Source organism: Molothrus ater, chromosome 12 (assembly GCF_012460135.2).
Source record: "Molothrus ater isolate BHLD 08-10-18 breed brown headed cowbird chromosome 12, BPBGC_Mater_1.1, whole genome shotgun sequence".
NCBI lineage: Eukaryota > Metazoa > Chordata > Aves > Passeriformes > Icteridae > Molothrus > Molothrus ater.
In genome coordinates, this window is record NC_050489.2 from 1,484,164 (window position 1) to 1,727,616 (window position 243,453).

A 243,453-nucleotide genomic window follows, 5' to 3' on the forward strand; every position below is an offset into this window, starting at 1 on the left:
AAGGCTGGCTGAGGCTGCTGCCAACATTTAACAAAGGAATCCTTTACACACGTTCTTGCCTGATATGGCACCTTTTCAGCTCTGCAGAACGGGAAGGAAAAAAAAGTCGACGTTTAATATGTAAATAGAAGTAGTGATCCAGGAAAAAGGTCACTGCATTCATCCCCGCGGATCAGATCACTCTCAGATAAGTTTGGCTTCGGGAGTTTCCAGCACAGCCTGCCCTTCCATTGTGTGCCTGCTCACGGGCACCAGGAAAATGGGGAACTGGGTCACTCAGCAGCACTCAAGACTGACCACACTATCGAGCTAGTCAGATCATGGAATTAATCACTGAGTTCTTCACATCCCGCTAAAATGGGACTGAAGAGTGAAAACAAGGAAGAAGCAGCACTGAGGGAAAAACCAAGTATGCTGTTCATAGACACTGTAATTAAATGATCTGATTGTTACAGAACAGTTGGGTCAGCTTTGACAGAATTGAAAACCTCCCATCAGAAAGAATCTCCAGGACACTGGTCTTAAATTAAAACCAGCTGGTGAGTTAGGTGTAAAAAGCAGTTGAAAGAGAATCTTAAATATTCTCAGTGAACAAACTGAACAAAGAGACCTTCATCTCTCAACCTTCATCTCAGCTGTTCCTACAACCTCTCATAAACTTGTGAACCAATTTTGGGTTCTTTTCATTAAGCAAATTTAAGTGCTATTTCCAAGATTAAAACTGTGATTCTATTCCAGTAGAATTGGAATATCAATTTAAAACCAGATTTTAAAGTGCATTTATGTAGTTTAAATACACTTAAAAGTATTTTAATGCTTAAACATAAAATTTTGTGGATCTGAGTAGTGCTTATTAGGAATGGTGCTTTAATGCAGTCAAGAGTGTAAAAGGCATTAGAATCCTAACAGCAAAGTTACATCTGTGCAAGTACCTGAAAAGAGCTGAGAGGTTCTTTAAGAAAAGGCTCCGGTATTTGCACGTGACCTACCAAAGGGAAGGAGCACTGGTATGCTGCCAAATTCCAGGAGAGCTGAGCAGTGATTAGAGTTTAACTTTGGAATCAGACAGGAGGCTTTTTTCCCCTTGAAATTCTCAATGTAAAAAGTGCTGAAGCTTTTTCTCAGCTTTTCAGTTGGGGAAAAGAAAAAAGCCAAGCCCCACCCTCAAAAGCTAATAAAGAACTTGCTTTAGGAAAACATCTGGTAGCTTTGAGTGCCTCAGTGCAGGGAATTGTGCATTTTCCCAGTGTGGGAGTGTGCTGTGCACACTGGTTCTGAAGCCATGAGCTGCATGGGAGGTGGACAAATAATTTTGCTGAGTCAGAAGTAGGAATTAATAGAAGAAGAAGCTGTGAGTTCTCACAGATTTTAAGCAGAAGGAAGACTGGGATGGTGGGGAGTCATGAGGTCAGTTCTCTGTAATGCTGCTGAGCAGTGTGACAATCCCATGTCACCACAGCTGGGCACTGCAGCCTCCCAGCAGACACCACCAGGAAAGGCACCTCAGGAACGCTGAGGAGACCTGGGTTCCACAGCTGGGAGTCAAAAACCAATCCTACAGCTGAGGAAAGGGGTCAAAGCACAGCCCTGCCAGCTGAGGAAAGTTCAGAGAGAAGCAGAGAGGAGAACAGAAAGAAGCTGGGATGAAGGGCAGCCTCTAAAAGCTTCTTGCAAGTTGCACTGGCTGAAAACACCGTGCCCATTCGGCCAGGGTCTCTTGGGCGCACACCACAGCACAACGAGGGACTCCTGGGCTTTTCATCTGCTTAAAAAAGTGCAGCTTCAGTAGCCAAAATGGTGGTGAGTCCTACCCCTCTCCTCAGCTACAACATTAGTCCCTGCAGACTTTCACCACCTCCACCTGGATTCCAGCCCTGAGGCCTTGGAAAACAAACAGAGCAGCCCTGGAGCCCCCCAGGCTTCAGCCTCTGGTGACAGTCCCCAGCCCCAGGGATGGCACCAGCTCTCACAGCTGGGACCAGAGGCAGCAGCAGCTGAAGTCCCCCCAGGACCCTGCCAAAGAGCTGTACTGCATTAAGGGGACAGGTGAAAGTGTCACTGCTGAAACTTCACCATCACTATCAGGAAACAATGTTTCCCTTTCAAAAACAAACCAAAAAGAAAAAAAAAATCCTCCCCCCCCCCAGAAACAAAACCAAGAAAGGCAATGCTGCCAAACACATCAGTCAGACCCTTACCTTGCAGACAGGAACACGACTTCATGCGCTTTTAACAATGAGCCATTCACAGAACCATTTCATTATTTGTTTTTACTCCAGGATTAGGGACTGATATCTTATTCTGTATCATCTACTGGTCCAGTTTGGTAGTGAATGAGGAAGTCACTGGCTCCTTTCACCTCCAAAAACTTCTAAGGGCATCTGCAATGTGCAAGTGCCAGAGAGGGGTTACTGTGCAGCCACAGCTGGGCTAAAGGGCAGCAGACATTCTACAGAGCAGAAGGTGAAATGAATTTCTCTAAAAAAGAGAAGCAAAATGCCAGATTCTTAAGAAAGTGCCAGCAGACCTTTAATGGTGCTGGGAACCAGCCAAGACTGTGAGTTACATTTCTTTTGAAAGAATCCTGTATAATGAAGCACACTGAAAAAATATGCAGAGAGACTGACAGCAGTGTTTATTTTATTCATGGCACTACATTTATCCAGGGAACCGAGGGAAAAAAAAGCCCTGAACTGAGAAAAAGGTGGTGGTCTTCCAATAACACCATAAAACCACACAGACCTAGAGCAGAAGGCCAGAAAAGTCTTGTTCCTCTGCATGGACATGGGGATGCTTCCTCTGCAACATCAGTAGTTTTATAGCAAGTGATGGAACAGGCAGGGTACAGCACACCTTGGAGGGAAAGAGCTGGGGTTTATTTTTTGAGGAGGTGGGAAGCTGAAGGGGAGGATGAAAAAATTGTATAAACCATGTTTTATAAGAAAAGTTTTAAAGGTCCCTTAGCAGGCTTAAAAAAAAGATGAAGTACACTCACTACATTCTTTCTTTCCACGGACGGAACGGGCCAGCGAAAACAACTGACCTCAACTGTCTGAATCCTGTGTGTGTTGTTATGCAACAACCCAGCCAGCCCCTGCACTTCTCCTGGGGAACTGCACATGGTAGAGAAGTTCATTCTTTAATTACCCTCCTGAATTTGTTTTACTTACAGCTAACCTGCAGCTGACTGCTAACATCAGCAACCATAACAGCAGTTCAAAGAATATTCCCTTTTGCAACAGCACCTAATTTCTCCATACGATAGAACTCTGTATTCAGCTCATCTGGCTCATTCCCTCACAGAGTATTTCTTTGGTTACATGGGTCTTCTACATGGAAGGGAAAGTTTTGGCTTTTTGCTTTTTTTTTAACAGGAAAAATAATTTCAAGTCTTCCATCACTGGCTATAAACCCAAGGCAGGCATATGGCCCCAGCTCTCCCCAGCCATACACAGAGGAACTAATAAATCCTGATTCCTTGCAGGCTTGTCTTCTCTTCCCACCTTCCCCAGCTCTCCCCTCCCAGCGAGGCCACTGCCCCAGCCCCCTCCCCAGGGTCCCCTTGCACAGGGAGCAGCTCAGCTCCAATTTCTGTCCTCCAACCTCTGCTCAAGCAGAAGGAAGCCAGCGCTGCGCCAGGTTCTGTGTGTGCAGACCACAGATCTTTGCTTGGCTGGGCTCGCCTAGGAACCAGCCAAACTTCCTTGGCAATCCCTGCCTAAAGCAGAGGAAATCTTTGGATTTATCGTCTCCACCAAGCCCTTAATTTTCATGCAACTGGGATTAAGTCAGCTGTCTGCAAGATCTTTCTTGTCACTGAAACTGGCCAAAAGATTTAAGTTATTTTTGAGGAGGGGATAGAACAGGACAGAGCACAAAAGCAAAAGCAGTGGAAACCATGCTAAAATATTTGAAATATGACAGCATTCCCTTAATAGTTGTGTTGTACTTCTGTTCAGCTGAAAGGTGACTTGGGAGAGATTTTGACAGGATTTTGCTGATTTAAGTATTTCAGATCCTGCCAGTTTCTCAGCATTGCAAGATACTGGTCAAAACATCCTGATTCAGGCAGCTAAGCACAGCTAATTAGTCACCTACTGACAATCCACTGTTGTCCTGGGGCATGTGTGCTCTTCCCAGGAAAACAAACCTGGAAGTAATAATTCAGGTTCACAGCATAAACAAATGCCAGTATTAATTCAGTAGCCCCCATCTCTTGCACAGATCAAAGGCTGATGTTCCATTGCTTGTTTCCAAACCAGCCCATCACCACAGGAGCTCCCAACTCGTACCAAAGCTTGAGCCCAGCTGTGGAGGTCAGGCTCCATCACTGACCTCCACAACTGAGTGAGAAAGAGCCACTTGTGGGCTTGGTTGGAAGTGCCCAGAGCTCTCCCTCCAGGACTTCTGCCTTCATTTTGCATTCAAGAGATTTTCTGTGCAGTCAGTGACTGGTCTTTAATGAAATGGAATTCTCTTCTACTTCTCCCTCTCTGCCTGTAGGCACAGCAACTGAACTCCTTCACAACATCAGGAAATTTGGAACATCTTCACTTTCTAATAATCTGCAGAGTATCATCAGTGTACCAAGTCCTTTGTGGGTAATCATTTTCCTCCTCTGCAAAGGAGAGGTTTTAATTTGGTACCCTCAGGGCACAGCACTGTCCTGCAGTCTCTCTCACTGAGGCCACGGACAACACACAGAGTGGATCTGATCTCAGCAGCCCTCTCCATCCATCCATCCATCCATCCATCCATCCATCCATCCATCCATCCATCCATCCATCCATCCATCCATCCATCCATCCATCCATCCATCCATCCATCCATCCATCCATCCTCAGGGGTCTCACTCCCTCTGTTCTGTCAATGAAGTCCATTCCACTCCCTCTCTAAAAGGCAAGTCCTTGACTTTTGGAATGCTGTCAGACTGGTCAGGTGAGTGCCAGAGATCTACAATGGCATTTTCCTTTCCTCAACTTTAATATTTCACTGCACATGCTTGCAGTAGTTACAACTCCATTTCTGGCATGTTTTGAGGGATTGTTTTGGGCAAGCCTATTGTAAATCAAAGGTGACTGACAAAGGGGAGAGAGAATGATGCATCTGACTCCATCATCAGAAGGCTAAAGAATTACTTTATTATACTCTACTATGTACATTGTATCTAAACTGAATCTGCCCTGCCCTCACTCCTGCTCACAGCTGCTCACCCTGCACTCATCCCTGGTTCTCTGGTGACTGTCCCGTGCCAGTCCCACACACACACACACACACCTGGCCCTGATAGGCAAGGGAAGCAAACATCCTCACTGTGGGTACACAATCCCCATATTGCATTCTACTTCAGCACACCACAGGCACAGCAAGTGAGATAAGAATTGTGTTTTCCCTCTTCTCTGCTTGTCTCACAGCTTCCCTCTGTTCAGAGGGCATGTGAATACCACACAAGCCCAAGTTAAAGATGACATTTTTATGTCATAAAGCTACACTGCATGTTACATACAAAACATTTGTACTGAAAACTCAGACACTTTTCAAAGGCAGCTTGTGCAAGCTAATTCAGCTTTCTTGTGGACAGATAAAACTGTTGGCTTTCAGTGCAGGACTCTGCTATTTCAGCTTTTGTTCTGAAAGAAACAAACCAGTCAAACCAGTGTCAATTTAGTCAACTCGAAATTAAAAGGAGAACAGCTTAACTCATATTAAAATTCATAAAACTGAATGGAATCGCTTTTCTTGGGGGAAAAATCATCAGCTCACTCTCTGGAAGATACTTGGATATCAAAACAGAAATAATCTGCCAAACAGGAATTACTGAGGGAAGCTGACAAGCAGTGCCTTTGCCTTTTGCCAGTGCCTTTGTAGACATATCCAGCATTGTCACCTTCAGGTACCAATCCCACGCCTGCCACCTCCCGGGCTTGGAATATTTCAGCTCCAGAAACGTTCAGCAAAACATAATTAAGTGTTAGGGAAAGGGGAGTGAGGGATCTTTTCCTTCAGATAAAGTGTTACTACTCATAGTGTTGGTTCTGCTGCACAAAGTCTGCTACCAAAGGCAACAAAGAAAATTAATTGCTTCCCTTGGTTCTGCCATAATCTCACAGACCTCCTGCATGCAATTACAAAAGTGCTTCCCATAAAGCCCTCCAGGAACTCACAGCAGGGGGCTCTGACTCCTGGAACAAAGCAGGGATTGCACAGCTCTTTCAGAGAGTGACAGTGCTCCAGATCCACTCACCCTGCCAGGTCACAGCGCTGGCATCAGTCACTGCTGGCCACAGCAGCTCCTGGGGCACTGCTGCTCTCAGCCACAGCTGTGCTGCTGACACTGCAAGCCTTTTTATTCTTTTAAGACAACTGAAGCAGAATTAGGTGCCCTATCCTTCAGGATTTTGGAGACATGCCTGATTTGGAAGCATTGTAACAGTATATTTATATTACCATTTGTCAAGAAATTCATTGGAGAAAATTCCTTGAGCTTTTTTCTAAACATCTGAATTTCACTGAGGTACATGTGGAAACAGAGATCACTTTCTTTCACTCTTCCAGGGAGCAGAAATCCCTCTCAATCCCACCCTGTGCTCACCTGCAGCCTGCAGTGCCCATTCCATGGAGCTGCTGATAAACCACTTACAGGGAGTGCAGGAATCTCACAGGAGCCAGCGGTGTCCCAAAGCAGCAGCTCAGACTGTTGGCTTTTGTGATTATTTGTGCTTGTTGTCTTCTCCACACAATCTGAGTGGGTCAGTGAAGGAGAAATTCATTATTACAAAGGCATTCCAGCATGTCAGGCTGGAATTTTAATGTCAATTCCTTGAAGGGAAACTGAATTCCGTTAAAAGAGTGCCTTTGGAATTAAACTGTATCTATCCTATGAATACATTATTTATTTTTAAATGAAAAAGACCATAAAACAGACAAGTTTGGGTTTGGTACCAAACAGTCCATTCAGCTCTAAACACAGAGCCCGACAAGCAGAGTCTCCTTCAGGTCATCAGTAACAACCTCTTAACCCCCAGCTTCTCCTGTGCAGGTATTTGAACTGCAATGACTCAGAAATTCACTGTTCTGTTCAAGCAGAGACTCTTAGCCAAGCAGTTCATTCTCTAACAAAACCCTGCCACACCTGAAAAGCCAGAAAGGTTAATGCCACCATTTGGAACAGCACAGGCAGTGAATGACTCCTCTTCTAAGAGCAGCTTAGAAAGCTTAAATCAGCCTTCAGAGCAGCCTTAGGAAAGATTCTTCTGCACCAAAGCCTTATTATCTCATTTTTTTCCCCTAACTTAGGGACATTTTGCTTTGAAAAAAATTATTTATAGTTGAAGAGCGGCAAAGTAAATGTAAGAGTTATAAGTTCTTCCACTTCCATCCACTGCCACCATCTTTCCAAAGTCACTTTCAACTTTACCTCATCTGAAGATGAAGTCTTCACTTGGTTTTCTCCCAGACTAATAGAATAGAATAGAATTCTCTTCATGTACTCAAAAAATATTTTCTAAAGCCCGTCTTAAAGAGTTTAAATTGATTATTCACATTAATGAGCTAATGAAAACATTATGGCAATTCTAAAATGATAATTGTTTCATGGCCTCATAAGGATTCCCTTCTGGAGAAATTATATACCAGAAAGCCAAAGCTTAGCTGGTTTATATTTCAGAGGCAGGGTGACTCAACAAACATTCATACTTAGGGCTTCAATCTGTGCAGAGGAACAGAGGCATCCAATTGATATGAAATGAAACAAACAATGAAAACAAGCAGCAGAATCCTAATTAAATGCCCACTCCTTCTGTGCTTACTGGGAAGCTCTTCTTACACCCAGCCAAGTGAGAACACTTGACTATTGGCAGAGAAGAGGGATTTTCAACACTCCAGCAATTCACTCCTTAAACTTCCCATAGCCTGGATTTGAATCCTGCTAATTCAGGATCAGTGCTGTGCTTGGGAACAGTATTCCACAAAGTACATCTGAAGCTAGTGAAGCACACAGCTGTCTCCCCAGCCCAATGAAATACATTCTTTTGGAGCAAAGCAGTTGTGCTGTGAGCTGTCCCAAGCCCAGCTCCCAGCTCCAGAGGACTGTCACTAACCCAGGGACACAGCTCACAGCCAGCCTGCTCCTCCTGCTCCCAGAGCTTACCCACACCCTGCTCCCACACAAACAGTGCCAGGAGGGCATCTCCCAGACAAAAGCACAGCAGAAAGCAGTCTGGATTCATGTTTATTGAAGCCAGTAATTAAAGACGTCCTCATTTTGCCAGCACTAGAAAGCAAGGTTCCACATGACTGCATACTGCACCTGGTTAAAGCCATACAAGTGGACTAAGGTTTGTTTCATACATTTGCAGTCCTAATTGTAAGTTGGAAGAAAAACCAATAAACTTAGTATACAGGACAGTGAACTTTCATTTACAGCATGTATATTGTTAAGTTCACGATGTACAGAGCAGTCACTTTCAACGTAGTTAAATTAAATAAAATATGAAATTCTGTTCAGTTTAAACAGTTTTGTTTTGTTTTTTTAATGCCAATAAAAAAAAGTGCAAACTTAAAATCAAGCAGCATAACCACAGCATTTTTATGGAGGGCCAATCTTTAAAGTTTTCTATTTGCTTCAAGTTGAATGCTTTCATTTCTTGTTTTCTTAGTTTAAACATGAACAGTAGATGCAGTCACTATAATGCATATAAATATAGGCATATAATAGTTTAAACAGTCTACCATACAAGTGTATCTGCAAAGAAAATGAAGTTTCACTTGAAAATGTAAAGGCTGTTTGCATTTGGCCTTTGGTTCCAATGCTTGAAGACACCAGAATAACAAGTGTGCAGCTCACCAAAGCCAGCAGACTTTGGCACCCACAGGATGCTACATTACTTACACCTCTCTTTAGTAAACTAGGAGCATTCACTTGCAATTAGAAACTGGAAATCTGTCCCTGTTTTGTCTTTCTTCAAAGCTGGTAAGTTATGACACAGTAACAGTTTTGATCAGTTTTAGTATACTCAACATTTTTATACATATGGAAAATACTTCCATTGTAAGTTTTAGCCATATTGCTAGAAAAGTGCTTATCAGGTTAGATGACAAAAAAGGCAGTTTCAGACTGAGGTTTTCAAACTATGCCATTACAATCACACACTTTAGTTTTCTTGTCCAATTTTTGATGGTTTAGTCTCCAATCTCACTTCTCAATGTCAGAAGGACAGTGTGTAACTACTTCTGGTGTGGTAACTTGCAACTGGCACCCATTACACCAGAAAGTGCATCCACATCACCATCAGCCAGCCACAGTCTTAGTCTAACTGTTATCTAGACAACTGTATAACTTCAGGTCATACCATTTCTTAAAAAAGTAAAAAAAAAACCCAAAACAAAAACAAAAACCAAAACCAAAAATAGAGTATTTTCAACAAAAAAACTGGCACAAGTAACATACTCATGATAATGTTTGTCAAAGAGGCAAGTAAATACTCTTAGCTTTCTAGATGTCTAGACAGACTCACAGGAACAGCTTCTTGCTGTAACAGGAGTTGAGGTTAACACCCAGCACTGTGTTAGTGGTCAGTCTAATTCTTATCTTAAAGTAACAATATATATTAGGGAAGTTATATCCAGACATCAGATTTAGTACAACAAGTTCATATTAATAAAAAGTAAACTCTGTATAATTCAAATTGTGGTTTTTCCCTTCAGCATTAAGAGCACAGAATATGCTTGGTATTTTTAATTTCTGGTAGTGTGTCCATGTAAAACAAGCATACTGTGTACAAAATCAAAGTGCCATTTCAGTAACCACTGCAGCTGTGTTTGTTTGTACAGAATGAGGGTTTATGTGACCATGGACAGGGCTCCCTTAGAGCAACGGGGACAACCACAACCCATCTTTTCAAATGAAATGCTACATGAAAGAAAACACAAAACAACTTCTTCAGGATGTCCATCGTGTACACATTCATACTTTTTAGGTTACCTTCAGAATTGGAGTTGGCTGCACCTGCAGCAGATGTGGTTGGAACTAGGGCCTTGAAAGTTTTTTTTAAAAACCTCCATAGGTGTAAGGCAGGAATCCATTTTAGCTTGGTAGCTAATATTTAGTTACAAAAAAGTAAGAAAGAAAAATACTGAGAGTGGTCTGTAGCACATTTCATTATGGGAAAATGATCTGTCACCCACCATTCTTCATAGGCCAGCCTCTTGGCATAAAAAAGGCAGAAGCTATCAGAAAACAGGATTTAAAATTAAATACAAATTGCCAAACTACTGTTTTTCAAATAAAACCAAACAGTGACTGTTTGTACTACAGTGCACAATAAGTTCAAGCACCTTCTAAAGACACATCACATACTGTGCCAGGCACTTGGAGCTAAACAAGTTTAGTTTCTCCCTTTGTCAGCTACACCAGAAAGGGCATCCACACTCTTAAGACTTCTTTAAAAACTAAAACAAGATTTATAACAAGAATAAATTCCCATGGTTCTTAGTGTTTGGCCTGGAATTCTCCAATGTAAAGTAGTCTTTTAAAAACAGTGACTATTTACCCCCTGTGAAACACAGGATTTGACAACATTGCTCCTCTCCAGTCAATCCAACATTCTGGTTTCTCGCTGTCCCAAATCCGTTTCCCCTTTCAGGGCTCCATTCCCCACCTTGGCTTCTTTCCCCCAGTTAATGCTGCTCCACCACCACCACTCCAAGAATATAATGCATTGCAAACATACAAGTAGCCAATTCCAGAAACTCTGAAAGAGGGTTTCAGTTCTCTTCCTTGCCTCGTGTGCAGTCAGTAGTACTTTTAAGAGAATTCTCCATTTTGCTTCTCTGTGTTCTTCACAACAGGAAATGCAGCTGCACCTGCTTTACCTCCAAACCAAAAGAATTGCCCTATATAAACTCTAAATGGTTATCTTATACAGAGGGATTTTATATGCAAACTTCCTGAATGTGCACTTTTTACTGGGACAAGGCAATGATGTAGTAAGCTCATTTCCCCTGCCCCGAGAAAACTGATAGCATCTGCCATAGCAGAAAATTCCTGGTCTTATCAGATCACTATACATAGTTATTTGGTCATTTACATCTGCATTGTTCTGCCCATCAAGCCTCGTTCTCTGTTGGAGGAGAGTTTGTTGTTACCATGGGGTCAGGCTTGCGAGTGATCCTGTCCAGCTCCTCCTGAGCATTTGCCAAAACTGTCTTTTGTCCTGGAGAGAAAAAGAACACAAAGCAAATGAGTTTCAATGAAATGTTTTAACCAAGAAGCACAAGTGTTCAATAAATCACCTTTAGATGACAATATATTATTTATTTCTCATTATTTTGCCACTTTCCCAAGGCCACAGAGCCTGGCACAATGTAGGGTATTTTTTGTGTAAAGACTGATACTCAGGTTTGATTCACTTTAAAGAGATGAAAAGCTGAACTACACACCAGGCAAAAGCACAACACTCCCAGGGATATGTTTATAGCAACTAACATTTCAAAATAACTATATTTAGAATCTTCCATAAAAATCAACCACACACAATTCTACTATTGGCATTGATAGCAAGGACTTTATTTAAACCCAACTTTTAAGCACAAGGTATGTAGGACACTTGCTGAAAAAGAAATCCCATTTATTTGGTTGCACTTGTACCTACTGCATTTGAATATGAAATAAGTAACAGGAAGAGCTCTGATATCTGCAGACAACACTTCTCCCTTCAAAAGGGGACAGGAATTGTGTACTCATGTAATATCTCCAAGCAGGCATTTCAAAGCACTTCTTCAATTGGAACCAGACACACTGAAGTATTTCATGGGAAGGCATATCTTACATTTCTATATTAGACTCAAAACTTTTAAACAATTCCCTAATTGAACCATCAGCTTACTTCAGTGTTCCTGAAAATTATAAACCCACAGACAAATTCATCACCAAAATTGGAACAATATATCCTAATGCATGGAGCATACAACCATTTAAGATTAAAAAGCTATATTTTTAGACAAAAAGTAGATTATATAACCATGTACAGATCCCTTACATAGCCAAAGAATTTAACAAGCATCTGTTTTCCAGCTCAAATGTGTGTGAAATATTAGGTGGATTTTTTCCAGGGTACATGCTGAAAACATTAAGAAGGCAAGATTTGACTGGTAGAGATTCAAGTGTTTTTTTCCAAAGTACAAAGACATAACCAAGTTAAAAGGTTACCTTTAATCACTAGAAAGGTTTTATAAGCCACAGCACTCTACACAGTATCTACTCAAAGTAGGAGTATTTAAGCAAAATTTAGGAGTTAGTACATTAATTAATGCACTGTAACAGAACTTAAAATACAAAACACTTCATGTGTAGATTAACGGCACCTGGGAGTTTAAAAAGCCTAAACCCTAAAACAATAAAGGCCACACAAAATCCTCACTTAAACAAGAGCAGATCTAAACAAAAACCATGACTTTGTTTTTTATGCTGGATGAACTGGCTCCTTGGGGCTCCAACATAACCCCAAGCAGTGTCCTGCAAATACCTCGTGTGGGCAGGAAGAACTCTCCCAATGCAGGGGAACATACCCCCCTTTCCTACCACAGGGAGCACCTTCCAAAGGAGAAGAAATACAGGGAGCAGTTTTTAAGAAAATAAGAGTTTCCCCTCAATTATGAATGAGAGTGACACTTGCTTTCAGTTTCCCTATAAATTTCAAGGAGTGATTCAGTGAGATGTGTTCTGGACAATTCCATGCCCCCAGTTCTGTACAATTCCCCATGCTAGAACAGAGTGAGCAGGGAACCTGAGTTCTTTATCCTCTGTACAGGAATAGAGAGGGAAGGCAGCCTTAGAATTTGCAAGAATCTTCTTGTGAATATAAATGAAATAACTGTGTGGCTATAGAAGTTCATATGCAGAAAAATAATCCACCACAGAAATAACCAATTGAAGTGTTTTGAAATATCATGGTCTAGACATTAAAGAGTCCAGAAACAAAGGCAAACAAGAAGCATGGCATAGCAGGACAAATGGACATGACACTGCCCAGAAGAGAGATTTTTCTCAGGTAAGAGCTGCCACAGTAGAAACCAATCCATCAATGAGGCTGACCAGTATTGTGAGACCCACATTGTCACTCATGCTGGGACAGAATCTCAACATTTCAACCTCAGGCTGTTCCTAGCTATGAGAGAAACAGATGGTCTCTTTAAAGCTAAATATTTTTGTCATCAACCTTCTGAAAACATCAGGCTCTTTAAACAGTTGAGACATTTGAAATGCTTACAAAGATAATTTTAGCACAGAGATCATTTACAGATTGCACAGAGGATGCTGCTGGAAATAATGCTTTCTCCAGGATGTTCTGATGTTCTGCTCTACTCTTCCACCAAGGAACAGGAGGAAGAGTAGAGTCTTCTGCTCTCACCAGCACCAGGTACCTCACAAACCCAACAAGAGGGAGCAGCATGAGGAGCCCTTACCTGCTCAGCACAGTTGAATCTTACACTGGTTCACACAAGGTGTGAGCACAGCAGGTGCCAAGGACAGGCACCTTCTCCTGTGAGTGAAAGCCAGCTGTTCTGTTCCCAAAGCCAGGAAAGGAATAGGAGCTGCCAGCTCAATGTAGCCAAGAAAAGCCAAGCTTGAGATCATTCAGGAGAAGCACTTCCACCCAAGCAAGAGAACTGCTGCAGCAGGCACTACAGCAAGGGAGACCTGCAGAGCTCAGTACAATATTCTGATCATTGTGTTCAGGACAAGAATAAGCCAATGATGGGAACTAATGAAGAAACTAGTGGGGAAAACAGAGCTCAGCCTCTAGCAGGAGACCAGAACTTTCTAATTTAGCCTATCAAAATCAAAGTTAAGGAAGGATGTATGATTGCTGTCTCTACATGTTTCAGGACAGAAATTATCTATTCCAATTAGAAGTTAATGCTGACACAAGAAAAAAAAATAACAAAAAAGCTTGTTATCTTTGAAAGTCCTGGAAGGAATAGTGTTCTAGAAGACTTCTAGAGTACAGCCCATTATAGACAAGTTTAGCAGTTCTCCCAGAAAATGCAGTTATGTTTTAGGTGCTTAGAACAGCCTACAAGCCCAACAAGCAACAGGGTCTGTCCTGACAGGTTCTGCCAAGCCACCCACATTTCTATGACAGGATAACAGGTCCTGTGCAGAAGGGAGAAGTGGTTGATATCACATCTCACATCATCCTCACAGAAATAAACTTTAAAAGAAAAGCCTTGATATTTCAGAGAAAATGAATGGATTTTAATTAATAAAATTACTCATTAATTATCCATAGCACTGGTCAGTACTTTTATTCAGCAATCTACCATGGCCTGCTGTTGAAGAGAGCAGATATGTAGGAAAGTGTGCCTGAAGAGACAACAATTGATTTGGAAAGATAGGATTGGGGGAAAAGTCATTTACATAAATTACCAAAGGAATGCATGATGATAGAATGGAAAACAATGATTAAGCAAACACACAAGCTTTTGAGACACTGAATCTGATACAGACTAGAAACCCAACTTCCAGGAGACATAAATGTATTAAACTGGCTGAATTGTTATAGAAGATCCTGCTCAGTGCCACAGAGCTGAACTCAAAGCTGTGTCCCCCTGAGAGATGTGAACAGAACACATCTCTAGCACAGATCAGCTCACCCCTTCTCAGGGCAGGCAGGGCCTTGTCTGCCAGCCCCAGCTGTTTCTGAGCACAAAGCAAACAGGGTGAGCAGAGAGCCAGGGGGACAGAACTGTCACAGCCAGACAACATGGCCTGCACACACATCTGTTCTTGCAGCCCACACACAAGTCACAGGCCAAGGGGGACAGCTTCCAAACCCAAACACTGCTGCAAACACAAAGAGGCTACTCTGAACTCCACTGCCACCCAAACAAGACCAAGAGTACTGGGGTTCAGAAAGACTGGGCAAAGGAAAAAATAACTGAGAAATTAGTACTGGAATAGGCTTCCTGGAGAGGTGGCATTACAGCTTTTATTTCTGGGTTTGATTTTTAATCACTAGCCAGGTACTCCCCAACTGACTTTGCTTCAGGTAGAAAGCATGGGTGAAATAACACCTAAAAATAATTCCAGTTCTATCTCTACAAAATTTATTTTGACTTTGTGAGTAAAACATGAGGCTGCATTTGATGAAGCAGGGGACATCTTTCAGTGTTTAACTGAAGAGGGGATTCTGCATTATGAAAGAATTAGTTCAGTGTTTTATAACCTGGAAACAATATTATTATGGAAATAATATAATACAAATCCCTTTTGTTATCTTCATCATAATTAAATTTAATAAAGACAAAATTACAGGATTCATCATGCTGAAACAAAACCCCCAAAAATCACACCTGACTTGCTGTAAGTCCAATCCTAGGCATTTCTGAACTTTTAGAAGATGAAATGTCATATATAAATCTTCCCAGTTAAAAAGAAATTTTAAAATACCCAGACTCCAACTGCCTTGGCTCTCTGACTGACAGAACCATCAGTGTGGCTGGGAGCAGATATTTCTCATTTCCAGTTCAGAAAGCCTTACTTTGCCCTCTCAGCTGTGGGTTTGAGGAACTGTGGGTTTGGCATCACCATTAACACCCACAAGATTGCACAAGCTTGGGATCAGAAGGAGTGCATCTATCAATAATTTAATAGGAAAAGAATTCTGGAAGGAAAGCTCCTGAACATTCAGTGTGATGGGATGCCAGTATTGAACAGAAACAGAATCAAAGCAGTAAATTCCATCTGTCAGGTGGACAATGTATTTTGCACCACCAAGGTCTGGGTAGGTACCAACCACTCTGCCAGGTTTCTTTCATTTTCACTGAACTGCTGCATTATTTATCAGCAAGGATCTCCCACAGTGCAGTCACAGCACACACACAGAAGGCACCCATTTGTCAGTGTTACCAGCTGTGCTGGATTGCAATAAAATTCTAAATAATTAATGAGTGAACAACTTCAAGCTGTCACAAGCAGTGATTCATTTCAGCTTGAACTCTGGGGAGATTTCAATAGTTTCACTGCTAACTCCAGCCCAAACCCAAAGAACTGCATCTCCTTTGCAAAAGTGAAGCATCAAGAAAAGAAAGGAAGGAATTCTGAAGTTGAAAAATAAATCAGCACTTCCAGCATAGGATCAAGACTCAAATGTCACTGAAATCCCAGCGGTGCAACTTCACTAAAGAATAAGAGAATTTAACAGAAGCCCTGGAGTTGTGATGTAGCAGCAGTTTAGTTCTTCTTTTAAAGACATTTTGTACTGTCATCTGTCAAGGTCCATCACTTTCCTGACCAGTGTAAGAGACACACCCAGGGACCAAGGAGCCAAATAAACAATTAAAAACAATTACCTGATTTCTTGGCTGTGCTTTGCACTCCTCCAGCACCAGGACTTCCAGGAGAGCCAGTCTTTTTGCTCAAGAGACTGTTAAAGAAACTAGCCAAGACTCCTTCACTTGCAGCATTATCTAAAGAAAAAAGCAAATATCCATTACACAGAACAGTGGGAGCTGGTAAATTATAACCTATTTTCACACAGATACAAATCTCTTGCCAATCAAGGAAATAAACCTCAGCTCTGAGAAAATCTGTCCTTTGTTCAGTTTGAATACCCCAGTCCTTTGCATACCTTGGCATAGGCAGAGATGGCTGAATGCACATTCCTGCTTTTCTGGAATGATGGGGGGTGTAATGAAATTTTAATCTAAATATTTGTACATTTTAAAGCTTTTAATAAATGTAAAAGCCAAGAGCAAGATTATTAAGTACAGACATAAAATTCAAAGACTAATAAGCCCATTAACAACTTGCACAGATGTTCTAGTACAGCCTTTCATGCCACACTGCTTTTAACAAATCCAAACTTGGCAATTCAGCAATGAGACAGGATGCAGAAGGGCATTTTAGCCCCTGGAAGCGAGGCATGGCCCTACAGTGCACAACAAAAAACATCACTGGCCCTGCAGACTTTCTTAATGCCCAGAGGGTAAAGAAGCCCCTCCATACCATGGAGCTGCATGTCAGGGAAAGATCTCATTTCCAAGTGCCTCCATCTGCCACAGCAAATGTCATTCCAGAGAGGGCTTAGCAGAACAGAGCTTGCTGTGGATTCCAGAATAAGTGATAGGAAGTATAAAACTATTCATAGTTTAGAGCAGTCTCCACCCTAATAATCCACCTGATTCATAATAAATGTATTGAGGCAATTTAAGGAAATTAGGATGCATTTGACCTCTGTCTGACTGCTTGGCAGTAACAGAACTCTATTCCAAGTCACACAAATGACCAGAAAAGAAAAACAATCCAAACTTATGTCATAAATGCATTTCTGTTATTAAACTACCTATATAATTAGTGAGTAAGTACCCAAATCTTTCTACAGAAGAGGATTCATGTTAAGGGAAATAACACATGATAGAACAGTAAAATGCTCATTCATACTTTTAATATTTGGATCTGGTTTCTTAACTGATGTGATTGGTGAGGCACTGGGTACATTGGTGGGACCAGCTCTGCCTTGAGTCCTTGGGGATCCTGCAGGGCCTCTTGCAGGAGATTCCTTAAAAAGTCCAAATCACACACATCAGAAAAGAATTTCAAAGGATTAGTTATGTTAAGCAAGTTTAACATCACATACATTTTCAGCCTTTCTACTGCCACTGTAGTGATGCACACTGGAGAAAGAAAACAAACAAGCACCCCAAATATCAGTTATTTTGGGAATGTGCCACTACTACAGGAAAGGCTGAATCACAGCAGGAAATTTTCAGTTCAATAATCCAATGTTTCCACAGTGAATTCATAAGCAACATTTTAAAATATTGCCTCATTATTTATTTCCTTTCTGCAGTTTGCAGAGATTATGTAGGTTACATTTAAATATAAAAAATGGATCTCTGCAGGTTAGACTCATTCCCTTTTTCCCTTCAAGGAAACAAAACACCTCCTACTCTTTTCCTTGGATCTACTTACTGATGCTCTTGTAGGCGTTGCTGGCTGTTTGGCAAGGAATGACTGCAAAAACAACATATTAGCATATTAAATAGATTTGAAAGAATACAGAGGAATAAAATACAGTGAAGCTGAGTAACCATAAATTTACTTGATCTTTTTCCTGATATTTACAGGATTCCTCTTTGATATTTCCATACTTCCTCACTCTGCCTCTAGAGGACTGACTGCAAGGAGTAAATAAGCTTTGGGCCTTTGTTTCACACAGCCAGCCCAGAACTCAAAGCCAAAATCACAGACACCCCAGTCTGTAACCTCCAGGACATTTATAATCCTGGATAGGGACGTATTGCTATATTTTTAAAACTACAGAGTAATAAAGAAAATAACAAATTACAGCATAGCCAAATTTGACACAATAAAGTCTTTCAAACCTCTGGCTGTAAGGAAACTGCAATGCTCAGATGTTAGGTTTTAAAAGTATTTCTATTTCACAGATCAATACAACTGTGTGGTGAAATACAAAGCCTCTTCTTCCTCTTCTCCTTTGACACGTACATTCTGTTTTCAGCATATCTTCCCTTCAACTTGCCAAGTTAAGTGACCACATTTCCTACTTGCATTTGTTAGAATAAAGTCTTACTTCACAATTACATCTGAATTTGCAAAGCTGAGAAACACCAGCCTACCTGGTGATTTAAATGAGGAATGAAAAACTAAAGGCAATATCAAGGGAGAAATTAAAGTGAAATCTTACATACTAAGGACTTATATTCATTCTTCCATTCTTACCTGCTGCTTCATAAGAAATACTTGCTCATCTTCTGCTGCCAGCTCTTTATCATGGACTAACTGTTGAACAAAACATTTTGTTGTTATAAGTAAAAACTGAAATTATTGTAACTAGTTTTTATGCTTTGGTGATCAAAAGGGAAGAGAGAGAGGCAAATCTTTAAGACTACTGTTCCCTTTTTTTTTAAACTGTTCTTTCCCATTTAAAATAATAGTACCATTAAAGAAGTTGCCATTAAAAAATAGTGTAAAATAAAAAATATTGGAGTAGATGAACAGTGATGCCAGAACTGTCCTACAGAGATGAGCACTTGGTAAGTAGCCACAGTCTTCTTTTTAAGTTTGGAGATTGATCTCATCAGCATCTCTTTAATGAGCTGAGATGATCTTGCTTTGCCTTTGCATGGCAACCTCAAAGCCATGAGTACAAGTGGAAATGTCCTACAAGAGAATTCTCCATTTTCTGGGTGTGTTTCCACCCCATGCATGGAAAAATGGTAAATGTAAAAATAGCTATTCCTGGACTGCCTTTCATTCAATAAGGTGAATGGCTTCTGGGTTTGCTTGCAGTATTTTAAATAACTAATAAATGAAAGCCTGACATTTCACATATTTAGATTAAAAAAAAAGAGTTACATTTATATTTGGAGTTCCTCAATATTAACAGTCCTTAGCAGTCATTCGAGCAAACTCTACTTATTTGTTGGGGTACAGAAAGAAATAACCCCTTTTTACCTTTCTTACAGGAGGTTTTACAATGAAGTCCTCATATGCATCTTCTGGTTTTACTGTTGTGAAGTTTTCATGTAAAATGGCAATTTTCTTCTCATTGTCCCAACCAGCAGGTCTGTAAAGAAAATAAAGCTTTACTTTTTCTGCAGCTTCTACAGAGAACATTTATTTACTGCCCTCTACTTAAACAAGGCAATTTTCTTACAGATCAGCCCTATTACTCAGCTAAATTCCAAGGATACAAAACCAGGAGTGATATAGTCTGAGTCAAGTAATATGCACTAAGTTGCTGTTTAAATTTGGGATTCCACAAGACTTGCATACTAAGTTTTTGAACAACATACCATTTAATTTACTTTTATATCCAGGTTACATGCAGTGCAGTGCTAAATAAACCCCCCCTGGCACCATGCTGCTTGTCCCAGTGACTCACATAAAAACTGCATCCTTCTCTACCACTAAGGCAGGCGTGGTAAACTGGAAACCGTAGGTTTTATGTACAATGTACTTATACAACAGGTCAAGGTTCTTCTCCTCCTTAACTGATGTATAAATCAAGGCAGCCCCATCTGGGCTTCTGGCTAAGGAAAATTAGGTAATATACAGTTTCTAAATTACAACGAGAATTTCAAAACAGGAATTAATAGATTTATAGCTACTAACTAGGCAAAACTAGAGACATTAAGTATACAGGAGTGAAGGGGACATAACAGGGCAAGGCTCATGGCACTTTTCAGTGACATACACAGAAATTATCCATCCTCCCAGGTTTACATGGAAACTGAGTCCTACTTCACTTGGAAAAAGTCAAAAGCTTAATGCACACATGACATCTCAGGCTTACATGGAAATTGCAATTTCTGAGGGGAAAACCAAGAAAGAACATTTCACAAAATGTAAGGCAAACCCTTTGTAAAAGAACAAAAGGTCTAAGTCCCATGCACAACTTAAAAACTATAAATATTTTATACATCTGTCAACGTTTTCAAAAAACCAAACTATATACATACTTATCTAAGGTTAGGTATGTGTAGCATATACCCTAACCAATAACTAAATACCAAGCAACCTTGCAGAGCAATTTCTTGGACAAATGTAATGTGCAATTCAACAGGAAAACATCTCTTCTTGCCTGCAGATTAGAGGCAATGTCCTCAGCACAGAAAAGGATACACTGTAAGCAGAACCTGCGGATGTGTGACTGAATGAAGTCAAAGTGTTCTTCCCTGTAGTCGTGCTCCTTCTCCAGGACGCTCACTGCATCACACTGGGAGAGGCAGGTAAACAAACCAGAAATTCAGGCATTTCACCCCAGCACGTCTTAAAACACCTCCCTTAATCTTACACACTCCCATCACATTTACTTTGAGCCTCTGGTTCTAAAATAGCGCTGATAAATCAAACCCTAAAGTAATTAAATATAATTGATAAAGTTATTACTATTCCATCAAAGCAAAAATTGATGTCGATGGCAGAAGCTCACTTGTAGAACAAACCCCTCCACTGTTAATCCAGAATTCATCCTGCATGTCTGCAGAAAGCCTGTCTTTACCAGAGCAGCAATGAAAGGCAGCAGAGCAGCAAAGAGAAGCAGAGCCTCACTTTAGTGCACACCACGAGCACGGGAACGCCCAGGTTGTGAGTCAGCACGTTGTCTCCGAGGGGAAGGGACACGTGTTCGTCCTCCTGGCCAGACGAGGGGCCTCTCCTCTGTGGTGATCCTTGGTAACCTTCTTCAGGTTCTACATACTCCTGAAACTCCTTCATGACTATTAAAAGAGAGAGATTCTTAGGCTGCAACAAAGGAACTAGCTCTTTTTAAACCATAATTAATCTACAACTAACTAGAAATCTCAAGGTTTTTTTCTTTTACATTTTTGTACTACATGAGAACTGAATGCAAGTTAAGCCTCGTTGCCCTTTCCAACAGCACAATACTCCTCCACCAAAACTTACTGGAAGCTAAATCAAGTGGGATCTGGAGTCATTATAAATAATTACAATTATTTGCAAAAATGTGTATTCCCAAACGTTTCATTATAGGGCAGTTGACAACAGAAAACATAAATGTGGTCTAGCAACAGAGCCTATATCCTGTAATTTGTACCTACTGTGGAAGAAAGCATGGTGAAAATATAAATGTACACAGAAAACACCAACCTGAAACAGCCACTTTTCCTTATGAACAATTACTTTAGTTCCTATTACTCTGCATTTCTGTTGCAGGCATCCAGTGCTAGAAATATAAAACCTATCTGCATAAACACAGACTACTCAAGAGCATCTGCAGGCTACCTGAAGAGACTCAGCTGCATTCTGGAAAACTACAGTGGGGTCCAGAGGAAACTCGATGCTTTTTATGGATTAGTATTTTAATTTTATTGCAACAGTATTTATGGCAATAGTATTAAGGCCATTTTGGAAATGCTCTGTGAACCCACACATGCTTTATCAAATGTGGGCTGCAATCTACACTTTAATGTCTTTTATTCAAGATCAAAGCCACAGACCAGCTAAATCTGTGTCCTGGGTGTGGCTGCTCCAGGCACTCACTGCCCCGAGGCCCTGGGCTCTCCTCCTCCTCACTCAGCCATAAGGAACCCTCAGGAAAGAGCCAAGCAAACTCCATGATCTGCTCCCACAAGGCTTCCTTCATTTTAGAAACAGTGGGAGCAGAGTGACTCTAGGGGACAGTCTTAGAAAAGCCACCAGTGTCCAGCCCAGCCACACAGAGAGGCTGCTCAGAACACCCTCTGGACCAGGGAAGGAACTGCAATGAGCCTCTTGAGCTTTAGGAAGTGGCAAAACCTCAGGGAAGCTTCTTATACAAGCCTTGCAAAAAGAAGTCATGGTACCTCTTCAAAACAGGAACCATTCCTGCAATGGCATGGTTGCGTGGAAGGAAGAACAAATCAGAAAACTCTTCTGTTTAAAGCTGCACAATCTACAATGTTTAGCTGAAATATAAAATTGTGTGATTCTTGTGGAAGAGAACTCCATTCCAGAGAAAAGCCTAGAAACCCCAAACTAAATACAGACCATAAGACTTCCAATCACAAATTCAATATATGCCAGGGTGCAAGGAAATACAAACAAATGAAAATGTTCGGTTCCCTTTAACATGGGGAGACAGTGCCTTCTTGTGGAGAAGAAACAGCAGTGCTCCAAAGGATGCTGTCTCCAGGACTGTTTCTTAGTCAGCTACAGTAAATCAAGATTCCATCATACATTCTGCACATTCCACGTGTTTATTATCTCACCAAAAGCATTTAACTAGAAAAGGAGTTTTTTGAAGTGCCACTTTCCTTTATTAGCTTTCCCATCACTATTTACTTTTGAGGCCAAGTGTATTAGAGCAGTTCAGATGAGTCTCTCTGACTTAATCACACAGAAAAGACTATTTGACAATACAGCTCTCAATTTACCATAGCATTATAATCAGACAGGATTCCTTTCCTGGGTTTTGTTCATATCAAAGCAAAATAATCTTTTCTTTACTGAGCATAAACCCCTTCATATTTGGGGAAAAAGGCCTCTCCTGAAAAGAATAACAGTCAACAACATGAGAAAACACAAGATGCTCTAAGAATTTTAGAAATGTAAGTAAGAGCAAATGCAACATGGAAATTTCAGAAGTCTGATGGTTTCAACCTCATGAATTTCTGCTGAATGGGAATGAAGGGCATAATCCCAAGAGCCACAGCTCCCAGCCCCACCTCTGCCCAGGAGCCAGCAGGACCCAGCAGCAGCACCAAGGCCACACCTCAGACACAGAGGGAGAAGCCCCCTCCAAGCCCTGCCCGTGGAGCTGAGCTCTGTGTGCATTCCCAGGGATGCACCTGGCCTGGCATTAACCCTGCCAGCCATGGAGCAATGGGACACAACACTGGGGCCAACAGGGGCAGCTCTGAGCAAACAGCTGCTGAGTGAACAGAAGGCACCAGCCAGAGCAGGAACCCTGAGCACACAGACAGCACCTCAAGTCAGGCACAAGTGGGAGTTCCTGACAGCAACAGGCTCTTCAACACTGCTCCAGGCTTCCACTCAACCCCCATTCCCTTCTGAACTTAGTCCTAAGAAATCCAAGTGAACCTGAACCCCAGGCACTGTTGGATGCTCCAATGAACAAACTGCACTCTCACAAAGTAATAAAGCAGCTCACTGCAGTTCAAATTTTCTTTGACACACAGCAATTTCATACTTTTTCTTACCTCCCACGGCTATGTCTCATTTGAGCTCTATTCTCAGGCTTTTGATGGACATAAAGTTGTGCATCCAAACAGCTCATAAAATCTTTTATTTTTCCATTTTTTCTAATGAGCCATGAATATTAGCTCCTCCCCATAGTTCTAATTGAGGAATCATCCTCTATATCGTATGGAAAACAACCATTTTCTTTATTAAGAAATAGTGAAAATTACTTTAGTTTAAGGTTTTTCAACAGGAAATACCCCTAAGATGATGCACATAAAATAGGAAGCCAGAAAAACAACAGTTCCTCTGGAAATCTGTAAAATTCTGCCACCCCTCACTAAGGTTGAGTACTCAGAATGGCCTATTATGTTAATAAAATTCTCACCAGGTGATGATGTGCCATTGAAATCCCACCTCCACTACAGAGTGCTCATTTATTTACCAAACTTGTGGCTCTTTATAGAGTTTTGCATTGAACACAGCAAATGAAAGCGAGCTTCCAGCAAAATGTTTTGTTGCTGTTGTTCACACAAGGCACTGCAAGGTAACTCCACCAAAAACTGCTGCATCACTCAGGACATGCATTCACTAGAAGCATCACTGAGACAGCAATCCACAATTATTAGCTTTGGTTGTTCCAGTAACAGTAATCTGCTCAGGCTTGGAGTGCTCTTCAACTGCAATGTGGAAATGCAGGCAAATACTGCAACTTAATGGATAAAGCCCAAAGGCCCTGAAGAGCAAAATGAGAAAAATGAAGAATGTTTTTCTGAGACAATCATTCCATATTTACATTCTTCAAAGTTTCACAATCACTTTTAGCTTTTTTTGTGCCCTATCTTTACTGATCATTAAAAATTTTAGTCTTGTGAAAAGAATTCCTAGACAAAAGATACCTGGATAAACTATTTTTAAAAAATCTTTTAGCTTAAGAAATCTTTCAGCTCTATGTCAAATCAGAAAAGCAAAAAGGTAGACAATCTAAAACTAATTCAGCTTGAATAGGACAAAACATGTTATTTTGTTTCTATTCTTTAGCTTCAAACAGCCCAGAGGTCATTGGTGTAATTGCCACTTTACCAGTACACCTCCTTTCTGCAGGTCTTGATTGCTGACAGCCACCTTATCTGCTCTGCTGTCTTAAAAAGGGAGGCAATATCCTTGAAATAATTATTCAAATATGTGTTATTCAAATAATGAATTACCACAACTGAGCCTGAATTAAATGGGCATAGTTGACACTATGTACCTGACTCCACATCAGCCAAGCTATTAGCAAGGAATAGGAGGAGCTCAGGGATGGAGTGAGTGCAGCAGGCACTGCTCTGGGCACATTCCAAGAAGGCAGCCTTGGCCTCCACGTGTGTCCTGCTGCCCACTCTGGAAGCTCTTTAACTCCAGAGGGAAGCTTCTCACCCAGCCAGGCAAGCCAAGAGTCAGAATCTCAAGCAGCAAACACAGGAGCAAGGGCTGGGTGCAGAAAGGCCTCCCCAACCCTGCCAGCAGAGACAAGCAGTCCAAAGTCCAACTGCACTGACAAGGGTGAGCTAACAAAGCATCTCTGGAAACTCTGAGGACCTTAGCAAGGGAGAAGGAACAACCTTGCAGCACTTCCAGTGGATGCCATGGGGCAGGACTGGGCAGTGTTCCCCAGGGCTCCTGGTGCTGAGTGTGACAGCCAGGAAAGCACTGGGGACATTCAGCTGGGGATGGAGGAGCAGGATAAGGGAATACTCTGCTGGAGAAGTCAGGTGGTCTTATGCTGCAGGGGGCTTAAATTTAGCACATCCCATCACTCTGCACTCCATTTCTGTGTTTCAACTGCCCTCATGTGAACTTTATTATCCAGTTTTTACATATTTGGGCTGTTGCAAGCCAGTGACTTCATTTTCTAAGTTGCAGCCTACCCCAGGAGGCGCAGGCAGCGGGATTTCAGTGAGGAGAGCTTTGCTGTGCAGCTTCAGGATGGGCAGCAGTCCCAAGGCAGTCACCAGGCACGTGGGCAGTACCCTGGCCAGTGCATTACCCTGACACAGTTACCATGGGCCCTTCCTCAGGAGGGGCTGCCAAGAGAATTACAGGACATGGTGGCCAAAGTTGTGAGCACAGAGCTGGCCCTAGGGACAGTCTGCAAGAAGCCAGAGATGTGTCCAGGTGACACAAGGGTCCAGCACAAGGCCTGAGAACAGGAGATGGAAAACTGAAGACATCAAGGCCCTGTGTGCCACAGCTGAGCCAGGGGATGGCACTGGAGCCAGGCACGGGGAACTCAGGCCCTCCCCCATCTCCTCTCCCCTGACTCCAGGAGAGCTCAGAACAAACCAGGAGTTTCTATCACACTCTAGAATTCCCTGTCTAAGATACCACTATTGGAAAGCCTTCTAAGTTCCTCAGACAGGGCACCCAAGCTTTGCCATAGCTCCTTCACACACAGAGTGCACTCTGAAGCCAAGGCTGAAAAGCTTCTCCTTCCAAAAGGAAAATTCAAGTGCATAAACTCACCCTTTATTTGGATAGCCATAACGTTTGCAGTGTCCCACAAATGTGCAAATTGTGTTAAGTGGTGGATTTTGAAACTAGAATTGCCTTTCCATTTCCCATTCCAAAAAATCTCTGACACACTTTTTTTCCTCCTAAAAACTCTCATATTTTGCTTTTTGTTTAAATGTAACCTAATGATCAAACCCGGGTGGTTTCAATCATTAAGTATAAACTGCAGCTGGTATGCTGTAGGTACAAGGCTTCTGGGAACATAATATTTAACATTCAGAAAGGATTATCAGCTATACAAATACACCTGAGTGGCCACAGGTCAAACAGATCACACTGCTCCCTGTGGTAGCTCAGGAACCTACCAGACCATATTTGCAAGGGTTCCACACTCCAGCAGAGAGAGCCACCAGGAGCAAAAGCAGCAAGCACAAAGGATCAGTCTGAATCTACTTCATCTGAAAGGACTGGAAGTTGCTAAGGTCTTTTCCACTAAAGAAATTTCTTTTGGAGTAATTCAATATGAAAACAGAAAAAAAAAAATCTCAAGAAACATTCAATGCTACTTTAGGAAAGCGCTGCAGGATCCAATACTGCAACAATGACTGCGTGCCAGGGCTAGATTCCATCCTGCCATGGATATGCCAGGAAAGAAGGTTAATTTATACAACATTCCTAAAGTCACAGGGTAGGAATGGTGTAGTGAGACACAATTAGCTGCACCAGGTTCACAGAAACCAGAACCAGTTCTGAGCCACCAGAAAAAACAAGGGCAGAGAGACTTTCTGTAAGACAAGCACAGTATGGGAATGGGACCTGGCTGAGATATCACAGCAAGCAGACAGCTCACTTCATCACTGAATTTTGTCACCATCTTTTAAAAACTGAATCTGTCATTTTATTATTTTTTTTAATTGCCCTTTTTAAAAATCATATTATCAAAATCTCATTATTGCCCAGGATCTAGACCAATATTTCACCTGATGTTTTGTCAGCACAGCAAAACTAAGAAGAGTTGTTTTAAAGCCTAACACAGTATATTTGAATTAGTGTTGCAATCACAACTTAAGAGTAATTTTTATCCAACCCATTCTCAAAACACTGACCCAAAGAAATCCATCAAATGTTGTGAGAGCTAATTAAAAAACCAACAGCAATGTATGGATGCACAAAGACTTACACTTCTGCTCCATGTGCCTCATCTCTTCTGGAGGAATTTTCATCTTATCAATGTGTTCTTGCAAGACACTGGCCCATTTCTGTAAAGACTCCATAACAGTCCAAGGTCTAGACATATCTGCAACAAAGACCACGATGGTGTCCTGCAGGGATTCAGCAGAAACGGCGAACTTCAGCAGCCCTTTGTGGTACAGGTCTCCATCCAGGATCCAGACGTTGCAGCGAGTGTGATCTGAAAGGAAAAGGCACAGTTGGAAGCCAGCAGATGCCAGGGCTTGCTTTGCCAGGCTGGGAATGACCAGGTGAGAGCATCAGTGCTCAGCAGAAGGAGCAGAGCCAGCTACCAGCACACTGTGCCTGCTTATTTATAAGACAGTTCCTGTGTAAATGCCTATATTAGTCAGAAATGCTTTCATTTCTGGGTTCAGAACATTTTCCTTAAAAAAATAATTTCTCTTCTTGAGCTTTTAGTCAGGACAGTTTTTAATCGCTGCACAACATTCCTGCATTAGAAACAAGCCCAGGGAACCCAGAACACAGGGGATGTGTAAGTAAGGCCCAAAGGGGTGGCCCTGGCCCAGCCCAGCAGGGGATGAACGCTGCCCTCGGTGTCTCCCAGACACATAAGCTGGTTTCACACACTCAAGAAACTGCCCAGCAGAAATAAGCTGCAAACAAGATAGCAGCAATAAGCAGCTTAAGTTTCTAGCACAGGAGTGGGAGGAGCAAATACAGGATGAACTCCCCACCTTCCCAACAAGGTTGTGCCACCTGCTCTTAACTCACACTGACTTAACACCAGCTCCTTCTGCAGGCTCCTGACCAAATGAGCACTGGGGAAATGACCTGGTATTGCAGCTTTTGTGGTTCTTCCACAAGTGTTTTTGATAGTGGCAGGATGCTTCTTTGGAATGCAAGGCAGAGTAGAGGGGGATCAGCTGGGTCAGACAGCTGGCATTTTACCCCAAAACTGAACTCTTGGCAGGAGTATAAGAACTGAAAAAGAAGTTTCCTCCAGAAATGATGTATCAGCATGAACAACCAATTCTTCCAAATTAAAAAAAAAATAGGAAAAAAAAAAAAGAGAAGGAGAGAGGGAACATTATCCTCAGAACTTCCTCCTGAAGAGGAACAACTTCATTGTTTCTATCTTCTAGATTCTTCTTAGTACCCCTCCCTAAGTATTCCCCATTTTACTACAGTTATCCAGAGGGATCAGTGAGTCTCTCTTGCACTACATACACAATATGTCACTTCTGAAACACAGAGATCTGCAAACCAGCCACTGCAGCACCCAGATTTTCAAAGCAGCTCCTGAGCTTCATAATTACCCTGTCTCACTGTACTTCTGTGTCCTGAATCTTTCAGCTTCACAAAATAAATCCAGTTACTATGGCTATCATAACTTTATTCTGGGCAGGAATCCACCCCTCTTGACTGCAGAAAAAGGCAAAAGCTTGGCTAAGAAACCTGGAGGAAAAAAAGATGACAGATATATACATCCTACCTGTTTAATCAGGCCTTGGACAAAATGACTGAGCAGCCCAGTTTCAGACATCTCATCCAGGTGCTGTATGTGGCAGTCTACATTTCGCACTTGTTGTAAGTTCTGTTGGGCTGTCCTAAGACATTCCAACATCAGCCATCACACAAACAGGCCAACAGCCACGCTGTGAACTTACAGCTCCTCTCACTGCCAGCTGCACCCCTCAATTCACTCTACAGTGATCAGTGAGGGTAAGCCCTGTGGAGCTCAGAAATGCACAAATGAAATATCTGTGCAGGACTCTCTGCATCCTAGAACCATCCTGTGTACATGCCCTAAAGCAGCAGCTTCCCAGGAAATAAAACCCCGTGAGCTTTCTATGAGCTAACAGTTATTAATAGACAGGGACTGTGTGTATGTACAACTGTCTCCTTGGAGCATGAATGGAAGTTTTGAAAACCCAATGCAAATCTATCCACACTTCATGCAAGTTTACGGCTTTAAGCAGCACTGATGGATTCTCCTGTGGGGAATATGCTGCAGAAAAGACTCTCACACCTTGGCAAGTTAGAAAAATTAATAATATCCAAATTCACTGCTTCTAAGTCTTCTTTTAAAGCCAATATCTAAGGTTAAAATTGTTTTGTTTGCTATGCACCTTTGTTCCCCTTATGGATTTAGTTTTTGCTTAACATGTGGAATGCAGACTGGAACTAGAATACAGGAGGAACTACCACTCACAGTCAATCTGCTAGGAAGCCTTGCACTCACATTAAAATGTACTCTGTATGTAAAGGAAAGGTTTTGCTCCTTTCCAACAGGACAGAGGAATGTCTTGTGATTCACATTTGCTAAAACATAAAACATAAAAATACACCACTGGGTGCTCATAATGTGGCAAGGACTTGGTGGTAAATTCAGCTTTGTCAGCACCACATCAAGCTCATACTTAGTCATGAATGTTAACTGGGCCTTTCTTACTGGCCATGCCAATATACAAAAACAGAGCAAACAATTACCAGGTCCTGTTGGAAAAGCAGAAGCAACTTATCACAGGCTATTACAAAAGCTGCTAAAATCACATCTCTAAATCCTGTCAATATTCCATTGTCCCTTTAGTCTTGAAAAAGATTTTCCAGCTTTGATGAATTTTATTGCACATGGTTGATTCTGTGAACTGCAACTACATCTGTATCTACTCAAAAGATATCAGTGGCAATTACATATCCCTTGCTCAAGCTGTGAAGAGAAACAAAAAAGGAGAAAACTTTCAAGAAAACCATTTTAAAGATGTTGACCAAAAAAAAAAAAAAGACCATTTTCTCATTAGAAACTATTAGAAACTAGTGCAGCAGCAAGACTTGGCTCAATCTGGAACAACCAGTTCAGCTGGAATATGCATATGATATGGCTGAAGCCAGTCCAAACCTGAGGCAAAACCCAAGACTGCTTTGTTTTGTTACAGGCAAGAATGCAACCCCAGAATGGCTCCTCTTCCCTGCACACTGGGCACAGGAGAGGTGCATCTGTAGCCTGGCAGGTGAGAAATGTCCCTGTGGTGCTTGTGGCTCCAGCTGACACACACAGAGCACAGAGCAGGCCATGCAGTCCTGGCTCCCTGCTCTGCTCTACATCCCCACTGTAACTCTGCCCTGCAAGGGCCTCTGAAAGCTACTCTGGAAACACAGATCCTTTAGGAAAATTGTGCACAGCTTCTCTTCTATGTCCTATGAATTCAGATTCTCAGTCCTCAAAAGCAGACTAACCAGTAGAGACAAAAACCAGCTGTTCATCAGCAAGACAGGCAAAAAACTGAAATTTGCCACACTCCCTGAGAAATTCCACTAATGGAGGACTCTGGGGCCTGAGCTCCAGGATCAGTTACTGCTCAAAGCTAAGTTTGCAGGCAGTGCTATAAATGCTTTCATCCAGATGAACTACAGTGTCATGAATGCAGGAGCAGCCATATGCTCTAAGGATAATGTAGCTGGGGATTTAGGAGAATCCTCTCTCTCCCAGGATTGCTTCTCAGGTCTCTCCAAACCTCTTCTTGAGCAAATGCCTTGGTCTAGGCAGCATTTGGGATAGTGATAAAATATAACTTTAAAACAAAAAGGTATCTTTTTAGATACCTTTTTATTTTAAAGGAAAGAGACTTTTCAGACAGAGATTCAGTAGCAGACTTGGACTCTAAGTATCCTGAGCCCTGGGAACCGAAGCCCACAAGTCACACTGAGCAGTGACACCTGGCAGAGCTGGAGCAGCTGGGCAGAGCACAGTGCCCATGTGCCTCCACTGCCAGGAAACCAGCAGGGGACATGGAAAGAACACAGTCTGTGGGTACCTCTGTGAGCCACGGGGGCCTGCAGGCAGAGATACTCCCTGGACTTTCCTACAAACCAACAAGAACAATTTAATTGCGGAGCTGATCTTAAGGAGGAAAGTAACAGTAAACTAAGATTGCATCCAGCAATCCAGAAATATTCTACTTTAGATGTAGGAGCAGCCAGGTTCACACATCCCTTGAAGAGGAATGGGGAGGGGAGACCATGGCATAGGGAACAACAGAGATTTTCCCTAAGCTTTCCAAGGGGAAGTGGGAAGTAGATAATGAATGACTCAGCATTATGAGGAAAATATTTCTCCTGGACAGAGTAAACTTATCTGAAGTGAAGAAGAATAAGACTAAGAGGGCAAATAAATCTTCTATCACCTGGGAAGGAAGCTGAGATCATCTCACTCCACTGCAGAGTTTCAGTTACCAGTGTTGACCTGGAACCCCTGGAAATCTTTGTGATCTGGTCTTGGTTAGGTTGGAGTCTAATAAAAAGCAGAGACCCTCAGAACCACTCATCTGCTCCTGAATGTGTACTCTGATGTTCTTTATGGCTCCCAGAATTGTGGGTCAATTATAAAGCCTTTGTTCCCCAATCTGGATCTGAGCATACATTCATCTGAAGCACACAGAGAGTTTAAAAACCAAATCCAAACCTGTCCTAGAGAAGAAAGAGTGTTATCTCTGCCTGCTGGGAGGTCCTGACCCACTTTGCTATTTATTTTGCTTGTGGATGACACTAATGAGACAGAAAGGAAAAAGGCACGTATTATTAGCTCCTAACACACCCATTAGAGGATGCATGAAGACCTGAATTGGCCAGCTGAGCCTGTAGTCAGTCAAAAAGATCTCTTTTTCCTGCTAGTGAGTTCTTATGACAGGCCTCTCCTAATCACTTCAAATACTTATCACTTTCAGCCACTCAGGAATAGCCCCAAAATATTTCCAGTGTAGGAATACACTTGAGGTTTGATAGATAACACCAGGAAAAATAGCACAGCAAACATTTTTCTGCTTATAATAGCATCTCCTTTGAAGCTGCAATAGGCCTGGTGACACAGGCTGTCTCAGCCCTCCTAATCATAGGGGCTTTTTCCACCCTGAAGTGTTTATGCAGAACTAAAGCAGATTTTGCATGGTGGAAAAGCCCTTACAGCCAGAACCTGAAGAAGCACCTAAAATTACAACCCAAAAGATTTTTAGGAACTGCAAGGAGGCCCCTGGAAGATTTGGCAATGTACTCATCCTTTCATTGTGCCTAACAGTATCCAAAGGGAGCTTCCTGCCACGTGAGTGCAGGCCCAATCTCCATAACAACCACTCACATATGGCACTTAATCACTCCTGCAAGCCTCAGTGCATCTCCAGTTTCAAAATACCATTATAGGATCTTCCTACTTGCTCCCAGGAACAGGGCATGAACCACCACCACTGCTTCCCTCTTCTGAGCTCTGAAGGAGGTCATGAATAGGAAGACTTGCATTCCCCATTTTTACAGACAATCACCCCAAGGAGGCCAAGCAGCTTGCCCAAAATGAGATCAGCAGAAGCACATTTAGGAGCAAAGGTAACGAACTCACTCCCCATCTCCTCCTGTCCCCAACCTTCTCAAAAATATGAGTAATCTCATCATGAGGCCTGTTTTTAAATGGTCCCTTGGTATAATCTCCCTCCATACAGTAGAGAGACCAGAGATCAGCAGCAGCAACAAAAAGACAAGGGGCAAAAAGCAAAGAGATCAGCTCCAGCTTGAGAAAAGTAAACACTAATTCTGACTTTAAGTTCTGTTCTTCACTCAGTCAACTAAAGCAAAACATCTGTTAGCGAACCAAAATTCCACACACAGCCCCTATGAGAAACACCCTGTGCCCAGAAATCCATGCTGAGCATGAAATTCTCAGGGATGTATCTCTCCCTTTCTCTGGTCACACAGTAGCCACAGCAATGCCACTGCAGCTGCTACAAAGACACCATCAGCAAAGGGACCTCCCCTAGCCCAGAAGAGATCCCCAGAGCTGCCCTGCCCCAGGCACAGGGTCAGGCTCTCAGAGGGGCAGGAGGGAGAACAGACATGGACTGTAAAAAATGGACACAGCTCCAAAACTCCCAGCGCCACCAGCTGAACCAGCTAGTGGGGCGTAGCCCAGAACACACTCATCAAACCACAATTATTAAAACAGCATGGCAGCTACTTAATTAAAGAGATTGCATTTGAAACAAACTTACCATCTCTGTCTTCATCATGAATATTCAGATACAAGTATTCCAGTCCTCTTCCTTTCTTGCCGTGCTCTGCTCCCTGTATTTTAGCCATGAGTGTGGTTTTGCCTGAACCATCATCACCTGCCAGTAAGTTTGTAGAGGAAAAAAGACACCTTCAGAATTACATCTGACTTCACAGAAAAGATTTTTTCACAACTTGCTTAATTAATGAGAAACATCCTTGTACACTTCTGAATCACAGTTATTTGCTGTTCTCTTTCAAGTATTTCAGCTAAATCCAGTGGCTTATACCAGAACAATAAGAATGAAGAACTATCTTATTCTCTATTATTACTTAAAATAGGCTATAAATCTAACAGTGGAAATGAAAGAGAAAGCAGATCTATAAGCACAAGACAAGACCATAAATCAAATTACATAACCCAACTGTAACGAACCCATGTGTCAGTTTGCACTAATCGGTGTTTGAAATACACTTTGTTTCTATAAATAAAAAAGCAACAAACCAACACCCAACTGGTCACGCGTGTTACTTACCGAAAACAAGAATATTCTTGCCCGATGGCAATTTAGATCTGGACCGTGTGGAGACTTCGCTGAGGATGGAGGACCTGGGGAAGCAGCAGAGCGGCCGCGTTACCGGCTGTGACAGCACCATGAGCTCAGCACATCCGCACCCACAGCCGGCACATGCGGGCTGTGGACGAGCAGGGCTGTCACAGCCACAGGCCAACTGCACTCTGAAGCACACAAGTGTGCCACCTTCTACACAAGAGCTTTTATGATTTCTAAACCACGGGCAGGGACATTTAAAGTTCTCCTCCCTTGCAAGAGGCCGCAATACTGCAGAACATTACTTTTCAACTAACTCTCATCACAATCGATTGATGTATTCGACATACGTCCTTCTGCCACGATAGGTATTTTTTAAAGCGTTCTTTAGAAATAAAAGCCGAAAACACACGAGATCGCCTTTGCCGGAGGCGGCCCCGCGGACGTCCCGCAGAGCCGCGGTCCCGGGCCCCGCTCCCCCGCTCTGCGTCACCCCCGTACTCCCGTCCCTGGGCCCGCGGGGTTCCCGTCACGCACGCCCGGGCCCCCCGGCGCTGTCCCCGGGCCCCGCCGCCGCCGCCGCCCGCGAGACCCAAGCGCGGCCCCGGCCGGCCGAGAGCCCGCGCTCCGCTTCAGCCCAGCGGAGCCCGGGCTCACCCGGCCGTGCAGGCCCCGGGCGGCCGCGGGCGCTCACCAGAGGTTCTGCCCCTCGTCCTCCTCGCCGGGCAGCTCGGCCCCGCCGGGCCCGTCCGGCCCCAGCAGCTTCTTCTCCGCCAGCACCGGCGCCATCTTGGAGCCGCCACAAAGAGTGACTTCACCGGGCCGCGAGGACCCCGCCCCGCCCCGCCCGCCCGCGCGCGCCGCCGGCCCCGCCGGCCCCCGCGCCCCGCGGCCGCCCCGCCGGCCCCGCGCGCGCCGCGCCCGCCCCGCGATCAGGCGGTGCCCGGGCAGCCCCGGCCGCGGCCCGCCCTGCGCGCGCCGGCCTGGGGCCGCCAGCGCCCCCTGCTGCCCGCGGGAGCGGCACCGCTCGGGAACCTCCGCCCGCACCCCGGCACCGCTCGGGAAATTCCTACTGCACCCCGGCACCGCTCGGGAACCTCCGCCCGCACCCCGGCACCGCTCGGGAAACTCCGCCCAACACCCCGGCACCGCTCCGGAAACTCCTACTGCACCCCGGCACCGCTCGGGAACCTCCGCCCGCACCCCGGCACCGCTCGGGAACCTCCTCCCGCACTCCGGCACCGCTCCGGAAACTCCTACTGCACCCCGGCACCGCTCGGGAACCTCCACCCGCACCCCGGCATCGCTCGGGAACATCCTCCCGCACCCCAGGCACCTGCTTAGGTACCTCCTCCTATATCCCGAGTACCTTCCCTGGGACTTGCTCAGATACCTTCTCCTGATCTTCGGTTCCTGTCCTGACACTTCTGCCCCGGCTCCTCCCTGTCCCCCTGGCACCTGCCCTGGTACCTCTCCACAGCCGCGGTCCCCACCCTGCCGCGCCCCCGCCAGTGCAGCGCGGTGCCGGCAGTGCCGGGGCAGATCTGGGTGAGCGCACCGTGTAAATTGCTGCTGACTGATCAAGCTGTCATTACCACTCCATCCTCACACCCCTAACACGCTCTGTTTGACCAACGGAACCAAGAGAGCACGTCAGGGTTTTTACAAACGGACTTCCCTCGATGGTTTGTCAGTCATTCCAGCTTTTCAAAGTGCTGAAATACTGCCCTGGGTGGCCCAACCAGCCTAAAAGCGACTATTCTCTATATCAACTATTCTCACGCAATTTTGTAGTGCCCGTTACATGTGGATTTCAAAGTGCTTGTGCAGGAAAATTAAACTGATCAATGCATCAAAATCAAGTGATCATGCAGTCAGTCCAAAGGAGAGCAAAAGACTGACTTGCACAAATTCACACCTCGGGTTTCTGCCTGTTCCTGGTCCATGACTTCCCTTTCAGATCCCACCAGAATGTTCCAGCAATGTGGTTCCAGCCCCTGCCTGCCGAGAGGAGGTGAAGCATGAGCAGAGGCTGCCCAAAAAGGCAGCAGGAATTCCTTCCTTGAAAACCCTCAGAAGTTCACAAGGCACTGAACAACTGGAATAACTTTCACCTCAGTCCTGCTCCAAAGAGGAGAGGAGACCAAAGGCCCCACAGGGCCTTTCTAACCTGAACTATACCTAAGGTGAGGTAAATTGTCAGTATTGCAACATTCTCACCTTGTGGCAAGTAAAGATTTACACCTCACATATTTTAGCCACTCGAGACATATTTCAGATCTTGACAATGTGGATACTAACACACATTCAGCCAAAGGATGCAGTAACAGATGGTCTGGACTAGGCTGGTGTCCTGGGGACAACCTGGAGCGTGTGAGGGACCCCAGTGTCCTCCTTGGGGACACCCCACCTCAGGAGCCCTTCTGGCTCCCACTCTGCCAATAGTTCCACTGATACTCAACCCTGCTACTGGCAACAGCTCCACTCACAGACATCTTTTATAGATGTTTCAGTATTTTAATAATAAAACCCTCAAATTACAACAGCTGAAAATATTGGAAGGCATATTTATTGCATCATTGGCATCATCTTTATTGCAAGTCTCTCAGGTTTTGGTTACCTTGCCTGTTTTTCAGCATTTAAGCCACATCATAGTGAAAACCTAGTGCTAATACAACAACTAAACCCTTTCCATAATAAAATAACTATTGATTCATCCTTCCTTTATCAGAACAAGTAAAAAGTACAACTGAAATACTAAGGCTATCACTGAAACAGCGAGTTACCAAGGCTTTCAGTAAAGCTTCCTATAAAAAATGTGTAATTAGCAGAAATTCTGGTACTGCTCACTTATTTGAAAAATACACCAGAAAACTGTCCAATTATAAACAGAAGCCAAATTCTACCAGTACCTGCTCAGTTCAACAGTGAGTACAGAATTTCTGTAGTAGTCAAAGATTTGCCTCCTCTGTGCAGCAGTGTTTAACCACAAATTCAGTGTTTTCTGTCACAGAGACATTTTTCTGCACATGCAGCATATTCAACATGTGACAAAATATTCCACCTGCTTTAAACATTTCACTAATTAAGAGGAAACAGATTCAGACACAACAACATTAACAGCACTTCCAGACATAAAGTATTCATTTTAGCAATATATCCTTTTCTTACAAATAGTATAGAGCAAGCGACAAAAAATTAACTCAAAAATTGCACAGATCAAATGCTCAAGAAGGTTAAATTATGTTCCAAATTAATGTAATTTTTACCAATAAAGATTTTGTTGCCTATGATAGCATTACTTAAATAAACTGTCAAGTTATGGTAAAGTAAAATTACAATGCATAACAATTCTGTCAGTTGTCACTGAAAAACAGGAGTCCAAGCCAACCTAAATTCTCCAAGGGCTTGAGTTGTTCTGGTAATACCTCACTGTTACAAAGGCTGTTCTTGAACATTCTGCAACAAAGCACTCACTGATGATGTTACTGATGTCCTTTGTGGGCTTTTTTCATCTATAAAATGGAGATAAAAGAGAAAATATCAAGAGAAATGTTGCCCCAAACCACTGCACAATTACAGACCAGCTTTCCATAGACAAAGACTTGTCACTTAATTGCTGCCATGGTCTCCAAAGCACAGGAGCAGTGCTCCCTGTGTGAGGGATGCATGGATTTATCACTGGGAAACTGCTGCAGAAGCTCTCCCAGACCAGCATCACCACAGAGCTGAGCAGAGAGGAGACCAATTTCCTGATAAACACAGGGATTAATTTAGAGTCCTTAATGACACTCTCACTCTCTTTGTACCCTGCCAGGTGGCAGTGGTGGGTTCCAAGGCTCTCTGCTCTTTTCCCTACTTGAGTTCTCTCTCTCCAAGCACCAGCCCTGATGGAATTACACCAGAGGCCATTCTCGTGGGCACTGCACTGACACAAGGCACAATCCCACGGCTGCACACTCTCAAAACCTGTCTTTATTTCTGGAAGTCAGCTCAGGGGCTAACGATGAGAACCGGGCTCCCAGCATTTACCATAAGTAGAAACTTCAGTGATGAGTACCTGCACCTGTAACCTGTAGTACTTCTTGGAAAGGTCAACACTTGTCCGTCCCTTCTGGAAAGGGTAAGACCACAAAATCAAATTCCAGTGGTTGCCCATTTTTTGGACGCCCTTCAAAAGGCAGTTGATTTCTTCAGTTGTGAAATCTTTTCGGACTCTTCTCTTGTTCAGAGGTCTCATGCTCATGGCCAGGGAACACATTTCATTGCCCTGCAAATGATTATTTTGGTGTCATGAAGAATTATGTAAATGTACATACTATTTTGCACGTGGAAGTAACATATTACAGTTCAACATTTAATAGTTGTAAAGAAATGGTCCCACTGGCAAGGGAAAAATGCTTCTCCAAGGTTTCTTCACTGTCACTACTTACTAAAATACAGTATTTTTCTGTGATCTTCATTTCTGTTGTGCCTACATAGTTTATTCTTTTAGCAGGTTTATTCCTTTAGGTTTCTGTTACTTCCATACTGTGCAAATCTTCATCAATACAGGAAAAATCAGACCTTCAGATCCACCATTCTGAAAATGTGTCAGCTGAAAAATGCTGAACTCAATTCAGGGCTAAATCAGTGTGACTGGAGTAGAATCAACACAGGAATATTTTTTTAATAAGGTTCATTTTGCTACTAGGCTCCTGTGAAAGGTAACTAAAAAGAAATTACACAATTCCTACTGCTTTTATTTGGCCATTTATAAACATGATTAGGCTTTGCATAACTAACCTCATCTTTGTCAAGTGAATGTATGCAATTTTCTTTTAAATGCTGACATTTCTGGCTGCACATCTCTTTGACTCTCTGTCTCTTCTGGTTAGCATCTTGGGATTTTTGTAAAGCTACAAAATTGTGAACAAGGACCATTTAGTCACTTAAAGCTAACTAAAATCTACTGAAAAACTGGATATAAAACCGTAAAGGAGCATTTATTCTAATTAATCTGAATATGTAAATGTTGCTTTGTTAGTAATATCTCATTCTCCTTAGATCTTTTTCTCATAATCCACATTAAGACATAGGGACTATTGATGAACCAGAAGCAAATAATAAGAGTATTGATGTTCAAGTTGATTTCTGTGAGAGAAAGTGTAACAGTTTATTTAAATGCACAGCCATTTATCTCCAATGGCAAGAGCAGGTGCTTCTCTCAATCCCCTGACCTGAACTCAAATACTGATCTTTCAGTTGTGCATATCAGAGAATTCATTTTCTGATAATACTCACAGTTTTCATAAGCAGGTGTCAAGTTATAGTTGCTAGTCCACCTAGTATTTCTACTATATTCATCTCTTTTTGAAGTATTAGATTTGTCTTTTCTATTTGGAGTCAAAAGAATGCCTTAAAAAATAAACAATAAAACATTACACACCTTTATTAGAAAAAAAGCCCAAATCATAAAACATAGGTTATGTTTTAGCAATAAAAATTTAAGCAAGAGCTATTTTTTGAGCCATACCACTAATCTGGTCTTGGAAGAAAGACTGGAAAATTCAGTTTACTTCAGCTTACAGGAAATGTGTACTTGCTAAAGATAATATATTGTTCTAATGGGCTTTCAAGATGAAATCAGTTGCTTTGGTTGGATTTTTTATGTTTTAAAATACCTTTGTGGCTTTCATAAGACAAATTACTCAATTACTGAATCTGATGGGGAAAAATATAAACAAATTTCAAAATCAACCTACTAGCTTTAATGCTCTACTGAGCATTAATTAATAAATAACCATGTGAACAAGGGTTTTGAAAATAAGAGTACTAAAAATAAATTTTTGGTGGGAATTTCAAAATTCAAATTTCAATTCTCATTTCAAAGAATTCATTCTTAAGGATTCCCCTTGTAGCTGTGTATCACAAGCCCCAAGTCTTTAGCAGAGCTCCCAGCAGGAACAGGAATTAATCTAATGGAATAACATGTTTGGAACTGCATAAGGAGTGGTGCTGAATCCAGGTTCAGGCAGCTAAACTCTGCTCTGAGCCTGACTAAACCTCTCCATTTTAGAAAACAACGCCACAAAAAACTGAGGAATAGCAAATGCCATGGAAGTAACCATGACAGGATTCAAAACAGGATCAATACAGCAAGTGCCAGATAACTTTGCTGGGAAATAATGTGCATTACACAATTTCATGATTACAGAGTATGCATTTTCTGGCCTAATAATATACAGATTGTTCTCAGAATCTAGAGGAAAAAAAGAAAATAATTTTCTATTCACAGTCACCCATGATAAAGTTCTGCAAAAGAATTAATAGACAGCAAGGGCTTTTCACACTATTTCCAAACCAAGCCCTTACTTTGGAAACTGTCCTTCTTGCTCCTAAAAGTTGGTATTTCTTTATGCAGCCTGTCTTTCTTCACTGAGGCCAGCGGCATTTCTGGAAAATATAAGAGGAACACCAGTACAAATGCCAATAAGTAATAACTGTTTAATTTTCAGAATTCATTCTTTAAACCAGAAAAAATAGAGGATGTGCTTCTATTTAATTCATTAAGACCTCTAAGTATCCTAGACCCATAAGTGTATCAGGAATGGTGTGGCCAGCAGGAGCAGGGAGATCATCCTTCCCCTGTACTCAGCACTGGGGAGGCCACACCTCGAGTGCTGTGTCCAGTCTGGCCCCTCAGTTTGGGAAGGACCTTGAGACACTCGAGCGTGTCCAGAGGAGCCAATGAGGCTGGACAGGGGCTGGGAACATAAATCCTGTCAGGAACACCTGAGGGAGCTGGGGGTGTTCAGCCTGGAGAAAAGGAGACTCAGGGGTGCCCCTATCACTCTGCACAGCTCCTGAAAGGATGGCTCTAGTCAGGTGGGGTTGGTCTCTGCTCCCAGGCAACAACTGACAGAACCAGAGGACACGGTCTCAAGCTGCACCAAGGCAAATTTAGGTTGGACATTAAGGAAAGTTTTTCACAGAATGAATGATAAAGTTCTGGAATGGTCTACCTGGAGAGGTGGTGAGTCACCATCCCTGGATGCATTTAAGACAAGACTGGATGTGGCACTCAGTGCCAAGGTTTAGTTGAGGTGTTGGGGCATGGGTTGGACTCGATGACCTTAAAGGTCTCTTCCAACCCAGTCATTCTCTGATTCTGTGAATATTGAATGAATTTACTTTGGTGTGATGTCATACATTTACTCACACATATTTCAACTTAATACATTCCTTTCTCTTAGGACTTGACTATTTCTGGCAAATGTGAGAGTCTTATGAAAGCCTATAATGAGCATCTGTCACCATGGCAAGAAACACACAAAATCCTTCAAAACAGGAGTGGCCAGTTCTGATCTCACTTAGTACAAATCACTGTAAACCAAATTCAAGTGAGTTTAAAACAGCAAGACAATCAGAAGTAAATGAACAAAAGTTCAGAATTTTAAATGCCACTCTAAAGCAATGGTTCCAAGTACTGAACATAAACTCCATACTCTGGTGAGCTGCAGATCTGTTGTTGTTACCAGCAGCCACCCTGCGGAGCTCCCCTCGGTATCTTTCTTCAGCCTCCAGGATAACTCTGTGGTGCTCACACCTGTGCAGGCATCTCTGCAACATCTTGGTGAAGGTTTTGCTGTTCAAGGACAGTCCCCCTGCTGTACAACCTGGGAAAAACAGGATCGTGCAGAAATAGCAATCACGGCTTCTAAAGGAGCCACCACAAAGTTCAGGGTTTTATTTTGCTCACTAGGATCAATTTGACTTCAGGTTTTCCATACTCATGGCACTTTTATGTGCTTTCTTGAAATACTTTGTATTTGTTCTCTTAAAAAAAAATTGTTTTCAACATTTTATGAGACTAAGTTATACTGCACTTCCACTCCAGAAGTACTGAGTGAGGCACGGATCCTCTACAGAACTACAAATATTGGTGGGATGGGAAGACATAGGCCTCAGTTCCATTTGCACATTTATCCAGGAGCCAAAATATATATATATATATATATATATATATATATATATATATATATAATGTGCTATATTTTTTTTTAAACTTTGTGTTGTAACAGTTACCTGTATTAATCTGAATCAATGGTAAATCTAGTTTAGGCATGAATGGTCTCACAGGAAGCCTTGCTGTTCATTTTGAGGACATTCCCTAGGGTAATTTATGGTTTAAGATATCCTTGGATGCTCTCATGGATGCTCTCATACACCAGCTGAAGGAGAACTTGTGTGAGGAATCACAGGGAGGGCACAAATCCATATCTGTAACATTCTACCTTAAGATAAAGCAGTGCTAAAGCTCAGCTTGAATTTAGTTTGACAACTCTGATAAAAACAATGTTCAAACGTGGGTTATGGGCTGCTTTAGGGGTTCTTTTGTTTTCTGTGGGTTTTTGTTCTGTTGGGGGTTTTTAAATAAAGAAACATTGGCTTGATTACAAAATCCACTCACAAATCCAGAGTACCACCAGCATTCTCATGACCTACTGATGAGCAGGCTGAGGAATTAGAGCCTGGGGTAACAGAGGGCTGTAGTCATGGATTACCATGAAACTGCCTGCCTGTACTTCACAGCAGTGAGGGAGAGAGGGGCTGCAGAACACTGAGGAGGTTTAGCAGGCAAAGAAATGAGGGAAATGAGCAGGGCTACGTGTTCTTCCTCCCTCTGAAGGCAGAGAAAGGAGGAAAACACCTGCTCAAGTATTCTTCTAATTATTCTTCTAAATAATTCAAGTTACTATATGTTCTGTTTGTCAGCAAACCCACATTATTTCATGGACCAAAACTGCAATTTCTCAGTTTTATTTCAATATTTATCTTTTATATTGGAGGTAAAAAAAAGGAAGGAAAGGGAAAGGGAAAGGGAAAGGGAAAGGGAAGGAAGGGAAAGGGAAAGGGAAAGGGAAGAAGGCTCAGGTTTTGTTATTACTGTAAGAGGTAACAAGAGATGTGTTACAATTTCTGTCAAGTCAATCCACTTACTGCACTGCTGACTCTTTAAGGCTTCTTTAGGTACACTGGAAAGAAAGATCTAAGATAATACTCACCTAAACACCTTAAATCTGCCATTTTATGGGATGAAGATATAGCTGAAGTACTTTTGATTCTCTCAGTTTTCTCTGAGCAGAATGAATGTTGACCTAAATGAGGGAGGAAAAAAGTCACTAAGAAATATAACCCATCTTTTGCCATGGCAATCATGCATCAGCATAACTACATCCAACTGCATTTTCTATTTGTAGATTATTAAAGTATAATTAATAGAACAGCAGAATCCAAATGAAATTTCTCAAGTTCAATGCCTCACATTCACATTTCTGTAATTCCAGAATAACCGTGTTCAATTACATGTTTATCATCACTCTCCCAAAGGATATTATTTCAACTTGTACATAGCAAATGAGCCCAGTAAACCCATATTGCTTAACAAAGTGCTATAAACTTTATTTTTGTTTGGAATCAAGTGCTGAAAAATGCAATGTATTGGAATAATACATATTCTCAGTTTAAACAGGTGTAACCTGGAGATCAGCTGGACACCTGTAAAGCTCCCATTCTGGCAAATTCTAATCTAATGAACAATTTTATAAATTAACAGGAAAGTAAACAGTGAATAAAGATTTGATTGAACTGATCCCAGTTCTGAAATAAATGTATCAGACCAGGATTCATGCAAATCTGGAAAACTTTTCTCTTAAACACATGTTCATCATGTAGGAACAGCATCAGGCAAAAGTCACTCTCACAGGCAGGTTCTATCCCAGCCTCACAGGCACAGGACCAAACCTCCATGTTCTATTAGTGCCTTTCACTGGTCAGTACAGATTAAACACTAAACTTAATCTCTGATACATTCATTTGTACAATTAGAGTCAGTTAAAAAAAACAAAGCTAAAATATGTATTAGAAGAAAAGTAGGATAAATGTTCTCCTGGTAAAACTGTGTACAATATAAAATACCAACACTGTGCAAACCTGTTGAAGGATATTACACATAAGGCACCTCTGTCATCTAATGATACATAATAAGTGATAAAAAGTAGTGATAAATGTACACAAAACTAATTAAAATCTCGTTAAGAACAAAATCAGCTCAGAAAGGAATATGTGTAGCTATTTGTACCTGATGTACATGTCTGTTTCATATTTCTAACAGTCTCTGCTGGTTGTTTAAATAACTGTTCACTGGGAAGATCAAAATGTAAACAAATTAAAACCAATAAACCAATAAAAACAATGTACATTTACCTGCAAATGAATACACACATTCCAAGGGCACAACAAAAACCCATATTAAATATATAAAGAGAAAACTCTAAAAAAATTATTCTAATTATCCCAAGCTACTGGACTTATGGCCCCCAGCATGTAATCAGTGCATGTTAAAACCTGTTTCCCAGAGATCTGTGATTGGCATTCTGTGCAGTCTGTTCAGCAGGGAGTGCAGAGCTGCCGCTGGTTTCCAGAGTAATTTGCAATTCAGATTCACATAAAGATTACCAAGTGTACATAAAGCTCTCACAAAGTCTTCAGAATACTGTACCCTTCACCATTTGCAGCAAATACTCTAAAAGGCAACTGGTTTTCTTCTTTTCTTAGATTAATTAACTTCTGTGCAACCAACACACTGCTATGATACCCTGAAGGAGCATTTTTGTGTCCCTGACTCCCTCTGAAAGCCACAGGAGCAAGAAGCCTGATCCATGGTTACCTTCCAGTAACTCCTGTGCTCACACAAACACGTATTTCAAAACCAGATTTTTTTAAAATTCATATTTTAAGAATTTTGTGCATCAGAGCCCAGAACAACAACTAAAGAAGCTGTGAAATTATGCTAACCAGTAGCAAAGCAAAATTTACCTGAATGTACCATGGAAAATATCCAGGCTCTTGGTGATTTCTGTGGTAGTTGCAAAGTAACAATATAATATCAGGAAACTGCACAGAGCAAGGTGCAGTTAAAAAACACAAGAAAAATGTGGAACCCAAAAAGTCCAAAACAAAACATAACCCTCCCCACCCCAAAAAATGTAGTTGTGCTTATACTTTTCCATTGACTGTCTTGAGGGATATTCCAGATATAAACTCAAGAGAATGGAATCTGTATTTATCATTGCAAGTTAGCTATAAATAATTTTGGGTTTATCAATAGGAAAGATAAACACAAGCAGCAAAAGAGAAAGAAAATTAGATCTGCGTGAGAGCAATGAGGAAGAGAATGGTTCCAAATAGGGCTGTTCCTTCCCCTTCCCATGCAGGGCAGCACTGGAACATGAGGGGAGAACAGCAGAGGTGCAGAAACTTTTCCCCCTGCTTTGCAGACACTCCAGTTTAGTATTTTTCCAAGCAGTTCTCTACCTGTTGTTTCCCTAGTAAGTGCACATTACAGAAACCATTGTAGTTTTGTCCAAACCAACAGCTTAAATCTTGATCTGTTACACCAGTGAGAACTTTAGGGCAAAAGCCATGGGTGATTTTCAGCACTATGCTGAAGGCATTCAAATGTGCCCTAGAAGAGGCACTCTGTACACCACCAGCACTCAGAGAGCAGCAGCTTTGCAATGACAGTAATCTTTGATCTGTGACCTCAAAAACTCTCTGATGAAAAACACCCATGGTTAGTTACAGATAATTTAAAAGCCTGTCAATCTGCAATGACTAAAGAAAAGCAACTTAGTATTTCTGCTTAGGTGTAAAATTCTCACCCTGCCTGAAGACCAGAGCGACTTTTTCCACAAGCAGTTTTCCCATTTACATTGTGAGTTTGAGGTACACTGTCTGTTTGCAGCTCAGTGACTGAACATGGAATGCTCCTCTGTTCAGTTTGTCTGGTAGAAGCTGCATCCATAGCGTTCACTGTTTCATTTTTTTGTGGAGCAGAAGTTACAGATGGAGCAAGAACCTGATTATTCAACTTTGAGGTCAACTGTGGACAAAAGACGACTTTCTGTGTTCCTTCTGTGTATTTCTTTGGATCAACAGGTTTCACTTCATGAGATTTTAGTGCTTCAGAATTGGCTACTGAAGATTCATCTACAAATATTTCTCCTTGCACTCTTTCCTGTATTGAAAAGTACTGGTTAGTGACTATGTGAGCTCTATAAAAATGTTAAATAAATCCAGTGCCAGGATTAACTAGATAGTCTAACTCTGACAGTTAAGCAAATTCCAGAGAAGCTTCAGAAAACCCCCTGACCAAGCTGAGGGCCAGCAAGACAGCAATGCCACTGAATGTGTTGAGGGGATACTTCCTAAATGCTAATTTCAGGCTGAAGTAAGGAATTTGCTACTAAGGCACTGCTAGAAAGTAAGAGCCATCTAAATAACTCATAAACTTGCTGTTCCAAAGCCACAGATACACAGCAGCTTTAAAGCACAAGGAGAAAATGAAAATATCTCAGCCTATGTTTGCATTCTCCTTTATCATCTATCCCACCACAGCCATACAACCCTGGGCATTTCATGCATGCAAATATTAAAATTATAGATTTGAATGCCCAGCAATTTAATTAAATTAACTGAATTAATTAAAAATTAATTCAACTTCTTTTTCTATCTCATAGAAAACCTGGGGTTACAATCAACAAGAATACTTCATACAATACAGATGCCTCCATTCTCTGCACACCTGTAACTCAGTCTGATCTACAATACTGATCAAAGCTGCAGGTTGTACTTTCACACAAATCCAACGTTTGTTCCTGGGTTTTTTGCTCACATGGAAATTATCTTAAGGATTTACTTTCTCTTTCTCCTTAAACTCTGGAAAGATGTGATTAGTTTTATACTATTTTGGTAAGTAGGCCAACCTCATCGTGCTGTTTTTCAATTGAGTTGATTCTGTGTAAAATTTCTTTCGCTTTCTTCCAGTAGTCTTGCAGACATCTTTTTCTGACTTGCACATCCAAATCTTCTGCATTGTTCACATTTAATGACTTATCACATAATTTCAGAGACAACTGTTCAGCTTTATAAAATATAAAAAAAGATTAATATTTAAAATTTTATCAGTACATTAAAGTATTTATTATATGTTAGTATGCTGAGGGACAGCCCCAATAATTTAATGCAAAATAACAATTTTTATAAACCTTAAATTTATACATAGATGTTAACACACTTGAAATATATGCTGCAGTAACAAGAGGTGAACTTGCAATTTTAGTTCCTATAAACTGTTTTCACAATGATGCTGTGAAAAAAAAAAGCTTTTTCATTGAATTAGCTCTGGGTTCTTCACCAGTATGAGTCTCTGCTTTTTTAAAAAACAATTCCATATTAATGGACACTACAAATCACACCTCCCCAATCTTACACAAACCTCTCAGTTGTGCTTGCAGCACAGAAATGTAGATACAGGTTTATTTTTTCCTAATTAGCAACTGCACACCCTCCACGCTCTAGAGATTAGAGGACAAGGTCTCTGTTTCATGGGAGGGACTGTACAGATAAGTAATAAAAAAACTGAGATGGGGGACCTAAAAATACATCCTATTTTAGAAAAAAAAGATCAAGATTTCTTAGTAATAGAAATTAATGTACACACAGTGATTTTGGGCTTGATTATCTCCTGGTTTATTCTCTCCCTCTAGTGGTACATCCCCAGGAAGAGAGCACCCACTGGGTGTTAAATGACAATGTTTGTATTCTCCACACAATTTATGGATGGGAAAGCTTTAAGAGCTGGCCCTCCATGGAGAGGTTTCACAAATGCATTTTTGCAACACTGTTGGAATTTTTACTTCTCTTTTTTCTGCCTAAGTCAGTTCTTGATGACAAGTAAGCAACTTTCTGTGCAGAAAACAAACATCTTTTGGAGTACACAGAATTACAAAGCTGCCACAGTTAAAATCACTTGGGGCATCAGCAGAACCCAACGATGGAAACAATCACTCTCATTTTTAAAGCAGGAACAGCAAGCTTACTCATTTGTTTGCAGTTCTGCAGCACAAAAGTAGCAGCTTTGATGAGTTCCTCGTCCTGAGATTCTGTCAATACCTGAATCATAAGTGGCAGACCATTGTTCTGAAGCAGCTCACACTGGTTCTCTTCTAGAACAGGACATGGTAAAGGACAGCTTTGCTTTCAGCCCCACACACCTTAACCTTACAGTAATTTTAGGGGCCAATACTGGCAACTCTCTGCAAGTTTCTGTAGAAAGAGAGATTTTCATTCCAGACCCGAGCCTGCTGCAGTGACAGCAGGAGAGCTTTACATCCCACAGGATGATTTGACCAGAACTCAGATTGCTGTAAGGAAACTGAAGGATCACTGAGACAAATTATACAATGGAGTTCCAAGCTCATTAATTGTGGCCTGAAACATTTGAATAATGACTCCTGTATTTCCTCTCTTCCATTACCTGCTCTTGGAGTAGATATGTGACATTTCTGTGAGGCCTGAGATGCAGAAATATCAAAATCTCAAGGTTTATAATTAGCAAAATAAAATGAGTAGTTTAATCCTGGTCTAGCCAATCTGTTCCAACTCATTTATTATGTAATTAGCTGTATTTTTATTGTGATCTCATTCACATATGTATTCATATAACTGATAACTTGCTAAACATAGTTCTTTCCTCTTTACACTTAATAAAAAAGAATAAAAAATTTTAACACTTTTATTTTGACAGTGTTGATATTTTAAGAGAAACCTTTTTCTGTTGAAACAACTGTTCAATAATTTTTTAATAATTTTTCAATTCAAAAGACATTTTCCATTAAGTCTTGTTTCACTAATTCTTCATGAGAAAATGTCTGCTAAAATAAATTTATGACTGATTGAGCTAATTCCTGAACACATCATTGGCACTCAGAGGATGAAAATCAACCGGGATTTTTGAACATAAGGCCTTTTTCTTGTTTATCTAAACATACATGAGAAAAACCAGAAGTACAAATGAATTTCCCTTTCTATTTGCTTGCACTACCACAAAACACCAACTGAAGTGCTGTATTTGTACCAGATGTGCTTGGACAAGCCCTGAGGAACATGACAAAAACATTTCAGGGCTACCAGCTGCTTCTGTGTCTTGAAACCAATGCTCTTAGATGGCTTTTACAAATAGTACTGGCCTTGTAAGCAGTGGGTAGGAGCTGTATGTGCCAAGGACCATGAAAAGGGTCTCAAGACAACCCATTTGCTATGTCTGGACTGTAGTAGCTTTCAGGTCTGGATTAATTATTCCCTGGGATACCTAAGCCCAGCTTTGAATTCTTGCATATTTAGTCTACTTTTCAAAGCTACTAAAGACACTTCCTGCTGACAAGCTTTAAAATTTAAAGATGGAACATTATAGAAAACTTTTTCTTCAAATACTGACATTGTATTATTTAATAGAACTCTCTCTCGTGTCCAGCCTTGATGAAGTGACACCACTGGAGGAGTCACTCGATGAGAATTTAGGAGAAGCTGACAGACAGGAAAAAAAAAGCAAATCTTACCACAAACTTCAGTAAGGTGTCCAATTGTTAGAATAATACTGATTTTTTCTCCTGTGCTCAGTGTCTCATTGGACAGCAGCTTCAGCAGCTCTGACACAGTGTGATACTTTGCCAAGACAACACCCATGGCAGCTGTTTGTTAAAATAATTGGAAGGAAAATAAACTAGATCATGAGTGTAGAGGAATTATCCAAGGATCAAATGCTGGTTTTGAGGGAACTGTACAGAGCCCTCAAAGCCTTGGGCCTGCTCCACCTTGAACAGTTCAGATTAGCCCACCCCTCCTGTGCTGCTCCCAAATCCAGCCCTGCCCGTCCTCCCAGCCTGTGCTCCATGGAGATGAGGCAGAAGATCTGATGAATGAGGAGGGCTTTGCACTGTGCAACTTTTGGAGATCCCTGCTGAGTTCCTCCATGTCCTTGATCAGCTCCAGCATGGAGCCAGAGAGAGTTGAATACAACAACAGAGTATCTGCCATAAAGGGAGCAGGGGGCAAACCCTTCCTGGCACTGGAACACCCCTGCTAGACCATCCACGCTGAGGCCCAGTCCTGTCACACCCAACTGATCTGAAACCACCCTCACAACCAGTGCAGGCTGATGCTTTTAAACTTTTGGGAACTTCCATTTGAAGCTCTTATGGCAGAAGTGGGAGATACACCAACCATGGCCACAGCACAGGTTCATCAGCATCACAGGTTTCTGCAAACCTTCTGTGAAAAACACAAAACCTCATCAGGAGAGCAGTACCCAGCCAGCAGACCAGAGCAGAGTGTGCTGTGCAGAAACACCACATTCCTTCAGCTCCCCCTCTGAATTACTAAAGCTTCCTTAAGCTACACAACTTATTGTTCAGGCATAGGCCTAACTCCAGGATCCAAACTGACTGGTCAAATCCAGGCCCAGAGCTCAGCTTTACTTACCCAGCACAGGCTGTAGCATCTTATTTTTAATTTTCAGTTGGGTTTAAATGTCACTGTATTTATTTTAGCAACAATGGGACATTAATCTACCTCAGATGAACTGAATCACTCCCCACTTACACCTCTGACTTTTAAAAAGCACTGCAACATCCACTGGGATGTGTATAACTTAACTGCCTTTCAGCATTCATTTCTGCAACTTTTTCACCAGCACAAGACTTTAAAAATTGCATTTTAAAATTACCATAGATCAAAAATGTCTTTTGACTCACAGTTATTAGCAATACAGGCATCCAGAGTCTTTGTTACTACCACGGCAAGTTTCATGCTGGAGTGACTCAAACAAGAATCATGCATAAGCTCAAGGAGAACTTTGGCTAATGTATCCAATCCTCCAATAGAAGCAAAATATTTCTGCACATATGCTTAGTGGAAAAAAGAAAAAAATGTGATTTAAGTGACAGAGTTTACAAATTATTTTAGCATTTCACCAAATAAGTCCATCAGAGTTTTTCTGTGCATGTGTTAGTCATTAGATTTCTTATACAACAGAAGCTGGATATACATTAATCTCAAGAAATGCAGTAACTGCATATAAAATAGCAACAGGAAAACATGACCCTAATTTGTGCACACAAATGGCAGACATCATGCCCGAGTTCAACCTAAGTCATTGTTTTCAGTCATGTCATAAGGACTTGAATTTAGACACACTTTTAATCAGAACAGCTCCCAACAGTTTTACTGACCCTATGCAATGTCACCAGACTGTGGCTGTGGACTTGAGCACAGCGCAGTGTAAGCAAAGATGGTGGAACACAGTGGTCAGAGTCAAAGTCAGAAGAACAGCAAATGACTTTGAGATAGAGAGAAATTGACAAGAAAGAAAAAACCACTTAGCTCTCTAATCAAACTTCCTTTTATCAAATGCAAAATTGCGTAAAGCTTGAGCTGCACTTACAGTTATTTGCAACTGTGAGACCAAGAAATGAACAGATGGGACGAACTATCTCAGGCTCTGTGCAACTCTCCAGCCACTCTTTGGCATAGGGAAAAACCGAACAGCAAATGTTTTGATTATCTTCTGCAAAAGCAAAAACAAATTCCCCCAAATCAAAACGCAATGAAATCAACTTCAGCTGAACAGTAAAAATGAAACCAAAGCGTTACCGATTTGGAGAATATCTCTGAAGTTCTTCCACAATTTTCAGAGCAACACATACCATTCTGGGGGTTGTTGACACAGGCACAGAGAGTGCTGCACACTGAGCACCAGAGCTGATAGCAGGGATCAGAGGTTTCATCTGACAGATTCTTCTCAGACGTGGAGAGAGTTGTTCTGTTAAAGACAATGCAAACAAGTCCCAAACAGTCAAGGAAACATGGCTGCTAATCAGTCCATTATTTGTCTGTTTGAATTGCAAGCCTGTTTACCTGAACAACTGCAGCAGCAGGCTGATGCAGCCTGTGTCTCTGACACAGGTTTGCCCATTTTCTAAAAGAGAACACACACAAGACTCCAGAGACAAATGCAAGTGCAGACAAAATCTTAACAGCAAGTTTAAGTGACATACATACATTCCCTTTCTTAAGCACATATCCTTCCCAGAAGGAAACAAAATCATATCAACATATTGGTCAATAACCTTTCTATGTCTCTCTCTTTCTAGACACTCTCAGAAACTATGTGTTTGCATTTGCAAATTATATTTTTAGAACTAAACCAAGTTCTGTTGTTTAAGGAAATCCCAGTGAACAATGACCTACTTCAACAATTCAGGTTCAGTTACATGCAAACATCCATCTTTATAAATTAACTTCACCAAAACATTGCTTATTGACTCTTCTAGATTTTGGACTGCAGACTGGCAAATAGAAAAGGAGTGTTGTAACACAGAGTAAAAAACCCAACTTACTATTATTTGACACCAGTACTAAGATGACATAAACAGACATTCTTTTCAAGTTCACACCAGAATCCTTTTTAATTAAAAATAAAATGAGGTCTTCAAACAAGGCAGAAGTACACAAAGTCTGTTGACAATACACTGAAAACAGAAAGTGAAAACCATTAAGTCCTAAAGTAAGCCACTCATCATCCTAAATGATTAAGTCTCAGTTGTGGCCAGTATGTGGGGAGCAGAGACAGGGCAGGACTATGAAGTGCCTGAGGGCTTCCCCCTGCAGTGAGTTCTACACCAAGCAGGACCCTGGCAAGCTTTGGAACAATCCAGGAGTCATTGAACACTTGCTGCTGAGGGAGAGGGGAGTGCAGGTGTCTGGAAACTCAAAGACACCCTGTGTGCACAAGTCAGCAAGGCACTGATCAAATCCAGGCATGGACAGGGCAACTGGGGCACCCTCTCTGCCCCTGCTCCACTGGCAAGCTTGTAGTCTCATTTTGTGAGACCAAAAGGAAATGGAGACAAAGCAGGAGCACAAGTAATGGCAGGGGGCCATAGTGCACTCAGCAAGACAAACAATATTATTTTGATTACCATTACTCTCTATAATAATCCCCAATGTAAATAAAGCTGCTTCCTTTACGATGCAATGAGCACTCGACTTGGCAAGGTCACTTATAAACATCAAACCTCCAATTTCTCGAAAGTACTCGCTCGCTTCACCTACAAGAGGAAAAAAGAACAGACACTTTTGCTTTTGTTTCTCTGCAAATTGAAAGGCTTCTAAGATTTTCCAGCATCTCAAGCCTTATGTCCTTTAGACATTTTTACAGTGCCCACCAGTTCTTGGCATATATGGTGAACAGAAATGACTGCATTGCTTCTAAGGAAAAGCCTTTCTTACTGTTTTGTTGGCAAATGGAATAGATAGTGATCAAAGCCTCCTTCTGAGACAGAGGGCAGTCCATCTGATATTTAAGGCATTCAAGCAGTAAGTTCAGATCTGTTTTCATATCTAGGAGCAAACACAAAAAACTTCATTAAAATTGTTATATTTTCTAGATATTAATCTAGTCAGTATTAGAATAAACCTGTCCAAAATGTAGTATGTACATGCATTTTAAAGAAGGGGGAAAAGTGACCCAAAATGGAGCCACATCACTTCTATTCAGTCACAAACAACAAACCTAGAAATATTTCTGTCCATAGTTTGTTATTTGAGCATGATTTCCTTTGCAGAGTAACAGCCTCCTTGTAATATTTCTGGCCTTTAATTACTAGTAATTCTTAGTAAGTCTGATGTAAATTACTAACTATTAAATTCACAACTGCAAGGTGCATTAAGTGTAAATAATACACAGCCATTAAAGTATTCAGAGTGCAAATAAAGTTCAGAGTGCAGTTGAAAATCTATGGAGCAGTAAGGAAGGAGTCCAAGAGCACAAGGCTGCTCCGTGTACTGAGTTACAGGAGACATAAACCATGCAGCACAGCAGCAGAGCCCTCAATCAGGTGCTTGGAGACATAACACAAAATATTCTCTGGGCTCCTACATACAACCCAAAGTGGGTAAGCAGACTTGGAAAATCTGCTTCTCAGTCTTTGGGCTATCATTAGAAGACTTACTTGATAATTATCTCTAACAGTGACAAAAGGTATTGCTTACTGTAAACCCTTACAAGGTTTGAGGGTTCTTAAACAAGTTAAAATACAATAAAAATGTGGATAAATATTAGCAAATTGAAAAAAAAAAAGAGTGACTTTGTGGTGGTGTGTTTTACTCTGTCTGTAGGTTTGGCATTGGATTTACCCTTTGCATATCCAATACAGTATCCAAAATTTGGCAACTAGGAAAAAGCACCAAGCAAGTTTTCCCAACTGCTCACCACCCCACAACAGGCCTATCAATAAAGTCTGCTAAAACTTTGTAAAATTGATGCAGATTATAATGACAAATTATATTAGATATCTTACCACACTGATTTATCTGCACCTTTTGAGAGTTCATTTTTGTTTTATCTCTGTTCTTGTTCTACAACAGCAAGGAAAAAGTGTTTTCAGTTCTGTTCAGATTAGCAGTGTTTATAAGATATGCAGTAGAAATGACATCATTTTTCTAAAATGCACTTTTCCCAGTTTTCTGCTTTTACTCTGTCATCTCTCACACACACAGCTTAATGTATTCTTGTATGGCAAAGTTTTCCTTTGGAAATACAGTATTTTATAACAGCCCTGCATTTGTAACTAGCAGGTTATCATCTTTTGAGAGTGGCCATTCTGCAGAAATCAGGTCATTCCATGTTACCACTGAGAGGCTTTACTGTCAGTAAAGAATATCTGACAGTAAAAGAATATCTGCTCTGTGTCACTGATCACAACAAAGCTGATCCAACTTTCCTTACAAGAGTGGCCAACTTTGCCATCAGCCAAGAACTGGCACTAAGACCAAGTCCTGTTTCTTAGGGGGTGAACACTATCAAACATTTGGCCTCTTGCTGCTCAAGGAGCCACTAAACCATCAGCATTGTTCTGGCAGTACTGATCAAACCAAGGGCAGCGAGCACAGAGACATATTCCTTACAGTGAGAACTCACTGAAATTCACCAAAGACATTGTCACATGAACCATTCCATGAACCATGTAACCCACAAAACCCCACAGCATTGCTTCTTCACAAACCCAACAGGGCAGCCTCTGAGAGCAGAGCAGGAGTGACATTCAGCTTTGGAGGCAGGAGGATGCTCCCTCAAACATGCCCCAAGTCCCAAACACAGAAGGTTGATGCAAGCATCAGAGTAACCTCCTACAATTTCTCAAAAAATTACTTCACTCCAGGTAGAAACTTTAAATTAGTGGCGAATGCAGCTTAAGAATGGATTCATTTTCCTTCTCAAAGTGGAGCAAAGGCTCAAAGCAGAATCATTGTCATCTTAATGAAGACAGCCAGCCCTGCTTTCTCTTGGGAGTTACCGATGGCCCCCATTCCTTTGCTGCTTCCCTTAGAGAGCCAGAATTGAGAGAGTTCATCTCCCTGCAGCCTTTCAGAAGTGAAAACAGACACGCATTTCATTTTCCTGCAAATCCAACCCTGCCACAAGGAAAAGCTTGCGAGCCTTCCTCACGTCTTTCTGTCCTACTGCCACCACCCCGAGAGCCGAAGAAAAAACCAAACCCACCCAAACAAAAGGAAGGCTGCAAAAATGAGTTCACTCTGGAGCTAATTGCTTTTCAGAAGAGTTTAATTTAATACATGTTTATACAATTATACAATATAGGAAGCACAAGGGCTTTAAAACTGTATGTATACAAGGACACATCTTGACCTTTTCCTGGATCTTTTTTACTTTTGCAATCTATAGAAGGTACACAAAATAGTATTTATAAGCCAGCCTACATTAAGTAGATGCAAACAGCTCACCTCGGTTGTTGCATCACAGAGCAAGGTGGAAAGACAAGCAACTAGATTTATTTCAACAAACAGCTGGCAAATGTTGCATATAAAACTCTTCTCCATCAGTTATGGAAAATAACCCAGTAATATTGCTTCAAACCTCAGAAACCACTCCTGGAGAAGCGCAGATCTGTCAACGTGTGTGCTCAGCAGCACTAGAGCACATGGCTGTCAGCAGACCAGCCAGCCTGGGCGGGACTTATCCTTGTAAACCCAGGGACCAAAGCCCAGAGGGGAGAAGTGCGGCTTGTTGGCGTCCTGTGGAAACCAAAGCCCACAGCAGCAGCTGAGGCCGTGAGGAGGCTGCGCTGTGGAACAGGACTTGGGGGTGTCCTGGCCTATTTCAGCTCCCTCGCACCCTCCTCCCTCAGATGAGCCGTGTGTGATTTACAGGTCATTATCAGAGCTCCACTTGGAAGTCTTAGCAAACACTCCAGATCAGCCCAAATATAAAAGGGAAAGAACATAAGAAAGGGGGAGAGGGATGAAAGGCAACAGTCTAAAAGATGAAACAGCAGCTGCATTCTTCTGTGGGAAGGCTGGGGAGTCCCGAGGGGGGAAATGGGGCACGGCTCGGGTACCTGTGATCCAGTGGCGCGGGTGGCTCCGGGCAAACCCCGATGCGAGGCAGGTGCCCGCTGCCGAGCGCTGCCCGACTGAAGATGGGATCTGCGGGCTGAGGGGTGGGATCGCCGGGCTGAGGAATGGGATGGGATCGCCGGGCTGAAGGACAGCGAGGCCCCGCCGGCCTGAGGGCTGGGATTGCCCGGCTGAAGGACAGCGAGGCCCCGCCGGCCTGAGGGCTGGGATTGCCCGGCTGAAGGACAGCGAGGCCCCGCCGGCCTGAGGGCTGGGATTGCCCGGCTGAAGGACAGGGAGGCCCCCCCCGGCCTGAGGGCTGGGATTGCCCGGCTGAAGGACAGCGGAGGCCCCGCCGGCCTGAGGGCTGGGATTGCCCGGCTGAAGGACAGCGGAGGCCCCGCCGGCCTGAGGGCTGGGATTGCCCGGCTGAAGGACAGGGAGGCCCCGCCGGCCTGAGGGCTGGGATTGCCCGGCTGAAGGACAGCGGAGGCCCCGCCGGCCTGAGGGCTGGGATTGCCCGGCTGAAGGACAGCGGAGGCCCCGCCGGCCTGAGGGCTGCGATCTCGCGGAGCTCAGGGCAGAGCCCGGCCCGGCCCCTCAGGAGACGCCGCAGCCGCAGCGCCGCCCGAGCGCCTCAGGGCGCGGCCGCCCTCGGACTCGGGACAGCCCTGAGCCTTCCCCTCAGCCAGGCGGGAAGCGCTTGGGAGTTGTAGAACCGGCAGGGGTGAACGACATCTTTAAGACCATCAGTTCAACGTCAGCCCAGCACTGACGCTGCAAACCCTAAAGCACTGAACCATTTGCCAGTGTCAGATCCAGAGGCCTCTTTAACACCTCCAGGGATGGCAACTCCACCACCTCTCTAGCCAACCTATTCCCAGGCCTGAACTCCTGAACAGTGAAATTTTTTTTTCTAAAATCTAACCTGAATTTCCTCTCAAGGTGAGGCCACTTCCTCTGGTTCTTAGTGCATAGCTAATATCTGAGTTTATTAGAAACCCATTCTGTTATACACCGTTCTGATACAGGTGTGGACCTGATTGGTCATTTAATCAACACCTTGTCACACCATCTGCTAATTAAGAAGACACCCTTTGGTAAACTTCTTATGAAAAAACAACTGTTCAAAGCACCAGCTATAATTGCCTGCAATAATTTCTGAGATGTAAGTCATTAGTTTCAGCTCTACCTTCCCAGATAAGGTAACCCAAGTAATATTTCATTGGGAGAAACTGCTATGCCCTTTCTTGGAGCACTTCTGATCGGTAATAATGCTAATCTGGTTTCAATCATTAATTTGGTAATATGGTTCTTAAGGATAGCATTCATTCTCTCCACACATCCAGAGCTTTGAGGGTGCCATGGGGTATGGAATTTCCAATTTATGTCTAATACAACACATAGAATATAAAAGTTTTGAAGTATAGTGTGTTCCCTTATCTGAGTCCATTCTTTCAGTTATTCATATCTGGGAATGATTTGTTCTAATAGCATCTTAGCTACTTTGGAGGTAGTTGCAGTTGAGGTAGCAAAGGCTACCAGTGGGTGAGGTGATCAACTGTTCCAAGAAGATATTTCCATCTCTGTATTTTGGGGAACTCCGTCTAATCTATTTGCGTATTTTGAAAGGGTCTAAGGGCTAGGGCTCTTCCCTCACTAGGCTGTTTTCTCATCACTTATTTATCTTTTAATAACTTCAACATTGTCCAGTCACTATTTGGCTACTGCAGAGACTCCCTCACAGCAATAAGTTCTTCAGAATTGATCATACAGTGCTTGAGCTCTCCAGTGTATTCCTTGGTGTAGCTTAATTAAAATTACTGTAGCAATTGCTTTATTCATTATTTGCCTCCCTGTCCTGCCCAGCTGTGACTGGAACTACACCAAAGGGAAAGTGCCTGCAGCCGAAGGAAGGCTGTGCCTGGGTATCTGGTTCTGTTTGTTGTTGCTGCCAGCATTGTTGTTTGTTTGCCTTGTTGTACATACTGGCAAAGAACTTCTCCCATATCTTTGCCTGAAAGCCCCTAATTTCAAAGTTATCATAATTTGGAAAGAAGGAGGTCACATTCTCCATTCCAGAGAGGTCCCACAGACACCTGTCTTTCAAACCAAGACAAGCTGACAATTAACAATTTATTAACAATTGTTTATTAACCATTAACAATTAGTTGTCAATCATGAATTAATTATCAATCTCATAAACAGTTAAGTAATGTAGGTAATTAAAGGATAAGTTAGAGGTGTTCACTGGAGCTCAGAAGGGTAGCTGCGGAGGTCTCTGGTGAAGGGTGGGAGACCAGCAGCAGCAGAAGGCACGATGTTACCGGCTCCTGCAGGAGGCTCCAGCTGACACAAATGCTGTCCCTCAGGTGCTGCTTTCCAGAGCACCTGCTTCTTGGCTCCCTGGCCTTTCTCTGTCTGCTCTACCAAGAATGTTCTGCTCCCGGGCTCTGCCTTTCACAGTCACCTGCCTCATCTTCTCAGCTGGATTCAGGTTAGGAATCCTAGGAAGGAAGGGACTGGGATTAGCCAGACAAACATTCCCAGCCAGTTGCTCTGCAACTCGCAGAGCAAGTTGCACAGTATTGCATCCTCTCTCTGTGCAAGCAGCAAGCAGCAAATTAAACAACTGCACTCTCTGCATGGAGGCTGCAGAGGTGCAAGGGCAGGACCATGACCAGTTAAGTGCCTGGGGACCAACTACAGCACACAGGGTTCCATGTAGAGAAGGCCCTTGCTTGTCTCAAAAGGAAGCAGAGCTAGGGACTGGCTGGTTCCTGGATCTTTTCTTCCAGATTTTGCAACCTTCCAGCAGCGTGATGTTTCATACGGTGTCTTTTCCCAGTGCCTCCCTACCAAGGCCAGATGATGATCTTTCTGTGCTCCTGTGGCTGTTTCTGCCACCTCTCTGGGGCTGCCTGTCTCCCACCTCCCCATCCCAGCCAGAGGGACTGAAGGGAGGGTGTTAGGGGATGAACCAGGCTGTGCTTGGTGGTGCCCAGCATTAGGACAAGAGGCAATGGGCAGAACCTGAAGAGGAAATTCCACCTCAACCTGAGGAAGAACTTCTTTCCTGTGCACGTGCCAGGTTGCCCAGAGAGGGTGTGGAGTGTCCCTCACTGGAATGATTCCAGAGCCCTCTGGACACAACCCTGTGCCATGTGCTCTGGGATGACCCTGCTTGAGCAGGAAAGTGGGACCAGATGACCTACTGGCGTCCTTTCCACCCTGTCCCCACCCTGTGATCACCCAGTGATACCCATCAGAAACATGAGTTGGCAAGGGCTGGATGTTCCTCACCTGCACAGCAGGGTGGTCTGAAATGTCCCCGCGCACTTTGGGGAGAACTGCACTTGAAAGGCCTGCTTCTGGCCAGGAGTGATGATGCCGTGGTAGGGCTTGATGGAGAACAGTGGAAGGCTGTAGATGGCATCTGGGAAGATTTCCAGGGCGGAACCAACACGCTTTGAGCGGCACAGCTTCTTGGAATGGTCCTGCTGCTCGAGCTGCTCCTTGGAATCCTGCTGCTGCAGCTGCTGCTTGGAATCCTGCTGGTGCAGCTGCTTAGCCAGCCTCTGCAGCAGCCGCAGCTCAAAAGGAGGAGTTTCAAAAGGATGCTCCTGCTGCCACCCAAAACGATGCAGCATCTTTCTGCAACGCCTTAAAGTTTCAGAGGAGAGGAAATGACCTGCAGAGAGGAAGAGGACACCTTTCAGAGACAAAATCCTGTGCTCCCAGCAGCTCTGCCTCCTGCTGCAGGTAGGTGGAAAAGAGCTGGGATGCACTTGGAGCATCTCTGGCCAAGTACTTTTAGCAGGAAAGAGAGCGTCTGGGAGCAGGGTCTCTGCCTGCAGCACACACTCCTGTGCCAAAGCAGGAGAGTTGGTTTTAGACGGTGACTTTGCATTTGCCCTGGAGTGGGGAACTGCACACAGACAGTGGCTACAGGTCAGCTCACTTGTTACACCATTGTTTTTCCCAGTCTCAGACTTCTCAAAGAATCTGAGATGTCCCTGATGTCCCCCTTCCCAGTCCTGACCCAGCACGTGGTTGTCCTCAGAGCCTGGCTCAGCTCCTTTGCAGAGTAGAAGTGGCAGAGCAAGAACAGAAGGGGATGAACGGCAGATAGGGGCAAAAACTCTCCAGCTGCAGCTGGGAAGATGCTGATGAAAGTGGACGTGTGGAGAAGGATGAAAAAGCAATTCATGTTTTGGAGTGAAGTGGCAGGGCCCACCCCTCCCCAGGCCCTCAGCTACCAAGTGAAACGCCCTTACGTGTCAGAGCAGGTGAGAATGGCTTCTTCACTGCTTCACTATCTGCAGCTTCCTCCCAGTAGTATTCCAGGGCTACCTTCCCTGTGTTGCATAGTCTGAAACTGAAAAGCAAGAAGGAGGAATAACAAAAAATTTCCAATAAATATAAAGCAAATAGTACGGTAACATTGTCTGATGGACTCCTGGTACCACTTTCTGCTGAAGAGCACCTTCTTCCCCAGGCAACTCTGCCATGCTCAGACTGCTGTCCTGGGTGGTCTAAAAAAGTATTTCAAATTCTGGAAGTTTAAGAGGAAAGGGCCAACATGGTGCCCAGGACATTGAAGCCAAGGGGCTTACTCTGGACTTTAGGTCTTGGTTTGACTACAAACTTATTTTTGAGCAGATGAGGACAGGTAACATGCAGTGAAAGCAAACCCATGGCTGCTCTCAGCAGAAAGGTATGGCAGCACTGAGGCTCTCCTGACCACCATCTCCTGCTTGGCCTTGTGTGCACGTAAAAGGGCCTGTGCTGGTTTGGGCTGGGGCAGAGTTCTGGGAAGCAGGCACTGGGCCAGCCCTGGGCAAAGGCAGCTCCTGCTCCCAGGAGGAGCTGGGCCTGGCCTCCAGCACTCACGTAGCTGTCCTTGTCTGGAAGGGCAAGGTATCCTTGAACTCAACCATGGTCGTGCTCAGTTTGAACTGGGTGTAGGCAATAACAGCACTGAGGTACACCTCGGCCTCCTGGCTGCTCTCCTCCAGCACAGTGTGAGCTGGTTCCAGGACTGGCTCAACCACCTGCAAACAGAGGAGGGAGGAATCACTGAGCAGAGCCCAGAAGGTCAGGCTGAGAAGGGAATCGTCTGGCCTCCAAGATCAGCCTCATAGAGGGACTGGAAAGGACCATTCACTTTTACTTCCCTGGAAGGATGACAAAATTGGGACTGCTCTGCTACAGTAGTTGTTTCTACCCACTGATCCAAGCAGTCACTACCACAGCTGTTAATATCCCCATGGAGACTACAGCTGTGTTCCAGTCCCTGTACTTCAACCTTGTAGAGGGACTGGCTTTTTTCCTGTCCCCTATAAATCCAGCAGGTCTCTAAATTAGGGTTAAGTTCTCCTGCTGGAGCTTTGTGGATGGAGAACCCAAAGACTGAAGAGTTTTAGAAAGCACCTTTTCCTTCTTGTCTTAGGAGAAAGTGCTCTCCAGATGTCATGTCTGGAGCAACAGCCACACTGCTGGGAGCTGAGCATGGGCATTTTGGGATGTGAAAGATCTCACTTGGAAAGTCTCCAACTGCAGATGTTCTGATTGAAAAGAGGATGGTTTTTAGAGGCCTTAAAATGGTCCAGAAACTCAGAAAGAACCTTCACCCAAGATGAGTGTGTTTGGCAATAATGACAAGAAAAGCAAGAGTCTCAGGAGATGATCCTTCTCTGGCCTCCTCCATAGAGTCATACAGTGCCTGGGCTACTCCATGATGAGACATCCCACACAATACAGAGACCACAACTATTCTCTGGTATCCATGCAGACAAAACTTGGAGCTCACCAGCATATGCAGGAGAAGTGTATTTCTCTCCACTTTAAAAGAAGAGACTTAACTCCTTGTTTGTGAAAAGGCACCAAATGAGATGAAGAGATTTCGAACACCATAAAATGGGATAAAATCATAAAACATTGTCTCCCATTCAACATGGGCTGCAACACTTGTGCTTGTGGCACAGACTGATGGTTTGTGTGTGGCTAAAGGTCTCTTGTCCAAAGGCTTCCCCCTCTAGTGTGAGTGTATCCAGTCACTGTGCATCCACCTCTCCCCTGGACTGCACTGCTGGTGAGCCTCATGGCTGTGCAGTGTCCAGAGGAAGCAGGAGCTGCACAGCCAGCAGGGATGGTGTTATGGTGGTTCTTTTGGTAAAAGCTGGGTTGCCTTTTTTTTTCCTTTTTGCTTCTTACCTTCTCTCTTTTAGGCCACCTGGCTGCTGGGTCTTTCCATGTGACATCCTTCCACGTGACAATGCACATTTGGTCATCCCAGTCTAGGACCTTCCTTCGTGGCAGCTCAAAGTTGATCTTGGTCACCTTACATTTCACAAGGTGCCTTCTGAAGGTGGCTGGGACATCTGCTTTCAAGATCACTGTGATGCCCTTAGCACAGCCAGGATGGAGGTGTCCCACCTAGGGAGAATCAGGGAGTCAAGACCAAACTGGAAGCACTGCCAAGGGCAGGACTGACAGCAAAAGGGACTGATGTGGTGAACAGCTGTGCCAGGAATCTGCACCTCAGAGTGGATTTATGTGAAATTTGACAGACAAAAGTATGAACAAAAGGTGCCACCTCCCAAAATATGAAGCCTTTTCTGCAAGGCTGGCAGCCTTGGCCCAGCCAAGCCAGGGACTGCATCTCCTACATGGCACTGGAATGGGCTGTCAGGGGCATGTGAGGACTCCCTGCCAGCTCCTGGGAACACCAGGGCAGGGCTTGAGCAATGGGGAGAGGCAGAGCAGTCCACGCTCACCTTGGGGGAGAACTGGAATGGGGCGTCTGCCTCCCACTCAAAGCGCATGACCTGCGTAAGGGTGTGGTTGGTGATGGTGAAGGTCCTGCGGCAGCGCTTCCCGACGGGACAGTGCCCAAACTCAATGTGATTGACTCTGACAGCTGTAAAGGAGGAGAGCAAGGGATGTCAGCATGCAGGGAGCTCCACCTGCCCCTCTCACGTGCACAGACACCTGCACGTTCAATGCTTCCTTTCTCCAAGTCTTTCTCCCTCTGCAGGGAGTTCCCCAGGCAGTTCCCCATCCCACCACTTCCAGGGAAACACCCTGACACATCCCTAAGCCAGCGACATGCAGCACAGCACACACTGCTCTGCGTGCATGGCTGCCACACCCACAGGCCACCAAGTCCCAAGGGTGACAGCCCAGGCCTGGCTAGAGGGAGGACACACGTGATCAGACATTGTCCTCTTCCTTGCTCCACCTTGGCAGCCTCTCCTCTCTTACCATCAATGATGTCTTTCCTCAGACTGCTCTTAGCATTCCTCTCCTGGGTGTCTTCCTTTAATCCATCAAGGGTGAATTCGTCCTTGTGGCCTTCACCCACCAGCTCTACTAGGGTCATGCAGACGTCCCCCACTAACAGACCAATCTTCCCTTCCAGACGTTGAGCCAGGGTGGGTTTGAAAATGACATTAAACTGTGCCGATTGCCCATGACGCAGAAGGAAGAAAGGCTGCTTTGAGGGCTTGGTCTCTGCACAGCAATGGAAATCAGAGTTAAGTGATACAGCTGTACAGAGGAAATATTTCCATAGGATAAATGAGGAATAAGAGGTTCAAACCAGCTGCCTTCTAAGCACAGCTTCTACCCGCAGTGGATCCAGACCCTCTTGCTATGTTCACAAGACTGCCACCTCCAGACACATCACCACTGAAGCAGCTTAACCTCAGGCTGATGCCCAGCCCTCATTCCACCTGCTTCCAGCCAGCTCCAGCCATATGCAAAGCTGAGCCAAAGAGTGCTTTTGGCTTCTGCTGGCTGTCTGTGTGCTCAAGGGCTGTGTCTATTCAGGCTAGTACCTTTCCACATGCAGCAAATACCTCAGAGGGTCCACTGAGGTAGTCACAGTCCCCCACAACTCAACCCACCATGTCTAGAAGAACAGAACAACTTCCTAGAAGAAGACCCCTCAAAACATCCCCAAGAAGAGCCTGGGGGACAGACAGCCCAAAGAATGAAACTAACATCTGGCTGCTGCTCAGAGAAGCCAGAGCAGGGCTCTTTTTTTGTTTTCCCTCTGTGCATGATTGCACTTTGTGGTTAATGAATTTACCGTTTCTGATGGAGTCCCCTTCCACACTTCCAGCGAGGGATGTCTTGAATGTGGAGGCCCTGCCTTTCAACAAGAACACTCCATGCTCATCCTCCAGGCGTAACATAAACTGAGAAAAGGGAAGCCAGAGCATAATGATGCTGGTGTAAGTACAGGATGGCACAGAGACTGACACAACAGTGCTGCTGGTCCCACATGGGAGCCCAGCACCTCTCCCACTACAAGCAGCACTTAGCACAAAAGTGAAGTCAAACCAGCTGAGAAAAAAGGGCGTTCAGAGGCATCTGGATAGAACTGACACAGAACCAAACAGGACAGAAAGTAAGGGGCAGAATGTAATTAAACCACAACTAAGTTTCCTTCAAATGTAGTAAACTGGGATCAAATACAATCTAATGGAACTGGGAAACCACACATGTCCATGAGAACAAAAGGTGACCTGAGAGATGGAGGAAAATACTCCACCACCTTTCTTGTGTTCAACTTAAAGAAAAAAGACTGGATGGAAAATTTTCAATAACTCTCTTTTTGGAGAACAGATGTCAGTCACTTGCTTAAAAAGAATTTCTGACACCTCTTCCCAGGTCTGCCGTGTTTTCTGGGACCCTTCCCCTGTGCCACAAGCACTTGTTCCCAAACCTTCCTGAGCAGGTCCTCCTCACCTTGACAGGTGTGGTGCCATTGTTACGGAGGACCAGGGGGAGTATCTCTGAATCCTCCAGCTGGAGCCTCTTGAAGCGCAGCACGGCCGTTCCCCTCTTGCTGCGAGCACTTGGGCGCACGACTGTCACCGGCAGCTCCTGCCCCTTCCCACTGATGATGAAGGTCAGGATTTGGGGTTTAATTTCCACAGAGCTGCAGGAGAGGCGCAGAAACAATTTCAGCTGGCACTAACCCATTTCTCACTGGGCAAGTGAAGCACCAAGGGCCACCCACAGTGTTTTCCCTGCCTGGTGCTCCTGTACCCCACAACACAGCCCCCCACCAGCCTCTTCCCAATCCACTCAGGGCCATTCGCTAGAGGAATCTGCTCCAAAGAGCCAGAGCCTTCCACAATAACAGTTAAAAACAATTTCACTTAATTGAATCATGAAGTACAGCAGGTAAATAAGGAGGCACCAGATGAGATATGGCAAATCCCCTGGCTGCAGTGAGATGAACTTATGCAACAAGCAAAAGCACAGCACAAAAGCAGTACAAAAGCAACAAGGCAAAAATAAATCATCGTCACCATCAGCAAAGATCATTTCCAAGAACAGTAAAAAAGCAATTGCTTTTTAGCAATTAGACTTGTCTTGTTCCAATTCAGCCACTAAAGGGTTGAGGAAGGGCAGGTCAAAGCCCCAGTTCACAGGTCCCAGGGCAGAGGAACTGGGTTCCTCTTTCATACCAGCTCAAATCACTCACATAAAAAAGCTCAATGAATGCCAGGGAGTCACAGAGGATCACTTAATTTTACAGAAACCAAGAGGAAAATGTGACTGCTGACTTGCTGGCACAGAAACTGCTTCATCTAAAACTTTGTCCGTGGAAACACCCAGGTCAGCTGCAGCACATCTCAGTAACTTCCAATTGGCTACCTAATATTTCCCTATCTTGATAGTTCTTCATACAGAATAAACTATCAGCCTCATTTGTTTACTCTAAGAGTTACTCCTATATCATCTCATGCCAAGTACTCTGCCTAAGGCTACTGAAAGCATTAGAGCTAACAAGAGGCCTGTGCCTTCTCAGTGGAGAGGCAGCTATCAGTGAGGCCTCCCCAGTATTTCACAGGGTCAGTTACCCTTTTGGGATGACAAGGGAAGCCTTGAAGATGCAGTCGTAGCTCTGCTTGTCTGGCGGGGTGAAGGTCACCGTAGCAACGGCACAGGATGAGCCACGAATGGACATCTTGACAGGATACAGATTGAAAACGTTGCTGACAGGGATTTGTTCCTTGGGGGAACCCAGAGAGCAGTGTTAGGAGAAAACACCTTTCAACATGACAGAGTTTTATTCATAAATGCATTACTGAGAACAGTCCCAGACATTGTGTCTTCCTTCCTGCCTCCCTGGGCAGGCTTCTGTCCTCCCATTCCTCAGGGAATGCTGGCCTTGTGCTAAAGCATTGTGTGTTTTGAGTGCTGGCAGCTGCCCCAGCCTATATGGGAGGTGGGCACTGCATGAAAGACCCTGCAAACAACCTAGAACTGGCCTTCAAAGAGAAGGAAAAGCCAGGGAGCCTGAGGAAATGCTCTGCTTTGAGCCCTGCCAGGTCAGTTCATAACAGCCCCTCTCTGTGTGTGCTTCCAGGAGAGGTTCAGAAGGATTCACTTCTCCCACTGAAGACCCAGAGGTGTGAGCCAAACCTTGCCCAAGACATGCAGAATTCCACACAACTGTTCCCTGGCTCTGCTGCTCTCCCCTGCAGTTTGACCTGCACTGATCAAGACTAGTCTGGGCCACAGGAAGCAACGCATCTGGAGAACAAAGCAGGCTCTCACCCGGCCCTTAGAGGGCAATCACCACCTTGGCTCCTGTTCTTACCTCTCCAGGCAGGATGGAGAGGACCACATCACATGGCAGACGGCCTGCATTGCAAATTCTGAAATGAGCTTCTGCCTCTTGGCCAACCAGAACCTTGTTGAAGATGAATCTGTTCTCATCTCTGATGAACAGGCCCGTGCATTCCACCAACTGCAGCTTGCGGTCGAGGTCGGTGCTGCTGCAGATCGGGTACTCCTTGAAGATTAACGCGACATCCTCAACAAGCGCTGTGGACAGACCAGAGGGATGAGCATGGAGAAGCCTCCCTGACCAGAGGGATGAGCATGGAGAAGCCTCCCTGAGGAATTTGTCTAGACCCTGCTGGCCTCTCAGAAGCCTTGATAAGCCCTTTCTGCCCGGGTGACTGCTAAACCCAGCCTTGGGTGGGGGAGTTGGCTGTGAGGAAGGAGCTCAGTCAACCTCAGTCTTAGAGAGCATTGCTTTCCTTTTATGCTTCCAAGCATCCCTCTCAGCCTGGGAGGGATGAGTCCACTGGTGGACTTGAAGAGGGCTGGAACCTCTGAGGATTTTAAGGTGGGACACCAGGGCTAGCGTGCCTCTCTATCCCAGCAGCAAGTTGAGGTGCTGATCAGCAGCAGGTGTGACCAAGGGCCCTGTGGGCAGTGTGTACCTGGGAGGCAGGACTCGGCCATCAGGGTGAAGGGAATGCCGTGGGGATTGTCCTTGGGGTCTCTGCCCATGATGTCAATGTAGAGATGCTCCTCACATGTCCCCTCCTGCCTTGCAAGGCATTCCACTGTGATCACCTGCATGCCACGTGGACGGATGGAGCCACAGCAGGGGGACACCGTGAACACGCCAAGATTGAGGTGACTCTGCAGAAAAAGTTCCAGGAGAGGCTGATGGCTAATAGCTGTGCCTTGAGCACCCCAGCAAAGAGTACGTCCTGCCCTGGCCTCCAGCTGGGCCCAAGCACCCAGTCCCAGGGCAGGGAAGGATGACTTCATGGCCCAAAGGCAGCCCCAGGCTGAGAGCAACAAACCAAGAGGAGCTGCAAGCCTGTCCCAAGTGGCAGAGAGAAAGGAGTTTGAATCTAAAGAATGAAGGTGGTAGTTCTGATCCTTCAACCTCCAGAGGTAACACCAGAGAGCAGAAATAGTTCTGAGAAATGATAGGAGAGAGGTAGGGAACTGAGAAGAAGAACAAGTAATGTTGTCTGAGCTCTGTGGACTGGGAGTTCAGTGGGGGATGGTTTTGCTTCTGAGGTGTTCACAGACCTATGCTGGCTTGCAGCTACCAAACACAGGACCTGCTCCCCTCTGTTGACCCCACAACTCCAGGTCAGAGCCAGGCTAAAGGACTGTCAGTGGGAATGAGCAGATACTGGTCTTGCAGACTACGTCCCACCCTGTGGTGATGAGCCCCAGCCTGGGCACAGCAGCATCTTCTCAATCCCCTGCAGCAGCACTGCTGGGCAGCAGGAGTCACCCACCTGTGTCAAGGAGCTTGACTCCTTTCCTGTCGAGTGCTCTGTAGCTGATGGAGCAGATTCCCCTTGCTTTGAACTGAGGGGAGAAAGCAGAGGTATCTGTCATGCTCAGCTCCCCTGCCTCAAAGGCCACAGCTGGCCTTCCTCCTCACAGAGAAAAGCCTTCCTGCTCCTGATGGCTCCCAGAGAGCAGCCAGCAGCTCCCATTGCTGGACTGAGCAGCTCTATCACCAGCTTAGTCCTACACATGGGGATACTGAGGTGTTTTTTAGCTCCCTCTCTCCAAGCCAGGGACGCAAATGGACGATAGCCCAGGTCTCCTGGCTGCCTGCCACATACCAGCTGTGTGGGGCTGCCTCCTCTGACAGGAAGGGTCCTGCAGGGCTTCTCATACCTTTTGATTTCCAATGCACATGCAAGCTTAGGTGCTTGGCGGATGCAGAATTTGAAATCGGCCATGCCTATGTTCTTCACCACAACACTCCTGGTCTTCGTGGTGCCCATGACCATGGCTCCGAAGTCGGTGGGTGAGGCAGGCACGATGCTGTACTTGCTGTACTCCGCTTCGGCCGACACCCTCACTGGGATGTTGGCGACAGCCGGGCGTCCTCGACCTGGGCTGGCATCTGCCACCTGTGTCCACAGGAAGGGGTGGTAAACAATAAAGAGGCCAGCCGGATTCTCAGCTCCCCTTAACAAGCCTCACAAATGGTGTTGAAAGACTTTGTTTGTGTACGTAGGAGAGAGGATTCTCCAGTTAAAGCCCTCCTTCCATTAGACATCTATCCTGTTTACACTCCCAAAACACCATGTGATAATGCAGCCCGGCCCAGGCAGCTCACCTGGCAGTACAGGATGGGTTTGTTCTTGAGGAAGATTTCACTCGTGGGGTGGAAGAGCATCTCAACATTCTCACCAGGCTGGGAGGCAATCAGCACGCCCGACTGAGGCTCAACAGTGAAGTGGGATGCTGGGTCTCGCATCCTGGGACCTGTACCCTTCAGTGTGAAACTGGAGAGAAAGGGAAGGAATGGAGATCTCTGCAGTTAAAAGTACAGGTGCCACCAACACAGCCAGGACTTTGCATAGGACCAGAAAAAAAAGGGAGAGTCCAGTTCTGCTCAGGGAATCCTGGATCTTGACAGAGAGTGCAGACAATCACAAGATTACTGCAAGAAACCTTGAGACTGAAATTTTTCATTCACTCATTCACAGAGTCTCAGAAAGAGAAAGGAGGTGACCACCAAAAAAAGGCAATGAATCTCAGCATTTCAGTGGCTGAAATTTCTGGGGCTCTCCTTTGGGCTCCAGCTGAGCTGTGAAGAACTGCTGGTTTGTGGCTGAATTCTCTGGTAAAATAATTGAGATCAGAGACCCCAGGTTTTGTATTTACCGTGAGGTAGCCAGCATGGAAACAGGTTCTAGCCATTGACAGAGGGAGAATGAAGGCCTGGGAAATGCTCACTACCAGGCAGCAGGACTCACCTGTACTCAATGTTGTATACCCCTTTGTTCTGTAGACTCAGGATTTTCTTCACGTTATCCAGGACATTAATGGTTCCAAATTCCAAGCTTCCATCTGGACCTGCAGAACACCCACAGAGCGAGGTCAAACACGGTATTTGTGAGCTGCTGCAGAATACACCAGCTCACAAGCTACATGGAGGTCTCGGCACAAAACCCTTTTCAGCAAGATCTCATTCTTGAAAGTGTTTTCCAGCTACTTGTCTGCCCTTTCTCTTCTTACTCAAAATATCTGCAGGCTTAGTAGCTAAAGAGCTCGCCTTCCATTTCCTCGCTCCCAAGCACAAATCCAATTACTTTATATGCTGTGCTGAGCCTGTGGGCGTTGCCAACTGCCTGTTCACGTCACTGTTGTTTCAAAGCCCCCAGATCCAATCTGCATATGAAACTGCACACTTCAAAGTTCAGGAGGGATAGACTTAAGGCTGTCAGAGCCCTGACAATGCTTTATTCCACGCAGCTTGCAGAGTATGTGCTTTACATATCCATGCCTTCCTTGCATGCTGTCCCGTCCCATCCCGTCCCATCCCGTCCCATCCCATCCCATCCCATCCCATCCCATCCCATCCCATCCCATCCCATCCCATCAAGTGCTTTGGTTGCCCACCTCCCAAGGTAATGCAGTGCACCTGGACTGCTTTGTTTGGGAGGCATCCACTGACCTTCAGGCATGTCAATGCTCAGAGAAACATCATAGACCTCTGCAGAGATTTCGATGTTTTCAGCCTGAACATTCCCCAGGATGTTTTCTGTATCTGAAACCTGAGGCAGCAAGAAACAAACACTGTTCAGATTATTCTTTTGGTAGACAGCCTGAAAGTCCTTGTCTCTTCTGGCTGCTTCCCCTATGGCCTCCCTGGCTTCACAAGCATTGGTGGACTCCCAAGCTTTGCTAACCTCTTCCTCTCATGGGCTGCCCCAGTGGGATTCTGCTGCAGTAAAAAACCCTATCAGCCCAACTCTGCACTCCTAGAGCAGGGAATGCTGCTGCTAAAGCATCCTTGAGAGGCACAGGAGTGTAAGAACAACCACAAGAAGTGTGAGGTGTCTCAGAGCAGGTGGCATTGACAACCCTCTCCGATCACCTAGCACCCTGTCTGAAATGCAGCCCCTAAACAGAGGGAAGGGGAACAAAATCCCATGGGGAGATTTTGTTGCACTATGGAAGAGCTTCAGAGAAAGTCCAGGAGGAACGTAGAGATCATGCTGCAGTCTGTACCACCAAACAACAACCTTCAACCTTCAACCATTCAAAGGACAAGGTGGTTGTGGCACAGGCTCAGGATGCAGTGTCTGCTTATCTGGGGGGATCTGGATGCACTGCATGTTCTGGCAAATGCTGTGTAGAGGCAGAAGTTGGGGTCACAGCACCCTTGTGTCTGTCAGGTGCAGCTCTTCCTGACTCTGTCCCTAGGAGCACATGGCTGCTCACTGTGCCCTGCCCTGCCAGGCAGAGCACAGTTCCTCTCACCTCTAGTCGGAGGATCTTCTCAATGTTGCCAATGTGCTCAGCCTTGAAATGCAGTGTCACTTCAAGCTCTGAGCAGGGATCAAGGATGCCATTATCTTGTGACAAGGAGAAGTTCTCAGCAAGGTCATCCAGGCCACTGAGCTGCCAGGCCATGGGCAGTAGGGTGTTGTTTTTCAGGACCAAGGCCCTGCTGTCAGTCCTGCAGAGAGAGGAAGGCACTTGGCATCAGCTGCTGGATGGTCACACCAGCCTCACCACTGAATGCAACTCGGAGCAGCTCCATCCATGCCCCAGAAACCAGAGTCAAATGTTTTCTCTTTGTCACCAGTCTTGGAGTGCTTGTGGGATGACTGACCTGTGCAGAAGCAGCTTGTCAAAAGACAGCTGCAGGGGGCTGACCTCCAGCTTCATGTCCACCCCATGGCAGCACAGGCTGAAGACCACTGGGTCCGGGTTCTTCCCAATGCTGCAGATGAGTTTGTCTTCCAGGAAGCCAGGGCGAGTGGGGAATGCCCAAATGGTCAGCTCCTGGACACGGCCCCACAGGAAGAAATCAAAGGAGCTCTGAGTGTGAGCAGGAGGAGCAGCCCCTGGGCACTTCTACAGTGCCTGCTCTACCTGCCCTTCTCCTACCCGCTTCTCCTTTGGTTTCAGGGTCATGCGGCGAGGGCTCAGAAGGAATGTCTCTTCCCCATCATTCTCAAAGGAGAACTGGACCTCTGCATCCGTGGGGGAGTTGTTGAGGATGGTCAGATTCTCCGAGTTGCTGGGACAGTTCTGCGCCTTGTACCTGTCCACAAAAGGGGAAAAGGCTGCAGAGCAGACTGTTGCCTTTGCCACACACCAAGGAGAGCACCGTGTGCACCCGAGGAAGAGGTGCTGGAAGACCCCACTCTTAACAAACAAACAAGTGAGGGAAATGGATCCCAGTCAGAGGCATGGCAAGGATCCTTGCCGTACTTTGATGCCTAACCCCTGGACTTGGTGCCTCCATCCCAGAAGCCTGATGATGCTCAGGCTACTTTGAGAGTTTTTAATACAACATAAATTCAAGGGTGCCTAGAAAAATAACAGTACACCAGGCACACTGGGTTCTTTCCCCTTCTTTCTTGGGGTGCCTTCCCTGCAGCATATAAAGAAAGGCTTTTGGAAAAAGAGTTTAGCTGATCTCTTTCATAAAAGTCATGAAACTGCTTTGGATTTCATGGATTAGCTCAAAGTCTGAGAGGAAATATAAAGCACCAATTCCCAAGAGGAATGCAAAGAGATAACAAATGATCCTTCTCTCGGGTGTGGAAATAACTTTGGAGTGAAAGGGTTAAAGAGGCAAACAGAAATCCCAAACCATCCATCAACCTGGCTAAAGATCGTCTGGTTTTTTAAACCATTTTAATGTCATTTCCTTGGGTTGTCAAAATAGACCGAACCCTCCAGAGTTCCTATGGAGACAAGAACTTTAATGCTATTAAAAAAACTAGTGACAGTAAAAGTAGAAATACACAATAGCTTCAATGACCACATGTTTAGGCAGATTTTATCCAGCAGTGAGCATGCAATGCCATTACAGGAAAATGTAATTCCTGCTGTATGTTCCCCCCAACACCCATTTGCAGGTCAATAATAAAATCTTGTTATAATTACAGATGAATGAAAGTTTTACAAAACCATCTACAGAATAATTGCTTGATCAGGCTACCTGCAGAGCTCAAAGCACTTCAAAAACCACCATAAAGTTCATTTCCTAAGGGGTGAAGCTGAGATGTGGTGGGGGGCAGGAGTTGCCATCCAACATCTTTGGACTGGCGGCAGCACGCGGCTCTGGCCACCAAGGCAGCTACCAAGGCACCCACTGGGTAGGCAGAGCAGCTCCTCCAAGGCTCATTTGCCTCTTATCTGTTCAAGTTCACATCTGTGGTCCTTCAAACCTGTGTCTCTCCCAGGACTCTGCTGGAGACTGCCCTGGATTGTGCCACCAGGACAGCATGTCTCTCCAGGCATGTCCAGAAAAGTACAAGGCCCAGCAGGGAGCACATACCACTCTCTTGATTTCCCACACACCAGTGGTCCAAAGTGGAATTGCTTTGTGCTCTCAACATATTCCTTGAAGATGATTTCATCCTCCTCCATGGTCTCCCTCCAGTGTGGAAACACCAGCCTGGGCAGAGAAAGTGGAGAAGGAGGAGCTATGAGATGCTCCAAGTAGGAAATGTCATCAGAAAGCCATAACCCTTCCTGGTGGCTGAGGTACCATCTGCCTTCCCAGCTCCCAGCCCAGGAAAAGGTGTTGGGCCACCTCAGGCAGCACAATCTGCCCAGGCCTGGCTGTGAGTCCAGGGGCAGCTGTGCTGTGGGAGGCTGCCAGGGCCCAGCCTTACCGAGGGTTCTGGCTGATGCTGGGGTACAGGCCGGTGCCACAGCAGGGCAGCTCGTACTGGCGCTTGGACAGCACGAGCTCAAACCTCAGCGTCTGCTCAAACTTCCCTGGCTTTTTGACGAAGAAGTGGACCTTCAGTTCCACCTCACCCTGGGCAGGCACTTTCCACCGGTACCGTTTCAGCCTGGCAAATAAAGAGGAGGCTTCAGACATTGCTGAGGAGCAAATGAAGCAAGGAGGGTGCCATGGTCTCGCCATCCCATGGAGGCACTGGCACGGGGTCACTGTGGAGCTGGGGACAATGGACCTTGTTTGGCAAGAAGACCAAGAAGCAGAGGCATCACCTCCTCTTTGTGGCTCACCTGAGGAATGCTGCAGGGGTTGAGGGTCTTTCCAGCACTTTCAAAGTACTTCTGGATCTTGTTGCAGAGGAATCCCGGGGACTTTCTGTTCTCTGTGTGGAGATCTTTGCAGACCTGACTCTGCTGACCACTTTACCCGTCTTTGGCCGCCTCTCAGCAGAACTGCCCTTCGCATCTGGGGCCTTGGCCTAAGGAGAGAGAGAAAAGGGAGGGAGAGGTGAGCCCTGAGACATCCCCGTCCTGGAGAGTAAAATGGGGGTTTGTTCACCAACAGAAGAGAGAATAAATACATAAGTCCACCTGCCCATGGGCTTGGTTTTCCTTATTGGTGCTTGTTTTGCCTAGGATGCCCCTTCTTATGCAAGACCCTCTCCTCAAAGGAAGTTGATGGTTTTAAGTTATTTTTTTCCTTCTTGTCTTACAGAACTGCTCTGTTTCCAGCAGAGTCCCATCCCTGACAGAAAGGAGACCTGCAGACATGGGGCCCCCCATCACATCTTCACTACCTCTCCACAATGATCGCTTTCCATCCAGCCTGTCCCCCATGCCCCCATCCAGCCTGGTCCCTGCCCTGGCACCTTCAGTGCCAGCACCACTGGAGCACCCACCAGATTGTCTCCCATGGCAGCACCTCCTGGTGCCACAATGGTGAAGGGCTCCACACGCTCTGCAGAGCCCAGCCTCTCCTCTGGGTACTCGACTATGGAGAGCGCAGCACCAGGGGGAAGGGGAGGGCTGTCAGGATGCAGTCCCAAATCTTTCAGCAGCTAAACAGAAGAGAAAATCCTGTTGATACTTCTGTCACCTTCATCCTCACAACTCCTTCTTTAAAGGCACCGAGCTTTCGGCAATGGGGTTTTTGACTTATAGGAAGTACAAGCGCTTTGCTATGCCCAGTGGGGTGAGCAGGCTCCAGAGCAGATGCAAGAGCAACAAGCGGGACCGGGAGAGAAGCCTCTCCCAAGTGACTCAGCTGAAGAAAACAATGGCCATGAGCTGCCCTGTCCTGGGACCGTTTATATTGATTTCTGGAGACTCTGAACAGATGGGATACTTGTACACAGAGCACTCCCACTTCCTGCCCATCTGAGGAATGGTGATAACCTCCCCATTCACTAGATGCTACAGAGTCATTGTGGAACATCATCAGAGGTCTGGACAAGGCTCAGTGACATTACCACCTGGGAGGGACACAATGCTCCAGGGCCCACAACCACAGCAAGCTCAGGATCTGAGCCTTGCAGGGTTTTACCTGTTCTTCCGTTGGCAGCTTCCCATCCCTCAGGATCTCCCCAATCATGGCCTTTGGATCTGTGACCTGGATGTCCAAGCACGGCACCCCGACATGCTTGTCTCTGACTGCTCCTTCTGCAACTTTGCTTTGTGTCCCCGGCTGAGATGACTGAAGACTGCTTCGGCCTTCATGTTTTGGTTTAAGCTGCTTCTTCACATTCTCCCAAGGCCTTCTGGTCCTCTGACCTTTGTTTCCAGCTGCTGGCTGGGACATGTTTCCCTTTTGGATCACAGGTAACTGCACGGTACCCTGAACCCGGTCCCAGTAGGAGAAAACCTGTGCGATGTCCTGCTGTGATGACTCATAGATCTGAAACCTTAGGATCAAGTTCTCATCTGGGCCCTCCAGGACTTTGGTTTCCCCCCTCCCAGAGGCTTTGGTTCCCCTCTTCTGTGGGGGTTTGGGTGCCCCCTTCTCTGGGGCTTTGGTGTCCTTCTCCTCTGGGGCTTTGATTTCCTTCTCTGGTTTTGCAGGCTGCCTCTCCAAGGAGACATTCTTCTTTTCCTCCTTCTGCCTCTCTTCCTCCACTAAGGCTTTTGCCTCCTCCTCAAGCTTTTGAGCCGGCTGCTTCAGCTCCCTTCAGCAAACAAAATAGAAAACATCGCTGAGAGTCACCACCAGAAACTTGGGCTCAGCTAGTCCTGGCTGGCCCTGCACTCCATTCCTTGATCCTGAGGCCATGGCAGAATTAATTTCTGTGGATTTTCCTCAACCCACAGAGGTTGGGAACATCCCAAGTGAGGGGATTGGTGGAAGGGGACCTCCAGGACCAGCCAAACCTAAGCCTTGCCATTGTAAGGCCTCAACTGTACAACCTCCCTCTTAAGGCACAGCCAGACACCTCCAGCCCACTGCCAAAGGCTGATCCACCAGCTCTTTGTGCTGATGCCTGAAAATGATCTTTGTCTCTTGACTTCCCAGTTTAAAGCAGAGCACAGATTGCTGACATCTGCTTATCTCTCCTACAATTCTCACTCAGCTCATTCAGCCCCCTTCTCTGTGGGCACAGCCTGCTCCTTAATGAGAATAATCCTATCAGTCAGAAAGCAAAGGCTGCAGGAACTCCTTTCCTGCAAGACAGGCTCCTGTCAGCCAGATTTCCTGCTGGAACCCAGCTGTGACCAAGCAAACTATCTGACCAAGTGCTATCTGCCATGGAAACAACTTGAAGCAGCCTCATCTGTCTCCTCCCCATGAAACCAACTTCAGCCTGGCCTGAAAGGAGTCCTGAGCTTGCTTCAAGCACCTCCACTCCCAGCTCCACACTTTTCCTGTGAGTCCTGAGCTGGGCTGCCTTGCTGGAGCTGAGCTTCTCCTGGGCTGGCCTACTGCTGCAGCTGCAGGGGAGCCTAAAGGACATGAGCTTTTCTGGCTGCTGTCCCAGCATAAGGAGAACCCTGGCAGATCAGCACTGCAAGGACTTCATCTGGGGCAGGAGCAGGACCCAAAGCAAGGGTTTGTCTGTGCCCCACACCTGCCCATACCACAATCTCACTGTTTTGGTGAAGAAGGGAGATGATGAAGAAGGTGCAAATCAACATTGTGGACTTGAAGAGACTTCTACAGGCAGTGCCAAGGCAAGCCCAGAGCCCAGCTCCCTGCAGGCAGCAGCTAAGCTGGGAGGGCTCAGCACTCAAAGAGAGAAGATGTTGTGTCTCAACAGAAGAAGGTCCTTCCTCTCTTGGGAGCCAGGGAGCTAAGAGAGTGGCCATCCTTGTGTTGCTTCTGGCCTTTGCTATCAAATACTTCTGAGCTCAAAGTCCTTGGAGCAGGGAAACCTTCCAGGGACAAAACTCTGAGCAGTAACCCATGGAAGGCTTACTCACCCCTCTGTCTGTGTACTCTTCCTTTCCTGTAATATTTTATCCATTTCTGCTTTCTTCTCCTCAGGGAGGGCATCATACTCATCCTCATCCATTTGCAAGATGTGTTCTGTGTTCCTCTGCAGAACTTTTTCCTGCTGCAGTTCTTTAGCACAAACCAGAGGAGAAACAATGAGTGACTGCAAGCAGAGCTGGGTGCTCTGGGTCAGCTGCAGGGATTCACAGCTTTTCCCCACCCAGCCTATCATCCCAGGAGATAGTGGGGAGCTCATATCCCTGCTCCAAAATTCAGACAATCCCCCAAACTATGGCCGAGCAGAGAGTTCCTGGGCTTTGCCTGGCTTAAGTGCACCAAGGCTGAGGACAGTCGTTTGTCACTGAGCTACAGCAGCTGGCACTTGTGCCCAAGATTTAATGGTAGAGATTAACATCTCTAACATCTGAGGTCTTTGAACCTCAGACCTCCTGCAACTCTGAGATGAGTGCTGCTTACACTGAGGCAGAAGGTAAAAAGATTAATAAAAACATTTCTTACAAGCTCTGCTGCAAACCCAGATACACAGAGATAAGGTTGAGGGCTTGAGATAAGATTGAGAGAGAAGATTTGAGAGAAGATATCTCACCTTCCTTCTCTCTTTCTGCTTCCTTCTTTCTTTTAGCTTTGTTCTTGGCTTTCCAAGAAGCATAATCCTGATGCAGGTTCACCATGTAGATATGACGCCGGTTCTTGACAGCTTTGAGTACACAGAGCAGAGAAGACTCCAGGCTGCTTGTAAAGAGGCTCTCCAAGCCATCAAAGATCACTCCCTTGGAGCAGTCTTTCTGCTGCAAATAAAGGGAAGAGTAAGTCAGCCATTGCACGCACGGGGCTCGCAGCTGGACACTAAGCCCAGATGTCCCAGGGCACCAGCTATCCTTGTTCCAAGTGCAGTAGCTAAGAGCAGCTGGGACCTGTCCCTAGGCTCTGCCAGCTAAGGGCAGCTGCAGCTTCCCCCAGGGTTCCCTGCACACAGTCCAGGATCCTCCAGCAGCATGTACAGACCTCCTCCTCCTCTCTGAGTTTGTTGTTCAGTGCCTGTCTCTGCAGAGCAGGAATGGCTCCTTTTCCCCCACCCCACACACCTTCAGCCTCTCACTGAGGATGTCCACCAGCAGCTCCTCGGGCAGCACACAGCTCAAGCAGTTCAGCTCTTCCCCATGACTGCTGATGATGTTCAGCTGCTGGGGCGCAGGAGCAGTGGAAACTGTGAACTGCAATGGGAACCATTGTAAGGAAAAGAAACCACGGTGGAAAGCCCTGAACAACTCCCACTGCTGGGCTTGGAGCTGGGGTTCCTCACTAGTGGAGACTAGAACAGACTAGCAGTGCAGGCTGGGGGCTCCAGGGGATGGTCCTGGAGGGCCCATCCCTTGGCCAGCAGAGACCGGAGCTTGCAAGCCCCAGTGCAGCCTCCCAGCACTTTGCTCCCTGCCTGCAGCCACACTAGCCAGGACTGCACTTTGCCAGCAAAGCACTGAGAACCAGAGGAGCTGTCTGCCAGAGCACATTCCCAGCCCAAGTCATGGCACGATGGACCCACAGGAGGCCCTGGCTGGCACAGAGCCTCCACTGTAAGCACTCCCTGCTCTTCTCAAAGACAATGTAAAGGTCCCAGGCATCAGCCAGGGCAGATCATGTTTACCTTGGTGTCCTTTATGTTGGGTCTGTTGTCTGGCTCCTTCTTTTGTGCTGGAGGGTTCTTGCCTTTGGCATACTTCTTGTTGAATTTTTCCCCAGAGGCTTCTTTATTCTTCCTGTGAGCAGTGAGCTGAGGCCTTTTACCTGCACAGGGGACAGACAGTTCAGGGGGGCTTTGAAAAGCAAGCAGGCACCTTTCACTGCAATGGGCACAACCTTGGGCCCTGGAAGGAACATGGCACTTGTTCCCCAGTCTGCTGGGCACTGGCAGCACTGTTTCCCAGAAGCAGCTCCTTGCCTGCTTCTCTTACCAGCAGGTAAAAGCATGCCATACTTGATTTTAAAGCCAGCACTATGTCCCTCCTAACAACTGTGCATGCAGGTGATGCTGCTCGCTCAGCAGTTCCCCTGAGGATCAAGCCAGAGATTTGTCCTCCAGGAGCATTGTTCCCATACACTGCACCTGTTGGGGTTCGTCTTTTATGTATGTTAAATTGCCCCCCTTATTGTTATGTTAGTGGTTTTGCCCAAGTTCCAGTTTCGTGTCAACCTCTGTGCCCCTCCCACGTTACTATGGTTTCCCCAATGTATCTCGTTTGTTCCCCTCTCCTGGCTGCCTGCCTGTCACTCGGCACCCCTGCCTCTTTTTCCAGAAGATTCTGGCTGGGGTGTCGGGTGATTGGTTCAGGGGCAAGGGCCCCACCCGCAACTGTATCCTATTGGCTCCCCACAAATGTCTATCTCCAATGTACCCTCCCTACCCCTCTTCTGATTTGTTGCCTCAAACCCCTCCATTTTCCTTTATAACCTGAGGTTTTGCCTGCCTCGGGGCTCCAGACTTCAACTCCCCGACCCGTCACCTTCCCTTCCAATAAACCTCCTTTCCCAAGAAGCAGTGAGTCGCCCTTTCTTCAGTGTCCTGCAGCATTGGAGTTTCCCATCTGCGGCCACTCGCCCTCAAGCACAACACTGCTTGGGCACAGGGCCTGGATTTCGCGTCTAGGCAGTGCCCGACTGGCTGGAGGCTGGCTGGACACTGTTTCTCTAGCCTGGGCGTTTTCTATCTCCCGGCCGCCGCTCCATGCACCCATCCTGCATTCTCATGTGGAGACCTGCAGCCTGCCCCACTTGCATCATTTGTCTCCACTGAAGCTAAATCCTCCTTGTGGGAAAACCCCAGACGGGACTCAGACTCTTCTTCCTTCCACCAGCTCCCAACCCAGCCAGGTTCAAAACTGAACAATGCAAAACTTTCCCCTGCACTGAACCAGGTCTGGCCTCACCCTGCAGTGCTCAGGGCACCAACTGCCCAGGAAGTTTCATAAATGTCTCTGTGTAACCTGACAGTGGCCATAGGTAACTCTCTGGAGAAAAGAGCTCATCTGGACCATGTCTCTCATTGGAAATTCCTCTGGGAGGCTGTCCTTCCCTTCCTCTTGTTTGCAAGGTTACACTCATAGTCAGCCCTCCTGTGCTTAATGAGTCACTTCAGAAGGCTTTTTCCTTGTTCAGGTGGGCAGCAGTTCTGCCTGCTGCCCATGAGGAGCAAGCTCAATTCAGCTTTGAGGAAATAGAAAATATTTGGGAGACAGGCATGCTTCAACACTCCTAGAAAAACAAACATGTTCCAAGAATAGCAGAAAAGGGGGCTATAAAAGAACCCCTGACTGAGCCCTTAAAAGTATTTTTTTTTAAACAAGCCAGAGACACACTTCAGCCATGTTCCCTGAGAGACACAAGGACTGGAAAACTGCTGCTCTGAGTAAGCAGACGTGGACAGTCGTGGTGGGTTTCTCAAGCACTGGCTCTAGCATTTCTCCTTACCAGCATCACTTTTGTGTTTACCTTTTTGCTCCATGGCAGCCTGGGTGCAGAGCTCCCGGGCACGGAGCCCCGCTGGGCTCCCGTCCTTGGCCATGGCCTCTTTCACCACGGTGTCAATGGACACGTAAGCAGCGTTGTAATACTGACACAGGCCTGCTGCTATCTCTGTCTTTCCTGAGAGAGAGAGGAGGGCTGCTTGGTGACGCTGGCACAGGAGGCATTGCAGGGACAGGCCCTGGAAAAACCTCCAACAAGATTTAAAGGTTAAAAGGACAGTGGGAAAGCAGGTGTCCCTCCAGGGGAGGCCATGAGGGAGGCAGCTGCAGCGTGGGTACGAGCTCTGAATTCCAGAGCCAAGAGGATCATCTCCACCTCCCGTTCAGCTGAGGACTTTGCCTTAAGCACCATGGCCCACCAGGATGTGCTCCTCCTGCTTGTCCCTCTCCCCACAGCCCTGGGCTGCAGCTCACGTACCTGCCTGGGGTGGCCCATGGACGATGACAACCATCCCTCGGTGACTCCCAGTCTCTTTCAGCAGGGACTCGGGATTGAACAGGACAGTCCTGTGATGTGCTGCAGTGCAAAACCAGGGGGAAAAGTCAGCCTCCTGCCTACCTTTGATCCTCATCATCCTCCCCATCTCCTCAGATCCCAGGAAAGGAGACTTGGTGAAAGCAACATGAGCTTGTTCTTTTGTTGCTAGGAAGGGTCAAATATAAAAGAGCCAGTGATATTAGACCTGGTCCTACTGGCTGAGGAACTCATCCAGCCCTAGTCTTTGTGGCTAAGGGAGACAAGGGAATATCCTGATTTTTTCCCCAGTCTGTGGCAGGAACTTGCTTTGGCTACACCCAGGTTGGAAGAGGATGCTACAGCCCTTCAGCCAAGAGTTGCTCCACCAAGCTGGGGAACAGGCAGCTGTTAAAAGCATGGGCTTTCCCTGGAGAGCAAGGTGACAGAGAGTTCAGGGTGCATGGGCTGGACTCCCTGCTCTGACCACAGTCCAAACAGGGACACTGGCAAACCCTCACTGTTTTTCTGACCTGCTGCTGCCTTGCCCATGGCCTTGGCTTCAGCCTCAGCCCTGGCCTTGAGCTCTGCCTTCAGCCTCTTCTGTGCTTCATGGTCCTCAGACCTCACTGCCATCCGCAGGATCTGTGTGTGGAGGGAAGAGAAACCATACACAAGATTCCTTTTCTTGCCTTTCCTCACACAGACTCAATAAACCTATTTTCTGGCTCCTCCCTTCCTCCCAACAACACAAACTATTTAGTTTAGGTCCTCCCACAGCATGTCAGCAGAGTTGGCTTTACCCTGGGGATTGCCTCCATCTCCCTGGCACAAGCCTGGGAATCCTGGAGTGCTGTGAAGCTTGGGCAGCGTGTCCATGGGGACCAGACCTGCCTTCTCACCTTCTCCTTCTCAAGGTACTGCTCATCAAAGTCCAGGGCGTAAAACTCAATGGGAAATTTGCACGGGTTCTTCACCACCACTGTGGCTTCCACCCCATTGCTGTCCACCAGCATCCATCCCATCTTTAGTGCTGGGGGTCTGAACTCCAACCGTGGCTCCAGACCTTGTCCTGAGAGGTGCAGCTTTAAGCGACTGCTGCTCCCACGAATTATAAACTCCAGCTCATTCTCGTAAGACCTCTGAAAAGAGGAAAGTGCAGAAAACTCATCCATGAAGTCCCAGGTGACAGGACCCCAAATACAACAATGCTTGCCCCAAGGCTGGGGTGTTATCAGTCTCTCCAAGGTAAATGGAAACCAGATATTTACTTATGCTAGGGACTAGAGCATCTGTAGTAGTCTGGGTCTGAGTAACTGGGATGAATGCTGGTGTGCACTGTAACTGGGTATTTGGGAATCAGATGGATGTATGTACAATGGACTGTCACACATTTTCACCTAGTCATGCAGGAGTGCAATGCTTCTGGGAAGGGCCCTCGAGGCTACAGTGTCCAGACACTGGCACTGCTGCATCAGGCAAATGCCAGCTCCAGGAGAGGCAAATGAGCTCTTGCTGGCCAGAAATAAGGGTTGCAGCAGTGGCTCTCAATTGTCAGCGTCCGGCTGGCTCCAGCACTGCCAGCAGCACGAGGGGGCACTTTTCCCGAGAGCTGGCTTCGGGATAGCGCCTAAGGCAGTGCCCAGCTTGCGGCTGTAGGCACACCTTGTGCAGGACGGAGTCCAGTAAAGGCTGCAACCAGCGGAAAGAAGAGGGCGGACTCCAACTGTGGCTTAATCCAGGCTCTAATGAGCCCCGGAGGGACCGACAGGAGAAGACGGGGGGGGGGGGGGGGGGGGCCTGACAACAGGCTTTAAGGGTAGGGAGGTGCCAGGCCTTGGGCCAATGGGGGTGCAGTGGGGAGTGGGGTCCAAGGGATTGACACGTGGGCAACACCAACAGGAAACATTCTGGGGAGGGGCCCCGGTTCCTCAGCCAACCATCGAACTCCCCTGCTGGAACATTCTAGCAGTAAGGGTGGGGAGTGAGAGTGATTGGCGGGGTACCGGGGAGGGATCAGAAGAAAAGATACAGGGGTTTCCAGGGAAACCAGGGCGGAGTTTAGGGGATACATTGTTGGCTGGGGTGGAGCCAGGAAGACAGACAGCTCCAAAGGCGGGAAGGGAGAACTGGGGCAGAACCATTTTCAGACAGAAGGGGATTGGAATAAACCAACCTAATAACTTAACAAAACACACTACAACAAAGGGTCATCTTCTCTGCTTAGTGTTTGGCTCTGGTCCAAGCCAGACACAGGATGGTTACATTTCTTGAGCAATTAAAAGATCCCTGGGACTGTGTGTGGGCACAGAAGCACTTGTGGCCATGCTGGTACACGCTGCCAGTTTCTGAGACCCAGCAGCCACAGGCAAACCACTTTTGGGAATGCTTTGTCCTTTAAGCTGAATCCCCAGCTGCACAGGAATGTGCAGGCAGGCCAGAGCCCCAGGGACTGCTGGCAGCACCCCACTACAGGTGACCGTCCTGCCGTGCCCAGGAAGGTGGGTGGTGGCTGTTTGGTCTGTCAGTCCTGCAGCAGGATGAGCCATTCCAGGATTATCCTCTGTGAGTGGGCAGCTGCTCTGCACTGAGTGTCACAGCTGCAAATACAGCCAGGCAAGGGGGAGGCTGAGGGGAGTTGGGCACATCCCCCCCATGTGCCAAGAGGCAGCCTCAGAGCCCTGGTGCTCTCTGTGCAAGCTCCCTGTGGGCATTTCAAAGCACATCTCACACGAGTGCTCTGTGGGGTGAACTGAGCCACGCAGAGTATGGGGCTTGCAGAAAGCTCCCTGTGAAGGCAGAGCTCCTACCACACTCTCTGCACCAGGCCCTCATTTCCAGACAGCCCTGACAGCCTCCTGGGCTGACACCCGCCAATCTCACCTCTTCCTTGGGTGTAAATTTGATTTGCAGATTCTGGCACCTTCCTGCACCAAGAGTTCCTCTGGGGGGCTTCACTTCAAAGGGACAGGGCTCATCCTCCAGCGCCTGCTGCTTCTGATGTACGGCTGGTGTCATGTATTTGCACTGATTGCTCTGGGCACAGAAACCAATTGTGTGAGGTCTCCTCGTGCTCTGAGACACTGACACGGTGCTGAGAGCACCCACAGCCAAACCAAGTGTGGGCCCCATAGCCTACAGCAGGAGGGAAGCCCTGGAGACAGGGCAGGCAGATAGGGAACTACTGTCCTCAGAGGAGGAAGAGGAATGGGTGAAGATGGCAGCAAAGCAAAGCATCAGCTAATGGAACAGGTCCAGGCAAACCAGCCTTGATCTAGACCCTCAGAAGCTTCCTCAAACACGCTGTAGACCCAAGTGCTCAGGCAGCCACAGGAACAGAAAGAGCAAGAGTCACAAAGAAAACCCAACCAAGTTCCGTGTTCAATGTTGCCTGTGCTTTACCTTCTGAACAGGCTTTACGGACCATCTGCAGGGTACTCGGAACCAGTTGTAGAGATGGATTGTCTCAACCTTGCACTGCCCAACCACGACAGCAGAGTAGTGCAGAGTGTTCTTGGAAAGTTCAATTGACAGTTCAGACACATTGGCATGAAGACGGATGTTATATGTGGGGCCTTTTGTCACCTGGAGAAGGACAGAGAATTCAGTGGAGCATGCAGGTGACATCTGCTGCTGTGCCCAGCCTGCTGCCTGCCCCAGGAGCTGTGGTACCTCTATGGGCAGCAGCACATCCACGTCACCCCGTGGCCGCCGCGCGCTTTCAAAGCGCACGTCAAATTTCTTGATGTAGCTGTGGGGCAGGCCCTCCACCTGGTCCAGGTCCACGCTGAAACCTTGAAGAGATGAACACAAAGCAGCTGAGATACACCAGAAATACAAAATGTGTCATAAGCACATTAAGGCCTTACAGGTGTCCTGGCTGAGAGGTCTGGCAAAAGCCCCACGCCGTGCTGTGACCTGGACAAAAACTTAAGAGTGCACCTGAACACCCCTCAGACACAGTGAGCCACTGTGGAATGGAAGGGGAGCCTTGCCTCAAGGCCTCTTTTGGAAACCTCTTTTGATCCACCAGAGGATCTCACAGGCTGTTTCCTCAATAAAGGCTGAATGTAAGTTCTGTGACAGTGTGAACTCCAAACAAAGCACTTCAAAAATACAGCAGATCCCACTGGTTGGCAAAGTAAGCCCACAGAGTGCCCAAAGAAACTTGATGCCCGTGGGAGCCAAGGGCAGAATATGCTGAGAGGTGACCAGGGCGATGAGCCCATCTGGCCTCTACACAGGAGCACTAGGGCAGTCACAGGCAGGCCAGGTCCCTGGGCGTGGCTGGCCAGGAGAGCTCTGCCCCTAAAGCTCCCAGCAGGGGCACTGAGAAGAAAAAGCTCAGAAACCTCCCCAAGTTCAATGGCTTAAGCTAATCTGTCTGAGACACCTCCTTCAAGGCCACAGGAAGTGTCTCCAGCACTGCTTACCTGTGTCCTCCAGGACAGATACATTGACCTGGAAAGACACTGGGATCTGCCCATGGTTGGTGATCTCCAGAGTGCTTCTCTCAGTGAAACCCTTCCGGACAGTGCCCATGTCCAGGACATACTCGGGCAGCTCAACTCTGCAAGGAAGATTAAGGACAGTCCTTAAACCACAGCCTGGCTACACATCCAGGTGGATGGAGGATACAAATACAGTGGCTATTTCTTTATTCACTGCTGTAAAAACTCAGCTCAAGCCATGAAACCCATGGCCTGACCACCTGGCAATGACTTTGGGAAGTCAGGAGGAGTGCAGGTCCTAGGTTTTTTCAGCTACTAATGGTACCTGAAAATAAGTTTAAAATGGACACTGGCCACAGCTCCTCTGCCATGAAAACCCAGTGTAAGTGAGTATACTAAGTCTCCACTGGTCTCAATGAAACTGCTTAGCCTGGTGTACAGCCTGAGCCTGAAATTGCTTTGGGTTCTAGGAACAAGATTTGCCTGCACAGGAAATCTTCATTGCTCTGCAACCAGATCACATGATCTGTTCTGCAGAGCATCTTCTTCCTGAATTGAAGCTCCCATGCTTGTGCTGCATCATGATGGTGCAAAGGGATGGAGCAAGTTACCTAGATAAGCCCTGCCACCCCACCAGGGTTCAAGCCATCTGATTTTGGGTTTTAAAGGGTTTGCTGACATGTGCAGTTCCCTTCTCCTTTTGTTCAGTGTCACAGCTGCACAGCTGTTAGTTGGAAGCAAGACTTCAGCTGGGAGCTGTCTCTTTCAGAGCTAGGCAGCAGGGACAGAGTCTATGCTGTCTGGAAGGGCTTGAAGACCTGCACTGGGTCCCCCAGCTCTAGGGACAGAACCCCACAGCTGTGGGGAGCTGAGCAGTCCAAAGCTCAGCGTGGTGCTGGGGAAGGGAGGACACTCCACTGCTCACAGGCAGTGTGTCACAGCCACCAGAGCCTTTCTGTTCCCAGCTCTGCAGACCCAAGGAGCTCTCAGGAGAAGAGGACATGGCTGGGTGTTCCCCTGGGGCACCTGGAGATGGGAGTCCCTACTCACTTGACAAGGCTCTGGCACAGCTCCCTGTCAGGGAATCTGCTCTTCGGGGGCTGGGATGTGAGCTGTTCCTGCAGCTCCAGAGCAGCCTTCTCTATCAGCTTCCTCACCATGTTTATCTGCAGCTGACTGTTTGGCTGAGGAAAGGGAAGACAGGGGCTGGTTAGCAAAGGTCCTTCCCAAGGTTTACACCTGAGAAAGGATCCCACCCCACTCTTGTTGGGAGGGGGTGTGGGGTGCTCCTGTCTGGCTGCTCAGTGCCTGTGACACCTCCTGCTCTCTTAGCCAGGACCTCATCTCCAGGGAAGTAACTCCAGCATCTTTGCCTGCCCAGACACTGTCAGCAAAGCTGATCTGGCCAGGCAGACAGACAAGCCAGGAACCTTCCAGAGCTCCAGATACTTGCCTGCCCCCAGCCAGTACCCAGGCAGCTTGGACAAAAACTGTCTTGAAAGGGGGACCAAGCTGGTGCCTCTTGGAGATGAGCACCGCCAGCACAGCCCCTGGGCACAGTCAGGCAGCTGCTGTTAAGGGCTGTAAATCTGGCAGGGCTTGGGCTGGAACCAACAAACTGCCCAGCAATGACCTGCATCTCCCTCAAAGCACCATCAACTCCATCCCTGGAGCATGGCCTTCAGGATCTCTCCCTGGGGTAGCCAGAAAGCTGCTGCAGCCCCAGAAGAGACCATGAGCAGAGGGGCAGCCCTAGGGGCAATGCTGAGGTGACACAAGGTTGTCAGTGGGCAGGGAGGTCCCAAGTGTCATCAGGGCAGTGGGGAGCTGCTGTGGGCTGCAAGGGGCTCAGGTGACATGGAGAGGGTGGCCTGTGCCAAACAGGGCTGCAGTTGTTCTTACTACAATGCCAGAGTCAAGGATGCTGGGCTGCAGGTCCTGAGTCTTCGGAATCAGACTCTTTGGAGTCTCAGTTTTTGGGGTCTGAGTCTTCTTCTGAACAGCTGATTTATTCCTCTGACTGTATTGTTGCAGGGGTTTTATGAGCTGTGTCAGAGGCTTCTCGTGTGTTTCTTTTCCTGAAGGAAGAAAACATCCACAAAGAGAAGTGTGAGCAAAGTGCCAGTCCCATTGAAGCTGGGAAGTCCCTACCTCCCAACACTGGTTTCTTCCAGAAAGAAATCCCTCAAGCCATCTATGGGAAGTGGATGCTGCTGCTCCTCTCTGAATCCTCATGTTCACTCCCACCCATCTCCCTCCCCACTGAGGAGCAGCTCATCCCCTGCAATGTCACACAAACCCAACCCTGCCAGAAGCCCTGCCAGCCTCTCTTACAGCTTTCCCAAGCCTTCCACTCAAGCCATCGTCCTTCAGGACCCTGCCAGATGAGCTGGCAGGCTCTGCAGGGTGGTTCCTGGGACAAAGTTCACATGGGATCCTCTGCTCAAGACTCATGAAGCAACCAGGGGGCTTGACTTGATCTGGGAGTCCTGCAACCCGCCAGGCTTGGTGGAGGTTGGCATGAGCTGCCCTCTGGGCCTATGGTAGGGAACAAAACCAGAGGGGCCCTTCCTGGGGGCAGACAGGCAGTGCCCACCTTTGGTGTTCCAGGGCAGGTTCAAAGTGATCATAGGAAAGGATGCCTCTCCTTTCAGGCAGATATTTTCTGGTTCCAGGTCACCCACTTTAAGCTGATAAGTCCTGCTGAAGGCTCCTGGAAATCCAGGCATGTAAGAGAATGCCAGCACTTGCTTCTCACCAGGTGCAACAGAGCCCTGCATGGAGAGGAGAAGAGAGAGAGAATGTATCAGAGTGTTTGATGGGGACGGCTCAGGGGACAGACAGGCTGAGCAGACAGGTTCTCATCTAGAAGAAACCATCAGACCACATCACCTTAGTGATAAACATATTACAGTATTGGCTTTCACAACTGTTAGAGTAAATACTATGTGGTTTATAATGTTGACTTTTGTAAAAGAAGTTTTACTAAAGTTTAGAGTTCTTTTAATGCGAATGTTGTGTTGTGATACCAATGTTGGTGAAGAGTTGTTGTAGTATTAACACTTAACCAATAAAGGAATGGAAACCTGTTGAATGTGTCAAAAAGTAAAAAATGACCAGGGCTAGAACAACTGCACACGCTCCAAAAAGGTGAGGCGGAGGAGGAACTATGTTAAAATATTTCAATATGTATAAGCATTTGTAGATATGGATTAGGCTGATGCAGTACCCAAGGTGTATCAGGGGTGTTGCTGTGTTGACTGGTCTGTGCCTCTGCCTCAGCACCCAAGCCAAGCACCCAGCGCTGTTACTTCTGCTTTGTTGACTTTGTCTCCTATTGTCTCTTATTAAATTTTCTTTAAATTTTAACTGAGGAGCGGCCTTCATTTTTCATACCTTCTACCTTCCTTGTGCCCTAAGAGTCGAGCCTCTGACCCTGGGGTGCTGTGTGTCCTCCCCAGGGCTCACAAGGCTGCAGCCCCAGCACAGCCTGATGTGAGCACAGTCCGATGGGAGCACAGCTCTGCTGCTGATGGGGTTTGCCCTCGGCCAGCAAGAGCCTGCCTCATCAACAAAAGGCGCTTCTGCTGCCGCTGTGGAAGGGAAATCCCCGCACTGAGCAGGGCCAGCAGCTCCTCTCGTCCCTTGTAGGAGACAGGCATGAAGAAATGGAAAGCCAATCGGCTTCCTCTTCCCACCGCAGGGAGGGACAAAGGCAGGAGCGCTGCTTTGGCTCAAAGACATCCAGGCAGGACTGAGAAGCTTGGACAGCGGTGGGATGCTGCTAGTTTCTCTCCAGCTCTTCCAGCCCCGCTGCTCCCTGGCCCCCTCACTGCCCCACAAAGCCGCTGCACAGCAACAAAGCTGGAGGAGGCAGGGAGCAGCAAGCCTACTAAGGGATATGTGATCACACAGCCTGGGTAAGGTGACCCTCAGAAACGCTCCAGTGCCAGCACAGCCTGAGATCTCAGCCATCGGGGTCCCCTGAGTGACTGTGAGCAACCAATGAAATTTTAAGTTATGCCACAACAAATGTTATAAATCCACTTTTTGACATGGGGTGAAAAATTACTATAGAGGCTGTAGACGTGCTGGGAGCCTTGATACATCCCACGTGTAAAGGAGATCGCTAGGAGAAAATGCAGGCAGGCTCCGTGTCTGGGGGCTGCAAGAGACCTCCCCCTTGGAGGCGGACAGACCCCGAAGCTCGGGAAAATTTTGCCCGTCTGAGCAAGAGTCTTCCTAAAAGGGCTGAGTTATGGGAGGAATCTTAGCATATACAAGCAGTTAACACTGACAGTTTTTCCCGGCCGTTTTTGGTTTTTTGTTGGGCTGGGAGCACCTGGAGGGTCCGGCTCCCTGCAGAGCCACTTCTTCCCTGTCTAATGCTGCTGTCGCCGCTTCCCCGCTCGCCACGGCAACCCAGCGCTCCGCTGTTCCGCCGAGGGAGCAGCCGCCGCGCCCCGACCGTGACAAGCGGCGGCTGCTGAGCCCGGTGGCCGCAGCCCGCGGGACAACTGGCCCGGCTGCGGGCCCACGGAGCCCGGCCCCGCTGCCGGCCGATCCAGCCAGGCCCTGCTGCGGGCCCACGGAGCCCGGCCCCGCTGCCGGCCGATCCAGCCCGGCCCCGCTGCCGGCCCATGGAGCCCGGCCCCGCTGCCGGCCGATCCAGCCCGGCCCCGCTGCCGGCCCATGGAGCCCGGCCCCGCTGCCGGCCGATCCAGCCCGGCCCCGCTGCCGGCCGATCCAGCCCCGGCCCCGCTGCCGGCCGATGGAGCCCGGCCCCGCTGCCGGCCCATGGAGCCCGGCCCCGCTGCCGGCCGATGGAGCCCCTCCCGCCGCGGCGGGCACGCACGCTGGTGCGGTTGGCAGCACTTGCTCCATCTGCCGAGCAGGAGCCGACACAGCGCCTCAGGGCTCTCGCGGTGACGCTCTGTCCCCGTCCTCTGTTGCTCTCTCCGTTTCTCATTTTCTCTCTCACTCTCTTTTCTGTCCCCTTCTGGTCGGGACCATACCCTTTCTTTACCAATAAACAGTTTTCAGATATAAGGGTGCGTTTGTGCCTTATTTTCATCTGAGAAATCTATCAAAAAGAATTCTCCTCTGCTCCCCTTACAGCAGGACAGGACAGTGACCCACGCTCCTGTGCCTCCCGCCGGTGTCTGCCTCTGACAGCAGAGCCACCCACCAGCCAAGGCCGTGGGGGAGTCTGTCAGGAGAGCACTTGTTTGACCTTCTCTGGCCCCAGCAGAAATTGCTTACAGCCCTGTCTCTCTCATGGCTGGGTTTGGGGTTTTCCTCTCCGACTTTCCCCCTCCCCACCTCCCCCCCTTTTTTTTTCCCTTTAACACTCTCCTGGGCCACCTGACACAGGGCTGGGCTCAGTCACTTGTGCTACTTACAGTGGTGGGGTTGACCAGAAACACACCAGGCAGATGCTGGTCTGCAGGGCTAGGCTTTAGCACCCAGTTGAATTCAATCTTGCCAGTGTTCTCCAGGGTGACCTTGCTGTGATGAATTGCATTAAACATCTGGAGAGAAGGCACAGGAGAGGGAAGTTACAGACCCAGGCCTGCTGCTGGGAATCTCCTTCCTCCCTCCTGGGCTTGAAAGCAGACACATCATGGGAGCAGGGACCAGGGAGGAGATAGGGGCACTTGGAAACCTGGGGAACCCCCAGGCCCAGGGCACCTGCACAGCACCAGGGAGCTCTGGCAGCACACAGAGCTGTGGTAACAACCATGTGAGGGCCAGCAATAAATGAACCAGGGCACACAGGCCCTCTGCCCTCTGAGGGGTCACCAACAGCCAGGAGAAACAGAGACAGCACTGAGGCATTCCAGGAGAAAAGGCACCTGCATGCAAGTATTGGCAAGCAACATAGATGCAACAAGGGAGTCACCCGGGGCAACACAGACAGGGCCAGCAGCTGGAAATATCTGTGGGCTTTCCACTGAAAAAGAGTGAAGTGGGGATTATTCTGGGACAGTCTCTCCAAATATAGTGACTGAAAGCCTAACTTTTTCCCTTGATTATTGTGTGGATTAAGCAAGAGTTTTAGACAAGAGCATCTCCTTGGAGGTCAGGCTTTAGGTGTGGATCAGCAGAGAGATGTCTCAGGGACACACCCCTCAGAGCACCCTCACTGGGACCCTGCCTGCCCCAGGAGGCAGTGTTAGGTACCCTGAAAAAGAGGCATTCCCAGCATTGTGGAGAGGGTTGGAGATGGCCATTTTAGAGCAGCTTGGATGCCAGATGTGTCCCTCAAAGGTTGGACTTCCAAGCCCCAGAGCCAACAAAGGGGCTGGGAAGGGAAGGGAGCCCTGGAGCGAGGTGGGCAGGAACCCACCAAGGCAAGGAGCTGTGCCAGGGATGTGTGTGGTACCTGAGAGCCACAGTTGGTCTCCCGGGGGCTCACAGAGTAGCTGATGCATGCGGTCTCCCCAGTCAGCACCACCTCGTAGGTGGGGCCTCCCTCCACGTGGCACAGCGCCGTGACATTGGAGATGGTGTTGAAATGGCTACAGAAGGTGAAGGAGACCTGCTGGCTCTCTCCTGGCTGCAGCACACCAGACAGTGGCAGGATACTGAAAACCTGGAGGACAGGAGAGATTGAGCTGTTGAGCATGGCAATGGATGCAGAAGAGCATCTTGGAGCAAAGTGCAGCTGTAGCCAGAGGGGCCTATTCCCCAAACACTGCCAAATCACCCTAATCTCATCCTGCATCTGTGCCACTGACCAGTGCAGGGACCATGGGGAAAATCATCTCCCATCCTCACGGGTCAATGCATTAATTAATACACTACATTAAAGTAAACGTCTCCTGGCAGTAGAAATGCTCTCTGATGCACAACTTGCCTTTAAAAAGCCTTTCTTACTGCTTTTAGAAAAGGTGGACACTCAGAGTGAGAGCTCTTGGAGCTCAGGGAGCTCAGAGAAGAACTCCAGCCCAGCTCATCTGACTCCTGAGGCCTTTCCCCTTTCTCTCTGATATATATGGTGTGCTCTCAAGGTGCCTCAGCAAAAGCTCCTGCAAAACTTTCCTATGAGATGAGGTCCAGGGGGAGCAGTGCCCTCCACAGGTGCTGCACTGCGTCCTTGGGCAGCCCTACAATGTGTCCTGCAAGGCCTCTCCAACAAGCAGCTGCTTCAGCAGCACTTTGTGATGGGCCTGCAGGGATGGGAGGCCCCTCTGTGGCCAATGCTGAGGGCCCCCAGTGGCACTGGCAGCTCCAGCCCTGCTGGCCACACTGACAATGTGCAAGTGAGACAGATTCCCTCTTACCTCCTCTGCTTCCAGGGGAGTGTGCAGTACATCCGTGGGGGACATGGTTCCCACCAGCCCTAGTGGGATGTAATACCGTCCACGAGTTTCTGCTGGCACCTGGAAAACAAGCCATTTTCTGTGCTGGGAGGAAGAGACAGCCACTTTGCAAAGTCTCCCTTTGTAAGACAGCTCCAGGGCCAGCAGTGCAATAGCAGCTCTGGGTGAAAGCAGAGCCCTGCAAACAGGGAGTCTGGCTGTACTGGGAAGAGGCTCCATGGAGATCAGGATCATCCCAGCTTGCTCTGGGAAGCAAGCTGGAGGTCTTATCATCATGCTGCATATAAAAGCCTCATCTTACATTGCGAAGGAAACAAGGCAAAAAATCCCACACTCAACACAGGTCTGTAGGATCTGAGTGAGCTTCTCCAAGGAAAACTCTCCTGTTTCTCCCTCCCACACACTCCATGTCCAGCCACTGGCCCTGCTGCCCAGCCCACTCTCAGGGCACAGCACAGCAGGGCAGCAAAAAGAGAGGTCAGCAGCACAAGCATGACTTGTTGGTGGCAGGCTGGGGAGGCAACACAAGCACTAGGTGTACAAGAAAATCTACCTCTGCTCCTGAAGATTGGCTAACATCCTGAGATTCTTCCAGGGCTGTGACTGGCTCCTCCACATTTCTAATCCTGAGGCGTCTCCTTAGAGATGCTGAGGAATGCAGACTGGGTCTCTTCTCCTTTGGTGGTTGGGGTTTGAATTTATTAAGTTCATATCTGGAATATAACATAACTATGAACAGGGACCTGCAGTGGGAGGGAGGGACACCTGCACCAGCAGCTCCTGGCCAGGATGCAGCCCCTGGGTGGGTGCTGGCACACTGAACTGAGAAATGGTTGGATCCAGCCCTTCCCAATCCAGGCTGGAGCAGGTCTGTTCTAAAGGCAGCCCAGGGATGACACTGAGGTGCTGCAGCAGCTGCAACTGCTTGCATTGAGCAACTACAGAGGACAGGCATGAACAACTTGTGGGGATGCAAAAAGCACAGTGGGAGTGGCAAAGACAGAGAAGGCAAGCAGAAGGTGAGATCTGAGGCACCAAGGGGTAGAGCTGGCCACTGATGAGCCAGCACAGCCCCCACCCCCAGTGCCCAACACCAGAAACTGCAGCTCTACCAGGGATTTATCAGGAATGTTTCCCTGACAGTGTTCGGGGGCTTGGTTGACATTGTCCAACACTCCCAGGTGACTCAGGTCACATCCCCCATTTTAAATTGAAGCAGGTGCTCAGGGTAACTCTGCTTGTGTTTCTAATGCCATGTGAGGGACACAGCTGAGCTGTGCCTGCCTGTCAGCCTGCTGAGCTGCAAGTGCTCTCCACAGTCAAACACCACCTGGATGCTCCATTCCCAGACAGGCCTGTAATGACCTGCTCCCCAAAGAATCACTGTCTTTAGCTTTGTAGCTTGTTATCTAAGCCTGGGTTTCATTTCTGGATGAGGTGCTCTCTCATCATAACCCCCAAGAGATCCCTAATCATCTATTCCACTGTCTTTAGTTGTAATGAATAGTTTGAGGCAACTTCCCAGGACCATGGTGCCCAGAAAATGACATTTTTCACTCTAAAGTAGAAACTCTCTGGGAGACAGGGATAGGAGATAATGTGATGAACAAGTCCTGCTGTCAAGCACTACAGAACCCATAAGGGACATGTTGCAGTGAGGGAAAGTCAAAATGAGTAACAAGTGTCACAAAAAAAGGGAGTGAAGAATCCAAGGTGTCCACTGAAAGCTGACCCCTGGGAAAGAAATTGTCCTGGCAGTAAAGGAGTTGTCTCAGAAAAGAAGGGAAGGCTGTTCAGCTGGCTATTCAGCATCAGCCCAGGCACTAAGTAGCTCTTTGTCTGGTGTTGGGACTGTCTGGGCATCCTCCAGCACAATGCAAGGGAGGAAGGTGAGGAGCAGAGAGAAGCACCTGCAGAGAGGACCCATCCCAAAGCAGAGGGGCCAGAAGGGCCTCCAGCAGCACTGTGGGAGCTGGGACTAGGAGCCCTTCATCAAGGTGGACATTGCCTCATGCCACAGAAGTCTGAGAAAGCAGCTTTCACCCTAGCTTTCCTTCCCAGGGAAACCACTGTGGGGGCAGCACCAAATTGGTAGAAAACCCATTCCCTGGGCATCCAGCCTGAGCACAGCTGGTCGGTGTTATTTGCATAAGAAAAAGCCAGAAGCAGTCTGTCAGATCCCAGGCAAATAGTACAAACAGGACACCAGCAAGAAGAGCTTCAAGGGGAGGGCAAAGGTGCACATACCTCAACCTGTAAACCTGGCTCTTGGAGTGGAATGACCAGCGGTACTGGACGGGCAGTGGGCTGCAGTTGGTCATCTCCAGGGAACGCACTTCTTCAGCACCAGCCACGATGCAGCCAAACTCCAGGGAGCTGGGCTGCATTTGGAGATTTGGGAAGTGCACTTCTCCCCAAAGGATGATACGCTCCACAAAAGGATGGCCCCTGACCAAGTTTATATTCAGAATCTTCTCTTTTTTCCAGGTCTTAAAATCCAGTTCATAAGCTGGGTCAAACGCGACATAGAGATGACAGGTCTCCCCTACATCCACTCTCACAGGCTGCAAGGAGATGAGCAGTAATTAATCACCTGTGGGATGATGTCCCAAGGTCTGACAGCATGAAACAGTAAATGCTCCAAGTGACCCCAGCACGGGCTTCTCAGTTCATGGTTCATCTCCCTACAGCAGGGGTCTGGCTGCAGGCACCACAGGCCAGTCCAGGATCCCTCAGGCTCCCGTTTCTGTGCTCAGCCCCAGTACAAGGGGGTGGCTGCTGGAGAGCTGGCATGGCTTTCCAGGAGACACCTTCCCTGCATGGCTTGCCCAGACCCAGCTGCCTGCTCCCTTCTCCCTGTGCCTTAAAGCCAGGATGGATCTTCTCAATTCAGATAAGATTTTGATTCTTTCAGCAGCTTTGCTGATGCAGCTCAGGCCAGCCCACTGCTGATGCTACAGAATAAACTTCTTGACTCAAGGAGCTCCCAACAGAAAGGCACCACCACATCCCTCCTCTTCAGACCCCACTGGAGGAGGCCAGGGCTGCTCACCTGGCCACCTGGGAGGGGCTGCTGCTCCTTATCACAGACCAGGAACGGCCGCTCCAAGTCCAGCATGAGGTCCAGTGGCAGCATGCAGGTGTTTTTTAAAGCCAAAGGCTGGTACTTCAGCCTCAGGACATCACTGGGTTTCTATGGAAACAGGAGAGAAGGAAAACCAGCCTCAACTAGCCATAGACGTCCTTCTGCTTCTGATGCATCTCACATTCTTCAGCCCCACAAGTGCATCCATCTCTATTTACCCTTTCTATTTGTTTCTACCCTTCCAGGCAGTTTTTCTTTATAGCAGATGCTTTTCATGTTTAGAAACCACAGCATCATCTGGGGGACAGGGAAACACTCCCAAGTACAGATGAGGGAATAGGCCCCTGAGAGGAGGTGGCTGCTTGAACAAGATCTAAAGCAGAAAGTGAATCCAGGCCATTTGTCTGCAGATTTGTCTTTCTGTTGGGCAAAACAGCACTAGATGGTCCTCATTCCCATACAGTCATTTCTCACAGCCTTATTGGCTCTAGCAGCCTCATAAAAGCCTGGGCTCTTCCTTCCTGTCTGTGCATTGTGCTGGGCTTCCTGCATGGTTTAGAGAAACCAGAGACTTTGGGAAGCCAGTTCAGGAGGTACTGATACCAAACAGGTGCTGTGCCATAGTATGCAATAAATCAGTTTGTGTGTGTGGCATTGAGCAAAACCCAGGCAGAATCAGGGAGAGCTGAAAAGCTCCTAAATTACATCTGAACTGCCTGTTGCAGGGGGGATTCTGTACTTCAGTGGAAGCCTGGGAAACCAGAGGAGAGGCCTGAAACTACAGAAACCAAAGGATGAAAGATCTTCTCTTTTTTAGACAACTTGCAGGAGAGGGAAAGGTGATGCTGGAGTTGGGATCCAGAGACTAAAGGGCACCTGCTCTGCCTCAGTGTTATCACTGCAGCTGCAAGATGTCTGGGGTTCTTTGAAGCAGGTGAGACTTGGGAAATGCACAGAGCTGTACCATATAACTATATCATAAAGTATTCATGCCAACAGCAGAGAAGGCAAAGAGACACAGGAGGTGATGGGTTTTTCCTTGTCAGCCTGAGGAATTCACAGGAATCTCCATTTTTCCCAGCTTCCCTACAGCATCAGTGTACAGACATCACCGTGCCATGGAGCATCCTCCAAAACCTCCCTTTACAGTGAGCACAGAAACTGGCATTTCTCTGGAAGTGGCCACAATCCCCCTTGGCAGTGCAGCTGTAACTGCAATTTTACTTTGGGGAAATTAAATACCAGTCTCATCTCTAAAAGCATCTTCACTCACTTTACAGAGTGAAGCGTAAAGAGGGGCTTTAACACAAGCACACACCCCCCTCAGCCATGCTGTTAAATGCTAGGATGCAATCCAGACTTACCTTGTTCACCCGGAAAGAGAAGTGTGTGGCTGACATTTCTATAGAGGGGTGAATAAACTTGCAGGTAAGGACTGTCTCTATTATCTTCTCTGTCCTGCTGGTTATCATACTGACAGCTTCACACATCACATAATCCTGCACCTCCTGCATGCAAGAGTCACTTGTCACCAGTGGGTGGTGGCAGAGCATCCAGCAAATGCCCTCCACTGGCTCAGCACCCACCCACCACAGGCTCTATTCTTGCCACAGAGTTATGGTCACTGGCCCCTTTTCTTCCAGTGATGCAGCCTATTTATTTTGTGCTCAATTGTCTGTAGTACTGTATCCCAATACCCACAAAAGGCACTTGTGAAATACTCCCTCTCTTCCCAAGGCTTTTGTTTTACTCTGTGCTTACCCCAGATAAATCACTTGGCACTTGTTTAATTCACTTTCTTTTTGGGCTCTTAGACTAAGTGTAACTTATTTCTATGCCCTTCTTTGCTGACTAAGCATGCAGCACTGTTTGCCCAAAAAGAGCAATATTTCCTTCCACTGCTGCTTTGGGATCAGCACTGGGTTTTGATAGCTGTGGAATCACAATGAAGTCTCAGCTGGTCTGATGGTGGCCAGCAAGGAAAGCAACTGGTGCTGCCACAGAAACGTGTGGTCTTACATCAGCTTCTTGAAGGCCTCTGCTCATTTGCCCAGGCAAATGTCAAGGGCCTGTGGAACAAGCCCAGAGGAGGGGCTGATGGTTCCCCAGGCTCAGCCATGGTGGGGACCTCACCTGTGGGATGCGGGAGAAGCCTCGCAGCACCATGTCCTCAGACTGGCCTGGCTGCAGGTCCATCAACAGTGGCTCCAGCCCAAACACGGGGCTGGCACGTTTGGGGCCCTGGGAATCATCCCTGGGGCTGCTGAGGGTTGAGACACTCTGGCCCTCCTGCTCAGATGGGCTGTGGCATTCCACACTCCAGAAGAGCCGATGGAAATGGTGGCCCCTGTTTCTTACTTTGAACTGATGAATACAGGGCATGAGGCTGGAATAGAAGGCAGGATGGAAAATAGTATGGGAGTAGCTATTTCCCTGGTCATCAGATTGCTCCCAGTGAGCAACCTGAGGTGTTAATTTCTTGGAGACTGTCTACATTTCCAGCTCCTAATGTGGACCAGAAATAGTGTCTGATAAGGTGCCCTTTTGACGTCATTATTGCAAAGGGAAATATGCTTATAATGGTAATGTAACATTTTCCAGGTGAGGCTAACAGGAGGTGGTGTTTTCCCCCAGAATGTTTGTTCTGAGTTGATTCATACTGTTGCTGTATTTTGTATTAATCTGTGCCTGAAACTGTTACTGAATCTTTGAGATCCTGCACTTGGGGACCTTGTGTGTGAGGGTATGACTGCAGACATTTCTAAAAGCCAGCTCGGAGACAGTTTCTGGATGATACCAGCAAGCTGGTAAAAACTGCCTGCTCCAGGAGAGGACACCAGGGGTGCAGAGCCTCTCTCATTCATAGTAGCTTTGGTTTTGCACTGCTAGCCATTTGTAGAAACTTCATTTTGCATTAGAAACTGTTTGGAAGTGAACTTTGCAAACTCTGCTGGCAGTGAAAAATTGAGCGAGGCCCTGGGCAGAGCAGGGCAGCAGCAGAGCCCACGAACAGCACGAGGAAGCGGCGGCAGCAGCAGTGCAGACCCCGCACAAACCAGAGAGTTTCCATCTGCCTCTGGAACTGCTCTGTGGGCTCCTGCCTTGCCGGTGGGGGTTGTCACCCTCCTGTCTCTTTGTTCCCGGGGCCCCTGCTTGCCATTTTGGAAGGGAAGGGTGTGATGCCATCTTCCCTTGGTGCCTCAGCCACATGGAGGGACCTGCCTCATCTGGGCACCATTTCGGGAACCTTTTGTTCTGGGGGAACCTGCGAGATCATTTCTTGGTCAAGTGAGGACATCAACGTCTTAGAACTAAAGACAATTCAATGGCAATTTAACAACTGGTTTCCCTGTCAGTGGCTTTTGAGGGTGTCTAACAACTCTCAACTGGCCCTCACGTGTTTCTAAAGGAATCTCTGCCTTCAGGGAAGAGTCAGGGCTTTGAACACTGAAGAAGACTTTGCTTGAAGGACGACAGCAAAACTGCTCCTTGTTGAGACAGGAGGCGAGGTGGGGGTGGAGAGATCTCCTACCTGAATTGGTATCCCAAGTTGAGCTCTGGGCTGAATGGCTTGTCTAAGACAATTGTGGTGCCAGTGCTCAAAGCCACCAGCCAGAAGGCGGTGCAACGGTTGCTCCCAAAGAACAGCCGGACAGGGACAGAAAAAAGCCCCGTGTCATCCAGCGTTGCTGTGACAGTCACAGACACCTCACCCTCAGCAGGGATCACTCCTTTGCTGGGTTCAATGGCACAGCAGTGGGGTTTGCGAGCCTGTAAGACAAGCACAACATGCATTTAGGAAACTACCCTGGTCTCTTGTGGGGTACAAGAGAAGAAAGACTAAAGAGGGGATGATAAAAATCATAAAGGCTTAAAATCCCTAAAATGCAGTATTGGGCAACAGCAGAGCTCATACAACCTGTATTTTCCCCTCCTTTAATGGACTCACCTAACTAACCTAACTATAAGGGATGCTTATCCTCAGGAGAGTGTTCCTTCCCCAGTCTTTCTCTGCACTGTGGGCCAAGGAAAGCTGCTTTCTCTCTCCTGGCCTCTCACAAAGGCTCAAGGCCAGAGGAAGCAGGACTGCTCAAATCCCACTGCAGAAACCACATGGCTGGAGGACACTGCTGAGAGCCTGAAGAATGTCTCTGCAAAACCAGTTGTGCAAAACCCCAACAGCAAACTATTTTTTCCCAAGGGGCCATCAGTGCTTCTCAACATCCCCTAAAGGACTGAAGCCCTCACTCCCCACCAATCATCAGCTGTAGAGAGATGCCCCAGTGCCCTCTGCCTAAAGAAAAGTCACCTCCAAATGCTTATAGCAGAGCAGGAAAGCAGGAAGCAGAAAGAAAACTGGATGCATGTGCTCTGTGGGCATGGCCCACTCTTCCCAAGAACTCTTGTCATCTGCTTTCTCATGGACTTCACAGATTGGCCAAGAGAGCTGGAGGCTGCCCAAAGGAGGGAGGAAAGGCCTTGCACCAGCACAGCTGTGCAGACACAGCTCTGCAGGTCTGGCCCTGGCAGGAGCACATGAAACCCAACCTTTACACACCATGAGCACCCAGCCAAGGGGCATTGCTCCCTGCAGAGGCTGAAAGCAGAACTCCATTGTGGAAATAGCTGGAAAAGCAGCAAGAGGAAAATTCACACCCCTCCTCCTTGGCCCAGGAGGCTGTGGCTGGACTCTCCCACATGACCTGATGCTTTATCCACAGACACAGACAAGTCCATGGTATCAGGTTTTAACCAGCTCCACAAGTTCAACACACCCAGCATGAAGAAGAACAAACCTCAAGCCCCTCACAGATCTCCCCCTCCAGCAGACATCCCACCCAGCCCCAGGCCCAGCCTACAAGCCCTTCCTGGCTGCACCAGCCCTGCTCCCCCTGCCAGGGGAGCAGCCCCAGCTCCTTCTGCCCTATGCAGCCCCCACATATTAAACAGCCTTTCTCTGCAGCTGCTCCCCAAAGATGCTCTTCAATAGCACAGAGATCACAGGCTGGGGGGTGCACAACCCCCACCCTTGTCCTTGTGTGGACAGCCCAGCTGGCTTGACCCCCAGGAGGTGTGAAAATTGCCTCCCCACCAGCAGTCTGAGGACACACCTCACACCCTGCTCTCTACTATTAACAGCAGTTTGGCACAAAGCAAATGTAGATGGGACAGGGAAACCACAGTGAAATCCATGCTCTGGGGAGCAAAGGACCACAGGTTTCTCTTGATCGCAGAGCTCCAAAATGTGACACACACAGCTAAAGACCTTCCATAAAATTAAGGGAGAACTTTGTCAACACAACCCAGATTAATTGCTGCTCCAACATCTCTGCACCTGATTTCACTGAGAGGTGCCCCAGCTAAAACCACTCCAGAGCCAGGTTCCTCTCGCTTCGCTCAGAGGGAATATTGGAGTATCTTGCCTCCTCTCACACAGGACAGTATGGAAATCTTGCATATAAAAACCGAGTCATGGCTGCTACTGACCAGTCCATTTCCCTGGAAAACAGCCCCACAGATACTTACAACCTCCATCCTGAAGTCTGTAGGGACGAGACTGTTGTTGAAGAGGGTGAGGCTTCGTGAAGTAGGCTGTAGAGCTGGGATCCTGCCAAACTCTATCAGCCTGGGACTTGGGTAGAGTTCTGCCAGCCGTCCAGAGCTCCGTAATTCTGGTCTCTGTTCCAGGAAGCAGGCAAGAAAGATTTCAAAAAAAAACCAAAACAAACCATAACAGGGAAACCTAAAAAAGCTTAAACAGCTCAACTCCACTCAAGTTGTTTCTTTAGGGACTACTTCCACTTTCCAGCTGAAATGCTGGGCTTTTGGGGAAAAAAAAAATACATATTCACCTCCAAATTAAAAAGGATTAAGGTATGAGAAACTTTCAAACCACAAATTATTGGCCCAAAGGTAGAAGCTTTGCAAGAAATTTCTAGTTAAGATCAGGCTGAGAGTTAAACAACTGGTTATTCTGGTGGGGAGAAACCCTCCTCTTTAAGGGAAGCAGCCTGATAGTAGAAAGCAACTGTTTGTGAGACTTCAGCTTGCACTGCCTGTCCTTCCTGTTCACTGATTTACAGGCAGTGCCACAATGGCCCAGGTTCAGATGTTTGGTGCCACCTAGGGAATTTGGCATCATCATTTCCATCTGTTTTAATATAAATTTAAATCCTTCTCCAACCACTCTTCAAATGCCAGCTTTCCTTTCTTTTACAGAAGGCTCAAGGTTCCCAGAAATCTTCTGACATCCTCTTTTGTGCTCAGAGAGATGAGAAGACATTTTAAAACAGACGTTTCCAAAATAACCAGCATTAAAGATTAATTAACTAAAATAATCCTTGATTCCAGCTTAGATGAGCTACCTTCTCTGTCAGACACTGAGATTGCCACCTCTAAGGCAGGAGCTGTTTGTGCCACCATCCCTCCTGTCCTTCTCCCCAGCAGCCTGTGCCTGTTTTCCCCGGCAGAATCCCTGTCCCTGTGCACCCTGCCAGGAGCAGTTGCACACAGGCTCACATCTCCCCTTGTCCTCACCAGGGGGTTTCTCTCATCCCCGAACACGCCGATAAGAACGTTGGTGAAATGCCTGTCCAGTGTTTGGACTTCGATTATAACTGGGATCTCTGCAAAGCTGTGAGGCTGCACAATCCCACAGGGCTTGGGGCTGGAGTAGAGTACAGGAGAGTTGTCCTTGCGTTGCTGGAAGAGACAGAATGAAATGCAAATTTAGAGGGACCTCTGAAGAAACCTTAAACTCCTGAACATCCATGCAACAGCAACTTACACACATGTTTAAAAATCCCCAGGACAAAGGTCAAAGGCACAAACAAGATGCAAGAATTGTAGGCTTAGCATTCTCAGGGGGTCCTGCAAGGAGGCTGCCAGCACAGGCATTGGTGTCTGTGGATGCAGCAGCTTTTCACAACTAAGATCTCCCACAAGAAAACACCCTGAAGACTAGACTAGAACATAAACTGTTTCCTCAGGAGGTTGAACTTCATCCTAAAGTTTACATTCAGGTAGGATCCTGTTCTCAGCAGGTCTTTAAGACTGAATAGAAACCAGCAAGGCTTTATCCAAACCCTTTTTTTCCCCTAATAATCCCCTAATAATATTTGAGAGGAGGAAGTGGATGTGATGCCAAACCTGGGGAATGAGCCCATAGCAGCCAGGAAGGTCGGTGTCATTTGCAATGAGGAACTTCCTCTCGTAGGGCACATTCGGGTGGCACTCATCGTGTAGCAGGATTTCAGGGTACACCCGCAGCGCAGGAACAAGACACCTGGGCAAAGAGATGACCCCAGGGCAATCAGAGATACTGAGAGAATGGAGAACATTTACCCCCAAAGATTGTGCAATGGAGCAGAACACATTGGTCACTGTCCAATGCACATTGAACAGCCCTACAGGGATAAATTGCCTTCTACCTCTTCCCACTCCAACATGTCTTGTCAAGGAGGGGCAAACCCTGAGAGGCAGCACCCAGAGGCTGCCAAGTGCCCCAGGCAGAGCCCTTTGCCCCACAGCTGCCTCAGCCCCTCCTTTACCCAGGAAGGCTTGACAGGACTCCTGGAACAGTCCCAGTGACCCACGAGCTCTGGGGGAGCCTTCCCAACAAGGATCAGTGCTCCCTAAGGCCCAAGGAACACACAACTCCAGTGTCTCAGTACAAATGACTCCCTTCTCTGCCATGGTGCTGTGGCCCTGCCTGAGAACTCAGCTGCTGGCCCCAGCCTTGGAGGGCACGAGACAGCAGCTGCCCCACAGAGTGGCTGATCAGCCCCTGCCAGGCCCTGCAGCTCCCTGGCTCCTTCACTGCACAGCTCCAGGCACTGACTGGCCCCAGCTCCATTTGCTTGACAAAATGGCAGCCCAGGCACTGCCTGCATGGCTCTGCCTGGGAGAGGGAACAGCACCAGGGAGCTGCATCCCTCTTGGCAACACACTGACACCCACAGCAGCACAGCAGGGTGGAATTCTGCTGCAGCAACAACGACTTTTGGTTTAAGTCTGAGAACATTAAAGCTCAAAATAGGAAGCACAGGGAAGGAGAAAAACTGGAGCTGACCTGCCACATAAAGGGCTGCTTTCCCCTCATAAGATCTTGCCCCCACCACTCTTTCTGTGAGCCACTTTCCCCTGTCACATGCTCTCATTAACATAACCAGACCCTGACTCTCAGCAGCTGCCTGGTGTGTCCCAAACCAGCGCATGGTGGTCACAACCAGCACAACTCCACCTCTTGTAGGAAGGAGAGGAGGCCCTTGGGAAATTTGTTCCACCTCAAGCACCAAAACCCAGGCCAATAAAAATATCATTCCTGATCCCTTTAGAAAAAGGCCCAGGACCGTGCTGGGCTGTGAGCAGGGGTGCTTTTCACCACAGGCTGCTGCCCAAGCACTGCTGTTCTCATGTCCAGCTGGCACAACATGAGGGCATTAACTAGCACTTCTCCTTGGCAGCTGCAGCCAGCAAAGCCTGTGCAAGGCAGTGCCTGGGGGAGGCCAGGCAAGGGTACCTGGCTGTGATGACCAGTGCTGACATTTCCTTGCCAAAACCCTCCAGGTCTACCAGCATTCTCTGGTAGAAATCCATGACGGTGTTGGAGCACAGGGTCACCTGGTGGAAGAGAAGAACAGTCAATTCTTCCTTACAAAAGCTCATTATCCACGTGTAATATCCTCCAGTTCTTGTTTCATGGTAAGGAAAGGGCAGATTTTGCCTTAATTCTTCTGCTGGTCCATGTTAGAGCACAGTCTTTGAGAGTAACAAAAGCCTTCTGGCAATACCAGATTTGTTAAACACACCTTGCTATCACAGCATAGGTCAGCTTCATTAAAACATTAGACTAAAGCTCTATGCACCACTGCATTCAAATTAAGGGGCCAATTTTTCATCTGACTAGGATGACATAAATGCAGAGGAAATCTGCTGACTTGAACACAATGAGTTCAGCTTCACAGCAGGAAGCTGAGGGCAAAGTGTGGTCTAGCAGGTGCTGGGCAGTTCATGGCTGCAGAGTGTTTTGTCTCCACTGGAGATCCTGCAGTGAACACAAATCATTCTGCTCCCCAGGAGGGGGGAAATGAGACCAAGAAGAAAAGCTAACTGCTTTATACAATGACATCTCTCTAACAGCCACCTTCTGCCCTCATCTTCGCTCTGCCCACTTGCAATCAAAGAAATCGCTCTCAAAAACACAAGAATGGCTTCAGGCCTTGACCATAAGGTATGAGACCTCAGCATGTGATTTTGGAAACCAAACAGTGCTCCCTGAGGAACATCCCGAGTAAGCCAGCTAGCAGAGGCCTCCCAGCAGTGCAGATCTCTCACTGCCAGGATGCTCAAAGCTGGCACCAGAGCTAAAGCCCTCCCACACTGCAGTGCAGCTCCAGCCCTGGTGCTGCAGCGTCTGTGGCTGGGCTCTGGCCGTACCTCGATATCCTGGTGTCCCTGGGGGAGGATGGTGCCTTGGCTGGGATTAATTGTGAACTCCTTGGGCTTCAGATAGAAATGAATTCCCTCCTTCCAGGATGGGTCACCTTCCTTGCGTATTTGATCAAAGCTGCTCACAGCCGGCTGCGTGCCATCGTCCAACATGCGGAGCTGGAACGTCAGGGGCACCGGGGAGCTGTTGGTGAGGCGGCAGCGCCGCGTGCAGGGAAAGCCTGGGGAAGGACACAAATATCCATTCAGGCACCCATTATGGCATGATCCTGGGGGAATATCCTGGCAGGATGAAAGTGGGATTGGAGTTGAGCTCTTTATGATCTGAACTACAGCTCAGCGAGAAGCTGCGTGAGGAATGAATCGTCACTGAGTTCCCTTGGACACTGATTCCAGACCGCAGCCTTGAAAATGCCCACTCCTAGCCCTGCTGAACACTGCAAGCTTCTCTCTTTGGGATGGGGAGGAGCTCCCTCACCTGCCCCAAACCAGCACCAGTTCTCTCTCAGTGATGAGTGTGCACCCAGACCCAGCATTTACTCTGAGAATTCAAGCTGTCAAATTCCCTGGTCAGCTTGCCAACACTACCACCATTTTCAAGATACATAAACAGTGAGTTGTCATTGAGAAGAAGCTACAGCAAAAGAAAGTGAGGATGGAATCAGGAACTAGAACATGATGCAAAGCACCCTAATGCACTTTCTCACTGCAGGACCCTTAAAGCATCTCTTGGTTTGGGCCAGACTGAGCACATGACAGCTCAGAGCCCACTCAACTGGGGGCACACCCCAACCTTGCTTTGAGATTAGCAATTAGGAACCAGGCCCCACCTCAGCCAACAAACAGGGACATCACAGCCATGCTGCTCACTGTGATTGCTGCCTGCAAGGGTTTCCCCCACTTTAGATCTGAGATTTGCTTTCCATCCTGCAAAGCCAGAGATACAGCCACTCATGGTGGGGATGTCCCGCAGAGCCCGCAGAGCAGCCACAGCCTGCTCTGCAGTGCACATCTGGCTGGGCTGGCAGCTCTGTGGGGAGGACACTTCTCCCCAGGCCTGCTCACCAAGAGTCACTGGAACACAGATGGGGAGAAAAAACAACTGCAGCTGCAGTCCAGAGCTTCTCTGTGCCCACCCAAGTGACCACTGCCAGCTCCAGCAGTGACTCCAGCAGGGAGGCAAGAGAGGCGCAAAAAGGACAAACCCAGATGTCAAAACCTCAAATGAGACTGAGGCCAGCACATGCAGACAACAGTCAAGAGTTGAAAAGAAGCAAAGATACAACAGCTGCCTTCAGCTGAAGAGATTTCAGGAATGAAATCGGATTAAGTAGGGTGAATCTCCTGTTTCAGAACCATATTTCTATCTGTTGCCTTTCTTCTTTCATTTATTCAAAAGGCAACTTGACAAGTCCCTCAGTGGTGATGCAGGGTGGGGAAGAAGCAGCTCAGGAAAGGCAATTAGTTTTCTTAAAGTTTATGAACTTCATTAATATGGGTTTAGGCTTCATAGTGAATATTCCCCTTGGTCTGGGAAGGGGGACAGGGGTTTTGGGGGGTTTTGGCCCTGGGGGTGGGCTTTTCTGGGATCTCCACAGCTCCTCCTGCCTTTGATCACAACTACGCCAAAGGGGATGAACACTAGTTGGTGGGTTGGAAACTTCTGTTATTGTGTTCTTGTTTGTGCTGTCCTGATATATTCTAGGAAAGAACTGTTATTCCTTTTCCCATATTTTTTTGCCTGGAAGCCCTGTAATTTCAAAAGTATAATAATTTGAAGGGAGGGGGTCCTCTTTCCATTCTAGGAAGATTCCCACCTTCCTTGGCAGACATCTGTCTTTTCAAGCAGCACAGAGACACCAGAAAATACTGACTTTCTATTCCTTGCTTCCATTGGATCTCACAATGGCAAAATGCCCCCTGAGGCACCAGCCCTGCAGCCCTGCAGTTCCCAGCCTGAAGAGGCTGCTGGGGCAGACCAGGAGTGAGGGATGCTTTTCTGTTGGAAGGCACAGATCCCTGACGCTGTGTCCCAGCCCAGGCAACACTCACCAAAGGAGATTTCACCGAAGTTGATCTCATCGACATCGAACTCTAAACTCGGTGCGGTGACGCTGCCCCTGGAGGCCGAGGACAGAGCAGGAAAGGGCTCGGTTAAAGGAATTGCAAAGGTCCGGCTGTCGTGGCTCAGGGCACAAAACCTGGGCTCAGGGCACCCTGGGTTTCCAACCAACACAGCACCGTGTGCTCAGCACAGGGCCCTGTGCACAGGGGGCAGCTCAAGCCAAGTGGCAGCAGCCAACAGCCCCTGATGGGCTCTGGGCACAGGGCAGGCAGGAGAAGCCCCCGGGTTGCTGGGGGTCCCATGAAGGACCCTGAACACACACCCAGACATGGCTCCATGCCTCAGTTTCCCCATCTGCAATGGGATGGACATCAAGGTGTCCCCACAAGCTTCTGTAAGCAGCCCTTCCAGCCACAGGTTCCCTGCTTTGCTCCTTCTTAGCTGCAACTGCTGTTCCCATGGAGGAGCTTTCTCAGGATTTTGACCCACATAATCATTACAGAGTTCTGAGACATGAATCCAGGGGAGCCCCAAACATCCTCTGGAAAGAGCAGCAACAGTTCTACCCAGGGGACAGATGAATTCTAGAGGAAAGGACCAGCTTGTCAGCAGTGCCCCAGCTGGCACAGCCAAGAGCAAGAGCTTCAACAAGCAAACAAGGCTGTCCTGAATCTAGCACAGCACCTCCCCTGGCCTTGAACTCAGCAGACACACTCCAAAAGTCACCAACATCCACTGAAATCAGCACTTGAAGCTGCACTCATAAATAAACACTCATGAGTTGATTTCATGGTTGATGCCAATCAATGCCCACTCTGCCTTTTGGTTCCAAATCAAGGAGCAGTGACCTGGGCCTTGTGTTGTATTCACAGGACTGCCCCTGGCTCTGCTCTGCACATCCCAACAAGAGACACCTGCCCTTGCTCCAGGAGAAAGCTGCTTATGCAGAAACACCCCATGAGCAGTTTGGGGGAGGGACAGAGGAGAATCAATTATTTGATGGTGAAAGGTTCCCTCTTGATTTCCAAACTAAAAAAGCAGCACTTTTCCTCCAAAAACAAAGCCAGCATACTTGTTTCTCCACTATGGGCACACCTACTCACCACTTTTCTCTTGCTAAGGAATAACTTCCTTGTTCTTTTTAATCCATTTCCCTTAACTCATTGGTATAATAGACTGCAGATTGTTTTCATTTGTTGACTGCCTTGAGCCAGTGCCTGCCAAGAGCAGCAGCCCAGCTCCAAAGCTGCAGAGCAGCCAGCATCAGCTCTCCTGCTTCTACTGCATTATCCCAGCAGCACATGGCTCAGGCTGGCAGGGACAAGGCCTCACGATGCTGTGGTGCTGAGGACTGAGCTCTGCCTCCCCTATGATCAGCCCTTCTCCCTTTGGCTGGGCCAGGATTGTCTCCTGCCATGGCACCAGCCCACGGGATGGTGCCCCAGTCCTTGGCACAGCCCCTGCTGCACAGTTCCTGACTCCCACATCAGCCCTTTGCTGGCTGTGCAAAGGAGGCACCAGAGCACTCTGTGCACAGGAGCTGGGAGCACGGTCTGTGCCCCACAGCATGGCCATGAGAGGGGAGCTGATGCTGCTGCTGCCCATCTAGCATGGATTATTAACACAAGTTTTTACAAACACTGCTGCTGGGGCAGAATCACCCAGGCTGGCCCATCTGCAAAGCCCTGGGGGCCTTGCTGGGTGTTCAGCTGGGACATCCCAGAGCAGCTGCTGCCCAAAGCTGATCCATCCCACTGCCTGCCATGGCCCAAGGCACAGGGAGATCCCTGCAGGGAGGAGTCATGCCAGCTGCCAGGCACCACAGAGGGCAGAAGGCATCCTCACACTAAGGTAATGCCAGGATCACAGCAAAGATTAGGACCTCAGGAAACACCTTTTTTCTCTGCTCAACCCCAAAAGGAGGTAGGTGGGAGATGTCCCAGAGACAGCCACAGATGTGCCCACCCAGCTGCCAGGGTCCTTACTTGATGGTCAGGACAGCAGGCGTAGGAGATCCAGCCACACTGAACTGGAACTCCTCCTCAAAGCTCCCCAGCACGGTGCTATGGAAGGAGATCTGAAGAGTCTGGCTCCCACCTGCTGCAATGATGCCCTCCTCGGGCTCAAACTTGAAGAGGGAGCCTACATCTGTGGTTGAAGTGATGTAGGTGAAGGGACCATCAAGAACTCCTTGGTTTATCAGCTTCACCTGAAGCAGCAAGAAATAAAAATGGAAATACATGTGGAACCATCTCTTCTTGTGAGTTCTTGTCTAATGATGCAATGAACACCCAGCAAAGGCAGAAGATGCTTTGTGCTGCTGAATGGCAGAAGTCAAAGAAATACAACAGGACAAGTTCTGCCTTTGGGTTTTCATGCAGAGCAGTGGCAACTCCACTGACCTGCAGTCACCCTGGGCTTATCCCATGGACACAGAGCAGTGCACCTCTGCTCAGCAGCACCCAGCTCATTGGGAGCTGGCCCTGAGAGCCCTGAGTGGGGTGATTGCAGCTGCAGAGTGAATCACCCCAGAGCTGCTGCTGCCCCAGTGAGCACAGCTCCAACAGCACCATCTACTCATTCACCTTTCCCATACCATGAAACAATACATTGAGAATGAGGCATCAGCATCAAAATGTGTAGACAGCATCATCTTTTGGTAAGAAAACTCAGTGTGTCTTTCCCTTCCACAGCCAAGCTTTTGAAAGCGTCTGGCATGATGTAGAGCCTCATTTTCTACCTCTTTCAGTTGCTCTCCCTTGATTTTTTTTTTTTCTGGAGGGAGAGGCAAATAGGTAGAAAACTCCTCTGCTTTATTCCCAGGAGCACTTTTCTCTTTCTAGGATCAGAGATGCACCGAGGCCAAAGTGTGGTGAGGGACTGCTCAGCAAAGGAGAGAACTCCCGAGCCTTTAGCAAGGGCCAGTACTGAGCCAGGAGGCTGGATGGCTTTCCTGTGACTTCCAGGAATAAGCAGGGACACTTGACTGGGAGCTGTTTGCAGAGGCTGAAGCTCAAAGGCAGCCAGTTTGTTGCAGCTGCTTCTGCAGAGCCCAGTCCAAAGGTGCCTTGTGTCTGGCACTGCCACAAACGCCTCTGAACATGCAGCTTTTGGAGCCAGTGCTGGTTTCATGGCCCAAGGGGTTGTTTTGCAGGAAGCCTCCCAGCTGATCCCTAAGGAAGGCTGCCTAAAAGCAGGGACTGGGGCTTCAGGAACAGACACACGTTTCTGACCCCCCAGGTTTGAGCAGTACATCAAATATTCCCTGCTCACAAGTGCCCAGGCTGGCAGCAATTCCACAGCTCCACCAGGCTTGCTGCCGCCTCAGGAGCCATCAGGATCCATCCCAAGCCCTGCTGCTCACCTCATAGACATGGGGGGTGTTGACAAGAACATTCTCAAGGTTCAGTGTAGGAGAGCTGAGTTCAATCAAGGGTCCTTGGCCTTCCCCTCTGAGGTGCAGGGGCAGCCTGCTCTCACGGCCTGGGGAGAGATGTCCATTGCAGTACAGTCATTGCCTCTGTCACACTGGATTTTCCAGGCTGCCTCAGTGCTAGTCCCTGACTCTGAGCTGGATGCAACCAGCTCCTGATGCTGCAGGAGAAGATATAGGCCCTTCTTTTCCCTCAGGAGATATCCCTTGGGGCTGACTTCTAATTTCTAACCCATTCCTTGGGCTGCTTTCCAATTTTAACCACCAGTCTGCTGAGTTTAAAACATCTCTGATGTCCTGTAGCAACAGGCCAAGGCATAATGGGTATAAATTGAAAGAAAGGAAATTTAGGTTAGATATTAGGAAGAAATTTTTTACTGTGGGGGTGGTGAGACACTGGGGCAGATTCCCCAGGGGTGAGGCTCCAGCCCTGAAAGTGTTCAAAGCCAGGCTGGATGGGGCTTAGAGCTACCTGATCTAGTGGGAGGGGACTGTTTGATCTTTAAGGTCCATTCCATCCTGAACATACTATAATTCTGTGGTTTCTTTTCCATGCCTTTAGAGAAGCTTTGAAATCCATTCAGTGAAGGCACAAAGCTCATAAAGAGCAAATTGCCAGGCAGCAATTGCCAAACTACCTGGCCCAGTAGCACATGACTTTGTTGCCAAAGTCCTCAACTTCTGACACTCAGCACTGTGTTCTATTTCCACAGACTGAGTTGCAAGGTGACAATTCCCACACAGGGACAGAAGCAAATGCTGGCCAAGGGTGCTCCTTCTACAACCACCCTGGGCTCAGTGGGGCTCAGCCACCTTTGGGCAGTGGGAGGTGATCCAGGCTCAGGGAGCACATTTACAATTCAGCTCCTGCTGCCTGATGATGGATCCATGTCAAATGGACCCATCCTGGAGGTGTCTAGAGGGGCTTAGTGCTTGTTCACTAAAGCTGCTCTGCTCTGGAGCTCTTTGGCCTTTGAGGAAATGCTGGCAAAGCCATGGCATGAAAACCTCTCCCTGCACTGCCTGGGCTGTTCTGGGATTGGTAACCCAGACACAGCATTCTGAGCCCTGGCCTAGCACAGGAGACTCCCTGGAAGCTGCAGGGCCAGGGGGGATGTGCCAGCACTGCCCTGCTGACCAGGGACTCTTCCCAGCAGTTACACAGGAGCCCAGGCTTGCACCATGGCCTCACTGTGGGTGAGAGAAGCAGAGGAAGGAGCTGTACCTGAGATGTTGCAGTAAGCCATACTTTGGTACCCCAGTGCCTCTAGGGGTTTGAAGATCACCTTGATTTCAGCCGAACAATTCGGCCCAATTTCTCCCTCCTACAACAGAAAGAGACAGCAAAACATTGCTCTTCAAATTCATGTTTCTTGTTTTTAACCACAGTCCTGTAAGCCTTGATTTAGAGCATCAATGATGAGTGAACAACACAAGGAGCCCAAGGAAACACTCCAAACCCAGCTCAACACAGCGCTGGAAGCTCTCAATGCTCAGCTGATCAGCTGCCTCTCTCCACAATATTCCTGCTGCTCTGACACAAGCTCTTGGGCACATCACGCTGCTGTCAGCTACATGGGATGTAACTGCCACTTTGCACTTGGCCTTAGATGGGCCACAGGAGTAACCAAGAAGAGAAGATGATCCCTTCCTTGGAAATAAAAATATTAGTTTAACCTGTTTTGAAAGAAAGCAGAGGTTGGCATTATTCTGGGCTTTACTGCAAGATGAGAAGGGATTTTTCTCCGTGCAGACACCAGGCATTCATCATCTCTCCCAATGCCAGGGCTCTGGCTGATGGGAGCACGTGGCAGTTTGCTTGCATCACCAGAAAAGGAAAAAGTTTTCTGTCCCTGTGTGCAGGAGAACTCCAAAGGCCCATTTCAACCTTGCACCCTTGTGTCCAGGCTCACACAAGGATGACACTGGAAGGGACACTCAGCAATAGTGCAAGGCGTGCTCACAGGAGGGGATTGGCATTTCTGTCATTAACCTTGGGCTGAATTTGGCCTCCTTTTGCCAGGGAACCATTGCAAGCCTCAGGTCAGTGTGTGAGCTGGCAGTGCTCCAACAGCCTCTGCTGAGCCCCACGTGTGGGGGGAGCCCCTGCCTACAGGAACTGCTCCCTGTGACACTGCAAGGACACGCACGCAGGGCCTTGAGCTCCAGCCTGGCAGCAGAGCTGGGCTGTGTCAGGCTCCCAGCCCTGCCTTGAGCCTGCAGGGCACAAATGCTTTGAGCAGGGAGCTCTGCAGCCGCTCCAGAAAGGAGGAGGAGGAGGAGGAGGAGGAAAATGAGGCTCTCAGCTATCACTTACCATTGGCTCAATGAAAAAAATGTCACTGGAGAACAGCATGGAGTCTTCTTGCACCTTTGCCATCTTCTCCTGGACCATGCTGCTCAGGAGGGCACTGCGATCTTCATAAGAGCCCTTCTCCTTCTCCATTTTTTTCTCCTTCGTGAATTTTTCCAGCCTCGCCTCACTCGGTGGGTGCAGCAAAGGACGCTGCCTGCAGCCCCAGGGAGAGACAAGGCCAGCAGATGGTTTCATGAGCCACAGATTTGCAGAGAGAAGTGGGAGTGCAGGAGAGCAAAGCACCTGGGGAGGAGCAGCAGCAGCAGCTCCCCAGCAAGGGCTGACCCCAAGCCATGGGGGTCCCAGATGGATCAGAGGATAACTTATTCACTGGCACAGCAGGGAGTTTTACTCCACACTTGCAAGCTCAGCAGAGGTTTCCAAAGCCAGCAGCCCTCAAGAGAACCTCCTGGCTCAAAGCCTCTGCCAAAACTGAGGGAGAATCCACCTGCCATTTCAAGTGGCTTTTCCTACCACTGAGTTGCTTGGGGGAAGCAGATAAAAGATGATGGAGCAGCACTTCCCTGGCAAGGGGACAGCAAGCTGGCTTGCAGCTACATGTTACCAGCATCACTCTTTGTTTCTTCCATTTTGGACCTGCCCTGTTCCCTACTCTGCCTTTCACAAGAGCATCCCAGAGCACTTCCAAAGGAAATTGATGAATTCAGGCACCGAATCCCTTCAGTGACATTCAAGGTTTTATATGCATGAAAACAGAGGCTCTGAGAGGGGAAGGGACTTTGTTGTGCAGGAGGGAGACAGCAAACTCCTGGAGTTTCATGATCCAGAGCTTTTTGGGTCCCATCCCAGTGCATGGCAGTAGAATGTCCTGAAAGGAAAAGGATCCTGCACTATCTCCTCTCATAAAAAGTCCTCTTTGCTCTGAGATCTCAAAAGCTTCTCTGACAGCAGGACAGTGGCCTTGGAGCTAAAACCATTCCAGTGACCAGAAGTAAGGAAGAACAACATGTCCTGGTGACAGTCTAGGACACAAACTGGCATAAAACCAAATATAATTGGAAGAAACCCCACAAAACCAAAACCAGGTTGAAGTTTACTTTGGGGAAATGTAGTTGCTTCTGAGGGGAAAGTGGATCACCTGGGGTCCAGGCTGAGGCAGGCAAGTGGGAAAAAATGGAAATAAACAGCCCAGGGAAGTAGCCAGAGAAGGTCATGGGATTTTCTTTTAACACACAGAGCTTGTATGGAAGTCAAACACTGTGTAAGGAGATGGAGAACAGTGGAAAACCAAGAAGCCCAGGGCACTAAAGGACCCTCTCACCAGCCATTTGAGCGGGCAAGGGTCGCTCTCCTGGTCCTTTGCAGGCAATTTCAAATGGCTCTGGAGAGTGCAAGTGACCTGGCCCACAGCAAACAGGGGCTTGCCACAGCAGTTTTGGCCCAGCAGTTTTTCAGGTTTTGCCTGGCTGAGCAGAAAGGGTGCAGTGACCCACTCTCCTTGTGTAGTGGGTTGTGTCTATTGGCTGGTTGTGAGGTGCTTGCCTTTTTTTTTCTTTCTTTCTTCTTTCTGCCTTTTTTTTTTTTCCTAGCAATGGTTTACAAATGATGAAAAGCCATTGCTGCTGCTGCTGCTGCCAGCAGGAGTGTACTAACTCAAAGAGAACCCCCCAGGAAGGATGCAGCTGTCCAGGCCCCTGGCTGCAGGGAGGGTCTGAGCCTGGTGTTAATATCAGAGGTTAGTGCAAAAGACACCTGCATGTGGTGTGAGCAGGTGAATGATCTGCTCTGTCTGGTGACAGAGCTTAAGGAAGAAGTGGAAAGGCTGAGGAGCATTAGGGAGAGTGAAAAAGAAATAAACTGGTGGAGTTACACCCATCCAACCCTGAGAGAAGCTCAGCAGGAACCAGAGGAGCCCTGCCCATCTTGTGAGCAGGCAGAAGGAGGATACCTAAGAGACAGTGGGGAATGGAAATGGGTCTCTGCTGGGGAGGTAATAAAATTCTGTCCTCACCCCCATCACCTACCCAGGTGCCTGACCCCAGGCTCCAGAGGGTCAGGCAGATGACACTAAAGAAAAAATTCTGTCTAGAGAGTGTCCCAGTTGCACTTGGTCTCTCAAACAGATCACAGCCTCAAGTATTAAGAAGAAAGGTAGTGGTAGTAGGTGACTCCCTTCTAAGGGGAACTGAGGGCCCTCTAGATTGACCAGATCCATTCCACAGGGAAGTGTGCTACCTCCCTGGAGTCCAGGTACTGGATATCACCAGGAGATTCCCTAATGATGAAGAATTAGGGAATTTAGTTCCCTAAATGAACTTGATCTGTTCACCACTGTCTGGGATACAGTGACCGTGAAATAATCAAGTTCTCAATATTTGGTGAAACAAGGAGGGGAATCAACAAAACTTCAACACTGGACTTCTGGAGGGCAGACTTTGGCCTGTTCAAGAGACTGATTTGGAGAATGCCCTTAAAAACAAAGGGGTCCAGGAAGAATGGAGATACTTCAAGAAAGAAGTCTTGAAGACACAGGAACAAACTGTCCCTGTGTGCTGAAAGACAAGCTGATGGGGAAGACAACCAGCCTGGATGGGCAAGGAGCTCTTGAAGAACTAAGGGAAAAAAAGAGGGTGTATCACCTTTGGAAAGAGGGGCTAGCAACTCAGGAATTGTTTAAGAATGTTGGTCATGTAGGAAGAAGATTAGAGAGGCAAAAGCCCAATCAGAACTTGAGGAAATCCAGTCATTGTAACCAACCTTTCCTTCCCAAAATGCCATCCTTGGTTGGAGTTTAAATGGAACTGGAATGCTGAGTGCTGAGCTCCTGAAGCCCAGGGACACACACCCCAGTGCCAGGCATGGGTTACTTGGCCTAAACCATTCCAAAGCACCAACACCCCCCTGAGGCCACACATCAGTTTTAGTCTTGGGCCATGTATCTCACTGAAATGTATCTTTCAAACCAACCTCCTCTTCTCTTCATTCTCATCTTCCTCAGTAGGAAAAGCCTTCCACTGGAAGTGGGCTGTGATGTTACTCCTGTTTTCAATGAACAGGGTTCTGTGGCTTGACATGGTGATGAAGGTCTTGCCAGCCTCCACGGAATTTGTGCTCAACCCAATGTTGACATCTACAGCTTCTCCGTAGAGCTTTGTGTGGATTCTTTCTTCACCTGGAACAAAGCAAAGGGGAGTCTTTGCTCAGCTCACTGGCTGATGGAAGCACAAGGAACAGAGCAAACCACAGGGCACAGAAGAAGGTGTCACAGCTTTTAGCTGTGTTAGCAATTCTGTGGATCAGTCCATTTGTCACATCCTGACAGCTCTGTGTGTAGAGCGTGGGGATGTCCTGGGCAGCTCCTTAAACACCTTATTTCTGAGTGTGTTTGTGGAGATTTGGCCCCAAGGTGACGGTATGGGCAGGGAGATTTGTCAGATGTGCTCTGGTGACTCACTCAGAGCAGCCCTGTTCAGCCCTGCCTTGCCCAGGGTCTCCCCAGGCATCCCAGGAGACTCCTGTCTCTTCTGATCCCTTGGATCCCTTGTTGCTGACCAGCAAATATGCCTGGGGGCAGGTGGGCAGCAAAAGGAGGCCCAGAGGAACAAGTGAAGTGACAGCCCACAGCAGGAGGGGACACAGGTGAGGAAACACAACCAGCCTGGCTCTGCAATATGACAAACCACTACAAAATGAACAACATGAAAATCATCATCATTTCCCTTTCCAAACCCACAGCCACAACAGTCTTGAAATATTTTATATTGTTCTGATCTCAAAAACCAAGCATTTCAAATTAAATAAAAAAGGGACAAAGGAAAGATTAATAAGTACAGAGCAGCTTCTTTATGAAGACTGAATGGGATTCCTCAGTCTAGAAATCAAATGGGAGATAGATGTGAGAGGTTTGCAACAGCGTGAACAGCCTGGGAAATGGGGATGACGAAAACTTTGTCTTGACTTGTCACTGACCAGGAACTCGAGGGCCTGAAACCGTTATTAGACAGAAACTACATTTATGTGTAGAGGGCAACATAGAAAAAGGGTCTGTGACAAGCCAGTGGAGAAGCAGCATATGGGACAGAGGTGTGCAAGAAATCCATTGCATTGGAGAGAGTCTGATGGAAACCTCACACCTCTCATACAGCATTGTCCAGGAATCAAATAAAACTTCACCCAGGCATAGCCACATCGTAGTGGAGAATTAGGGTTCCTCCTTCCTCCACTCAGCAACTCCCAGCAGAACAGGAGTCCAAAAATCCCCTGTTAGAGGGGGTTTTATCAACTCCCCAAACACCAAGGAGTTCTCAGTTTGCTTTGGGGTAAATCTGGAACAGAGAGGCACCTCTAGAGGGAATGCAGGGGATGGGACAGCAGGGAGCCATGTGGAGAACTGTCCTGTGCCCTGCAGGGCCCAGCACTCACCTGTGTTGCAGCTCAGGAGGCTGCAATGGTCCCCGTTGGTCAGCGGGTGAAATGTCACTGTCACCTGCATGGTGTCACCAGCACCCAGAGTTCCTGCGGTCGGCACCACGGAGAAAGGACTGCAACACAAAGAGAGGGATCAGGGCTGGGGGGACACCTGGCCAGGAGATTCCTGCTGCACTGCAGCTCCCTTGGGCAAGCAGGGAGCAAACCAAGCACAGGCAGCAGAGGACAGAACAGACAGGCTCAGAAACAGCCACTGAGCCACTGCTGAGGAGATCCAGCCCTCACAAGATCCTGGGGGATAAAATTACTTCATGTCCCCCATACTCTGCATCCAGCTCTCTGCAATGAGGCTCAAGGGTCCCACTGCCAGCAATCCCATCAGAGAATGGTTTGTGAAGAGCACAGAGAGGGTTCAGAGCTATCTGCATGCAGAACTTGACACTGACTGCCTCAGGAATTTCTCTTTTCCTGCTGCCTATAAACCTCATGAGATGCAAATGTTGAGGCACTACCTGTCCTGTGAAATTACAGCCTAGGAATCAGACAGGGAGAAGGAACTTTTCCTTGAAGACCAAGGCATAATTACTGTTGAATTTGCAGTGTAGTTCTTTGGTTTATTTTACCTTGAAAACATCCCCATTTAGCCTAAAAAGGGCACATTTTATCAGCATTTCAATGAAAGCTGCTCTAAGAAAAGGAGCAGTCAAAACTCTAAAAGAGTGCAGATTGTGGGAGGATGGATTGTAAGAGAATAGAGATAGTGCAGGAGGCAATCTCACCCCTGAGGAGTTGCAGCTGTACTAATTACCAAAGAGTAAGAACAGCCTTGCCCTTAATAGGTCACTGCTGTGTCCAGTAAGGATGGTGCAATAAGGATGGGTGTTATAAAAGAGTGGATTAGCTGGTGGAGAGGAGAGTTGGAGTTTTTCAGCTGTGCTGTGAAGAGTAAGGGTCAGGTAGTTGTGTAGGGACAGTAAGGGTTAGTATGTGCTGTGAGGGACAGGAAGGAGTCAGCTGGCCATGAGGAAGAAAGAGAAAAGGAGTCAGTGTTGTGAGGAGCTGCCCGTGAGAACTCACAGAGAGAAGGTATGAAAGTTTTACAGGGGCATGATAAACTGACAGAGTCAGTTCCCATCTGCCATCAACTGGTGCCAAGCACCAACACCAGCAGCAGATTAGAGCAATACAGTGACATGGAAACAAGACCCAAAAGGAGGATGCCATTTACAGTCTGAGGGATCCAATCCCAGCTAAATGAAGCACCATGAGCAGGAGCACATCAAGGAAGCAGAACAGAAGGTTTCTGTGTGTTTACCAGCAATGTAGTCTGGGACTCTGGGCTGTCATGCAGGCTGGTAATTGTTTGCTTGGCCCAGCAGAGAAACTCTGTGCAATGTGTTGGAAATAATTATGCAGATGTGTTGCTGCACTTTGGATTTAACAGGAGCAATGAGGATTGGCCACCAGGTAAAGAGCTCTTGCCTGACAAGCACAAGACTGTGCTTTGATGCTCAGGGGAAATGTGCTTGTGCCCAGCAGCTGCTGGGCTTTGTGCTCTTCTACAGCCCTGGCCTTGGTGCTTTGCTGCTGGTCAATCTGTCACTAAAAGTGTCTTCTGGGGAGTTTGGTGATGAATGCATCACACACAAAAACAAAGAGAGCATCTGGCAAGCTGAACTTTGTTCATGTCAGCAGTGACAGCTGATGAACTTGCTTCAGGTTCTGCTCATTCAGGACCTCTTGCTGCAGTGATGGGCTGAGCTGTTCCCATTCCCACTGGTGAGACCATCACTGGCTGATGGAGAAGCCTTGGGCCAGCAATGTTCATGTGCTGGGCGTGAGACTTTGGAGGGAGGGGAGGAAAGACAAGGCCCCAGCAGCCCCAGAGCCAGATCAGTGCACGGGCTCCTGCATCTGCCCCAGGGGCTGATGCCAGCACTGCTGCAGGTCCCTGCTGGGGCTTGGGGGGATCAGGGCCTGCTGGGGGCAAGGCACAGCATTCTTCTCTTAGTCTTCTGCCAGAAATTTCATCAGAACAGAGAAGCTGCCACTTAGGGGAATCCCTGGCCAGGCTTCAGCACTACCTTCCATTCCATTCCCTTCCCACTGCTGCTCCATGTTATATGTTCCCATGCTCCTGCCCTCAGATGGCAGGATGGGAATAACATTTCTGGGGGTGACTTCAGGGGTTGCCTGAGAAAGAAGGTATCTTCATATTTTCAAATTATCAGGAGAAGAGGATCCAGCCAAGTCCAGGACTCAGTTGTCAGGACTGAAAAACTGAATGCAAATCAGCCCCTGCATCTCCTGCATCCCTCACCAGACTCCTCTGTTCCTGCTGTAGCAGGACTTAACTGAACTTAACTCCTCTGAATTTCAGCCAACATCACTAAGCTGTTCCCTGAGCCCACAGATAGAAGAGCTGTGAAGGAGACATCCCTGACACTGTAAGAACCAAATGAAAGCGACTGCCAAGAGATGGGGCCAGCAAGCTAAATTTTGGCCTTTTATCTGATAATTGTGAGCTGTTCCTTAAGATAGTTCTCATCCTCTTAGATCCATCCTCTCAATGAATCACTACTGCACTTGACAGGCAGAAAAGATAAGGGATGGAGGGGGTTTTAATAGGCTGTTTTCTTCTGCTTTTTAACTAGGTCCATTGGTATGTTTGTTTCCTTGTGTGGCATCTAAAGACAGGTCCAGATCTCCCAATGGCACCTTGCAATCCCCAGACACTGGTCTTACTTTGAGCAGTGTGTGTGCTCAGATGATTTCCAGAGGTCCCCTCCAGCAAAAGATATACTTTTATCTTCTAAATCAGCCCAATTGCTTTTCACATAGTCACTAAATGTCTCCTATTTCCTATACACCTGTGCATGTACCTATGGGCATGTGGTACATTGAGAGGCATTAGAGGAGCTCGACCATCATCAAAGTTCCCAATGAAGAGTTCATGATCTTTTGGCAAACATTTAACACAAAACAAAAACAAAAAACAGCAGAAACACAGGAACTTCGGAGTATTTAAAAAGAAATCTCAATGAAAGGGGCACAACCTTATTCAGAGATTTAAATCATCTGTTTGAAATCTTAAACTGTCTCTCAAAGGTTCATCATGGAACAGAAGAGGTGACTGATGCCCTCAGCTGACAAGGGTAATCAGATCAGCTTTAAGTAACAGGAACTGCACTGGCTGCCTGCAGCACAGCTCATTTGGGCATCTCATGAGAGGACCACTGGAAGGCCCCATGCCTGTGGTGTCCCAGAGAATGGCTCTCTTTGGCTGACAGTGCTGAGGAAGCATTTCAGAAGCTGCTGGTGCTCAGCAGGGTGCAAGCCAGCTACCAACATGTTCCAGCAGCCTCCAGGAAATCTGGGACAGAGAAAGTTCAAAGGCCACTGAAAGCAAGAGCAGATGCCATCCATGCTGCTCACTTCCAGCCAGGCTGCAGGGCAGCAGCTGCAATGCTCTGGCTCCTTTTGCTGCTCCTTCCCAACTCTGCTATCACCCAAAGGTGTTTTGCACAAGGACAGATGAGCTGCCTCACCTCTGGGTGCTCAGCTGGTAATGAGCTTCCAGGTTACCAGTGTTGCAGATCAGCAGAGTCTTCTGGGTGCTGACCTTGACTGGACACTCTGAGAAGTCCAGCTGGGCAGGGAGGTCCAGCACAACTCGGGCACCAGTGGCCCGAACTGGCACAACTATCCTTTCCCTGGCAGTGACGCAGATGAACTCGTGGCAATAATCCTGCAGGAAAAGAGCACAGGACATGTAGTGCCATCCCCATGGCAGAAGAAAAACCATTTCCTATAACCCTTCAAGGGCATCAACTTACCTACTGCACCCTAAAATGAACACTAAGTTCTACTAATATGTCACATTTTAAAGACACCAGTGCACTTTGCAAAGCCTGTCTCTGTGGCATTAAGCTCCCGTGTCACTTGGGTCATACGGAGAACTACCCTAGGCCACCATAATTTTTACTCTAAACTTTAATGATGTTAAATAGTTCCTAAGTCCCTTCTAAGGAACATGGAGCAAGGGAACACAGGACATTGCTCTTTAGGTTTCTCTATTCTCACTGTCTGAGAATAGGACAAAGTGTTAAACTGACTCTAAGCAGCAAAAGGAAGATGAGAAAATAGCTGCACCCAAAGAGATCCTGCACCTCTGGCCTGGTGCAGAAACATCAGTTGGCTCAGAACTCCCCTCTAACTTTGCCTCTCCAACAAGTCAGGAGAAGAACAGTGCTAAGAGGCTGCAGGATGCTGTTGGAAAGGGCCTCTCTTTGTTTCCCTGCAAGGCTTCCTCCCTTCCATGCCATGTCCTAAACCCTTCCGTATGAACAAGTCTCCAGATGCCAGCAGTGAGATCAGACTTGCCAGGGCCTCAGCACTGCTGTGCAAACCTCCCCACAAAAGCACCTTTGGCACGGAATGGGTGCCAGCTGACAGAGCAAGCACAGTGACAGGCATGAAGACAGAGCCCCAGCAGTGTCACTGCCACAGGCTCTGGGCTCACAGCTCTGCCTGCAGCTTGTACCTGGCCCTGCAGCTGTGCCATGGTCACCTGTGCTCTGGGACAGCACAGCTGCAAGGCTGCAGAACAGAGGGGCTGAAAAAGCACCATCTTTGCTCCAGCCCAGGTGAGGCAGGGAAGCTGTTGGCAGTCAGGAAGGAGGAAAGCTCCCTGACCTCTTTGTTCCTCTGCTGTTTTCCATAATAATGAAACCCCTTCCACTGGACCTAGAGATGGCTGAACATCTATCAACAGCCCTCTGTCCTTTTCATCCTGTTCCCTGTGCATCTTCCCCTGGCAATGCTCAGGGATGTGCAGGGAGGGGAAGCAGAGCCTGTCACGCCTGGCTGCAGTGCCTGCCAGCAGTGCCAAGGTGTGACTGGCTGCTGCAGGCTGCCTGCCCAGGGCCTGGAGCCCAGCTCACAGCATGCAATGGGCTGGAGCAGAGTGCAGGGAGAACAATGGCTGTGGAGATCATTGTGTGTTTTGGCTCCTGCAGCCTCACCTTGCTCTCGTCGGGGGTGAAGCGGACGTGCACAGGGACGGTGGCGCCCGGCAGCACGACACGGTACGCGTCGTTGGAGCCCATGAGCTGGAAGTAAGGGGAGCTCTCCATGGAGATCTTCACCACCTGAGGAAACTGCAGCAAAGACACCAAATGATGATTTTGCCACTTGTGGAAACAGGACCAGAGGAGACCTGTCCGTGCCCTGCTGACATCCCTCCCTGGCCCCTTTCCCAAAGCACTTTCAGCTGTGCAGGCACAGGCACATCATTCACAAGGCTGAGCTTGAATCCCTCCTGTCTGGCTCCAGCATTGTGGCCAGGGCCAGTAGGGCAGTGCCTGCTGGGAAGGAAGGGCCCAGCAGCTCAGCACCAGCAGGATGGAGACAGAGCACCTGAACCAAGTCATCTGCATATTCAACAAGGCCAAAAAACCTGGGGGCTTCTGCCTGCACACAGCTATGCAGTTGTGTTCCAGAGGGGGAATGTGCTACCTGAAAGCAAACCAGCACATTATCCTGGGGGATGGAAGAAATTCCCTTCTAGCAGATCAGGTTTGGGTAGGGACCTTGTGGGGATACAGTCAGGCAGGCAGAGCAGCAAGAGAGGAGACTAAACACTGTGGCCTTACTGGGAATAAAATCAAATCTGAAAAGCAAAAGAAGGAACACAGCAAGACCATCCCTAAAACAAGGAGATGACAAAGAGAATTTAAATGGGCAGTAAAGCAGCAAGGAGGAATCATAAAACCATGAAAGCAATCAGCTTGCCAAAAGTGACAGAAACACAGATAGGCTGTGCCTATTGACTCTGGGCTTCAAAGGCATTTTCTGCCTGGAGAAACATGACCAGCACTGACTGACAGTGTGGTTCCAAGTATTAAAGCCAATCTTGGCTCTCCAGGGCTTCTTGCTGCCTGTGCAGGCAAGCTGGGCTGCTGGGCATTCCTGCCTGCAGCCAGCAGGCCAGGTGCTGCCCTCTGGGATTCACAGACACAGCACACATGCATTTTCTAGCACACAGATATCATCAACCCCTGAGCACCAAAATGCTTTCCAAAAGTCTAAACCAGATGATTTGGCCTCCCTCCTGTCCCTTCCCACCAGCCCACTCTTGGCACAAGCCTCACTTGAAAAAATGTTTCCCTGACTGAAATTCAAATGGTCTCAGTTGTCCTCTTTACAGTGGAACACAACTGCTGACCTTTTTCAACCTTTTCCCTCTCAGCTCTCTTGGGAAACTCCAAAACAATCACAATTATTTCATGTGAAGGTGGAAACCTCCAGGAGCACATGGCTTTGGATGTGCTGTGGTTCTCCAAAGGGAAAGCAGAGCACCGTGTTGCTTTTGGAAAAGCTGAGCAGAGCCGGATGAAGCTGAGCAGGAGCCTGAAGTGGCACCTAAAGGCCTCTCACTGCTTCTGCTCCATCAGTCTGATTGCAGGGCTCTTTCAGAACACGGTTCCTGCAGTGCCAATGTCATTAATGAGAAGTGATTCCAGCATAAAGTGCAGAAGGCTCAGCCCCTGAGCTGACTGTGAGCTGCACAAAGGGAGCCAAACTGGCTGAGAGAGGCAGAGATTCCTGCCAGGAGCCAAGATTAACCAAGGAGACACAGGGTGTGGTATAGACTCAAGGCAAAGCATGAGAGCAGGTAAGAACTGTACAGCCCTCAACATTCTTATCAATGCAGAGCTTTCAAGAGCAGGAAACTCCTTTGGCATAGATACCATCAATGCATGGCCAAAAGCAGGGGACAATTCCCAGCACAGGAAGATTTCCATCATCTTGCAGAACAAAGGTGCTGAGGCATTTTCTTCTGCATGTGCTGCAGCAGATAACTTGCTTTGCTGTACACTGGGGGAATGACAGCACTCTCCTCTTCCAGCACAGTGTTAAAGCTCTGGGTGCCAGCACTTACCTTATCCTTATTCATGATAGACAGCGCCATCTCATAAACCTCATAAGCGACGATGTTCTGAAATACCAGCTCTGGTGGGGAAACCTGAAACGAGCTCTGTTTCTGGGCAGCTAACGACAGCTGGAGAGGAGAGAGAGCAGGGAGAGCTTCAGCTGCTGGGAGGAAGGTTCATGAAGGATCCCTTCCACTGATCCCCAGTGAAGTACAGACTCTGGGTGAGCACGTCTGCCCAGCCCACACTGGGCAAACAGTGGCTCACCCACCTCTGCTCTGAGCTGATTCAGAGCTGCTGGGCCACACAGAGCAGGCTCAAGCCAAGCTGCTCTTTTGGCATGGATTCCTCCAGGTTTCTTTCTCCAGAATGCCAGGCAGCACTTATTTTAGGCACAGCCCTGCGCCCATGTGGTCACAGAGCTCTGGGGCACTGATTGAGCACTCCTGGAGTAAGTAAAACCCATGAATTTGCAGGAGACTCCATGGGAAACAATTTTGGTTCGTCCTTTACTCTGAGACAGGGAAACCGAGGCCCACACAACTGCAAATACCTTTTTTGCTCTAGAACTTAGACATCAGTAAGAAGAATACAGTACTAGACTAGGAGGTGTGAGAGATGAGGTGACATTTGGCTGAAGCCAAAAGGTTATGAAGCAAAAGAATGGAATTTGTTGGTTCTGTGTGTTGTTTGTGGTTTGGATTTGTTCAGGTTGGTTTGTTGAGTGTCGCAGTGAGAGGGACGGGGTTGAAGACCTGACCAAAAGGAAGGAGGACGAGAGGGGAGGGGACAGAAAAGTTGGTGGTCAGTAGAGAATGGAAGCTCCTGAGTACCCATCCAATGGCAAAGGGCACAGGGGCCGCCCCAGACGGGTACAAAGGGGATACAAAGATTGCCATTTTCTCGGAGGGTGTGTGTGTGTGCTTGGCTCTCGGGGAGGGAGACACGCCCGGCTCAGCTGAATCGTTACTAATAAACCATTTTCTTTTGCTTCGATGATTTTGTCCCCTTTCATTGTACTTAAAAATTAGTGCGTTTCAAACAGAGGGAAAGGCAAAAATAAAAAGACAAGTGAGGTGAATGCTGAATGAGGACAAGGTTCAGTTATTTTCTCAGTGACTTGGGTAAAAGTAGAGTTGCTATCTCCTTTTTCCATGTGTTTTAAATGGGTGCTTTCTAGTAATTATTGCTATCTTATTTAATGCCATTGTAGAGGCACATCTGGAATGATGAGGCAACAACAGCAAATGCTTCTGGAGCAGAGACATTGCTTGGAGAAAACTCTGCCCTGCTTTGTCTGCCTTCTCCAGCCACACTGCTGTCACTGCAGAGACGCAAGCAGGTCTCCTCTGTGACTTCCCAGCAGACACATTCTGCTGAAGGGAGTGGCTGCAGCACACTGTCCCTTAGCTGTGCCCTTCCCTGAGGTGTTCCCAAGGCCCCTCTCCAGGACAATCCTTAACCTGGATTGTGTTCTGTGTCTCTTGCTGCCAATTTCCTGCTCAACAGCCCACCTCGTTCACCTACCCCTTTGGACTGTGCTTTCTACTGAGCCAGTCCTGCCAGAAAAGCAGCTTTAAACACAACTCTAAGTAGGCACTGATCCAGATAAAGCACATCCATTCCCTTCTGCCCAGGGCCAGTCCCCTGTACATCTGGCAGCCTGCAAAATCCAATACCCCGTCCAGGTCCCAGCACATTGTTCCAACTCAAATATTAATGCAATTAATTCATTTTGTTAAATCTGAAGTAATTCCTGCAGGTCCTCGGCCTTCAAAGGCCAACGCTGGCACTCTGGAGGGAATCCCATGACCCCAAGCATTTAATGGTGACCACACCAAAGCAAGAGGTGGCTCCTTCAGCAGGAGAATGGCACATGGCAATGTTGTGCCTTTGTGTCTCCAGCCTTCCCCCTGTTAGCAATGGCAGCTACGCTCCAGCACACCCCAGCAGCTTCAGCTGAGGTTATTTGTGCTGCTTAGTGCAGATCAGGACTCCCAGTCCACCACTCCCAGCAGTTTGCAATGACAGCAGGACCTGGACACTGAGGTATTTTGCTGGAGGCAAGCCTGTCACAAGCACACACCCTCTTCAAACTTCCTGTTAAACAGAAAGGAAAAGAGCAGGAAAAGGCTACCTTTCGACGAGTCTCACTCCTGTCTAGAAACGGGCCAATTCTGGGCAGAATATTCTTCCCAGGGCTGGCCTCCGTCTTCGTGCTGAGAAACTTCTCCCTCAGGAACTTAGAGGGAAGCAGCTGAAAGGCAAAAATAAACCAGCTAGAGCCTCAGAGATGTGCTTGTTCAGAAAGACTTTTCTTGAACAAGTGGCACTGATGAATAATTTGTGATCACAGCCACTAGCACAGTTCTGGAAGCCCTGGAAGTCTCCTGCTGAAATACTTAGTATCAGTCAATTAATAAGACAGAGTGGAATACACATACTTCCAGCCACATGGCTGTGTCCCATGAGCTTCTCTGTGACTGGATGGGACATGGTTGGGGATTCTGCTCTTTGGGCATTTGTTTCCTCTTATGTTTCATTGGATTGAGGCAGTGACCTTTCCAGAGAATGGGGAGGAGCTCTCAGAGCTGCCTGAACTCCAGCCCTGCACAACACTCAGAACTCACAGCAAGGAGATATCGCTGCTGGCTGAGTCCAAGAGATGCAAGAAAACAAAGTTGTACCTAGAGTGAGGTGCACAGGAATGTGTCCAGGTTTTAGTTCTCCCTGTTAATTGTTTTCTCTGTCTGGGCTGACAGAGCCCTCGAGAGAAGAAAACAGAGGGATGTCCTTGGCAGAGCCTCAGCAGTGGGGCATCTTCAGTCAAGTGAGCTGCAGACAGCAAGGGACCTTTGTGGCCCTGGCCCCAGTGCTGCCTGCAGGGCTGCATCTGTGCCCACCCAGCAGCTGGGAGAGAACAGCTGCTTTGGAAGCTCTTCCAGCTGGGACCAGCCGTGGCTCTCAAGGCTTGGGGCAGAGTTTGAGCTTTCCCCCTCACATGCCCAGGTGCCCAAGGGCAGCTTGGTCAGAGCAGCACAGGTGAGTGCCCAGCCTGACAGAAGGAATTGCTGTGGCAAAGGGAAAGGGACAGAACACATGCTGAGGGCTTCAGCTGTACATTGGTTTCACTTGGCTCTGCTGGCACAGCCAGGCAAGGCACTGAGCTGTCCCTGACACATCCCACAGTGTTCCCTACTGCACCAGGACAGCTCCAGCAGCAGGAGCACGGCACAAAGGGCTGGGGAGGGGCTCTGCAGCTCACAGCACTGCTGGACAACAGGGGCAGGGAGAGCAGGGACACCAGCAGAGTTTCCAGTGGGTACTTACAGTAAAAGATTTCAGCATTTCCCGGGACAAAAGACGAGGTGTTGGTGTCTTTGGCAACCCAGACTCCATTTTAAAGGGATGATGTCGCAGATGAGCGACAATGCCTCAACAAAACTGTAAAGAGCAACAATGGAACTCTGAAAATCCAGAACCCAATTCATGGCAGATTCAAGGCATATACTGGTGCTAAAAATTTTATATTATTTGAAAGTAGTTGAGTGCTTGTTTGGCATAAGTAGCTAATGTTTTTAGGCCTCTAGTTGGACTTTATTTGACCTACCTGGCTACTTTGTGCAATTCAAAGATGGATCATACTGAAACCTGGAGCTAAATAGCTGAACATTAATAATAGTTTGAACAGAGAAAGCTGTAGCTTAAATATTACTTAAAAATAGCTTGAGTGGACCTCCTCTTCTTTAGGCTAAATGACCCCTGCTCTCTCAGCTGCTCCTCACAGGACTTGTGAGAGACTGGAATGTTATGGCTAATGGCTTAAATATTGTTAGGAAGGACTTTTTGCCCATTCTGACAAAACTGAATAAAGAAGTTGTGACCACTGAAGCCCACCTCTCCCTGAAAATGCCTCCTGACTGAACTTGGGACTGTGAGTTAAGCCACCTAAGGGAACTTGAGGCAAGATAAAGGTGACACTATTGTCCTGTTCTCTCAGGTCTGGGGAAAAGTAAAGAAGACTAAGGGAGAAAAATGTATCCACAACAAAGCCAAACCCAGCAGCTGTCCTGAAAATCAGCTCTGTCTGCCTTCATGCTGGGGAAGTCATAGCCACAGACTCGTCTGCTGAGGCCAGGTTTGCACTCAAACCTCCCATCAACAGAGGGGGGAGGAGGAAATTCTGGGCGTGTGGCACAACCTCTGCTAAGGGGCAGTGGACACCCATCCTCCCTGAGACAAACTGGCTCAGCTCTAAAAGCCCCCAGCCCCAGAAGGCCACATCCAGGGGACATTCCCATGAGGGGCAGCTGAGGGGGTGTCATAACCCATCAAAGACCTCCAAAGTGCCCCCACAGCCATTCCTGAGGCCTTGCACCAGACGACTGCAGGGCGTGCAAAGTAACACAACAGATCTGAAAATCCACAACCCAATTCATGGCAGACTCAAAAGGATATACTGGTGCTAAAGATTTTATATTCTTTGAAAGTAGCAAGAGATAGAGTCCAACTTGCCCTACCCCAGGGAGCTACCTGGGCAGTCCCACCTTGCCCAAATCTGCATTAATCCTTTGGAGTCTTACATTTTGCCAGACCTCACCACAGAGAGGACCAGAAGAGGATTTAATGGTATGCCAGTGAGATCCATGCAATGGTGATACTTTCTACCTAATCTGTCACTCTCTATTTCTCTCCCCCTCCCCAACCCCCTTCTCTATCTCTCTCTCTCTCTTCCTCACATTTACTGTTACATAAAATCCAGACTACTAACTTTGGCATATGGTCTTGTTTGCACCTTAATTCAGGGGCATCTCCCTAATAATTTTAGTAACTAGATCATAACAACCCACTGAAACTTGAACAGAACTCATTCACCTTTAAGTAGTTTAAGTAATCGCTATAGAAAAAAGGTATAGACTAGTATATATAGGAAATTCTGCACTTCTTCAGTGGAAAAAAAAAAGCACCATCAGTCGACCATACAGTGCATCCACTCAGCTGGACATGCCACTGAACTGCTGCGCCAGAAGACTGGCATTATCACATCCTGTACTTCCCTTTGGAATTCTCTTTCAGAGCACCGATGTGACAAAACCAAAAAGTACAACTTCAGTCAATCTTTACCTTCAAACGAAATTCAGTACATCCTGCAAAGACTAATGCTCTGCTGGTTCAGGACTCCTTAGTCGTAGAGATCAATGCTTCGCGCGTTCAGGACTCGCTCGCAGAGACAATCTCTGTGCACAAGTCCCTTGGCGAATCGCTGACTGAAGCCGCTTCACGAGCCCCAGGCTGCGAACAAGCAGCCCGGAGCGCGCTCTGTGGCAACTGAGGCGGCAGCGCCGTCACAGCCGCGGGCACCTGAGGCGGCAGCGCCGTCACAGCCGCGGGCATCTGAGGCGGCAGCGCCGTCACAGCCGCGGGCATCTGAGGCGGCAGCGCCGTCACAGCCGCGGTGGCCGCGCCCGCGGTTCCCGGGCAGCCGCGGCCCCCGATTGTCGTGGCCGGGCCGGGGCCGGGGACGCCGGGCGGGCCTCGGACCCCGCTCGTTCCAGCCCTGGAACCCGCTCCGGGGCCCGGAAGGTGACGTGCGCGGTGGCAGCGCTCGATGTCGCCAGACCCTTGCCCCCAGCTCCGGGCTGCTCCTTCACAACGGGAAAAACCCAGGGTCTCAACAGTTGGTGTTCAGCGCACAGAACAAGTGGGAATCAGCCAGCTGCAGGTGCTGGGCAGTAACGTGTAGCTTCTGGTTCTTAGGGACACACACGGAGCAGAAGTCATTTCCTGGTGTAATGGTTTATCACCTAATCAGTAGCCAGGAATTAGTGCTCCAGAAGACTGACATTATCACATCCTATATTTCTCTTTGGCATTCTCTTTCAGAACACAGATGTGCTAAAAGGAAAAAAAAACCAACCTACAATATTTATCAACCTCTACCTTCAAATGAAATGCAAGACTGATTTTCAGTTTTATTCCCAGCATTGTAATAAAAAACCACTAGAACCATAACTGTTGCAAGTTTCCTTGCAGTAAACTCGAGATTTTAATATTCTTTCCAAGTTTATCTGTAATATATAGGTTTATATATTCTAAAGAACTTAGGTTTGTTAAATTACTGCATACACCTTCATGCTACTGAGCAATAGCACAGATTGATTGTGTCTTCAGCAGAACTGGTTTGCCTTAGTAGAAAGACTTAGAAATGAAAAACTTTCCGAGTTAACCAGAATTAAGTAAATACTTTTGAAAACAAAGGAGGGAAAAAAGACCAACCCTATTAATTTCTGATGTTTCTAAGTCTACTACTCTGTGCAGCCTAAGGAAGCTGTAATGGAATAAGGGAAGAGAGATCTTAAAGTCATGTTATCCACAAGTGTGTGGAAAACCTTCACACAGAGTGCCTGCACAGCCACTTTAAAGACTTGGTGACAGAGGAGCAACATAGGATTGAGCTAAGACAGACAAATATCCAATTCAAGTCAAATTACAAGTTATTTTATTTTCAGATAGGGCCGCAGATTGTACACTGCTCACCAATCCTGGGAGGTCAGAATGTCCTGCAGCATGGCTGAGCCATGAGACTTGTGGAGTAGAATTATGAAAAGGTGAAGCACAAACATTTTTTATGCACCTATATTGCATTACCAGCTCAATTTAAATCTCTGAAGTAGTCATTAGTGTGATTCAGTAGGACTGTGATTCAGTAGGACTTTCCAGTTTGGAAACAAGGCAAGTTTAATAATGTGGAGTCAAAACAAATGCCCTCTAGGATCAAAGCAAAGCAAAACACAGTTAAGGTTTGATCTGTTTTTGCTATCTAAATAGTTAAATTTGTATATCAAATAGCTAAACCTGCACTCAGGCCAACCAGGGGAAAAGAACAAGGTGGTCATGAGGTCTCAGGATAGCATAGCTGGTCATTAGCTTTTCATGTAGTTTCTCCCCATTTCTCTTGGCCTTCATGAAACTTATGTGCCAGTTGTCAAATGTGCTGCCTGAAGTGAAATTGCAGGACGGTTTTGGAAAATATAGGGAAAAAATCCTGAGAAAAACATGATACTTACAGTCTGGTCTGTTACCTGGACTCTGACATGTCCTTTGAACGAGCAGGCTGTAAGGCAGAGCAGAGAAGGTTGGTTTTTAAAATGCCTTGCTCTAAGCTCTGACTTCCATTCTGCCACACTTCCCCATAAGCATCTAAAATCATGCACTTAAATTAAAACAGTGAGATTATTGCACAGAAAGAAGTAGTGTTCAGCCTTGTAGTGGAGGGAGAAGCAAAGGCTCTGATCTTTCTGTCTGAGTGGCTCAACTTTGTATTCAATTCCCTTCAATGCTGTGTCTCAGATCTTTGCCCTTCCATGCAGCAATGGACATAGAATAGCACACAGGGGGAAGCATATCCAAGTGGCTGGTAATGATTTTAGTGGGGAGGGAGGGAGAAAAGGACAATTTCTCCTGCAAAATTACATCTATTCTTGCTTTGCCTGAGCACTTCAGAAGAAACTGAGAACCTCCTGGACAGTCACTAGAAGGACTGTCTGAATAACTGATGCTTAAAGCAATGGTATTTATAAAGCATTGTGGTTACCTGACAGACACAGGGATATTCCACAAAATTTCTTTAGAGATCTACTAAAAGCAGATGTAGAATGCTACTTGAAATCGTCTTCCCAGTGCTGACAGACTCTTAGATTCTGGAAACCTCTACGGTTGAGGGTATTAAGAAATCTTCAGAGTGTTGTCATTCTAGTATTGAGGCAACTGAGGTGGTGTTAGAAAACCTATGGAAAGAGATGAATTTCCTTCAAACATAAAGTAAGAAACAGGGAATGCATCAGACTTTATGGACTACATGGAAAGAGCCATAAAACTTTTTTTATTAATTTGAGCAGTGAAGATGGTAGTGCACAGGTAAAATTCCCAATTTTTCAGCAGCTGGATAAGGATTACTTCCTGCATTTGCTTCCTCCCACTCCAAACTTCAAGCAAAACAAGCATCTGTCAGCATACACTGACTATTCACCCAAAGGATTTGAATATGTTAGTTAGGGACTTTATCCTTACACCTTACAACATACCTTTTACCATCCTTGGTTTCTTGTCTTTTATTTTTGAAACCAGAGCTTTCATTGTTCTACCAGTCTCAATAATGCCCTGAAAGAGATAAAAAAATAAATTATCCTTCAAGTTTGAAAGGAAATCCAGACTGTCAGTGGATAAAATTAGAGCATACCAACCTGGCAGCACAGTAACATACTTAATTATTATATGTAATATGTATTATTTTGAAAAGAAGGGAGAAAAAAAAAAAATCTGTGTCATTCCTCACCTCCCTTCAGTCATTACCTATGTCTGCTACTAAAGCATTCTGAAGGAAGGGAAAGGGAAAATACTTAAATGGCAATTTGCAGCAAATTACACAGGCAAGAAAAGCACACTAAAACCCTCAGTTAAAGGAAATTGCACTGATTTTCAAAGGAGATTGTTGCTTGAACTACTGACTTTACTTTGGTGCTTTCTGAAGAGTCTTTCTGTAAGCATTTATGAATGCTTAAAATATGGTGATAAAGGCCCCTATCTCAGGTCCATGTATTTCTCTATGTATAGCACTAGTATTCTAGAGCCACACTGAATGAGTCAGTTTGGTATAGTTCATTTCTGGGCATTCTGGGATACAATGGGGAATAGGATCTTTGGGAGCAATCATCACTGATCAATTCAAGTTTCCATTGAGATCAGTGGGAATTATTCACTGTTTCAAAGCCCAGCAATTTAAATCAGTGTTAAGTGGCTGGAAATATGCAGTATCAAAATCTTAATAAAGATGGATTTCCTGGAAAATACACAAGAACAGTTGTTTCCCTTTAAAACCTGAAGATACTAATTCATACCTTACCATTTAGTGCAGACAGGTCCTCTCCAAAAAAAAAAAAAACCTGATTTTTTTTTTTTCAGAAGAATCATTCTAGAATGAGAAAGAAGAGCTGAAGTCATGTAAAGCATGCCCAAAAGGTTATCCTGTATTTAGCTGAAAGGTGTGCTGCTCTTGCTTTTTGTAAGAGGAGGGAGTTTGAGCTCTGCCCCTGGCTTTGTCATGCCGAGTGTTCTGCTGTATGTTTATTCCAGTGAACATATAATATCCACCCTTTGGGGCAGATCAGGAAATCAGTTCCCACAGCTGTACAACCCTGAGCATTTCATGCATGCAAATATTAAAATTAGAGGTTTGAATGTCCAGCAATTAAAAATTAATTCAACTTCTTTTTCTATCTCATAGAAAATCTGGGGTTACAATAAACAAGAATACTTCATACAATACAGATGCCTCCATTCTCTGCACACCTGTAACTCAGTCTGATCTACAATACTGATAAAAGCTGCAGGTTGTACTTTCACACAAATCCAATGTGTGTTCCTGGGTTTTTTGCTCACATGGAAATTACCTTAGGGATTTACTTTCTCTTTCTCCTTAAACTCTGGAAAGATGTGATTAGTTTTATACTATTTTGGTAAGTAGGCCAACCTCATCGTGCTGTTTTTCAATTGAGTTTATTCTGTGTAAAATTTCTTTCACTTTCTTCCAGTAGTCTTGCAGACATCTTTTTCTGACTTGCACATCCAATTCTTCTGCATTGTTCACATTTAATGACTTATCATATAATTTCAGACACAACTGTTCAGCTTTATAAAATACAAAACATTAGAATTTTATCAAGTAACATTTTAAAATATTTATTTAGTATGCTGAGGGACAGCCCCAATAATTTAATGCAAAATAACATTTTTTATAAAACTTAAATTTATACATAAATGTTAACACACTTGAAATATACACTGCAGTTACAAGAGGTGAACTTGCAATTATAGTTCCTGTAAACTGTTTTCACAATGATGCTGTGAAAAAAAAAAAAACTTTTTCATTGAATTAGCTCTGGGTTCTTCACCAGTACAAGTTGCTGCTTAAAAAAAAACAAAAAACAATTCTGTATTAATGGACACTACAAAGCCCCATACCCCTGACAGCCCTGACAGAGAACACAAGACTAACACCATGAATGCCTTCAAGCATCAGCACTTTATTATACCCCAGTACAGCCTTTTATACCCTTTTGCCTTATGCATAACACCTGTGTGCCCTTTTACCCCCTTGGCATTGGCATTGTGCACTTCAGCATTCCTGCTCCTTTTTCCCTTAAGGATGATCACCTGTTTTACACAGCTGCACCTTATCAGGGGCGAGACTGCCTGCAGCACTATCTCTATTCTCTTACAATCCATTCTCCCACACACACCCTCAATCTTACACAAACCTCTCAGTTGTGCTTGCAGCACAGAAATGTGGATACCTGTTTGTTTTTTCCTAATTAGCAATTGCTAATTGTTTCATGGGAGGGATCTCGCGGAGCTGAGGGCTGGGATTGCCCGGCTGAAGGACAGCGGAGGCCCCGCCGGCCTGAGGGCTGGGATCGCCCGGCTGAAGGACAGCGGAGGCCCCGCCGGCCTGAGGGCTGGGATTGCCCGGCTGAAGGACAGCGGAGGCCCCGCCGGCCTGAGGGCTGGGATTGCCCGGCTGAAGGACAGCGGAGGCCCCGCCGGCCTGAGGGCTGCGATCTCGCGGAGCTCAGGGCAGAGCCCGGCCCGGCCCCTCAGGAGACGCCGCAGCCGCAGCGCCGCCCGAGCGCCTCAGGGCGCGGCCGCCCTCGGACTCGGGACAGCCCTGAGCCTTCCCCTCAGCCAGGCGGGAGGCGCTTGGAGTTGTAGAACCGGCAGGGGTGAACGACATCTTTAAGACCATCAGTTCAACGTCAGCCCAGCACTGACACTGCAAACCCTAAACCACTGAACCATTTGCCAGTGTCAGATCCAGAGGCCTCTTTAACACCTCCAGGGATGGCAACTGCACCACTTCTCTAGCCAACCTATTCCCAGGCCTGAACTCCTGAACAGTGAAAAGTTTTTTCTAAAATCTAACCTGAATTTCCTCTCAAGGTGAGGCCACTTCCTCTGGTTCTTAGTGCAGACCCAGCAGAAGAGAACAGCCCCCCCTCAGTGCACTCTCCAGCCAGGGAGTTGGAGACAGCGGTGAGGTCCCTCCTGAGCCTCTTCTCCAGTCTGAACAAACCCAGCTCCCTCAGCTACTCCTCATGGGCCATGTTTTCTAGAGCCTTCATGAGCCTTGCTGCCCTTCTCTGGCCACACTCAGCCCCTCAATGTCCTTTTTCCCGAGGGGCCCAGAGCTGGGCACAGCACTCGAGGTGTGGCCTCAGCAGTGTCCAGCTCAGAGGGGCAGGCGCTGCCTGCTCCTGCTGCCCACACTGCTGCTGATCCAGGCCAGGTGCCATTGGCCTCTTGCCCCCTTGGGCACACTTTGGCTCACCCTGAGGCGGCTGGTGACCTGCAGGATGTGTCACTTGGCCTTGTGGAACCTCACACCCCTGTCCTTGGCCCATTGATCGAGTCTGTCCAAGTCTCACTGCAGAGCCTTCCCGTCCTCCAGCAGATCCACACTCCCACCCAACTGAGCATCTGCAAATTTACTGAGGGTGCTCTCAGTGCCCACCTCCAGATGATCAATAATGATGTTAACCAGGACCAGCCCCAAACTGAGCCCTGGAGAACACATTTCAATGCAGCTCAGTTTGCATGGTCTGCAGTTGGAGGCTGCAATGCCCCCACAACAGAAAGAGCTGCCATCCCTTGGCATTGGCCACACACACACAGGTGCAGGAAAAAAACCTGTGTTTACTAGGTGAATATGGCTGACAGAACTGAGCTCTCAGGCACACCCTCCCTTTCCCTAATGACCCTGAACTCAAGAAAAGGGATTTCACCTTCCAGCTCTTTGCACCATTGGATCCTCACACCATCAGAGCTCCACCAGCCTCTCTCATCCTTTTGTGCCTTCTCCCCACTCAAGCTGATGAGCAGCTTTTATAAGAAAAAATGCAGTTCTGCTGCCAATGAGGTGAGCCAATTTGCAAATGCCACTTACCCTGCCAAAAACAGCTACTGCCTTTTTCTTTCAGAGGTGAGTAAAAAAATTTAGATTTTAAAGAACTGTCAAGATATAGTATGATTTTATTTGTCCTCAGGAAACAACAACAACAAAAAGAAGATAATTACAAATAAAGAAACTTTAATTGGCAGGTAATACAGAACAGAACAGTCCAGTCAGTGGTAGAACATCACTGTATTTACAGAACTGTAAATACTGTAAAAACTGTAAATACAGCAGCAGCGTCTGGAGGCATTGAAGTCAAGACCTTATCCTACAGCTGGAAAGTTGCTGAAGTCTGTGACATTCCACTGTAAATAAAGGTGTTATTAAAAATTACAAACTGCCCTGTAATGACTTTGATAACTTCCTGTGCAGCAGCTCCTGCAAAAGAGAAGAAAAACCAGAAGGCAGTTAGCAGATCATATTTAAACAATAGTAAAATAATGTTACTTATCTAGAAGTCCCTACACTGGAATTATTTCAGAAGTGCCTGATAAATGTCCTAGGAGGCAAAAATGCCCTTCAGTACTTTCCACTATAAAAGAAGATCAGAAAGCTACTACTTCAGCAGTTAGCTTTGCATACACTTTCTCTCCATGTACAGACACACAGAATAAAAATGGGTGAGCAGACAGACCCATGCAAATTGCGACCTCTCTCATCAGAGAAGCTGAATTTAAAAAAAAAATCATGTAAAATTTAACTGCAAAATAAACTGAAGGGTCACTTCAGTGTGTTCCCTCTGAGTTTTCCTGTAGTAAGAAACATTCTGTAACTTCTTCAGAAATTACCTTTATGTATAACAAATTTTGCTTTATCAGAAAAAAACTCCTACATATACAGAATATAATACAAAATCTTCAGCACTGCATGAAGCCAAATAAAGAAGGTAAGTGAATTGATGTATCAATTTGGGGCATCCATTAAAATATATCTGCAGGTCAAATGAAAGTAAGAATCCAAGGCTACTGATATTTCATAGATCTTTAACATATATGTACTATGTTAAAAGAAGATATATACTGCACTAATTTTAAAATTAGTAAAATTATCACTTTTCTTTAAAAAAATTAAGCCTCTCTCCAGCATTTAATTTCTTAACACATTTTTAAGCTTGAAGAGCTGATTGTTTTTGAAGTTTATTTATTTTACTGATTATAACCCTCGGTGCATTCACTTACTCTATATGTACTGTAAGAGGTCACATCTGGAGAATGAAGGGGAGGATTGTGCCCTATGCTATGTGTGACTGCAGCCTTTGCTCTGAGAGGCCAGAGTAATGAAGGCAGCAGAGTTGTGGCTGAGCAGCTGCTCTTTGTGTCACCCTTACCTCCCATGAAGGCAGCAACAGCGTGAGGCTCGGCAGCTCCGTAGCGACAACTGCACAGGAAAGGAACAGTCACCAACTGCCCAGCAGTTCTACCAGCAGAGCCACACCTCAAAAACAACACTTACAACTCCTGCACATAGTCATCTTTCACCACTACAGACAGCCCATGCTCTTGGAGGAAACCAGTAAGGCATGATTTTAGCTTTCCAATATCATCTTCCACCTGGTAGTTGTAGACACCTGGAAAATAAATCACCTGTTTCATCACACAACTGTAACATCACAGTCAGGTTTAAATGGCAGCCTAAATAGTTTGTTTTCCTAAAGTTTCTAAGCAAATTACTGTGTTATTAGTACTAGACAAATAATAATTGAATATTCTGTTGATGCTTCTTATGATAGACAAATTACTGCATAGCTGAACTGATTCATAATCCAAACAACCCATTAATGATACCAATTCAGATAACTTCCTTAAGTTCCTGACGAGAAAAAACTCTAATTTTCATATTCCTAAAGCTGTATTACTATGGAAACAAAACCACAACTAATGTTTTTGCAGTTTATAACTTGAACTACAGTAACTATTGGACTTTATATCTTTTTGATGATGTGAAGTAACTGGTATTGACATACCTGGGTATCTGCCATGCTGCTTGTAAAACCTATTGACAGCCCTCAGCATCAAGTACAGCACTATTTCACTGTCAGGGTTATCCATATGGGAAACTGAAAACAGCAGGAGAACTGGTTAGCTGGTGCAGACAGAATGGAAAAAGCAATGTTTTGAATTGCCTGAAAACAAATAGTAAAATCTGCAGCAGAAAGAAACCTTAATGAAGGCAACCTATGACAGAACCTTAATCAAACAGCTGTCAGATACACAATTTTGCCTCCAAAATTTATGACAAAACCGTATTTTATGTATTTAATATAAACTATTCTGTGAAGAAACTCACATTTCAATTCTGGCAGGTGCTTTAATTTAAATGGGTATTCCTTAGTTATAATTTTAGGATTTGAAAGACATGCTTTAAGTATTATCTGTAATGACTGTAATTATAAAACAGGTCTTAAATCCCTTACCACAAGCACAGTTTGTAAATACTAACTGCTACTTATATCTGGCTCAAAAAAAAAAAAGGCAATATAAAAAGCAAAAAGCAATATCAAGTAACTAGTTTGTTAGTTCACATCCTAAAGAGATAAAGGGGTCAAGATATTTATTTTATTTGGTCAGGTTAAAGCACCTTTTCAGCTCTGTCAGAAATAACTGACGTACAGAAAAGAGAAGTTTGAAAAACTCAGTGTTTTATTTACAGAGTACTACAAGTAAAATCCACAAGAAAACAAAAGCTGAAATATGCATCCATCTGTAAGGTCACTTTTGAAATTTCAAAATCAAATTGAATTCAACATTCTACACCTAAATCTCCACAACTGTAGTTGAGAGACATATTCCTTACACTAAGAATTGATTTTAATTCACCGAAGACTTTATGACATTCCAAATTATAAAACTCCATAATGCAACAGAACATGTAGCTTACATTTCGTTTTCCTCACCCAACCATTCCAAGCTGGAAATGCAGTGAGGTGAGTGGCCAGCAGCAGTACTTACTGATTGCATCCCTGCTGCAGGAGTTGGGGCTGTGCTCCTCAGCCAGCGAGCGGCAGCGCACCACGCGCAGGAAGGCGGCGTTGCTGCCTGGCACGGGGACAGGAGAGAGGGCCCGTCAGTGCCACCGCTCACTGCAGCTCTGTCTCACTGCCAGGTGACATGGGAAAGGCCACAGCCTAACAGCTTTTCATTCAACACCTCCCTGTTTCTATTCAGCTGGCAGTAATAAAAGCCTGTTTAACTACCTTTGGGTCTAGGGTCAGGAGAGTTATAGGGAAATCCTCTGTGCTCATGTGGAATCTCTATGGATCTGCAAGGTTAATGTAACAGCTACACCACAGCAATTCATCAGTCACAGCCAGCATGTCTCCCTCTTCCAGGCTGCAAATCAACATGGTTCTTTCCATCTTCCACCACATCTAACACTGCCTCACATGTTCTCAATTAGTATTGTAACAGCACAGCCACGGGCTGGAAAAGGTCCTTTTCCAGTATCATTGCTATGGATCGACCCATGGTGCAATTACAACCCAGCATTGAAAAAGAGAAACTGGGAGGCTCCCAAATGCTTTTACCAATGCAGGGCAGCACGCTCTAGGCTCTGTGCTTACAGGGGAGCTTTCCTCAGGGGAGCTCTGAGGAGCCTCAGCCAGGCTGCTGCTGGAGACATGTACACATCCAGGACACAGCCCAAAGTGCCACCAGCTGAGTTACAGCTTTGCAGACTGCCTCAAGTCTGCAGAGCCCACACTCTGAAACCAGTACCCCAGCATGAGCAAGAGTGCTCAGGTACTCATCACAGAAAGCAGAGGGCAGCTGCTCCCTGTTGTTTGGAGTGAAAAGATACATCACTTTAAAGCCAACCTTTACAGACTCACTCCTGAGAGATGCTGAACATCTGCTACTTCTCCTGAAAATGAGGGATGCAAACCACTTAGTACTTACTTAAAAAATTCAAATATTGACTTACTGCTTAATAACTACATGATTATTCAAAAGTTTTTGTTTTTTGATCATTTGCATGAACCCAGAACAGAATCCAAGCATACTCACAGAACAATTTCAATTCTCTCTCTGAAATAGACTCAGGTGCCTAAAAGAGAGAATATACTCATTCCAGTACACACAATGGCCAGAGAATTCCTGCTTTCACTTATATATTAATATATTTATTGTGAAATAACAAGTTACTAATGTACCAAAAAAAAAAAAACCCAGTCTTAAATTGTAAAGAGTATATCCCTGTACGCATTTTACTTTTATACAATCAAACCAAATTCATAAATAAAGCAGATACTTCACAGATACTTAATTCCATTACAAGAATGGGCATAGGTTTGCACTCACCTTGCCCAGGGACTGTAACAATTTAGCAGCATGGCTCCCCACAGCAGCAGTATCCTTCTTTGCTTTTTCACGGTAGCTGGTAATAATGAAGAAGTAAGTAATTACAACAGAAAGCCATCAACTCCACATTGAAGGCAATCTTTATTTTTTGTTTGTTTCACATTATAAAGACAAAATACAAGCCACATGAATGGTAGTGAGCTCCCTCAAGGAGCTGTCTACTTACACATTTTGCAATTTGATGAATTTACTGGAGTCTGCCATCATATCAGGGATGGTGCCCCGGACAGGCAAGCTTCCTTGCCCTTCATTTGCCACAAATTCCTTTAAAGCTCGAACCAAAATCCAGAAGGAAGATGACTACAAAAAGCACAGGAGACAGTCACATACACAGATGTTATATACAATGCTTTTTCTACATTTCAGTCTTACCTTTAACTACTCATACCTGCTCTGTTAGTTTTAGGCAGCAATCATCATTAAAAAGCTCTTCAATGCCTCTTGGAATCTATGAAAATAAATAAATTGGGTTGGTAATTCTTTGACTTTTGATTTCTTGAATTATCTCATCACTCACTACACAGGTGAGCCAACTCCAAGTGACCTCAGAGTTTCACAGCAAATCTCTGAATCCTACAGTCAGTGCTGCTCAGACACATTTCAAACAGCAGCCCTGCCCAAGAGCAAGGCAATGCTTCTGAGCAAGATCAATGTCACAAGCAAAATCTCATCTGACTTCCATCTGTGACAGAGAAGATTTCAAGAACTGCAGCAGTAACTGCCCACCTGCCTGGTGGGGCAGAGCAGCTGAAAGGCCAGGGAAGGGGCATGGGGCTACAAAAGTCAGTTAGTCAGAATCCTTAACTGCTGCAGGTCAGTCTGGCACATAAACTCAAATAAATATTAACATCCTGGGCTGTGTCTTGGAGTGGCTTGGATGACAGCACTAAGTTTTACCTGCTGCTTTCTTGGGAGACTTAACATGACCATCCAAGCAAGGATCAGCACAGTTCAAAACAAAAGAACATAATCTAAGAAGAATCACAGAATGTCCTTTTGCCCCATGTAGCCTTTGCAGTTTACCCCAGATGAGAAACTAAAGAAATCAGAGCTTAATTTTTAACCACAAGTTATGAGGTCAGGATTATTTAAGAAACAATGAAAACATCACTTCTAATGCTTTTAATTCTTGACCAGTTTATGAAGGGAATTTTGTAGTAAGTTTCTTCTAGAGAAAAGAAGTGAATTTATTGTATCAGGAGTCCCATGCAGCCTTTCAGTTCTATAGAGAGTAACTAGTACAGCCCCTGGCTTCAAGACAGCACAATTTCAGTAAGTGCTCTCAGTTTCTCTCACACCAATGTATTTAAATTGGTATCAGCCACACCTCTCACTGCTAAATCCTTGCAATCGTACCCAGGATTTCAGAGTTTTTTACAGACTGAACTGTAGAAGTCAGACAAGAACTCACTGATGCACTCTGGTTGCTGACTCATTCTAGACTTGAATTCAAGTCTGCAGAAGGGAAATGCAGAATTCTTGCAAGAGCAAAGGAGTAAGAGAATTTCCATAAGCTACATTTCCAGCTAGTCTAGGTCTATTTAACTACACAATTGCAGTTCTAACATTGTACTAATCCTGTTTTAGCTAAATACAAGTGTTACAAATGGAATTTCTGTCCTAAAACTGAATAATATATTCTGAGAAAATGAGGCAGTAAAATTGCTTCAGTTATATCACAGAAATGTTTATTTTACCTCTGTACGATTTAATGCTGTATTCACATTTTTTATAGCTTCCTCAAAGTTCTCCTCATCTTCTGGAGTGCCATTTTCATTCTTTAAGATACCTTATTGAAAAAAAAAAAAAATTAAAACACACAACTGTTTGAATTACATTTCATGATTTATGTCTTACTAACAGAGCAGACTGGCTGTGGATGTATTTGTGGCATTATCAGCTACCAGCAAAAAAATGAAAAATAAAACACAAGAAAAAAGATCAGATGTAATTATAAAGCTAAATTCATCTAAATTCTGCATATGATTAATTTTCCTGTAATGTTAAGTAGAAATTACTCAGCACAAAAGCGCTGGGTTTTTTTTTTGTGTAAGAAGGATGTAATGAAGCTTCATAGGCACTAAATTAACAATTCAACTCTCCTTCCCATGCCAATCATGTTTTGCTGGGGTTTTTGGATCAAATTTGGCAAATACTTATGCATCCACAGATCGAGCCAGCCCAAGAAAGGGCCTCCACTAAAAATCTGACATAACCAAAGGTAATTCCTATGGATCAGATCTGCTCCTTTTCACAGCCTGGGGATAAGGACCTCTTCAAACTTGCCCACAGGACATCTTCAAGTAAGGAAATACCAAAAATTCAGTCAATGGTGTTGTGCTACAATAATTTAAGGCATATAGATCATAAAAATGCCACATGAGTTGTAGTACCCTAAAAAGGCATTGGACTGAAACTCCTGCAAAATGAAGTCATTCACACACTGGTTACAGTGCAGTCAGTGCTACAGAACCTGGCCATGCAGAGGTGAATGATTACCAAGTGTCTGATGGGTCAGTGGACACACCAAATACTTGCAGAATAACAATTCCAGTGTCAAAAGCCATTTGCTCTCCTCTTTATCACATTTTTAACAGAATTTTATCTTAAGGCCTTTGCTCCCACCCAAATCATACTCTGGATCTTAGACAGGATCAAACATTGACAACAAACATTTATAAGCAAGTCTGGCATCTTAAGATCCACCTGTACAAAGCAATCATTTAGCAGAAGAATCAGTATATACCAGCATATCTTTCATAAATTAAACTTGAGAGAACTAAGGATTACTTTTCAGGTGCCACCTTGTATCTATTTCTGCCAGCAGGAATCAGGGACCCCTGGGACATGGATTACCTTGCCGAATCAGGTCTTTGAAGGCTTCTTTCTCTTTGTAACTCTTAGGCCACTGTTCACTTTTCTAAATTTAAAAAACATAAAGAGATTTTTGTCTTTAAAATGCCTACTACTAAGCTTACTGTGTTCAGACTGCTGAACTCCAGGAGTCTGCTACTGCTCACACATTCACTTGTATTTCAGTTAGTAATTTTTTTTTATGACTCCACCTTTTTTTTATGTTACACACTGCAGAAATAATTAACTGCTTCAGAAAAGACAGAACAATAATAGTACTAATACAGTTTTGCAACATACCTCGTTGAACCATTTTGTGAGATACTTGGCTACAATCACAATCCACGGGGTGTGGCTGTGGTCCTGTAATTGAACAGTGGAGAAATCTTTGTCAGAATGAGAAAAGATAAAAAATAGGAAACAAATTAAAAACCTATTTTTAATGTAATCTCCAAATATCCTTTCCACTACTCTAAAGACACACGACATGTTCCAGATTTTGATTCAGCCAAAATGTTCTTTAAGTACTATAAAAGAAATTATCAAATTATTATTACTTTATTTAAGAAAGGGTGAGCCAAGTTCTCCAATATTTTTCTGGAGTGAAACTCATGCTATGCACAACCACCCACGGTGCAGAGCTCTGCAACAGTAGGTTAACCATAAAAATTAAAAAACAAATTCCACAAGAGGGTGTGAGGGGGTATTCAATCTAACAAAAGATCAAGTTGTCCAAGAATACTCCTTGATTCCTAAGACCCCCACCTGCTTAAGATTTAAATAGACTGGAACATTTGGAGCAGAGGCAAAAATAGTTCCTCGTGACTGATTCTAGAGTTGGTTCTGTTCAGATGAGACTTGGCACCAGAGTCATCTGCCAGGAGCCATTTTCACAGGATCCCTGCACTGTATGTCTGCATCTGTCCTGGGCAGCACAGTGCACACCACACACCAACCTTTTTGTCCATATGCTCCAAGTCGTAATCCTGAACGTGTTCTGTCAGTTCTGGAAAGGGTTTGTCCAGTCTCAAATCTTCTAACATATTGTCAGGGTGAGATTCAACAACTGTGAAAAAACAACACAACTCATTTCTCAGCATTATGTCTGGCCTTCAAAACAGAGCTACACAAATACAGGATCACCTGCTACTTTCACTGCTTGATTCTCAAAGTAAGTGTTCTGTGTAAGTCACCCATAATGTCAGGAAAATCTCCAATTTTACTATTTGTTGCAGTCCATAATCCCCATGCATTCCTAAAAGAATGCAAACTACCTAGGACTTAACAAATACTAAATGTATCACAAGATGAAAAAAGACAAACAAAAAACCCCAAACTGACATAAGTTAGTGAAGCTTTAAACCTTCCAGAGAAGTCTTTACCTCAGCAAACCCTCTAACCTGTATGTTCTTTAATCACAACTCTCATGTAACCAACCAGTCCATAGGTCCTGCAGACCAGCAGAGGAATGTTGGAATTCCAGAGAACTTCAGCCAGGCGCAACAATGTACTGTAAGGAAAACCATGCTGTTTTCAGATCTACAGGAGACAACATCTGACTGTAGAGTTAACTCCTGCACCAGTTACTCTGTGAAAGAGTCCTCTCAGAAAACTTTATCATCATGATCCTAAACACGTAAGGTGATCAATTTCATACAGGAATTTACAGTGAGTTGGAAAAATATTCATCCATTATCTTACTAACGTCTCATCCCACCCTCCCAAATGCTCCAAGTATCAAATAAAAAGCTTCAATGAGTTGTGAGATAGAAATAAAGGATTAGATCCATGTGTTGCAGAGTCCTACATCACTGGCTGTAATTTTCCTTCACAATGACAGAGAGTTCTGTCTGTTAAGTTTTTCTGCAAGGAAGTACCTGTGCATAAATGCGCACACACACACACACACACAAACACACACACACATATATATATATATATATATATATAAACCTGCTTTTACAACTGAATGAAAACAGGTAATTCAATCTTAGGTAATTCTTACCTTTCTGGCAGTTGTGTTGCAACCACTAAGTTAAACCGATTAAAAAAGGAAGGGTCGTTGTCTAAAAGCTTTTCTGGACTCTAAATAGGGGGGAAATATATGTCAGGGAACACTGAAAATTTCTGAGTACAGAGCAAGTCTGCTGAATGTGATGTGTTAAGTGAAAGTTATAAAATGAAGATGAAGTTACAAAATAGTGTTTGAAATACATGAAGTGATTTTTCATTTGAAATACATACAAATGATTTATCTTTCTCCAATGCTGTTTTATCCTGAATCTATTTAAACTGCAACATCACAAAGCAGCACAGAGCTGTTATTTCACATTTTTATCACACTGTATAATACACACATAGTACTAATTTAGGAAGACAAACCTCTTCAACAAAGTTTCCAGAAACATCACTATTCAATTCCTGCAAGAGCTCCATGGCACTCTGGGCACGACTCTGTTTAGAGCAATCAGAATGAAATGTAGTTTACACAGTGTATGAGTACTACAAAATGCCACATGCTAACAATGCCAAACCAAGCAATACCAACAAAACAACCCCAGAAAACACCCCACAACAAAGCTCATTTACAAGCTAAGGCTCCTTACTTCAAGCCTTGCTCATCTGAAGCAAAAATGCATCCCATAATAGCAAACACTTTGTTTGAGAGCATTTTCTGTAATATCATTTTAAAAAGACAAATTGTGAGACAGCTATTTCCTAATTTCCAGATTCATTACAGAATTTCCAGGAGTTATCCATGCCTCTTGTACTCTCTGTTTTTGTGATATTTTTTCCCCATTTCCCTCTCTACTCTTAGCTTTACTCCTTCAACCACAATGGTCTTATACCTCATCCTTCCATAGATTTTAATCATAAGCTCTTCATTTTTTTCTATTCAATCTTGCCACAATTGAGTTTATCTTCTCACTCATGAGCAACTAAAAATAAACACGGGGAATTCTGTTAAAGAATAAACAGACTTTAACCTAAACACATATGATTTTAGCATTATTCATAAGATCATGTTTAAGTACTCAACACCTCCATGCTTTCAATAGACGTAAACTGACATTTATTAACTCCTTACCTGACCAATATGGCTTTTTTGTAGAAAGAAACTGGAAAAGAGGCAAGAGAAAATTACATGTGAATTTTTCTTCTGAAGAAAAAACAACATTGAAGTTACAGTTTGTTCTGCTGAATATGCTGCTCTCATGCACAACAAACTACTTTCCCCTTTAAATCTGCTTTTTCTCACCACTGTTGTATTCTCCTCAGAAACAGTTTCTTAAGAAAGCTTTTCAATTCCCAAGCTATAAATGTGAAATACAGAACATGCCAACTTCTCTAGAAGACAGGCTCATGCTGCAGGGTCTTTCTCACCGGGCTAATCAAAGACTCAGATTTCCTCATATAATGGAATATCCTTCCCCCTCACATAACCCCTGTAGGTATCTATGCACACCATAACAGAACTTGATCAAGAATCAGTATTCAAATAATTTTTACAGGATTTGCAAACATTTTCTTACCTTTTCCCCTGCTGCACAGAGCCTTTCAAAGCTATGAAAGCTAATAAATGCCTAGCAGTCACAGTTGCACAATGTCTAGTGAAAATTAAGTCATCTGCATCACCAGAATTAGGGAAAATATTTGAACCACACTGAAACACTAGCACTGTCATAGCCCAAGACTACATCAAACAAATTAACTTTCAATATTTTTATATTGAGTAGAGCATTGTCCTTATAAACTTGATGCGTGAAGCAAACAGACCTGTAAGGTCCAAACCCAGCAAGTAAAATAATTTAGCAACTAATATCAAAATGATTGTGCATGCTGTTTGTCACCAACCTCCAAACCCACTGAGAAGACCTGGAGAAACACAGAGTGGCTTTTAAAAGAATCTTAAAGGGCTTCTTAGCAAATATAGAGATGGAACTACCTATGAAACTCTGTCACTTGTCAATTTGTAACTGAAATCAATAAAAAAACCTACTTATTTCCAACATCTTCTCCAGAGACTTGATTCCCATCGACAATTGTAAACGAACCAATACCTTTGGGGGGAAAAAAGCTCCTATGAATAACTTGGCATCATTAAGCTATCAGACAGATCACAAAAAAGAGACAGAAGAAATATCTACTGACCTGGCAGCACCAAGTTCTTGAGTATTTCAGTTCCTGTTGCTGTTGCATTTATCACACAAACATGGGCAGATTCCAACGCTTCTTGGCCATGGTCACCCCACAGTCTGAATTGGGAGGGAAACCAAAAGGCAATGAAGCTATTTAACTTCAGATTGCACAGCCAATTAAAACAAATACCAACAACAACAACAACAACAGGACAAATGGAGGGCTGGCATGCTACTGTCCAGTCACTGCTGAGGACCTAAACAGCACTAACCAAAATAAACATCCTTAAAGAAACTTACTGTGAAAACTGAGACTTTCCAAAGAGCAGTTTCTCTGACATCTCATTTCCTCCAACTTTACACCATATGCATGCACACACCTCTTTCTCTTCAAACACACTTTAACTGTTCAAAACCCAGCATGGGTTAAAGCAGTCCTTGCCCAAATTTTGTCCTAATGCTGAACATTCTGTTTTTCCTAACTTTTATAGTAAGTAATAGAATTTTATATGTATTTTTTAAAATTTCTCGTACAAGACACTGAAAAAACACACAGGAGACAGAAATCAGTCTTGCTGAGTCTGGTACTTCAGACCCCCAGAAAACAGCACTGAGGCTGAGTTCTGGCTGGGACAGTCCTGGGTCACACGTCCTGATGATTTCACTGGGGTAGTAACTCACAGAATTTTTAGGGTTGGAAGGGAGCTCTGGAGGTCACCCAGTCCAAGCCCTGCCCAGGCAGGGTCACCTAGAGCAGGTGACACAGGAACATGTCCAGATAGGTTTGGAATGTCCCAGAGACGGAGATTCCACAGCCTCCCTGGGCATCAGCTCCAGGGCTTTGCCCCCTCCAGGAAAACAAATTCTTCCTCATGTTGGGGTGAATTTTTTTGTGTTTTAGCTTATGGCCATTGCTCTTTGTCCTGCTGCTGGGCATCACTCAAGAGTCTTGCCCCACCCTCTTACACCCACTTTTGAGATATTTCTCTGCATTGATGAGATCCCCTCTCAGTTTTCTCTTCTCTGGGCCAAATAGGTCCAGCTCCCAGCAGACTCTCCTCACCAGAGGTGCTCCAGACCCCAGATCCTCTCTGTGCCTTCCACAGGACCCTCTCCAGCGGCTCCTTGTGGAAACTTAACAGCTGCACTGCAGACAGACAGCCCTAACTCCGGGTAACCTGGTAACTCGGACCTTTTTTGCCCTTTCACAGAACCCAAGAATGGATCAGCCTGGAGAGGCCCACGGGAGCTGCTCTGGTGGCACCTCCCTGCTCCAGCAGGGCCATCCCAGAGCCCAGGGCACAGCAGTGTGTCCGTGTGGCTCTGCAGTACCCCCAGGCAGGAGCCTGCACAGCCTCTGTGCACCACCTGCTCAGGGCTGGCACTGCCCAGGGCAGGAGCTCTGGCCTCTGGGCAGGGGCAGCTCCTGGGCTCAGGCCCTGCCCGTGGCTCTGGGGCCATGGCTGGGCCCGGAGCAGAGCCTGGCTCTGCCTTTTCAGCACACCCCCTTTATACACTCATATATACACAGAGAGATATACATAACATCAATATTTAGAATATACATATTTATATATTTATATATTATGTACTTATACAACAAACATAGTACAAATAATCTATATATCTTATATAAAAACGTACATAAGTACCTACGTGTATATATATATTTTATGTATCGCTATCCCCCTTTGTGTATACACTTGAGATTATGTATGCATATATATGTGTGTATATATATGCCCCTAAATATATCCTGTTAATTTATTGCATATCTACTGTTCGTGTGCCGGTGGAGCCCTCACGGCCCCGGCGGTCGGACACAGCTCCTGCTGCCCGCGGCCCCGGGGGCCTGTTCCCGGCGCGGCGCCGAGCGGGCCCGTGCCCGCCGCGGGCCGCCGGAGGCGCGGCCCCGCTCCGCGCTGGGTCGGAGCCTGTCCGCGCCGGGCGATGCCGGTCCGTGCCCGCCCGCGGTACCTGAGCTGGCGGTCGTAGCGCTGCTCCTTGAGGCCGGCTCGGCCCGGCCGCGCCATGGCCGCTGCTGCCGCTGCGCACGCGCGGGGCGGGTCCTGCCCTGCCCCGCCCTGCCCTGAGGAGCGGCCCCGGCTGCGGTGCCGAGCTCGGGCTGGGTGGTGGTGCCGGCCGCGTCTCTGCCTCTCTCAGCCCTGGCTGACAGCAGCACTGCACTGCACTGCTGGAGGCTCGAAGCCGGCAAGGTCGGTAGCACTCGTAACTTCCCCTCTCACTCGCACCCACCCCGTGTGCACCAACGCCGCCCTCGCCCTTCGCTGTGCCGCTCCTGGGGACCCCTCAGCACCGTTTGCCGGCACGTGAGGCCTCAGAGAGAACTGTATTAAACACGGCTTTTCCACATCAAATAATTTCGCCCTAATAATAGTCACAATAGGAGTAAACCTGCCCCCAGCAGCTTTCCTCCTCATCTCAACCCACCCATTCTTTAAAGCAATGCTACTCCTCTGCTCAGAGTCCGTTATCCATAGCCTGAACAGAGAACAGGAAAAATAGGAGGCCTACAAAAAATACTTCCAACAACCACTCCATGCCTAACCACTGGCAATCCAGCCCTCATGGGAACCCCACTGCTAGCAGGATTCCACTCAAAAGAGCTCATGGAGAGTTTAATCATATCCTACCTATGCCTCGGCATTACTCCTCATAAAATGTGGAGTATGTAAAATTTTGTTAAGAAAATGTACTTTGCTGACTGATCTCTGTAACTTGCAAACCTTATCAACAAGGAGGGAGATTTAATCTGTGAAACAGAGCGGCCAACAAGCTCTAAGTGATGTGCAGCTGTTAGAAACAGAAATTCCTGGTCAGCAGCATTGCCTTGTTAAGGTTTGGGGCTGGACATGTTCCGATGATCTCAGCCCCGTGGGAAGTTAACAGAGATCAGGAGAAGGATTTCCACCGATACACGAGGAATGCAGCATTCAGCGGCCACGAGGACAAGGAACAAACCAAGGCCGCTCAGGAACTGTGTGGAATCAGCTCCGAGCGGGTAAAGGGGAATTGCGGCAGGGGCAGGTCAGGAGCACCAACTCTCGGAGCGGCCCGCAGGAAAGCAGCGAGACAAAGGCGGAGAAAGAGAGAGCGTGGCAGTGATCAGCAGGAGAGGCGAGACATCATCAACCAATAGAAGAGAGAATACTAATAAATAACAGAACTATGTAACCTGTAATAAGAGAACTATGTAACCTGTAGCCAATGGACACTCATGTCTTTGTTTGCTAAAATATATAAATAGGGGAAAGTATAGATAGTTGGGACAAGTTGGGCTGCTTGATTTGTGGAACACCACCGAGCACGAGGCTTGGCAACTCTGAAATAGACAATCAATGTCTCTCTCAAATGTGTATTTACTGGCTGTTGCACAGTAATGGATCCAACTTATCTGGACAACAGTGCCATTACCAGAATTTATGATCAAAATGGGCATTTCTCTGCATCTCTCGATGCACTTTCTGTACGGACTTTTGAGGCATTTTCAGGCAGACTGAGGCAGAAGCCCTGAAGGTACTGCAGTCAGGAAAATCTGGCAGGATATATTTTGCAGAGATGTTGCACATTATTGCAGCTATTCCTGCTTAGTATGGAGACAAGAACATATGAAATCTGTTGTGCCTGTGTGTTTCTGTTATGAAGATCTTCCCATATAGGATCAGCATTGGTTGGACTTTGACAGTGTACAAAAAAGGAGAATATTGCAACACCTTAAAAGATTTAAACCAACATTTCTGGCACTAAGTTTCAACAACAAAAGAGAGGTCCTGAAATACCTGCATTGTTCACACTGATTTGTTAGTCCATATAAAAAGTCCATTATCCTTTTAATCTGCTTCTCTTCAGTAACTTTGCTGGAATGATGTACACAGGAGTGCATTATTACATGGAGTGGTTTACATCTTGCAGGTGATGTACTACAAAACAGGGCTTCCTCTTTTGTTTTCCATACACAGCATCTCCAGCCAAGTTCATTTTTCAGGCTTTGTGTTTGCTGTGCCACAGTAAATACTTCCTTTTGCTGTCATTTCAGTGACCATTGCTGGATTTCAGGAAAATTCTGTTTCCCAAAATCAAAAGAAGTCTCCTGTTCTTGCTCTCTACTACACTGCTTAATCGGGACAAACCATAAATTTCAAGAATGAATATTTCAGGCTTAGTTCCAGAATGCAGTTCCCATAGTATAAGGCAACCAAGTGTGTATAGCTTTAAAAGTCAAAAATAAGTAATAAAAAAATGGTGTATAAAGGCTGGGAAAGTCCTAGAGAACCAGGTGCCTCATTCCCCTTTTTCTGCCCCACTTTCCCAAGTGTTCCTACTAAATTCCTTCTATCCCTTCTATCTTGGCCCGTGTTTGATACAAGCTTTTTCTCTTGCATAGTTGTCTGTTAACTATATGCATGTACTTTTTGTCCTTTTCTCCTTAATCCCTTCACTTTGGAACAATTTTTTTGTTTTCCTCAATTCCAGGAGGAGATTCCCAGTTGAGTTTTTGCCTTAGAAATCTCATGACTCTCAGAAATCTCTCTAGCTGGGGGAGAAGGTTGACCACTTTCAGCTCCTGAAGTTCCACTGGCTGCATGAGAATCTCAATATATCAATATACATATGACCTCAATGTGTCAATGTATATACATATGTATATAATCTCAATATGTCAGTGTATGTACAAAAACCATCACATTTTTGTGTTGGCAGGGAAGACCTTGAGAATTTAAAAGTTGAAATTTCTGTGGTCAACCAAGAACTGTAGGCAGTCTGTTTTAAAATAAAATAGTAAAAAATACAAAAAGTATCTGGAATGATTGTGCTTTTTAGTGTTCAGTGTTGGCAGTACACTGTTCTGCTTATATTTACTGTGTGGAGTATTTTTGTGCAGCTCCTGGGTTCCTTTGAAATGCCTTTAGCACACATGTAAAGAACAGATGCCAGCTCAGGGTAACCCCCTGTGGGAGCTGCCAGCATCTGTGGTGGCAATGTAAGAGGAGAGAGGAGCTGCCTGGATAAACAGATACCCGAGGCACAGGCAGGCTCTGGAGTGATGAATGTTTTATTTAACATTTCATCTGCTCCTACCCGTGGTACGTGAGCGGCTCGGAGCGTGCAGCCTGCACCCAGACTGGTGGGATTTCTAACCTGGTTTTGCTGGCATGCAGTGACACCCCAGACACGCTGGGGTGCATTAAAGAAGGCACAGAACACCTTGCTCAAATGTGTCACCATTATTAATGATGTCAGCAGATGTTATTGCCAAGTTACTTAATACACTTAGAGTGCCATTGAGCCATTCACCTTGGAACCAAATAACTCTTACTTCATCTTACATACCTTGAAATGCAGCTCTGCCCCTCCACAGTGATGCAGTAATATTTATCAGAAGCATTATCCTCACCTCCATGTGCAACAACCTCCCAACAATCAGACCTGTAGTATTATAGAGGCATTTTACCTTAGAGATTAAAATCCCCAATTTCCTCAAAACTGCAAAACTTAAATATGTCCAACTTCAAGTCAGCATTCCAATCTTGAAGTTTTCTAACCATAATATACAGTCCTTATATATATTAGCAATTATATAGCAATTTTAATAAAGGGAGCTCCAATTAAATAATAAAGAAAATTAATTCTATATATAAAGGAGGGGAACCTGCAGCATTCATTGTTAGTTCTGTATCACAACCTGGTGACGGGTTCAGAAGACCCCCTGTATTTGTCCTGGGCTGCTGCTCTGTTCTCATCACTGCTGGCACAGGGGAATAAAACGCTGAGTGAGAAGGCTGGGGAAGACAGATTTCTGCTTTAAGGTGGCCTGAAACATCTCACTGTAGTGAATGGAATTATGTCTTCCCATCACTCACTGTGAAGCAGACACTTCTGACATGGCGTGAAGAGCCCAGGAGAAATTTGTGGAAATCATGTCACTTTTAGCTCAGCATTGGAGAAATCCACACCTTGAGCACCAAGCACTCTGTTGTTCTCACCTCCATAAGTTCACGAGTGTGATGTAATTGTCCTGGATTCAAACCAGTAAAACAGAACAGAATTACATGGTGACTGCAGCTTTTGAAGTGATAAATGATAATTTGAGGACAGAATCAGTAAAACCCATTACTAGAGTCAGCCAATATCCAGAGGTATCAGGGTTACAGAATAACATGATATTTGTATAAGCAACACTGTTACCTTATATTAAAGGAAAATTTAATATTTTCCTCATAAAGAAAGAAGGCTGGCTGGGTTGGAAGCACCTAAAGTTGTCACTTACACACTGACTATCAATAATAATACATTTTACAAGCTAAAGTTTTATTCAGGCTTTCTTTCCTTTCCCCTCAGGTATTATCATTGCCCCTTTCCACTTTTCTAAATCCATCCATTTAAACCTCCATTTTGTGGAGTCTGTTTCCTGCCATGTCTTCGGGATATTTTCACTTGTCTCAGAGCTCTTCCTGTGCCACGTGTTTGTAGTGCAGATGTGCAGGGACCTGTGTGGGTTGGAGTGAGAAGATAAAAGCTGAAGGGGTCGATGGTGCCCAGTGCAGGTTGGGCACTGCAGTGCCCTGTGGGCTCACCTGAGCCCAGTGATGATGTTTCTCTTGAAAGCAGTTGCTCGGCATTCTCTGCCTTGCATGTGGGCCTCCCCAGCCTTAGGTCTGCTCTTTTAACACACAAAATCCCTCTTCCATTTCTTTTCACTGCTGTGTTGGTATTTTTTGTACTTTTCCCTAGAACTGCTTTCCTGACTCTGCATCTGAGTATTTTAAGGTTCTAATTCCAGGGTTGGGTGCCCACAAGGGCCTGTGTGCCCAGACTGTTGGGACACAGCTGTACCCAGTGTCTGTGCCAGGGACCTGAGCGGGTCACAGCAGCTTGACAGGAACAAACTGAGGAGCTGACCTGAGTAAGTCGTTGTAGAACTCTCCTGTGGAGACCTTTGCAGCAATTTACATCCCTCTGTGAGTGATTTAGCTGGCATCAGCAACTCTTAAAGGTTTTATAGCTGACTATCATGGAAACCTCCTGAAAAAAAAAATAATTAATACTTAAAGGCAGTACCACAACATAAAAGTTGCATGAAATGCTCTTATTGATTTATTCTTCCATATTCTTGATTGCATAATAGAAGAATTCCTATTTTTGTGTGCTACTGTCTTTGTGAAAATCAATGTGTTTGTAAAATGTAGCCTTGACAGAGAGCATTTCCTCAGAGCTAACAAAATTACAATGAAGGAGCCTTTTTCCTTGCCCCAGAGATGTCTTAAGACATTTTACAGCTGCAGATTGGGTGTCTCATTGTAGCTTCTCCATGAGTTTAGCAGGGTGCAGGCAACTGCTGGATCATTCCAGGTAACTGAGGCTTCCCAGATCAACTCCTTTCTCTGGAGTCTGCTATGTTCTGTCCCTAATATAACCACGCTTTTAATTTTGTCCATTTACAATGTTTCTTTAAAGTTACAAAATTAAAATCAGATTGTCAATTCCTCCTTACTTTGTTTGATTTGTACCTTGTTTAAATGCAGCACAAGAAGTTTTTTTCCAAGGTGAGGATGTTCTCCATCTCATCTAAGCACCAATTGTGATTAATTACAGATCTGGTGAAAACACCATTCCCTTTTTGCAGCTGGCAGCAGGGTTTCAGAAGAGAGGCAGTGATGTTTCCCCTGAAGAACAGACATGTGAGAAGGGCTGGTCCCACCTGCACACGACTGTCCTGATGCTCAGAGCACCTTATGGCTTTTTCTTCCTTGGGGCCGAGAATGAGAAAACACGGATGTTTTTTCTAAATTTGATCCACAGTTTGGTTTTCTCTCTAAGTCCTGAGACTTCATTTATCTGAATTTTACATTTTCCTTCACCTGTGCTGCCTTAGCAAATAGGGGGAGCAGGAGCAGAGCAGGAGCAGGAGCAGAGCAGGAGCAGCAAGGCTGGAGCAGGAGAACACGGGCACTGTCCCTGTCCTGCAGGAATTGCTTTGGCTGCTCTGTATCTTTAAGGGGCTGACCCTATCCCACGGGGAGCCGCTATAAAGGCAGGTAGGCAGCAGTGCCCTGCTCAGGGAGCTGGAGCCAAGCAGGGGCAGCTCCCAAAATGACTGGCCACCACAGTTGGGGATATGGGCAGGCTGACGGTAGGTTATGGCATTTCCGTGCTGCATCTCTCTGTCTTCCCCCACTCGTTTTCTTTCTAGAGCTGTTGCCTGAGCCCTGCAGAGCTGCCTGCATTTTGATGTCTGCAAGAATCAAGTATATACAGCAGGTAATTAATTACTTTATTGATAATCAATAGCACCCAGAAAGTGGCACCAAAAGATGTGCAAGTTTACATCTGCTGCCTTTCAGTGTTGCAATCAACATTCCTAAACTGAGGGAAACAGTTTGAATGATTTGGGGTTTTTTCAGACTGCAGATATTACAGATGGGTCCCTTTCCAAAATGCTGTTATAAAAAAGATTACCTGTGTCTTCTCCAAAAGCAATTCTGTTAGGTAAAGAAGATTTAGTAGAGCAGTAATAGATCTCCTGGTTCTGTGCAGTTGCTGAAATGTGATATCTAGGCTTTCCTAAAAGTGAATAAAATAAGCTATATGTTATGTATGTCTAGTACATCAATAAATTGTACAGACCAGTATCAGATCTCTTACAGAACAAGTTATGCTTTCTGATTTGACAGTTTTTAATTTAGTCCTCCTCCTTTGCTTCCCACCTCCACGGCTGCGTGTCACAGCGCAGGGGGGATGTGGAGCTCCTGAAGGATTGCCACGGTAGCGTCGTGTAGTGCCTGGATCCTTTACAGACAGGGTGGAGGAGAGCCTGATGCTGGCCAATGAGACAATTGCATAACTTGCTGGAGTCTCTCTCCTTGCAGCAGTTATTTTAGCTGCTGAGTGTCCAACAAGAGTCTTTTGTATAACCTTCAGGGGCCAGTCTCTTTCTTAACAGCAATGCCTTTCGTTTCTGTGAGTCTGAAAGCACGGTTGAATACTAAGTGAAGCTGGTTAGTGCTAGTAAGTAACATTATGTATTTGTGCTTGTAGCTAGGAGTAATAGCACCGTGGGTACTCTTGGGAAGCTTGTGAGAACCAAATGATATTGTCTTAGCTTGTGTAAGAGCATTTAATTCCTAGATCTGCTTTCTATGCAGGATGAGAAAAGATAATTTTATAAGCTTAGCAGAAAGTGTCAAAGCCAAGTAACAGTGTAATAGATCACTGTTGTGTTATGTAAACTCAAGGACGCTAAATACCTGTGCTTGATTTTAAAAAAAAGCTTCCCCTTGGGAAAGTGAGAATGCTGCAATGAAAAATGTGCTTCTTGAGAATCCTGAAGTACAATTGTTACTGTTATGCTTCATGCATAGAAGCGGCAGAGGAATTTAATTGCTGCTTTCACTACCATAGCAAAGTAGAAAATGAGCCATAAGAAACAGGGATTCTTAGATATGGATAAGCTTTTGTCATCTTAAATGGCTTAAGAATCTTCCAGCTCTGGCAGCAGAGTTCTGCTATTAAATTGGGCCTTTTCCCCTCTCTATTGAGGTCAGGAAGTCCCAAAATGTTAATTATCATCCTGTATCCTTCACTCAGGTTAGAGAGATACCATAAGGGGCATGAGTGAAGAATGGAGCTGTCTCAAAGATTTACTGCAGTCATAAAATTATTTTAAAAATAACTGCATAGTCAGTAGCTAAGAGATTGAGTCATCTGCATCTAATTTGAATTGCTGGAGCTTTTACACTCTCTTTCCCAGGGAGAATTAAATGCTTTTCTTTGGGGAGTGTGTTTGTGCATGCAAATGTTTACACCTATACCTACCTTGGAACACCTTATCAAGGTAACTGCAGCCTCTGCAGAGAGAGTGGCACAAGTGACTGGGGACACAGCAGTCATGCCATGATCTCCTCAGTGTGTTCTGGACACGATATTTGAATCCCCATCTTGTTGCAGCCTGCTTGTGCTAATAAAACCACACCAGCCTAGAATTTAAATTAATTTCTCACATTCCAAACATTGGAGTCACTCTTGCTGAGCAAGCTTTATTTCAAGCCTCCTGCAAACCCATAATGACCATTCTGTGTATGGTGGGAAGGAAATAATGCTGCTTTCCTTTGCTTGCTGCTGAAGGCCCATCTGAGTGGCACAAAGCTTACCCCATTGCCCAGGGGAACCGCCAGTCCCCCATCGACATCGACTCCGCACGGGCCGTGTACGACCCCAGCCTGCAGCCCCTCGTCATCTCCTACGAGTCCTGCGCCTCCCTCAGCATCGCCAACACCGGCCACTCCGTCATGGTGGAGTTTGAGGACACTGACGACAGGACAGGTGAGACTGGCACAGCCAGATCACTCAGAACTGAGTTATCCAGCTTGGGGCTTCGTGGGGGAAGCACATTCTGTACAGAGTAACTTCTATGATGTATAATTTCAGCTTAGAACAAGGCATGTGACTGGAGCCATTTATATTCTGTCTTGTCTTGGAGCCTCTCTAGCAATGCAATATCACAGATCAATAAGTGTTTCTTCATTAGGAAAAGCTCTTGTGTCATGAAAATGAGAAGTTTGATTGCAGTCCTTTTCTTTTAGATGAGCACTGACGTTTGCTGGGCATCTCTCCAGCACTGCCAGACCACATCCAGCACCCAGAGCAGGGATGTAAGCTCCTCAGTGCCCTGGTTTGTGATCACCCCAATCAAAGATGCCAACTCATGTGCCAGCTCTGGCTCAGTGCCCAGCTCCCACCCACAGGGAAGGGAAGAGGACAAGCAGAGCAGCACAGTCATCATAATCATAATCACTGCACCGATTTGTACCTGGACAAGTTACTGTTACCTTGCATTTTCTTTTCTCCTCCCTGACTTGTAGCACTTTGGTTTCTTCAGAAATTAGAAACTCTTCAGCTCATTCTGGGTTCTGAGTTGGTAGCAGCCAACTTTGGATGTTGGACTGTCTGCAGTTGTACATTATTCTTGTCTCAGCCCTTGGCAGAGAATGTAAATTCTTTAAGTGATTGATTTCTTCTGTTAGGTCTGTTTCCATGGTAGACTGTGCTTTTACATCTGGGGGTAGGGGAAGAGCATTCAAATGGAGATAATAAAGCAGCTGATAAATGGGAAGAGTGCATTAAAAAACAAACCAAAAAGAACTGGAACAATTTGTAAGCCTATCAGCTGATTTCATATTCCTTTTGGGTGTGCTGATTGTGCAAGCTAAATAGGATACCTTGATTTTGAAAACAAATTCCTTTTTCTGTGAAGTGGCTTGTCTGCCCTTCTAAATAAGTGCTAAGGTTAATATTCCAGACATCTTATTTTAAAATTTCTCTTCTGGAATGAATTTAAGAACCTGCCCAATGGGGTGGTCAAGTTTTTAAGCATCTTATCTTTACTGAATTTGCAAACTGGGTGAGCATTTTCCACTTTTACTGTACAGATCTGTTCAGAATAACACCTTATAAATAGAATTTGTAAAACCTTTCTGGAAGTATTATCTTAGCTTGGTAACTGCTTTAATGCAATTTTCAGCTGAACTGTATCTGTGTAACAGTGAACTTTATTCAGCCTTAGAAGTTAAGAGCATGTATTACTCTGCACTTAGTGACACAGACCCAGAGCACCTGCCAGGAATGAGACCCTTTCTACACTAAGCATGTCCTGTTTCAATAACACTTTTTCAAGGAAGATGACTGCTAGGAGTGGGAAACATGGTTTAAACTGCTTTTAGTTGTGTTGAAATAGATCTAGTGACTCAAAGCTCTGCATAAATGACACAACAGAATTTTGACAGTAATCCATAATAGCTAAATTTCTTAAAATATTAGGGACAGGTGATGCATTCTTTTGCTAACTTTAGAAAAATGTACTAGGAGTATTTATATCTTTAATTAATATTGAAACCTTTGCTTTGGCAAGGCCAGTTTCCTGCTTAAAGGCCAGCTGGCCATGCACATGTGGTAGCACCATGAAAGTCCCATTTTCCACTCTTTAAATAAAATGTTATGAACTGCACTGAGGATGCAAGCTTTACAGATATTAAATGTAATTTTAATTTTCTTAATGTGAGACTCTGCTCAGGTCTTGAGGTCTGTTGGGCAAAGTGAGATTTGGTGGCATATAAAATTACAGGGATTACTGATGCTGTGATAAAATATCTTCTATAGGTGGCATCTTAAACATTTGTCCGTGCTTAGGTGTTATTTCTAAATGATGTATGAAGTGTCTCTGTGGCATTTCCTTACCTTTAGAAGGTGATTTGAGGTTGAGTGGTGTCATGTGAAGTACCAGCTATTATATTTCCTCTTTTATGGGATCAGGTATTTAAAGGAAATGGAATATAGATAACCTCCACTGAAAGTAAAGATGCTGTAAGAAGGAAATACTTATCTGAATTGTCTAGCTGATGTTCAGGGTGTAAGGTTTCCTTGGAGCTGCCTTGTCTCCAGGTGAGCAATGCCAGCTGTGCCAGCCTTTCCTCCCAGCAGAGCTGCTCCATCCCTCTGCTCATCCTGGTGCCTCCTCTGGGCTCTCTGCAGCAGCTCCAGGTCCTGGCTGTGCTGGGCCCAGGGCTGGGGCAGCTCTGCAGGTGGGGTCTCACCTGAGGGGCAGAGGGGCAGAATCCCCTCCCTGCTGCCCACACCAGGCTCAGCCCAGGGCAGGGGGGTTCAGGGCTGGGGCAGGACCAGCTCTCACCCACAGCACCCCCAGGTCCCTCTCCCAGCACTGCTCCACCTGTTCCACTTGCATTTATTGTGTTTACCAGGAAAGGTATAACCATAGTGGTGGCTACCACATCTTCATGTGTCAAATATGCTCTTTCAAGAAAGCTACAAATTCTGTACAGGTAGCCACACAGTGGTTTTAATTTCCATTTTTTTCAAATGAGTTTTGATGCTCCCCATTAGTAAATCCACCCCTCTTAAATGCCTGGATGATGCATATTTTGCATGCTGGCAGCTTTTTTCCACTATTGTGCCAACAGTGGTTAGTTTTACTAGCGGGAAGCTAAAAAGCCAGAATGCTTAAACTTTCTTCTCCTGTTTTTTATTTCTTTTTTTGTTCTTCTGCCCAGCAATCAGTGGAGGGCCCTTTCAGAATCCATTCCGGCTAAAGCAGTTCCACTTCCACTGGGGCACCACTCACAGCCAGGGATCAGAGCACACCATTGATGGAAAACCTTTTCCCTCTGAGGTAAGGATGTGTTTTCACAGATGGGATTATTTCATGCAAATAATGTTGTCACCTGACTTTGTCTGCAGTGGGGGCAGGATTAGGATTCTGATTACTTGCTCACCATAGGTAGATCAGCCATCCCTGCCCTCCTCAGCTGGATGGGGAGAGAGGAGAGATAAGGAGATAAGGAAAGGCTTGTGAGTCCAGATAAGGGCAGGGAAAGCTCCCTCACCAGTTACTGACACAGCAAAACAAAAAATCTATTAACAACCAAATCAGAGTAGGATAATGGCAAATAAAAGCTAAATCTTAAAACAGGTTCTCCTCACCCCTCCTTTCTTCCTGGGTTTAACTTTACTCCCAGCTTTCTCCACCTCTGCCCTGAGTGGTGCAGGGGGATGGGGAATGGGGGCTGTGCTCAGCTCATCCCAGGTTGTCTCTGCTGCTCCTTCCTCCTCAGGGCAAGGGCCCCTCACATCTTCCTGTGCTCCAGTGTGGGGTCCCTCCCACAGGGGACAGTGAGCTCCTTGAGCTTCTGCAGCCTGAGAGCTTCCCATGGGCTGCATCCTTCAGGAGCTGCTCCAGCCTGGTCCTTCCCATGGGTGCAGTCAGTCCTTCAGGATCTGCTCCAGCCTGGTCCTTCCCATGGGTGCAGTCAGTCCCTCAGGAGCTGCTCCAGCCTGGTCCTTCCCATGGGTGCAGTCAGTCCCTCAGGAGCTGCTCCAGCCTGGTCCTTCCCATGGGCTGCATCCTTCAGGAGCTGCTCCAGCCTGGTCCTTCCCATGGGTGCAGTCAGTCCCTCAGGAGCTGCTCCAGCCTGGTCCTTCCCATGGGTGCAGTCAGTCCTTCAGGAGCTGCTCCAGCCTGGTCCTTTCCATGGGTGCAGTCAGTCCCTCAGGAGCTGCTCCAGCCTGGTCCTTTCCATGGGTGCAGTCAGTCCTTCAGGAGCTGCTCCAGCCTGGTCCTTTCCATGGGTGCAGTCAGTCCTTCAGGAGCTGCTCCAGCCTGGTCCTTTCCATGGGTGCAGTCAGTCCTTCAGGATCTGCTCCAGCCTGGTCCCTTCCTTGTGATCACGAGCTGGGGAAGCTTCTGGCAGTTTCTCACAGGAGCCACCCCTGTATCCTCCCACTCCCAAAGCCTGGCCATGCCACCCTCGTGTGGGCTGCTACAGAAAACTTGCCGGGTTCCTGCCCACACTCATGGACCTGTCCAAAGGATTGAACTTTGTTTCCAGCAATGCCTTTGGCACAAAACTATTTTGTTATGAACAATTGTTAGTGCTATCAATGAGAAACCACGTTGATAACTTTGATCACTAATTTAATTCTTATTTGTTATTTTTCTTTTAAGCTCCACTTAGTACATTGGAATGCCAGAAAATATGCAACATTTGGAGAGGCAGCAGCAGCTCCAGATGGCTTGGCAGTAGTTGGTGTTTTCTTGGAGGTAAGAATTGCAAAAATAGCATGTTTACATGATAAAAAGCATTATGCTGTAAAGTGTTTGAGGACTATGCCACATATTTAAGAAGTGCTTAAGGAAAACAGATGACTTACTGGAAGCATTAATGCATTGCAAATTGCTGAAAACTTTGGTAGGAATGTTAAGATTTGAGTAAGAAAGCAACCCCTAATTAAAGCATAGTTGTAGTCCTTCTTATTTAACCTGTCTATTCCATTCTTTTAGATTGGAAAAGAGCATGCCAGTATGAACAGACTCACTGATGCTTTGTACATGGTAAAATTTAAAGTAAGTTCTAAGCTCTTTAAATTTGCTTCTGGGATAGCCTTTAAAAATCATGCTCATGTACATCTTTGAGACAAAAATGAAAAATCACTCGCCCACAGATCCTCCCATAACTAGAACATAACTGGAGTTGTAGCTTCTTTTTCCTCTCCAAAGTTCATATAATTTTCCAAATCTCAGGTGCATCACAAGGGCCATGCTGACCTCACTGGTCATCCAGAGGTTCTGCCTTTCTCAAAAAGTCTAAAATCCACAGCTCCCTGACCCTTGAGACTCAGCTCTTAGACTCAGCAAAATAATCCTTCTCCACTGAGCCTCAGCTGGCACAAGGGAAAGCTGCCTGTTTGTCTTTGCTGCAGAGCTCTGTCAGGGATGATCTCACTGAGGTCCAGAGTTTGTTCCTGAGGTGTTTTCTGGGTGACTGAGACCCTTTTGGATGATCCTTCAGCCTGAAGAATGTTGCTCTAGACTGTGGTACTTAAGGCAATCACTATTTTAGGCAGCACCCCCTTCTATTTCTACCAGTCTTTTGGTTGATGTATCTTCCTCTATCAATCCACCTTCCTCTAATTTTAGACTTGAAGGTTTGATTTTTTTTTTTAAGACAGTATTTACTATAGCAGACAATAACTACAGGATTTAAATTTTCCTACTAAAATAGATGAGAAAGTAATGAAACCAGGAACTCTGCTGTGATATTATCTATTCTCACACTGAACACTATATACAGAACACATTTCCTGCATTATTTTTGGGCCTGTTGTGACAAGAGGTGAATTTTGGTAGAGACAATGGTGCAAGATCTCAAAGTCCAGTAAGCCAGCATGAGGCATCACACTTGCCATCTACTTTTGGCTAACAGTTATAAGGCAGCCAAACCTTTACAGAATTCTCCTTTCCCCTATTTTTAATCTTAGTTTAACATTTTCTTCTCTTTCAAAAAAGTTATTTTACCTGCTCTTAAAAGTAAAAGGATAAATTTCAAGTCTATTTTTTTTTTCCCAGGGAACAAAAGCTCAGTTTAGAGGCTTCAACCCTAAATGTCTCCTGCCCATGTGTCTAGATTATTGGACATACCTCGGTTCTCTGACAACCCCACCCCTTAATGAGAGCGTGACATGGATAGTGCTGAAAGAACCCATAAGAATCTCTGTCAAACAGGTAAATTTCTCATACTCTCTATTATGGTAGCATTCAATGCTGGATAAGCAGGCAAAGACTGTTTTGATTTGAAATTAGGCTAAGTTAAAAGTCTCTGAATATTTAGCCTGTTCAATCCTCAGGGCTTCTGTTGATTTCTGTTAATACTCTCTAGGAGCTTTGCTTGAACCTGTTCCATTAGAATTACTGAACCTGTTCCTGATTGAAATATACTGAATATTTCCTTTTAGTCCTTTAAAAAAAAATATTACTGTTGATTGCCCCCTTGAGCAGTGAATTGTTTCCCCTGAACTTCCAGCTGGAGAAATTCCGCATGCTGCTCTTCACTGGTGAGGAAGACCAGAGGATCCAAATGGCCAATAACTTTCGCCCCCCTCAGCCTCTGAAGGGGAGAATTGTTCGAGCTTCCTTCAAGGCCTGAAGAAAACTGATGATGGCCCTGAGATATCCAAGAGCTTCCACATGTGAGATACTCTAAACAGAAACTCTGGTCTACAGACCACTCATGGAACACACAAGGCAGACATTTCCATGAACCCTCTGCTTGGACAGGGACAATCTTCTGGCTTTCTATTTTAATTGAAGTGCTCATTCTTTGGAGAAATGGCATCTTTTTAACCAGCACTATTTAATATAAAGGATAGCTGAGTGAACTAGGTTTGTTATCCAAGATCTGAAACTTTATAAAATTAAAATGACATCAAAATCCAACTTGATATAAAGTGGAAAATTGTGTAGTGATCTACTAGTGCTGATGGCCACAACTTCTACTTGTCTCATTTAATACATGAGGAAACAGTAATCAAGAATTTTGGACAAACTGGACTTAAATTTCCCTTACTGATCTGTTACCATTTGCTGAGCTCTGATTTAAAGATTGCTTTCACTGTATTCTTGCTTCCTGATGACACAGCGTGTGAGTAGCACTAGAAAAAAGTTCTTTACTCGCCTCAAATAGGCCCTGGTATGACACTTAACTATATATTTTAAATCTACTGTTCTAAGATGCTATCTTACAATGTAATGCTGTGTTAAAAAGCAGAGCAGTTTACTGCAATGTTATTTAGGTATTTGTCCTTTCAGCCCATGCAGGACACGGGACCACAGTGCCCTGGTCAGGGTCAGTTTGGTTGAAGAGTTCCTCTGTAGTGATCCAGGTGTGTTTTGTGTTCCTCAGTTGCTCAGATTCTACCTCAGCTCAGTGCTATGCTCTGCAATATGACCTCCTTCAGTGTCTGCCCTACAGAGACCAGGTATTTTGTTTCCTTTAGGGACCTAACTTGGGTAGATCTTGTCTGCCCTGGGTGAGCATTGCTGCACAGACCCTCCCTGCTCCAGGGCTGCCTGGCAGGGATGCTCCCTGCACATACAAGGCTTCAGCACTCCTGAGTCCTTTTACCTCTGCAAAAGTTGCTTTAGAACAGCCACGTGTTGGTTCTGCAACTTAGGGACAAAATTCTGACTCTGGTACTCAATACTGTGATGTTCTCTGTGACTACCCACAGTCAGTTCCCAGCTCCTTGAGCTCTGGGCCTCACATGGCCTGTTCTGCCTGTGTAGTTCAGGTAGAAATTGCTGATGTTGATCACTTTGCATCAGCTGAGATGGAGAAATCAGGATGTACAAGGCCAAGGGAAGTGGGGAGCAGGGAGAACAGCAGCTGCTGTGCCTGCTCCCCTTTCTCCAGGGAAGGATGACACGAGGTGTGGAGCACAGTACAAGGAGTGAAGGACTGCAGTTCTGCTCCTCAAATCTCCATGGTTTTTCTGGTACACTGACCTAAAACTTTGTTTCTCAGTTTCCTCTTATGTAGAAAGAGGGTAACACTGACCTCTACCTCACAGGGCTGTTGTGAGGGCTAATTCAGCATTGTTTTAGATGTGAGATTCTTATCCAGGAGATGCTGAAGGCAATGGAAAATGCTTACAAAATGCAATGGTTTTAGCTATTATGAATGTATTATGAACTTTGCTAGTAATGCAAACTGGTATTGTACCAACTCTATTTAATGTATCTTAATTTCTTTAACAAATTAAATAAATGAGACTTTAAAATCACATGTGCATATCTTCATCCTTCTTTTTGAGAAGACCCACCTCTCCCTACTTTACAGCATCATTTTTCTTGGATTTTCATTAACAGAAATTATGTTGTTTTCAACAGTTGCATCTCTTTTGGATCAAGGAATGCTTTGACTGTTTCAGTTCTACAGAAACCTTCCCTAAGCTACTGTGGAATTATCTAAGTACAGATAAGAGTTATCCCTCTCAAGTTTGTGGGATGTTTTTAAATTCTAGAAATTATTTCTGACACCTCTTTTTAGTTTATATCACAGTTCTTACCATCTTCTAGGATTAACACTTTCTGTTTCAGCTTAATACTTTCACTTAAGTTCTAACATACTGTGTACCTTGAATGACTTCTTGCCCAGAGTTAAATTATTATCAGTAATCTTATGTCACTGTTAAAATTCACAGTAAGAGATGCATTCTAAAATGCAAAAAGTCTTTCAAATCACCTTACACTTTGATAGCCAAAAAAACATTTATTAGGGGCAAATTTAAAATATAACCAATATTATTTACCATATGTAGCATAATCAAGCTATCCCAGCACTGCTGCATTAATATTAGTACAGGTGTTCACAGAGCAGCACTTGCAGTGTTTTTCTCTCATTTTAGGCAAAGGCAGAGGTTTCTGCTCCCTGTCTCTCACAGGAGGTAAAGAGGGCTTGTGTGCTGAAACTTTGTCCAGTTTTCCCCAGTTCCAACCCCTCAATCTAAAAAGAAGTTTATTTACACCCAGGACGTGTCTGCTGTGACCTTGCACACAGTACTTAAGCTTCTTTGAGGGTGGTTTATCCATGAGCAGCACAAGGATAATGTTTAGCTTACACAGTTATTGTACAAGCTCAGCCATTGCAAAGAGCTTTAAATGCTGCATTGCCCAAGGTGTTCAGTTCCAGGGAGAAGCTGAACTGTACCTTCCTGCAGAAATAAATTTGATTTTGCTTACAGGGTATGTTGGGTTGGGTTGGGTTTTTTTCAGTTGTTGGATGCAAGAACATGATCTATTTTTTACTATGGGGAAGTAAAATAAAATATAAAAGAAATACTTTTATATCCTTTGTTGTTTCTTGAGACCCTGACCATCCAACAAAAGCCACAAGTATTGTATTGGATAAACACCTATTCAATGCACTTCATTTAGAGACTGAACAATTCTAAAACAAGAGCTATCCTTACCTTTTACCAAGTTGCTGTGTTGAAGGAAAAATGGGAGTTGACTGTAATTATTGCAGCAAGAGTTCACTTACCTTCTCCTGGGATTGCAACCTTCCTGACTGAGAGAACAGAGGCCTCACGTTTAGGACAGCAACTGAACTTGCTGTCCTAAATGTGATGGATTAAAAATGCCATCTAGTGGCTCTCCTTCCCTTTCTTACCACAATGCTTAAAACGATTGTTAAGGCCCATTCAATCAAAATACAACAGATGAGAGAATTTAACTCTGACAATTTGTAGATATGAGTGATTGCCATTGAAAACCCCTTGCTGGTTCTGTGTATGTAGTCATTGAAACTCCTTCCTCAGATAAAAATCAGTCTGACAAAAGAAACTCCATAAACCAGTTACAATTTTTTCTTCCTCATTTCGCTGCTGAGCAGAGAGATCCTCTGCTTGGTGAGCTGCACACTCTCTTAACTTTAGCTTTTAAACTTTAATAGCTGTGGTTACAGTTCAACTTTGGGATTTTTCCCCAATCTCTCACAAACAGAAAGATTTTTAGGCAGTTTCCATCATACAGTTGCTATGATGTAGCAGATTTATAACTACATGTTTCATGATGAGGGTAAATTAATCCAAATACAAGAATTGGGGAAAAGTTTTGCAAGGTACCTCAACACCATATGGTGCTTTTGGCAGTGTTCAAAGGTCAGAAAGATAAAAATGCAAGCATTTCAGGAAAAACAGAGATAAGCCTGAAGAAAATGGGGTGTGATACCTCAGTGTAGCTGCTTTCCTCTCTGAATTCCTCTGTGTGCAGAAGTGACCATTAAGTAACAGCACAAGCATCAAAGGACTGACTCTGCTCTGCCTGGGAGAGTGGGGATCTTGCACTTTTTCTCACTTACCCTGAGGAAAGCACAGCAGAGGACAGAACCTGACTGACTTGCACAGAACTGTTTCCAACTTGCTCAGCTGTGAGGCAGGGAACTTTCACTCCTCTGATGTTCCATTTATGCTCCACCTGCAGTGCATTTGACATTTAGTAAAATTTCAGCATCTTACTCCAGGTTGTGAACAGCAACATAGTAACACAAATCATTTAATTTCATATTGACACAGTGGAATATTAAATAAAATTTAGGAGTCAGCTCACCCTGTTTGTCTGTTGGAGGAGCAGAAGGTGGAAGGAGGAGAGAGAGGAAAGGAATATAATCACTTTTTTACACATGAGCACCTCTTCCTATGACACAAGACTTTCCTGGACTTGAAAACTCACCCCAAGAAATGTAAATTTACTTTCACAGTGGCACAGAACCTTAATGAACATTTGTTTGTTTAATGAAAACCATTTTAAGCAACATCCAATAAAAATGATCCATGTGGCATTCAGATCCCATTACAGCAACTGGGAAGACCTTTGCACCAGTGCAATTACATTGACTTAAACTGGGTCTTCAGATTAACCCCTGCAACTCCAGGCACTGCTGAGCCTCTGCTGCAAGGAGAGGCTACATGAAGCTGGAGGGCTGGAATGGCACCTTTCCTACCATTGCTCATGGTGTTTACCTCTGTTCATCGATGTTTCTTGCAGCTTGCCTTCTTTCCTAGCATTTGAGTGTTTGGTTTAGATTACTTAGGAAGACCAGACAGGAAACAGCTGCACCTAAACTATAAAGTGCAGTTGCTCTAACAGACCTAGAGCCTCCTTCATTTCTCCATTTGTTTGTGGGGTTGGTGTGTTTATAAGAAGAGATTTCTGCAACTGTGGTGCCAATTTGCCTTTTGTGAAAATCCAAAATGTCTTATACAGCAGATGAAATATCATTATTCACAGGGCAAGATACAGCCAGCAAATGGGACATTCTTAAGGGTGCTCAGCAGGAAGGTGTTTTGTGGGCTGGTGCTGTTTCCCTTCCAAAAGCTGGTTATTAGACTGTAGAGCTTTCTGTGCAAAAAGCACAAAACTCAGTCTGTGTTCAATGAGATGGGCCAGGGAGACAGTTTGTTTAAAGCAGCCACTTTGCTTTGCATGCTCACAAGTTTCCAAAGGGTTTGGATCTATTGTTTTCTAATCTGTATCATTAGGCTGACTCTCTTTATTGCAGAAAAACTTCTGAAAACTAGGAAACTACTTTTAGTAGTAATTTACTACTTTTTTTTTTTTATTCAAACTTTTTGCCGGTGGTCAGCTTTTTGATAAAAGGATTAGCTATTTATTAGAAATATTAGTCCAATTTTAACTTGTTATCTTAGGTATATCTGGCTTCTTTGGTGTTCGTGATCTTTGTGTGTCCCCATAACAAGAAATGTTTACAAAGCATCAGGAGTCCCAGACTGTTCATGAATATCAATGAGGTCACAGAAGGTAATCCGTGCTAGCACCTGCTGTGAAGGCAGTGGGGATGAGGGGCAGCTGTGTGCAGCCTCTGGAAGCAGAAGATGTTTAAATTGCACCCAAGTAGCCACAGACAGTTTTCCAAAGGAACAAGCAGGGAGAAAAATAACATTCTATGGGAAAGAAGGAAACCCCAAATAGTGCAGTCTGGCCTAAACAAGAACACAGAAATGAGTTCAAAAATGTATTTATACAGAAAACCAGAGTTGCTGACTGTACAAGTCAGCAGATAAGATTGTTCCTTGAAAAAAGTCTAAATATAGGATCTGCTATATTTTAACATATAGCTGCACCTTACTACAGTACCTGGAATTAGACTCATTTTCTTATAAATACAAGTAAGGATTTTCTTCTGGCACAGGACTAAACTTTGCTCACCTATAATCAGCAAAGTCAAAACCAAATCTGAGCTTTTTTTAAAGAAACTAGAGTTCTAATTTTTTCAATGCAAATTAAGAGCACAGAGCACTATGGCAACCAAGCATCGTTGCTACAGAAATTTGCCATTTTTATTTGACATTCCTAAAGGCAAAAACACTGCAAGCCTGAGCAATACAATTTCTTTCCTCAGATGATATTAGAGAGTAGCATTTCTACTATTTTTTTGCTTCAATTATATATCACTTTAGTCCATCAGCATAATCAAACACTCCAAAGCAGAATCTAAATCTCAATTCAAGTTGATATTCAGCCCAGTCAAGTACCTTCAATATAGTATTCCTTCTTGTGTTTAGAAAGTGTGGAGTGAAAGGGACATCTCCTGCAGGACTGTTAATTGTTTCACCTTCATTTACATAGTTCCTAAGTCACTTCAGCTTTATGCATATGAATTTATGAAATTACTGCATGAACATGTAAGCAATAAGTTACAGTTTTCAGCTGAAGAGAAGCATTTAACCACGGGGGGATCACAGGAAACTCAGAGCAGTCAGGCTTGTTTTCAGGCTGCTGCGTGAGGCTTTATCAGTTTTGTAAATGGTACAAAAGCTGAAAATTGGTGGGGCAGAAGAAAGAATCATTAAATCATGGAGTGTCCTGAGTTGGAAGGGACCCACAAGGGTGATTGAGTCCAGCTCCTGTCCCTGCACAGACACCCCAACAATCCCAGCCTGTGCACCCCTGGCACGATGCCCAAAGGCTCCAGGAGTTTGGCAGCCCTGCCCATGCCCTGGGGAGATCCCGAAGCTGCTTTTGGTGTATCTGAGCACTGCACAGAGCAGAGAGATGTAGGTAAGGGCTGCTATGGGTGTCCTCTTTCAGCTCAGATTTGTCAGACAGATAAAGTAATTATGTCAAACTTAAGGTGGTTTGGTTTTGGTTGTTGAGGTTTTTGTTTTTTGCGTGTGCTAAAATACTGTTGTGAAATTTTTTGTTACGATGACCTACTTTTTTGCATGTTCTTCCACGTGACATAAAACTATCATTTCATTGTTTTAATAAAAACAAGAAACAAGTGAAAGCTCAGAGTTATTGAGGATGATCGGCAGCTTTCCACATGAGACAACCTGGGAGCATGCTCATCTCATCTAGGATACTTGCACCACAGTATTCAACTAAAATTCCTTGAATACAAGAAACAAAAATACACTGTTAGTATCAAAGCCTCTTGTGACTTGCGAGCCACTGTTTTTGCAAAAATGATTGTTAGAGGTTCTAAAGCAGGGACTACTAAGTAACCACGGCGTTAACATCAGTAACTACTGATTAACCTCCGTGCACTTTGGGCCCATTCCTTCCCCTCGTTACCGGGCTTAGAACCGCTCAGCGGAAATGTTAAACGAGACAAGCAGTCATATGAAACCAAAAAACCGGGGAGTCAGCAAAATGAGCCCTTTTGTTCTCCATAATTTATATGGCGAGGTAATAACGAAAGAGCTTTGCGATTTTGAGCCCCTTCAGCCGGTGTGCTCAGCGCTGAAGGGTGTAGACTCGTAGTGGAAAAAAAACGGAGAAGCCGAGGGGTCCCCCCTCAAGAAAACAGCGTGGTTTTGAGCGTTATAAACGAGGAAGAAACCCCTGCTGGTGCTTTTTCTTCCTGACACGTGTCACTCGCTTCCTTTTTGCTCTCGGTATTGGGCTGCCCAGGGCCGCGCCCCGCGCCCCCTCAGCGCCTCAGGGGCAGCGCGCGCGGGACGGTGCCGGCAGCGAGGGGGGCCGGGGCCCCTCAGCCCGGGCGGCCGCGCCCGCCGCGCACAACATGGCGGAGGGGCGGGGCCGCGCCCGCCCCGCTGTGTCCTGACGGGAACCCGCGGCAGGGCGGGTTGGGCAGCGGGGCTGTCGGTCAGCGCCGTCCTTCAGCCCCGCCGGGGGCAGCGCGGGGCCGGCGGGCTCGACTGGCGGCTGCTCGGCCGGTGGGTGCGCCGGGGGCGGAGGACGGGGCGGGCAGAAAGCGGCGGCCGCCGGGGCAGCCGTGCCGGGGCACAGGGAGTGGAGCCGGGCCTGGAGCGACGACTGTGCGGAAGCGGGAGGTGGGAGTTGTGCGGGGCACGGGCTGCCGCGGCGGCGGTGGGGTGAGGGGTGTGTGTGCGGGGCACAGGGCGTGTTCTGTGCGGGCCCGGGTGGGTATGTGTGCGGGGACGGGCTGTGTGAGGGTGCGGTGCGGCTGTGCGGGAGCAGAGGGGTGAGTGCGGGACAGGGGTATGGGGGTTCGGGCTGTTGGGGAGCAGAGGGGGTCTGTGTGTCGGTGCGTGGGGCTGGGGCAGGTGCGAAGGTGGCGCGGCAGCGGTCGGTGTGTGCCGGATGTGTGTGGGATGAGAATGGGTGTGGGCAGCGTCAGGAGGATGAGTGAGGAGAATGTGGGGATCTCAGAGAGGCTGTAAATCCAAATGTATCGGGTATCTGTTCTTTCGCTGGGAAAAGCGGGCGCTGCTGCGCTGTGCGGTCCGGCAGCTGCGGGCCGTGCCGGGGCTGGCCGGGCCCCGCTGGGACACCGCGTCCCCGGGGAGGCAGTGCCGGCGCTGGAGCGGGAGCGAGTTTATGTAATAATTGGCTCTTACATAATGGTCTTTAGCACACCGCTTTAATTAGCACCGCTACCGGGGGCGTCCTGGGCTGCAGCGTCTGCACACTGCGGCTGGGAGGACCCCGAGGGTGGGAGCGCAGAGAGCAGGGCTGGCACACAGGAGCTCCAGGGCTCGTCAGCGCTGCCTGACCTTAGGCGAGGGCAGGGCTAACCGGTGTCAGTGACTGCTACTGGGCGGAAAACCACACTGCCTCGCACTGTCAGCCCGCCGGGGGGAACGGGGCACGTTTCTTTAAACACTGTTTCAATTCTGGTTTCTGATCAAGTATGTGAAAGTCATCCTTCCTTCAATCTCATGGCTGAGAGGGACAGAAAAAGAATAAAGGAAAAACAGAATGGTGAATGGACTGAAAAAGGTTGGCAAACCTTGTCTTGTCTTGTGCTGTAGGTGCTTTCTGGGTTTAGCTATTGCTGGAGTTGGTAGTGTCAGCTGTCTTCCTATTATATTGGTTGCATTCTTTTGGTGGAACAACAAAAGGCACTGTGTGTGTTGGGAGATGCAGTGTCCCAGGAGACTGCAGGCGAGCCTTGGACAGGGAACTGGCACTGCCTTTCCATCTCCTCTCCTGACATCAGCAGTGAAATTATGCTGTGTCTTTGCCTGTTCTCACCAGGTCGCCAGAATCAAAGTGGTGGGGTCTGTTGGAATGCTTTTCTGCTCTTTTCTGCTTTAAGTATGGGTAGCACACTTCAGAAATGTTTTGTGACACGTTGCTTTGGGTTCCAAACAGGATTTTAGCAGTTCTTGGGTTGTATCAGTAGGCCTTCTGTTTAGAATGGCTCAAGGTGACTTCTACTTCCTGCTGATTTCTTGGAAACATTTCCACTCATCTGATCTGGCTGGTTTCTTGTTATTTCTTGTGAAGCGTGCTGCTAAAAAACTGGTGTGGCAGCTTGTAGCTTCTTTAGCCTGAGCAAGTGGTGTCACAGGCCACCTCAAAGTGTTTGAAAGCTCACAGAGAACTCTCTTTTCTCAGTGGCTGCTAATGGGATCTTTTGGGAATAATTGTACCTGTGGTGCTGCCATACAGTGAGTTTTTTAAATCCATGGGGCAAAATTCTGTTTGTGAGTGAACATCTGGTTGTACTTAGCACTATCCCACAGCTGGAATACCTTATTGAAAGCAGGAGACAATGTGAGGACCTCCCCCATGGCAACTGAAGAGCTTCAGCTGCTGAAGTGCCTGAGGTTTCAGTGCTGTTGGCAGCAGAGATCTTTCCTGCAGCTTGTTCTAATTGCTCTCCAAATGAACAAGCCAAATTGTGAACCTGTAAAAGTTGTCAATGTCTTATACCTTTCACTGCGCCAGAGTGCACAATGCTGGAAAAAAAGCATTAATTAACCAGCAGTAGAATTTGCCTTCAGCTGTGTAAAAGATCCTGCCTGCCTGAGGGTTGGTTAAGTCCTTGAAGGTAAAAAAAAGAACAGCTGAGCTTGTAAGCTGTAACAGAATTGGAAAGGTAGACTGGCTGGTTCTAGCTGTGAGGATCATGGTAATTCACATAAATCATTAACTGGCCACATGTCTCCACAGTCTTTCCACAGGGTTTAAGTACTTATCTTCTCTTGGGTTTGAAGTTTTGAGTCTATTAATAGAGTTGTACTCTAGCAGGCTTTTTGAGAGTTGTGCAACAATTGTCACTTTAAGTCCCAATTTTCAAGCTCACTGCATCTGTTTGTTCTGTGTCACGTTAGATGAGGCTTTTCGTTGCGCAGTTTCCAATAATGTTTCTTGTAATGTTGCCATTTCTTCTTATTCTTGCCACAATGAGGAAAAAAAGCTTGTCTGGAAAGTAAAAATCATCTTTTCTGATGAGTTAAAAGCAGCAGTCATATCCTTGGTTATAATTAAGTGACAGAAATGGTATCACTTTTAAGATGCCTTTATCCATAGCAATCTCTTTTGGAAAGAAGTTCTCAATGTTTCTGAGAGCTCTAGATATGCTCTATCCATATAGAACTTCTATATGGAAAGCTTCCTATGAACTTTCTAATTATTTTCCCTTTCCTCCATTTATATTCCAGGCTGCAAGGACATTCCGTGTTACTGAAGGAAGGTGCTCCATTTCTGGAGTGACTTATGATGTCAAGAACTGTATCATCCTGGATTTTAAGCTCAGCCAGAAGCAGCATTATTTTACAAGGGAAAGGACGTTGGTACTCCATCTGTATCCCAAATAGAAACAAGACCAAATGGAAGCTGGTTTTCTCCAAAACACGTCCCTCCCCTGCTGGGAGCTGCAGCTTAGACAGAACTTTCTCCTTTCCCAAAGCATTCCGGCACACTTCCACCGAAGAAGAACATTTTTCCTTCCAGTTGTCTCCGGCACAAATCAACGACATACTCAGAGCAGGCGAACTATGCCACAGAACATTGCATTTGAATGGCAAGAATGCAAATTCCGTGCTGAGGTTTGAAAGCAACCAGCTGGCCTCCAACAGCCCCATCGAGGACCGGCGGAGCGCGGCCACGTGCCTGCAGACGGCGGGGATGATGTTCGGGGTGTTCGACGGCCACGCGGGCGCCGCCTGCGCCCAGGCCGTGAGCGAGAGGCTGCTGCACTACATCGCCGTGTCCCTCATGCCCCGCCAGAGCCTGGAGGAGATCGAGCTGGCCGTGGAGGCCATGAAACCAGTGCGGCCCATCCTGCAGTGGCACAGGCATCCCAGCGATGTGGAGTACCGGGAAATCACCTCGCAGTACTTTGAGAACCTCCGCGTTTACTGGCAGCACTTGCTGGACCTGGACACTGAGCCGGGCTTTAGTTTGGAGGAAGCCATGATTTGTGCATTCAAAAGGTTAGACTCAGACATATCACTGGAAGTTCAGGCTCCTCAGGAAAATGAGTTGATGAGAAATATTGCCCTGCAAGTAGCTTTTTCCGGTGCAACAGCCTGTGTAGCTCACATTGACGGCGTTCACCTACATGTGGCAAACACTGGTGATTGCAGGGCGGTTTTAGGGGTCCGTGAAGAAGATGGAACATGGTCTACTCTGCCTTTAACCCGAGACCACAATGCCTATGATGAATTTGAAATCAGAAGATTGAAGCGAGAGCATCCTAGATCTGAGGAGAAAACCCTATTTGTGAATGACAGATTGCTGGGGATTCTCATGCCCTCCAGAGCTTTTGGAGATGTGCAATTAAAATGGAGTAAAGAATTGCAACACAGCATTCTCGAGAACAGCTGCGATGTTGAGGCTCTAAACATTTATCAGTATGTTCCTCCAAACTACCATACCCCCCCTTATTTAACTGCAGAGCCTGAAGTCACATACCACAAGTTAAGAAGCAAGGATAAGTTTCTCGTTATTGCTTCAGATGGGCTATGGGAGATGCTGAGTAATGAGAAGGTTGTAAAACTTGTTGCTGGACACCTTACAGAGCTCAACATGCAGAAACCACCACTGACTTTTAAGAAACCCATTAATTTGGGTTACATGCACAACTTGTTGCTGCAGAGGAAGAGCAAAGGCCTGGCCTCCCTGGACCAGAACACGGCCACGCATCTGATCCGGCACGCCATCGGCAGCAACGAGTACGGTGAGGTGGACCCGGAGAAGCTGGCTGCCATGCTGACCCTGCCCGAGGACCTGGCCAGGATGTACAGGGACGACATCACCGTCACCGTGGTGCACTTCAACTCAGAAACCATTGAAGATTACTACAGGAGCCACGAGTAGAGCCTTGCACTGCTGCAGTCCCCACTAGGGAGCGTCGATCCTGAACCGTTCCTCTCGCTCTCTGGTAGTCCAGCTGCTACCAGCGCCTGCAAGTTCCTCAATCTTTTTGTTACTTACTGGCTTTGAAAATAACTTTCTAAAAGGTGAAATTTCCCTGGGTTTCCAGGTTTGTATACACTGAAGAAAAATGTTTTCATAAAACCTCACTGAAATGTGATTGAACTAAAGATTGTGGACCAGTTCTGATTCCATGAGAACCTCTGGTAAAACTTTCCAATGAACAAACAAGGCAAATTTCACTGAGACTGGTACAATTTAATGGAGATGGCTAATAGGTGTAGCTGCATGGAGTATCAGGCTCTGCTCTTGTGGAGAGTGAGTAGCATCCTGTTGAAGCACTGTAACTGAATTAAATAAATTAACTACCAAACCTTTTTTGGATGTGTCAGATATTTTAACAAATTGCCCCATATTTATAAAATAACATGAAAGAAGGCTGTTCAGAGAGCCCCTGGGATTGTCAGATGTCTTTCCTGATTCTCTTCCTAAAGCAAGGGAAAAATTGTATCTTCTTGTGCAGTTCTTTTCAAGTGGGAACTCATATTCTCTTTGTGGACTTGTGTGGCAGCTTAGAGTTCAAACACGAGGGCCTTCACAGTTCCCTGTTCAGGATTTAACACTACTAGACCTAAGCATTTGAGTCTTTTGCTTAAACAATGTACTCTTTATTAAAGTATTGATAATTTAAATTGTTTGTCAGATCTAGAAGTTCAAAAATTCACCTAAAAGTAAATACAGCAAAAGAGAGCACCTTTCTCTCCAGATTTAAATTAGAAGAGATAACAGTGCTGATACTTCTCCAAAATAGCTTTAATCTTTCATTCTTGCTTCTCCTTATAGGTACAGAGTTATTTTCCCTAATGAATGTATGTTTTAGTCTCTGAACATACATAAAAAGTGTATTTTACAATGGTTTTCCTTTATACTGAGCTTTCCAGAGTGCCATCCAAGCTGCAAATAAGCTTTTACATGTGGTGTTCTCTGGTGCCTCTTCCTTGTTTACACTCCACAGGAACTGTTTCCCACAAGGATTTACACTCTGGGAATATAGACCTGTTTACTGTTCTTGCTGCTGAGTAAGAACTCGTGTGGGTGCAGAAGAGCAAATAAAAATATTACTTTTTTTCTTAAATTCACTTAAAAACATTATCCTCCTACAGTTTAGTAAATTAAAAAGTTTGTTTTCTTTTTTCTCATTATCTTAAGTAGACAAGGTCTTGAGGCTTAAACTGGAAGCATTTTTGGATTTGGGGCTCTTTGTGTACTTTTCTTATACATAAAATTTCTTAGTGCTTTTTTCAGGCATTTAATAATCTGTTTTGAAGATGGGATTAGAAAGAGAAGGAAGATAAACCCTGTTAAAAAATATTCATGCTTTTGACTATTCAGGCTTAATTAAGTGCTACAATTGCAATCACTAAATGCATCCCTAAAAAAACCCTTTTGAATTTACTGCTATTTTTTTTTTTGTTTGTCTAGTACATTTTGGAATACATCCAGCCATTCAACCTGAAGGCAGATTCAATGGGTAGGTCTGTTCCCCTTGATACCAGCAAACCAGGATTTACCTCAGGAAATGTGCCCCTGAGCTCTGGGTGCTAAGGGCTGCAAGCAGACCTTGGGTTTGTGCCAGATGCTGAGAGGTTGTGAAGTTCCTGCTGTGGGGTGCAGCTTGCTTTAAAGGGTGCCCTGTGCCCTGCTGTCACCCCCTGGGCTGGTGCTGTGGGGACTGAGATTCCCTGCCAGGAAAGGCAAGCAGGGATGCTCAGGCCTGTGTTAACCTCAGGAAAGGCCTGCAGGGCAGGGGCTGAGGAGGGGAGAGCTCCTCAGCAGCACCCCTGGACCCTTCTGGCTTCGCTGGGCTCTGTTTGCTGCTACAAATCCTCTTGTGGGATCAGCTACAGGCTCCACTGCGTGAAATTAGCCATAAAGTAGTGAAAAAGCATTTCTCAGCTACCTCTAACTTGAGAAATTACTTAGCAGCAGTGTAGCCAGAGGCACAAAGGTGCTAAACCATTATCAAAGGGGTGTGAACTGAGACTTGTCTTATGAAGGTAGTGTAGAAAACATTAATGTAGAGCCAAACTGCTGCTGCCAGAGTAGTGTGGCAAAGCAGCAAGTGTCTAGTCAAAATAAACACCAAGTTCTTTTCTTTTCACCATCCAGTGGTGAAGTCATCTCTTGAAAGAGTCACTGTGGCACTTTTTCATCACGTGTAAGTCTTGGAGACATTGCTATGTGTAGGTTGTAACTGCACCTGCAAATTGGTGGTGATTGTTTTGGGGAATGTCTAAAAATCAGAAAGCTATTCCCCATTTCTCTGTAGGTTTGCTCAGTTTTGACATGCAGCACTATAATTATCTGTGGTGAAAAAGGATGATGTTAAACTAGTTAAAAGCTTGATTTGATTTGGTTTGGTTGGTTGTTTTTTTAAATACAAATCATGGATTCAGCTGCATATTCCCTGGAATTTGTTGCTGTCAGTGGAGGCAATCCATCCATACTTAGAATCATTTAGGCTGAAAACATCTCTAAGATTGAATCGAGCTGTGAAGCCAGCACTGCCAAGGCCACCACTGACCCGTGTCCCTAAGCACCACATGGCTCTAAATGTCTGCAGGGGTGGTGACTCCACCACTGCCCTGAGCAAGCACTCAGGGAATTTGCCAGAAATCCTCCCCCTCCACAAAATGAGTGTGAACCAGGACTAATGAGGATGGGAAAACCCCAGGGTGAAAAGTCCACCCGTGTAGAAGAAGTGTGTGAGAGCTCTGGAAACCCAAAGCTGATCCTCTGAGATGCCAAGCCCATGGAGAAGACAACCTTCAGGTAAGCAAGGTGTTATTCTGCATTCTTACCAGAACACTGAGTTTTGTGGTCTCAGTTGATGCCCCATAACTGAGATGACAGAGCTGTGGATTGTTACCACAGAGCCCCTGGACATCACTCTGCCACTGTGGCTGTCACACCCAGGTGACAGGAGCAGCCAGCTGGAGGTGCCACACCCCAGGCAGCTGCTGTGGCACCCGGGCTGTGTCACTCATCCCATCAAAGAGCTGAGCAGCTGCAGCCACACGAGCACTGAGATTCATTTCGACTTCCACGCTGACATAGGAACAAGGTGACAATTCTGTCACCCCTCCTCTTGTGACCTCTGACAGCTGGCACCAGGTGATCCAAAAGAACTGTACCTGATCAAAATGAGGGGGATTCTCTCAACAAGCCTGAGGGATCTTCAGCTCTGAAGAGCTGCTCGAACAGAATAAATATTTCACTGTGCTGAAATATTGCATTTTCTTACAATTCCTTCCAGTCTCAATTCTCTGCAGTATTAGGTGTGCATATTTACTCAGGAAATAATCACATTTTAAAGTCACTGCAGAAATTAAAGGTTGTGCTGAGCTGTGACAGTGTGCACACAGCAAAATGATTTGTGATGAATTCACCCACTACAAGCATGGTAAGTAGCATGAGTCCAACAGCTTACTGCACCCTGCAATTGCCTGAATTGACAGCAATTCAATTGTGCCTTCCATCCAATGTATTTTAACAAAGTCCAGATTCAGTCAAGCTAAATTCTCAGTAATGTCTACACCATACACTGGGGGTGAGGAAAATTGTAACCATTTGAACTGGATCATAGGTATTTTCATCTCTAAATTGCTTCGTTAATTAGTGCAATCAGAGCTAACTGGCACTAATAAAAATAGTATTTTGTCACTTGGAGAGTCAAAAATTTTATGTGAGCAAACTAACTGCCTTAACCTGCTCCTGCAAGCTTGATGTGAAGATTTATGAGAACATTTAGATGCAATTCCTGCAAAATTGACAATCTGTTGGAATGAACATCTTTGCAGGCATTCTGGCTTAGGTTAGATAGTTCTGCTTGCCTTTTGTGTTCTTCATTTCCACAGCAGTAAGAGACATAATAGTCAATAGCAGTCACACAAATTCTGTGCCTTAAAATTATGGGCATTATGACTTTTAAATAAAATATCTGAGGTTAAGCATGGATGTAAATACTAGGAAAAACATTATTTTCTTCCCTAAAAGTTACACCTTGTGCTCAAATACACCTTTGTCACTCTTTCTCTTCAGTACTCCAAAATTATTATGCTTATTTATATTTAAGTATTCAGACCTCCATAATGTAGTTGGAGTTGGGAGAGGGTCTTTTTTTTTGTAACTTTTTTGTAGTTGGTGAGGGGGAATAACTGTAAGTATTTTGTAAGTACAAATACTCCTTTCACACTTAAAACCAGTCTTTATTAAATGGATAAAAGGCAATGTTTTGGTTGCTGCACTGGAATGCAGCTCCTAGGGAAATGTGCCAGGTTCCAGGTCAAAAAGCACAAATGTTCAACCTGGGGTAGAAGTAAACAGCTGGAGTTTGCTGAAGTGTTTGTAGCTCTGGGGGTTTTCCACAACAAAAACAACTCTTAATAAATGAAAGTAAAGACATCTTGACACCATTGAGGTTCCATCAAATTAACCAGGTAGCATTGGGGACATGAGTTCACCAGCTAAAATATCCAAACTGGGCTTTAGTTAATTTGACACTTTCAGAAAGTTATTTTAACTTTGATATGTATGTGTTCATCAGCAGTTAAAGCATCACTGTAACATTCAAAATGTTGTTGTAATTGTCTTAAAATAATGCAAACCCCCCCTACAACACCTACAAAAACAATAAATCCTGGAATAGCAATAGACCAGTAGCAAGGCAAGTGTTGATGTACTCAGTCTTGGAGCTTAACTTTATTCCCATTAATTCTGAGGAATGTATCTGTTCTTGGAGAGGTAAAAAGAAAAGAAAATTGTTTGGGACTGATTTCTTCCAGAAGAAGATACATATCTAAAATTGAGGAAGAGTTTTTTGGTACAAAGTTGAGCAGAGGTTCTCTGTCAGAGCTGTAGTTGTAATGAGAACCAGAGGCAGAGCTGTGCACACCTGGGGGTGTTGTCAGGGCTCAGTTTGTCCCACTGCTGGTGTGTGCCCTGGACTGCCACAGGCTGAGGACTTCCATAGAAAGCAGAAAGGGAAGAATCCCAGGTGTGAGCTTCTCTTGGGGTTACAAAACACAGGTGTGACATGAAAAAATGTTTTCCCTTCTTGTATCTGTGGTGAGGACGTTGACCTTCAAATTGTCACTGTCCAGTAGAACACTTGCCATTTTAGCAGACCCTGTGTTTATCCTGAAGGACTGGCTCACACTGCTCCTGCTGGATCTCTGCACTTGTCAGCTGGGTGAGGTCATTTCTGTGCTGGTGGCTCAGGGACATCACAGCCTGGCCTGTGCCAGCAGCACAGGGCACACAGGGCACCTCTGCTGGAGCTGGGCCTCCACTGGGGATGCTCCAAGTGAAGCTTTTTAACATCCTCAGGAAAAAGGTGACTGAGAGCCAGCACTTGGGGCAGAGAAGAATAATTATGGTTTTTATTTGGGTTGAGGGAACTTATCTGGCACTTTTCTTAAAAAGAAAAAAACTGCATGGCTTGATGAGTTGGTTTTTTTTTTTAATTAGGGCAGAAGGGGAAACTGTGGTCAGCAGGCAATGTTTAAAATTATATGGGTCATAAAGCACACTTCCCATGCCTCCCTGCTGAAATTTTGGAGCCAATCCTTTAGAGGCTTGTTCTGGGGTGGGTAGTGAGCTCAGACTCTGGCTCTGTACTTCTCCCAAACCAGCCCAGAGGTTCTCCCTGTGGAAGTTCTTCCCACCTGTAGGTGACTGCAGTGCTTTAGGAGCCAGTGTCCTGCTGCCAGTGCAGGGGGTTCTGAGCTCCCAGGGTGGAGCCTTGGGCATGGCCCTTCCTGTTTGTGTTCATTTGCTTTTGTTTGCCCCCTCTGAAATGCACTTGGTTCCTTTGAGGTGGCTGTCATAGCCCAACTTCACACTCCACGTTTCTGTGTTGATTTTCTTGACAAGCAGAATTCCCATTTCAGTGCCTTACTGGATAATCCTTGCTTTGGTACCTGCAGAGCCGGGCTTGGCCAGACGATGTCACCTGAGTTTTGCAGAAGGATTGCTGTGCTGTGACCAGTCTCTCCTTGTTCTTAATCTTCATAACATAAATTTCAGATGCTCTTGAAAATAGAGGGAAAAACCAACAGCCACCTACACACACCTTAAAAATTCTGTGTGATTTATCAGTACTTCAAACTTACAAGCAGGGTAATCTAAGCAAGAGTTTGATTGACTTTAATTCTTTTTCAAGACCAAGTTTGAATAGCCTGAGTACCCTTAGGGTACTGAAGCTTTGTCTCCTTGTCCTGGTGCTGTGAGGTACAAGAACAACCAAGGGAAGCCAGGACACACCTGCCTGAGCTTCCTGGAGAGGCTGCAGTTGCACAAGAGGCAAAGATGCTGCCAGAGCTGGGGAAATGTTTGCTCAGCCACAACCCCAGGGTCTCCTCCTGCTGCTGTGCAGCTCCAGCTGCTGCCCCAGGACCATGCTGTGGCTTAGGGTAGAACATTTTCATTTGGACAAATTTCTAGTCTGGGAATTGCATTGGGATGCTCCTGGAGGAATGGGGATGCATCTTTAGGCTGGGTGTTCATAGAGATGTCTTGCTCCAGCCTCTTTGTCACCTGGCACTCCTGAGTAAAATGAGGGTTTTCCCACCCTTTACCCTTTTATCTCCAGTTCTGTTTCTCTGGACACAGCTGCCTGCACTGGGTGCAACTTACCAAAACTTGCATTTTCTGTGTATTCTTGCTGTCACATTTCCCACATCCCTTTTCCCCTCCTATTCCTGTTATTGCATGGTATTACATTTTGTGGTTGTTATTCTGAGCAACTACATCAAGAAAAAGGGACAACATGGTGATTTTAGAGCAATATGAAAAGGGAGACATGACTTTCTTCCACAGAGGAGGGTGAGGGAATTCCAGAGTGCCACCAGATGTAGTTTCAGCCAGGTGCACATGTGAAAAATCCACAGTTCCATAGCAAAGCTTCTCCCATTTGCTGCTCTCACAGCAATGCAGAATTAACACAGGACATAATTCCCATCTGAAGTGCTGGGGGACAGAGGAATAACTTTGTCCTCATTGTTATTTGATAAAAGTATTGCATCATCCTCTTAGACCAACTTTGCCTTTTGTGTAATCCCAAACTTCAGCCTGGGATTTGCTTGAGTCTGTTTCTAACCACTTACCATGAAAATAAAATAACCAGACAATAAGTGGAACTCTACTGAAGGATTAAGATGCTGGGCAGTGGTGGGGCAGGGCAAAGTTGTGGGTTCTGATCTCAAACCCATTTGGAGTCTTTACTAACCAGATTTTTCTGTGCTCTGACTCTATTAGAAGTGAAATCCAGTCATTTGGCCAGATTTTCAGAGGAAATAATAGGTCATGATTAAAATTTTCCAGGGCTGGGGCTCTTGATGCTTCATCCTATTTAAAAACAAAAATTGGAATAGTTATTTCTGACTGTTTGGAAGCATATGTAAAACAAATGAAATCAGTGCACCCAGTCCTAACTCTGATGTGCCATGCATTCAGGAACCTGCTCTTTGCCAGGGCTTTTCTCTGCTGTGAAATCCCCTGTGAATTCCCAAAGCAGGCACACTTGCAGAGTTCAGTTTATGAGTAAGAGGTAATTGCTGTATTATTGAAACTGTGGCAATAGTAGTAAAACCCTAACACTGCTGAAAAAGGGATTTATTTATTTTTGTTATGACTTTGTGGTGAGCCCTGTGTCTCTGAAATCTTTGGCCAATAGTCTGAGTTTCTGTGGTGGAAACCCCAAAACCTGTGAATCCCACAGAAACAATGGCACATTGTTGCCCTTCTATGACCATGTGACATAAAGGAAAAGGGGCTTCCATTTCATTTTGGCTTCAATTTTGTTTTGACTTCAATTTGTGTGTGGTTCTTTAATCACATGGTGTGCTTGCTTATCTGGTTATCTTCATTTCCTTGTCTGGAGTGAGAGTTAATTTTTAAATGGCTTTTTCATTTATTTTTTTTCCCCCAGTCAGGCTTTTAGAGGCATTCTAGTGTCATTCTCAGTGCATGCTAGTAATAAATATTTCTACTTGATTCACCTGCCAACTCATCTTTTATTCATCCTGCTGATGAAAACAATCTCCCACGAAACTTCTGTTGCTGAGAGAGTTCAAAAACTTTCCAGTTATGGATGTAATTGATCTCCTTTCCAGCTTAGTCTAAGAACCTTCTACTGCTTTTTTACACATTTTTGAAGAGGTCAGGAGTTGTAAAGTTCAGATGTTAACTAGAGCAAGAGGAAGAATGTAACCCAGGAAATGTAGCAAGAGGTGAACCTGCTCTTATTTTATGTCCTTATTGCAAAATACCCAGCAAACAACAGCTGAAATCAAACAGCTCTCCTCCAGCTGTATTTTGCAATTATGTTTTGTGAAAGCTGCAAATTGTGGCAGGAGCCCACATATGTAGCTAAAATATAACAAAATTACCAAATAAATTTGAACAGGTTGTACTGTTCCCCAGACCACCTGATTCCTGCAGCTGTGTATGTATTATTTTTGTGTAAGTGTGACTAAACACATCCCTTGATCTGCAGAGGAAGAACAAGACCTGGAGGCAGGCTGGGATCCTGGGCAGCCATGAGCACCAGGATCTTCCTGCTTTAAATACATTTTTTGTGATGAAAATATGATTTTTATGCTGTGTGAAGAAAAAGGAGAGGTATGAATATGCATCCATTTAAACTTTTATTTTTGCCAAAGGAGGTTTTCTCGACTTGGTGACATTTTAGCTGCTCTAAGGACGTTGCCATGAGCTGAGAGGCATGGCTGAATTTCTGACATTTCCTTAGGAGCACAGCAAAGGCTGGCTCTGGTTCCCAGGGTGGTGTTGAATTAAAACCAAATGATGTAGGCATTGCACAGAAGTCAGACCTCATGGTCAATAGGACAATTCTACTGGGAAAGTAGAGGGAAAGCAAATGTCCACCTCCAAAAAAAATCACAGGATTTTTGATTCCTTGGCCTGTAGTAGGAAATGCAGTGTTGTGCTCTCCTTGAGCTCACATAAATTTTCACTGCCATGGCACCCTGGGACTCTGTCCAGAGTCACTTGACCTCTCCTTGGGAAACTTGGGAGGAGTAAGGGTGGGACCCCCTGGATGTGCACAGTGTACCTGCATGTGCAGTGTGAGAGATGCTTAAGGGTCTCTGGTTTTATGGCTGATCTCGATTTTGGCTATCAGCTGATGGAGTATATTTTTATTTATTGCTGACCACTTTTTGAACTTTGGTCTCTTTTTTTTTGTAGCAGAAATAGATTGGATCAATAACCTATTAATAACCTATTCAAGCCCAAAGTTCTATTCATCTGCACTTTCCAAACAAGAGATATTTCCATTGTTCATTCTTACGTGCCACTTCCATTTCAACCCTGAACTCATAAATCATAAATGAGCTTGAAGTATTCATTTCCCTCTTTCAGCACTACCTTTATCTGGTATTTGCTGACATGGCTCATTAAAAGTTATTTTTGAGCACAGTCCGACCTTGTTTTCTGAACAGATGAATTCATTGTTGGAAAAGACTCTATAAATAGAATTTAGGGGCCCCCAAAATGAGAAATTCTAGCTCATTAGGATCACAGCTGGAACAATGTGATCAGATATACAGAAATTTTGAGCTGGTGAAATGAAAGCAAAGCCTTAGCTAATTGGTTCTGAACCTTTAAACAACATAAGGGTGATAGAAACCATCTGGAAAAAGAGATTCAAGGCAGCATCCACTGGAAGCAGAGAAGGAAGGAAAAATGAGGGCAGTTAATGCTAAGGAAAATAAATTAAGTGTATACGGTGAGATAAACAAATTATTTCTGGTATCTTCTGCTATTCTGAGCTATCTCCTGTGAGGCTTGCATGAAATTAAAGTCTTATTAACCACTGCTAGTCTTCCTCATGTGTAAGAGGCAGATTTGTCTCCTGTATCAACACAGTGCTGAAGCGGTGAGGTAAATTTATGGATGAGTGACTCCACTGTCTCAAGCAGGATTGCTATTGGAAAATGCATAAATCCTCCAAACTCTCTACCCTCAAGGAAGAGTAAAGACTCACTGCATCAGGCCACAACTAATTCCTGTGGGAGCTGCTAACACAGAACTGGAGCTCTGGAGCTGGGCATGCATGGAGACTTTGCTCTAATTCCTCCCTTATTGGCACATTTCAAGCATGGCTGGATGTCAAACCCGTCAGTTTTATTATCATGAAACAATATCCTAAGTAATGTCTTGATTTCTTCTTTCCTCACTGAGGAACAAAGCTCATTGTGCAGGGTGAGCGCACTGAGACATCAGGCAACGAGGGGGAGCTGGAGGACATTTTTCTAGGATGTGACATTTGATATTTAAGAATTACATTATCATAAAATCACAGAAGGGTTTGGGCTCAAGGGACCTTAAATCCCACCCAGTGCCACCCCAGCCATGGCAGGGACACCTCCCACTGTCCCAGGCTGCTCCCAGCCCCAGTGTCCAACCTGGCCTTGGGCACTGCCAGGGATCCAGGGGCAGCCCCAGCTGCTCTGGGCACCCTGTGCCAGGCCTGCCCACCCTGCCAGGGAACAATTCCTCATTGCCAAGATCCCATCCAGCCCTGCCCTCTGGCACTGGCAGCCATTCCCTGGCTCCTGTCCCTCCAGCCCTTGGCAATTGTCTCTCTCCATCTTTCCTGCAGCTCCTTCAGGCCCTGCAAGGCCACCCTGAGTTCAGCCCAAAGCTTCTCCTCTCCAGGCTGAACAATCCCAATTTTCTCACCTCTCTTCGTGCAAAACATACAAGAAAATATGTTGTAAATGCCTGAGAAAGGAATAAAGGGCAGAAAGGGCACCCAGTGGAGTGAGGAAGTTTCCTGAGGTCAGACCATGCTAGAAACAGATGAAACCTGTGAGCCCTGGCAGTGCCCAGCTCTGAGCTCAGCCACAGGGCTCAGCAGGTCTTGGGAAAGTCCTGCTTCCTCCTCCTCACAATGGAAGAGTGAAATGTTTTGACAGGAGCTGCTTTTCTTGTTCACACCCAGCACTGCAAAATTCATCAAGTTCTGCCAAGAATTCGATCTTCTGAGAGGGCTACTTCAAGAGATACTTTCAACTTTGAGAAATTGTGTCAGCTACAAATAATTTTTTTTTTTTAAATAAAGCATCTCATATTTGTGTCTGGAAGATAAAGAAGACTTTTCTGTGTTCACAGTACTGCATTAAGAAAAGAAGCAGTGATAACGGCCAGACAGGTGGTTGATTTCCCCAACTGTTTCTCACCTGGCTTTTGGGGGATCAGGGTGGCTGCTGGATTTAGACAAACCTGCAAATGCTTTTTTAGACTCACTTATACCACCCTAATGGGAAGGACACAGGCAGTACCTAAAGTTACTCTTTTTTTGTGGTGTTTCTTGTGCTTGTCATTTCTACTGTTAATGTGCATAACTTGCATAACTTCGAGGTGATGTCTGTCTTTCCTCCTGTGTTTTTTGACACTTATTTTAGAAATCATTCTTTAACTTCCCTAAAACTGGAAATTTCTGATGTACCTATGTAGTTGAATTTTGTGGCAAAATTAGACTATCTAAACTAGAGTATTCTGAAGTCAGAAAAAGGAAACCTGAAGCTCAAAATCACTATGTCCTTTGAGTTGTGCCTTATTACAATTTTGGTCCCTTCTTCAAAAACTAAAAATACCCCAAACCCTCAACCTCTGTGGAAACAAACACCATTCCCTCAAAACCAAGCAAGTGTGAATGGGAGTCTGTCCAAGCAGATTTTTCATATTTATGAAGTTCAGAAGACTTGGAGACTGCAGCAAAAATCCTGTGCACACAGTTCAAAACTACCACCTCACACTCAGCTGGCTTGCTGTGTGTGTAGGATCCGAGCTGAAAGCACAAACTGAATTTTAAAAATCTATTTCAGATTTAGATTAAATTAATGATCTTAATTACACTATGGGTAGTGTAAGCCAGGACTGATTAAGGAAAAGAAAGTAATAGAAAATCATGCATTGACTTGAAAAATAAATTTGTTGTGCTCGTTTCAAAATTACTGAAGTACTTCTTGCATGCTGGTCTTTTCCTTTGGTCTCTGTGGATTTGCAAACTTTTTTCCCTCTGGCAAAGGATGTGTTGATTTACATCATACACAATGCTTATAAAAAGAAGAGGTTAAATATAATACATAGTCTAAATCCTTTAAGCATACACACACAAAATGGATAAAGACAAGTCTCAGCACAAGGAGTGAGGAAAGAATGTAAAATACTCAGAAAGTACATTGGCAAGCAGAAGTAAATTTGGCTTATTCTATATGAAAGTCTCCATGGTGTATCTTGCCTTCTCATGTTAGTGGTTTGAATGCAGTCATACCCATCCATAAAACACAGATCCTGTGCCTGCAGTGGCTGTCTCTGATCAAAGCTGCCAATCACCATTAGCTCCCTGAATTTTTCCAGGAATTGGTGCTGCTCCCCTCCTCAGTCAGCAGCCAGCGGGCACCCTCTGATCACACCGTGTTTAATTGCTATGGCAGGGAGGGAATTGCTTCACAGGAAATTAAAGCTGGTTGTGAATGCTGTGCTGGAGGAGGCCCTTTGGCTCTGGCAGTGTCCCTGGAGGTGTCTCAGGAAGCCTGGATGTGGCACTCAGTGCCATGGTCTGGTGACAGGGTGGCCTTGGGTCACTGGCTGGACCTGATGCTCTCAAAGGTCTGCTCCAGCCTGGGGGATCTGGGCCTCTGGGACTCTGGGCTTCTGTGGTTCTGTGATGTTACCCAGCCCAGGTGAGAGCAGGGGACATTCCCACACTGAGGGAGAGGCCTTGGGAAGGGAGTTCCAAGCTGCCCATCAGGTTAATTTTGGGACACTGGAAAACTCCAGTGGCTCTCAACCACCACAGCCCTGCAGGCGCTGGAGCAGACAAGCTCAGGAGACAATTTTAAGAAGCTGTTACATTTCCCCATCTTAAATCTTTTAAAAATGATGATTCACAATCTTTATTCATTAATGGACAGCTGATTCATCGCTGGTCATAGGGGAAATAGATTTTTATATTGCAGCATAATTGCTCAGATTGCTTTATAAAGACCGTGCAATCACTTCTATGATTGATGTCTGCTTGGAAGGTTTACAAGTTGTCTGCAAAGCCTAAAACCTGCCAAGTCACAGCATTAGGGCAATCACTAAAATGATATAAAGAGGTAAGTTTTAATTTATGAAAAGTTTTTTTCTTAAAAAAAAAGAAGAAGTTTTAAAGCACTCACAGCTTTTCAATGGCCTGTAGACCTCTAATTTTAATTTAAAAATGAGACATACAATAATTTTCTGTTGGTTTAAATAAACTGGATTGTTCAGTCACACATTTCACAGTCTTACATGCTGATTTTCACAGGATAAAAACTGGAATGTTTGGAGGTAATCAAAATATTAGAGGAAAATAAACCCTTCAATAAACTTTCCCCCCTCCCTCAGGGTAGGGATGAAAAATCTTAATTTCATCTGAAAAGGCAATTCAGAATTTCCATCAGCACTTTTTAAAGTTAAGTGGCTTATTCAGGATCAGCTTATATAAAACCAGGTATTAATTTTAAAAGTTTCTCTGTCTAAGAGTTGAGCAGGCTGATTCAGGTGGAACCATGACATGACAGTGCCACTGGCCCTCAAGGGCACATTTATTTCATCTTCCCTTGGGAAGAAACCCCTGCCGTGGCTGGGTTGGGAACGTGCTGCTTCCTGCACGTACAGACAGGGATCATTCCTTAGGGAGAGCTTTACAAACCCCTTTGGGAGTGGCCACTGGCCACAGGCTGACTTCTGTTAGTGGCTGAGTGATGTTTTGGGGTTTGGCTTTTTTGGTGTTACAGCACACTTCCTAATTTGCCTGGTAATTCCAAGGAGTTGCCATACTGCTGGGAGAGCTGAGCTGACCAATGGCATCAGGTTGTTCCTGTTTTTTAGTGTCTCAAGATTAAAGGAACTGGCTAAATTGGGGGAACTTTCATTCATCATTCATTCACCACCATCATAATTATAATATAAAAATGTAAAACATTATTATCATTATCATTATCATTATCATTATCATTATCATTATCATTATTATTCCTCCAATAATTTGGCCCCAAATACTTTGTTGGGCTTTCAGCAAGTCTTTGGCAAGCAGTAACTCCAAGTTGTCTCTCACTGTGGGTGTCTTGCAGAGGCTGAGACTGCAGAGCCAGGATGTTCACAGCTTTGGGTGTTGGGAGCTGAGGGAGTTTATGCCAATGATACTGTGAAATAATTATCTGAGAACAGATTTGTCCTGGTAACAAGGACAGAAAGCTGTCCCTGTTGTTAGGAGGTGACTGCTAGGAATCACTGCTCCTTCTGAGTTCCAACATGTGTAGGGGGTGGGTGAGAACACAAAACCTGGAATTCTGTGGGAAAAAGGAAATCCATGAGAAGCTTTCAGACAGCCTGTCTTCTAAATCTGTTTGTGTCCAAAGGCCAGACAGTCCAGCTTAAAAAATGCTAACTATAAACGTGTAGAAAAGGGAGAAATCTTGAAGCCAAGTGATTCTTTGTGTGATTCTGATCTCCCTTTTCAAATACAAAATCTCTGTGCAACACTGAGTGTAACTGAAGTATAACAGCTCTCTCTAGAACACTGAAAACTCCAAGTAGCTGAGTGAAATCCACTTGTGTCAGGCAAGGATTGATGGTCTGCAGCTGATGGTTGGTGTGGAAGCCTTATCTCTGTCCCCTTTGATAGGTTCTCCTTAAAGTTTCCATCTCTAGCATTTAACCCTCATGTCGATTTTCATAATGTATTTTTTACAGTTTTGATGACAACTCTATTTCTGTTTCATGTGTTGCTCTTTACTCTCCAGGGCTTGTTACTTCTATCCCATTATTACCATTCAAATTTTGTGAGAAAAGAGTTCATCCAGTGTGAAGGCATTTTTTGGTTGTAAAAGCACAAAATGGGGAGCCATGAGTTACACTCAGGAGATGTGACTGACTAAAGCTTTGTTTATGTGAGCAGAAAGCAGCTGAACCTCTGAACATCCAAACTGCTACAGAGGCTCTTCACAGTATTCTCTTCCTTTTATTGGAGCCCTGCTGGAAATTTCCACTTCCAGCTTTGCAGAACTCCCATTACTTAATAGTAAGTGTGGAAATGTAGTTTGTGTAATTCTAACTTTTACCACAATGCATTTCTTATTTCATATTGATACAACTAATTGTATCAATAAAAAACAAAAATAAAATGTCTTATTTTTGTTGCTGTATTCTGAACTAATAATTGATGTCAAAATGAAAGTATAAGGAGGGTGGGGAGGAAATATCATATCTGCATAAGAGATAGACTAAAGTGTATTTATGCAGATAAACAAATATATTTCATAAATACAACAATAAGAGAGCTAAAGTACATCTATAATTTTTTTTTGTATTTCTTTGAATTGGGAAAAAATGTTGTCTTTTGTCACAATTTTTTCTGAGGCTCTGAGGACTGTGAATTGTTTGTAAGCAAAGTTAGGGGGTAACTGCAGCAGTGAATGAAACCTGTCTGTTTTCTACCACACTTCAGACTGGTAAAAAAGAACTGGCTTTATATGTGAGTCTAGGTGGGAGATACAGAATGTGAAGATCCCTGATCCAAATTTGTGCTTTTCAGAGGCTTTGGCTGCAGCCATAGCTTGCTCTGATGCTCTGGTGTCAGATACCCCTTTTCAACCCCCTTATTTCTGTGTTCTTCTGTCTGGTGTTTCACCTCCTGGGAGGGAGCACAACAGGATTAATGAGATACTCTTGTCTGCTACAAGGCATTGGAAATGGCACAGAATGGGATGTGTTAATGCTGCCTTTAGCCTAATGTGCAAAGGAGTTTGAACATTAATTCTGTGATAGGGTTTGCCTTGTTGCATTTAGCTCAAAATGCAGATTCAAGCCAACAGTTGTGCACAAAAAGAAATGGAACAAGAGGAACATCCCTGGTTGACAGCTCAGAAGGGAAATGTTCAGCTAAAGCACAGCTGGGTGACTTTGAACAGCTGGGTGACTCTGTTAATCCACAGCTGTCAAATAACTGCAGTGCCAATAACTGCAGTGCCAATGGCTGCAGTGCCAATGATTGCAGTGCCAGGGGCTGCAGTGCCAATAATTGCAGTGCCAGTGACTGCAGTGCCAGTGGCTGCAGTGCCAATGACTGCAGTGCCAATAGCTGCAGTGCCAGGGGCTGCAGTGCCAGTGGCTGCAGTGCCAATAATTGCAGTGCCAGTGGCTGCAGTGCCAATGGGCTGCAGTGCCAATGATTGCAGTGCCGGTGATTGCAGTGCCAATGATTGCAGTGCCAATGATTGCAGTGCCAGTGGCTGCAGTGCCAATAATTGCAGTGCCAATGGCTGCAGTGCCAATAATTGCAGTGCCAGTGGCTGCAGTGCCAATAATTGCAGTGCCAGTGACTGCAGTGCCAATAATTGCAGTGCCAGTGGCTGCAGTGCCAGGGGCTGCAGTGCCAATGATTGCAGTGCCAATAATTGCAGTGCCAGGGGCTGCAGTGCCAATAATTGCAGTGCCAGGGGCTGCAGTGCCTGCTCTGCTGGGCACTCAGACTCTGTGCTTTGGGTTTGCAGGGGACCAGGGAGGAAATCTCAGCCAAGGACACAAATTTATGCATTCAACTTTCTTGCTGCTGTGTGGCATCCAAGATTACCTCTGTTTTAGTGGAGAACTGAGGACTGCTGTCCCTGGCTGGTTTCTGGCATGTTTCTCTGAGCAGGATTGACACCATTCTGACACTGTTGCTAATGGCTGTGCGTCCCTGTCACTTGGGATTTTCTGTACTGCAGCTGTGTCTGAGCATTTGTGTTCTGGAGGTGTGTGGGGCCTCTGCATGGGAAAGTGCCATGTAAAGTTCTGTCCAATGGAACAACAGCTGAAAGACCCATTTGTTATCCAGTTTTTCTTGCATATGTCTTCAAAGTTCCAGCTGAAGTGCCTGAGATCCATAAAGCCCAGGCTGACTGAGCAGAATGGGTCCCTGCATTTCAGTGGGAATTTCCTGCTATCCTTATTTGCACTGCCCTCACCGTTAGAAGAGAAGAGCCAAAAGCTCTGCTGTCACAGACATATTTTATGAAAAATCCCTTTGCTAGGATTTTTCTCCTGAGAAGCTGAGAGGCCTAGAAAGTAAATGTAAACAATGGTTATCTGCTGCTGTGGAATGCAACAGGTGGACCTTTGATTGGTCTCATGTGGTTGTTTTTAATTAATGGCCAATCATAGTCAGCTGTCTCAGACTCTCTGGTCAGTCACAAGACTTTCCTTTCCTTTCCTTTCCTTTCCTTTCCTTTCCTTTCCTTTCCTTTCCTTTCCTTTCCTTTCCTTTCCTTTCCTTTCCTTTCCTCTATTCTTTTAATATAGTTTTAATATATCATTTTCTTTTAATATAATATATATAATAAAATAATAAATCAGCCTTCTGAAACATGGAGTCAAGATTCTCATCTCTTCTCTCATCCTGGGACCCCTGTGAACACCACCACACTCTGCTACCATAAATGTCTGAAATCCTACTAAAGTCTCTAAGCCATCCTACAGAAGGGCACCCAGCCCCCTTAAAAGCGAGAGAGACTTGAACAGAATCTGTGCCTGCCATAGAGTATTTTTAAAACTAATTGCAGAATAAAAGTTTCCATGTTTTTGAAAAACAGCAATACTCTCTTAAAGACTGAAGCTTTTTCCTTGCCTTTTTTTTAATTTAATCTATGGATATTTTAAAATTATCTCCTCCTGAGTATAAAAGTGGTAGTGCTCCACTTCTCTGCTGAAAGTATTAACTAAACTTCCCAAAGACATCTAAAGTCATATCCCCAGTTAGAAGCAGTGCTTGTCACACCAAACTTTAATTTGAAGGTAAAAAATATCTGTCTGGGATATGTCCACACTGCATTCTGGTACCAGAGTTTATGCACAGCAAGATTTGCCATCTCTAAAGCAGCAAAACAGTGTTTGATATTGCAGCACCATATTGTTGGGTTTTTTGAAGGCATATTTATGAATAAGCACAGCCAGAAGTTGCCTGCTAAAGAACCAACATTCCAGTTACTTGTACTCATGGAAATGGGGGATTCTTGAGTCTGATCCACCACACAGAGCGGTGCTGGAGCTGGAGGCAGGAAAACACACAAGCACTTTGTTCAGGTGGTGAAAAATGAGTTACAGCAGCAGCATTCAGCTGTGTCCCCCTGGCCAATGAAGGAACAGAGTCAAGCTGTGGCCAAAACACAGGGTAGAAAAAGAGTAGAAGTAGTAGCTGTTCAACTTTAATCAGCTTTCAATATTTGTCTAGAATGCTCAAATAACTGATCCAACCAAACTAGAATAATTCTGTTTTAGAGGTGTGATTGCATATGAAAGCAAAGAAGAGAGCTCATTTCACTACAGTCTAAATGAAATGCAATATCATTATTTATCTATTTTGGCTAATTTTTGTGTCTGTTCTGCAATTAATAGGCTGACAGCCTACCTTTCAATCAATTCCTCCTAGGAGCAAGGGTGTATTCTTTTGTACTGTTCCACTTAGGCAACAATGGCTCCTCATCTGGCACCTTACAATTAATTTTTTTTCCAGGTATGTGGTTGAAATGAAAGAGCTGAACTGAGTACAAGAAGGAGCCGTGTCAGCTGTGGGTAGAATGTCTCAACTCTGTGTCAATCACAGGAACAAAGGCAACTTTCCAGCTTTTTGCTCCAGGAAACAAACAGCAGCTGGGAGTTTGCTGCTGCCTCCCAGCTCGGAGCAGGTGAGCTGGTTGGAAACACGGTGCTGAGCACTGCCTGCTTCCACTGAAAACATCCCAGCCCTTCCAGAAAAGAGGCAGGAAATCTGCTGCTGAGATCTGGAGGTAAGGGGAGCAGAGGTGGTGTGTGTAGAGTTGCTTGGTTTTGAGAAAAGACAAAATGGTTCAGGCTTTGCACCCTTTGCAATGAGGGAATAAGGCTTGGCCTGCAGGGCTGCTCTTGGTTTCCAGCAAGGGGACTGGAGAGCTCCTACCAGAAATGGGTTTCCAGTGCATTCATTTTTTAGTACAGATTCTTTAGCAGTTCTAATTATGGACATTCTTCAGAATTTATAGTTCTAATTATGGAAATACTTTGAACTATGTAATTTACTGTGATTCCAGTCTTTCATCTGTGAGTTTAGAAATCTGCTAACCCACACTGCACTGACATCTGCTGAAAAGCCCATTTGGGCTGATTTCTGGGAAGGGGGATTTTCCCTCTGTGAGCTCAGGGAAGGTGAACAGCCCTGGCTGTGGGTGCAGGTGGCCCAGGCACCCAAAACTGTTCAGTTCTCAGTCACCACTGGAAGCCCTCCCTGCCTTTGCCCAATGTCAGTGACACCAGCGTCTGTCTGTCTGTCTGTCTGTCAGTCACGGGGATGAGCTGGGCTGTGGAGCCTCTGAGTCAGTGTTGGATGTGTTTTATCACCCATCTGGGCTCTGTCAGCAGCGTCCTTTCCCCAGCCCCTCACACTGGGATGAGAAAAGCTCCCTAAAGAGAATGTGCTTGACAATTTGCACTGCACCCAAACCATGGAGCTCACAACTGGCACCAAGGACTTCTGAAAGTCCTGGAAACAGATTGATAACACAGATACTAAAACAACAGGCCCGATATTTTTGATCTTTAATTGATAGTTGTTTTCCTTTTCTCCTTTAAAAGCTAAATTACAAGGGTATTTCAGACATTAATTCTGAGTTGCCTCTAGCTTACATAATGGTATTCACCTTTTTTGGCATTATTTCATGCTGAAGTGAAGAGAATTCAGAATTCTTGCCAACTTGCTGTCAGGGTGTGTTCAAGAATGCTCATTGCTTATTTCTCTGAGTAATGTAAAATCATAAAACTTATGTATTTCAGTATATAAATAATACTTCCAGGTAAAAACAGGCAGTCAAGACAGTAGAAAAAGACAAATAATCAAGGTTTTGACCTGTTGTCTTGTCATCAGTCTGGAGAAATCCTTGCTGCATTGGGGTCTCACAAGTGTAATGCAGTGGGAGGCTTGGCTGGAGTGCATCAGCTCCCGTGGCTGCAGCCATCACCCTCTGAAGTGTGGCAGGGCACTGGTAAGAGGAGTGGTGTGAACCACAGCCTGTTTATAAACAGGGAATTAGCGCCCATTAGAGGTGTGGATTGTGCCGTTGTGCTCTCTGTGTCCTCTTCAGACCTGCAGAGCCATCCTTGGACAATTCCGTGGGCAGGGGCCAGCAGTGCCCAGCTGGGCTCCAGGGCTGTGCTGCTGCTCTTTGTGCACTGCTGGGATCGGGTGGGATCAGTGCTGGGGTCAGGATCAGTGCTGGGATCGGTGCTGGAATCACTGCTTGGATCACTGCTGAGGTCAGGTGGGATCACTGCTGGGATCGGGTGGGATCAGGTGGGATCAGTGCTGGGATCACTGCTGGGGTCAGGATCACTGCTGGGATTGGATGGGATCACTACTGGGATCGGTGCTGGGATCGGTGCTAGGACCAGGTGGGATCAGGTGGGATCAGTGCTGGGGTCACTGCTGAGATCACTGCTGAGATCAGATGGGATCACTGCTGAGATCACTGCTGAGATCAGATGGGATCACTGCTGGGATCACTGCTGGGGTCAGGATCACTGCTGGGATTGGATGGGATCGGTGCTGGGATCACTACTGGGATTGGTGCTGGGATCGGTGCTAGGACCAGGTGGGATCAGTGCTGGGATCACTGCTGAAATCAGATGGGATCCCGGCTTTGGGATCCCTGCTTTGAGATCCCTGTTTTGGGATCCCTGCTTTGGGATCACTGCTGGGATCCTCGCCCCGGCTCTGCTGTGTCCTGAGGGAGGTTTGCACATTTTTATTTAAGGGGAAGGCGTTGCCTCCAGCTCAGAGCATCTCTGTGCCCTGGACTGGTTTCCTCTCAGAGATGCTGGCCCACAGGAGGCTGTGGAACAGAGCTAATCAGCAATATCTGATTACAGCTTACCCTGACTTGCTGGTGCTGCTGTGGAGAGCCTGGAGTCACTCCTCAGCAGACAGCCCACACTAGAAATGTTCAGCAAAAGAATTTCTTGCACTTTCATTTTCTGTCAGATTTTATAACACTAATAAATTGAGAGAAAGATGGTTTATGACCATGCAGCTCCTCCCTGATTATGGCTGCATCTCTCTTAAGCTTTCATATTTAGCAGTATTTTAGTACATTTTCTGACAAATGGCAGGATTAAAAATCACTGCTGAATTTCTAAGGGAAGGGAAGGGAACTTTCTCCCACCCAAATCAACTCATTGTGTTACTATATATTTTTCTGATGCCTGTGCTCTGGTTGACAGTGTAAGTTATGAATGACTCTCTATTAATTTTAGTTTGGCCTATTTTCTGTTGTTTTCCCAAATAAAGCCATTTTGGCAGATACAGCACCACAAGATATATAATCTTCAGTGGGCTTTCCCTGGAGCCAGACCAGACCGTGGAGACCTGGAAAAGGTAAAGAAGAAATCTGCTAAAGATAGGGACACCCATACACAGATGTATGGATGTAGTTTGTAGGTCAGCTTTTAAAATAAAAAGCAATTTTCAACCCCTTATCTTAACCATAAGTGTAGTAACCTTTCAATCCTTTTGTTTTCATTTATTCTTTTCATTTTAGTGTTTCTATTGAAGGTCATAGTCCCTCTTCCAGTATTTGAAATGGTCAAATGTTAAAGGAGAGGGAGATTATGTACAGAGGAACAATTTCCTAGTTGGATTAAGGTCCATGAATAAATTCATTAGGGGAGAAAGGCTGAAGGACTGAGTTTTCCTTGGTGACCAGGGGATTTCACCATCAGGGAGCAGCTGAGATTCATAGGTATATGAAGATACTCAGCTGCAGCAATTGCTGCCCAGGCTTTGGATCTAATCTGGTCAGGTTTTTAATCCTTCCAAAGTAATTGGGAAATGAATTGCATTCTGAAGTCTTAAAGCATACCTTGGGTATCCTCTGTTAAAATAGGACAAGTTGGAATCACCCTACTTCCAGCCTTAAGCAGCCTTAATGCACTGGTATGTGGGACCAGATTTATTTCCAGAGGAAATAAGGCCTTATTCACAGACTTCTTGTGAAATTAACTTTTAAAATTATTTCAATTATTGGCATAGTGTTCATAACACTGTTTTTTTTTTTTTTTTTACTTGTGCATTTATTGCCTAGATTGGCTATAAAGTCATATTGAAAGGTAACATGAGCAAGAAGCTTCAATGAGAAGTTTTAAAGTACAGCTGGGGACCTGTTCCAGCTTTTCTGGTGCTGAGCCATGGATTTGGTTTTGCTGTTATTTCTTTCCCTCCCCACTCTGTGTCTGCCCTGGACAATTCAGAGGCTGCTCTCTGTTCTGTGAGTGGTGCCAGGTGCAGGCAGCAGAGACTTCCTGAGCTGGAGCCATTGGACAGCAGCAAAGCCCACACTGGACACAATTCCAGATGTGGCAGCTTACAAGGCCTCTTCTCTCTTTTAAATGTGTCCCTCCAAAGTGTCTGCTTGTTCCTGTCTCTCTTGGTGTTATGTTTTCCGAGGTAAAAATTGATTTATTAATTTGAACTGGTATTTAATCAGCTGCAGATGATGTGGTTGTCACGGAAATTGCAATCTTTGAAAAATCTTACCAGTGATGCTAAGATTTGTATGTCCTGTGGTAAACTAGGTCTGATCTGGCCAGCATTCCTCAAGCTACAGAACATTTACCATCTATACACCTTTCCCTGAGATTTGGCTCCCACTACAATGGTAAATATCAGAAATACAGTTCCATAGAAGGTTGGTAGTAATGACTAAAGCAGGTGGTGCTGCCAAAATGTTCCTGTTCTGTTACCCTGCTGTACTGAACTGATGTGAGGTAACACAGCAAGAGCTCTGCCCACACAGGAGATTCTGGAGCTGTTTAAGGATGGTAGATAGAGCTGTACCACAGGTACATTCTATTTAAAAAAATGTGTTTGGATTAGGACATCTGCACTATCAATAAACAGTAAACTTCTATTTGCTAGAAGGGTGAATTAGACATCAGCCATTAGTGCCCCATCCCATTCTCTTACTAATATATATATATATATATGTATGTGTGTGTGTGTTTATGTGTGTGTATATATCTATATCCTCTCCTGGTCATTAAATGAGGAAATACATCAAAGTCATCCCATGGTTGCATTTCACTTCCAGTTAGTTCAATTCAAAATTGTTCTTTTCAGTTAGGTTGAGTATCAAGCCATCAGACATCTTAGGACTTCTTGAAGTGACAAGTCCTTTGGACCCCAGCAACAATTTGGAAAACCTCATGTGATAGCACAGCCTCCATTTTCTAGGTTAGTTATCCCTCTGTGAGTACAAATGTCCAGTGGGATAAAAATATTCCCTATCTTCAAGAAGAGCCACGACAGCACCTGTGTGCAAAAGCAGTCATGCAAGCTAAAGATCATGAATGTTTCCCCAAGCCTGTGTGCCCAAAATAGCCCAGGTTTGGTATCTGCAGTCCAAGGGCTGCTATAAAAAGCTGCCTGGGTGCCTGTGCAGCGTCGCTGCCATCCGTCAGGGGATATTTCTGGCCCGAGCGCTGACACTGCCACTTACAGCCAGGGAGGCTCTGAGCCCTGAGCTCCCGTGAGCAGAGCCAGGCCAGGCTCTGACCCTGCACTGGGGATTATATAACTGTGCCGTTCCTGGGGAGCCTCCCAGGGCCTGCATTGCCCAGGGCAGCTCCAGCCCCGGGGCTGCTGCCCCTGCCCTGCCCTGGGCCGGGAGGCTGCGCTGCCATCGCAGGGCTGGGCAAGAGTCACAGGACAGGTTCATTGCCCACAGCACAGCTGGGAGGCTCTCTCTTACCACAGCCTTTTTCCACCCCCACACTTGAAGTCTGCTGCAGTCGAGGGGGTCTTTTTTGGGGTTTTTTTTTGTTTTTGTTTTTTTTTTTATGGTTGAAGTAGAAAGATGTATTTCCAAAAAAGTTTGTCCACTTTTCTCATCCTCAATACCGTTGTATTCGGGGCTGTGCAACCTCATCCTCAAGAACCCCTGTAAATGTTTTTTCAGGCAGCAAACTGAGGCCCAGACAAGCCTTGTCAACAGACAACACTTGTTCAAGGTCACAGAGGCAGAAGTGAGAGTTCCCAAAGTGTGGCTGTTCTCTGCAGGACTGCCAGCCTCTGACAAAAGGTGTCTGCCCTGTGCTGGAAGACTTTACTGTGGCACACAGGCTGGGAGGATTTATTTTGCTGGGCTTCTGGAGTGGGGTTTTACCCAAATGCCATCTTCTGGCCGGGATGTTCTGCAAATCCAGGATGTTATGCAAATGCCATTCCAGCATGGTGGGGATGAAGGTGTAAGAGTGGGAGCAGAGCTCTGCTGCCCTGGACCGGCTCTGCCTGCCAGGGAAAGGACTCGGGCTGATCCCTGGGCTCAGACTGACAGGGCTTGTACAAGGTGGTGTCTAGGCCTTCTCCTATGAACTGAAACTAATGAACCATCCATCTCCACATTCCAATTTCTGGCTGAGGCTGAGGAAGTTGAGGAGGGTCCTCAATGCATAACAAATGGGCAAACCCCAGCTGATGATGCCACAGCAAATATTTTATATTGCATATGGGATGTGGATATTCTGCTTTCAGGATACAGAGTTAAAGGCAGTATTTTTAAAGATCCATAATAGATTTTTATACACATTCTTGCATTCTCAGAGTGGTCTGAGCCCCCTCAGCTATTTATTGAGGCTCTATTCAGCTTTTGCTGGTGATAACTCTAATCCTGCTCTTCTTTTTTATCCTCTTAATAAATTTTTCTAAAAAAGACTCTTCCCTAAAACAAGGCTTTCCTCAGGAGCCAGCATGTCACATCTTCTCCACTGGATGCATTGTGATGAGCTCTTTACTCCACCTTGTGAGGCCACAGTTTGCTCTGGCTGGGAGCAGGGTTTGAGGAGCCCCTGTGCTTGCACAGATGGTCTGGGAGCTCTGGGGGACCATCAGCGGTCACTTGTGCCCAATTTACACCTCTCTGTTCCTGGCAACACGCCCAGCACACACAGACACTTCCCACTGGAGAATGTGGGGGAAATGACAAGAAACAAAGTCTGGGGGAGTCCTTCTTTCCCCCAGGTTGTTAGGCAGACAGACACAGTGTTCTGACCAAGTCGTGTCTTTCTGCAGGGCTCTGTTTTCATTTGAGCCACACTTCTAACGCTTCTGTGTCTCTGGTTTACATAAGATCCTCTTTGAACATGGAAAATTGCATCCAGTCCTTGCACGTATCACTCTGTGTTTGCCTCCAGCCTCATTGTTATCATCTTTAAAATGAAGTAAAGAGCTCCGTTTTCTCCCTTATGAAGTGATTAAATAGACCAAAAGAAATCTTAGTAGTGTAAATGCAGCATGCTTCTAGTACAAACATGAAGCAACTCTACCAAAATTGGTCAATTAAATGGATTCAAAATCAATTTAATGAGAGCAAAATTAGACTTTGAAAGCTGCTGACAACAAATTTTCTGTTATAGGTTGGTAATGCAAATCTCTTTCTGCTCAAACACTGAGAAATTTAAATAAGTCTCAAACAAATGCCATTAATTTGTGCCTGAATTCTTGTAAAACGAAACCCCTGCCAAGTTTCCAGGGAATGTGTTTGATAAGGAGGAGGCATCCTTGTGACCTTACTAAATACTCTCCTAGTGTGGGAATAGATCTTGCACGCTGTGCCCAGTGAGAATAGCAACGCTGCTAACTTTGTCCCAGATAGCTAAAAATGGGCTCCCTCACAGCCTGGGGAGTCACTGCAGAGCCCCAAGGCTCAGGGCCAGGGCCAGCGTGGGCCATGGGAGGCTGGGCTCAAAAATGAAGGGCTCAGGGGAGAAAGGCTCCACCAACCACTCCTGGGTAATTAAAACTGCCTAATCTGGCTCCTTTCTGCCTCTGAAGTTACGCCTGAGGGTTTTTGTACAGCCCAGCCCATTTTGGATGGATAACTGGGGACACAACTGAGGAGCTCGCCTGACTGTCTCCACAGTTGGCTGACAGAAAAATGGCATTTCCCAGGTTAAAACCTGAGTGACACTAAAGGTGCAGGTGACATTGCTAAACAAAAATACCACAGAAATCCCTTCCACATTATGCTGGAGTCTAGAAACCACCCCCTTTCTTCTCTCCCCTCTTCCCAATTATTTTATATTTTTAATGGACTGAACTCCAGGACCTGACATGTAGGCACAGAGATCTGAGTCCTGCATTAATTAACAGGTTGATAGGAAACTGTTAACTCCCAGTTTCTAAATCAAGCACAGATGTTGGGTTTTTTAATTCTAGTTGCATAAACTCTGCTTTGTAGCACATTTAAGACATTTAATGAAATGTCACAGTTAAGCCCAGGTGTATTACTAAGTGAGCCTGTTATTGAAGATGACTGTGCAGACTCTGTAGCTGTATTTATTGTTAGACTACAAAGTTCACTTCATACTGAGGGGTACAATTTGTTCTTGGATAGATTGGTTAACCAGCAAACCAGTGAACAGAGTTTCACTGCTTCACTGTCTAAAATAGATTGGGACATCCCATCAATAATCCACGTCTGAAATTAATGAATGCACTGGCATGAAGATGATCACTGCTGGTTGTATTTCTGAACAGACTTGACCCAAACTTGTGTCTGTATTTGATGTTGCAGTGAAAGCCTGTGATGGCTCAGTGATAATAAACTTTGTAATAAAATTATGAATCTATTTTGCTTTTGACAAAACAAATTTTCACAGTGGGTCTTCTTGAGCCTGACTTTCAGCTATTTCTGCTTCAGGAGGGACAAGCCATTTAAAAATTAAGAATAAGCTCTGCCAACTGACTGATTTCAAAGCATAAGAGTACTTCAAATTTACATGGTGCAAGAGTTGGGGGAAAAGAAATAGATGCAGGTGCTTGCAGTGTGTTTCCATTGAAAACATGGAATATGTATTTTACAATAAAATATGTATTTTACTTTTATATCCATGTGGCTCTGCTAATAAGTGGCTTTTCTTGTGGATTATTAGGTTTTCAAATATCGCTGAAATATTTTAAGTCCCAGGTTTATTATTTGGTGTTTTCAGCACGGAAGTGTAAGAAATTTGTAACGTTTGCAACACAAAACAAGATTGCACTTGGAAGTTCCTATCCCAGGGCTGAATAGATAGCAAGGTACTGTATTTTGTCAGAAATTTGAAAGCACATTGACATTAAAATATTGAAATTCAGGTATTCTTGTCCAAATTATTCACATTCCCTCACACTTTCTAAAATATACTGTCTCAAACATTTGAAAGATCTCACTTTTCAATCAAATGAGCCATTTGTGTTGGGCTTTCAGGCTTTTTTAAATGCAACTAACATTTTGGGATTTTTTAAAAAGACATAAATTATCAAAATTGACAAATGAAACAAAATTAACTTCTTTATTGTGTGGAATCTATCCAAATTTACCTCAGCTTTTCTATAGCTTTAACTGCAAGAAGCTCATTCTGCTAACAATGGGCTTTAAAAAATATTGCTTGATATACTCCAGGCTATGCAGATAGAATTTCCAACTGGTGTCTGCAGTGTTCTGGGAATCCTTGCATAATCTGGCAGTGGCTATAAATGGCTCGAGCCCTGGGTGTGAGGGAAGTGTGACTCGTTAAAGCCACCGAGTGCTCGCCACAGCCCAGCTCCCCACGCTGCTGGGGGCTGCAGGGGCTGCTGCAGCTGCCAGTGACCCCTCAGCTGAGGGCAGCAGGGCAGGAGGGAGGGTCCCACTCACTGGTCCCAGTCCCTTTCTTGGGCTGTTGGTGCCTCCAGAGTGGGATATCCCACAGTGGGACCCGGGAGGGGCTGCAGGGCTGCCCTCAGCTGCAGGCTCTGCTGAGCCCCTGCCATGGGACAGCTTTGCCACTCAGAGGATAATGAGGACATCATTAATGACCAGTTAATGGTACCTTCACCCCATTTCTAGGTGCTGTTCACAGCCTCTGACTGGCAGGAGAGGGGTCAGGGCCAGGCAGGAGCCATCTGGAGACCACCCCAGGCACCGGTGCCCAAGGGGAGGCACAGCTCCCAGAAGGAGCATTCCATTCCTTTCCAGGTTTCTCATCCCAGTCTTGCCAGACCTGGAGAGGAGACAACAGCAATGCAAGAATCAGCAGCTGAGTCCAGATTTCTGTCTGGTTGATGGCTTGCTTGCTTCCTTTGTGTTTGTTAGGTGCTAATGTTTGAAGGGTGTTTTGGAGGAAGAAGGTGGCTCTTTGTGACCTTCTCAAATCTGTGATCTCAAGGTGTTTTCTGTCTTAGGTCTGTTCTTGTGGATCTTCCTGAATCTGTACAAATGACTTGCTTTTGCAGTTGCTATGGAAATCTCTGTAATACATCTCCATTTTGTGTCATTTCTCTCTCTTTGTCCGTGAAAGACAATTGCTTCTTCTCATTCCCTTCTGTGAGTCATCACATTCTCTACTGCCAGGCCATCAAATAATTGCAAAAGTCTACACTCCCAATAGCTGAAATGAAAAAATCAGCCTTTCTTGCCTATTGTGTCCAAAACTCCAAAGTATCAAAAGACCTAATCCTGAAGGCTGCTGAAGTATACATCAAATTGGAGGATGACAGGGCAAGCGGAAACTCATTCCCAATATCCTGGCTTTCTGAAGGTTTCACTGAAACAACTGGATTGTAGAAGTATGAAAAGAACAGGAGAAGGTCATTTTGGGTTTCTGTCATCCTCTCTGAATGAGGGGAAATGATATTTTGCAGCTAAACCATTACTAGGAGGCAGCCCCTCTTGGGGTTTACAGTGAGATCACCACAGGAGGGGAATCCTGGGCCTGACATTCCTGTCCCAGCTCCAGTGCACCCCTTTCCTTCCCTGCCAGGAAAATTTTGTGTGGCTGCACCACTTGTCTTAACTATTTCTATTTCTATTTTAATGGGCCTCTTGAGCTTGCTGGCATTGCTTTCACTGAGGGCAGAGCTTTGTCCCTCTGCTCCTCACGTTGGTGCACTTGGGCACAAATCCAACTGGAGTGGGAATGGGAGACCTTTCCTGCAAAACTGCAGCACTCAATGGGGTGACAAGACACATGGAAACTCCAAAAATAGGTTTGAAAGCAGCTTCCAGGAACATGGTTGCATCTGGGAGAAATTTTGGTATTTTTCACAGCTCAGTGTTGTTTTGATAACGTGCAAAGAGAATCAGCCACCAATTTCAAATGACTCCTGTAAAAGTCTCACCTCTGGAAACAAGAACCTGTACACAAAACACAGTTCTAGGCTTCTAGGAAAGTCATTAAAGGGATCTACAAGTTTGCCTCTTAAGTGTGTACGATTCACAAATTTTAAAAAGAAAATCAAATAAATACTCTATTATTTTCAAGGCTTGGAAGCCCCAGGAAACATTTGTAGAGCCATTATTAGCACTGGTCCTTAAGTCTGAACTGTCAGCCCTCTTCTTTAGTTCCAGTCCATTCCAAATCAGAAAAGGAGCATTTTTGATGAATTCAGTAAAAGTAGCAGACAACAGGTACCCACTTATCTGAGACCTGCCAGAGTGTCAGGCACTATTCAGGTTTGTGTCCAGATAAACATTTTCTGGGGACTATTAAGCTGTTTTCACCAACAGGAAAGGTAAAAATGTAAAAGCAGAATAGGAACTGGATCCAGAAAATCTTCCCATGGTACACAATGGACCTTTTTCCTTCTGTCTTTTGTCAGTGCCTCTGGAAAACCCGCAGAACAGCAGAAACATCTTCCACTCTGGAGGTCACTGTCCCTGGAATTTCTTAGACAAGATAGTAAAAATGCTGTCTTTGAGGACAGTGACTTCAATCACTGGATATTCTCAGCCAAAGAAAGAAACAAGTCCAATGATTCTTTCCCAGATTTGCCCTGAGATAAAGAAATCAGCTGAAGTCCTGGAAGAGCTCCACTGAAGTTGTGAAGGTTAAAATCACTGACAGTAATTTTCTGTGTAGCTTAGCTTCTTAGGAAAATGAGATTTATATTATCATACTCTCAGCAATAATATCATTCTCTTTCCCTGAAGATGCTTTATACCCATGGGACAATTTTAGCCAAAGCTGACAAAAAATGTGGAAGTCTGATTCATAATTAAGTTCCAATAAAAGTGAAGGCTGTTTAGAAGAGAAAACCTGTGCTTGGTGAGGGGAGGAGAGGGACACCCTGAGTGCCACACTCTGCTCAGCAGGGCCAGCAGCCAAGCCACAGTCAGGGACATCTGAGAACACAGGGAGAGAAATGAGTGAATGCAGTGGTCTAGGTGAGCATCTGTGGAGGTGAAGAACACAGATTGATAGAAAGCAGCCCTCCCATCTTTTCCAGTCCTCACAGAGGAACTTGTTTTCCAGCAGTGGAGTTTTTAGAAGGTTGGAGACCTGCAGAGGTGCTGGAATTCTTCTCCAGAATTACACTTTGACTCTTAGCAACACACCAGTTTGATCAAGCAGTAAAATGAAAAGCTGCTTTTGAAAATTTGACACAGAAGTTTATCCTCATTAATTTAGGTTTTCCTTCAGCAAGACACATGCATATATCCTGAAATATATACTAGCAGTAAACACTTGTTAAAGTACCTTGCTGAATTATATTCAAATACTATAAAAAGGTGCATGTAATATTCTTCACTACAGAATAGTGAAAATCCCTTAGATTACTATAATCTTGATTCCAGCAACTTTACAGAAATAGTTTTTTTAAGATCTGGGTAGAAAATCTGAAGTCCTTTTAAACTCCCATCAAGCTGTATCCTTGGCAGAAGTCGATGTCTTGACGTGCAGCATTGGAAGTGTGATTCCCAAAATAGCCCATGGCTGCCAACAGGCTGGTATCTAACTGGAACAGAGTCTTTTCCATTTTATCAGCCATATGATTTTTCAAAGAAGCTCAGCTGGTTGCTGTAACCACATGAAAGGTTCCCTACATGAGGCAGGAATGATCACTAAAAATTCATTAGTGCTAAAAGAGACCAGGGTTAACCAGGGTTATTGAAACGAAGTCTCTCTTTTTGATATTATTATACCCAGCCTGGGGAATCTGCACCACATTTATAGTACATTGAGTCTTTTTGTGTTTTGCTGTGTCTTTAGCAATGGTGACATCAGAGATTGTCACTGTCCTTTATCAGTTCTGGCTGTGCTCAGACTGTAGCTCAGCCAGGTCTATTTGTATCAGGGCCCAGCCAGAGTGGATTTCTTATTTCACTCAATGAGCCATGATGCCAAGAAGCTCCTGTTCTCTTCAGAATTAATGTTTGGCTAGTACTTAGAAAAGAAGGCCAGATCCTGGATAAGAAGCCCAGTTAATTCCTCCAGCTGCCTGTGTTCAGACCCATGATCAAACCATAAACAAGAATTTCATTTGCTTTTTCAGAAAAAAAGAGTGACCGTTAACAGAAACCTCTAACTGACACAAGAAGACAAACCCAAAATCCTATGTATTTTAACAGTCTTGATTTGTATCTCATCACCTTTCTTGGAGTTTTCTGTGTTCTCCTGTCACAATTTTGGGGGGATTGTATGGAAGGTGTTCAGTTACTGCCAGTGCTGTTTGTAACGTGCAGCAGTGCAGGACGTGCAGCAAACTGGGAGTGCCTGGGTGCCAGCTCCTCACTCCTGCTTGTGCTTTCCAGCCAAAGTGGGAGTCACAGGGCTGGGGGCACAGAGGAAAGGGGATTGGGACTGAGCTGATCAAGTGTTTATCATTTTGGGATTGGCTGGTGCTTGGAAACAATAATATTTCAATCTTACCCAGAGAACGATGCTCGCCGAGAGCTCAGTTACTCTGAGTAGCTTTAAAACAGATATAAATGTAAGGACCTTCAATAAATTCTTCTGAAATGAACAACATGCACTTCAGTGAGGTGAATTGGGACTCGCTTCCTGAATTTTCCTGAATTTTTCCTTACTTCAGCAGCTTCCTGGAAAGTATTTCTGCTTCTAGGAGCCAATCTACTTGTGGAGTGCTTGGGAAGGGAATCTCAGTGGGCACCACGGTGAGCACAGGCACCAAGTGCAGCCCCAGGCACCTGCTCTCAACCCATCTGGAATCATGCCCCAGGGATTTAGTGGGAAAATCCAGGTGAATAGGCTGTTTGTGAGACCATCAGCTATGAGAGAGATACTACAAACACACAAATAGGCCATCTTATTATCAACAGGTTTCTGGTTTTTCTGGAAGGATCCTTTTAAAATGTAAAAATGTGAAGAGTTTACTTTGTTAAACCAGTGCTTCTGGATGTGTAGAATAACTTTATAGGGTAAATGAGAAAATTATTAAGCTATTACATGTTTCAGTACATTGACATGTCACTGTGTTTATTGAAGATTCCTAACTCCCAGGAAGGAGCAAAAGAAATAATTTTAGGTCAAATTCAAGAAGATCTCTAACATAGAAAGATGCTTTTTGAATGTGCAGCAGTAACTTTTCAACTTTGGTGTTTTGAGGTTTTTTCCTAGTGTCATTTAATAGTAAAGTTTTCAAAGAAATTGTTGTCCAGCTGCAATACTGCTTTTACCTGTTCTACATGATGTAAGGAGAAATCTTCCCTTTTGGCTTTATATGGAAAAGCTGGGGCACTTGAGGCTTGATCCATGTATGAGATTATTAGATGAAAGAGTATCTGATTCAAGTAAAGTCAATCCCAAAGTAACCAAAGTTTTCATATTTTTGTTTTCACCTGAATAACAAAGGTTTACTGCTTTAACACATGTACAGGGCTTCCTTTTTTGTCTGTTCAAGCTCCACAACATATTTGTGTCCAAGTATCTTCACACCTGGCTCCATTGAGTTTATATCCACTTTGTTGCATTTATGCAGGGAATTTATGTTTTGTAAAAGCAATATACTGGATAATTCTTATCCATATCCTAAAATTAGCTAAATTAAGATTGTTATTGAAAGATAATATGTTTAAATAAAGCCATTAGAGATTGGGGGTGGTGTGGACAGAACCTCCTCCAGCAAACAGGCAGGGGGATGTTCAGGGGTATCTCAGAGACAAAAAATGTCCATACAAATGGGCTTATCATTACTCCAGAATGGAGATTTTTCAGCAGCTGGAGACCAAGGCATTCTAGAAAGTCCCAAGGAGTTGTTCTAGGAAGCCTCAGTTTATCCCCAGCTTCATCCCTCAGCCACAGGACAAGAAAACTGCCCTGTGCCTTTCCTCAGCAGTGTCCTCAGAGACCTTCAGTGCTGGGGACTAAAATATTCCAGGGTGAACTGTTCTTAAAATTCTTTATTATCCTTGGAAACCTTTTCTGATGTCCAACCTGAACATTGTTGGGGGTTTTATTTTGCTGCAATTAAATCTCTTTTTCTTTTCTTGTCCATCTGGGAGGTATTTATTTGTTTTCCCAGTTTTCAATGCTTTAAGCAAGACAATCCCATTTTGTTCATTCTTGCACAGAATTTAAAAGGTCCTTCATTGTAGCTCTCCTCTGAATTTTCTCAAACCCAGCAACAGCTTTCCTGAAGAATGGCCCCAAAACCAGGGCCCAGATGTGGCACCATTGCAAAGCAGAGTAGAAGATTCCTTCACTTTCACTTAAACCCCTCAGGCTGCCACATTCCTTTTTGTGCCTGCATTAGCAGTGTTGGGTCCCTGACTCACATCCAGTGTGAGTCACTGAGGCTCCCAAGTTCAGCCCTTAGGTTCCCTCATCATTTATTTCCCTCCTTGTGTTTTTGAAGTTGACTATTTCTGTTTGGACCAGTATAGCACTTCTTCCTATTGACCTGCATCTCTTCTCAGACATTTATTTATTTATATTTTTTATTTATCCTGGGCACTTGCAGGCTCAGCTTACTGGAATTTGCAAATTTAATAAGGACACTCTCTATTCCATCTTCCAAGTCAGCACTGAGATCACAAACAGGACTTCTGGGACAGCATCAGCACAAGTCCTTCAGTTTTCTCTGAATCCCTGAACGTTGCAGTCTCAATGCCCTTTCCCTGCACAGGTCCTGCAGGAACTTCATCCAGAGGATACTTCCTTGTGTGGATGTTGCAGGAGACAGCAGGCAAGGCTTTACTGGAGCCCAGACATTTTCCTCCCACTGCTTCTTCTCCATTCCCAGGGCTGGTTGTCTTTGCAAGAAGGGAATTAGATTGTCTTGACAGAATTTGTTCTCAGTAAATCCATGATGCCTGTGAGTCTATGGGTTTCCCACATGCTTTGATAAAATGTTGGAAAATATGTCAGTATTTTCCCAGGAATTTTAATTAATGAGTATAATTTATAATTCCCTAGCTGCTAATTGCTTCACATTCTTAGAATAAGAACTGTGTTTCTTTTTCTTTTTCCCCTTGGTACCCTCATGAAATATTTTTGAAAGAGAACTATTATGAGCTGCAGCACTGCTTCAGTGACTTCATTAAATAATCAGGATGACAAAATTCTCCAAGCCCATATGAAATCTCCCTAATCCTTATTTTTCCTTTTCTAGTTAAGATCCTACCCCTCCCTCACTGGTACTAGTTATGTTTGGCTCCTGCTATTGCAACCAGTCTTTTCAAAAAGGGTGATGACAAAAGCTAATAAACACCCCATCTTTCCCAGAGCTGCCATTTGTTGATCTCTTCCAAGTCAAGTACAGAGATTTTCCTTGGACTATTTTTGCAAGCAGTCTGTGGGTCACACTGGCTCCCACCCCAGGAGATTCCGTTCTGGAAAACGTTTTTACTGCTATTGTTCAGATTTCTTACAAAGTGTTTCCTTTTTGTCCTCCAGCGCCTGAAGCAGTAAGAGTCTGAAAATCTCTTTGGCCAATCCTAGCAAAACTCTTTGCCTTAAACACAGACCATAATCAACTGAGAACATAATCAATTTATATAATTTCTAAAATGTGGCTCTACTTTAGTCTATGTACACTTTATTGCACCATTTTCAGGTTTCAAACAAACAAAAATCTTCAGAGAGAATAAGCAAACAGAAATTAGGAGATTATCTTCAGAGGGATCATGAATTTAATCACAGGATTGCTCACAAGAACACAGATGCTCAAGTAAGAGTCATGTGGAGGATGGAAATGTACTCATCACCAGCTAATGGCATCTTTAATTGCTTTCCTTACTTACAAACAGAATTGAATCAGTGGAGAGAATTACAATCTAGCTCTGTTTATACCATGAACAAGTGTAGATCATATTTTATTTATTTTGGGCAAGATAAGCTCCTAGGAGAAAGTCTCCTATATTGCCTTATACTCTGGGACACGCATCTTAAATTCTCCAATACGTTGTAAAATATAAAATGCAATTATACACACATACACACATATATATATATATATACACACATATATATATATATTTAAAATACATAATCCGTGCCCCTTTTCCACCAGCTTCAGCTGCTGTGGAATTACAACTGGCTTCAAGGCCAGATCTATTCCTAACATTTTGGCACTTGGTCTCAGGAGCAGCCTTTGTATTCCAGTGCTGCAAGAGAGTCTGGAAGAGCAGCAGAAGGGATCTGGAGAGTCCCACACCAAGCAGGCAGCTGTGTGCTGGTTTGCAGGGAAGTGCTGGGGACCAGCTGGATCTCACACACTGAGTTGCCAGAGATTTTGTTCTCTACACTCAGGGGGGATCTTCTCTCTATTCGGATTCCAGAGCTCTGATTCCCCTTCCCATTGATGCCCCTGCTGCTGCTCACCCACAGAACAGAGCAGGGCTTCCTTTTTTGTCCTGAGAGGTTCCTTGACAGGAAAGGTGGTGGTGGTGTCTCCTTTTCTGGCAAAGGCAGCTGCTCAGGAAGGAGCTATGGAAATGGGTGTTATTCATTCTTTTTGCTTTAAACATGTCAGAGTGAAAGAGCTCAAGACTGATTTCCATATTCCCTATGTTACAGAGTTGTTCTATCTTTATGCCTCTCTCAGAAAAACAGGGAAAACTAAAAATACCAGGCATCTCCAGATGGTTGAAAAGAATTCAGAATCACTGTTTTGGTGCTGATTTTCAATTAAACCCAAGTTTTTTTGGGTACCAAAGGCCTGGATCCTCCAAGGTTTATCTTCCTAAACCCCATTTGACTTTCATGACAGCTTAATGAGAGTTAAGTGCCAAGTTACTCTCATAATTCTGGGCAAGTGAAGTCTTTGATTTACTCTGGCCCTCAGTTTTGAGCAAAAGACCCTTGGCATTTTGCAAGATCCCTCCTGGAGTAGCAAGGTAGGGACAGAAAAATGTGACTTTTGCTTCCTGTTTGATTGGCTATTACAATTTTTCTTCAGCTATAGGAGTTCATGTTCTTTAGTTCCATGAGCACCTCCTGCCTCTGGAACTTGACTGCTCAATGTACCCTGGACTAGCTTAGGTTACTGCCTCCCTTCTGAGTTGTATATGTTCTGTTCCCTTGTCTTTGCTGTTGGGCAAATGCTAAAAATAAGAATTTGCTTATCTAATTTGTATGGATCTTTAGAGTGTATGTGATTTCACTGTCTCCTTTCCCTTCAAGCACTGGACAGATTTTCCAGGCCTTCTGACTGTGGACTCTGCATTCATTGCTGTCATAAGTCTCATGATTTTTTTCCTTTCAATGCTGACATGTTAAAATAAAACATTCCAATTTTTCCATAGGGAATACTTAGAGTTTACAGTTTCTTCTTGTTCTGACTGAGCTCTGTACCTTATACTCTGTTCTGATTATATTTGTTTCACATCCTGGAAATCTAATTAACACCTTGCAAAATTGTTTACAGTAAGCATGCCTAAAAATATGCTTACACCTATGAAGTGGTTTTTCATATTTCTTTGGACTAGATGGGTAAATGTTGCTTGGTGTCAGCTGAATAACTCATATGACAGAAGAAGAATCAGGGTAAGCTCCCCTGTGCTGACAGCCCCTATGCTAAAAGCTTTGCCTGAGATGGCATCTCAGAGAAAGATCAGGTTATTCTGCCTTCAAGCCTGTCCTGTCACTGCCCATTCCACAAAACTGCTCACTATAAGTTCCTATTTGTCAACTGCAACATTGCTTTTTTGGAAAAGCAACTGCAGTACAGAGGTCACTGGATAGGCTTTTTCTTGCCTGGTTTGGATTAATCAGAATAACAAATTTCAATTATCTCTCTCATGAATCAGTGGGGGTTTAAAAGGTCACCTCAGGATGGTCCTTTGGGATACAGAGATGGTTGTTTAAAGTTACATGGACACAGTTGTGTCTACACCCTTGCAGGTACCCCAAATACACAGACAGTTTCATTCGATACCTGATACAAAATCTGATGTTTGCAATGCTGAGTGTGTGTCTTAGGAGAGCCTTATCTGTACATCCCTTATGAACTCTGATCATGAGCAAAGTCACACACCCCTAGAAGCTTACAGATGGTAAGGAGCATTAAAAATGCCCCCTCTCTTCTTTCTGTATGCAAAATTCTTCTGGGGAGTTGAACTGAGGAAATGATATTTACAGAGCAGTTGGCTCTGTTTTGGCAGTTTGGGAGTCCTTGGTATGAGGTCTCCAGCTGTGGAATGTTTTACCATCAAGCAAATAGAGCAGAGCAAGGACAGGGATCAGGTGGCAGTGCTGCCTTGCAAGGGCACAGGGCTGTGATGGTCAGGGTGGGCTGAAATTCATGAATAAAATAAAATAATCTGTGAGACCAATAAAAATAAATACATTTTTAAAGGGTTACACAAGAGAAAAAAACAAACTGTGATATGGAAGGTAAGCAGGACTGAGGGAGGATCCTGGAGTACCGCAGCCTCAGCCCCGGGAGCCTGTGAAGGGCAGGGACACTGCAGATATTCTGGGGGTTTTAGAGCTGTACAGCTAAGTGACTTAGCATGTATGGACCTATTTACTCCCATGATTATGTCCTCTCATGGTTGGGATTTTGCCTGTGGAGGCAGACCTGGCACTGAGTTTGTTGCTCAGCAAGTGCATCAACACCAACACCTACACCTGTCTGGAGCCTTTCTGGGCCAAAAGCATTTTAAGAGCATAGGAGAGACTCAGTTTAGCACCCAGTTTAGTAACCAGCTGGCAAAACTGTTCTTTTGAGAGCAGCTCTTTAGCCAGATTCTGCTCCCAGCCACACCATTATGGACACACATTCACTTCCAAGACTCTGGACCTGTCCAGTGAGTCCATCGGCCCTGAAAACAGAGTTTGGTCCTTCTTGTGCTATCTTAGTTTTATTCTAGGACAGGTTAGATTCCCTGAGGGAATAATGAAACATCTCAGAGCCTGGCACATCTCCTCTCTGACAGTGATACAGGGGTAAAACAGTTCAGAGCTGTTTAGGGCTGATTTTGAGTCTATGAGATAGAACACACTGGAGTTTTTCTAATGCAGGAGACTGAATCCTAGGGACAGAGAGATTACTTATTGCAGGGAAGATGCAGAGAGAGAAAAAAAAGCTCTAAAAAAATTCAGGAGATTCTAAGGCTGCAAAAGCAGACAAGAGTAAATAAATTAATTACTTTAAAGTAATTCAGTACAGTGTTGACTGCCCTTTACAAATGCTTGAAAGGTGCTACAATTCTGATAAAACAGTACAGTACAGTATATAGTGTGTATGCCAGGGGGTATACAACACATACCTTACACATACATACCTTCTGGACACATCAGTGTACTAAAATACAAGAATAACCAAAGAGAAGTTTAAAAAGTTAAACCTAAAGAGCAGGTCCTGGCAATAACATCTGGAGTTGTCTGCAAGCACATACAGCATGTAGTTTTTAAAAGGCAGGTAAATCACTATTCTAAACAACATGAGTTTTTCTCTTTAAATAAAAAACTAAATCCTGATTCCAAGAAATCTCATACCAACTTTTGAAGCCTTCTGAAACTATCCATAGCTTGCAAGGTAATTTCTGAAGGTATGTCTAAAGGAAGCATTTAACCTATTCTCATGACAGACCCAGATCTTTTAAAAAGTCTGTTTAATGAAAAAGTACAAGAAAAACAACCAGTAGCTGGAATTAGGTCAAGGCCTACAACAGAATATTTAATTTGGCTCAATGAAGGGGCTTGGGTTTATCATTTGTTGTTAATCTAGGCACTCTGCTGGTCCTCGTTTATCTTCCCTTCAAAGCTACTGAGAAGAGCTACAGAAATGCATTCAGCACGTTGTGGCAGCAGCCTATGCTCACATCTAGTAATGAGGAAATAATGTAATTAATTGCTGTTATGTAATGGCACTTGGCAAATTAACGTGGACTGCTCCACAGTAAATAAAACCATGTGCTATTTCTGGAACTCTGCTTAGAAATAGCTTGACCAAAGACCTGGAGCATCCAGACATTTGGCTGCTGGGTATTCACCCAGAAAACGTTGACCTCAGTGGCTGCTGGGTGTGAGGAGGACTCTGGAGATGAAGAGCCTGTGTGTGCCCAGCTGCCTTGGCAGCCCTGCAGCTCCTGAGCCCGGCTGGCAGGGCCATTCCAACATCCCACAGCTCCTGGGATGCAGGGCTGCGTCTGACATGGGCACAGGGAGCCAACAAAAAGTCCTTTTCTGGGAGTTCCCTGCAGGGCCTGGTGCTCCTGGGTGTGGGACCTGGAGCTGTTCTTTGGAGCTCATAGCCTGACACTTTCTCCTTTCCTCCACACAAGGGAATTCCCCTCAGCTACAGCCCACAAGGGACAGTCTGTGAGTCTGGGGTGTCCCTGAGCTGAGGGCAGTGCTCCCTGCCAGGACCTGGGGTACCCAGGGGACAGTGCTCCCTGCCAGGACCTGGGGTACCCAGGGGACAGTGCTCCCTGCCAGGACCTGGGGTACCTGGGGTGGCTGCCAGGCTGTCCTGGCTCAGCCAGGAGCCCCTGGCCCGTGGAGCACCGAGGCCCAGGCCGGGGAGCACTGAGCCCTCAGCCCAGGGAGCACTGAGCCCTCAGCCCAGGGAGCACTGGGGCACAGCCTGGGGGGCACTGGGGCACAGCCTGGGGAGCACTGAGCCCTCAGCCTGGGGAGCACTGGGGCACGGCCTGGGGAGCACTGGGGCACAGCCCGGGGAGCACTGGGGCCCGGCCTGGGGTGCCCTCCTGGCTCCTGCCACAGCCCCTGGACCTGCTCTACCAGCAGAGCCTGTGACAGTGCCCAGCCTGTGCGTTGTCATCCCCATCTTTATCCTAAAATCTAAACCAAAATTCATCTTTTTGGTCATGTAAATGGGTCAACAAACTCTAATGTCTAAGAGATGCAGGTAGCCCTTTGCATTGGTTTGAGAAATTTTATAGTAGATTAAATTATTATTTGATTACTACACACATGTATCACAGCCTAAATAGATTAAAATATTTTGAGGGGATAGCTTTTTTTTTTTAATTAAGGCTCTTACAACCTTTCCAATATACCATTTTAAAATTGTTAATCTCCCATTTACACTGATTTTTAAATTTTTTCTTCCTTTCCCATTCATATAACAAATCCCAAATAACAAATATAAACTGCTATTTATAAAACATAATGGATGAACTGGAGCTTTAGCTGATTATGAACTGAAATTTACTCAGTTTTGAACCTCAGTGTAACCAGTAATTGTTTCTTTGCTGTTAATCCTATTGTGAAAACCAGCTGCACTGGCAAGAAAAGCAACTGAGGAAATCTGATTTTACACTGGGGATCCACTAACTTGTGATGTCTGATTATTTGACTGCTTGCCTTTTTGTGTTGATAAGTCCTTCCATTTGGGACTTTTGGGCTGAAGCTGCTCACCAGGAATTACCTGGTATGGTGATAAATCCATAAAACGGAATATTGCCTGGCATCCCAGCCCAGGGCTGGGTGGGGATGGAGCTGGTGTGGGATCCAGGTGGGTTCAGGTGGGGGTCAGGTGGTGCCACTGCCCAGGCACGGCCCTCAGCTGGCCTGGCTGTCCCCAGGGCTCCAGGTGCCCAGGCAGGGCTGGCTGCAGCACCTGGACACCAAATGTTCAAATCCTGCCCGGCCCAGGGGGCTCCTGCCCTGGCCCTGCTGCCCCTCCAGGGAGCTGCTGGTGGGCACTGAGGTTTCCCTGTCCCTGGGATCTTTCCTTGTCTTGTGATGATTCCTTATCCATTGATGATTCCTTGTCCATGGGATGTTTCCTTGTCCCTGTGATGTTTCCTCCTGGTTCCTTGTCCATGGGATCTTTCCTTGTCCCTGGGATCTTTCCGTGTTCTTGTGATGATTCCTTATCCATTGATGATTCCTTGTCCATTTGATGATTCCTTGTCCCTGGGAAGTTTCCCTGTCCCTGAGATCTTTCCTTGTCCATGTGATGATTCCTTGTCCATGTGATGTTTCCTTGTCCCTGGTATCTTTCCTTGTCCCTGGGATGTTTCCTTGTCCCTGTGATGTTTCCTTGTCCCTGGGATCTTTCCTTGTCCCTGGTATCTTTCCTTGTCCCTGGGATCTTTCCTTGTCCCTGGGATGTTTCCTTGTCCCTGTGATGTTTCCTTGTCCATGGGACCTTTCCTTGTTCTTGTGATGATTCCTTGTCCATTTGATGTTTCCTTGTCCCTGGTATCTTTCCTTGTCCCTGGGATCTTTCCTTGTCCCTGGGATGTTTCTCTGTCCCTGGGATGTTTTCCTGTCCATGGAAGGGTTTCAGCAGGAGGAGGGTGGAAGCAAAGGGAAGGGCTGGAGCAGCCCTGGGCACACAGCCTGCCTCTGTTTCTCCACAGTTCTGGAGCATTTCTGGGGCTGGCAGGAGCCCTGGCAGCTGGAAGGGAACCTTGCAGTTACCTCTCCAATGCCTTCCAAATCAGCTTTCTCCTGAAATGAGTGCGTGGCCAAGGGGCAGGAGGGAGAGAAGGATCAAGGGCTCCTGCTCAGGGTTTGATCTTCTCTAAGACTGATCTTTGTTCCACAAAAAGGCCAGTCCATTGCCCAGTTTTAGAGACACACCTCACTTGGTAACTTTAAACACAGATGCAGAATTTTATTTAATCTTTGAAACTGAGGGGTTTTTTTCCTAAATTTGAATGCAAAAGTAAATCCAGCTCTTGGTTCCTGCAGCAGTGGTGCTATGAATTGAATGTAAACATTTGAAAACACAAAATGTAGAAAATTTGTAGGGTTTTTTTGCATTTAAATTTTCATTTTTCATTTAAATATCACGCAAATTATAGCAAATATACCAATATCAAGTATATAAATACATAAATATGTCAATGATCTATCTTGACAATTGCTTGCTCAGGCAGTTCTTGTGGCCACAGGAAGACTTTACTTCAATAACCAAAGTAATTCTGCCCCCCTGGTGTCTTGCACACAATAATAATATAAATCTTGTTTCTCTGAGGCCTTTTTGCAGTATTCCCCACAGATATATCTCCTTCTCGTGGTTTCTTCAGGTAAACTCCAAACTAAAAAGCTCTGGCTTGAGCAGAGAATTCTACCAGTGTGGTTCATAGTTGTTAAGTGGTGTGGAATCAATATTTTGTCTGAGGGTGTGCTTCAAAGTGATTTTGGGTTGTTTTTTTCCAAAAAGATTACTTTGATATGTTGAGGACATGCTGGTTTTGGGAATGAATGGTGAGGGCTCAGTCTTTCTTGCTGTGCTATTTCTATTCATATTGTACCTGTTGGGACTCCAGCTATAATTATAATACAAACACACTGCCAGCCTCAAAGTGCAAGGTATTTTAGTGACTTTGCTGTTTAACATTACTGGATTCTCATTCATTCCTATTTTTGTACATTCTTACTCTTTCTTCTTTTGCTTTGCTTACTAAATATGGGCTTTTAACTAAACTTTTTATCCAAGAATTCCTGAGCTCTACTTCCATATGTGAAATTCACTCTGTGCAGGCAGAACTACTGACTCATCACACTCCCTCCAGGGCACTGTTTCATCTTTCAGGACCTGTGCATTGTCACCACCTTACGTGGACAGCAGTGAAGGGCTCCCTTGGAATAGGCTGTGACCACCTGAAACACCTGAGCATTTGTTTTTAATATCATTTTAAGATGATTTTGTGCACTGCACATTTGGCACATCAGCTGTGCTGGGGCAGTGGAAGGAGTGATGTGGATGCAGCTAAGAACAGGAACTGTTTAAATTGGCAGCTTTTGCAAGAAAACAGAGTGAGGAACCCAAGCAGGGTGTGGGGGCCCCTCTGGATGCTTGAAACACTTTGCCTAGTAAGGCAAGTGGGTGATGGGGAGCAGCCCAAGGTGGGGTCTGGCTGCCAGGGAGGCTGTAGGATAAGGCAAAGTTCCAGTTTGTGTGGAAAAGATCCTTTCCCCAAAGCAGACTGACAAATGGTCTTGTTGCTGATCTCATTCAGTGCTTGTCTGTGAATGCTTGCTCTGCTCAAGAAAAGGCAGATGTCTTGAATTTTTTTCTTTCAGTGACAATGTGATTTTATTGAAGTCTGAAATGGCTGTGAATCTACAGTTTTAGGATGCAATTTTTTAATTGAAATAAATAGTGAATGCTCTTTGTCTTCAAATTCCACCTGTGTAAAATGTTGTCCTTTCCAGGCACTGGCTGCACAGGCAGGATGACAATAAATGTACCTCATACTAGAAAAACAATACCAGGGTAAGAATTGATGCAGATCACCAAAACAGATCTTCAATGGCAATAAATGTACCTCATACTAGAAAAACAATACCAGGGTAAGAATTGATGCAGATCACCAAAACAGATCTTCAATGGCAATAAATGTACCTCATACTGGAAAGACAATACCAGGGTAAGAATTGATGCAGATCACCAAAACAGATCTTCAAGAAAAACAAATATTCTCACTCTCACTAGGAGATGTTGATGTAACTTGGTTGTCTAACTATTCACTTCCTGTAGTTGGTGGATTTTAAGTGAGTTTTAAAAGGCTGAAACTTGGTATGAATCTGTATTACTTGGGGGGGAAATGCCACAGGAAGAGCTGAGTGTGCCCTTGGAAAAGCTGCACTGGGAGTGTGTTCTTGCTAGACATCACAGAAATCCTCATGGGACACAGATCTAGATCATCTAGGGGATGACCTGGTGCTGAAAAAGGTGAGTTCTGGCTGCAAGCTCTCCTCCTGTGCTGGTGGAATGGAGCTCATCTCCTGTCCTTTCCCTTCCTCCCTGCTCTCTGTTCACCTGGAACCTGCAGGGCAGGTGCTGAGCCAGAGCTGGTGAGGCCAAAAAGGCACCAATTTCTAAACACAAATCCTTCTCATCTCATAACTCATCTCATCTCATCGTGCCATCTTCAGCCCTCCCACATCTCCCACATCTCCCACAACCTTCCCTGCAATTCCCCAAATCCTTCCTGTGTTTCCTGGGATTTTCTGCTGCCCTTCACCAGCTTTTCACTGCATTCCACCCAGGGTGTCCCAGCTGCCTGTCCTGGGCTGAGTGACACTCAGAGAGTTCTGCAGCTCATCTGGAGCTCTTCACACAGACTGGACACTGCTGCCCAGGGGTTGCTTGGGGTTTTGGTTCTCTTGGGCAAGGGCCTTGTAAATTTAACTTGTTGATAGTATTAGATTTTGCAATTAATGTGCAATTGTTCACCAGATTCAAAATATGTTTTGAGGCTGAGATGCACAAGTGGTTATACATAAATAGGTAACTGCACAGGTGCCTAAACTTCAGTTCTGTAAGAAAGCAGTCTACAAGTAACTCAAAAGAAGCTCTTTCATTTTACCTCAGAGCAATAGCTGATGTGATGTGGAGGTTCTACAGGAGGTTCTACAGGTCCAGTTAAATACTAGCAGTAGTACTAGAAGTAGTAGAAGTACTGTTAGATTAGTTTCCCATGCAAATGCCTCAATAGGGAATGTAAACTTTGTTGGGATCCCAGCTGCACAGGCAAAACAAAGAATCTTCGCTCTAAATAGGTGATTATCCAAAAGGTCAGGGTGAATTACATTTGAATTACCTGACTTTTCACTTAAACTCAGGTGTCAAGGTTGCCAGTGGAGTTGAGTATGCATTTTCTCATTACAAATTTCTGTAAGGCCAACTAGTTCTATCTTTGTGCAATGGGACCATGAATATATGTATTTTTTAGGCACATACAAAATGAAAATGTGTATCCATGTGTAGATCTGGGAGTATATTCTAACTTCCCAAACAGGGTGCTAAGGGATCATTGCTGGTTTATTGAGCAGATTGCTAACAGAAAATTGTCAATACAAATGCATTTGTACATCAGTTGAAAAGATCAATATGGTGCTTACAAAATTCTTCCTCAGTTCCAGAGCAAACATTTGCATTATTTAAGGTGTTGCACCATTCTGGGGATGGAAAAAGGTTTAAAAATATGCTTCATGTTTACATTCCTTGTGTATAGTGGCTCTCATTTTTGGTTTGTTTATTTAATCACTCATTGCTCATTTTTCAAGCTACTTTTAGACTGGAAACTCGTCTCATTTGGCCCCTTTTGAGCTGGTGTTATTTCTGGGTCTGGGTGAATATTGCACATTTCCACCACGAAAGCAGAAATTCTGCACGAGAGGCTGAGATGAGTTGTCAGAACCATCAGCACATCCCTGTGAACATCAGACACTTGATACAGCCAGGATTGGGTTCTAACAAATGCCATTTCAGCTCCCCTGACTGCTCACTGCCTGCATGCTGAGGTAATTCTGGCAGAATATGCTTTCTGGACTGCTAAAAATAGGAAGTTCACCTGAATGGCTTCAGTAGAATGCTGATGGCCTGGAGATGCTTTGGTGAAGCAGCTGGGGAAGCTTTTGTTACATTGAGTAAAGAGCACCTGGCTGCCCAAAGGAAATGCCATAGGGCTGATCAGTGTGCTTTAGTTAATGAGGAAATGTCATCAGAATTATCAGCTGAGGCCCTGTAGTTCAATTGGTTACAGTTTGTGCAGCAAGGATCTTGTTTTGGAAATGACAACTGACTTGCTTCCTTCCTGCCACGAACCTCCAATCTATCACTCAGGCTCCTTTGATCTTTCATGCCAAACTGGAGTTGTTGCTCATTTCCTGTTTGCTTAACCCAAGCTGTGCATTTTAATAAGAAAGTCTATTTTTTTAATGTGAATTCCACAACTATTTACACTAATGCCCTTGAGGATACTTCTGAAATGGAATCAGACTTGTTCAGATTCTCTCTAAAGAAAACAGTATTCTCCAAAAGGCTCCATCTAAAATGTGTGCCAAGTATTCATAAGAGACTTGGTTCATTTGTAAGTATTACCATTGTAATACTTACAATGGTAAGGGAATGAATATTCATAAGAAAAAGAGAATCCCTGAATATCCCTTAGGGGAAGTTTTATCCAACAGCATCAAAACTGTTGGTCAAGTACATTAGTGATGATGTTGCTGGGGATAATTTCCCTGCAACAAAATGTAAACCAAACTGTACTCTACCTGATTAGCTTCCTTAATCACCTGACACAGCATGTTCAGAATCCTGTGCCAGGGAAAGATATCAGTATTTTCTCTCCTGAGCACTTCACTCAGAATTGGCAGAAATATATGCTAGAAAAAAGTTAAAACTGTCTTCAAGTCATGAGGTTTCTTTTTCAGAGTGAGGATCCCTGGATAAGGAGGAGGAGTGTCCCTCTTGTTCTGAATGCTCTGCATTTAAATTAAATTTTGTCCTTTTCTCAGTAAGCAAGATTGAAATTTCATCAAAGTTTTCCCTTCAAGCTTCTGTCTGTTTTGTGAAACCTTTTTATTCAAGGTGCTAGTTCCTCCTGTCCCCAGAAAAATCCTTGGATTAACTTAAAGGAGTTCCTACCTAGCAGCTTATTTTTTATCTGGAAACCTCTTGGGACAGAGCAGCCTCTCAAGCTTCCACAGGTTTATAAAATTAGCTTGCACAATATTTCTACCTGATTTTAGTGATCTTTTTTTGTTTGTTTTTCTAGATTGGATTTTTTGGTTCCAAAAGTGACTGAAAACTCTTAATTTCCCTTTATATGTTTTTGGTTTTTTTGGTTTTCAGTTTGATTTCTGTGTAGGGTTCAGTACCAAGCCTAAACAGAAAGTGCTGGTGCACTTCCACTGTCTCCCTGCCCTATCAGCTGCTGCATATCAGTTGTATTTCCAGTTAAGATTTACTAAAAAATAGGTTCAGACCTACAGGTACTTGATTAAATTATTTTACAAATTCAAAACTCTGAAATCAGCCTCAATTATAAGAAAGCTTTCCCCCCTTTATTACAAGACAAGGGAAATTCCCTCATACAAAATTCCCTTCATTGGTACAAAGGTACAAAAACACCCTTCTAAACCATTCAGGATGGATATTTATTTCCTATTAATTATAAATGAGAAGTCTTCATTCTCAAAGGCAATCTCAGCTGGCTGCCTGTATTTCAGTTTCCAAGGAGCATCCCTCAAATGTGAACCCAGCACAAAGGAGCTGAACTTCCCCTCTACTGCCCCAAAGTGCCTCTGTAAGCACAGGATGCATTCATTGAAAGCCATTCCCTTCAGGCAGTAAAACTGACTTTTCTGATGAAAATTTAGAGAGATTTCCACAGAAACATGCTGCCATGGTCAACTTTAGGATTAGAGAAAGAGAAGGTGCTTAACCGCTACCAGGGACAAAAGGGGTGTTGAATTCCTGCTGCTTGACTCCAGAGAGTTCTCTCTGTTTAAGTCCCTCTTTCATTGGGAATATGTGATTGCTGCTTTCTGGCACAGCAGCCTTCACTCTGAAATGTCATTCAATGTATTTCCTACCTTGGGCTAGTCAGGCAGAATGTTCTTCTTTGATTAAAAAGTTGTTGGTGCCAGTATACCTTTTTTTGGTGGATGCAAGAGGAAGGGATTGACAAGTACAGAATAAAAGGAAACAAAATTCACAGACCCACAGAAGCAGCTGAGTTGTGGGGACCCACCAGGATCCCTGAGTGCAGCTCCTGGCCCTGCACAGGACACCCCAGAGTCACTCCCTGTGTTCTTTAGGGTGGAAGGGAGCAGGAAGGCTGGCACAGAAACCAGTTCAACTCTTCCCTTCACAACAGCAAGAGTGTGAGGCTCTCTGGTTGTTATCCTCAAGGAACAGGGGCAGCTCCTACTGGCTCATGAACCTCCCCCTTTGAAAAGGTGATTTCCTGTGCATGTAGCTGAAAAACCAACCTCCCATACCCTGGAGCTTGTTAAGAGATGTATTGTATTTGCAGGGAATGTCCCAATGAAGGCAGGAATGATGCACCTGACCCCATGTTCTCAGAAGGTTAATTTATTACTTTATGATACTATATCATATTAAAGAATACTATACTGTACTGAAGAATACAGAGAGGATACTTACAGAATGCTAAAAAGATAATAATGAAAATTTGTGACTCTTTCCAGAGTCCTGACACAGCTTGGCCCTGATTGGCCAAAGAGTGAAAACAACTCCCAGCAGAATGCAATGGAACAATCACCTGTGGGTAAACAATCTCCAAACTCATTCTACATGAGCAAAACACAGGAGAAGCAAATGAGATCAGAATTGTTTTCCTTTTCTCTGAGGCTTCTCAGCTTCCCAGGAGAAAAATCCTGGGCAAAGGGATTTTTCAGAGAATGTGAATGCCACAGAGATGCATGCTAGAGCTGTTTCAGAAAGGGGTACACTTACTTTTCCCACCAAAACACAAGTTTTCCTCCCATCCAGAGATCCCAGGGGTCTTTAGCAGCTGTCATATGTGTGCTATTCCCATTTTGTTAAAAGCACTTCAGTGGGTTTGGAGGAGAAATCTCCTGTCTCCTCCCTCAGGTGTGCAGGTACAGACAAACAGCTGTGAAGTGACTGATCTGGTTTGGCCTGAGGAGTCACCACCCCTCAGCTGAGCTGCACCAAGGCTGCCCCAAAGCACCTGTGCAAAAGGGACAGTTTAGGCTTAACCTGGTTGGCTTTTCCCTGCAGTCAGGACACACATAAAATGTGTTTGTGTTGTTCCAGGTCACAGGAGAGTCTTTGGAGACAAAGCTGCAACAAACATGTCTGGCATCAGTGCAGAAGAGTTTCCTTGGCCACTTGGACCTCTGGATCAGTACATGAGCCAAGTAAATTCACATTTTTATGCTTTTAGTGGTTTCTACCTGATGCTTGAGAGCTGTGGAGTACAATGCAGAACAACAGTGCTTCTTACTGAATTTCATTACTGAGGGATGGGATATGAAATGAGTGCTGCTGCTGCTGCTTTAATTTCTGAGGATGCTTATCCATTGCCTGGCATTCCATGGGTACAGTTCAGGAGTAACCAGGGAGATATTTAGTGAAGAGTTTAGCTACAGATCACTTTGCTTATCAGATTAAACAAATGGGTCATTTCACTGCAATATTGAGTAAACCTTATTGGATTTATACAGTTTATAAACCAATACATCTCATAAACACTGATCACCAGTTCTGTTGATTTCCTTTGTGGTCCATAAATTTACAAAGTTGCTAAAAAGCTTCCCAGAAAAAATTCTCTCAGTGTAGCACTTTATTAAAGCAAACATCCTCATTTCCCACTGGTCCTGGACTATGGAGATAAAGAAGAATATTTTCTCAGCTGATAGTTGATAGCTGATAACCAGGAGCAAGAATCAAGGGGTAGGAAAGGGACATTCCTGCTTGAAGAGACAGGGGTGAAAACGTTTTTGGCTGTAATGGTTGTTTAAGAACCCAGCCTGTTGTACTGTGACCAAGTACAGTGAATTACCCATGGCCAATGTGATCAGGATGTTCTATTGTAGCACCACACAGAGCAATGCTGCTTTTCTCCTCAGGGGCACAAGGCTATTTTCTAATAATAGGTACCTTATGTGGGAAAAAGGGGAACAAATTCTGCCTAATTAGGCTGCCATGGAGACCACACTAACTTCTCCTTTGATCTTGTCTTGAGCAAATACACTAAATAGGAAGAGCATAAGATCAAATTGGCTCTTTGCATGCAGCTCTGGGACCCCAAAAAAAGGATGTGGAGCTGCTGGAGCAGATCCAGAGGAGGGCACAGAGATGCTCCAGGGCTGGAGCCCCTCTGCTCTGGAGCCAGGCTGAGAGAGCTGGGAATGCTCACCTGGAGAGGAGAAGGCTCCAGGGAGAGCTCAGAGCCCCTTGCAGGGCCTAAAGGGGCTCCAGGAGAGCTGGAGAGGGACTGGGGACAAGGGGGAATGGCTTTAAACTAAAAGAGGGTGGATTTGTAACAGGTTTAAGGACTAAATTGTTCCCTGGCAGGGTGGGCAGGCCCTGGCACAGGGTGCCCAGAGCAGCTGGGGCTGCCCTGGATCCCTGGCAGTGCCCAAGGCCAGGATGGACACTGGGGCTGGAGCAGCCTGGGACAGTGGGAGGTGTCCCTGGCATGGCACTGGATGGGCTGGGATGAGCTTTAAGGTTTCTGCCAGCCCAAACCATTCTGTGATTCCATCTGGAAGCACATTCTTGTCTGAAAACCTGGAGACTAAACTCCAGTTTTGTATAAGACTGAGGTGGAGCTGTAGCTCTTAACAGAAGGAGGTCCCATCTGATAAAGTCTTAATACTAATAACTATTAATATCACCCAAACTTTCTAGCTCTTTTTGGTCATTATTAACATGCAGCAAGATATAAATAACTATCTCCTTTGCCAGTTTTGGAATAGGGTGGAAGGAAATATGTGCAAGTGTTTCTGAAAATTCACAGAGTAGAAATCCCCAGCTGGCAGCTAAATTCACCTTTGATTTTTTTGCATAGCCAAGCACAAGTGAAGATCTGAGCACAGGGACCTGGTTTGGTGTGGACCCAGCAGTGAAACTCGATCTTAAAGGTCTGTTCCAACCTAAAAGATTTTGTTTCTCTCCACAGTTGCAGATGGATCAAAGTCTAAAGGCAGTGCCAAGCTGCACCCCAGTGCAAGGAGGAGCAGGGCGAGGAAAGGAGGAGAAGGAGGAAGCAGCTGCCATGTGAGCGAGTGTCACACCAGGTGCTGTGGGTGTCTCCCCACCTTTTGAGGAGAGCAGAGTCTTCTCAGGGCTCTAACAGACCTTTATTCACAAGTGAGGAGTTTATCCTCATCTCAGTCTTCATGGATTATTTTTGCTGGTGTTTCTTCACCCAGCCTCCGTCCCAGCCAAGAATGTGGTTGGACACAGAGGATGTCAGCTGTGAAAACCCCTGAACATTTCAGTGCCCTCACCTACTGCCCCAGGGAGAGTGGCAAAAATATTCCATGTATTTTTAGCTGTGACCAGCAATGTGACAGGCAGAGATACAGCAAAGGAATTGCTGGTGAAGTTGCTTTAAAATAGTAAAGAACTTCTTCAGCATAACAGCTTTCCATCCCCACTTAGCACAGTCAGCTGTATAAACCAACATTTTTGAAGCAAGATCTTGGATTAGGCTCAAGTTTATATTTAGCAGCCAAGTTTCAGTTCTGAGAATGAAGGTTTAACCCTAATATGGGATACTACTAGACAATGTTAGAAGTGGGTGAATGACTTGAAACAATTAAATGGTGAATTTTAGTTCATGTATTGCCTGCAAATGTCTGCACCTATAAAACTTATTGTCAGTCAAAAACGTTTGGCAAATGTTTCCCAGCAGGAAAAAATAGCTCTGTTACACTCCTGAAAACCTACAGGGAAATGATAAATAGATCTGTTAGTTTCAATTTGAAGGACAAAAATAGTCTTTCAGAATTCAATCAGATACCAAGTTATGCCAGAAGTTGAACACTTATTATAGACTTTACAAATGCACTGATGAGTCTGTCTGTGGGAGCTTGATCCAAAATCTCTTAACAAGGAATCCCTTTGTCTGTGTAGCACAGTGGACCCTAACCCTTGAAATTTAAGGACTGAGAACTAAGATTCAAAAAGGGTCTAGCTCTGGAAATGGGCAATATGTAAATTCACACTGGTTGACACTAAGACAAGTTTAATTGTGTTTGTCTCATAGCTCGAGGCTGGAAGAAGTCTCCCAGAGAGAATGGCATCGAGGTGAAGCTCTGGTTGTCACTCAGGGAGGCTGTGTGGGGTCCTTGTGCCACTGCCCACGAGCTCCATGAGCTCTGGTACCTCTCAGCTGTGCTGGAGGCAGTACAGCTCTGATTTGGTAAAATATGCATATTCATATCCATAGTTTTATTGCTCTCAGAATTGGGATCAGGATCTTGCCTGCAGTGCTGGGAGGCTGTGTTTGGAACTGCCTGGTTTCTGCAGCAAAGCCCATGCAAGGAGACTTTGTGCTGCCTTTCACTGGCCCTTTTTGCTAACACAAGAACTGATTATCAGATTTGTACAGTGAACTCCCAAGCAGTTGTGGAGGGAGAATTGTGTATAAAATTGAGGGAACTCTGTAAGCAAACGCTGCTGCCAGGAGATGTGAACTGCACCTTCAGGAAGTCCTGGATGCAGCTCTGGCTGAAGCAGCCTCACGGTGAAATAGATGCCTGAGAATAGAAAAGTCTTTTCTTTTGCATTTCTTTATTTCAGCATGGTTTCAGCACACTTTCAGCATTGCAAGTGTCATAGAATTGTGCCTCTGAATTATTTATCACCACTTGTTTTAACAAATCAATTATTGCTACGTTTTATTTCTTTCAGTGCTGTCTTTTTAAAACAAGAGCTGTAGGATAGTGATCTGATTTTACGTGACTGAGACACAGTAGAATAGCAGAGCATAAATATTAAATGTTTCCATTTATCTTTTCAGAGTGTTCACACTTAGATTGTTCCACTTAACAACCCTTAAAATAGCTACTCCAAACGATTCCCCTCCAAACAAAGAAGAAATACATGCAGATGAATCACTGTGGCAATTTTTATAACAAACATTAAAACATTAAAGAGAGCATAAAATGCAAACATATATTGAATCATGGGCCCTTAAGAATAAGTGCCTACTGACCTTGTAAGAGATAATTGGGCTTTGAAACATCTTAGAGACTCAGCCAAAACCCGCTGCAGTGCATTAGCTATTAAAAATCCCAAGCTCATTAAACTGGCAAATTGTTTATCAGACCATTGTGCAGCTTCATCTGTTTCCAGTTCATGTGGAACCTGGGATCAGGACCCTACTGCAAAAGAAATCTCATGGAATAATGGAATTTCACAGCAGATGTGGTCCCTACAGCTAATGTGTCCTCACTGAGGATCCAGCCCTGAGTAATTACTGTGGGGTTTCTCCATGTTTTGGTGTCCTTATCCATTTATATCCACCACCAGGACTGCCAGGTCACTCCAGAGCAGTGCCAGGACAGGACTTTCTCATGTGCAGGTTTGTCACAAGCAGGTGGCATGGGGTGCAGTGGCCCAGCTGATCAAAGGAGCCCTGAAGGCTCATCCCACAGGCAGGCTCCTGCTGTGGCTGGGAGCAGCAGGCCAAAGATGGGCGATTCAATTGTCCCTCAAGTTCTACCAAGCTGTGCTGCCCTAGGGCTGGATGACTCCTTGGCCATGCTGGTTTCCTTCCTGTGGGCCTTGCTGGCTGGTATTGCTGACTCTTCAGGGAGGCACTGAGAGCTCAGGCAGGCAGGGTTTACATCCTGCACACTTCATGTGGGGTGAGCATGGCCACAGGAGCTGAAGGGGGCTTTGTTCTGGCATTTCTCACACTCATAGAGTGAAGGTGCCCAGTCTGAGGAGGGAGCTCAGCATGGCCTAGAAGAGATCAGCTCTGGTTCTCTGCAGTTACAAGCAGGGCCAGAACACCTTATCTAAGAAGAAAATACGGCCTCATTCCAAGAAGAACTCACCATCTCCTGAGCAAGGCAGGTGGTGTCAGTCCCAGAGGTGTCACAGGAGGGCTTCCTTTGGATCTGAGCCCTTGGAGATGCTGAGGGTCATCAAGGAGAGTGGACCCCATGGCTGGTACATTCCAAACTGTCCCACGAGTGGGGAAACCAGACACCAACCCTCAATACCTGGAAACAAGGAAGGGAGAACATAGAAATAATGTAGGAAATAACATTTTAGATGGATAACACTCAATCTGCCCTGAATGGTTGCTGTGGCTTGGTAGTACCCCATGCTCCAGCTTCAAACTCAAATGAACTCATCCAGCAGCCCTTCCTAATTTTGCATTTTAATCCTGCCTTTCATGGAAACAGATATGAGGTCTTAATCAAGGAAGCTCTGCACAGATAGCAGTTGGCTATATAAGAGCAAAACAGGTCACTGCCCTCTTCTCTGGGTGGAAATAATTTTCTTCATCTGTGCTGCAGCAGTAACAGTCCTTGGCCTTTCCACTCTGGTGAGTAAGGGCCTGGAGAAACTAGTGAGCAATATTTATAAATGGATCTTGTAGGTCACTGACAACAGCAGGGAAAAAAAACATGTTGGCAATCTGTTCTTAATTCTATTTTAAGCTGCCATGACTTCTTTAATAGCAGGTACAACAACTTGGCCCTTCAAGGCCAGAGGCAAAGGTCAGCATGCAGGATAAATTAAAGGCTGTTTTCCTCAGACTTGTGTGATACAGATGCTGAAAAGTGCTGTGGTGCAGGTTCAGATGAGGGCCCATTCCAGACTCCTGCCATTAGTCCTTTTTCATATTTTACTGTTATTTTCTCAGGATTATCCTGTTGTTCCCTCCACTTGATATTCCACAAGGCTGTAAGGCAAGAGATGTCCTTTCCTGAATGTGGATTATGTTATTTCCTGCCTTGGTCAGCCTCCTTTGTCCTCTGCACTTGCCCTTAAATCAATTTCGTTAAGTCTGTCAAACAAGATTTGCTATTTCTGTAGACTTGTTTTTAACAGCTTGTATATCTTAGTTTTGTGATTTCATCCCTTATTTGTCAATCTACAAAGCAAAAGGAGACAAACTTCTCCTTCCCTCCTGCTTGCTTAGTAACTCATTTGTCTTCTGCAGTTCCTCTCTGCATGTGGATACCACCACTGGAAACCCTTGACATTATGCCCCCAGTTTCTCCTAAATATACTTGAGCTGTTTTTCCACCCAGTTATCAGTGCATGTACTTGAGTCTATAGTACAGGAAAAAAGCTTGCTAATGGAATTATTAAGTAGATAAATTCCATAAAGAGTTTTCATTATCAAAATGTGTTTTTCAATTGAAATAAAGTGTATAAACAGATAATTAGAATGGTGTAGTGTTGGGACATTGAACACACTTAATCCAGATTGAGATGCAAGAGAAAAGAAGTTCTTGGACAAGATTTAGTCCCTTCAGTTATTTCCTGCATTACAGGTGGCAAGACAGGGATAAGGACAAGAAAATAACTGACTGTCTAGATGCTGCTGAAGTTGCAGGTGACTGACCAAACACAGAGGCAGCTGCTCAGCAGCAACATGGGGATGTTGGAGATTTTGTTTTGGGACAAGGTGACAGAGAGCTTCCATGGCACAATGTCAGATTAACAAAGCTGCTTCTCCTAAAACTGTGCTGTGGCCTGGAGAACAGCTGTAAGCAAGGTAGCAAAAACAGTGTCAGTGAGTATGGATGGAACAGCCCTAACAGAAAGCTGTCAAGAGTGCAGGGCTATAACATGCAATTCTCTGAATAACATGTCTAACATGTCTAAGGATTTGGTTTTGTTTTGTTTGTTGTTTGTTTGTTTTGTTTTGTTTGTTTGTTGGTTTTTTGTTGTTGTTGTTGTTTGCTTGTTTGGGTTTTTAAATAAATATATAGGCATATATCTAAATAGTCCTCAGCTTTTAGGGAACAAAGTGGGAAACCAGTTTCTTTTGGTTTGGAGTCTGGACATTGGGAAGCTCAGGAGAGTAGGCAAATCATACAGACCAGTGAAATGTTCACTGTGAAGAACACTCTTATTTCATAGATATAGAGATTTTAAAGTCAAAATGCACCATTCTGATCGTGAGTCTGGTGCTGCCCTACGTCCCTGCAGGTGCAGATTAATCAGGGAAGTTCAGAGAATATAATTTGCCAAATTAGCAAAGTGTCCTGTGAATATCCCAGCCCACCCCTGGACATGCATTAGAGATAGTAGAGCAAATCTTTAACTTCCCCACTTGTCTCTGGAAGGTGTACAAAGAACAAAGCTGCTCAGTGTAGTGTTTGTGTGGGACTTCCATCTGTAACTGCAGCAGTGGTGAAATCCCAACATGACCAGTCACTAGGGAAGGGAGCAACATCAGCTTTTTCCACCCTTGCCATCCACTCTGGCCAGGAGAATCCCAGGAACTCTACTGGTCTTGCATTCCACCAGTGCATTTCCTGCTCTTGCACATCAATGCATTTCCTAGAGACTCTTTCAGTGTGGGCTTTCCAGAGCAAGATGTTCAACTGCTCCTTAAATACTTAAAACTGCAGGAAAAATACTGCAATAGTCTTTTATAGAATACCAAGCCCACAAGAATAAATCCTCACTTGCACACACATGATCTATGGTTTTTAACGTCTGATATTTTGTAGGCATAGATTTAGAAGCAACAGCTGAAAATGCAGACTCTGCTGTGTCATTCCAACTTTGCCAAAAAGAACTCTTACAATGTCTATATGACTCATGTCTCAGGTGATGTCATGTGATGTCTGGAAACAGATTTTGAAGCCGGAGCAAAAGAATGACTTTTAGTGTTGCATTGATCCAATTTCATTTAAAGAAATATGCATAATGCTAGCCTCCCACACTCCCCACCTTTATTAAATCAGAAAGTAGAAATAAGGGCAGAGAAAGGATGATCAGAGGACTACAAGAAAAGTCTCAGCCATGTGTGTCCATGGATTCCATATGATTCAAGCAGTGTCTGTAATTCCTGTTAGTACTTCTCAAATTACAAATATAACTTACATGTCCAACAAATCTCTTCAAAGCTAATGGACAAAAAAGGGATCCAAACCAAGTCAAGAATTCTTCTTATTTGCCAACATGAAGAGATGATAGAAGGAGTGGTGTACTGCTTCCCTTTGAATCTCAGACTGGGATTGATCTTTCAAAGAAAGAAAGTTTTGGATTGGCAAAAGGAACAACCCAAAATCTGTCAGGCCAATGTGCCTAATCCTGCTCCCAGCACCCAAAGTTGTGAGTGCACCCTTGGAGACTTCCTGAGAATGCAGAACTCAGCTCCTTCCAGTCCTGATTTTGGAACTGCTCAGGACTGGGCTTTTGGAGTGCTTGACACTATTTATACTCAGGAATGAATCATCCCATCTGATTGTCACTGCAATTGTCTCTAAAGAAATGTGGTCACAGTCCTGTTGCTGACCTTACCCTCTTCAGTGCATCCTGGCAGTGATTTAGCAGCTGGGGCTGTCTGGGGGTGATTTGGGTGCCAGCCTCCCTCCACCTGGGGCAGCCTGATGTGACACAGACAGTTTTAACTCACAGCACTGCTCCCACAGATGGCTCTTTCATTCACAACGGCACGGGCAGATTCCCCATCTGCTGTCACAGCTATTTATGATTCAGAGGCTGGAAAAAAGCATTCCTGTCCAACTTACTTGGAGGGGCTTTAAGGTAAACTGGTTGGTGATGTCACTGCGTGTGAATCACTGGGGAGAAGCAGCTCCCAGAGCAGGGCAGGGCTGGAGCTCGGTGCTGGAGGGGCAGCCTGGTCCTCACACCCAGCCTGGCACTTGTCACAGCTCCTCCCAGGCTGACATTCTCACAGCTCCTCCCAGGCTCACCTGGCTGCAGAGCAGCTCCTGGGGAGGAGAAGTCACTGAAGTTCTGATGTCTGTGACACTCAGTGCAATCTGGATGAGGTGGCTGCCACAGCCTGGACTCACAGAATGGAGAATTCCCAAGGTGCAGCTGTCCCAGGCAGGCAGGCAGGAATGCATTGGGAATCAGGGGCAATTGCTGCTAAGGCCTTAAACCCAGCAGGAGCTGCTCAGCTTTTCCTTGGGTGCATTCCTACTGGTTCTCATTAAGGGACTCTTCTCAATTTGGTTATGAAACAGCAAACTCAATTTTAAAACAAAGCAAAGGGCTACCAAAGAATACTTGCTTTGTGTGAAAGAAAATTCTTTTTGTCACATGGTTTTAGTAGGTTACAGTACATTTTCTCTGTTGTAATCAGGAATAGATTTTTGCAGGAATTAACAACCACACTAAAGGTTTCTAATAATTTTTGCCATACTTACAGTGCCACAGAATGCTCTCCACTGATCTAAATGTGTGCAGGTAGTCTGCCTTTCCAGGAATAAATAACCCACAAAGGAAGAATTTTATGGAAAAAGGATCTCAAATTAGACAAGAATGATCTACCAATTTTGATAATTTCATTTAAGGACAGAAATTAAAGGCCAGAAATCTCTATCTTCATGTTGCCCTCAAAAATAAGAGAATCATAGGAATTTCCCATGTGCATTCTCTCATAATGTTCTTGGCCATTATTCTTTAGTTTGATTTTTTAAAATGTCCTAGCTCCTGAAATAGTTTTGCAATCTGTATATTGGGGTGTTGGAAGCTGGTCAATTGTGTGTAACACCTCCTTTGAAACAATCTTGTCATTTGATTGTCTGCATATGCAGTAGCTTTTACAATTCTTGACATTTTTTGCACTGGAGAATGACTGTAAAGGGCTACAACAGCTCCATCACAGCAGAGAGCTCTGCTGGGTTGGAGGATGCCCACCTCTTTTACCTGGAATTTAGGTGTCCAGAATATTTGAAATGGTGGAAAATGCAAATCACTGTCTTAGATAGAAGGAAGTTGAATCGAGGAGCTTGAAAAAGAAGAATCTGTACTAAGCAGTTCAGGAAAGAAGCATCAATGCTAACAAACTTTAAGGCTGAGATAGGGTACAGATGTGGTAAGTTACATTAAAAGGTGTACTGCTGGATTGGCAGAGAAGAAAAATCTAGATTTCTTTAAGTTCCTTTGTATGGTATTCCCTTGTATTCAGTTCCTATTAACCAGTGATTTATCTACTCTGAAAAGAATCTATGCTCTTGTGTTAATGTTGTTTGGGCACACATTACCAGGGCAAATAGAAAGGAGTTTGAGTTCTAGACTGTGCTTTGGAAGAAAGCAAGCATGAGCTCATGAGTGCCTGTGTGCTTGCTGGCAGGGTGCCAAAGCATCTCCCTCAGAGACTGCCTCAGTTCCAGCCAGAATTCCAGATTTGTGCTTTTACCACATGGGAAACCTTTTCACTCTTACCCTGGGTGCTCTTTCAACCATTGCTGTGTCCACTTGAGGTTTTGTATAAAGAAGGAAATAGAGAAAAGGAAATGTGCTATGCTATCAAGAAGCCTGTGGCCTTTAAGGCTGACCATGAGTGTGATAAATGTTTCCAGAGCATCAACATCTTTTTCATCCTCTTTCCTCACCTGGCAGCATCCAGGTGCTACTGGAAACAGCTCAGACTCCTGGGTGGGTCTGACAACCTCCCCAGCATCATTAAGGAAACAAAGTCCACACGTCCTTTTGAACAGAATTGTTTCTCCAATAGCTTGCCTTATTGATTTTGGTTGTTTTAATCATTGGACAGCAAGGTGTGCAAATAAGGGTGTAAGGAAGAGTAAATAACATATTAATGATCCCAGCTGCACTATGAATAAACCCTCACATTGCAGCTCTTGCCAGAACAGCCTTTACTGCCAAATCCAAAACATTCTTCATAATTTATTTCTCTGTCTCTTGATACAAAGCTGAAACTTTCCAACAGTTTATGGAATAGATACCTAGCTTTGACTAGAAATATTGATGAACATTGAGCAGTGCTGTTATTGATGAACCTGTCCATAGCCCAGTTATGCATGGAACAAAAACAACTTCTGCTTCAGATGTCCCATGTACCTGACTGGGTTTAAGGACCTCATGTTACACTTTTAGCATCACTGCCCAAGACATCCATGTGTCTCAAGGTTTCACTGCAGGTGGGGATCTCCTTCCCCTGCCTTTGGCCAGGGCACAGCTCCCAGAGCATCCAGTGGAGCTGTGCACTGCCCTCCCTGCCCAGCTGTGCTGTGAGCAGTGAATGCAGCCTGGGCAGGGCTTGGCATCTGGCCTCTGTGGTAATTGAGATAGTGACAAAATCATTAGCTGGAAAAGGCATTTTCATCCCAGTAACTGCCAAGAATTCAAAAGACTGGCATTTAATGATGTTTCTCTCATTCCAGAGGAAAAAACCTGAAATTCACCAGGTGAGTGTAGTAGGTAGGGCTGTCCTCAATCCCCAAAGGGGAAAAATGGGCAGGATAAAATTACAGAGAAGAGCCAGGGTTATGGTCCTAGTTTCTTCTTGGGCCTTTCTTCTACAATTCTGGATGCTGTTAGTGCTTTTAAGAATTCAATGTCTTTAGTATTTTTTTTCAGATATCACAATTAAGCATTAAAACCTTCAAATTAAGACCTTAATTCTCTCTACCTAGCCTATGTCCTCCTCAGATAAACATTATTCTGAAGGAGAACAAAAATCAGTAAAGCAATTGGATGAGTATCTCCTAACTAAGAAAAGCTGACTACAAATGAAAAATCCAGATCAGAAGCAGTAAGGACAATTTCTCTGAATACCAAATAATCTGATGGGCACTTAAATTCCCAGCTGTCTTGGATGTGGTGATTTACCTTCAGATGTGACTGGCTTGGCATCAAGGCAGTGCACAAACCTCAGGAAAACTGTAGAGAGAGAGCAGAATCATTCTGGCTTACCAAACACTGACACAAAGTCAGCATTTGTCTCAGAGATGGTAAATGAGGTTATGGTAACAGAATCCCTCTCACTCTTTGAGGGTGCTCTGTAAGCACAGCTCATACAAACTCAGCTATGCTCTGGAGCATCACCCTGTGGTGCCTTGGCTCTGCTGAGGGACTGTATTTGGGGTCATCTATAGCCATCTCTGGCTTTGTGTGATTTATGGAAAAGTGGAAAACAATTACTGTTTACCCCAGTTAGTTCAGCCACAGTTTTAATGGCAGTCACATAAAAACACAGAATAGCAGAATGGTTTGGCTTGGAAGGGACCTTAAATGTTGTCTAATCCCAACCCCTCTAGCACAGGCTGGGAACCTCCTCCCTAGTTTTAATAGCAATTACCTGAACCCTTGTGTTCCTGTGTGCCCCTGTGAAATAACCTCTGCAGTGTCACAGTGAAGGCTGCAGAGAATTCAGGACAGGCAGCGTGTTTGGGGATCTCTGTCCCAGGCACTGTGAGACCTCAGCTCCTCTCATCAGAGACAGGAATTCCTCTCTGGAGCTCTCAGTGGCAGGAGGGTCAGGATGCTTTTCCTCTTTGGAACTTTTTCTACAGAAATGTGACTGGTATCTTGACCAGAGAGAGAAAACTCTCTTTCTCAGGAAGTTACAAATTTACCCTTCAAATTCTACACTTCAGAAATCTGAGCTAAGCTCATTGAAATGAATGTAATTAAGCACTCTGGAGAGTAACACAAATTTAATTTCATTTAGTTTAGGAGAGTGCAATGGATTTCTTCCTCAGACTTTGGGATCTAACTATCTAAACTCCATTCAGGAATTTGCCTGATTTGAACCCAGCATTTTGTGTATCACTGCTATGTTATTTATAAGTGTGCTGATGTGGTTTTTTTAAAAGCACTTTAGTCTTTTCCCTTTCTTTCCAAGCTTTCAGACTCTGGCCACACATTTCCCACTGGGAATATGGGAAATCCATTTGGATTCTTTGTTTGCAGGCTTGGAGTGCATGAAAACACAATCTGATGGAGAGCTGCAGCAGGGCTTTCCCCACATCCTTGTGGGAGTGGAGCTGAGAGCTGGTGCTTTCCTGCTGCCCAGATTATGCCCATCCTGTGAGAGAGACCCAAGGGAGGAAGGCAGCCAGGAGTGACATCTGAACAGGGAGATTGAGGTGTGGGGTAACCCATGGGACACAGGTAACGCTCATTTCTCAGGCATTCGAAAAGTACTGGCTCCTGAGGCAGTAGAACCACCAGATGAAAATGGATTTTCATAATTAAAACCATATCCCTTGGATATAATGTTGCCATTTTCTTGTTTTGCTGCAGAGTATTTCCTGGAATCAGCTGGGATTCGATAGGTTGTGTTACATGTTAAGGACAAAATGTCTTTTAGTCAGCAGCACCAAACTCCGTCCTTTTGTGATCTGCACATTGGATAAAACACTATTTTAACTTTTCACATTTAAACAAACTATTTGAAAGCTCAGTTCTGAATTAACACCTTGTGTTTTGAACAGTTTGTACTAAAATTGATACTTGATAGCTGCCAGCCTGTGCTTATTAAGTTATTGATTGAGAGCGTGCTGGGTACCTGGGTCTGAATATTCTCTTTTACCTTATGCCACTATTGTCAGAAGCTAAAATGTCCTTGAAGGTGACATGCAGGGACTAAAGACAACCTGTTCCAGCTGACCTCACCGACAGGATGTTATCACTCAGCTGGCTGGCTGCTTAGGAGCATTAGCACTTTCAGTGATGACACCAAAATCCAGGTTTTACCCTTTCACTGACATCAGCAGCAAGGCAAGGCTGCTTTACACAGAAATAAACCAATAAGGATGTACTGCATTACAGAATTACTAAAAGATAATCTCTTTTTTTCACTGCCTTTATTAGTGACTCATGTGGTCCCAGGAGAGAATAGACACTGTGGTTTAATGGCTTCTGTCACTGCCACTTAAACCCAAAGGAAAATGAATCTCAGGTCTTCACCCTCAGCCAGCAGGATTCCCCCACTGGGGCAGAGCTTTCACCAGGAGTCAGGCTATTCACAGCCCCACCTACTCCTGGGGACGACTGTAGAAATAATTCAGGTCATTTTAACAAGAGCAGTGGCCCATTGGTTACTTATTCTGCAGCATCACTTGCTTCTTCAATTACAGCCAAATTACCTGATTAAAGTAGAGGAAGAACTAAACACTAATTTCCAGGAGCTTAAGGCTATTTTGGAGAGATAATTTAATTTTTAAAAAATAAATATTTGTATTTCACTTTTTCCTTTTGTGTTTATATATTGTGCTCTTTCCAGGCAGGAAAAGAGGGAACAGTCTGGATTTCATAGATAAGTGGAGTTTCTGGAAACTAGATTAGACAAAAGGAAAGATTTTTGTTTTGTTCTTTTTATTTTAATACTTTTCAGCTCCATGGAGAGGGATAAGCTGGCTGTGATTCCAGCAACTCTCAGTGATATGTGATCTCAGCACATCGTTCCCAATGTCCAGAGATGCCAGGAACCCTTGGGGGTCTCGAAAATCCTGGAATGTTGCCAGAAGTGTCTGGTGGCTTGATTGATCCATCCACAGAAATAACAAGAGTTTGAGGACAAGAGAATCACTTTAGAGTAAAAGGTGTAAAAGAGAACATTTAGAAGGTGAAATATAGACTTTTAGGTTTTGGGTACAGGGGGTTTATGGAAAGATGGAGGGATCAGGGCGTGTTTGTCCTTCTTCTTCCTTCTCTTGTCCTCCATCTCCTGTGGTGATGTTGGCATTTGGGGATTGGTTTATGGTGAGGTGCACTTGCTCATGGGTGAAAAGCATTGGAAATAAAGGTAAATATTATGTACGTAGGAAAAAGACTGACCGCCCGTGGGTGGTCAGAGAGTGCCTGTGACTGCTTGCAGATCAGACCTCTGTTGGGCAGACAGAAAATTTTGTAGTTAAGGCAATAAACAATCTGAAGATCGAAAAGCTGAAGAGCCAGACTCGTTTGTAGAACCATACCCGTGTCGGGGCAGAGACAGACAGCCGGACCGACAGTGATACATAGGACATTTTATTGTTGGTAAATCAGAGTTCCAGCTGGAGCTTCATCCAGTCCATATCTCTACATTGTAGGATCTCTTCAGCTCTGGTGTTTGATTCACCTGATCAAGCAGAAATACCAGTGCAGTAAATTGTTTGGAATGGGGGCTTTTGCCCTGCTCTGTCTTTGCAGAGTGTCAGTGTCAAAATGTCCTGACTGAGGAGCAGATTGCCATCACAAATGCTTAGTGACAGTGGTCCTGTGGCAGTAGGAGCAGGGAGATATTTCAGTACTTTATTAATTGCAGCAGAAGGGATTGGGAAAGTTTGAGCAGAGCTCTGCCTGCTCTTGTTTTGGCAGCAGGCCACTCTCCATCTTCTCCATCTGCTTTGGGTTTGTGTGGATCCTCACCTCAGGGGAAAAACCACGGGGGAAAAACCATGGTGATAAAGCTGGTTTAGGATTTGTTTCTGAGATATTCCTGCAGAGACACCAGGCATGGCAAACATCCCTTCTAAAACACAGGACACGTAAAAAATCTCTGGGGCTTTGATTCCACACCCATTTATGGCCACAAAGGCCACATTTATGGCTTTTGTTGTAAATAATTATATGTGAGCTAAATAGAAGGTAGAAAATATTAAAGGTGAGTTCTAGGAGAGGTGAGCTTAATGCACACCCTGGGTGAGGCCATAGTGGTGACCCTGGTTAATGCATTTTACAGTAAGAATAAAGGGCCTTTTTCAAGAGTTGGGGTTTTTTGGCAGGGGGAGGGTTGTTTCTTTTGTTTTTGGTGGGTTTTTTTTGTTTTTTTGGGTTTTCTTTTTTTTGAGTGAGGGGTGGGGTTTGGTTTTTTGGGGTTTTTTGTTGTTTTTGTTGGTTTGGTTGGTTTGGTTTGGTTGGTTTTGTTTGGTTTGGTTGGTTTGGTTTGGTTGGTTTGGTTTGGTGAGGGACATTTTTTATTGTTGGGTTTGGGTTTTTTTCCTCCTCAGAAGGTCTTGTGTTCTTTGCCCTACACACAGGGAAAAAACACAAAAAACATTTATAACACTGAAAGCAAGGCCCAAAAGGGTCATTAAGTAATTTTCACAAACCTTGGTTGTCAGAATCTGGAATGCAAGAAACTCTCAGAATTTTAAACCTGGAAACCAAAAGTTTGAATTAAACACAGAATTTAATCAAAGACCTTGAAAAAAACTCCCAAACTTAGGTAATAGAAGCAAGAATGTGGATTTATAGTTTAAACAAAGACACAATAACTTAAGAAGAAAAATGTTTCGCATTTTAAAATTTAAGATGTAGGAAAAATAAAAACAGTTAAGTAGTTACAAAGGCAAACAAGAAGTTTAAAATACAGTACTATAAATTTGTGTGTCATAACATGATTAACTAAAAAGCTTACACTGTATCATAAATCCATAAGACAAAATATTTAAGGAATAAGTAAAAAATATAAGTAACCTTATTAGCAATGTTCTATTAATCAATAATCCTTTAAAAATATTATGATTAGGGGTCTTGTGACCTTCTAAACCATATAATAAAGATGTGAGCAGAACTCACCCTTCCTACCTATGTAGAAAATAAGACAATAACCCACAACATCAAAAACAATTCAAAAGTTCCATCTCTAACTCATTCAAAACTCCTTCCAAAATCCCCATACCTGGTTACCTTAAATCTTCAGAAGAGAAAATGTTCAGGTTTACAGTCCATACTGAACTTTTTCTAAATAACACTTGTTAGATCTTATGCCACAAAAAGGCAGGAGTGCTCTACAGGATCAGAGCACAGGCTGGTAAATATCTGGGAATAATAACTTGGTTTGCCATATCCAGGCAGTTTGCTACTAATGGCACCTCCCTTGTCATATGGGAGCACAGTAAGAGCAAACTATGGACAGAGCTGATTGAACAAAAATGTAATTAAAAGAAAATCATCATGCAGGTATTTCTATTGGGGTTTTTATGCATCCACTGTTAGAAATAGCATTTCTAGTTCTACAGCTTGTATTAGGAGCTGACACTATTCTAGTATTTATTAGCTGAGTTAGTCTAATGTCTGAGCTGAAAACACAGTGAAATTCTGTTTTCAATTCCAAGAGAGACTCAGACTTACTCTACAAAACACACTAATGGCATTGTGTATTATTTTTTTTACTGGAATTTACTATCTAGCCCGAGGTTTTATTGGAGAAATTAGTTTACACTAATCTCTTCTGCTAGACACTTTGATCTGTGAATTACCCCATCTAAAAATACCAAATTTGCAATGCAAGTGTAACTTTCAACTTTTGTCTATCACAACACATGTTCCCTAAGTCTTTTTCAGGACCAAGTCTGCAAACAGCTACTGGCTGAATTCAGGCTGTGGTTTTAGTCATAACCCTTTAGTGAGAACAAATTTTAATCCATTGGTTCATGAGCTTCAGATTATTTTGTCCCTGGCTAAAACCCTGTGGTACCTTTGCAGACCAGGTCCCACAGGGCCTGTCTGGGGTCATTGACACTTTTGAAGGCTCCACCATCAGCAGAGTGAATGAACTTGGCTGTCAGCTTTCCTTGCTGTGCTCGTGGCTGCTGTCAGGAGCAGCTCCAGGAATGAGTCACTGTCTCACTCTGGGCAAGATTTGTGCCACTGCAATCTGATTTCCAGCTCTGATCTCAGCTCTGGGACAGAGCATCAGACTACTCTGCAAGAGGTTTTCCTGCCCCTTCTGTGAGCCAGGGAGAAGTTTGATGAGAGGATCCATGTTTACCCCGAAAAAATTTCCTACCAAGGTCATTGACATAGAAACCAAGAAAGAAAGAAAGGAGAAATAAGAGAAACCTGTAACTGCCTGTTTCAATGAGCACTTTGTGTGGGGGGCCCAGTTGTGGGTTTCTCTGGTCTGGATTGAAGGCACTTGAGGTAGTTCATGTTCACACTCAGGTGTTCATTATTTCTTCTCAGTAAAACAGTCTCACTGCTGTGAGTTCAGCAGCTTTTCATTAGCAGGCACAAAATGGCCAACAATCTCTTGTTCCAAGGGCTTTTAAGACTAAACTATCCAATTAAGAGCTGACACCTGGATTATTTCCCTTTTAACCCAATAACTGATCCCAAAGAGCCACAATGGGGACTTTCTGCCCAATTACAAAATGCCACCAAAACCCATGGAGAAGAAGGAAGAAGAAGCATGGAGAAGAAACCCAGGACAGCACCCTGTGCCCTCCATCTTGCTGCCATCCACAACATACTGAAAATCCCAAAACCTCAATTTCTCACCAAGAGATTCACCCACACTGCTCTCTATAATCTATTGCACACTTTTGTGGATTCCAGTCTATCTTGAAGTCTGGGAAACTTTCTCCATGAGTGAGGGTCAAAGTCAGTGCTGCCCTGGGGGTCAGGGCACCAGAGCAGACACAGAATATTCCCAGTGCCCTGGTTTCCACCACTTCCTTTGTCTTTCCTGACCAATGAGTAAAGTGTAATCTTATGAGTTTTGTAAGA

The 243,453-nt window shown here is 45.3% G+C and overlaps 6 protein-coding genes across 9 annotated transcripts; 2 read left to right on the top strand and 4 right to left on the bottom strand.

The window, feature by feature from the left end:
• Positions 1–8,213: 8,213 nt before the first annotated feature.
• DYNC1LI2 (dynein cytoplasmic 1 light intermediate chain 2) lies at positions 8,214–34,753 on the bottom strand. The gene is made up of 13 exons (XM_036390198.1): positions 34,631–34,753; positions 33,922–33,995; positions 33,388–33,504; positions 27,342–27,572; positions 21,080–21,246; positions 20,651–20,744; positions 19,911–20,046; positions 19,481–19,592; positions 18,746–18,805; positions 17,975–18,016; positions 17,444–17,561; positions 16,354–16,470; positions 8,214–11,213 (listed from the first exon to the last, which is right to left on the bottom strand). Exons 1-13 carry the CDS (start codon positions 34,723–34,725, stop codon positions 11,107–11,109), a joined length of 1,470 nt encoding a protein of 489 aa, XP_036246091.1. The 5' UTR covers positions 34,726–34,753; the 3' UTR covers positions 8,214–11,106.
• A 1,730-nt stretch (positions 34,754–36,483) lies between these two features.
• On the bottom strand, positions 36,484–54,237 carry TERB1 (telomere repeat binding bouquet formation protein 1). Its single transcript, XM_036390576.2, has 20 exons — positions 54,180–54,237; positions 53,110–53,220; positions 52,800–52,928; positions 52,218–52,349; positions 51,736–51,796; positions 51,525–51,640; positions 51,263–51,385; positions 50,574–50,726; positions 49,380–49,511; positions 47,862–47,987; positions 46,746–46,903; positions 45,642–45,997; positions 44,060–44,121; positions 42,984–43,076; positions 41,424–41,594; positions 40,291–40,371; positions 39,220–39,333; positions 38,722–38,834; positions 37,997–38,206; positions 36,484–37,451 (listed from the first exon to the last, which is right to left on the bottom strand). The coding sequence occupies exons 1-20, from the start codon at positions 54,211–54,213 to the stop codon at positions 37,422–37,424; spliced, it is 2,505 nt and encodes an 834-aa protein (XP_036246469.2). The 5' UTR covers positions 54,214–54,237; the 3' UTR covers positions 36,484–37,421.
• A 4,120-nt stretch (positions 54,238–58,357) lies between these two features.
• LOC118691410 (hydrocephalus-inducing protein homolog) lies at positions 58,358–132,752 on the bottom strand. Its single transcript, XM_054516180.1, has 64 exons — positions 132,743–132,752; positions 129,927–130,303; positions 124,667–124,786; positions 122,748–122,882; positions 121,272–121,471; positions 117,739–117,836; positions 117,483–117,505; positions 116,263–116,489; positions 113,296–113,488; positions 112,204–112,303; positions 110,910–111,028; positions 109,531–109,754; positions 107,533–107,600; positions 105,469–105,701; positions 104,552–104,652; positions 103,180–103,315; positions 102,568–102,732; positions 99,563–99,801; positions 98,164–98,290; positions 97,395–97,538; positions 95,998–96,138; positions 95,193–95,509; positions 92,907–93,024; positions 92,006–92,215; positions 91,023–91,151; positions 88,217–88,394; positions 87,523–87,698; positions 86,671–86,804; positions 85,603–85,739; positions 84,842–84,963; positions 84,572–84,754; positions 82,072–82,311; positions 81,703–81,814; positions 81,134–81,232; positions 80,681–80,833; positions 78,840–78,979; positions 78,280–78,408; positions 77,781–77,982; positions 77,161–77,284; positions 75,293–75,911; positions 74,649–74,807; positions 74,041–74,228; positions 73,680–73,862; positions 73,340–73,459; positions 71,938–72,094; positions 71,660–71,832; positions 71,305–71,503; positions 70,496–70,595; positions 69,795–69,894; positions 69,152–69,320; positions 68,704–68,942; positions 68,313–68,385; positions 67,491–67,695; positions 66,860–67,086; positions 66,117–66,268; positions 64,993–65,185; positions 64,331–64,439; positions 63,502–63,750; positions 63,015–63,157; positions 62,452–62,673; positions 61,129–61,289; positions 60,513–60,613; positions 59,539–59,926; positions 58,358–58,742 (listed from the first exon to the last, which is right to left on the bottom strand). The coding sequence occupies exons 1-64, from the start codon at positions 132,750–132,752 to the stop codon at positions 58,604–58,606; spliced, it is 10,851 nt and encodes a 3,616-aa protein (XP_054372155.1). The 3' UTR covers positions 58,358–58,603.
• Positions 132,753–136,724: 3,972 nt separating this feature from the next.
• On the bottom strand, positions 136,725–150,092 carry NAE1 (NEDD8 activating enzyme E1 subunit 1). Of its 2 annotated transcripts, XM_036390399.2 has the most exons (20): positions 149,990–150,092; positions 148,026–148,129; positions 147,874–147,934; positions 146,962–146,992; positions 146,256–146,327; positions 145,879–145,958; positions 145,274–145,383; positions 144,830–144,939; positions 144,174–144,236; positions 143,877–143,940; positions 142,718–142,809; positions 141,409–141,468; positions 141,187–141,320; positions 140,961–141,036; positions 140,667–140,706; positions 139,614–139,700; positions 138,629–138,721; positions 138,118–138,232; positions 137,993–138,042; positions 136,725–137,043 (listed from the first exon to the last, which is right to left on the bottom strand). In XM_036390399.2, the coding sequence occupies exons 1-20, from the start codon at positions 150,043–150,045 to the stop codon at positions 136,934–136,936; spliced, it is 1,608 nt and encodes a 535-aa protein (XP_036246292.1). In that variant the 5' UTR covers positions 150,046–150,092; the 3' UTR covers positions 136,725–136,933. The 2 variants fall into 2 exon arrangements, with proteins under 2 accessions (XP_036246292.1, XP_054372136.1); XM_054516161.1 differs by lacking the exons at positions 147,874–147,934; positions 149,990–150,092 and having other exon boundaries at positions 148,026–148,133.
• Positions 150,093–156,114: 6,022 nt separating this feature from the next.
• CA7 (carbonic anhydrase 7) lies at positions 156,115–166,159 on the top strand. The gene is made up of 7 exons (XM_036390624.1): positions 156,115–156,164; positions 158,156–158,353; positions 161,095–161,213; positions 162,546–162,641; positions 162,882–162,944; positions 163,947–164,102; positions 164,401–166,159. The coding sequence occupies exons 1-7, from the start codon at positions 156,125–156,127 to the stop codon at positions 164,521–164,523; spliced, it is 795 nt and encodes a 264-aa protein (XP_036246517.1). The 5' UTR covers positions 156,115–156,124; the 3' UTR covers positions 164,524–166,159.
• A 5,810-nt stretch (positions 166,160–171,969) lies between these two features.
• On the top strand, positions 171,970–176,870 carry PDP2 (pyruvate dehydrogenase phosphatase catalytic subunit 2). 3 transcript variants are annotated; one of them, XM_036390482.2, is made up of 2 exons: positions 171,970–172,078; positions 174,776–176,870. In XM_036390482.2, exon 2 carries the CDS (start codon positions 174,831–174,833, stop codon positions 176,433–176,435), a length of 1,605 nt encoding a protein of 534 aa, XP_036246375.1. In that variant the 5' UTR covers positions 171,970–172,078; positions 174,776–174,830; the 3' UTR covers positions 176,436–176,870. The 3 variants fall into 3 exon arrangements, with proteins under 3 accessions (XP_036246375.1, XP_036246376.1, XP_036246377.1); XM_036390483.2 differs by lacking the exon at positions 171,970–172,078 and adding an exon at positions 172,087–172,195; XM_036390484.2 differs by lacking the exon at positions 171,970–172,078 and adding an exon at positions 173,006–173,105.
• The last annotated feature ends 66,583 nt before the right edge of the window (positions 176,871–243,453 follow it).

What these genes read in the sequence shown, in the direction of transcription:
- PDP2 (XM_036390482.2), top strand. Translation starts at nt 174,831, where the DNA reads ATGATGTCAAGAACTGTATCATCCTGGATTTTAAGCTCAGCCAGAAGC.
- LOC118691410 (XM_054516180.1), bottom strand. An exon ending in TCTCCATCCTGCCTGGAGAG is followed by an intron (nt 66,269 to 66,859) that starts GTAAGAACAGGA and finishes GGTTCCCCCAAG; the next exon opens with GAACAAATCCCTGTCAGCAA. An exon ending in AGGGGACTCCATCAGAAACG is followed by an intron (nt 63,751 to 64,330) that starts GTAAATTCATTA and finishes ATTGCTGTGCAG; the next exon opens with AGACCAAGCCCTCAAAGCAG.
- TERB1 (XM_036390576.2), bottom strand. Translation starts at nt 54,213, where the DNA reads ATGAACTCTCAAAAGGTGCAGATAAATCAGTGTG. An exon ending in TTCCATTTGCCAACAAAACA is followed by an intron (nt 52,929 to 53,109) that starts GTAAGAAAGGCT and finishes TTCCTCTTGTAG; the next exon opens with GTGAAGCGAGCGAGTACTTT. An exon ending in GCAGAACTGCAAACAAATGA is followed by an intron (nt 46,904 to 47,861) that starts GTAAGCTTGCTG and finishes TATTTTATAAAG; the next exon opens with CTGAACAGTTGTCTCTGAAA.
- CA7 (XM_036390624.1), top strand. Translation starts at nt 156,125, where the DNA reads ATGACTGGCCACCACAGTTGGGGATATGGGCAGGCTGACG. An exon ending in GAAAACCTTTTCCCTCTGAG is followed by an intron (nt 161,214 to 162,545) that starts GTAAGGATGTGT and finishes TTTTCTTTTAAG; the next exon opens with CTCCACTTAGTACATTGGAA. An exon ending in TGTACATGGTAAAATTTAAA is followed by an intron (nt 162,945 to 163,946) that starts GTAAGTTCTAAG and finishes TTTTTTTCCCAG; the next exon opens with GGAACAAAAGCTCAGTTTAG.
- NAE1 (XM_036390399.2), bottom strand. Translation starts at nt 150,045, where the DNA reads ATGGCGCGGCCGGGCCGAGCCGGCCTCAAGGAGCAGCGCTACGACCGC. An exon ending in TCACAAAATGGTTCAACGAG is followed by an intron (nt 143,941 to 144,173) that starts GTATGTTGCAAA and finishes TTTTAAATTTAG; the next exon opens with AAAAGTGAACAGTGGCCTAA. An exon ending in GCCTAAAACTAACAGAGCAG is followed by an intron (nt 141,321 to 141,408) that starts GTATGAGTAGTT and finishes TGCTTTTTGTAG; the next exon opens with TCATCTTCCTTCTGGATTTT.
- DYNC1LI2 (XM_036390198.1), bottom strand. Translation starts at nt 34,725, where the DNA reads ATGGCGCCGGTGCTGGCGGAGAAGAAGCTGCTGGGGCCGGACGGGCCC. An exon ending in TCATGATGAAGACAGAGATG is followed by an intron (nt 27,573 to 33,387) that starts GTAAGTTTGTTT and finishes TTTTCCTTTCAG; the next exon opens with ATCACACTCGCTGCAACGTC. An exon ending in ACCAGATCCAAATATTAAAA is followed by an intron (nt 16,471 to 17,443) that starts GTATGAATGAGC and finishes TTTTTTCTTTAG; the next exon opens with ATAATGCTGCAAGTGAAGGA.